Source organism: Neolamprologus brichardi, chromosome 3, assembly GCF_056152115.1.
Source record: "Neolamprologus brichardi isolate AB-2024 chromosome 3, ASM5615211v1, whole genome shotgun sequence".
NCBI classification, from domain to species: domain Eukaryota; kingdom Metazoa; phylum Chordata; class Actinopteri; order Cichliformes; family Cichlidae; genus Neolamprologus; species Neolamprologus brichardi.
Window position 1 is genome coordinate 15,341,805 of NC_142106.1, and position 203,196 is coordinate 15,545,000.

General features: G+C 39.9%; 11 protein-coding genes and 4 non-coding genes across 19 annotated transcripts; 6 read left to right on the forward strand and 9 right to left on the reverse strand.

The window, feature by feature from the left end:
• Positions 1–1,736: 1,736 nt before the first annotated feature.
• LOC102795348 (uncharacterized) lies at positions 1,737–18,671 on the reverse strand. The gene is made up of 19 exons (XM_087832526.1): positions 18,369–18,671; positions 16,606–16,686; positions 15,552–15,693; positions 15,326–15,453; positions 14,788–15,023; positions 14,162–14,235; positions 13,932–14,032; positions 13,593–13,819; positions 12,691–12,794; positions 9,718–9,833; positions 9,087–9,322; positions 8,919–8,962; positions 8,709–8,824; positions 7,280–7,515; positions 6,906–7,015; positions 5,300–5,415; positions 4,701–4,936; positions 3,513–3,619; positions 1,737–3,288 (listed from the first exon to the last, which is right to left on the reverse strand). The coding sequence occupies exons 1-19, from the start codon at positions 18,583–18,585 to the stop codon at positions 2,190–2,192; spliced, it is 3,726 nt and encodes a 1,241-aa protein (XP_087688652.1). The 5' UTR covers positions 18,586–18,671; the 3' UTR covers positions 1,737–2,189.
• A 461-nt stretch (positions 18,672–19,132) lies between these two features.
• Positions 19,133–54,584, forward strand: LOC102795061 (uncharacterized). The gene is made up of 24 exons (XM_087832471.1): positions 19,133–19,466; positions 20,317–20,397; positions 28,336–28,450; positions 28,546–28,679; positions 28,812–29,038; positions 29,144–29,249; positions 30,703–31,002; positions 31,623–31,849; positions 31,967–32,018; positions 42,345–42,459; positions 42,555–42,688; positions 42,821–43,047; positions 43,153–43,258; positions 44,665–44,964; positions 45,585–45,811; positions 45,929–46,017; positions 46,104–46,204; positions 46,814–47,049; positions 47,180–47,268; positions 50,028–50,239; positions 51,519–52,510; positions 52,643–52,712; positions 53,950–54,124; positions 54,242–54,584. Exons 1-24 carry the CDS (start codon positions 19,229–19,231, stop codon positions 54,444–54,446), a joined length of 4,758 nt encoding a protein of 1,585 aa, XP_087688597.1. The 5' UTR covers positions 19,133–19,228; the 3' UTR covers positions 54,447–54,584.
• A 755-nt stretch (positions 54,585–55,339) lies between these two features.
• LOC102791863 (uncharacterized) lies at positions 55,340–60,637 on the forward strand. Of its 3 annotated transcripts, none has more exons than XM_087832489.1 (7): positions 55,340–55,632; positions 56,531–56,599; positions 56,761–56,887; positions 57,045–57,127; positions 57,330–57,571; positions 58,110–58,216; positions 59,377–60,637. In XM_087832489.1, exons 1-7 carry the CDS (start codon positions 55,443–55,445, stop codon positions 60,500–60,502), a joined length of 1,944 nt encoding a protein of 647 aa, XP_087688615.1. In that variant the 5' UTR covers positions 55,340–55,442; the 3' UTR covers positions 60,503–60,637. The 3 variants fall into 3 exon arrangements, with proteins under 3 accessions (XP_087688615.1, XP_035771779.2, XP_087688623.1); XM_035915886.2 differs by having other exon boundaries at positions 57,045–57,124; XM_087832497.1 differs by lacking the exons at positions 55,340–55,632; positions 56,531–56,599 and having other exon boundaries at positions 56,805–56,922.
• Positions 60,638–62,262: 1,625 nt separating this feature from the next.
• LOC102791582 (uncharacterized) lies at positions 62,263–80,708 on the forward strand. Its single transcript, XM_006808850.2, has 10 exons — positions 62,263–62,568; positions 62,917–62,997; positions 63,565–63,704; positions 68,216–68,324; positions 68,562–68,797; positions 72,097–72,164; positions 75,699–75,784; positions 77,011–77,246; positions 77,583–77,686; positions 79,418–80,708. The coding sequence occupies exons 1-10, from the start codon at positions 62,322–62,324 to the stop codon at positions 80,706–80,708; spliced, it is 2,598 nt and encodes an 865-aa protein (XP_006808913.2). The 5' UTR covers positions 62,263–62,321.
• Positions 80,709–82,960: 2,252 nt separating this feature from the next.
• LOC118455854 (uncharacterized) lies at positions 82,961–85,922 on the forward strand. Of its 2 annotated transcripts, XM_087839155.1 has the most exons (8): positions 82,961–82,975; positions 83,591–83,633; positions 83,728–83,834; positions 84,370–84,524; positions 84,622–84,745; positions 84,909–85,016; positions 85,096–85,145; positions 85,882–85,922. In XM_087839155.1, the coding sequence occupies exons 1-8, from the start codon at positions 82,961–82,963 to the stop codon at positions 85,901–85,903; spliced, it is 624 nt and encodes a 207-aa protein (XP_087695281.1). In that variant the 3' UTR covers positions 85,904–85,922. The 2 variants fall into 2 exon arrangements, with proteins under 2 accessions (XP_087695281.1, XP_087695280.1); XM_087839154.1 differs by lacking the exon at positions 82,961–82,975 and having other exon boundaries at positions 83,380–83,633.
• Positions 85,923–87,360: 1,438 nt separating this feature from the next.
• sgms2b (sphingomyelin synthase 2b) lies at positions 87,361–97,789 on the reverse strand. Of its 2 annotated transcripts, none has more exons than XM_035915885.2 (7): positions 97,731–97,789; positions 91,368–92,104; positions 90,110–90,227; positions 89,969–90,026; positions 89,500–89,595; positions 89,170–89,336; positions 87,361–88,406 (listed from the first exon to the last, which is right to left on the reverse strand). In XM_035915885.2, exons 2-7 carry the CDS (start codon positions 91,889–91,891, stop codon positions 88,233–88,235), a joined length of 1,137 nt encoding a protein of 378 aa, XP_035771778.2. In that variant the 5' UTR covers positions 91,892–92,104; positions 97,731–97,789; the 3' UTR covers positions 87,361–88,232. The 2 variants fall into 2 exon arrangements, with proteins under 2 accessions (XP_035771778.2, XP_006808912.2); XM_006808849.3 differs by having other exon boundaries at positions 97,742–97,784.
• Positions 97,790–101,377: 3,588 nt separating this feature from the next.
• Positions 101,378–114,275, forward strand: aimp1b (aminoacyl tRNA synthetase complex interacting multifunctional protein 1b). The gene is made up of 7 exons (XM_006808848.3): positions 101,378–101,498; positions 108,108–108,202; positions 108,390–108,503; positions 111,011–111,196; positions 111,281–111,480; positions 111,968–112,139; positions 114,002–114,275. Exons 1-7 carry the CDS (start codon positions 101,467–101,469, stop codon positions 114,166–114,168), a joined length of 966 nt encoding a protein of 321 aa, XP_006808911.2. The 5' UTR covers positions 101,378–101,466; the 3' UTR covers positions 114,169–114,275.
• Positions 106,838–106,909, reverse strand: trnat-cgu (transfer RNA threonine (anticodon CGU)). Its single transcript has one exon. It is a non-coding gene; the product is annotated as a tRNA-Thr (tRNA).
• Positions 109,106–109,177, reverse strand: trnat-cgu (transfer RNA threonine (anticodon CGU)). Its single transcript has one exon. It is a non-coding gene; the product is annotated as a tRNA-Thr (tRNA).
• Positions 110,261–110,332, reverse strand: trnat-cgu (transfer RNA threonine (anticodon CGU)). The gene has a single exon. It is a non-coding gene; the product is annotated as a tRNA-Thr (tRNA).
• Positions 114,276–114,439: 164 nt separating the features above from the next.
• On the reverse strand, positions 114,440–115,979 carry LOC102790737 (GTPase IMAP family member GIMD1-like). The gene is made up of 3 exons (XM_006808847.3): positions 115,796–115,979; positions 114,837–115,093; positions 114,440–114,713 (listed from the first exon to the last, which is right to left on the reverse strand). The coding sequence occupies exons 1-3, from the start codon at positions 115,959–115,961 to the stop codon at positions 114,441–114,443; spliced, it is 696 nt and encodes a 231-aa protein (XP_006808910.2). The 5' UTR covers positions 115,962–115,979; the 3' UTR covers position 114,440.
• Positions 115,980–119,645: 3,666 nt separating this feature from the next.
• LOC102794773 (dickkopf-related protein 2-like) lies at positions 119,646–123,556 on the reverse strand. Its single transcript, XM_006808860.3, has 5 exons — positions 123,499–123,556; positions 123,147–123,316; positions 121,786–121,942; positions 121,556–121,678; positions 119,646–121,474 (listed from the first exon to the last, which is right to left on the reverse strand). Exons 2-5 carry the CDS (start codon positions 123,312–123,314, stop codon positions 121,140–121,142), a joined length of 783 nt encoding a protein of 260 aa, XP_006808923.2. The 5' UTR covers positions 123,315–123,316; positions 123,499–123,556; the 3' UTR covers positions 119,646–121,139.
• Positions 123,557–138,083: 14,527 nt separating this feature from the next.
• On the forward strand, positions 138,084–138,155 carry trnat-ugu (transfer RNA threonine (anticodon UGU)). Its single transcript has one exon. It is a non-coding gene; the product is annotated as a tRNA-Thr (tRNA).
• Positions 138,156–151,398: 13,243 nt separating this feature from the next.
• cfi (complement factor I) lies at positions 151,399–165,384 on the reverse strand. The gene is made up of 17 exons (XM_087832519.1): positions 165,112–165,384; positions 162,238–162,428; positions 161,502–161,655; positions 160,020–160,083; positions 159,770–159,926; positions 159,428–159,624; positions 158,466–158,567; positions 158,252–158,374; positions 157,542–157,568; positions 157,431–157,451; positions 156,825–156,973; positions 156,040–156,143; positions 155,673–155,777; positions 155,030–155,205; positions 153,621–153,722; positions 153,401–153,549; positions 151,399–151,660 (listed from the first exon to the last, which is right to left on the reverse strand). The coding sequence occupies exons 1-17, from the start codon at positions 165,169–165,171 to the stop codon at positions 151,592–151,594; spliced, it is 1,950 nt and encodes a 649-aa protein (XP_087688645.1). The 5' UTR covers positions 165,172–165,384; the 3' UTR covers positions 151,399–151,591.
• Positions 165,385–173,320: 7,936 nt separating this feature from the next.
• ttc39b (tetratricopeptide repeat domain 39B) lies at positions 173,321–202,458 on the reverse strand. The gene is made up of 19 exons (XM_087832531.1): positions 202,099–202,458; positions 191,214–191,248; positions 190,983–191,087; positions 190,098–190,229; positions 186,370–186,440; positions 186,199–186,266; positions 185,544–185,608; positions 185,347–185,452; positions 184,590–184,655; positions 184,394–184,502; positions 184,173–184,240; positions 184,037–184,096; positions 183,624–183,785; positions 183,434–183,525; positions 183,177–183,297; positions 182,947–183,058; positions 180,124–180,241; positions 179,892–180,008; positions 173,321–177,769 (listed from the first exon to the last, which is right to left on the reverse strand). Exons 1-19 carry the CDS (start codon positions 202,135–202,137, stop codon positions 177,673–177,675), a joined length of 1,743 nt encoding a protein of 580 aa, XP_087688657.1. The 5' UTR covers positions 202,138–202,458; the 3' UTR covers positions 173,321–177,672.
• Between the last annotated feature and the right edge of the window lie 738 nt (positions 202,459–203,196).

A 203,196-nucleotide genomic window follows, 5' to 3' on the forward strand; every position in this document is an offset into this window, starting at 1 on the left:
GGCGTCATAACGGAAAAAAGAAAAGAAAACATAAATCATACAATCATACTCGGTATGGTTTCTTGAAGAAATTTTTTAAGAAGACTTTGACCTTGAGTGCCAACCATGAAGGTCAAGGTAAAAGGGTTTGCTAACCTTCAAGACCTAGTATATTGTTGCAAGGCTTGAAGACTATCTTAAAAAAACAAACAAAAAAAAACGTGGGTAACATAGCGCTGATTTTCAAGTTTGGTGTGACCTTGATCTGATGTTGAGCTGTTATTGGTATCTACCATCACACAACATTTGAAAACTGTGGACACTAGACTGGCTGAGATGGCTGTAGCTCAAATGGTAGAGCAGGTGACCACAAACCATTAACTGGAAGGTTAATGGTTTGATCCCAGTCTTCTCCCATCTGCATGCCAAATATCCTTGGAAATATACTAACCCCGCGTTCATATTCTGATGCATCCATCGGAGTATGAATGTTAGATAGAAAGCACTTCGCATACAGCGTTGAGAAAAAAAAAGAAAAAAAAAAAAGAAGTGCTTGTGTAAGCACTTTGAGTGCTCAGAATAGAAAAGCGCTACATAAGAACCAGTCCATTTACCATTTAGACTGCTAAGGAACACTATATGGATAGTGCTTTTTGTAAAGTATCAGTCCCTAAACTTAAATCTATTGCGATACTATAGTTATCATTAATCCTGGGGTCTACATGTAGTAAAACCAGGACAGCTAGAGTTACAACTATGATTTTTTTTCAGGGGGGTTGTTGACAATGAGATAATGTAATCTTTAGGGCGCAGAGGTACTTTTTTTTTTTAAAAGAATATGTAAATCTAAAAAAAAGTGCAAACAGAGAACAAGATCATCTGAATGTGTATGAAAAATATTTAACATTTCCTGCAGATTAGCATCAATCCATTACTTCCCTCCAAAAGTCACAGAAACACTAATTTCCCTGTACCATTACGCTTTGTTTGTAGTACTGAGTTAAATCTGCACCATGTTCATTCTCAAGAAAAGTAACTAATAACATTTGGTGGAGTACTGATTAGCATGACTTCCGTAAATGCTAGTTATGCTGACACAATAGGTGGAAATGTACCTTTTTTCTCCCATTTTCACAGCTCTGGCAGTTCATGTGTAGACTCAGTCAGTTTTGAAGTCTTTTTGTCCTTCCCCAGTTTCAAAGTAACTGCTGGTCAAGATTTAACAGCTCCAGGTTTGGTGCAGGTTCAGCGCAGTACTGCTAATTAAGCTTCAATGTCCAGGATCTTTCCAAGGACTAAAGGTTCCTCCAGCTCAAATTATATCCAAAAAAAGGGAAGCTAGGCTTTGTTTACCATAGTAACCTTACATTTTAGTTCTTCTAACCTTTGAGTCGCTAACCATTATTTTGTTTTCCTTGATATTCCTTTGCCACATTGCTGCTAGCATATAGCAGCATAAACACGCCTTAATATGCTGAATCTTTGTCAAAAACAAAAAACCATAGTGAAGGAACTTGGAAAATTCGTGGACACTACATGCAAAAAGTTACTTTTAGAACCTGACCAATATTGGAGTTTTAAGAATGATACCGGTAACTGATATTCTAATATCTCAGGTGATATTTTTTATTTTTCATTTGAAACACAAAACATAACATTTGTTATGTGTACTTACTAATGTACTTATTTCTTTATTTTAAATTTTCATTTACTGGCAAATATCTAATACTGGCCAAAAAAGATAACGCCCTACCTGCTTTAAGAGCACTAGTTTTATTGGTAAACACAAAAAATACTCAATATTTACTTTGTTTGTAAACTGAATAACCTTTGGGTCTCAGAGTTTTGGTCTGAACAAATCAAGGCATTCGAAGGCCTCAGCTGATCCTGAGAAGTTGCCTTTCTGACATTGTAAAGAACACTGAATGTAACCATTAGTTTAAGTAAGACTAAAAAAAAGCAGCCCACTGTTGAAAAGTGAAAGAAAATATGGAATAAATGGATGGTACCCTCTTACATTGGTGACGTTATCAGGAACCACTGTCATCCCTTGAACTTCAGCCGCTACCGTCTGGGCCGTCTTGAACACTCACTTTCTAACTATCTAGAAACCTATAAGCTAACTTTCCCCAGAGATCGGTCGGTATTGAGGGTGAGGCACATCTTTCCCCCTCTGGGTCAGTACTGTACACACCCACCACATTTTAGTTTCATTTTTGAGGAGAGGGCATGCCGTCCACCTTAGCATAACTGTCTTCAGTTTCAACCCTACTAAGCTGCTCTGTTTGTTGGTGGTACTTCTTCTTCTGGTGGATCAGCAGGTGTCTTCTCACACAGTGGCCCTGGCTGAAACCTTTCCCACAGTGTGTGCACTTGTAAGGCTTCTCTCCAGTATGGACTCTCATGTGAGTCACCACGTTTGACTTGTGAAAGAACTTCTTGTTGCATTTATCGCAAGCGAACAACCTCTCCCTGCTGTGGTTCTTTGTATGGATCCGTCTGTCTGTGGCTGCCGTGCTACCCGAGTGAAGTGCCACATGTTGAGACAAAGTATCCAGGTGGCGGAAGCGCTTCCCACACACATTGCAGCTGTGTGGCTTCCCCTCCGCATGATTGGTCGGCCGGTGAAGTTTGAGCTTCAACTTGGAAAAGTTTTTTCTGTGTGGCTTATCCACTGCATGGACACGGGACTCATGGTTCTTCAGCACCCACTTCTCAGGGAACGCTTTGTGGCAGGTTCTACATTTGTACGGAGTGTTTCCCTTGTGTCGAGCGAGGTGACCCCTGTAGCCGACGACGGTGAGGAAGGACTTCCCGCAGATGTTGCAGGTGTGCGTTTTCTGGTGAGTCTGAAGATGACTTCTGAGCTGCTCTGCAGACACTGACTGCTCTCCACACACTCCACAGAGCCTTTCTCGCTCGTCCACATGACTCCAGGCGTGTTTGATCAGCATGTTTGTCGACCCACGTAAAATCTGGCAGACTTTACAGGACAGCAGAGCCTCGCTGTTATGAATTAACATTTTCTGCTTTGCCTTCTTTATTCGGATGACTGAATGTTTGACTCGTCGATTCCCTTTCGTCTTCTCGGGTTCACCGTTCACCAGATGATCATTGGTTATGTTTGGTTTCCCATTGGGAAGCCCATCACTCAACTCGTTGTGTTCATAAAGTATTAAAGATTGCAAGGTCGAGAGACCAGTGTACTCCAAACCACCCTCAGATTCCTTCAGCTCCACATCTTTGTGACGTGATGTTGAGCTGTTGGAGAAAATGTTCACTGGATTTTCTTCCGGTTGATGAGGGCTTCTGTGGGAACAGAAATTTAAAGTTTAGGGTTTATTGTTGTTATTAATGACAAACAGTTTACTGGTGAGTTGAGATATTCAAAGTGGTGTCTGTGTAGCATCTTCTAACACCACAGAGCATGAATTGATTGGGAGTGAATGTTTCATAAAAAGCCATCTGTCCAGTTAGACTCTTTCAGCAAACCTCCGACTTTTTAACAATTGGATCTAACAGGTGGTGCTTACCCCATGTGCAGCCCAGTTTGCTCGGTAAAGGACGGAGACTCTTCAGTGCCGTCAACTTTTCTCTGTAGGTCAAGCTTTTTCGCACTAGTTTGGACTCCCTCAGGTGCCTGCGTGAATATCCAAAACATAAAGTCGAATTAGAAAACATTAACCTCTGGTACGTGAGCATACATCAAAATAACTTTTAAGGCCCCATGATTATTTCCATTTGAACCTAGAAGTAAGAATTTTAGAGCTCCCAGTCGTAATTTTCAACTGGAATGTACATCTCAAGTTGAACTAGCCCTGACTTCACAGTCCAAGACATCCGACTTCTGAGGCAAATATAAAACGCATCAGTCACAGAGGCGTAGAGACTAGTAATCACTGGTTGCTAGGGAAAAGTGTACTTTACCTCAGTTGGTTGGTTAGTGGTTGCTAGAAGGTACTTGCTGTTGAGCGGGCAACATTTGCGAAATGAATACTGGAACAAAAATGTCCTACGATTGATTTGGTTGCCAGTAGACCTCACAGAAGGAGCCAACTTGTCTGCAAACACTTGCCAAATATTTGCTAAGTGGTAGTAAAATTGTGAAAGATGTGATGCAAAGAACTGGAGAACATGTGCCTTCAAAGTTGCACCTTATGCAACGTTCGTGGCTCAAGAGTTGGGTGTTCGTCTTGTAATCGGAAGGTTGCCGGTTCAGACAGTCTCGGTCGTTGTGTCCTTGGGCAAGAGACTTCGCCTACCGCCTACTGGTGTTGGCCAGAGGGGCCGATGGCGCGATATGGCAGCCTCGCCTCTGTCAGTCTGCCCCAGGGCAGCTGTGGCTACAACTGTAGCTGCCTCCACCAGTGTATGAATGTGAGAGTGAATGAATAGTGGCATTGTAAAGCGCTTTGAGGGGTCCCGAAAAGCGCTATATAAATGCAATCCATTATTATTATTATTATTAAATTTTTGCCGACTGCAGCATTAAGATGCAACCTTTCCTTTGGAGGTGAATGTTATTAATTTACAGTTTGCATCTTGATTTGCATACCTTTGTAGAATGAAGGACACACATTTAAAGCAGAGAGCAGTGTTACTTCACAGTTTTTGTTGGACTTATTAGACTTTAAGCTCTGATTTTGGTCAATTAATCTATCTAGATCTTTCACAGACATTCTGAAGGACAACACAAATATCTACCCAGTCAGATGCAGTACCTTGAGTCGAACGAAGAGGACAATGTTCCCACTCGCCTTGATGGCTCTGTACAGCTCCTCTGGAGTCAATGGCTCTACTTTTAGAGGCTGCAGTCTCCTGTTCCTGTCAGCTGTGAGGACGTCAAAAGGTTTATCAGCAGCCAGCTGAGGGAAGGTGGACTTCAGCAGTTCCACAAAGTCGGCCTCCTGCAGGCCTCGAGGACACTTCAGGTAATGAAGCGGGTACTTATTATACACTGAGAAAAAACAGAGAAGCTCCAATAGTCAGGCAGGTAGTTATCCATGAGGCAAACACAACGAACAGTATGCTGACTGTACTAACATTAACAAGAAAAAAAGAGACAGCTCACCTTACAAGCTACTGCTGCATTAGGCTCCTACAGATTTTTTTTAATAGATTTGATATAAAACCCTAGTGACAGCCATCCTAAAGGCAACTTTGTCCAACTTTGCCTAATTTTCCAAATCCTGACACTGAAAGTTGAAAACCTAAACAAACACATATCTAAATAATCTAATTTTTAGGTATGGCCCTAAAAATACATACCAGTGCACATTTGTTACAAATCTGAACACAGAATGAGCAGTTTTAAATTTACCTTTAGGTGAAATCACATTGACATCCCAGTCCTGCACAAAGCGGATCCTGAGATCTACATGGGAGCTTGATTGACTAATCCGAGGCCTACCAGGCTTCCTCCTGTCGGACTGATCCCTGGGAAACAATAACATTAAAGACAGACACCACAGCGTTACACTGGCCCCTTTACAGTTATTACCTTTATTTATTTTAATAAGTTGAACAAATGTGAGAAATATTTCCGGAAGCAGTAAAGATTGACTTCAAATTTAAGTCCTGTCACTGCAGCAGAGTAAGACAATGTTCAGTAAGTTTTTTTAATCTGCAAAAAAATACTTTTTTCTTAGACCGAAAAAGTTGGAAAAGCGAGTGTCTCTGAAGGTTCTCAGTCATCCAGGTCATCGTAGTCTCTTTCCAAGCTCCTTAGATTAAGCGAGGTTTCCTCCATCCATCATACATCTTCTACCACTGAACTGAGTTCGAGAAGCTGGAATAGCTGTCTAAGCAGAGCTCCCTGGCTACCTTCTCAACGTCTTCTGGGGGATGCCAGGGTGTTCCCAAACCAGCAGATGGTCATGTGACAAAGGCAGAGATTGCCTTTACAACCATCAAGATCCCAAGACTTCAGCAGCAGGTCCTTGAGCTCCTGAACTGGGCCCATTGTTGAACCACCTTGGAACAGTCTTCGTATCTACCAACCACTCCACACCAAGAACAACCCACAAAAAAGCTGGATAGAGCACGTTTTAATTTTCATCCACACCATCTTCAGCAACTGACTGGCTCAATAAACCCCCCACATTATTTGGTCCATTTTGGCTGGTGTGGTGGAGGACACCAAGGAACAAGGTCGTGTTGACTGGAGCATTAAAGTACCCCAACAAAGATGCACAGGAATACTGACAATATTTTTCCAACTCACTGTCAGTGATTGTACATCAGTGAATACCACAACTTTTCTAAATATGACAGAACTGGAGACTAAAAAGTGCACCCTTCCACAGGTATGTTTTCTATGGCCTACTGGGTAACACCAAGGTCCAGGGAACCTCCATGTGAAGATACCACCTCAACTTTGAAATCTAGGGGCCTTTTTATACCTGCTGTGTGGTAGACCGGAATCAGGATATGTTATTAATCCCTAAGGAACTTATGTAAAATTATGACAAAGCTGACATCAAATTGATATACCAGCTGCTGTCACTAGGCCTAGCTGTACTGCTGCCGCTCCAGGGTTGAAATGTTGGTTTTTACTTTTGTTTTAATGATAAATCAATAGTGAAGCTCAAAATCACAGATTATACAGAGCGAGATCCTGCAACACAGTGTTGACATTATCTGAGTGAGGACACCAAAACAAAACAGCCGCCTCCTGTGCCGTAACATTGAGCATAAATGGATTCGGCTGGGTGACGACATCACTGGCGGCACTTGCAGCGACCAACCTGGCAGTATGCTGGTGCCTTGAAGTGCAGCAGCTTTCAGTGACAGTCTTGTTTCTTCAGTTACTACCTAACACTCACGACCACATGCGAGTTTGAAGGTTCAAGCATCATCACACGTATGTTCCAGTCTCTTTATAGATTTCTATTGAACGGCTAAGACTGATAGTTTGACCGACTCACCTTCCATGCATCACAGTTTGTTCAGGTAAAAATGACGACTCTGTAGCTGTGTCCACTTTTTTCTGCAGGTGTTCAAGCTTCCTCGCACCAACCTGGACTTTCTCTGGTGCCTGAAAGAGTTTCGTAATAAAATAAATAAATAAATAAATAAAAAATAATAATTAAAAAAAAAAAAAAGAAAAAAAAAAATCACAAAATGTCTTTGCTTCAGCAGAAAACAGTCTTCAATGCATAATAAGGGCATCCACATTTAGTTTCACTTTTGTACCAGAGAGCAATGTTCTACTTGCTGTACATGTTGTTTGTGTAGTTTCTTTAAAGGTTTCTGGATAATGTCGAGTAGGAGTATTTTAAAATGTAGTGAGTCACAATACCTTCAGTCGAATGAAGAGGGTATTGATCCTTGATGAATCAATGGCCTTGTAGACCTGCTCTGGAGTCAGTGACTCCACATTCAGAGGTTGCAGTTTCCTGTTTTTGTCAACCGTGAGGATGTCAAAAGGTATGTTAGCAGCCAGCTGAGGGAAGGTGGACCTCAGCAGTTCCAGAAAGTCGTCCTCCTGCAGGCTGCGGTGACACCGCAGTTTGTGAAGTGGGTAGTTCTGAAATACTAAGAGGAAAGAGAAAAATCAATCCACTCAGTCACAGCTTGTTCAGTTATCCATGACGTGTACAACACATAACTAAAAACAGTAAAGATGCTGGGAAGCTTTTTGGCTGCTTTATTGTTATTGAACTGAAGCAAACAACCATAGTCAGGGCTCTTATGAAAATGTTAAATCAAACTTTTTGTTACGGCCCTAGCAGGGCCTCCTCCTGAAGGTGCCTGAGTGGGAGTGTCCTTAAATCGCTTCTGCCTGAGGTGCCACCTTTCCCTTTTCCACAGCTGACTTTCGTCAGTAATTAAAAGTATTTAATCCCAGGGAAAGGTGAGCTCTGGGCCAGAGTGCCATGTGAGTGTTTGCAGCTAGTGAGCTGCTCTCTTTCTTTTTGGCTTACGTTTTAAGAAAAGGAGACAAAAAGGCATAAGGGTTAAATTAAAGAGTTTTTATTAAAATTCCTATCAAACTCAACTAAAAGAGACGGACAAGCCGCTATCACCATTTAAGGAAAACAAACCAAACTCAAGCGTTGGTCAATAATTTTGGTTTGTTTTCCTTAAATGGTGATAGCGGCTTGTCCGTCTCTTTTAGTTGAGTTTGATAGGAATTTTAATAAAAACTCTTTAATTTAACCCTTATGCCTTTTTGTCTCCTTTTTCTGACCCGGACACTTTTTTGTTACCTCCCCCTCACCGCCTAGACCCCTCAGGGGAACGTAACACTTTTTTATTTCTCATTCATGTTTTACAGGTTCAACCCACTCTGCTGGTCTCTAAAGACTGTTTCATTTCCAAAGACTAGACAAGTCAAGACCACGGTAATTCCTGCCCCGCAGGGAAGGAGTATGTAATCGGCTCAGTTTGTCTGCCTGTCTGTTAGCAGTCTAGCATCCACAGTAGACCCATGAGTACCTAGGGTGGCTAACCATTAGACCTTCATGGTTACTGCCCAAAGTCAGAGTTGACATTGAAAGAAAATTTCACAAAACCATTTCGAATAATATACAATATGCAGTACTTGTCATAGACCACACCATGCCGTGTCACCACAGCACAAGGAATAAAGTTAATTATTTACATTTACATTTTTAAAGACGGGCAGAAGACAATAGCTCTGCTGTCTGCTAGCATCCACAAGCTTGCTGTGTATGGATGGCAACTGAAGCCGTTTCTGGACACACAAGTAACAGCTGTGCATTTACCTTGGGGTGCGACCACCTCCATCTGAGAGTCCTCCAGGATGCAGATCTTCAGATCTACGTGGGAGTCTGATCGACTGAGCTGAGGCTTGCCCAGGTTCTTCTTGTCAGACTGAACTCTGGGACACAATAACATTAGTGATGGAGATCAGGCAATAAAACGAGAGATTAAATTGCTTAATGAGCAGCTGAGGCTTGTTAACATTAACTCACCTGGTGTCCAGTCTGGTTGGATTTGGGGTGGACGGACCGGCTCCCTGTTCCCCCAGAAGGTAAAAACAAAAAAGGTTTGTATCTTAAGTGTTTCCACCAAAAACAGCAACACTGTCCTTATTTTTATGACCGACAGATCAAATGCTTGGTCTCAAGTTTACACGGTACCTTCAGTCGGACGAAGAGAGTAGTGTTTCTCCTTAAGGTGATGGCTCTGTGGATCTCCGCCGGTGTCAGCGTGTCCACACTCAGCGGCTGCAGTACCCGGCTTTTGTCAGCAGTGAGGATGTCAAAAGGTTTACCTGCAGCCAGCTGAGGGATGGAAGACCTCAGCTGGTCCAGGAAATCAGCTTCCTGTAGATCATAAGGACACCGCAGCTCCTGAATGCGGCTTTTCAGAAACACTGGGAACACAAAAGCCAAGTAGGTAAGAGTCTGAACTAATAACACGAGTTACAGAGGATATACTGCTGCTGTAGCTTGTGCTGGTCACAGTCACAGCCGGTGATTACCGAGAACAATCTAAAAGGTTCACAGTTATATATCAGTTACAGTCATTTGGTTTAAAATGATCCATTGTTATTTGAGGCGAAATTTCTTTAAATATGATGAATACGTTCACATGACTCAGACCCGTGTGTTGATTTTGTACAAGCCTGCAGGCACTCACAGAGCCTCTTTATAGACAGACTGTTAACATTTCAGAGTCTCAGCAGAAAAGCTTCCAGAGAGACACAAACTGTCTCACCTCATACAGGAACTGGAGATGTGACCTCAGAGCTAAAAGCTTTAAATTTACCTTGGGGTGTGAGCACCTCCATCAGAGGGTCCTCCAGGATCCGGACCCTGAAATCCACATGTGTGAATGGCTCACTGAGCTCAGATTTGGTAGGTTTCCTCCTAGCAGACTGTACTCTGAGACACAACACAAACAAGGAATATAAATTAAAGGTGAAAATCAGGAGATGAAAGAGAAGCTTAAACCGAAAAGTTTTCACATGTGGCAGCTGATGATTACTGGATACTTGTGTCTAATTATGAAGAGGGAATGACGGGGTCGTTATGGTTTAACAAACTGAGATGAACTACTAGACATGACATATCACACTGTCTTGTAGGGCTGTTCGATGTAACGATATATATCGGATGACGATATAAAAATATCTACCGTTTCATTTTACGCTATCGTTTGTTTCGTGGTGTCGCAAAATAAACTGTTTACGGCAATATTTTTTCATCGTTTTGATGGTCACTGTAGTGGCTATATTAATTTCTTAGAGTTCTCTCTTTCTCTTATATTTAATATAACCACACTACGGACGGACAAGCGCCTGTTTTTATGCGTTGTCGTTAGCAACAACGACGGTAAAACCATCGCATGTCCGCTTGTTTGTTATCCACGTAAACCTTTCACAATAAAGCTCAAGATCCTGTTGAGACTTTTCAAAATAAACTGAATCACGTGTAAGAGAATGCAGAGTGTTTACGGATGAGAATTAAAAAAGAGCCGCCAGGTGCTAAAAAATAAACCTTAGACTCAAACGTCAGAACAGGCTTTTCCCCGCAGCACGCCGTGTAATAAATACGGCGCCCGTTACAACTTATGACTAAAAATGTATTGTTTCATGCACCAGTTAAAACACTCGACTCCAGCTACACGACGCCCAGCTGGAAACACTTCACGCAGGTCGAGCTGCCCGAGATTCACAGAATTTACAGAAAATGTAAAATTTTTGTGATTTATATTGTTTTTTTTTTTTTTTTTTTTTTTTTTTTTTTTTTTTTTTTCCTTGCCTGTCCCGTTTGGCTCTTTTGCCATCAGAATTATTGTCTAAAGGCGAAGAAAGATGCCCAACGGATTTTCTTTACCAAATTGACCATCCCAGCTTTGCCGTAATGGTCCATTTGATTCACCTTTTATTCTTTATTTTGCTTCTGCGGTCTGCTTCTCCCCACCGCAGGGAAAAAGGGTAACACAACCTGGGTCTGGGTGCAGTTCCCCCCTCCAGGGGCAAGGGTACCTAGACCCGGTTTGTAGAGTACGCTTGGGGAGTGTGATTGTGTGTACAGCGTCTCTTTATGTCTGTCTCCACGTTGGTTAAGTGTGGAGTAAGTGCATATGAGAGCATGAGGGTGGGAATGGATGTTTGTATCTGTGTGTGCCTGTATGTCTGTGTCTATATGTCAGGTTGGGTATCAGACGCCACCTCTCTGAGGACAGCTCAGGCCCTCCAAGGTTTGGAGGCCTATCTCCCCCCACCACTTCCCCTGCCGGGGGCGGACTCCCTCAGACATCGGTGCGTTGGTGGTTCTTTGTGTCCGGGGGTGGGCGTCCGGGTGCACACCGGCTCACTCCTTGGCGGCTGCTTATCGGGGCCTGGAGCCTGGGGCTCGCTTGGGCCACTTCGGAGGTGGGGTGCCCCCGGCCTCTCGGCCTGGGGCTCGGTCACTCAGGCACAGCTGGCTGCCGGCGGAGCTCACGGGCACGTCGCTGCAACCCCCCCTGGCTTCTGCTCCGTGGCTGCTGGGTGACCCCTCATCTGGGACTCTCCTCAGCTCTTTCTGGGACAGTGGCACGGCTGCCCCTCTGTTGGTCTTCCTTGGTCTCTTGTGTTCTGGGGGCCTCTGGATGTCTGGAGTTTTGATCTCCTCCATACCTGCTTCATGCCCTGGAGGACGGGGCAGTGGCCCCCCACACCCTCTAGCAGATCATTACATGAGGGAACCTTTTAAGAAAACAAGCGCGTCCATGCTCACAGGTGTACACACGGGTGATCACACACACAAACTACACCCTTTTTGGCTCCTACCTCAATGCACACTGTGCTGTCGATCTTACGTGCTGCACAATAATGTTTAATATTTAGTATTTACTGTCATATTCCCATATATCATTGTGATGTTGTTTATTGTATTACTCTCGTTTTCTTCTGCTTGTTTTCTTTTTTCTTTCTCAACAGGTGATCCAGGTGATCGATACATGTATTTTTTTTCTTTTTTTTTTTTTTTTTTTGCTTATTCTGTTTTTTGCCCTTTTCCCCCGTCCCTCTTCTCAACTGTTTTTCTTTCCCTCTTTCTTTCTCCCTTTTCTTTCCCCCAGTCAAGTCTGTCCCGTATTCAGCAAGTGAAAATAAAATAAAGAATAAAAGGTGATTTATATTGTTATCGGGACGATAGATGTCTAACATCGGGATATAAGATTTTGGTCATATCGCACAGCCCTACTGTCTCGTTATGCATTTTACTTAAAGGAAAGCAGAGGTTTTGGCAGTTTGATGGTTCGCAGCATTCACGTGTGTGTTAACAGAATGCTGAGGAGGAAAAACATCAGCAACGATCTTAGAGAAGAAACTGTATCTGCGAGAAAAAATAGTTACCAAAGAATCTAACATCCATCATTCTGCTTCATTTTCTACAGTGGAAACATTCAAAGCAGCTGACGATCTTCTCAGGAGTGAATGCCTCAGCAAATTCACCACAAGGTCAGACTGTGCAATGCTCGGAGAAACTACAGGAAACCAAAAAGCTCCATCTCAGACTCCCAAGGGCCTCAGTCAGCATGTTAAAGTTCACACACACCTCATACCAAGAGTCGGCACAGTGGGGTGATGATTTGGCCACTTTGCAGTCACCAGAGTCAAGTGCAGACCACAGCCTGACTGAATTTGTTTTTCATCCTGTCTTGATATGCAAAACCTTAAAATTAGGCTTTTACAGATCTGTTTGCTATGGCTGACTAGCCAATATTTATTATAGTCAGGTTTTGACTTACCTGGGTTTCTTTCTGGTTGGTTTTAGGGTCAATGGAAGAGTTTCAGCTAAAACATCTCCTACACTCAGGAACTGTTTCGCTGAGGCTTGAAGCTCCTCCGACGGCTACAGAAGAAAGAAAAGATTTAGTGGTGTACTGTTGGTCTGTGTAGTTAAATGCAAATGTACTGAGAGGACAAACTGACTTTAACTTAAGAAAACACCAGCAACAAATGGTAAATGGCCTGTATTTGTATAGCGCTTTTACTAGTCCCGCCTAGGGACCCCAAAGCGCTTTACACGTCCAGTCATCCACAAGAAAAACCAAAAGCACACAAAACACAAATAGAAAGAAACAGATTTCCAAAAGCACAAGAGAAGTGTTTTTGGGGAGACAATAACCCGACGGACCAGTTGCAGGAACCCAAAACATGCTAGGTGTGTTTTATCATGATTCATTTAATACTGATGATGGATTTTTAGGCTAATAGTCAGGCTAACACACTTAACTCTCATCTTTTCTTTCCTCACAAACCGATAGATCCTCCACTTCTTTTAAGTGTCTCCCAGTGCAGTTCTTAGCATATTTTGGTTCCTGCAACTGGTCCGTCAGGTTATTGTCTCCCCAGAAACACTTCCCTTGTGCATTTGGAAATTTGATTTTTCCTATTTCTGTTTTAGTTTTTTCTATTTCTGTGTGTTTTGCAGCGTTTTTCTTATTGCTGGTGTTTTCTTAAGTTGCAGTCCATTTGGCCTCTCAGGGCCACCGTACAAATGGCACTCCTGACTGGTCACACGTGGAGTTTTACAACCTATTTAAATGCTCAAGATTCTCAGAAAACACAAAGACAGACAATAAACCAGATTATTTCTTTGTCTGCTAAGATTTTTTAGTAGCAGACAAAGGTCTTTGTGAATCAGCACCTTCAGTCGGATGTAGAGCGTAGAAGTCCTCGTAACCCTCTCCACCTCCTCCGTCGTCAGTGACCGTACTTTCAGAGGCTTCAGTTTTCTGCTTTTGTCAGTCACAAAGAAGTCAAAAGGTTCATCGGCAGTCAGCTGAGGGAAGGTGGACCTCAGCAGGTCCACGAAGTCAGCTTCCTGTAGACCCCGAGGGCACATTAGCTCATGAAGCGGGCACATCTGATACACTGAAAAACAAGGAACACACATGGACAGGCTTTTATTATTTAACTTCACAGTCACAAAGACACACAGTTTTTCCAAAGAGACACCAAACTGGAGGTTTTTTTTTGGGCGCACCTCTGGCTGAGAGCACGTCAGATTTCATTTTACCCAGGATGCGGATTCTGATCTTTACATGCGTCTGTGTTTTCCTGAACCCAGGTCTGCCCGCCCTCTTCCTGAAAGAGTAAAGAAGTCAAAAACACCATTATAACAAATAATTTAGCCTTTTATATACGATGTATCTGTTTGTTTTTGTCCTCTATATTTACTGGTTATTTACAGCAGCGTTTGAAAACTTGAGGTACCTCATGTGCTCAGCAGCATCTTTATTTCCGTGCAATGGCTGAAGCTCCTCTTCAGCTTCTAAACTCTGCTGATTCTGAAATAAAGATGTTTTGACAGTTTTTTTTAAGAAAAATGGCACAAAAACAAGTCAGACTACAGGACTGTTCACGATTCTTTGAGAAGATCCCAACTAGACTGGCTGGATTGCAGCCCCACATCATGACAGAGCCTCCACTGTGTTCTTCAGATGGCTGTGGATGCTCACTGTTGTATCTCACCACACACCATGCTGAGATATGACACTTTTTTTTTTACAGCTCTTCAGGAATCACCTTGTTGGCGCAAAAATGCTTTACTTTTGGCATTTTTCATAGATTCATTTAATAAAACTAAAGAAATGAAAACAAACTGTGCTTTTGAAACAGACTGCTGGTAATGAATAGCCTGCAGATCTATTTTAAAACTGATTCTACGCCAAGTCCTCTGTTCTGTGTAGACACAACACTGGTTCATCCTTTGAGTTTGAGCCTTTTTATTCTTGAATGATTCATTCTCCAAAAGACACCATCAGAGCAACGAGCAAAGTCAAGAACATAGTTTACAGGAAGTTAACTCCAGCGAGGGCGTCACACATTAGGCACCTTACCTTCAGGCGGATGTAGAGGGCAGAATTCCCATTTGCCCTGATGGTCCTCTCGATCGCCTCCGGAGTCCACAAGTCTATTTTCAGAGGCTGCAGCTTTCTGGTGTTGTCAGTTATAAAAACGTCAAAGGGTTCATCAGCAGCCAGCTGGGGGAAGGTTGACCTAAGCAGATGCAGGAAGTCGGCCTCCTGAAGGCCACGACGACACTGCAGCTCATGAAGTGGGTACTTCTGAAACACTGTGATGCAGAGGGAAAGACAAGTTTTTATCTAGACTGCAGGAAAAGCTTCACCCACAGACTACAGGCTTTGATTAAAAACAAAAAACATGACTTTTTATTCATTCCTGTGCTTTAGCTGTATTTTACAAATGCTCCAAATAAGCTGAAATACATTATGAGGTATCTGCAGCCGTCACATTGCCCATAAAACTCCATGTCCTCAGTTTAAAATCATATGGGAAAAAACATCCAGAGTAAAATCCAAACCCTTAAAGATGCAACAGTAATGGTTCATTTATTTACATTTTTCTCACACTCACCCCTCTTTGAAAGCACGTCGATCATTGAGTCCAGGATGCGGATCCTGAGGTCCACGAAACTCTGCGTTTCACTGATCCAAGGTCTGTCTGCTCTCCGTCTGTCAGTCTGAACCGTGGAAGGCACGAGGCTAAAAAAGGAAAAGAACAAAATAACATCAAGATCAGCAGATGAGTCATAAATGTTACAACAGCACACGCACACACAGAGCGGTGTCTGTACACTTACAGTGTGTCTGTATCTTGTAACCGTGGTGCTGCTTCATAACATTGCGGTGCCATCTCCTCCTCCTCCTCATCTTCATGTTCGTCTTCCTCCATTTGTTCCTCACTGTAGCCTGAGAATCCCAGGCTTTGGCTGTCCTCCACCCCTGGAAACAAATTCAAAGTTTATTTATTTAGTTTTCCCACATGACAGCATTTATCATACAAATGTGCAACCATGAATAAACAACAGTTAACATGCCGCGTCAGGAAGAGGAAGAAACACTATTACTTAAATTCTCGTCTTCAAATTTTGTTTGCTGTTAAAAAAAACAATAATTATATGAGGCTCCAACGAACACTTCTATCACTTCTTAGTCTGCCAATCTTTCTGATATTCAACGTTTTCAAGCTGTACTTAAGATAATGTCCACATTTGTCTGAGTTTATCAGCAACAACAGCAACACTTCTCAAAAAAAAACCAACCTACAAGGGTCACAGAACCGCAGTTTTAAGAGCTTTGAACCAACCATTATCTGAACATTAAAGCAGTTCTGTAGGACGGTTAATTACACTCTCCCCTTCAGTGCGTGAACATGTGATTACAACTGAAACTGTCCATTGACTGGGGTCAAATTGCAGTCAAATATTTTTCACCTGAACGCTAAAAAACTCCAAATGTTTGACTCTATCAGTCTTATGTCTCAAATTTGGGAAGTTTTGTTGTTTCTGAAATTCAGCTTCAAATTAAGCTCAGTTAATTCACTTATTACTACGAGAAAAATACTGGAAGGTTATAATGCCCAACAAACTGTTCATTACAGCAATGCATTTGACAAAGTCAAATAAAAAGTACCAAATGACATAAACAGAAACAACGGGGTCCCAGAGTGAATCCCTGCAGTACACCACATCTAATTTGAACTGCATTTATACAAACAAACATCAGTGTTTTTAAAGAAAGAAAGAAAGAAAGAAAAGATAATAACATCTCTTATGTTTCTGTGTATCTTGATCCATTACAAATATAAATATGATGACTTTGTTTACGTATATCAAAGTAGGTTAAAAGTCATACTCGGCTCATATTTCTGCTGCTCCTGATCTTCTGGTAGTCGACCTCCTCCAGCCTCACAAAGGGAAAACTGCTGCTGGTCATCTGCACCATAGAAGCATTTTAGTGTTATTAAGTAATAAAGCAAAACAATCAAAAAAAAAAAGATTTCCCGTCAGAATTATTCTTATTCTTATGATCTGTCAGATCTGATGATTCTAATGATACTGCTGATTAACGAGCAACCTGTTTCATTCTCTTGAGTGACAGCAGTAGATGAGTTAAGCTTTAGATTCATCTGATTTACATGTAAACAAACTGCAGACTCCAGGATTCCCACATTCAAATAGCTTTCACATATGGCAGCTATTTGGTGTCCATACAGGCTTTTGCGTTCCTGCAGGTGTTTCCAGGGGAAAGTCCTTTTCTTACACTTGCAGGTGTCCCCAGTAGTGTAGTGGTGTCTACATCGGCCTAATACGCCAAAGATTCCCAGTATGATCCCAGGAGGAGACAAAAGTCTCTTTATATTTGTGTAAAATCAGCCAAATCAAAGCACATGGAGCTACCTGTTGTTTCAACCCCTTGTGGATATAGCCAGAATGGTCAGGTCCAACTTACCCTCTGACAATAAAATGTATGTAAGTGGAACTGTTATTAGCAAATGCGTGGACAAAACTTATTACACTATTACACAAACTACATACACGGAACAACCCTTGGACACAGGCCAGCTGACAACCACTTAGCAACAACTGGTTCCTAGGGAAACATGACTGTTCCTCGGTAGGTTGCTAGAGGTTCTTGAGTGACACAAGTCCTTTTTAACCAAGTTGTTTCTTATTGGCTGCCCCTCGCAGAGACTTGAAGGCTAGAGAGCACATATAAGGATATCCCGTTTCATGACATAGGCCAGATCCAAACATAGACAGCTGTAAAAAAAAATTAAATATATGAGGGATATGTTCTAAAAAGTGGGTGTCTACAAAAAAATAAATAAAGGACTGTGATTATTAGCAAGAGAAGTCAATGCTTATTTGAAGGTTCGCAAAGACATTAATGTGAAGATGAACGACGAAGTCAAAACAAACACCCCCGCCCCCCCCCCCCCAAAAAGGTTACGGTTAATATCTAAACATTATATACGTTGGGAGCTTAAAACGGCTGGTTTCACAGCACAGCTGTGTGTTAACTATAGCACAGTATTTTTTATAGTTGATTTAAATAAATTTCAATAGAAACAGTCATGGCAAGCGCTGTAAAATCGCACCACAGCGCTTGAACAAACACCGTTGTGTGTCCATGTAGCCGGCAGGCCGCCATCTTTGTTTTGATTCGGGAACAGCGGCGCAACTTGGGAAACGATTTAAAATGTTTATTTAAATCCGTCACTAGGATGGGTTTTTTAAGTCCCGACGACTCTGTGACTCTGTCATGATTCTAGTGGGAGTTTTATAGCAGCTGTAGCTGACTTTAAACGACATTTCAAGGTTTTAAAAGCCCATCGGATTTCACTTAAAGAGAAAGCAACGGCTAGCTCTGTGACATTACCACGAGCCAATAAAAACTTAAAATTCTGAAATATGACATGGCTCAGGGGTGTTACATGTATACCAAATTAAGGAGTGTTATAATCAGGTTTTGAGATGAATACTCGAATGTCAATGGGCTTCACGTCAAGCAAAGAAATATTAAATTAGTGTTTTGTAAACGGGGTTCGTCATTACGCGAGCTCTCGCTCTCTCCGCAGGAAACAACACACTGTTCTGTTATCCACACACACAGACCTAAAGCCTCTAACTTGACTTCAGGCTGCAGGAGCTCCAGCAATCTCCTCTGCCGGTCAATCTCCTGCCTGAAACCCACAGCCTCCTCCTCGTAGTCGGCTACAGTCTTCTCCACCACCGCTAAGATCTCCCGGGCGGCCAAGGTGAGCTTCTCGGCGATGACTCCTCTCAGCATGTCGGTTTTGGACGTATTGGGGTCGGATGAGTCCGGCTCCATGGTGGGGCTCCGTGGGTCCCGCTCACTTCTTTACCGGAGACGAAACAATTAACGCGCGTGGGGGAACGTGCGGTACGGATGTTACACTACAGGCGACGTACAACAGCAAATGCTGCCCGGGTGGAAACATGAACCACAAACGAGAAAAATACCATACTAAATTTTTTAATTTTTTAAAAAATATTTTTATAAATAATATTCCTGCATACTCTACAGAAAGTGGAGCAATATAATTACAATAAAGTTACAATTAGGCAACAGGAAAACACAGGGGCGACAGTTTTTTAAGTAACCCTCAGAGCACAATCTACATGTATCATGATTTCTACCTATTATATGTATTAAAACCTGCTGTTATTGTGATGGAAATGCAGTTAGAGTGCCAAATAAATCTAAATGGGTTTTTTGGGCGGCGGCGGCGGCGGGGGGTGTCTTCTTTTTTCATAAATACTGATATAATTATAAGTGTGATAGTCTATTACTGTGCTATGTGTCATTTTCTCCTAGGATGGTGTTTCCTTTGATGTTTCCAGCCGGACAACATTTGCGCGTTCACTAGCTCGGTAAAAAACTTCTAGGGTTAAACATCCGACAGAAACATTTTCCCACGCGGGAAAAAAGAAATTATTTCACGAGCGACTCGATGATGATGACGATGGTGCAGAGCTGGGACAGCGAGCCAGACATCGCTAATATGTCCAAGAGCGACATACTGAGAGGAATCATCACTGACAAACTGAGCACAGCCGCTCGGGAGATCTTATCGGTGGTGGAGCAGACTGTAGCCGACTATGAGGAGGAGGCTGCGGGCTTCAGGCAGGAGCTCGACCGGCAGAAGAGACTGCTGGAGCTCCTGCAGCCTGAGATAAAGCAGGAGGCAGGTCGGTGTTTTAGCCCCTGTAACATTTATTGAAGTGCTTTGAAGCACTCAGCGGTCACTATATTAGGTACACTCTTTCATCTTCTCGTTAATGCAAACAACAAATGAGCCAATCACATAGCAGCAACTTGATGTCTTCAAATGGCCAAGACGACCTACAGTAGCTCAAAATGAGAATCCGAGTGAGAAAGAAAGGTCTTTGGTGCCAGACTGGCCTGTCTGCTGGGATTTTCCCACGCAACCATATCTAGGGTTTACAGAGGTTGGCCTGAAACTGACGATACGTCGTTTTTTGTACCTTTCGTTTGTTTCGTAGGGTCGCAAAATAAACTGTGTACGCCAATATTTCTTCATGGTTTTGATGGTCACTGTAGTGGCTATATTAATTCCTTAGAGTTCTCTCTTTCTCTTGTGATTAATATGATCACACACATCAAACGAAAATGTTTTTTCATTTCTAGTTTTCGTTATTTCGTTAGTTTTCGTTAACGATAATAACCTTGCTCCGCACCTAGTGTGGCTCAACTGGCTCCAGCAGATCCCAGGAAAAACGTTGGAGATCTCTGTCCAGAAGACTGCAGTCCTAGAAACAGCTAAGATACTGCTTAGGACCCTCAACCTCCAAAGCGTCTGGTATAGGACCCAAGCTCAAAGGATATGTGCCACAAAGAATTAAAGCAATTAGGTACTAGCAAGGTGTACCTAATAAAGTGTCTGGTCAGTGTATAAAAGTACAGGATACTCATCAACTTGATGCAGATCTTAACATTGCTAGAAACTTTTTTTTCATTTATCTTCTATCATGTCACATTTGGTTTTTCTAAAATTTAACATTAAACATACTTTTGCAGACGACCAGCAGCTGTTTTCCATCTGTGAAGATGGAGGTGGTCCATTACTGGATGATCAGGAGCAGGACAAATATGAGCTGAGTAAGAAGCTACTTTGAAATACATGAATAAAGTTCAGTTCTAGACAGGGCTGCTGTTTCATGTCTCTGATGTATTATCAGTAGACAAGTCTAATGAAAACATTTCATTGATAATTATGTGATAAACCAGGGGTAGGCAACTGCAGTCCTTAAATGCCAGTGTCCTGCAGGTTTTAGATATCACCCTGGGTCAATACACCTGAATCAGATAATTAGTTTATTACGAGGCCTCAGTAGAACTTAGAGACATGTTGAGGAAGTAATTTAGGAGGTATTGTTTTTTTCTTTTTTTTCTCTTTTTTTTCTCCTTTCTTTTTCTTTTTTTTTCTTTTCTCCTCTGTGAGCACCCGTGTGTACACCTGTGAGCATCAACGCACTTGTATTTAAAAGGTTCCTTCATGTAATGATCTGCTAGAGGGTGTGGGGAGACACAGCCCAGTCCTCCAGGGCATAAAGCAGGTATGGAGGAGATCAAAACTCCAGACATCCAGAGGCCCTCAGAGCACAAGAGACCAAGGAAGACCAACAGAGGGGCAGCTGCGCCACTATCCCAGAAAGAGCTGGGGAGAGCCCCAGATGAGGGGTCACTCAGCAGCCGCGGAGCAGAAGCCAGGGGGGGTTGCAGTGATGTGCCCGTGAGCTCCACCGACAGCCAGCTGTGCCAGAGTGACTGAGCCCCAGGCCCCTGGAGGGGGAAACTGCACCCAGACCCAGTAGTGAAAAGACCAAGACAGACTTTTAATTCATTTGAAAGCCTGATGCTTAACATTATCCACCCCAGCTGTGAAACTCAGAAACCAGTCTTACTTGTTATCATCTATCGTCCACCTGGGCCTTACACAGAGTTTCTGTCTGATTTCTCAGACTTTATATCTGATTTAGTTCTGAGCTCAGATAAAATAATTATTGTGGGTGATTTTAACATCCATGTAGATGCTAAAAATGACAGCCTCAACATGGCATTTAATCTGTTGTTAGACTCAATTGGTTTCTCTCAAAATGTAAAAGAACCCACCCACCACTTTAATCACACTCTAGATCTGGTTTTAACATATGGCATAGAAACTGAACATTTAACAGTGTTTCCTGAAAACCCTCTCCTGTCTGATCATTTCTTGATAACATTTACATTTACAATAATTGATTACGCAGCAGTGGAGAGTGGACTTTATCAAAGTAGATGTCTTTCTGAAAGCGCTGTAACTAAGTTTAAGAATATAATCCAGCCACTGTTATCATCGTCAATGCCCTGTACCAACACAGAGCAGAGCAGCTATCTGAACGCTACCCCAACAGAGGTCGATTATCTTGTTAATAATTTCACCTCCTCACTACGTACGACTCTGGATACTGTAGCTCCAGTGAAAACTAAGGTCTCTAATCAGAAGTACATGACCCCGTGGTATAATTCTCAAACACGTACCCTCAAGCAGACGACTCGTAATCTGGAGAGGAAATGGCGTGTCACAAATTTAGAGGATCATCATTTAGCCTGGAGAAATAGTTTGTTGCTTTATAAGAAAGCCCTCCGCAAAGCCAGAACAGCTTACTACTCATCACTGATTGAAGAAAATAAGAACAACCCCAGGTTTCTCTTCAGCACTGTAGCCAGGCTGACAAAAAGCCAGAGCTCTTTTGAGCCAACCATCCCTTTAACGTTAACTAGTGATGACTTCATGAACTTCTTCACAAATAAAATTTTTATCATTAGAGAAAAAATTACCAATAATCATCCCACAGATGTAATATTATCTACAGCTACTTGTAGTTCCATTGATGTTAAGTTAGACTCTTTTTTTCCAATCGATCTTTCTGAGTTAACGTCAATAATTACTTCCTCCAAACCATCAACGTGTCTTTTAGACCCCATTCCTACAAAACTGCTCAAAGAAGTTCTGCCATTGATTAATTCTTCAATCTTATATATGATCAACCTATCTCTAATAATCGGCTATGTACCACAGGCCTTCAAGGTGGCTGCAGTTAAACCTTTACTCAAAAAGCCATCTCTAGACCCAGCAGTCTTAGCTAATTATAGGCCAATCTCCAACCTTCCTTTCATATCAAAAATCCTTGAAAGAGTAGTTGTCAAACAGCTAACAGATCATCTGCAGAGGAATGGTTTATTTGAAGAGTTTCAGTCAGGTTTCAGAGCTCATCACAGCACAGAAACAGCTTTAGTGAAGGTTACAAATGATCTTCTTATGGCCTCTGACAGTGGACTCATCTCTGTGCTTGTCCTTCTTGACCTTAGTGCAGCATTCGATACTGTTGACCATAATATTCTATTAGAGCGATTAGAACATGCTGTAGGTATTACAGGTATTGCACTGCAGTGGTTTGTATCATATCTATCTAATAGACTCCAATTTGTGCATGTAAATGGAGAGTCCTCTTCACACACTGAGGTTAATTATGGAGTTCCACAGGGTTCAGTGCTAGGACCAATTCTGTTTACATTATACATGCTTCCCCTAGGCAGCATCATTAGAAGACATAGCATACATTTTCACTGCTATGCAGATGACACCCAGCTCTATCTGTCCATTAAGCCAGATAACACACACCAATTAGTTAAACTGCAGGAGTGTCTTAAAGACATAAAGACTTGGATGGCCACTAACTTTCTGCTTCTCAACTCAGATAAAACTGAGGTCATTGTACTCGGCGCTGAAAAGCTTAGAAATTTGGTATCTAACCAGATTCTTACTCTGGATGGCATTACTTTGGCCTCCAGTAACACTGTGAGGAACCTTGGAGTCATTTTTGACCAGGATATGTCCTTCAACGCACATATTAAACAAATATGTAAGACTGCGTTCTTCCATTTGCGCAACATCTCTAAAATTAGAAATATCCTTTCTCAGAGTGACGCTGAAAAACTAGTTCATGCATTTATTACTTCCAGGCTGGACTACTGCAATTCATTATTATCAGGATGTCCAAAAAACTCACTGAAAAGCCTTCAGTTAATCCAAAATGCTGCAGCAAGAGTACTGACAGGGACTAGAAAGAGAGAGCATATTTCTCCTGTTTTGGCTTCCCTTCATTGGCTTCCTGTTAAATCCAGAATTGAATTCAAAATCCTGCTCCTCACATACAAGGTCTTAAATAATCAGGCCCCATCTTATCTTAATGACCTTGTAGTACCATATCACCCTATTAGAGCACTTCGCTCTCGCTCTGCAGGCCTACTTGTTGTTCCTAGAGTATTTAAAAGTAGAATGGGAGGGAGAGCCTTCAGTTTTCAGGCCCCTCTTCTGTGGAACCAGCTTCCAGTTTGGATTCGGAAGACAGACACTATCTCTACTTTTAAGATTAGGCTTAAAACTTTCCTTTTTGCTAAAGCATATAGTTAGGGCTGGACCAGGTGACCCTGAATCCTCCCTTAGTTATGCTGCAATAGATGTAGGCTGCCGGGGGATTCCCATGATGCATTGAGTTTTTCCTTTCCAGTCACCTTTCTCACTCACTATGTGTTAACAGACCTCTCTGTATTGAATCGTATCTGTTATTAATCTCTGTCTCTCTTCCACAGCATGTCTTTATCCTGTCTTCCTTCTCTCACCCCAACCGGTCGCAGCAGATGGCCGCCCCTCCCTGAGCCTGGTTCTGCTGGAGGTTTCTTCCTGTTAAAAGGGAGTTTTTCCTTCCCACTGTCGCCAAAGTGCTTGCTCATAGGGGGTCATATGATTGTTGGGCTTTTCTCTGTATCTATGAAGCGCCTTGAGGCGACATTTGTTGTGATTTGGCGCTATATAAATAAAATTGAATTGAATTGAATTGAATAGTGTTACCCTTTTCCCTGGGGTGGAGAGAAGCAGACTGCCCTGACTCGGCAGCAGCAGGGAGGCCCCACATTCCAGACCCCCATCGGACGGCCAACTCCTCTTCCTAGCGCCCCCCGCTCCCACAGGCCACAGAGAACGGGGGTGTGTGAGGACTCCAAACCTCGCTCCGCGTGCTCATATACCTCTCCTATATCTTCCCCTCCTGCAGAGTGAGTTCCTGAAGAGAGGAGACCTCCTGCAAGATGTAACAGCCTTCTCCATCAGTTGAAGAGCCCCCCAGGTGGCTCGATGCACTGGCGGGACCCTGCGCCAGGGCTGGGCCCCCATACACCTACCCGCCCACAGCCCCGGCAACACATTAACCAGGACCCAAGGCCCAGCCAGGGCCCCAGCCCAGAGACCGAGCACCCCCAGAACCTCACGCCTGTCCCGGAACTACCCAGGGGCAGCCAGGCTACCAAGTCAGTAACCCACGTCCGTCAGCACAGACCCTCCCCTAGCCCCGCTGCACACAGTCACGAGGAAACCGTCACCTAAGAGCCAACAACGGGCCATCATTGGGGCCTGGTGGTGATGTCCCTGCCCTGTTTCAAAAAATTATCCATCTTGGATGTATGCGCATTTTACATCATTGGGGCCTCGCAACGTTTCGGCATTTCTTTGCCTTCTTCAGGCTGGCCCAATGTGTGTTGTCTTGTGTCTGTTTGACTTCTGTCTTGTCTGTCCCTGTCTTGGCTTTTATACTCTTTCTTTGCTCCTCCCACTCTTGGGTTTCAAACTTGTGTTTCTTAAAAATTCGTTCTTGCTTTTGTTTCTGTTTTTTTTTTTGTTTCTGTTTTTTTTCTCTTTGCATGACTTTCTTGTCTTACTTTGCTTGTTTCCCTTTAATTTTGACCTATTTGTCTTAAGTTGTTTACTACTTTTCTCTCTGTTTGTTTTTCGTGACTTTTTCTTGTCTTACGTAACTTGTTTTCTCTTATGACCTCTTTAGGGATAAGGTTAGATTTAGGACTGGAATACAGGGCTGGAACGTCTAGTACCGCGGGAGCGTTCTTCCACTGGATTTCATCCATAACCTGGCGTGTACCATAAGAATGCTGAAGGTCCCCTTTCACGTTCCTTAGGATCCCCGCGGGACGTGACAAGACGTCGGGATGTTACGCCTTGGGAGTGAGAACAGTCTCTGCATTGATGTGCAATCCTGGATTGCTCCATTACTTGAGCCACTTGTGTGGGTTGTAGACTTCGTCTCATGCTACCGCTAGAGTGAAATCACTGCCAGCATTGAAAACTGACCAAAACATCAGCCAGAAAGCATACAGTCTGGCCCATAATATAGTTTTATTCAACTAGCAAGTTATTTTTTGATGGGAAATGACACCGGTGTTTCCCAAAAGATAATGAGACGATGTGCAAGAGGCATTTTTGTGGAAAAAAAAAAATTCTCAGCCTTTATTTGCATTTGAGCAAAAAGTGTTATGTCCAGAATTATGCATACCCTTCACAAACTGTCACAGTCTTTGGGAAAATCCAAAGTTCCATACCATTCCAAAGAATCCAAGCGGTTCTAAAGCATCCTAAATACCCTGATTAATTGGGAACTGTTCATCTGGACAAAGAACAAGACTTCTGGTCTTCTGAATAAATTGTTTGGTCACAATGACGTTTCCTTCATTTGGCGTAAAAAAAGGAAAAGCCTTCAACCCAAAGAACACCATCCCCACACAGATCAACAGGACCCTAAGAGCCTTCATCAGGAACTCAATGGAGATGTGGTGTACAACACTAGAGGCCTATTGCAAGTACATAACTCATGTCACTATCAAGAGCATCTACCAAGGAGACGCTCTGTCCCCACTACTGTTCTGCATAGGCCTTAACCCCTTCAGTGAGATCATTGACAAGACTGGCTACGGATACTGAATACGGAATGGAGCAGTTGTCAGCCACCTCCTGTACATGGATGACATCAAGCTGTATGCCAATAGTGAACGAGACATCGATTCACTGATCCACACCACCAGGATTTACAGCAATGATATCGGAATGTTGTTCGGACTGGAGAAGTGTAGTCCAATGATAACAAAGAGAGGGAAGGTAGTCAGACCTGAGGGGATCAAACTACCAGAAGGCAACATTGCATACATAGAGAACAGCTACAATTATCTGGGGATCACACAGGCAAATGGGTTCCATGAAGAGGCCAGTAGGAAAGTTGCAACCACCAAGTACCTGCAGAGGGTCAGGCAGGTCCTGAGGATTCAGCTGAATGGTAAGAACAAGATCCGGGCTATCAACACCTACGCCCTGCCTGTGATCAGGTGCCTGGCTGGGATAATAAGCTGGCCAAAGGAGGAGATAGAAGCCACTGACATAAAGATAAGAAAGCTCCTGACCATGGAAAGTTTCATTCCAAGTCCAGCACCCTGAGGCTGTACGCTAAGTGGAAGGAAGTAGGCCATGGACTGGTGAGTGTCAGCACCACAGTCCAGGATGAGACAAGGAACATCCACGAATACATCAGGAAGATGGCCCCAACTGACAGCGTGCTCAATGAATACCTCAGGCAACAGAGACCCAAGAAAGAGGAGGAAGGCGAGGAACCATCATGGCAGGAAAGGCCCCTGCACGGTATGTACCACTGGCAGATAGCAGAGGTGACTGATATCCAGAAATCCTACCAGTGGCTGGACAAAGCTGGTCTGATAGACCACATTTTTACACAGATGGGGAGTTTTGCTTAAACTCTATTAGAAATCTGCCAGACAATAAACATACAGGGTATTGGCTTCATCTGTCAAAATATTCAGAGGCACTAGTCATGGCAGCACAGGAACAAGCTCTGAGCACAAGATCCATAGAGGCTGGGGTCTATTACACCAGGCAAGACCCCAGGTGCAGGCTGTGTAAAGATGCCCCAGAGACAATCCAACACATAACAGCACGGTGCAAGAGGCTAGCAGGCAAGGCATACATGGAACGCCATAAACAAGTGGCCAGCATAGTGTACAGAAACATCTGTGCCGAGCTAAGATCCTGTGGGACTTCCAGATTCTGATGGGCAAAATGGTGGTGGCTAACCAACCAGACATAGTGGTGGTAGACAAACAGAAGAAGACGGCCGTAGTGATAGATGTACCAGTTCCGGATGACAGCAACATCAGGAAGAAGGAACACGAGAATCTCGAGAAATACCAAGGGCTCAGAGAGGAGCTCGAGATGATGTGAAGGGTGAAGGTAATGGTGGTAATAATGAGCACTTGGTGCGGTGACTTCCAAACTACGCGAGTGGCTCCAGCAGATCCCGGGAACAACATTGGAGATCTCTGTCCAGAAGAGTGCAGACCCAGGAACAGCTAAGATACTGCGCAGGACCCTCAAGCTCCTAGGTCTCTGGTAGAGGACCAGAGCTAGAAGGACTGACTGCCCGCAGGGGCGAGCTGGGAATTTTTTATACATATATATATTTACATATACATTACATATACATATATATATATATTTTATATATATTTATGTGTATATATATTTATATATATATATATATGTACATACACATGTGTTACACCACTAGTATGTACTCTGCTTGCCTGGCTCGACTCGGTTTATATGATTTTTCTTTGGGTGCTGTCTCGTACCAGGTACGTTTTTTAATACCTACTCAGCCAAAGCAATTCAGCAATTCAGTCAATCTGAAAATGTAACGTCAACATATTGCATTCCACCAATTGGCTAGTCAGTTTTTTCACTCGATGACTCATGAGAGCATGTCATTCACAAAAATCTAATCCTCAAAGCCTGTCTCCAAATCTGACAAAAAGCTATAGACCACACAGCAGGTCTACCATCGCCTCAAGTTTCTCCAGTGTGATGTTGTGCTTTTGTTGTATGCAAAATGGGACTTTTAGTAGCATTGCTATAATGACCTTGCGCACATAGGCAGTACTTGGTTGTAATGAAAAACAATTTAACTGAGTTGGGTCAAGCCGAGAAGGTTGTAATGGAAAAGATACATTAGCTCATGTACTCTTAAAGCACAAACAGTAGATAGTAGCAGCATGCTCCCTTTCGGTTATGCAAATGGTCAGGTTCTTGTTGAGCTGGGCAACACATAATTGTGACTAACATGAGAATTTATTTGTTCCTAGGGGTGGAGGACAGTAGGAGCCTGGGATTTCAGGCACCGATAGAGGATGAAGAGTATGAATATTTAGAGCAGGAGGAAGGACACACGACAGAGCTGGATTATGTAACAACATCAAGGTTATACAAAAAGTGCATAAATGTCTACTATGTGGACAAAAGTATATGTGTTATTTTTTTGTATCCCAGCTCCCGTTTTTCTGTGTCTTCCTTAGGTTCTTGACTCAAACAATTCAGTCTAAGAGGAGAAAAAAACATGGCAAACGTAGAATTAGCAAATCACAAAATTGCATAGATCTCAAAATCCGCATCTTGGAAAACCCAAACATTGAAGTGCTTTCAAATACTGGTAAGTCTAAAGCAAACGTGATGTGAAATTTAAATGTTAAAAACAGAATGAAAACACCTCAGTACACATGAAACTCTGGAGCAGATGTGGAAGATTTCACTGTGATTGATTCAGTGTTCCTCTGTGTTCTAGTGTTTCGGATGTACCGGCTTCACAAGCTGAAGGTTCGTCGTGGTTTGAAGGAAGCTGACTTCCTGAAACTACTCAGGTCTACCTTCCCTCAGCTGGCTGGAGATGAACCTTTTGACCTTTTCTTATATTGCAACCTCAAGAAACTGAAACCTCTGCAAGTAGACTCTGTGACACCAGAGGAAATCCTCAGAGTTTCTCGGGGATCTACCCTCTACATACGACTGCAGGTACTGTGCTGAGAAGATTTAACTGATCTCAGCAGCGCTACCAAAGATTACAACACATTGACAACTTGATTTGAGAAAAAAAAATTCCGACCTTCTGTAAAACAGAAAGAAGATGCTGATGAAGATCTTCCATCCACTGAGACAGACACCCATATAAATCTCAGAATCCGCATCCTGGAAAAGCGAAAGATTAATGTTTTGTCAAACCAAGGTAAGTCTAAAGCAAACATAATGTGAAATTTAGATGTTTCTGCTATAAAAATACACCACATGTAAGCCGTATATCACCTTGTTACCTACTAGGGAAGTTCTGAAGTGCTTTTCACCCTTTTACCTGCTCGGAGATCGGTCTATTAAACACAGGTGAAGCTGATGGTCTCCACCACACCTCTATACCAAAAACAGTCATTTGCACCTTGTAAATCACAATTGTTGATGCCAGTAATGCTCGAGAGCTGAAACCCTGGTCAGGACCAATGTTCCCTCTAAGCTGCGCGCGTGCGCAATTGCGCACTGCACACAGAAAATCTATGTTGCGTGCAAAAAAAAAATCTAACCTGCATTGAAATTAAAGTAAATACTTTAACTGTTTTTTGCAGTGTTAGTAAGTGACTGGCTGCTCCCGTATGGGATTAGAACGATGCCACCTTATCCCATAGTCCAGCCAATAATGCGATTCACATTCGTATATAAGCAGCTAATCAACGTCGCTGACAGGCTATGAAAGCGTCCTTATGTGCCGACACCGGTGTTTTAGCTAGCAAAGCGGCGTGACTGATGTGGCATGAAGCCACGTTAGCCTATAACCATAGGAGATGTGAGCAGGACAGACAGAACAATTGACAGAATAAGTGTGGACTTTATACCAGTTTTTAAATTGTGTTGATAGGCCACGTAAAACCAGAGTTATGATAAAAATACATGCAATGTTTGGTTTTCTTCCTGAATATTATCGTTGTTTATATTTACTGCGGGAAGAAACAGTAAAAGCTGCGTTTTATAAGGAAAACGTCGAAAAATGTACCATGTTGACCAATCAAAACATGATATGGCAATATGGCATTTAGTGGTTTAGGAATGGGGGGGGGGGGGGGGGGGGGGCATCAAATTTGATGCAGAACAGCTGACTGTTCTGTAAATAGTTTGTATTGTTTATTTAAAAAAATGCCTTAGTTGCATTTTTAGGTAAACTGCTGCAAAAAACTTTGTTGTTTGCAAAACTCAGTAACCTTTTTGAAGAACTATATAATTAATTGCCCAACATCAACTGTATTTTGCAGACAGAGAGTTACAGGACTATCTCCCAGACCAGACTCATACCCATAATACAAGTCAGAGCTTGTTTGTAAATGTAAATGCTGTAATTTGATTATTTTAAAAAACCATGAAACTTGGATGGATTCGATGCTGGCGTGACCACAGTGCACACGTCTGATGTCGCTCACAGTGCTCCAAGGGATCGCTCAGGGATTTCACTGTGATGATTGGAACGTTAGGAGCCCATGTCACCACTGGTACCTCCAAACTGTGAAAGCAGATTCCAGATTCAATTGGAAAGTAGTATTAGATGAACATTTAGTGAAAGTACAACAGGAAAGTGATGATTTCTTTCTCCTAATACTGGAAAAATTGAACTGATCTCTCAGCGTTCCTCTGTGTTCTAGTGTTTCAGACGTGCCCGCTTCACAAGCTGAAGGTTCATCGTGGTTTGCAGGAAGCTGACTTCTTGAAACTACTCAGGTCTACCTTCCCTCAGCTGGCTGGAGATGAACCTTTTGAACTTTTTTTAAGGGCCAAGCACAACAAACTTAAACCTCTGAAAGGAGACTCTGTGACACCAGAGGAAATCATCAGACTTTCTCGGGGATCTACCCTCTACATACAACAGTCACTGTGTCAAGAAGATTTAAGACTTAAGATCCGCATCCTTGAGGACCCTAAGATTGATAAGATCACATATATAAGTAAGTTTAAAGCTTTTAACCTTCAAAGATCTTTGGAAGGATTTGATGCCGTTAACGTTTTCTGCCTGTTATTAGCTCCTTAACTTGATTTAGAGGCTTTGCATGTCTCAAGAGTCCAACGTACTAGTCATCCAGCTCTCTGTGCAGGTTTGCTGAGTTACCTGTTTATTAGTTGATTCAGGAAAACATGTCTTCTAACTTGTCGATGACTGAAACTGCTCTGACTGTAGTCACACTACCCGCTGTCTTAAAAAACCTCATAACATTATAAAAGATACCTCACACCCTGGCCACTCCCTGTTTGAACTGTTGCCCTCGGGCCGACGATACAAAACAATCAGCCGAAGGTCAAACAGACTGAAACACAGCTTTTACCAAATCACAAAAATATGTCTTAATGCTGCTACTAAAAAATGTCCATCACGCTACTCCTGAAGTGATCTATGCACTGACTGAGGCATGTGTGTGGGGATGGATTTTATTTTACAAATTTTATTTAAATTTTACATTTGTATGGATGATGCATTGATCAGAGATCAATTCTAATTTCGTTCTACCTGTGACAATGACAATAAAGACATTCTGATTCTGACTTTGTGAGCTTCTCTGTTTTTTCTCAGTGTGTCAGAATCACCCGTCTCATGAGCTGAATGTTCCTCGTGGTCTTCAAGAGGCTGACTTCCTGGCTCTGCTGAGGTCCACTTTCCCTCAGCTGGCTGCTGGTGAACCTTTTACCATCTTAATTGGTCGCAACCACAATCTAATTCCTCCAAGAGTGGAGAGTATGACTGCAGAAGAGATCTGCAAGAACGGGACTGGGAATCCTGGTATTTACATCCGACTGAAGGTACTGCAAGAACCAATTTAACATCAGGGTGAAAACATTGTTAATAAATGTGGAGCATGTTGTTCTGAATGAAAAATCAGAAAAAAACTATTCTTTTACTTTTTGGTTGAAATTTAGGGTCCAGAGAAAAGGTCTGAGGACCCTCAGATGGATACGATCTCGCCCAATCGTAAGTTCAAAGCTTTTCAATTTATCTGTCCAGTACAATATTCAGTTATCACCACTGTGATCACATGCTGAGCTGAAATAATAAAGAGTAGCCGAGCATAGCTCCTACGGTGGTCAGGACACAGTTGTGACTATGAGGTCCTCTGTAGAGCTCTGTAGGTATGCTGCTGTGTGTGTATCATGGTTGGGAAGCTTGTGATGACCTGAGTTGGACCAGTTTGTCAAAGCACTTCATGATTACTGGAGCACGAGCCACTACACAGCAGTCATTCAGAATGCTGATGGTGGTCATTTTTTGGTAGTGGTACCGTGATAGAGGACTTCAAGCAAGGCTGTCAGTGGTAAGGCTTAATGTTGGGGACATGGTCTCTTTGACTGACAGGTGGCTGTAGCTGTTCCTGAACCTCAACTGGACCTCTGGATTGTGTTTGTGCTCTTGGAGTAGTCAAAACACATTGAGCAACTTATTCCTAAACGAGGGACTACGTCTGTAGCATTAACTTGGTTGGTTATGAACAGTGACACGAACCAGAAAATTGTACTATGCAAATTATGATGCAAACCGGTCCCCATCACGGACTCAAACATGGAAAACCACTTTTACCACCTACGCAACAACTTATGTCTAAAAATGTATAGCTTCATGTATTGGTGACTCCGCACCTAGTGCTGCTCGAGTGGCTCCAGCAGATTCCAGGAAAAACGTTGAAGATCTCTATCCAGAAGACTGCAGTTCTAGAAATAGCTAAGATACTGTTTAGGACCCTCAATCTCCAAAGCGTCTGGTATAGGACCCAAGCTCAAAGGATATGTGCCACAAAGAATTTATAAAGTGTCTGGTCAGTGTATAAAATTACAGGATACTCATCAACTTGCAGATGCAGATCTTAACATTGCTAGAAACTTTTTTTTTATCATTTCATTTATCTTCTATCATGTCACATTTGTTTTTTCTAAAATTTAACATTAAACATTTTTTTGCAGACGACCAGCAGCTGTTTTCCATCTGTGAAGATGGAGGTGGTCCATTACTGTATAATCAGGAGCAGGACAAATATGAGCGGAGTAAGAAGTTACTTTGACATACATTGTCAAGGCTGTGTGCGCGCAGGACTCGAACACTGAATTGTAACTTCAGTGTTTTCTGCCAGCTGTATTTGCTGGCAGAAAACAAAACATAAACTGAGCAATGGAACTGAACACGAAAATACTGAACACGAAAACACACATAATTTGAAGGTACGACGCGACAACGAGCACAGGAAAACACAGGGCTTATATACACAGGGTAGTAATGAGGGAATGGGCAACAGGAGGGAGACACAGCTGGGAGAGGTCAGGGCTAATGAGACAGGGGGAACAAAGCTGCACACACTAACATAAGACAAAGACTGCCACAATAAAACAGGAAACATGAAACGCTACTCAAAGACACGGATTCAACACAGAGGGGCGGACAGAAAATGATACATGAAACTCAAACAATACATGAGACCACAATTACTAAAACATGGATAAACAGAAACATGAAACTCCAATAATAAACATCATCGTAATCATCATCATCAACACCAGCACAACAAGAGAACAAGAAAACAATCCATGATGCAAAGTTAAACCAAAACATAATAAACTCAAAATACTGGGTCCAACAGACTCAGAACTGTGACATACATGAATAAAGTTCAGTTCTAGACAGGGCTGCTGTTTCATGTCTCTGATGTATGATCAGTACACAAGTCTAATAATAACATTTCATTCATAATTATGTGATAATTAGGCAACTGCAGTCCTCAAGTGCCGGTGTCCTGCAAGTTTTAGATATCACCCTGGGTCAACACACCTGAATCAGATAATTAGTTTATTACCAGGCCTCTGGAGAACTTAGAGACATGTTGAGGAAGTAATTTAGGAGGTATTGTTTTGTTTTTTTTAATGAGCTGTGGTGGATCAAGAACACATCTAAAACCTGCAGGACACTGGCACTTGAGGCTCCTGATGTACTGTCTCCTGATAGCATCTCCATGACACCGGACACTAAGCTGACAGACACAGCAAACCTTATCCCCACAGCTTGTATTGACAACACATTCTCACTTCCAGAGCGTAACATTTTACGCTAGGTGACAAATCGTCAACATATTACGTTTTGCCGTGCCGGCCGGGTAATGGAGATAATGAGTGTGCCGACTAGAGAAAAATCAACCGAGAGCTTGGGTGACCAGGTTAGCGAAGAGAACACAGATGACGGTTCCAATGCCGGAGAGATTGTCGAAAGGCCAGAGAAGTTCCGTATTGAGGAGGTATTTCGGTTATTTGAAGTGTGACAAAAAGATAGCGCGCAATGTAAATTGTGCCGAAAGCATGTTCCCACAAAGTCTGGAAATACAACATACCTTTTTTTATCACCTGAAGCAGTGCCACCCACTAGAGCACGTTCAATCTCTGACTGAAATCGCTAATTCGTCATCAAAAACAACCAGGGGAATCCCTGTGAAGCAGCAACAGTCAATTGAGTCGGCATTCTCCACCATTACCATATGACAAAAAAGCTAAGAGACATAGCGACATAACGAATGCCTACTGCCTTGCTAAAGACATGCTACCAATAAACATGGTTGAAAATGAAGGATTCAAGCAGCCAATTAAGGTAATGGATCCTCGTTACCAACTTAAGTACATCTGCCCTGTTGAACTTATTATGGGAAATAAATATTTAAATCAAAACAAGCTGCTGATTATTTCACATTTTACTTGAGCAACAGCACATTTAAATCTTACAAATATAGTTATTTGGCTTTGGCTAACATGATAGTCTGAAGTGCACGGGCCATCATTGGGGCCGGGTGGTGATGTCCCTGCCCTGTTTCAAAAAATTACCCATCTTGGGTGTATAAGCATTTTACATCATTGGGCCCTCGCGACGTTTCGGCATTTCTTTCTATTCATTTCTGTGCCTCTCTTGGCTTTTATACTCTTTCTTTGCTCCTCCCACTCTTGGGTTTCAAACTTGTGTTTCTTAAAAATTCGTTCTTGCTTTTGTTTCTGTGTTTCTCTTTGCATGACTTTCTTGTCTTACTTTGCTTGTTTTCCCCTTACTTGTGACCTATTTGTCTTTAGCTGTTTACTACTTTTCTCTCTGTTTGTTTTTCGTGACTTTCTCTTGTCTTACGTAACTTGTTTTCTCTTATGACCTCTTTAGGGATAAGGTTAGATTTAGGACTGGAATACAGGGCTGGAACGTCTTGTGTGGGTTGTAGACTTCGGCTCATGTTACCACTAGAGTGAAATCACTACCAGGATTGAAAAGTGACCAAAGCATCAGCCAGAAAGCATACAGTCTAGCCCATTATTATTTATACCCCTGGCAAATTTTGACTTAAAGTTAGTTTTATTCAACTAGCAAGTTATTTTTTGATGGGAAATGACACAGGTGTTTCCCAAAAGATAATAAGATGATGTACAAGAGGCATTTTTGTGGAAAAAAAAATTCTCAGCTTTTATTTACATTTGAGCAAAAAGTGTTATGTCCAGAATTATGCATACCCTTCACAAACTGTCACAGTCTCTGGGAAAATCCAAAGTTCCATACCATTCCAAAGAATCCAAGCGGTTCTAAAGCATCCTAAATACCCTGATTAATTGGGAACTGTTCATCTGGACAAAGAACAAGACTTCTGGTCTTCTGTGGTTTTGTTTCGCTTAATGCGACTTATAATTCGGTGTGCCTCATGATCTGAAAAATACGGTAACTTCTACCTTTTCACCTTCCTTTCAAAGTCCAAGTTTTTGTGCTATGGTTAGTATCTTCCTCTGCCTTTTGGGTGCTACTGCAGGTGCCTTTGGTGGTGCAAAACATTTTGTTGACATACACAATGCGCTGTTTAAAAAAAAAAAAAAGCATGCAAAATTGGATTCAAAAAATTATCTGTGAAACAGTGAAGCCGGGAAAGGTGAACCACATTATAGCGAGGGACCACTGTACTGGTAGAGCATATGGGAGGAGGACACAACCCATAACAGCAATGCTCAGCGGCTAGTGGGTCAGAGAGGAGATCACAGCACCCTCTCTGAACAAGGTCCAGTAACCATCACAGTGGCAGACATCCAAGAAAGAGTCTCCAATATGAAGAGTTGGATAGCACCAGGCCCCGACATGGTTTACGCCTACTGGCTGACAAAGCTGACCTTCACTCCAAAAGCGTCTGGCAATACAAATTAACCAACTGCTAGTTGACGAGAGACACCCGGAATGGCTAACTTAGGGCCGGGCAGTCCTGATCCTCAAGGACCTCCAGAAGGGACCAGTCCCATCTAACTACTGGCCAATAACCTGCTTCAGAACCATGTGGAAGCTCTTGTTAGGCATCATAGCGGCTAAGATGAACAGGCACATTGGTCAATACATAAGTGAGGCACAGAAAGGGATGGGCAAGAATACGCGAGGGGCAAAACACCAGCTACTGGTAGACCGAACAAGGCCAGACTGGATAACGTGTGCACTGCCTGGATCAACAGGACCCTAAGAGCCTTCATCAGGAACTCAATGGGGATGTGGCGTACAACACTAGAGGCCTATTTCAAGTACATAACACAAGTCACCATCAAGAGCATCTACCAAGGAGACGCTCTGTCCCCACTACTGTTCTGCATAGGCCTTAACCTCCTCAGTGAGATCATTGACAAGACTGGCTACAGATACTGAATACGGAACGGAGCAGTTGTCAGCCACCTCCTGTACATGGATGACATCAAGCAGTATGCCAATAGTGAACGAGACATCGATTCACTGATCCACACCACCAGGATATACAGCAATGACATCGGAATGTCGTTCGGACTGGAGAAGTGTAGTCCAATGATAACAAAGAGAGGGAAGGTAGTCAGAACTGAGGGGATCAAACTACCAGAAGGCAACATTGCATACATAGAGAACAGCTACAGTTACCTGGGGATCACACAGGCAAATGGGTTCCATGAAGAGGCCGCCAGGAAAGTTGCAACCACCAAGTACCTGCAGAGGGTCAGGCAAGTCCTGAGGATTCAGCTGAATGGTAAGAACAAGATCCGGGCTATCAACACCTACGCCCTGCCTGTGATCAGGTGCCTGGCTGGGATAATAAGCTGGCCAAAGGAGGAGATAGAAGCCACTGACATAAAGATGAGAAAGCTCCTGACCATGGAAAGTTTCATTTCAAGTCCAGCACCCTGAGGCTGTACACTAAGTGGAAGGAAGTAGGCCATGGACTGGTGAGTGTCAGCATCACAGTCCAGGATGAGACAAGGAACATCCACGAATACATCAGGAAGATGGCTCCAACTGACAGCGTGCTCAATGAATACCTCAGGCAGCAGAGACCCAAGAAAGAGGAGGAAGGCGAGGAACCATCATGGCAGGACAGGCCACACGGTTACACAGTAGTTTTGCTTAAAACTCTCTTAGAAATCTTCCAGACAATAAATATACAGGGTATTGGCTTCATCTGTCAAAATATTTAGAGGCACTAGTCATGGCAGCACAGGAACAAGCTCTGAGTTCAAATCAAATCAAAATTTATTTATATAGCACATATTAAAACAACAATGTTGACCATAGTGCTTCACAATCAGTAAATGCATGAGACAATTAAAACAAACAATAAAACAGGACAACAAACAATAGGTAACAACACAACAAGCTAGAACAGCCAACTAGTTAGAATCAAAAGCCAAAGTAAAAAGATAAGTTTCAAGACGTGATTTAAAAGACTGGATAGACTCGGCAGTACGAATATGAACAGGGAGGTCATTCCAGAGTTTAGGTGCCACGGTTGCAAAGGTCTGGTCACCTCTTGACTTCATTCGAGACCTAGGTTGTGCTAGGAGCCTGTGATTGGACGATCTAAGTGCTCTGTTGGGATTGTACAAGTGGAGTAGTTCAGAAAGATAGCTGGGCGCTAAATTATTCTGAATTTTAAAAGTGAACAAAACAATTTTAAAATCTATGCGATATTTAACAGGGAGCCAATGTAGTTTAGCTAAAATTGGAGTTATGCATTCATAGATTCTCGTACCTGTTAAAAGACGTGCAGCTGCATTTTGAATTAACTGAAGCTGGTGAAGAGAAGAGTGTTGGAGGCCCGAGTAGAGGGAGTTACAGTAGTCCAATCTGGATTTGATAAATGCGTGGATAAGCTTTTCAAGGTCCTTTAAAGGAAGGAATGGCTTTGCTTTAGATATCTGATGCAATTGGCAAAAGCTGTTTTTTACCACAGTGGAGACCTGTTTCTCAAGTTTAAAAGAGCTATCCAGAAACACTCCAAGGTTTCTTACAGTGTGCGAGAGATGGCTAGCGAGGGGGCCTAGGGCAGGGGTCGGCAACCTGCGGCTCCGGAGTCGCAAGCGGCTCTTTCGTCCTTATACTGCGGCTCCGGGTGGTTTGGGAAAATAAATTAGAAGTATGTAGTTGAATTGTATTTTATTTGTGTTTAGTTCTTTTTTTTAACTTGTAGTTCTAAATTGGAAGATTATTGTGATATTGAAACATAAAAATAAAATTATATTTTATTATTTTTCCATCGCTCAAAATAAGCGTCACACTCGCAGAAGCCGGAATACCCGCCAAACGCCGTGCATATATCAAGACTTTCAACCCCAGGTAGGCCAGTTATGGATCTTCAGATCCACATTATGTCAGCAGCTCCACCATGAACTATGTTAAAAACAAACACCGCTCATGCCTCACAGACGACAGCTTTTGCAGACGCTGTGTGCAGAGGTTCAGGAGCAGAAGTCCCATTGTACCAGGGCAAACCTGACGATGTTTCCATGAACACGCTTTTCAGCATCTCTTTATTGACCACTTTTCACACACGGTTGCTGTACGCATACAGCCGGCTGTAGGTTTTCAGCGCACAGCCCGACAACACAAGAGCAGAGAGAGGACAGACTTTAAGGCGGCGAGGCGTGATTGCGGGTGCTGCTCAGGTGTGTCCGACTCTCATGCAGCGGCGCTGCAGACCACGCCCCGCCACTTACATTAACCAGGTAAAATACATATTTAGGCAGAATTTACAAATATCTATTTTTCATTTTTTTTAGCAGGATAGTGCTTTTTTTCCCCAATTATTTAAGTCAGGTCAAAGCTCCAAAAGCACAAAGGCGATATAAGGGTGGCGGCTCACAGCAGTTTTTGTTTGCTACATGGATCATTTTAGTTCAGCTGGGTGTCTTTCCTTTTGTTATATTTCTTTAAGAGTTCAAAATGTGTTAACTACATAAATAAAATGCAGTTTTCTCTGTAGCAACACACTTTAGTTGTCCACACAAAGCATAAAAGTAAAAAAACAATATATACAGTGTTATCTTTATTTTAGATGTCAACAAGTATTTGCGGCTCCCGGTGTTTTCTTTTGCGTGGAAACCAGGTCCAAATGGCTCTTTGGGTGTTAAAGGTTGCTGACCCCTGGCTTAGGGCATCAGCTAGCTGGTCTAGCGGAGTGTCTCTACCAAAGACTATGATTTCGGTCTTATTCTCGTTCAATGTAGAAAATTTATGTGATAACCAAATTTTAACTTCATGCAAACAGTTGAACAGAGGTTGCAAAGAGGCAGACACGTCGGATTTCAAAGGTGAATAAATCTGGATATGATCAGCATAACAGTGAAAGGAGATGTTGTAAATAGGGGCAGAAGCCGAGGAGTGTTGCCCAATAGCAAAAAGGAACGACCTCTCTGAGAGGTAGGATTTAAACCAAGTTAAAACCGTACCTTTCAGAACAACAACATGTTCCAATCTTGATAGAAGAATGATTGAAGATTCATAGAGGCTGGGGTCTATTACACCAGGCAAGACCCCAGGTGCAGGCTGTGTAAAGATGCCCCTCAGACAATCCAACACATAACAGCATGGTGCAAGAGGCTAGCAGGCAAGGCATACATGGAATGCCATAAACAAGTGGCCAGAATAGTGTACAGAAACATCTGTGCCAAGTATGACCTGGAAGTCCAGAGGTCAAAATGAGAGATGCCCCCAAGGGTGGTGGAGAATGACCGAGCTAAGATCCTGTGGGACTTCCAGATTCAGATGGGCAAAATGGTGGTGGCTAGCCAACCAGACATAGTGGTGGTAGACAAACAGAAGAAGGCGGCTGTAGTGATAGATCTAGCAGTTCTGGATGACAGCAACATCAGGAAGAAGGAACACGGGAAGCTTGAGAAATACCAAGGGCTCAGAGAGGAGCTCGAGATGATGTGGAGGGTGAAGGTAACGGTGGTAATCGGAGCACTAGGTGCGGTGACTTCTAAACTAGGTGAGTGGCTCCAGCAGATCCCGGGAACAACACCGGAGATCTCTGTCCAGAAGAGCGCAGACCCAGGAACAGCTAAGATACTGCGCAGGACCCTCAAGCAACTAGGCCTCTGGTAGAGGACCAGAGCTTGAAGGATTGACTGTCCGCAGGGGTGAGCGGGCTGCAACAATACTCGTATCCAAATTGAACCGTTCGATACAGTGCTTTCGGTTTGGTACGCATATGTATCAAACCATACAATTTTCTTTATTTATTTTATCATCTTTTCTTCTGACGATGCTGTCTGTGTTGAGCTCTCACTGGATCTGCGTTCGACTACTCCACCTAGGCTGCACTGTCGAGTGCAGATCCATTGAACGCAGCGCAAGCTAGCAAGACAGAAGCTAAGCTCGTTGCAACATGGCAACTGCCTCAATGCTACCCGAAATTGAACCTCCCCCACCCTCATTCAGATCTGGCATTTGGAACTATCTTGGTCTTCATGTGAAGCATGACCCTGATGGTAAGCGCATCATGTACAAAAGTAAAACAGTATGCCGGATGTGCCACGCAATGCTCAATTGGTGGGAACTAATGCGTTAGCGCAGTTAGCTTATTAACGTGTATTGATGCCGTCCAGCCTCACGCACGAGGGCGATCGGTAATGGAGATTTGCCGCGTCATATTATATTAGAGCTTGCGATGTGACCAAAAATCTCATATCCCGATATAAGACATCTATCATCCAGTTAACGATATAAATTACAAAAATTTAACATTTTCTGTAAATTGTGTGAATCTCAAGCAGCTCGACTTGCGTTGAGTGTTTCCAGCTAGGCATCGTGTACCTGGAGTCGAATGTTTCAACCGATGCATGAAACAATACGTTTTTAGACATAAGTTGTAACAGCCGCCGTTTTCTTTGTGAGTATTTATTACACAGCATGGTACGGGGAAAAGCCTGTTCTAACGTTTGAGTCTAAGGTTTATTTTTTAGCACCTAACGGCTCTTTGTTGCTTCTCATCCGTAAATAGTCTGCATACTCTTTCAAGTGATTCCGTTTATTTTGAAAAGTCTCAACAGGATCTTGAGCTTTATTGTGAAAGGTTGATGTGGAAAATAAACAAGCATACAGTGGAGCCACGCAATGGTTTTACTGTCATTGTTGCTAACGGCAACGCATAAAAACACTTGCTTTCCTGTTTGTAGTGTGGTTATATTAAATATAAGAGAAAGAGAGAATTTTAAGAAATTAAATATCGCCACTTCAGTGGCCATCAAAACAATGAAAAAATATTGCTGTGAACAGTTTGTTTTGCGACACCACAAAACAAACGATAGTGTAAAATGAAGCGATAGATGTTTTTATATTGTCATCCGATATATACAGTGGCTTGCAAAAGTATTCGACCCTTTCCCACATTTCACACGTGTCACACCATATATATATATATATATATATATATGTATATATATATATATATATATATATATATATATATATATGTATATGTATATATATATATATATATATATTTATATATATACATATATATGAGTAGTACCTACTCAGCCAAAGCAATTCAGCAATTCAGTCAATCTGAAAATGTAACGTCAACATATTGCATTCCACCGATTGGCTAGTCAGTTTTTTCACTCGATGACTCATGAGAGCATGTCATTCACAAAAATCTAATCCTCAAAGCCTGTCTCCAAATCTGACAAAAAGCTATAGACCACACAGCAGGTCTACCATCGCCTCAAGTTTCTCCAGTGTGATGTTGTGCTTTTGTTGTATGCAAAATGGGACTTTTAGTAGCATTGCTATAATGACCTTGCGCACATAGGCAGTACTTGATTGTAATGAAAAACAATTTAACTGAGTTGGGTCGAGCCGAGAAGGTTGTAATGGAAAAGATACATTAGCTCATGTCCTCTTAAAGCACAAACAGTAGATAGTAGCAGCATGCTCCCTTTCGGTTATGCAAATGGACAAGTTCTTGTTGAGCTGGGCAACACATAATTGTGACTAACATGAGAATTTATTTGTTCCTAGGGGTGGAGGACAGTAGGAGCCTGGGATTTCAGGTACCGATAGAGGATGAAGAGTATGAATATTTAGAGCAGGAGGAAGGACACACGACAGAGCTGGATTATGTAACAACATCAAGGTTATAAGACAAGTGCATAAATGTCTACTATGTGGACAAAAGTATATGTGTTATCTTTTTGTATCCCAGCTCACGTTTTTCCGTGTCTTCCTTAGGTTCTTGACTCAAACAGTTCAGTCTAAGAGGAGAAAAAAACATGGCAAACGTCGAATCAGCAAATCACAAAATTGCATAGATCTCAAAATCCGCATCTTGGAAAACCCAAACATTGAAGTGCTTTCAAATACTGGTAAGTCTAAAGCAAACATGATGTGAAATTTAAATGTTAAAAACAGAATGAAAACACCTGAGTACACATGAAACTCTGGAGCAGATGTGGAAGATTTCACTGTGATTGATTCAGTGTTCCTCTGTGTTCTAGTGTTTCGGATGTACCGGCTTCACAAGCTGAAGGTTCGTCGTGGTTTGAAGGAAGCTGACTTCCTGAAACTACTCAGGTCTACCTTCTCTCAGCTGGCTGGAGATGAACCTTTTGACCTTTTCTTATATTGCAACATCAAGAAACTGAAACCTCTGCAAGTAAACTCTGTGACACCAGAGGAAATCATCAGAGTTTCTCGGGGATCTACCCTCTACATACGACTGCAGGTACTGTGCTGAGAAGATTTAACTGATCTCAGCAGCGTTACTAAAGATTACAACACATTGACAACTTGATTTGAGAAAAAAAATTTCCGACCTTCTGTAAAACAGAAAGAAGATGCTGATGAAGATCTTCCATCCACTGAGACAGAAACCCATATAAATCTCAGAATCCGCATCCTGGAAAGGCGAAAGATTAATGTTTTGTCAAACCAAGGTAAGTCTAAAGCAAACATAATGTGAAATTTAGATGTTTCTGCTATAAAAATGCACCACATGTAAGCCGTATATCACCTTGTTACCTACTAGGTAAGTTCTGAAGTGCTTTTCACCCTTTTACCTGCTCGGAGATCGGTCTATTAAACACAGGTGAAGCTGATGGTCTCCACCAAACCTCTATACCAAAAACAGTCATTTGCACCTTGTAAATCACAATTGTTGATGCCAGTAATGCTCGAGAGCTGAAACCCTGGTCAGGACCAATGTTCCCTTTAAGCTGCGCACGTGCGCAATTGCGCACTGCACACAGAAAATCTATGTTGCGCGCATAAAAAAAAAAATCTAACCTGAATTGAAATTAAAGTAAATACTTGAACAATTCTGTTTTTTGCAGTGTTAGTAAGTGACTGGCTGCTCCCGTATGGGATTAGAACGATGCCACCTTATCCCATAGTCCAGCCAATAATGCGATTCACATTCGTATATAAGCAGCTAATCAACGTCGCTGACAGGCTATGACAGTGTCCTAATGTGCCGACACCGTTGTTTTAGCTAGCAAAGCGGCGTGACTGATGTGGCGTGAAGCCATGTTAGTGTATAACCATTGGAGATGTGAGCAGGACAGACAGAACAATTGACGGAATAAGTGTGGACTTTATACCAGTTTTTAAATTGATAGGCCACGTAAAACCAGAGTTATGATAAAAATATATGCAATGTTTGGTTTTCTTCCTGAATATTATCGTTGTTTATATTTACTGCGGGAAGAAATGGTAAAAACTGTGTTTTATAAGGAAAACGTTCAAAAGCACTCTCCCCCTGTGAGCAAAGACAAAACCAAAAAGCCCCCACCCTTTCCTATTCGTCGAAAAATGTACCATGTCGACCAATCAAAACATGATATGGCAATATGGCATTTAGTGGTTTAGTGGGGGGGGGGCATCAAATTATGTTATATAGTTAAGAAGTAACTATACAATAGCTGTTTGATATTTTCTAACTATATAATCAACTGTATTTTGCAGACAGAGAGTTACAAGAATTGTAACATATTAATAAAGAAATATCTACTATATTACCAAGAATATTTTAATTAGATGAAAATGACAAGTTGTGGTGGAATTTAAAAAAAAATCTTTTAGAAAAAGAAGAAATAAAACACAATGAAAACACCTCAGTACACATGAAACTCTGGAGCAGATGTGGAAGATTTCACTGTGATGATTGGAACATTAGGAGCCCAAGTCACCACTGGTACCTCCAAACTGTGAAAGCAGATTCCAGATTCAATTGGAAAGTAGTATCAGATGAACATTTAGTGAAAGTATAACAGGAAAGTGATGATTTCTTTCTCCTAATACTGGAAAAATTGAACTGATCTCTCAGCGTTCCTCTGTGTTGTAGTGTTTCAGACGTGCCCGCTTCACAAGCTGAAGGTTCATCGTGGTTTGCAGGAAGCTGACTTCTTGAAACTACTCAGGTCTACCTTCCCTCAGCTGGCTGGAGATGAACCTTTTGAACTTTTTTTAAGGGCCAAGCACAACAAACTTAAACCTCTGAAAGGAGACTCTGTGACACCAGAGGAAATCATCAGACTTTCTCGGGGATCTACCCTCTACATACAACAGTCACTGTGTCAAGAAGATTTAAGACTTAAGATCCGCATCCTTGAGGACCCTAAGATTGATAAGATCACATATATAAGTAAGTTTAAAGCTTTTAACCTTCAAAGATCTTTGGAAGGATTTGATGCCGTTAACGTTTTCTGCCTGTTATTAGCTCCTTAACTTGATTTAGAGGCTTTGCATGTCTCAAGAGTCCAACGTACTAGTCATCCAGCTCTCTGTGCAGGTTTGCTGAGTTACCTGTTTATTAGTTGATTCAGGAAAACATGTCTTCTAACTTGTCGATGACTGAAACTGCTCTGACTGTAGTCACACTACCCGCTGTCTTAAAAAACCTCATAACATTATAAAAGATTCCTCACACCCTGGCCACTCCCTGTTTGAACTGTTGCCCTCGGGCCGACGGTACAAAGCAATCAGCGTAAGGACAAACAGACTCAAACACAGCTTTTACCAAATCACAAAAATATGTCTTAATGCTGCTACTAAAAAATGTCCATCATGCTACTCCTGAAGTGATCTATGCACTGACTGAGGCATGTGTGTGGGGATGGATTTTATTTTACAAATTTTATTTAAATTTTAAATTTGTATGGATGATGCATTGATCAGAGATCAATTCTAATTTCGTTCTACCTGTGACAATGACAATAAAGACATTCTGATTCTGACTTTGTGAGCTTCTCTGTTTTCTCTCAGTGTGTCAGAATCACCCGTCTCATGAGCTGAATGTTCCTCGTGGTCTTCAAGAGGCTGACTTCCTGGCTCTGCTTAGGTCCACTTTCCCTCAGCTGGCTGCTGGTGAACCTTTTACCATCTTAATTGGTCGCAACCACAATCTAATTCCTCCAAGAGTGGAGAGTATGACTGCAGAAGAGATCTGCAAGAACGGGACTGGGAATCCTGGTATTTACATCCGACTGAAGGTACTGCAAGAACCAATTTAACATCAGGGTGAAAACATTGTTAATAAATGTGGAGCATGTTGTTCTGAATGAAAAATCAGAAAAAAACTATTCTTTTACTTTTTGGTTGAAATTTAGGGTCCAGAGAAAAGGTCTCTACAGACAGAAGATGCTACTGCTGCTGAACTTCGTCCACCCAGCCTGGATCCAACCACACTGACCACTGAGTGAGTCAAAGAAAAGAGTAAGCTGCTGCTGTTAGAGTTTGTTATTTATGTCAACAGTTCAATCCAATTTTGTTTTTCCCCCCCAGAGTTGAATCTGAGAAACCTCAGATCAGTCAATCAGACACCCACGTGCATCTCAAGGTCCACATTGTGGAGGACCCTCAGATGGATATGACGTCGCCCAATCGTAAGTTCAAAGCTTTTTAATTTGTCTGTCCAGTACAATATTCAGTTATCACCACTGTGATCACATGCTGAGCTGAAATAATAAAGAGTAGCCGAGCATAGCTCCTACGGTGGTCAGGACACAGTTGTGACTATGAGGTCCTCTGTAGAGCTCTGTAGGCATGCTGCTGTGTGTGTATCATGGTTGGGAAGCTTGTGATGACCTGAGTTTGGACCAGTTTGTCAAAGCACTTCATGATTACTGGAGCACGAGCCACTACACAGCAGTCATTCAGAATGCTGATGGTGGTCATTTTTTGGTAGTGGTACCGTGATAGAGGACTTCAAGCAAGGCTGTCAGTGGTAAGGCTTAATGTTGGGGACATGGTCTCTTTGACTGACAGGTGGCTGTAGCTCCTGAACCTCAACTGGACCTCTGGATATTGTTTGTGCTCTTGGAGCCTTTTGGACCATTTTAATGCAAATATCTGATAAATATTGTAGTTGCTGTGCAGCTGATAACAGACTGTCTAAGACGTCTGAGCTCTTGTTTTTTGAATGAAATTGTCAGGTTTTGGTGTGATGCTCCCTGTTAGCTTGCAACTTAGCACTCTTTCCTGTTTTATCTCAGTGTTTCAGAATTACCTGCCTCATGAGCTGCAGGTTCCTCGAGGTCTTCAGGAGGCTGACTTCCTAGCTCAGCTGAGGTCAACCTTCCCTCAGCTGGCTGCTGCTGAACCTCTGGAGCTCCTGATATTTAATGACGACAAGATACTAGAGCCTCTAAATGTGGAGTCACTGACAACTGAGGAGATCAAAGAGGCTGTCCAGTCAACTGCGAGTGCTACCCTCTTGGTTCGACTGAAGGTACTGTGTCAGATTCAGCATTTCTGCCTTTGTAGATTTTTCTTTTGTCCTTCTTAATCCCTCCACATGGCATTGTCAGAAACCATTAATTACAAAACCCATACTAAATAAAAACTATAAAACTTTCCAGGCATCAGAGGATGTTCAGGATGATGTGAATAAGCTTGATGGTGCTGAAGACTCTTCATCCTTTTCTGAACAAACCAGACTGCACAAGAGGTAAGTGATTAATAAAAAACGGTAAAATTGGAGAATGAAAACGCAGTTTCATAGCATTTATTATGTTGCATTTTGGGAATGGACAGTGGTAAATGGACTGATTCCTATATAGCGCTTTTCTTCTCTCCTGGAGTACTCAAAGCGCTGTTTACAACATGCCTCATTCACCCACTCACACAAGGACTTCTAACCTCAAGTACAATCTAACCAACATTCACACTCCAGTTGACGCTTCGGAGGGCAACTTGGGGTTAGTATCTTGCCCAAGGATATTTGTCATACAGACTGGGGAAGCAAAGGCTCAAACCACCAACCTTCCAATCAGTAGCTGATCTGCTCTACCACCACAGCCCCACCCTTCCCCACCCTGCCCTGCCCCGAAGATGGTAGTTTGACCCATCTTCAATCTTATGGGTTAGAAACCGTTTTGAAGATGAAGATGAAAGAAGTTACATCTTGGAGAAAGAATGAAGAGGGCTGCATTGGTGTGGCCAAAAAACATATTCTGCAATGTTCTCCCTTGAGACATTGCTGTAGAAAACCGGCTTACCTCTGGTCTCAAAGGTGTTCAGAAACAGTAAAGGTCAAAAAACACAATAAGCTTTCTCCTGGTTGCACTTCTACCTGGTGTGCTGTCTTCTGGCTTTAATATTTTGAGCTGTTTGATATTTCCTGTTGTAGGGGTAGACTAGGGCTGCCAAAACTATTATTTTGATAGTCGACTAGCCACCGATTATTTTTGCAATTAGTCGACTAATCAGTTTTCTGTTTGACGTTTATTCAGCTGTGTGAAGACTATAACTTTAATCTCAACCAAACTGATTTACTCAGGAACAAATAAAACACTGAAAAAATCCAAACAATGACATTTGTAAGTTATCTAAGTGACTTATATATCATGTTTAACCTGAGTAGCAAAAGACCGCGGGGGAGTCGAAAACGATGTGCCGGGGGTTGACTGTTCTCGCCGGCTCTAGTGAGCATGACCTCCTGGTCAGCTATCGAGCTGGTGCGTAACAGACGTCTCCGAAAACGTCGGAGCACTTTTGCAAATATGTGATGTCTTGATAAATTGAGCAGATATTTGAAGCTTACACAGCTACATTCTCGACTGAAAATATCTTAAAAGTTTGTTACTCCTACACTCTTTCTGGGTTGTCTGTGAAGGTTCTCAGTCATCCAGATCATCGTAGTCAAAGGAGCTTGCAAAGAAAAGCGTCTGGACTTCTTTAAGTTGCTTGAAGACGTTTCACCTCTCATCCGAGAAGCTTCTTCAGTTCTAAGGTCAAATGGTGGGGAGTCCCAGATTTTCTGGGTTGCAAAATAAACCTTTAAGATATTTTTAGGCGAGAATGTAGACCCAGAAAGAGTAATATTAAAACTAAGTAGCTGCTGCCGTTGTTGGAAACTGGACCGCGCTATGAATTCTGGGATAGGTTGGGCCACGAAGGATACACCCGACCCATCAATCAAATCTAGGGAAAAGGAGGACGGATTTTTGGGCCATATTTCGAGGAGTCTTCGAATTTGGACAGCCTTCGTCGCATCACGGTGATGTAATTGGCATTCAAATGCGGCCTCAGGAGGATGCAGCCCCTGAATTTGGACACACCTATGATACCGGAGGCTGCTTCTTCTTCTTCTTTCCCGTTGAACGGCAGCTGGCATCCTTGTAGATGCATAGCTGCCATCTTCTGTTTCAGTCCATTACCACACTCTTAAATTCTACTACTTACTTCTGCGTCTTTCAGAATCTTACAAAACTTCCAACGACGTGTTGACTTTTAAATTACTTGTCGATGATTTTGATAGTCAACATAAGCGTGACTTCTCAGCAGTGTTGATCTGCAACTTAAAGTGATGTACAGAATTAAAAATGAACTATCTGGAAGTTGATGTTCACTCATATCATAACAAACCTTGAAATACAGGCTTCCTTAAAAAGATTGATTAAATGATTGATTGAAGACTTTGAGCAGCTCCAGTGCTGGATGGCAGATGTTATGTTAGCAGAGTTATGCTGCTATTGTTTCTTTTCATTGCTATTGAACGCAACCTGATCTTTGCCCAGAGTGTAATGAAACATTATGATTACCGCTCCATTTATCAGGTATGGCATCACTGGCAAGATGTGGCGTCATCACTTCTTTTCCTCTTATACTAGACTATGGGTATATGGATGATAGGTAGCTGTTTAAGATACAAAGGTGTATTATAAGACATGATGGTCTGAAGATTGCTGATTAGCATGCTAGCTGGCATGCTAATCAGCAGTGGATGTAAAATGTAGACATGTTTAATATTTCTATTTTTAACATTCTGTTGATATTATTGATTATATTATAAGTTAATTTTTGCGTGTTTTTATCTTAAAGTATGTATTGACCCTTGGTCAATTGTTCTCAAGCTAATTTGCAAATCTGATTTGAGAAAGGCAGTCAGGTTTGGTTAGTTAACAAAAAATACCAAACTACACAGCTGCTAATGATAACCTTTATACAGGAAGCATTATTTATTCCATTTATTCTTAAATGGAAACAGGGATGCTGGATTGCTAACCCACTATTAAAACTCCTGTTTCTACACGAGATGCTGAATGTGAATCAAGATTGTTCCAGATTACATTGACTTTTATTCAACACTGACTACCAACTTAGCTACTGAAGAATCATTTCATGGAAATTTGTGTTTAAATGTTCAGTCTATTCTGTCTTGGAGGAAAACATTTTCATGAATGTCGTGGATCTTTTTTCTCACAGTAATGAAATGAAACCCTTGGATGAAGACCTGAAGGATATCATCCTCAGAGCTTTGCCATTAATTTCTAAAGAGACTCAACAGTCATTGATTCATAAGCTGTTAAGTGATGGAGTGGAGTCTACCCAGGACCTAAAATTTGTCACTGAAGATGATATTGCTGACTTGCTGCCTCCCCTTCAATTACAGACACTCCTGGAAGCCTTTAAAAATGGTAATGTTGACGTAAATACACTATTTTTTCTATACAATGTTATAGTAGTATATCTGATCATTTCTAACAGCCCTTTTCTTAAAATATATATTCCCTGAACTCTAAATCCGTCAGTACAGTGAAATGGTAAAATTGTACTGAAAGTTTTTAAAACTGTTTTTTACTTCTGTTAACTTATTTTGTCATTCTAACATTCTGCTGGTTTCCCCACTGAGTGCTACAGCCAAGTGTCTGTGTTTTTTACCAAAACCTTTAAATATGATGCAGCTCTTGATCCATCCATTATGTGATGGATGGATTCACCATCAGGGGCTCACATTCACATCAGGGGCAGCAGTGTTTGTTTATGTAATTACTGTAAAAAAAAAACAACCTATTGTTTATATTCACATCAGGGGCAGCAGTCACATCAGGGTTCACATCAGGGGCAGCAGTCTGAACCGGACCTGCATGAATGGGTCTTTAGTAGTGCTTAGACATTTATCTAACAAGCAAACGATCCTTGATTCAATCCCAGAAAGAGACACAAATCCCTTGGGAGCTACAGGAGTAGGATCAGGATGAAAAATCTCCCAAATCAAACATCAACTACCTGTGTGGTGACCCTCTGTGGCTGAGGGAGCTTTTCACAGCGACTGCCAGCGACTTCCAGAGACTACTGGCAACCACCCTGTTGACTGTTAGATAGATGTCTAGGTCTTTCTGACCAAGACCTTAGAGATATAATGAGTAACTTGGCTATTCAGAGGGGTATCTATCTGGATGGAGGTGCTACTCCGTTAAAAAAAGACAGTTAAGGGCAATTCATTATGTCTATGGAGCCTCAGATCCTGGGGAAAATCAGAACCTTCTGGTGAGATTTTTGCTAGTATTTGTATTCTCATGTTCCTGGTTTGGTTGTTGATAAAAGGCTGGTGGGGTATTGTCTTCATTCTGGACACCAAAGTTTGCAAATATGATAACTTGGAAACAGGGTGACATAGGCGCATCTACTCAAAATCCTGGATTAGTTCAATTTCCAGTTAAATTGAACTCACCGTTAGAGGTCAAGTTTTCTGAAAACCTTAAGAATCCATAACTCAAGAACAAGGAGATGTAGGGTTTAGAAAATTATACCATAGGAGGAGGATACTGGGAGGCTCAGGGGTCGCACTGACGGTCGGCAGTATTTAAAAAATATATATATATTATTAACTTATTATCATTAACTTATTTTAAGCGCACACTTGTATAAGAGACAATTGAGCTCACTGTGTGTTTTTTTTCCTTTCCTTTTCAGAGACAGACCTGGTTACTTTGGACCTGCCAGTGACTCCTTCCTCTAGCTCACTGCTCAGCAGTCCTGCAGCATCACCTTGCTCCACTCCATCCGGTGTACTCCCACTCTCGAATCAAGAACATGACAACTCAGAAAGCTGCTGGCAAACCACCCTTTTCAGAAAACAGTGGGCAGAGACGTTCCAGGTGCCCTGGGACCTCATGCCAATGGAAATTCAAGCAGCGGTTGCTGAGGGCAAGAGACCATCCCCTGCAGCAAGGAGACAGATGGTTAGGATTTTAGCAGATGAGATGAGGAAACACGAGCTAAACCCAACACGTGCTCAGTGTGTAACCATCTGCCGAAACATTGTCCGTAAGTACCCTCAGAGCTTTGCTGATCTGTGTGACAACGGTCAGCTGCTGGAAGAGGATTACATCTCGCTTGTGATTCAAATCAAAAACCGAATTGATAACCTGAAACGGACCAGCAACTTTCGCCACAGCCATTTGTCTGGAATGAAAAGAGGATCCACCAACAATTATGGCTGCGCCAGATTTGAGCCTGGCCTGCTGCCGGAGGAGACAAATGAAACAGTGGAGCGAAAACGCCAGCGACTGGAAGAAATTTACCATCAGGATGACTCAAGCATGGTAGAAAAAGACGAAGTAAAAGAACTCATGAAAGTAACCTTCGACCTGCAGCGCCGCCAAATAAATGCACTCCCAGTACCGGCTATTAGAGATTTAAGGGGCAGATGGCCTTATCTTTTCACACACAATGGACTTTATACTCATTTTGAGCTGCTCACTGATATCAAAGTGCTTCGCACTCTCGAGGTTGCAATGGAGGAGTGTGGACCAACCATCCTGGAGATCTTCAGCAAGTCCACTAATCCAGATATCCAATCCATCCTCTCAGTGGGTCCAAAACTTGAACTATCCTTCTGCATCCTGCAACTTCTGATGGCTCACTTCTCCGAACCCCTCAGAGGACTGATTCTTTTTGCAAATGTGAGTTATTTTGGGGGTTTTGATTTCTTCAACGGTGACACCTGTATCTGTTGTCTCTGTTATTGTGGAAGACAGCAGTTTTATTTGTTTCATGTTTTTGTTAATTAATTTAGTCATAACTCTGTGTCCCAGGCAAATGCCACAGCAGCTGAATTACAGACGACACTCCAACTACCTGCAACTCCTCGACTGATACTCCTCGGTATGACATACATATTTATTTTTTGTTGTTATGGTTGCAAAAGCCAACAGCGTTAAGCATTAAGTGCTTCTTGAGAAGAAAAATAGCCTCACTATAATTTCATAACTCATGACTTATAATGTCATAACAAAAATTTCTCTTATTACCCAAGAATCCTGTTACAACAGTGAACTTTCACCCGTTGCCAAATGCTAAAAGTCACAAGAAATTTAGTTCAACTTGAACCGAGATGAGTTAATGAGTCTTCGGTCGACAACATCTCCCTAGAGGAGGTCAAATTTTAATTACCGGTTGCCTTTTTTCCCCCCATATTTTTCACCCGGTTTCACTGTTGACTTCTTTCACTTGCCTTGTCTCTTTTGCACATTTTCCATGCAAACTGCAGTAATCGTCATCCAGTTAGGAAGTCACCAACTGGTCTCCAGAGACTGAAGCTTAAAACAAAAGGCAGAGTCATGCTGACGTTTTTTGACACCTTCACAGATTGCAGGTTGTTCCTGATCTTGAATTAGAAAATGTTACCCTCACCTGTTTGTCTGCTGTAAAGCATAAATGTGGCACAACTCACATTCAATATGATGATCACTGGAAGACCCCAGCTCATAATTTTCTCCATAGCTCCTCTGATATTGGAGGACTCTGTCTGGGCAGTAGAAGTTTTAGCACCTTCAAGTGGTGAAGATTCTCCATTTCCATTTTCTATTTTATTATGATGAAAAAAACACCAGCAGACTTTGTATAACTTGCAAATCAAAAAATTGTCAAAGTCAATAAATTAGAAGAAAATCATGTTTTAAAAAACAGCTTCTGCAACAAGCTACTCTTCAGCACCCCAAAGAAAACAAACACAACACAAAAACAAAGCTTATCTAGCTTGCTTTTGCAAGTTGTATGCCCAGAGTTCCCTGTAAATATATGTACAGTCAGCATGAACAATGTTTTATATATTGCCCAGTCGTATACACTACACAATCATCGGCATATTAAAATATTATTTTATGGACGCGACTCCGGAAGCTGAAGTCACGCTGTGTGACTGGAAAATCCACAGTTTTATTTTCATGCCTAACTGCGAAATTCTGGTCAGATACAGATGTTAAATATTCTTGATAGGGACTGAGTGATGTACTTGATGGTTCTGTGTGTTTATTAACACATTTGCACTGCAGAAGTATATTGAATAAATAAGCTCATTACCATTTCAGTACTAATGGTGGGATTTTATTTGGATTTTAAGCCGAATCACCAGAAGGCTCCATTCGCCGCTGGATGATCAGTCTTGAGGGGCACATCATTTGCGAGGGCATCCAGCCGACTTTTCTGTCCGGCCTCGCTGCTGTCTTCTCTACTTACTACATCTTCAATCTTCAGTATCAAGACGATGCTGCATGCACGCTGGAATTCATTCAAAGGTTAGATGAGTACATTTTCCAGCTGTTAATTTGTGATGTGAGGTCTTTGTGCTAAAGGGCTTGCAAGAACCCGTTCCTGTGTCACTTTGGATCTGACCACACATTTGTTTTTTCCAGGCGATTGATTGGGATAAATCCCGACAGAGGCACCAAAGTTCCACAAGGCAAATTCCTGTCAAAGGAGACTGGGAAGTTCACACAGGAAAAGACTTCGCCAGTCAACCCCCAAGTTTTAAAACTGTTAAAGAAACTAATGAATGTGAACCCAGCTGTTTACACCCACACAACCATGTTTCCATCACTTCAGGGGACATCAAACTGACATTCATGTTTATTTTCGTGGAGAAATCTGAATTTCTGGGGTCTGAAGAACCTCTTGGAGCAACAGCCGACACTTTGGAGCTTGCAGTGTAGTGGCTGGATATCCAGACCAGAACTTTGGGTCCCATGCACTGGTCATAGTCTACATTGTCGGTTTTAAAGAGGTATGATGTCGTCAGATTGTTTTGAGAGTGCACTTTGACTAGTGCATTTGTCTTTCATTCTTCATTCGGACTTGCTGCATGCACCAAGTACCAGAAAAGTTTCTGGTGCCACAGATTCTGCAGACTGTTTATACAGATCACCCTTTGCCTTACTTAAGACTTTGAAATGTGCAAATTTAAAGTGTGAAAGAAACAAGGAACAAATACAACTTTATGCTGTTTTCTTTGTTCGGGTTGACTTATGTTCCCCAATGCAAGTTGCTGTTTTCTAGCAGAAACTCTGAAGTACTATATTTTGTTTACTGTACACCTTTTTTTAAAATTGCTGTAATTAAAGTTACATTTCTGGGGTAAGATTTGGGCATTGTTTTACATTTCCTGTTTATCTTCGTTCATTGTTTACACACTGACTGCATAAAGGGTCATCTGCAGTACTATGTTTATTTACTATGCAGTACTATGTTTAGTACTATGTTTATTCAGTATGTCACAAAGTTCAAATCTTCTCAGAAGGGTTTGTACAACACGACAGTGATGCAAGCATGCCAAGTCAGCCAGTGGATTCAAACTGAGGATCTTAGTGGAACGAAAAAAAAGTGTGTATATATATATATATATATATATATCGGGTTTTTTTTAATATAGTAAATGTGTGTGTATATAGTGTTTTAGTCTGCTTTCTTTATAACGTTTCTCCCCGGACACATTTTGCGACAGCACGATAGGAACACCGTCCGGTCAGTATCGTTCGCCTCTGAGACGGACCCGTGAAAGCACACACGTTTTATCTCGAGAAGAGCGGCAACTCGGAGTCCCCCTACAGCGTCGCTAACATGTCCAAGAGCTACATACTGAGAGGAATCATCACTGAGAAACTGAGCACAGCCGCCCGGGAGATCTTAGCGGTGGTGGAAAGGACTGTAGCCGACTACGAGGAGGAGGTCGCGGGCTTCAGGCAGGAGATCGACCGGCAGAGGAGACTGCTGGAGCTCCTGCAGCCTCGGGTTAAGCTTGAGAGGACAGGTCAGTGACAGAGGCGGATTTGCCGAACTTCATTTGAAAATGACTCATTTAATATTTCCTCGCTAGCTGGTGAACATAGTGACTTAACAGTGCAAGAAGAAAATGTCCGCACAATTGTTTAGAATGGGATTAACAAGTCGGCATGCGTTTAGTCAGCTTTCACAGGATAATGTGAGCCAATCAACGCTTTTGGGGTTCCTTTAACTTTATGGGCAGCCCACCCCCTGAAGCTAATGAAAAATTAATTCTACTAAAACTCGAAATTTTCACTTGTGTTTCTTAAATTTTGACTTAATAACTTGCAGCTTTTCCCTCCCCACTGTCACCAAAGTGCGTGTGATTATTGTGGTTTCTATGTATTATTGTAGGGTCTTTTTCATATATTATAAAGCGCCTTGAGGCAAATGTTGTAATTTGACACTGAATAAATAAAATTGAATTGAATATAACTGAAATTTCTAGTTATTCAGAAGTAAGTTGCATTTTCAAGTCGGCTTGTCAACATTTTTAATTAACCCAAAACTTGAGTTGATTATAAACAGTTTTGACTTAATGACTCATAATTTCCAGTTTTTCAGGAGTTAGTCGCAATTTTGAGATACTGATTTGAAATTTGGACTTGGCTCTGATTAGCAATTTTTATTTTTCAATGTTGGAAATGAGCTTACATATAAAACATAAAGGTGAAGTTTTCACAGTTCACATGGAGCCTGCTCTATCAGTTTTAAGAATTTAGGATGTCAGATTTTCCACAGTCTGCAGTTATTTGAGTGATAAACAGGACTAAAGCTGCTCTTTAAAAATACATGTTGCTTTCAGCTGTTCATAGCAATATTGTGTTGGCCATACATGAAGTAACTGATCAGATCTGACTGACAAAGGTAATCCCTTGTCACAGATCTGGACATCCATGAGGTGGTGGTCATGACCGGAGACAAAGAGGATCAGGAGCACACACATCTGCCGGGTTTGTTTTCTGTCAAAGCTTGTTTTCTTAAATGTTGAGAAAAAGGAGGAATGAGTGAATGAACGACTCTAAGGACAATACGTTTTTGCTGCAACACTAAAGAAGATGTTCAGACTTACATATGGTAGTAAATAGTAAAATAGGGTGTGTAATGTTTCCAGGTATGGAGGGTGCTGGAAGTCCAAGTCTGCTACGTCGTGATGAAGATGAGCAGCAGATGGCCCAAATGTCGACGAGTTCCAGGCGGAAAAGAGAAAATCTGATGCACCCGGATTATGAAATGCCAAGGTTACAAATGCAATGTCAACAGTCTGGATGTTACAGTTAGTTTACATTGTGACGCTTCGTGTTTTAACAAAAAACTTTGCATTTACACCAAGGCTTCACCTTTGCCAGCACTGGCCTGAATGTAGTGCTCTAACACAACTACCATTTCTCCTGACAGGAAGAAGTCCAGCAAACATTGGCTCAGTGACACACAGAGACATCTACATTTCAGGATTTGTTTCCTGGAGGACTCTCAAGGTGGTATGCTCTCAAACATGGGTACATTTTAAGTTCCTGTGTTAGCACCTGAACCAAATAGCCAGACCTAACGATACTAAAAACCTTAAATGTTCAAGGACTTGCAGATGGACTTGCAGAGTTCTGAGATGCTGCCGCCCAGGATAACCATTGTTTCCTCACTGCTTGCAAAGTCTTGATCTCACGATGGTTTCTTCTTTTTCAGGGTTTAAAAAAACTCTGTTTGAGGACCTGAAGTGTCCCCGTGATCTAAAGGAGGGTGACTTCTTGGACATGATCAAGTCCACGTTCCCTCAGCTGGCCGGGGACAAACCGCTGAACATCTTCAAGTCTGACCACAGTAAGAGACTCCAGAGGCTCATGCTGAAGACCCTGACACCAGAAGAGATCTACAGGACCATGAAGCCCACCGGGCTTGAAAAGGCTGTCCTCTATGTCAAACTTAAGGTCGACACTAGAGTAGTTTTCCTCACTGCTGCCACAGATATAGTTATAGTCATGAAAAGTCTGTTTACAGGTAAAACATTAAAGGAAAAATGATAAATAAGTGTTCAAAACTAAATACCTCTTATGGTGTGTTTGATTTCTTCTGCTTCCAGCTGACTCTTTAGGAAACAAAACAAATGACAGCACGAACACACCACTGAACAGAGCAGAACATTTCCACTGTAATAACAGATAAACTGTAACTTGAATTGCTGCTCTGAACTTGGTTCTGTTAGTGTTGAGATATCTTCATGGAAGTTTGTGTTTATTTGGCAAAAATGGTGATGAAATATGTCCTAAAATAAGCTTTTCCCACTGTGTCTGTCTGAGATACAGTCAGATGAGCCAAAACAAATGGCTTTGACCTGCGTTAAAACCATGTTCTGATTACGTAAAATGCAAACAACTAAAACAAATACAAACTTTTGAAGAATAACTGATTTAAATGACGTTAGTACTTTCTGAGTTTTTGTAAAGTTGTTTTTTTTTTATCTTACAGACAGGAGAGGAAGATGAGGAGAAAGAACTTCACCTGTTACCCACAAGTGATAAACCTTTAACACACAGTGACAGAGTGCTTATGAAAGGCGATGAAGCCATTTCAAGGTGAATTAAAAACTGAAAAAGAAATGTTGAGTTATTTTGTTTAAAGGTCAATGAAACAGTGTGTCCTTTTTAAAGGCTGTTAATGAAATATTAGCAAGTATACCACCCTATAAAGATAAAGATCCCCTAACAAACACAACTGTTTGAATTGCTGGCTTGTATGTAAAAGCAAAACATTTACAAACACAATGTCAAACAGTTGACAGATGACACTCTACTTTTTACATAAAACCAAATGAAAACCTCAATCAGGATTTTTTTTTCTTAAGTATTTTTATTCATATTTAGGCATGAAAAGATGAAAAAAGATCCTGATTGAGGTTGTCATAATTCATGCATGACAGGGTTAAATAACAATAATTACAATGCATCACGTCATACACCTATAGTAACATTAAACGACCAGTGGGTGACAGGGTATAGAGTGACACATCAGCGTCCAGTGTAGTGGTTCATGTGTAAGTGTACCATCAACACTGACACAAATACAGAAAACAGCCTTTGAATAGCTGTTCACTGTAGTGACCACTATGTGTGAAAGGGTTACAGGCCTGGACTGGTAGTCTTGCATATTGTGCATTTCCCCTATTGGGCTGGCGAGCCTGTGGACTAATAGTTGAATGTAATTTATTTCTTTGTCGATATAATTATACGGGCCAGTCCCAGTCCATCTGAATAGACTGTTGCAATAGATCATAGAAAATAAAAATGATCTGCACAAAAAATTGTGTTTAAAGGCAAAACGACTGGAGTGAATTAAAACACTGATCCATGACCAAGAAATATTCTTGATTTTATAATAAATTCACAAAATGAACTAAATTTTAATTTGTATTTATTACCCTCATTGAGAACTGCAACAATCAGTAAAAAGAAACCTACTGAAGGAACACTCATTAGCTATTTCTATAGTCTTAAAATTATTTGTACCCAACATTTAAAACATTTAATTGCTCCATATTCTTGATATTAAAAATACGTTATTATTGACCAACATAATAGCCGGCTCCTCACAGCTTTTAGATATTATGATTTCGAATAAAGTTTTGATTGTTATATTAATGTGAGGTTTGCAAGCAATTTGATATAATTCTTGGCTTGTCTGTATTTTTCAGTCAATATTCATAAATTAATTTATGAAAATCTTTGTTTCTTACCAGCTCCGTTCAACATTTAGACAATACCAAAGTGGATGTCATGGCCAACAGCTCAGCATCACAACTACAGCTCTTGCTAACAAAAGATGCTGCTGTAAACGGGTCTAGTGATGACAAACATGGAGTCGTGGCATTAAACCCCGAGCTGCAGGTGGCAAAACGTTCGAAGGCAAAAGAGCTCCAAAGTAGTTCGGAGACAATTCAGACAAGTACAATAGCCTGTAAAGTGTGTGGACTCCAGGGAAACCAGGACAGCTTGATTCAACATGCATGGAGTCACGTGGATGAGTCACCGGCTGTTTGTGGAATTTGTGGAGAACGTTTTGAATCAGTGGAAACATTAAAGGGACATCTTGCAAATGACCCAAAATATCACAACTCTAATAACCAAACGTCTCTGCAAACAGAGGCGAAACAATACAAATGTGAAATTTGCGCTAAATCATTTGGTCTAAAGGAGCAGCTGGAAATTCATTGCAAGGAGCACGCTGGCCTACAGAAATACCACTGCAACATCTGCGGGAAAGCTCTCTCCCATCTTCGATCAATGAGCCGGCACAAGCTGACTCACACAGTGGAGCGACCCCACAGTTGTGAAGTTTGCGGGAAGCATTTCAGATGCCCGCACGTTTTAAATTCTCACAAGAAAATCCACACGGTCAGGGAGCGGTCGTATCTCTGCCACATCTGCTGCAAAAGCTTCATGTCAAACGGCGTTCTGTCAACTCACATGAAGATTCACAGCAACGAGAGGCCACACATCTGCTTGGTGTGCAAAAAGGCTTTTATTTATAAAGGTAGTCTAAAGGCTCACATGCGAATGCACACCGGCGAGAAACCGTACAGCTGTTCCCAGTGCGGCCGCTCCTTCAAGCACAAGTGTCACCTGAACGACCATGTCAGGAGCCATTCAGGCATCAAACAGTTTGTGTGCAGCATTTGTGGGAGAGCGTGCGCTCGCCAAACTCAGCTGAAGGCCCACATGAGGACCCATAATGGAGAGAAACCGTACCAGTGCGACATCTGCAAGAGGTCCTTCTCGCACCGCGGTACTCTCAAGTCACACGTGAAGATCCACGAGGCCAAAAAAAAAGACAGTGACCCGCCCGAAAACCAGACAGTGTGTTAACGTGGGCTTGATTCCCTCCTGTGCAACTTGTACGACTCTTGACTTTTTTTCTTTTTTTTCTTTTAAAGAAAAAGTGTTAAATGAGGTATTCCTTTGGTAACAAAGCTCATGACATAAATACTTGGGTCTTGAGAGAAGGACATGAATAAAAATTATTTAATGAATAAATAATTTTTATTAAGAATTGAACTGAATAATTGGTTGTCTTTCTGGATATAAGTACTGAAAAGCCTAAAGAGATGACTAGTTCTGCTTTTTTGAAAGACAATTAAGCCAAATCTAAAGGGAAGAAATCAAAATGTAAGGAACATGTTTGAATGATTAAAAACACACACCAGCAGATTCACAGAAATAACTGACACTATCTTACCATGTAGCGTAAGGAAAAACATGAAAGTAGACTTTCAGTCAGTCAGTAAGAAAAAAACAAATTTGCGTTAATTTAAAAAAATTAACGCAAAAAAAAAAACCATAGTCTTGATTCTGACTTCATGTTTTCAAAAACGTTACCACTGTCTTTGTGTATGTATATACACGCAAAGACAGACAGGAAATGTATAGAGAGAGATAGAGAGATATATTTGTATAAATCTAAAAGATGAAAAAATACTTGATTTCTGGGGGATTTTGTGGAACTTAATTAAAATTAGTTTAAAAAGTTGTACAACTTAAAAAAGCTGTCAACAAAAGAGAAGAAGCAACATCTACATCTTTATTTATTTATTGTCATTATGTTGCTAGAACATTATGATAGAAAATTTCAGTGGTGCCCTCGGTAATAAAGAAAACACAAAAAGATAAATAAGTTTGGGGGGGGGGGGGTTGTATATTTTTTTATGCTCAAAACATCATCAAGAGGCACAGTGTTGATGAGGTATCAGCTGAAATATATATACCAGGTTATACGTTCATGGAAAACCAATTTGCACCACAGGATGGTGCGTCAATGTTAACGTTTGAAATTTAGAGTTATTATGTCATCTTAAAACTTGTTTCTTCTAAAGATATTGAGTCAAAATTTTGAGCTAATTACAAAAGTGGATGTAAAACAAAAAAGATTGTTTTTCTCATTAGTGGAAACTAGCTCCCATAAAAGTCTCTTGAAGAAGGAAATATTAAAAGTTGAAAGAAGAGCAGTATACTGTACATCGGAAAACATAAAAACATCCACTGATAAAAGCCAAACAAAAAGGAGAAACAAAGAGAAACTTTAAGGGGATTTTCTTTACTCTGGCTTAACCTTTGTTACATTTTTTAATTGACAAATTTAAGAAAATTTACTTTAAGAAAAGCTTAGTTTTCTCTGCTTTTCTTTTTTAAGAAAAAAGAAAAGCAGAGAACCCAGGGCAGCTGTGGCTACAACTGTAGCTTGCCTCCACCAGTGTGTGAATGTGAGAGTGAATGGGTGGATGACTGGACGTGTAAAAGCGCTTTGGGGTCCCTAGGCGGGACTAGTAAAAGCGCTATACAAATACAGGCCATTTACCAGAGAAAACTTGAATGAACACACTTTTTGTTAATTCATATTGAATTGAAACGGTTATTAATGCAATTTCCGTGTTAATTAGAAACAGAAATATGAAGGACACTAACTAATAATAAAAAAAGTTTTTAAAGCAAACATTTGGAGAATAATCTTTGTAAAATAATTATTACATTACTAAAACTGGTTGAGTTGTTGAATCGTCACTGAAAGCTGTCCGGATAGAGTGGTCAGAAAAGGATACAGCTGTTGTTTCTCCCCGGACGCGATAAGCGGCTGCACCGTAGCCGTGTCAAACGCTTTCGACGTCAAAACCGTGAAAAAACAAAGAAAAACATGTTTTGCTGGACGAGCAGCAGCGGAGGCTCGGAGCCACTCGATGGCGTCGCTAACATATCCAAGAGCGACATACTGAGAGGAATCATCACTGAGAAACTGAGCACAGCCGCCCGGGAGATCTTAGCAGTGGTGGAGAGGACGATAGCCGACTACGAGGAGGAGGTTGCGGGCTTCAGGCAGGAGATCGACCGGCAGAGGAGACTGCTGGAGCTCCTGCAGCCTCGGGTCAAGCTTGAGAGAAGAGGTCAGCAAAGTTATGCTTATGGGTGTTCCGAACTTTCTTTACAAAATTACACATTTATACTCACTAACTGGCAAAGAAAAAGATCAAAACATCTGAAACAAATGATACACAGATTGTTTTTTTGACGTAAACATAAAGATTTTTGTGAATTGGGTGGGTTTGGTCACTTTCACATTCTCTACACAGCACTTAATGTAGAAACAGACAGACTTAGTGAAGGTCAAAAGATCAAAACAGCTAACCACCTCGGAATCTTTTACATTTACCTTATTATGAATATTTCACTATAAATATTTTTTTGAGTTCCAGGCCCTCTTAATTTAAAAAAAAAGTGTTTTATTTTTAAAGAGTTGATACCAGAGCTGCACAGCTGTGACGTATTGATGGAAGCCAGTCTCGAGGAGAATGAGCATCACACGCAGCAGTCAGGTGTGTTTGTGAGGAGGTTTTGCATTAGAGATTTTGCGTTGTAAAATCCAAAAAACACCAGCAGTACAAGTAACTGAACTGACAAAAGCAGATGAAGTAGAAGTAAAAGAGGAGTTGGAAGCTCTCAGAGTGTTAGAGTGCTGGTTCGAAGTTATGAGATTTGCAAATGAACTGCATTTTGTTTTATTCATATTTGACGTAGAATTGAGTTTGTAGTAAAAAGCCTTTATTTTAGTGAGTTAAAGACATTAAAAAATGCAACAAAATGCATCAGCTTGCACCTCTTACAGGGTGTAGTGATACACAGATGCTAACCGAACAGTTACAGCTGCACTCAGCACAGCTGTGCAACACTAAACAGCATATAAGAAGGCAAAGTGTATGTTTTTGTTTAGAACTCAGCAATTTCCTGCTGTGAAATTTAGGTTAAATTGGGTTTTGCTTCAGTGCATGCATAAAAATTGTAGAAGTGTATGCAGATGTTGTAAAAATTTACTTTAGTGGTCAAACAGTCCTCTGATGTAAAACTCAAACATTGCTGCGTTAAAACTGACTTTCTGTGTCCAGATGTGAAGGACACTGTGAACTCAGGTCTCCCGGTGTACGATAATGTGGAAGAGGAGGGGGTGGAGATGCCATTTGTGCAACCAGACACAAGCTCCACACAGCATGAAGAACAACTTAAGGAACCAGATCATCAAATACCTGTAAGGTTTGAAATTCACATATCTAACTTATATATGTGAAAATGTCAAAACTTAAAATTATTCAAGTCAGCTCTCGTGTGATTTATACTGAAAATTAAAATTTTTGCAGTAAATGGTTATTAATTAGTTTGAGTTGAGACATAAAGTGAAAACCTGGCAGAAATGCAACACAGTCCAAAACCGATTAAGTATTTAGATATATTACTAAGTGTGTCTACATAAGCTGTAATTGCCTCAAGCAGCCTTCAGTTCAAATCTTATAACTTAGCTCTCTAGATCCACCTGAAGGTCATCTGAATGTATTCTCCAAGGTTTTTAATTAAAGTTCTGGTCACACAATTGGTAGAGTACATTTTGAGACCCTATATCATTTCAATAAGGTACCTTTTTGAGTCTTTTCTACCAATTGTATTGCCAAAAAAATCCACCAAATGGCACCGTGACTTAAAAAGATAGCCCGAGAAGGGTCTGGCTGCAGCCGCTGTGGAGTACCATATTACCTCCACAGTAACCGGAAACACGTGACCTCCACAGTAGGCAGAAATACGTGACCTGCATGGATACAGTGGAAAACTTGCAAGTGGATCGTAAAGGTTGGGACAGAGTCTTTCATATATAAATTTGCCGTTAGCAATTTCATAATTCTAGGAATCATCTAGTTTGCTTACATTGATCATGTTGGCACTTTGCGTTACAGCAACGGGCATTTTTAAATTTAGTTCCATGGCAGAGAAACACACAGATATGTCTGTTTCCGGGCCCTGGTTAAAGTAAGAGAGCTGGATTAAGGGCTTCTGTGGGCGAGATGGCAAAAAATACACATTTTGCGTTAGAATATGATTTTTTTTGTTGGCATCAAAGATGGAAAGTAACAAAGTACAAATACGTCATTATTGTACTTGAGTAGAAGTTTCTGGTATCTGTACTTTACTGCTACACTTTCTTGTGCCTACTTTATACTTCTGCTTCTTACATTTTAGCATGACATGTACTTTGTTCATGGTTATTACATTACATCTGCTTTTTTGTTGCCCAGATTTTAGTTAGCCTCGGTTAAATTGTCTGTTATATGTCAATAGATACATATGTCACAAATAAAAGTGTCTTGTAAATTATGTTTTTGTAAAGAATTTTCTCCCCAAATCTCTTACATGCTAACTGTAACGTGTTATTTCTGCTAAAACCTGAACCTAAATGTGTATACGGTGTTTATCTGTTTTTCTCTGTTTTAGATGCACATATCAATTTGGAATTCTGCCTCAAAGCCAGAATTGCAGGAATGCACAACATGTTGCAGAAGACTCTTTCACTGCCCTCTGTGCCCCAATTTCACCCCTACTGTCAGGGCAGTGATTGAGGAGCATATAAACGGACACATTAAAAATGCTTTGCCTTTTAAAGGTATGTTAGTATTATATAAACCTTATAGTTAAAGTTATAAACATGCACTTCTTTTTAGTACTTCTGCAGTCTCTTTGTTGACTTAAAAGTTGCTTTTCACATTGTACAGTTCAGTGCATTCATCAGCAAGAGAAAAATGTGTTTTCATTAAATACATTTTTTGTTCGTGTTCACTACATTTCTTGACAGCTCTTGTGATCCACACCATTTTGCTTTCATTGTTGAGGATGGCTTGGAAATTTTTCTTAACATGTACAGTCTGATTGTTAGATAAATTCATTGCATTCCATATAACTACATTTAAATTACATGTGTTTTTTTCTCTCTTACAGACAAAATGATATGCCGGTGCAGGCTGCCATGTAGGACAACAGGACATTTTCACTGTCCTGTCTGTAACATGACAATCATACGACGTGGGGATATGGCAAGGCATTTATTGTCATGTCAACATTCTTCAATAGCTAGTCAGCCACCACTATCAGGACTGCTCCCCACTGCACTCTCCAAGGTGCCCCGCATCCCTCTCGCTGCACTCTCCAAGAAGCCCCGTCGCCCTGTCAATGTCTTCTCTCCAGCATCTAAACCATTTTCTGAATCTTCGGTAGAACATGCATATGCTCTACCCTCTGTGCTAAATGAAGTCCATGAAAATGAAATGCCCTCACTGTGGTCTTAGTCTTTTTTTTTTTTTAAAAAAGGCCAAAAATATTTATCACGATTATATATTTGAAAATTTGCGATAACGATATAGCTGACGATATAATTGACACTAGACAAAATACTTTACAACTCCTCAACTTTATTAGTGCAAAAAAAACCATCAGCATGCAGGTGCATGCTGAGAACAGCCTGTCATCTGCAGTGTTTTTGTGTAGAGGGACTTCTTCCTGTTTGTTTTTCAGTTTGCAGAGGACATGGAGCTCTTTTTAAAAGCATGTGCTGACGAGCAGGGATTACGAGTCAATGCGATGTTTGACATTTAATGGAGAGATGAAGGAACTGGCTGTTTGTTTTTTGTTTTTGTTTTTTTAATGTGTTGTTGGGTTGTTGTTTTTTTCAGTGTACAGAATTCCAATTAAATTTATTTCAAAATGTTGTTTACTAGTTTCCATGTCCATACTTACAGCAAAACATTACAGTGTAAATGTAACAGCATTCTTTTATACTTGAAACTTGAAAATTTAAAGCTTAGAGTTGCAATTAACATTAATGCATTACCCTGTAATCAATAAGATTTTTATACATTTTATGTATTAAGCCTCTGGGCTTTGTGCTGGCCATTTGTAACCACTTCACTTTTATTTATTTATTTATTTATTTATTTATTTATTACCATTTTTGCTGTGTTAATGCAAGTAGAATGAAAGGGTCTTGATTTTTTTCAGCTTTAATAACTTTCAGCTTCTTAAATACATCAAAAATATATTCACTAAACATTGTTCTTGCCTCTATCATGGCAAAAAATGGCTAAAATTGCTTTCATTCGAAACTCAACACATAAAAATTATAGTTTTTAATGTTTTTGTTTTGATTTTGATTTTACAAAATTACATCATTTACCCATTTTTGGCCATACAAGCAATTTCATGTAATATCCTTATTTTCAAATAGGGGCGTTTGATGGCTTACCACACCCCAATGGATCAAAAGATTGACAGAGGTTTGATTTGAAGGATCTAATACAGGGGTAGGAAACTCCAGGCCTCGAGAGCCGGTGTCCTGCAGGTTTTAGATGTGTCCTCGATCCAACACAGCTGATTCAAATAGCTAGATTAGCTCCTCAACATGTCTTGGCGAGATTTTATATTTATATATATTTATATTTATATTACATAGACTGCAGTGAATTTATTGAGCTTTTAGGTTCCCAGTCAAACGTAGCTTTGAAGCACGTGCTAAAAGCACTCTTGTACTTTTCATAACAAGATACCATATGCAAAATATTAACACTCAAAAAAAAAATATCATAGGACCGTTCAAAGACCGTTTGTAAATGTGTCGGGGAGTTTATGCAGGTGCACAAAGGACTACCGCTTTAAGTAAGTCTAACAGCTTCCAGATCATTTTTTCTTTCTGAAAAGATGGAAAGAAGAGCATCACTGCTCTTTTCTACAATCTCCCGGATGTCTTGGAATACAATGCCTTTGTCCAGTGGAAACCACTTCACAGTTGTAGCAGTCCTCTAAAACCTACAAGAGTAATGATCCTGGAAGAAATGGGGGACACACTAGTGACCTTAACAATTGCAAGACAGCCTTGTCTCTCATGCTCAGCTGAAACAAAATAGGTAGTTTCATCAATTATATGGTGAAAAAATTAGAATTTTATCCCCTTTTTCTGGTAATATATAATCTCACTGGCATTTAAAGGATAAAAAATGAATTTAGATAAAGTTTTGGTGACAAGGACTGGTGATAATTTAAAGAGTCAAGTCTGTCAAAGTAGAAAAATGTTTTAATATATATAGCCGATCTAAATGTCAAAACAGATATATCAGGAAATGTTTTATATCAGTTGATATCTCAGCCCCACCAATATGTTGGTTGGACTTTAGTAGATGCTACAACAGGAAAGAGAAGTATGTTCTTCTGTATGGGTCAGAATTCCAACTCAGCATTTGCATCACAAGCTTTAGAGATGTACCAAACTCTGACATAGACAACATGTGAGACTGTTGTTCTCTTTGCAAGAATAGATGTTACCGCTACTGTTTCAGGAAATCTCACTTTCAAACACAGGCACTAGTAGCTAAAATCGTGAGTCTACATCCCACTCAGAAGGGCTAGAATTAAACTTTTAAGTGGTTTTGGGATGGTGAACCATTTTTTTCACTCAAGTTAAATAACAGCAAAGACATTCACCTTTTTTATTCATCCCGAAATGTCGATTCTAATCATCTGAACAGAGTCAACTTTTTGGGATTTCCTTACCTGGATGATTGAGCATGCATCAATGCTTTTTAGTCATGTTTTGTGGTTCAGTTTGTATCTAACCAGGCCAGAAGTCAGAGTGTGCAGACCTCTCAGTTCTATTTTGTTTGTTGTCTAATGTATATTTTGAGCTTTTATCAAGAGATTATCTGTAAATAAACTTGTTTCTGCAATCAGTTTGAAGTGAAGAGGCCCAGCGAAGCTCTGACTGGAGGCACGCAGACCCTTCCAAATTTCCGGATCCGCATCTTGGAGGATTCCCAGACTGAAATACTCTCTAACCTTGGTATACTTCATGTTCTTTGTTTTTCAGATATTTTTTTTTTAATTTTCTTACCAATATTAAATGTGTTTGAATGTAAAGTGGTCCAGCAAACTGTTTCAGAGTGACATTCATCGTTATTTCAGGACCTCCAGGTGGACTCTTAAGTTTTACAAATGATCATGAAAGTGCCTTTTTTTTCTTGGTTTCACAATGTTTTTATTGGTTTCACGATTTCACAATGACTTCTTTGTATTTCAGTGTTTAAGAAATGTCCGGTGCAGGATCTGAGGTGTCCTCCTGGTCTACAGGAGGACGACTTCCTGGAGCTGCTGAGGTCCACCTTCCCTCAGCTAGGCTCTGATGAACCTTTGGACTTTTATACATCCAGCACAAACAGGAGGCTCCAGCCTTTGCAAGTAGAGCCAAGGACCCCAGAGGTGATCTACAAGGCCATCAAGACTGCAGGAAGCTCGGCCCTCTACATCAGACCGAAGGTAGGTTGATACAGTTCTAAACAATTATTAAGAGGCATTTTGACACTTGTGGAGGGATGTTTTGTTGGGAAGGACTGCATTCTCTTCAAGATCCAAGAGCTTTATTGTCAATACAATAGTATACAAAGTATACAGTGTACCAAAATGCTGTTTCACCCTAAGCCCCCCATGGTGCATTTATAAAAATATAAAGGATATATTTTCGAAGAGATAAAAAACTAGGTATTACAAATAAATAATATGCTAAATTTCGGTAAAATTAAGGCATAAAAATGGTACTAATTACTAACTATACAATTCTTTACAATATTATAATGGTAACTATACAATATTAACTGTACGATAAACAAAGATAGTACAATTTAGATGTGTGTTCAGAATTATGTGACTGAGTGCATATAAGCATTTTGTTTTCAGGTCCAGTTTGTAGTGGATTTGTGGAAGTTTTTGTTGTTGTTTTTTTAGTCTTTTAATGAGTATTGTAAGATGTTCATAAGGGTGTATGTGTATCAGTCCTTTTGTGGTAGTGAGTTAAGGGCTCTGACTGCTTGGGGAAAGAAGCTCTTGCAGTGTCTGGTCGTTATGGTTTTGATGTTGCAAAACCGTCTGCCAGATGGAAGGAGGGAGAACAGTGCATGTGAGGGGTGGAAAGTGTCCTTCACTATGCTGTTCTCACGTCGGATGATGTGTCTGCCATAGTTGGGAGCTGTCCTCACTATCCGCTGCAGAGACCTCTTTTCAGCGAGGGTGCAGTTCCCGTACCAGATAGTGATGTAGCAGGACGCTCTCAATGGTTCCCTGGTAAAATGATGAGAGGAGGGAGACTGGTCTTCCTCAGTTTCCTAAGAAAGTGAAGACGTTGTTGGGCTTTCTTCATGATGGTGGTGGTGTTCAGGTTCTAGGAGAGGTCAGCTGATATGTGCACACCCAGGAACTTCACACTGTTGACCATCTCAACAGCAGATCTGTTGATGTGCAGTGGGGTGTGGGTCGTTGACCTCTTCCTGAAGTTAACCATCATGGTTAACAACCATCTCTTTAGTCTTCTGAACATTTAGAGACAGGTTGTTATTCTGACACCAGTCCACCGGGTGTTGAAGTGTCATCCTGACATCTGCTGTGGACAAACAGAGTACTTGGTCATTGGGGGAGGGGGGCATCTTCCTTGCTGACTCTTTGTTCTCTGCCTCAAAACGTGCAAAGAAGTCATTTAGTTGGTCCAGCAGTGAGAGATCACTGCTGCATGCCGGAGGTTAGGGCTGGGTGATATGGCCTAAAATCCATATCGCGATATAATTTGAAGCACGTGCGGTAATGATATATTTCGCGATATATTATTTTCTTCTGTAGTGCCACATTATAAGGCACACTTAAAGTCCTTTAATTTTCTCAAAAATCGAGAGTGTGCCTTATGTATGAATTCTGGTTGTGCTCACTGACCTCAAACCAATTTTGGCGTGCAGAAATCTGTTAAAAAATGTTTTAGTACAACTTTGGTAAGCCGCACTGCTTGATGGATTGTCAGAGCATTACGGCTGCCGTAGTGAGGAGCTTCACGGAGTAATCTGGGTCCAAAACTCCGTCCACTTCAGGTCCCAAAGTCAAACGAACACTGAGACCTAAAAACGGTCTAAATTCTTTCATCTTTAATAAAATCATTAGCGTTGCTGCTTTATCAGGTGTAACAATTAAGTTTAACATTCATGCATCCATGAAAACAGAATTTATTAAATTTAACGGAGTTACAAGTTAACAGGAAGTTAGCTCGCTAGCTTCCACGTAAACATGACATACCATGTTCCAACTGAGAAATTTTTGAAACTAATTCAAACGTACAGCTCTGCTACCACTTCCAACATAAATGAAGACAGAAAACTAAACAGCAGTGGCGTTTGCAGGGTTACTGAAGTTGGACTACCTGGTATATAATGTTGTGCTACGTGATTGCTAGCGACACAACTATGTTAGCATAACATTAGCACAGTGAAGCTGGAGGATGAACGCCAACTTTTTTTCCACTCGATAAAAGTTAACGTGAGGGATTCTGGTGGTCAGGGACAAATGCAGTCGCATAGCAGGATGCTATACACGGGCCAAACTTCAGTCAGGAGAACAACTGAGATTATTCATCCACAATACGAGGTTAGTTATTAATATACTGCAACAACACGGGAATAGAGCAGCTGTGAGAGAATTCAACATTAATGAATCAATGTTATGGAAGTGGACGAAGCGCAGTTTTTTGCTTTCCCCATATTTCAAAAGTGCTTCATCTCTTTGCCATGACTGTCGCCCGCCATAATTTGCAGATGATAATGGTTGTAGCCGCTGCTATGCTTTCGACCAAAACAGGCGCAGCTTGATGATGTCATCAACATGCGCTATCGCGATAGAGCGGTATAGTCAAAATCTCTATTGTTGGCCAAACTTATATAGTTTCTATCGTATATCATTTATATCGCCCACCCCTACCGGAGGTGTTGGCTTGTAGCCCGTGATTGTTTGGATGCCCTGCCACATGCACCGAGTATCCTTTGTACTTGTGAAATGTGTGTTGATCTTATCTGCATACTGCCGCTTTGCCTCTTTGATGGCCTGTGATAGGTCTGCTCTGGCTGTAGTGTAAACTTCTCTATTTTTGGACTTAAAGGTAGAGTCTCTGATTTTCATCAGGTTGCGTAGCTTTGCAGAGAACCGGGTTTATGGTTTGCATAGATGATGACGGTCTTGAACACAGTGACATCCTCAATGCATTTGCTGATGTAGCTGGTCACTGAGGTTGTGTACTCCTCCAGGTCCACCGCGTCTGAGTATGTAGCAACTTCAAAAAACATATCCCAATTTGTGCATTCAAAGCAATCTTGCAGAACAGATATGACCCCCTCTTGCCATGTTTTCACCTCTCTGACGGTTGGAAGTCTGATCCGTTTGTTGATGGGTCTCTTAATGGCATTTTCAGAATAAATATTCAATAATTTTGCCTGTTCAGACATGTTCTGATTATTTTCATACCAATTGGGTTGTATTTTTACCAATTAGTGCATATTCATCTGGCATGGTTATATCAACAGGGTAACACATTTTTTTTACACATTTAGGGTTGTTTGTCCAGTCCAGGAGATTTTTTGCAATTCTGTAAGTTTTTCCATAGAGACCGAATCTCTATGGAAAGCTAAAGCTTTCAAATGATGAAATGTTATGTCAGTTGGGGCATTTTTTTTTCTGTTGGGAAAACTAAACACTGGCTGGCTAATAATGGTGAAGTTTGAGATGTTTTTCTGCTGTGTCTGTTTCTCCAGAAACAAGATGACAACTCCAGATCCAAACCTGCAGCACCATCAGCTGATCGAGCAAAATATATCAAAAGGTAATCAAACTAACCAGAAGCAGTATATGTTAAAAGAATGCTTAAGGAATTGGGGTTGGTTGACGTATGGAGGGATGCACACTCACTGGAAAAGAAATATACCTTTTTTTCCACATTCCCACCATATGTATTCAAGACCGGACTATTTTTTTATGTGACACTTTGATAAGCATAGAATTATAAATTGTGATATAGGGGTGAGAGATATTTTGGACCATGCAGGGGTGTACCTGACACTCCATTTGGATTCAGATCGCAAAGAGACCTTATGGAGGCTTAATACTAGTCTACTAAATGATGTAGAATTCAAAAAGTTTGTAAAAGAAGAATTTAAGGAATACATGGAGTACAATAACAATGGTGATATTTCTCCTAGTATTTTATGGGATACAGCGAAGGCAGTTCTTGGAGGGAAGCTAATTTTGTGGTCCTCATATAAAAAAAAGGAAAAAGAGAAGTATCTAAGAGACTGAAAACACCTAGAATCAGAACATATGAAAAATTAAAGAAACACAACAGATATTAAATAGGTTATATGATGACCAAATAGAGAAAAGGGCTAAACTCGTTAAGCAGAATTATTATGAAAATGGTCCCAAATCTAAGAGACTCCTTGCTTGGAGGATACGGAAACAGCAGGCTGACAGATTTATTCAGAAAATTAAAAACCCAGCAAATGACAAGATATGTCATGACACAAAAAGCATAAAATAATCTTTTGTGACCTATTATACCCGACTGTACGCAGAACCACACATGATAGATGTGCCCTCTGTTAATGTATTTCTTTCCTCACTTGATTTACCATCGATAGGAACAGAACAAAATAAAAGATACACAAACAATAACTGCGGAGGAGATTAACAAGGCCATTTCAAAATTGAAAGGTAATAAGATGGCTGGTGAGAATGGCTACCCGGCAGAGTGGTATAAACACTTCAGAGATCTAGTAACCTCTCTGCTGAGGGATTGCTTTAACCATGTGCTTACAGGGGGGGAGATACCACCATCCTGGAAACAAGCAGTTATTTCAGTAATTCCCAAACCGGGTAAAAATAGAACAGAATGTGGTTCCTATAGACCCGTATCAGTCTTGAATATCAACTATGGGATATTTGCAACAATATTAGCTAAACGGTTGGAATTTATAACTTCAGAACTAACGGATACAGATCAAACAGGTTTTGTTCGAAGTAGGCAAACTCATGATAACGTGAGGCGGGCTCTCCATCTAATAAATACAATGAAAAATATTGAATCAGTAGCTGTCAGTCTTGATGCCGAAAAAGGCGTTTGACTCTGTCTGCTGGAATTATCTTTATTTGGCCTTAGAGAGATTCGGTTTTAACAGCCAAATCATCAGATGCTTACAGTCTCTATACAACTCACCCACTGGATTAAAATTAATGGTGACAGATACACTACAACTAGAGAGAGGCTGCCGCCAGGGATACCCTTTCAGTCCCACTCTCTTTGTGCTTTTCATTGAGCCCCTGGCGCAAGCTATCAGGGAATCTAAAGACATTAGAGGTGTAGTAATTAACAATATAATGTATAAAGTTGGTCTGTATGCTGACAATGTTCTCATAACGCTAACTAACCCGGAAATCAGTCTGCCTAATCTTTTTTCATTATTGAAAACATTTGGCATATATTCCAGATGTAAATTAAATTTACAGAAAACTCAGATTCTCTTATATAATTACCGCCCATCACAAGACATTCAAAAGATAGCCAAGTTTAACTGGAGTAACACCTCTAGAAAATATCTAGGAATCCATATACCCACAGATCTATCCGACCTCTATGAATGCAATTATGTCCCACTGACATCAGAAATTAAGGCAGACCTACAGCGCTGGTCATTTTTGCCAATGAATATGCATAATCGGTACTACTTAAAAATGAATCTTTTGCCAAAGGTTCGCTATTTGTTCCAGTGCCACGTACCCTCCAAGCAATTTAACGATTAGAATAGGATGATCTCTAATTTTATTTGGGCCAAACAAAAACCAAGAATAAAATTTCAGACGTTACAACTGCAAAAGGACAAAGGTGGATTCACTCTGCCATGTCTTGAGGACTATTATAGGGCTGCACAGTTACGAGTGATGATTGGGTGGTGTGATCCAATGTGTGAGGCTAAATGGAAAGAGATAGATCAATCCTACTGTGAGACACCGCTTCAATCACTGCTTGGAGATCAACCACTCATTAAAAGACATATAGATGCAGACCTGCTCCCGGCACTAATGAAAGCGCCCATAGAGACATGTCATAGGATACTCAAATATGAGAAAACTGAAAAAAGTGCCCGGACGTTACGTTGGCCTGCTTACGATTCGGATTTTGCACTCCAGAGAAGTTTTTACTTGGAAAGACAGGATTTCTTTAGACACCTCCAGCTGAGGCACCATTACGAAAGAAACATAAAATTCCTAGAAGAGGAGGGCACGGGCTTGGTTAAAATCTTCATTGACTCTTGTAAGGGGAATGCACCAAAGAAACACATATCCAGATTATACAAATGTTTACAAAGATGTAGGAATAATGACACAACATATATCAAAGCTAGATGGGAAAAAGAGGCTGAAATAATAATACATGACAACAGCTGGTTCAATATATGTAAGGCTGTGGTAATGACCTCGAGCTCAGGTCTATGGAGGGAATTTGCATGGAAAAACACAGTGCGGTTTTTTTGTCATGCATAATGCTAAGAGTAAACAAAGTAAAGACCCCAACAAGGCTCAGTGTTGGAGAAACTGTGGAGGTGTATCTGCAGGACATTTTCATATTTTTTGGGAATTTGCTAAGATTGTCCCCTATTGGCTAGTAGTGATCAAAGAAATCAATACCGTGATGGGCTTGAACTTGGCCCCTGATTTCACTGTGTTTTATCTATGTGATTTGCCACAAGGACTGAGGAATTCAGACAAATATCTTTTATTGATACTATTGGCTGGTGCAAAGACAGCCATAACTCGCAAATGGCTAAACGTGGATCCACCGTCATTCTTGGACTGGATAGGCATTATCAAGGAAATTTACACAATGGAGAGACTGACTTTCTCATTAAGACTTGCTGCCGATAAATTTGAGAAATGCTGAAAAAAATGGGATCTTTACTTAAATGGAAAAATATTATAATTTCTGGTACCATGTGTCATTTCTGTAATTCACCTATTTGACCTGATTGTACCATAAAAGGATATGTCGTTTTTTTGTTTGTTAGGCTAGATGCTCTGTGCTTGTTGGGGGTCTGAATGTTCTGTAAAAGATATACAGGACTGTCAATAAAAATAAAGTGTAAAAAAAAAAGGTAATCAAACTAAAGAGGGCATCAATTGTGCGCTCTTGTGTATTTGCTGGCTCTAAAGACGTATAGCACTGCTGCACCAAACCTAGAGCCAGTCATACATTTTGGCCACGTTTTGTTGTAAAAATTGAAAACACAATGCTGTGACACTTTCAGCCAATTAAAGCCATTAAAAAATGTATTTTCCTTCTTCTCTGCGTGTTTGCGTTTGATAGGGTGAAATACAATGACGCAAAGACTCCTATAGATTTCCGGATCCGCATCCTTGAGGACTCTCAGATTGACACGCTCTCGAACACTGGTACGGTCATGTTCTTCATTATGGAGCTAAAATGATTAGTCGATTAGTCCTAGAGACTGGCAAACTATGATTGCTAAATAAAAATATATGTACAGTGGTGTGAAAAGGGGTTTGTCCCTTTCTTGATATGATATTTTTTGTTTGTCACACTTGAATGTTTCAGATCATCAAACATAGTTTTAGACAAAGATAACACAAGTGAACACAAAATGCAATGATTTCCCCTAAACCTAGTAACTGGTTGGGCCACACTTAGTAGCAACTGCAATCAAATGTTCTTGATAACTTGCAAAGAGTCTTTAACAGTTTTCTGGCAAAACTGAGATGTACCTTTTGCTCAGCAGTGATTTTTGTGTTGGAACTCTGACTTGCAGACCATTTTTCCCCTTAATAACAACACGTCATTTAGATGGGCGATTGTGGCTCAAGAGTTGGGAGTTCACCTTGTAATCGGAAAGTTGCCAGTTCGAGCCCCAGCTTGGACAGTCTTGGTCGTTGTGTCCTTGGGCAAGACACTTCACCCGTTGCCTACTGGTGGTGGTCAGAGGGCCCGGTGGCGCCAGTGTCCGGCAGCCTCGCCTCTGTCTGTGCGCCCCAGGGTGGCTGTGGCTACAATGTAGCTTGCCATCACCAGTGTGTGAATGGGTGGATGACTGGATGTGTAAAGCGCTTTGGGGTCCTTAGGGACTAGAAAAGCGCTATATAAATACAGGCCATTTACCATAGAGCTGGAAATCGGGAAGGGGGTAAACACTTTTCCACATCACTGTATATATTCCACAGCTGGTTACTAAGTGATTGCCTGAGGTTATCAGATATCGCTCCAAAGCAATTACAAAGAAATCGAAGGTGTAGCAACTGATTTTGGATAACTAGCAACTAGTCAGGGATTGCACATTTTTACCTAGCAACCAGAAGCTGCCAGGGAGTCTCTAGGCTGGTGTAGCTGAAGCCTTAATAAGTTACAAAGAAGTGTGTTTGTGTGAGTGTGATTTATGTTAATGCAAGTTTACAAAACCTCTCAGTGACCAGTAGTTGTTTGATGAGGTTGTTTGATGAGGTCTTCTTGGACTGTGGTTGATCACTCTGCTAATTTTTTTTTTGTTGTCTTTTGTTTTATAGACTCAAATAACTGTTAGTCAAATAACTATTTACCTGTTAGTTAAATAACTGTTAGTTTCTTTCAGGTTTTATATCCATCAAAGGTTGAACTCTTTTTATTTCAGTGTTTAAGAAATGTCCGGTGCAGAATCTGACGTGTCCTCGTGGTCTACAAGAGGACGACTTCCTGGAGCTGCTGAGGTCCACCTTCCCTCAGCTGGGCTCTGAAGAACCTTTGGACTTTCTCATATCAAGCTCACACAAAAGGCTCCAGCTGTTGCAAATAGAGCCAAGAACTCCAGAGGCGATCTACAACGCCATCAATGCTGTTGGAAACTCGGCCCTCTACATTAGGCCAAAGGTAGGTTGATACAGTTCTAAACAATTCATATGAGACATTTTGACACAACATTTACATTTGTTAGCACGTGATTTCTGCTTTTCTGTAGAGCAGCAGCTTTCACAATCTGCTTTGCTCCTAGCTTGTCGATATTTTTGAGTCAGGTGATTTTCTAGCAAGGAAGTAACATCTGGCATATGGTTCTTACTGGCTTGTAAATGTCTGTAGTTGTGGGTTGACTAGAAGAAGAGAATTTTTGAAAAGACGGTTGAATTTAAAAAATCTAATCTAAACTTGTACTTTTGTTGTTTTTGTAAATAAATTTGTAAAAATAATTTGTGGAATTAACCCTTACAGACAGGGAAGGAGGAAAAGAAGACCCTTCACTCACTGACAAATGTTGACCCACCGTCCAGTGATGCCGAGGCACTGCGAAGTGTTAAAGCTAAACTGCTTTCCAGGTAATTTAAAAAACTGATAAAAAAACTGAAATTAAAGAGATTTGCTACTGATATTTTTTTTTACAAAGGCTTTTACAAAAACGTCTTCTGAAACAATAAAAAAGAAGATGAACAGCATGAAAAAAAAATCAATTGTAGCCAGATGACACCATAACTTACTTTAACTAAAAATTAAAGATGGCGAAATCTGAGAAAAGAAAATGGCTCTAGAATTTGCAATTTACAGTTTTACAGGTGGAAATTTTTCAGCAATTTAATTAATGCATTTAATTAATTAATTAAAATATATAAGTCTAAGATCTAGTCTAATCTCCTAGTTTCCTAGTTTTGTGTTTTGTTTCCTGCTTTTAGTGTTTGTGTTTCACAGCAAATAAAGCCGTTTTGAGTGTTAGACGTTAAATGTCTCAGTTTGTAAGGGACAATTCAGATGACCTTTATTGGATCCCAGTGATCTCTGGGGCCCTCAGACAATGTCAGTTAACACAATCCTCCGTGCCATCTGCAGATACTAGCTAAAGCTCCGTCATGCAAAAATAAGTCATATTTGAACATGGCCCAGAGGTGCCATCGTGTGCTGTGGGCCAAGAGTCATTCAAAGAAGTCCAAATTTAATATTATTGTTGGTGATCATGAACGTTGCGTCCGCCAGGGAGACCATCCATCGTGTTATCAGCGTGTCTGATGGTAACGGGGTGCATAAGTGCACACGGTATTGGCAGTGTGCTTGTTTTGGAAGGAACTATGAAAGCTGAAAGGTATATAAAGGTTGTAGAGCAAGATATGCTTTCCTGGGAGGAAAACTCTTTTTTTTGTTTTGCAACAACATGTGACTAAAAACCAAGCCCATTAAATATCAAGTGTTTTTCCAGATTGGATTACAGTGGTCCCTCACTATAATGCGTTTCATTTCCGCGGCCTTGCTGTTTCACGGATTTTTTGGGCGCAATTTTGCATGCTTTTCACAGCGCATTTTGTTCTATGTCCTGATCTACTGTAAACCATTGTCAATCAATCTCGTACCATGTCTCCAGTACAGTACAGGATGTGTTCGCCTTGTCAAATTTACATAAATCTTCGCTAGCAGAAGAAAGCAAACACAACAGTGTCGACGTCAAAGGCACCTGCAGTAGCACCCAAAAGAGGAAGATGCACAAAAAGTTGGACTTCTGGACAAGCTAAAGGAGGATAGAAGTTACCGTATTTTTCGGACCATAAAGCTCACGGATTATAAGGTGCATTAAGCAAAAAAACAAACAAAAACCAAACAGTCAGATAAGTCAAACTTTACTCAACTCATTCAACTCTTCTTCTCCTTCTTCCATTGATTCATTAATGATGAATTCTCTGGCAGCTGCTCTATTCGTATGTTCTGCACCTGAAAACAGGGTTTGATCTTTGGTTTCATTCTATAATACTGGACTTATTTTTCTACAAAGGTTTGAACTTTGTGTGAAAGTGTGTGAAAGAAGTGTGAAAATGTTCATGCATGTCTGAGAAAAGTCTACAGAGTGTGTAGTGAGGGGTTTTACAGCCTTAAAACATCTATAATATTTGTAAAAAAAATAAAGCTTACCAGTTTGCGAATTTTACCTATTGTGGGTTATTTTTAGAATGTAATTCCCACGATAAACGAGGGACAACTGTAACTGGGAATCAGTGAACACTTAAGACTTTGTCTTAAAGTCATTTCGAATTTGCACAAAGTAACTACAAATTTATGTTCCTCGGCAGCCCAACTCAGCATGACGATGACACCACAGTCGACGTTCTGGCCACCAACTCAACATCAGAAAACCAGGACCTGCGAACTGAAGAAGATGCCAGTGACAGCGAAGTTAACTCCAGTGATGGCATGAATGAAGATGAGATGTTGGATGGAGACGATGACTGGAAACCTGATCCCAAGCCGCAACTGCCAAAAACAAAAAAAGAAAAACAAACAAAAAAGAAGCAAGTAGCCAAGTGTTGGATAAAGAGGTTTAAGGGTAAAGTTTCCTGTAAAGTTTGTGGAGTTGGGTACACTCACCTGGCCAGTTTGATGAGACACATCTGGAGTCATGTGGATGAGCCGCAGAGTGTTTGTGGAGTTTGTGGAAAGACTTTGGACTCTGTGGAAAGGTTGAAGGAACATCTTCAAAATTACCAAAAAACTTACAAGTGTTTAATTTGCGGGAAGTCTTTCTACTCCAGAAAGAGCTTCCGGAGCCATGTGTCTTTTCACACAGCAAACAAGCTGTTCAAATGTAACGTTTGTAGCAAAACCTTTCCTCGAATGTCTGCCCTGAGGATTCACCGTTCGATTCATGTGGAGGAGAAACTATACCAATGTGATATATGCCCCAAATCATTTGTTCTTAAGGGACAGCTCACAGCTCACACCAAAACCCACACCAGGAAAGAGCGATACCACTGTAAGATTTGTGGTAAGTCTGTCTCTGATCGCAGGGCTTTGAGCCGACACAAGCTGACTCACACTGGTGAGCGGCAGTATTGCTGCCACATCTGCGGAAAGCAATTCAGACTTCAATGGTCTTTGAAGACTCATGAGAAGATTCACACAGCCAGAGACCAACCGTACCTCTGCCACATCTGCTGCAAAACCTTCACGACAAATCAGACCCTGAAGGCTCACCTGAAGACGCACAGCAACGAGAAGCCTTTTGTCTGCGTCACATGCAATAAAGGTTTTGTGAGCAACGGCGAACTACAGAAACACTTGCGAGTGCACAGCGGTGAGGCTCCATACGGCTGCACCATATGTGGACGCTTTTTTAAACAAAGGGCTGCCCTGAACTCCCACGTCAAGATCCATGCGGGCATCAAACAGTTTGTGTGTGAGATCTGTGGGAAGGCGTGCTCTCGCAAGGCACACCTGAAGATTCACATGAGGATCCACAATGGAGAGAGACCGTATCAGTGCACATTATGCGAGAAAGCCTTCACTCAGAGCCACTGTTTGAAATCACACATGAAGACCCACCAGCCCGAAGAACACAAGTCCGCCACCCAGTCCACGCTCTAAGAGACATCTGTGGAGACATCTAAGAGACATTTTAGCACAGGGTTTTAAAAATCAGTCAGTTAAACATTTTAGTTTCCCGAGTTCATGTGCTACAACCTTTTATATTTGTTTGTTTTCTTAAGTCAAAAAAGTATGAAAGTGTTAACGAATTTTTCAGACTATTTTTGGATAGTTAAATGTAAATGTGATTATGATGGCCTCACTATGGTGAGTTTTCCCTGAAAAGGAAAAATTCTGTGTATTAACAAAAAACGAGTGACTTATTCAGTTATTGATGATTTCTTTTGGAGATTATTTCGTTTTGTTTTGTTTTTTACCAAATATGTAGATGAACATTTTAATTTTTTCAACTTGTGTTACTTGACACTGCCGACTAAGCTGGAGTCAAAAAAGCAGTTTATGTTCTTCTGTTGAGCAAATCCTCAACTCCAGACTTTCTATCCATCCATCAAACCAGTTCAGACTTGTGGGTGCTGACTGGGGTCTATCCCAACTGCCAGAAGAGGAAGAGGATGGATGAATGGATAAATATAATTGTTACAGTGCCACCTTGCCTCAATTCCTGTAGTGTTAGCAATTACAGTGTGATTTTTTTCCAGATGAGTCTTGTTAGATTCCGAGGTTTTGGAGTTTCACTTGTTTGGAACAGCAAAATGTTACAAATCTTACTGTGTGAACTGTGTGCTTAATTTAGATAGTAACATGCTTGCTTGAATAAAAAAATAAATAAAAAGCTTACTAGTACTGAGTTGGACCTCCTTTAGCCTATAGAACTGCCTTAATTCGTCCAGGCAGAAATTCAACAATGCGCTGGAAACATAGCTCAGAGTTTTTTCTCCATATTGACATTAAAGCATCGCACAGTTCCTACAGATTTGCTGGTTGCACGTGCATGATGCAAATCTTGGATTTAGAGCATGTTCAAGAAACCAGTTTGAGATTATCTGAGCTTTGTAGCAGTGTGTGTTACCCTGCTGGAAGCACTCATTAGAACAGAATGGGGGAACTCAGTGTCCTGCAGGTTTTAGATATCTCCTTGAACCAAAGGATTCAAAATTACCTCATCAACATGTCTTGAAGTTCTACAGAGGTAATGAACTAATCATTTGATTGGGATGTGTTGACCTAGAGTGATATCTAAAACTTGCAGGACGGGCCCTTGAGGGAGTTTCCCACAACCCTGCATTGTTCCCTCCATCCCTCAACTCTTTTTCCTGTGAACACTTTCCTGACGAGCTACACTCATCTAATGTTTTTTACCCATGTGAAAAATAAATAAATATATTCATACACTGCATGAATATATGTTAAAATCTCAAGTGACACAAAAAGAATAATACACTACGCGAGGCTATCACATCACTATCACATTACCAATGCTCCCATCAGCTTTAACCTAGCCCTTGGCCTTTGGGGGGAGTTGTGCTTTCACTAAAATCTGTTTTAAACAATATGTGTTGGATATATTACTAAAACAAAAAAAATATGCCTCAATATTTCCTTTGATGGTTTCTATTGGTCATAATTTAATCGGATGCATCACAGCAAAACACTTCTGACAGTCGTGCCAGCAAAGCCAGAGGGAGCCTCACCCCTGACACCAACACTGAACCTGGGGGGGAGCCAGAGAGGGAGGAGTCAAGGGTCGTGGTGAAATACAAAAGAGGATTATATCGTGTTCGTGCACAAAAATGTTCTAAATATAAATGTTTTTTATTGTTAATGGAACGTATTGTGTGGGCATTTCTAGGGCCTGCAAATGTAAATAAAAAAAAGAGTGAAATTGAAAAAACAAAACTGTTTTCCTGTGAAAAACTAACAGTTTAATATCTTAAGGAAATACTTTTCGTCCTGTTTTGGCAGTTTCGATTTATGAAGTAGACTGATGAAAGACAGTATTATGGCCACAGGAATAAAGAGCTCAACCAGCCCCGACTCTCAGGTGATTGAGGTTGTAGATGGTTTACAATCTGAACATTTGAGGGGTTTTGTGGGTGTAGGAGAGAAAACTATGAGGAGAGCACTGGAAGAACCTGAGGGAAGAAAATAGCTGTTTGTTGGGGGGTGGGGAGGTCGAGGGGTTTATAAACATCATGGACACGAGTTCGTCTCTACAGTAGAGACGAATCACACTCAAAGATTGTCCTGCCACTCTTCTCCGTGCTAACATCTGAATTATCCACAAATCTCTGAATCTACTTTTACTTTAGGTTTCTTTCATATATTCCCTCCTTACAGTCAAGGACAGACAGATGCCCGGCATAGAGGTAAGTATTCATTCTAGTGATTATTGTTATTGTTGGATTTTTAATTGAATTATATTAAAGGATATCATGGGTGTATTACCGGCTCTTTGGTCCTTATTTGGGGACTCAAAACTGTTGTACGGTAAAGTCATTGTCATAAATAGTCATATTGATATCACATAAATACAAGGTAATTTCTACAAAACTTATTAATATAACTTAATTTTATTGTAAAGTAAAAAAAATATGTTTTTTATGTTTTGAATGGTAAATTTCATCATAGTCGTCTTTTAAAATTAAGATTTTCATGTAAAAATGATAACTGTTTGGTAAATAAAGATATTCATGGGAACTCAATGACTTTTAGATCAAATATAAATGTAACTAAAATAACAATAAAACAGTTTTAACAGACGAAAGTAAACAGAGTAAAAGTGTCAATCAAATGTAAGTGCTTATAAATCTTTGATTAGCTTTTTGTGTTGACAGTTACATATTAATGATAGAGCATTAACCAGTAAATGATCATTTGTAATATGTAGTGTAATGCATGCTAAGATGATAATGAAATGTACATTTATTCATTCTGACTGCCTGAGTCACTGTAAACTGTTTGGATTATTGATCTTATTTCAGGAGATGGGACTGAATCCAAACTCTGCAGAGCTGAGCTGTGGCGGTAAAAATCAATAAACATAGATAAAAGTAAGACCATCAAAAAATACATTTTCTGACAACATTTGAAAGTGATTTGTTTCCTTCTTCTGTTTCAGTTAAACTGCAGGCGTACGACTGGTGGCCAGCTGAGCAGCAGCAGTACCTCAATACGACCAGCAGGGGGCAGAAAACCCCACAGACTCAAAGCACTGCTGCTGATACTGTGAGTGTTTTTATCCCGATCTGTTCACACTGTCAGGGTGAGGCCTCAATTCGCTTCTGATGACATGGTTGTGTGTGTGTGTGTGTGTGTGTTGAAACCTTCCCTTAAAGCCAGTATGTTCCCTTTCTAACAGAATCAGTGTTAAATGCAGTCCAGGCTTGGGGTCCACTGTCCCCAGGCTGTTTTCATGTGCCTGATGTGTTCAACACATCAGGCACATGGGAAAAAGCTACAAGCTGCTGCTTTCTGTTTCTATTACGATCAAGACTGAGACACCAGGAAATTGCTGGGCAGAGATCAGCAGCCTCGAGGAAGCCAGGAGTGAAGCACCGATAATACACAAAAGGAAATAAATGTATTCATTATACTAGTGAACATCCTGTTACCTGCCATTTAAATTAAACCATCCATTTTCTCAACTATAAATAAATTAATAGTACAATAAATTATTTAAAATGAACTTTTTCGGATTAGTAATCGTTCAATTTCTTTTGTTAAACTAAACGTTTGAGCCTCTCTCCTTGTCTCTCTGCAGTCCGTCCATCCTCTCGTTCCTCTCCTCCTCTACAGCGACAGACACTTCCCCTCTTCCCCTCTGTACAGCCAGCCAATCAGCACTGCTGCTGCTGCCCAGCAGGTCTCCGCCCAGTCCGGGCAGCACACCTGTTACCACAGCAACAGTGCCTTCAGGTGAGCCTGTGGTGGGTTACTAAAGTTGAGCAGTGCTTCTGATGGAAACCAGTGGTGTGAATGAACACTGTGCGCTCGTGCCTCTCGCCCTCGGCAGCAGGCAGCCTGTGAAGAAGCCTCTGAACGCCTTCATGCTCTACATGAAGGAGATGAGACACAAAGTGCTGCAGGAAGGCCAGGAGAGAGAGAGCGCCGCCATCAACCGCATCCTGGGCCGCAGGGTGAGAAGCCGGATGATGTCAGAGTGATGCAACACAAACACAGTTTCAAAGAGTTTCTTTGGTTGCTGGCTGATGTAGCCCTTTTCACCATTTTTAATGTTTGATGTTTGATTTATGCAACTCTGAGTTTGTTTAATAAGCACTTCCTGTCTCTGTTCCTCAGTGGCACGCTCTGTCCCACTCCGAGCAGTCCAAATATTACGACCTGGCGCAGAAAGAGAGACTCCTCCACATGCAGCTCTACCCTGGATGGTCTGCCCGGGATAATTACGTATGTTCATTTTATTTATCAGAAATTCTCCCTTTGCATGTCAGTGCCTGAAAGCTTCTGCTTCTTTTTTAATCTTCAGGGTAAAAGGAAGAGGAAGCAGAGCCAGCAGATATCAGGAAGCACTTCCAGGTCGGGTTTTTTTATATCTGACAGTCCAGTCATATTCATAAATATAGGACATGATGATATTTGAAGGATTTTGGAATTAGTGTAAAATGAATCAAATTAAATGTAATACACAAAAATATAAGAATAAAATAGAACAGTGTTTTATTTCCCTTTTTAATAATAAATGTATTTATTTTATCAGTGTGTGCTCAGATATGGAGTTTTATGGGAATATTTTTAACTTGCCTACACTGAGACTTTTTAATGTACAGATCCTGATTCTCCCAGTAAAACTTTCCGTTTTATATATTTAACAGTTTTTGAGACATTTGGGAAGTGAGCTGCAGTTATTTTTAAATAAAAATATTTAATGGCCAAATAAACAAATAATATTTAAATAAGATTTTTATGACACTCTTATTAATTACATACATCAGCTGGTTTTAAATAATTTTAATTTTACAATGGTTTTGTACTATTTACATTGCTTTTGTATTATACTGAGTTTGCTTTTAGTCAGTGAGCACCTGCCTGTACATGGAAACGAATAATAAACACTGGCGTTTACACACCAGGGGGCGCTGCAGAGAAGTGTTAATAATTAACCTGAAGTTTCTTTAAACTATAAAAGTGATACACTTGGGTTTAGTGTGAAATAATTACTGTGAATAAACTCATAAAAGCTGAGATTTTAACCACGTGTGTAAAACTATTTCCTGTGAAATACATACAAATCTTTCCTGTTTGTTTACTGCAGCTGGACTCTGAACGCTGGATGAGAGCTCTGAAGAGGGGGGGGGGGGGATAATCGGACAATGACAAACAACTACAATGTAATAAAACGGCATGCGTGACTTTTCTGTCTGCGTGTTTGTTTCTTTGGCTGTGAACTCCTCCTACACGAAGAGGAGTGGCGCACAGGTATATCTTAGGTTAATCATCATAGCACCTAACTAAATGTAGTTTCTCAGTATGTCAACAGCACGAACAGACCAAACAACACCACTATGGGCATGTAGCAGTAACATTATTGTGTATGCAGGCTTATTGGTGCTACCCAAAACTTTAAAATAGTCAAAATTAAAATAAATCCTCAGATTTTTTTAATTGAAACCCACTGAGAAAATGACTTGAATCCTTATGAAATGACTGCTCAACTTACCTACTTTTTATCTCTGCTTAAACTGTTAAGTAGTTTAATTTGTCCCAAAAAGTGGACGTAGTGTTTTCAGTGAGCGAAACGCTTTGTCAGAAGGAATAAACTTTCTGAGATTTCCTTACGTGGATGATGGTGAACATTGATCAGTGCACTTTCATTCGTATTTTCCAATCAAATCTTTATCTTAAGTTACGATCGTTACACGCTGAACAATAATGTCACTAAACAAACAACCTCTGCAATCTTTTCCTGAAAGATTTATGACTTTACAGCTGATAACTGCCTAGTTCGCATATTATTAAGTTTTTATTTTAACTTAAAAGCCATGACGGTCAGAACAATTAACACTGATATCACAACACAACAACTCAGTTCTTGCTGATACTGCAATGCTGGTTTTGTGACTTACAGAGAATAAAAGCAAATAAATAAATATAACAAAACTTTTTAGAACAAGTCCTAAGCCAAATCTGGATGAAAACATGATAAAAATTGAAATGACAAGCATTCACATGGAATTTACTTTCACATTTTTGACACGTCTGAGGCTTCTTTTGTTCAGTTTTGCAGCATTTTCACGAGTAACCTTCAGTTTATTTATGGTGACAGAAGAAAAGAAAAAATACAGCTGACAAACAGTTAATGATTCTGAAAGTTGGCCAAAAGAAAGTGGACATTTAAGGATGTGGGTCTTAAAGAGACAGGAGCTTTTTTTTTCCCTCCAGAGAATAATGGATTGGATTTATATAGCGCTTTTCAAGGCACCCAAAGCGCTTTACAATGCCACTATTCATTCACTCTGACATTCACACACTGGTGGAGGCAAGCTACGGTTGTAGCCACAGCTACCCTGGGGCAGACTGACAGAAGCGAGGCTGCCATATCGCGCCATCGGCCCCTCTGGCCAACACCAGTAGGTGGTAGGGTGAAGTGTCTTGCCCAAGGACACAACGACCAGGACAGAAAGCCCGGGGATTGACCTGGCGACCTTCCGGTTACAGATACGCTTCCCAACCCCCTGAGCCACGGTCGCGAAATATTTAACCATAGTAAACAGTTCTGTGCTCAAAATAAGTCTTTTATTATCAAAGCAAACGTGTGATTGTGGCAGTGTGTTCAAGTCAACATTGGCAAAATATGAAGAAACATGTTTATAAAACTGGAGCTTTCTGGCACAACGACCTTCATTATTAATGCTTTACTAGGTACATTAGGTAGAATCAAAGTTTGCAGTAAGGTTTTCTTTCACTGATTGATATGGCATTTAAAAAAAATACCCACCATTAACTCAGTGCCTTAACACTTAACATTCAGACTTGAAAATATAACTTAAACAACAACAACAATCAAGAACATAAAGCTACAAAAACAAATTAATTGACACTGATGAGGACCCGCCTGGAGCTAGCACTGAGAATTTGAAGTCAAACCACTTTAAACCACCACAGCCAGAAGGAACTGTAATACTTAAGGGTTTTGTTTATTTTGTGGCAGGTTGCACATCCAGAAACAACAACACGGCTAGTTTAGATTTAGTCTCTTTTTTACCATTTGTATGTGCAGCTTCATTTTCCTTAAGTATACCCCAAAGATATAATTAGCACAGTTAGCAACAATCCAGACTGAAAAATACAACACAGCTTAGAAGTTTAGCTTTGGCACCACTCTCAGACTAGCTTACAAAAAAATAGTGTCTTTTCTTGTTGGCAGGTTTACGTCATGGGTGCTGAAGACATTAAAAATGTTGTTTCTGATAAAGAGCTAGAGCTAATAATGTAAACGCACTGTCTCTTCCTCCTGTGAGTCCTCAGTACAAAAATGCTGATTCCAATAAATAACCTGAAGGTAAAGTCTCATGTCCACCTCTGTCCATCCGTCCTCTTCAGGAGTCAGGGAGGACAGATGCTGCTGTCATCAGGTCACTTATCTCCCCTCCTCTTTGTCCTCGCTTAACTATCATACCTGTCCACTATACTGTATCTCCGTCTGCATGAGGTAGTAGGGATGGGCACCGGCCACCCAAACTCAACGGGAACAGTAGCCTTGACGTTCCCTTCCAGGAATTTGAAGATCCGGTTCCACCAGGTTCTAGTCAGGTACTTGTTGGGTTCCTGATTGTGTACCTGACAGAGCACCAGAAGTTAGAAAAGAAGAAACAGTTGTTTTCAGTCAATTTTGAAGTCACTCAGATTTGAACTTGTCCGAGATTTTTAGTAGATGCAGCTATGGTATGAGTTTAAAACTCTTTACGTATCTTTATCTTAATGTAATAATACCTGACACAGTGAAATAACAATAAGCCAAAACAAGATGGCCCAACACAAACACATTCCAAACAAAAAGTGTATATAAAAATGTATAACAAATTATACAGTGGGGCAAAAAAGTATTTAGTCAGCCACCGATTGTGCAAGTTCCCCCACTTAAAATGATGACAGAGGTCAGTAATTTGCACCAGAGGTACACTTCAACTGTGAGAGACAGAATGTGAAAAAAAAATCCATGAATTCACATGGTAGGATTTGTAAAGAATTTATTCGTAAATCAGGGTGGAAAATAAGTATTTGGTCACCTCAAACAAGGAAAATCCCTGGCTCTCACAGACCTGTAACGTCTTCTGTAAGAAGCTTCATTTAAATTGATTCCTCCATTTCAAATGCTTTCGTTATTCCTGCAAGTGTTTCGTGCTTCATGACTAACATTTTGTTGCCTGTCCATCATGCTGCTGCTGCTTCTCTATTTGTTATGGAGGTGTGTTGGTTTAAAAAGGAGATTGTATGTTTTCATCTGGTCCTAATCTTGTCTAATTGAAGCAGCAACCCCAGAACACTGAATAAAGCCAGGAGATGGTGGCACGAGGCCATAACTCAGTGTGTGTCTACTTACATGTGATTCCAGCATGGCGTAGTACCACCGGAAGGTCCAGTTGACAACAAAGTATGCAACCACGACATCGATGCTGTAGTGTTCGTGGCCGAGGAGGATGCAGATGAGTCCAAATATGCTCAGGAAAAAGCAGAACCAACGATACCACCAGAACCTGGGCGGGCAGTCTGAACACAAACAGGGAATACTAATAAAGCAACATGCACAATTAGTTTAATACTATGGCTAAGTAGTAAAATCAGGGTAATGTGAAGTTAAGAGTTTATTCGTGATAAGTTGCATATCAATGTGTGTGATCATGTAAAAATCAATAGGTGTGTGGTTACTCACACTCCTTGATGAAGAGGTAGGACAGCCTCAGCATGATGGTGTGACCGCTGTACAAATAGTCTCCACACAAGATGTGAGAGCCGGTCACATTCAAACCTGAAGACACAAAGAAATGCAGCGTTTTAAGTTGAAATAATTATTCATTTCACATGATTAAGAAAGATGCAGAACTTTTAAAGAAACTCTGCACATTAATGTTGAGTGGACTCGTTTCCTAATGTAGCCTTAGCTGATGTTGATAATTGTTGGTGGTGGGAACGAGGCTCCCTGGTGTGAGTGAGCATAAATGTTACATCAGTACTCCTTCTGTATGAATAAAACCCACTGATGATCAATCTCAGATGCCCTAATCACCGCTGTGTATGCCACAGTGCAATGCAGCAGTGTCCGGTGTTTCCTGTGAGTCAGTGTTCAGCTACAAGCCAAATACTAAAAACTTACTGTACATATTTTATAAATCTAGTTTTACCTCCTCCTGAGACCATCCGGAGAATCCGCCACATTTTCTCCGTCACATTGTCGTAGAGCTGCATGGACAGGACAAACGATCTTTAACTGAAGAAGGGTGACTAGTGAACAGGTGAGTGTACTTAGGTGCACCTTTACATACCTTTGGAGCGCACTCTAAGTGTTTTCCAGGTACCGGCAGGGTGGTGATGTACATGGTGATGCAGCGATACAGGTAGAGCGTCGCAATCATGAAGAAACACCGCCGAGCCACGATCGCTCTGCAGACAATAACATAAAAGTGTTTTTTCAGTGAGATTCCAGTCCGTGTGCCAAAGGACAGTTTGGCAAGAAACTGAACCCCTGAAATTCTTCAGCCCATCCATCTACTGTTTGCTGAGGACTCATTACACATGATCTCAGTAGAAGGGATGCTGAGGTATGCCAAATTACACAAGAACTGGACAGAAAATCAGTCAAAACAGTTCTTATGGAGGGGGAATGTTTGGAGGTCAGGAAAGAGGTACAACATTGAGTGCTTACATTCATGGCTTTGGACTGGATTTCAACCAGAGTTGGGGACCTTGTCAAAATTAATGGTATTAAGAACACAGAGAAGTAGGATCACATTTTGATCCACCCTGCCATACCCCCTGGAAAGGGTCTCATTGGGAATAACTTCATTTTCCAGCATGACAATGATCCCAAACACACTTCAAATGCAGAAAAAGCATACCTGGATCGAAAAACACACAATATAACACCATCAGAGCCTGGACCAAACACTATTATTATTATTATTATAAAAGCAAAAGAAAAAAAAAAAGAGAAAAAGAAACTGAACCCCGTTCACAGCTGAATGAGACTTGTATTACTTTTGAGTGGAAAAGCACTAAGTAACCCCGGGATAACTGGGGGAACACTGTATATAAGAACCAGTCCATTTATTAAGTAGTGCAAAAAACTGAGGGAGAAATAAAATTGACTACAACAGAGAGTGGGGACCCAAGATGGAAAACTCCCAGCATTTTATGTGTTTCTAACACAACCACGAGGTAATTAAACATAATTCACTAGCATAACCAGAGATGCTGACAACCACACCAAGTTAGGAATTAGTGACTTGCCTTTGCCACAGATCAAAACACCTTTGCGATCAGGAGATGTGGGAAAACTTACTCTGTCGGAAAATCCCTGCAGTGATTGCTAAATGCACTGGAGCATGCCTCACTAACGCTCCGTCAACTATAATTAAACCACGTAATGCATGACACTGTGAAACTCGTGCTCTGCAAGAATGTGAGTTTAAAAGATAGAGGGAAGTCGAGACGCTAAATCACACTGACGTTTACTCCATAAGGGAGGGGAATTGGGCTTGGGTGCAGTACGAGTGTTAGTACACCTTCAATCCTTAGTATTACCTGTGTTTAAGTGCCAGCCACTGGACGAACCACAATCCACAGAGAGTCAAGCCACAGGCCTCTGTTGCTTTGAAGGCCCAGGGCACTCTGTCAATGTAGTCGAAGAACTTGTCAGGAAGCGGCGGAATCACAGATTTGTCAGGCACCCGCTCATGGATGATAACGATTATGACAGCGTTGAAGACGAGGGCGAAGAAGGCGTAGATAAAGGACACGCCCGTTTTCCACCACTCTTTAGGGAGAGGGTCGTCTGACTCCTTGGTGATCTTGTCGTAGTCGCAGCGTTGCTGTATCTTGTTGCACAGCGAGTTTATCAGCTGGTTCTCTTTCAGCACTTCGGTAATTTTTCTGCGCCTGCCTTTGCCTTTGCCATCGCCATCGAGAACATCCTCAGAATGAGGTGCCCGGGAGATGTGGGGAGTATGGTTGGGCACCTTCGTAGACTGAGGAGGTGAAGGCGGATCTGTCGAAATCACCTCTATGCAGTTTTTATCATCTTCCTGGATCAGTTCTGATGCTGCCATTGAAGTCTTTGGCAAATACGTTCTCTGATTTATGTGAAAAAGTTTAATGAGTTCTTTGATCACTCACAAGAGTGAGCTTCTGTGTCAATAATCAAGAAGTCAGACTGTCAGCAGCGATTGAGCTCCTTGGTCTGCAAACCAGTTGGTTAACGACAGAGCAGCGATCCTCAGTATTTGCAGTGACGTCACAGAAAGCAGGTGACCGGCATAAACCTGAAAGAAGAAGAAGACCATGAGTAAAAAAAATAACTACAACTACAACTCTGTTATCAGTAAGGCTCTTATATAGACTCGCATTAGTACACCTACATAACCCAAACAGTTTCACTACGTCGTACATCTGCAGTGAAATAACGTACGTTACAAAAACAGAAACTAAGATAGACATTGCATGTTGAGCGTGTCAGAATCAGATTACATTAGAGGTTAGATAACAATAATCAGATGAACGTACAGCATCTGCCCTTCTCATCCATCAGATAAAGTTTTTGAGCTGAATCTTCAGGAACAACAATAATTTTCAAGAACTCTCCTTTCACTCACCGAGCTTCACGCTACACCTGCAGTGTAGGTTTGTCTTATGTTAGCGCCATCACCATTAGCCCAGATCTCTACTGTGCAGCACTCATGTGTAGTCACAACCCTCGATCAACAAATCAAAGGAATTTTTAAAGAGTGTCTGAACCACGAGCTGCAACTCTGCCTCGAGAATGCTCTCATCTCCGCGGGTTCAGCGAGCTCAGCAAGTTGAGCAGGGTCACTAACCTGCATCTCTCTCTGACAAACACACACATACACACAAATCTTGCACCAGGTATTTACTTTAAAGTGCAAATTGTACTTTTTCATTAGACCTACTCCATAACCTCAGCCCAGAAACCTGTCTTGCATTGACACTACAAATTTCTCTCTGCTTCTTTTTCTGCTGCCATTTCTCAAATCGACTGGAAGTGCACGGATCAACTTAAAAAGACGAACTCCGCTGCCAGATCTTGCTTTGGTGGTGAAATTGAAATAGTCACACTGGCAACACCATCAGCTGATTGTGTGGAGGCTCTACATGTGTTCAACACAGAAGTACAGATTAATCTTTAAATGCATTGTTGTACAACACAGGTACTCATTCTGGTCTCCCTTACAAACTCAAGTCCCCAAAATACTGGTAATACCAGTTCGCACCGATCACGTAACTCTCTTAAAAGCAGACCTTTACCATCCAACCTTTTTCTGTTTATCCATTTCAGGGTCACAGCAAGTCATTCGGGTCCCTCTTAGGACATTAAGTCCTCACAGAGTGACTGTAGACAGACTCACGTCCCCACATTGTCAGTAATACTGGTATACACACACCTACACCCGGAAGCCCACATGACTCCAGAGAATTTGGCCTTTAGTAACCTGAGGACGACACTCCCTGCAAAGCCAACACGCCCACACAAACACAGCGTGTGAACCCACAGCTGCTGACACGTTCTGACAGCACGCCACCTGGGACAGACACCGCCATTTCAAGTCTTCACCTTCAGGATCAGTATCTGCTGATAATGTGCTGATAAACCTCCCACGCCCTTCCTCGTTCAAGAAGCAAGGCGTGGTTTGACAAATAACAAAATGATCATTAAACTTCTGTTTAAAAACATAAAAGCTGGGCCAGCATTAGAAACGAACATGACTATTCAATGAATCCAAGTTCATAGTTTGATACTGACTTACGTGTTATTTGAAATTATAAGGATTTATTCATCGATTTCTAAAATAAAATGTGCACTTGTAAACCCACTGCTGATAAATTCCTCCTGAGTGTGTTGCCTTTCTACCAACACTTCACACAGGAGTGCATATCTGACGTCACCTGTGTGTGAGCATCGCCATGTGAAAGTTTTCTAACCGGTCTCACCCAACAGAATTACTCAGGCAAGACGTTTTCATGAAAATAAACTGTTTACAGCTCTACGAAAGATGCTAAATGACAACTAGAGTTAGTTTTAAGCTTCTTCTTCTTTCCCCCCCTAATATACGCTGACAGAAAACCCCCAACAAACAAACTACGTTTAGCTTTTTGTTGTTATATTTTAAATAAGTTCTTTAATTGTAGTTTTTTGTTTCTGAAACTGGTCTCTCCTGTAAATGAGACAGCCTCAATGGGTTTATCCTATAAATAAAGGTTAAATAAAAAATTCTATTTCACAGTTTACTTTCACAAAAAACTAGTTTTTAACAGAATCATGAAGATTTGTATTCACTGGTGCCAAATCGAACAAATCTTCAGAAATAAACATACTAGTTCATATAAAAATGTCTAAAAATGGAACAAATATAAGTCTTCAGTTGGATTAAAATTAGGAATTTGATCAGAGGCCATTTGAAAAATAAAGGTTTATAAAAATTAAACCTAAACCTTGGCTGTACAAACTTAAATTTAGGTTTATAACCTGAACTTACTTCTTAAGTCACTTATTACACAGAAAACTATGTGAAAAATGAGATAAGACACTATATTCTTTATTTAACCTTACATGGATGTTCCTGTCTTACAGCAATATAAGAATACATTAAATTAAGCGGAATAGAAGTAGATAAAATACAATACGGAGGTAAATAAAAACATCAGTAGCTCCAAAAGTAAAGATTTCTATGAAATTACCAGAAAAGTTGAACTTTTTTTTTTTTTAGAAAAAGTAGAAAAAGTTGAATATAATACAATAAAGTGATTCTATAAAGTGACTATAGCTGTCATTGTAGTTTCTAGGTCCCCAACCCCAGTTAGCAGCTGGTGGCACTGTAACATCTTTGAACTGATAACTGTGTTTATACTAAGGATGCACCGATACCGATACTGGTATCAGGGCCGATACTGTAAAATGTGTGTGTACTCATACTCGTAAAAGTTAACCGATACCATGAACCGATACCAACTTATTTCATTAATCAGAGGGTGGCTTGTCATTTCTGTTGTAGTTTTTTAGATTGGCCACTAGGGGGCCAATTATTATTTTATTTATTATTTATTTTATAATAATTATTTTGTTTGTTTGTTTACAATATGGACACTCTGCAATAATTTAAAAGTTTAATTTATTCGCAAACCTAATTTGTATTTATTTTATTCCAAACAGAAGTGTTTATTTATTATTCTGAAAGCTCGAGACAGTGCCAATAGTTCAGTGATATTTTGTAAAATTACAATGTGGAGACTGCAATAATTTAACAGAAGTGCTTATTTTTCACTTGAAATTTTTTTGTGGTCATTTTTATTAAGATTTTATTTTTTATCGGCAGGGAATATAATAAAACCTGTCTTCCAATTCATTGCATTTGTGTGTGTGTGTGTGTGTGTGTGTGTGTGTGTGTGTGTGTGTGTGTGTGTGTGTGTGTGTGTGGTAGAAGTATCGGTTTTTGTACTCAGTATTGGCAAGTACTCAGATCCAAGTATCGGTATTGTATCGGTTTGAAAAAATTGGTATCGTTGCATCCCTAGTTTATACATTAATAAAATTAGAATACGTTTAACTGTGTAGCACTTCTGTCACCAACCAACAAGATTTAAGCATCCAGTCGAACATCCCACACCCCCGATACTTTTAGGGAACCAATCATGTTGCGAAAAACAAAAACCCTAAAGAAAAAAAAAAAAGAGTAACTGTGTCCCTACAAACAGCAAATACAGAAAAATCCAAATAACTACTTTTTCATACTTTGTCCCAAACACAACTCCTGCTGCCCACCATCAGCTGCTCTGCCCTGAATGAACCTTTATTTGCTTTTCTGCTCCCGTTTGGTGGCATTTTAGCGTCATTGTGTCAAAAGCTCCACTTTCTCTCCTGAACTGGCAGAAAAGTGGCCTCTGCTCAGCTACCAAGCTACATCCTGTTTACAGAGCAGCAGAAATGAAGTCTAATCGAGTTACAGGCATGAGAATTCAATTTCACCAAGTTAGAGCTGATTCATTAACCCTGGACACACGAGTTTTACACTGCTGCAAAGCGCCCAGCTTACCTCACTGAGATAGTAAGATAAGGAATATTTTCATCTTTCACTCACCAGAGAATGTGTTTAGCCAAAAAAAGCACGAAATTCAGTCACAAGGATTTAAAACAGAACCAATGGTCACACTGTGAGAACAGCAGGCTTCATAACAGCCTATGTACTTACTGAAATGTCAAATGAGTAAACTTACCATCGTTTAAACAAATAAAAGTAACACAAAGACGTAATATTGTAATATAGTGTTATAGAAAACACATAAATGACCTCATTAAAGTGCTGGAACAAACTTATTTGTCTGACCAGCTGATTAATGATTCACTTGTTTTCAGAGCAACATAATGTTTTTATTTTTAGGTACACCTGATAAATTGCTCATGATTTTGAATGTGACATTGCTGTTTATGCAAGATGGGCTGATCTGCTAGGATTTTCACACACAACCACCTCTGGTTTTACAGGGAACCATCCAAAGAAGATAAAATATTGAGTTAGCGGCAGCTCAGAGGAGAGTTACCACGCAGGAGAATGAGTCGAGTACCCACTTATTACAACCAAAGTATGCAGGAGAGCATTTATGAATGCATGCAACATGTGGAACCTTGAAGAAGATAGGCTGCAGCAGCAGAAAACCACACAGGGCACCGCTCCTGTCAGCTAAGAACGGGAATCTGAGGCTACTTTTCGATGGTACGGTCAGAATATGGCGTAAACAACAGGAAAGCGTGGACCCATCCAGCCTTATATCGACAGTTTAGGCTCCTAATGGTGTGATTTGGTATGGGGCACAGCTTGCTTGGCACACTTTGGGCCCCTTATAATCCAGTGAGCATCATGTAAACACTACAGCCTACCTGACCATGTCCATCCTTTTATGACGATGGCTGCTTCCAGCAGGATAACACACTGTGTTACAAAGCTTAAATCATCTGAAACTGCTTTCATTCAAACTCACTGTACTCAGATGGTCTGCACAATTACCAGATCTCCATCTAACAGAGCACCTTTGGGATGTGCAGCCAAATAAATCTGCACCAACTGTGTGAAGCTAAATGTCCTCCTTGAATCTGTGCCACAAGGAATTTATGGCAAAAAGGAGTCCAGCCTGGTACCTATTAAAGTGGCTAGAGAGACAAGCTGGAAGTATTATACTGATACCTGCCAATTAATCCTTTATACCAGCTGAATTAATCACAATGAAAACACATCTAATATGCAAGTGTTGAATTAAAGACTCAACAGAAAGGCAGGAATGACATGTTTAAAAAGGTGCCACAAAACAGCAAACAGCCACGAACTTTGGGTAAACTTTCTGCTAATTAATGACTTATTAGCCAATCAACAACTGATCGATTAATTGGTCTGAAAATCCCATTAGCACAAAATTAACAAAAGTAAGAAGGAAGTAATTTTAAGCTTTACTTTGATAAACAGAAGTTAAAATTAGTTCACGTTAAATGATTTCCAGCAACTAAAAACAAACGTTTCGTGACTCTTTGTCTGATATCGATTAACTAGTTTATCGTTTAAAAGGTGTTTGAACCCCACTCTCTGATAGAACAAGTACAAATTCACACAAAATAAATGGTGTGAACATGTCAAAACCGTGAAAACTTACTCCGATTTAACGTTAAAAGTTACATTTCGTGTCCACGGCTTCGGTAAGCCAGTGTACGTCTCACATTTTAACTGGTGCAACGTAAACAGGAACTCAAACACACCTGTCGGAAGGTGCACACGCGTTTCTCCTTCGTTTTAGGTATAAAACAGGTTAAAACAATTGTTAAAAAAGTTTTAACAAAAGAAAAACAAAACTTCAGTTTGTGCGCGCGAAGACGGACAAAAACAAGGCTACCTTTTTGTCACCTTTCCCTCCACTTTTTCACCTCCTCCTGTTCCTCCTCTTCCGTCTCCTGGTTAAGTGACACCAAGGTTCATCTGCACGAGCCTCTCTGTGCTGGCGAGAAACTGCGCCCCGCCTCCACATGTCCCTCGTTTGACTCCAAATATGGTGAAGCTGCTTCCGCCTGCATCGCGAAACCGTCCGCTGACTCAACTCGAAACGGGCCGTGACTCACCTGAGATCGACTTCTCTCGCGGGACCTTCCGTCAAAAGGAGAGACGGACGTACGGAAGCTCGTTTTTACCAGAAAAGTTAAAATAATAAAACTAAAAATAAACATTTACAGATTGACAGAATCAAAGTTGTGATGATGAGAAAAAGAATGAGCCTACCAAACATTTTTCATTTCCTAATTAGGTAATGAATGAAGGCAGCATTCGTCTAAGTGATGCCAGCATTCCTAGTAACACCTCAGGTATGCAGGTAAAGAAACAAAAGCCAGTCATGGCAGAAAAACAAACATTTAATTCACTGAGTCACTTTTAATCTTGAAGTCAATGATTAAACAATGTAGGCAAAAAAAACTATTTATAGGTTTTATTTTTATAAGTATAAATTGTATATGAATAAATTGACATTGCTATTATTTTAATAGAAATCTTTTACACTAATATGTTCTCTGCATGTATTTGGACCAAATTAATACCATAAATCAGAGATGTTAAGCTAATTTTACATCTCAGGCCACATACAGCTGGGGGGGGGGCAGACACATTTAAATCTCTGTGATATCTTAATATAAAAACGTTAAAGAAATGCTCCTTTAGATAATGAAACAAAATCTCTCACTGTGACTTTTTTTTAGCTTAAGTTTGTAACAAAAATTTCTGGTAGGTCACCAGACTTGTCTATACACTTTCTGTTAATAAACCTTTTTATGTGTACTCATTGCAACTACAAACAACAAATAACTGTTAGAAACAGTTGCAGTTTGTGCTCTGCAGTTGTTTAGGAATGTGTACAAATAGCCACGGGGAGGTCTTTGAAAAGCTGTAAAATATGAAATCACAGTTAAAAGCCCAAAATGTGTCTTCCTCTACACTTTCAAAAGCTTCCGCTGGGCCTGAGTGGAGTGTGGTCGAGTCTGGCATCTGGGCTTTATGTTTGACACCCTGCCTTAAATGGACTGTAGTAAAAGTAAATCAGTTTTAAAATATGCATTCAAAAATGAACCATTTTAAAAGTTAGAGGCATATAAATGATAAATAAGTCAAAAACACATACATATAATGGGAAAAAATGTGGATATGGACAATAAGCTAAACTTCGTAAAATTCACAAAAACAATTTGTGAACTGATTAAAGTATTTAGTCAACTCATTATATTCAGCACATCTAAACAGCAAACACCAAAGTGATGTACAGCATGTAAATATATCAAAATCAGTTCATAAAACGATAATCTACAAATTAAAGATGCAAAGATACAAATGAAGTGTTAAGTGCTATCTAATGACAAATAAAAATAAAAATAAAAAAATCAATAAAAAGACTCATTTGAAAAGAGCCATGTTTTCAGCCTGCTTTTAATACTGTTAGTGAGTGAGGTAAGTGACATATCTGAACAGCAAGACACTAAAAACTGAGAATGCTCGCTCAGTTGTATGTGTCAGTTGTATGTGTCAGTCAGGACTCTGCAATTAGTAAAAACCTCACCGAGGGGTGTGAGACACTGTAAGTGATCTGATAAATATTCTGGAGCAAGCATGCAAGCACTTACATGTGAGTAACCATGTTTTAAAATAGATCTCGTACGTCACAGGATGCAAGTGTAACGACATAAAAACAGGCCAATGAAATTATTATTTTTGTTATTATTATAATTATCATTGTTAGTGATTTATTATTGAAATTGTCTCATTTCTCGTTGGGTTGTAATACCAGATGGTTCCACCAGAGCGAGCTCACTGTCGACTAAAACCAAACACACTGAACTGAATCAGATCCTCTCAGTATATATACACAGTGACCACTTAATGTCCGGAGCCATCTGTTAGAGTTAATATGTTTGTATCTGGAGGTTATGTTTCAGCAAATGTGAGATCATTTGCAAAAAAAAGTCAAAATTATCCCATTAATACACATTATGGACATGAATTTTGAGGCTGGTGCTTATTTTAAAGTAAAATAAAATAAAGAATATGAAATAAACCCTGATATTGATGCTTTGTCTGCAATCCAAACACGCATTTCGACTGGAAGTGCTTTAAGTAGTTCTTTTGTTTTTAACCCCATCTAGTGGAGAAACGTGGAATTACAACACTGCAACTTCTAATATCGAATAAAAAAAGTGATGTAAATAAAAGTGATGGTCATCGAAAGAAATATAAAAGCACCATCAGTATTTCTACATTATCGTAATGAATGGTTTATTGCTATTATTCAGTGTTTTAAGTTTCTAGAAGTATGTATCTTCTAACCACACTGCTATATCTGGAGAAATTGTGGTGGGATTGTTGCTAATGTCAGAGGAAAGGACATTGGCTGCCAAGATCCTGTGATGTCATCAATTAAAGGAATCTAAAGTCTAACAAGTCTAAGAAGATTATTGTTACTATGTATCTGTTGCTATGCATCTGTTACTAAGAGCAGCAGTCCCCAACCTTTTTTGTGCCACAGACTGGTCTATGTCTGACAATATGGGGGTGCCTATGCCTCCACTCTGAACATTCAAGTCCTTGAACTGAATGACAGGTGTTTTTTCTGTTTTTCTGTTTCTTCTTCTTCTTCTTCTTCTTCTGCTCCTCCTGCATTTGTCCTTTAGCTATTAGTTGGATGAGGAAGATGTCCTCGAAACCAATACGCTGCTGGATTTTGGACCTCATTCATGATTTGTTTTCACTTCCTGTGATTGGGGGCTATGATGTGGGGTTCTTTGATGGAAAGTATTACTTTTTTAAAAGTCTTCCTTAATGTGGACTCTTCACGTTTTCTTTGGCGGAAAGCATTACACCTTCCACTGGGCTAGTCTTGATCCAATTTCCATAAATTTGTCACACGTTGCCAAACCATCAAAGTCACTGTCGCTGTGTTTGGTCATTAGATCATTAGGTTACCTTCTCATTTCTTAGGTGGTCTAGAAAGGGACACCCTAAGAATTTGCTTGAAGGGAACGCTTTCGGAACACCTCCAATTTGCTCATGTCGGTTTTGAGTAAGGTCCATGTCTCAGATTAATGCAGATGGATGGGCAGGATGAGGTGAATCTTGGGGGCCACACATTACTGTTCTTCTAAACATACAGATGCAAATTGACCCAGAAGGGTTCATACCCTTTTCACACATTCATACGTCGATGTATATTGTAATAACATTGTTATTGTGATTTTTTTATCGTGAGCCACAACAACCTTGTGACAGCTATGCTTTATATTTAAATGTGTAGTTGAAATTGTGACAAAACACACATTTTTACAATTCATAATCTTCAAAGTCAGTGTGTCCGAGATCAACATCAGACATGAAAACACCTGAAGTATTTCAAAACTGTACAGTACTTGAGGGTAAATGTAACCTCCAGTCATTTCTCCCTCTCGGGTCTTGTGGGATTTAAATAGGGAGGTGTTTGACCTTTCACCTCCAGCTGGAGATGGAAGCTGACAGCTGACACACAGCATATCAGAGGCGAACACACACTCTCGGTGAGCTTCTGTCTGTGAGCGGCTGGCTGACCAACAACATCCTGCAGCATGGACAACACCGACAACCTGTTTCACCCCAGGTACAAACACCCGAGTGACTTTTAATTCTCCGCAAATCCTCACTTTGCTCTGTAGGCGGTGGTGAACATGGATCTGTGAGTGGAAATGTAAAGGCCGAATCTGTATAATCTATTTGTAAAGCTGCTGATGAGTGAACATGAAACTGTTCTGTATATGACATGTTTAACATTTTTCTTTGAACTGGGAGTATAAAAAGTTTGGGCTGTTAAGGTCTTTTTAAAACCTGATCATTAACTTCCTGTTTAATATTTAAAATTCTTCCATGGTATTCAGCTCTTTATTTGTCTCTTTTCCCTTTAAAAGATGCAGAAATTTGTTTTCCTTTCACGTCTTTTCTTCTCCATTATTTTGTTGGTACTCAGGATTAAATAGGAGCGTTGTCATGTGTGAGTGTGTGGTGTGCCATTCGGTGATATTTTTAGCAGCAGACCTCACTGCAGCTGTTGTGTCTCTCTGCATGTCAGCTGTTCAATAGCTGCTGTATGTGTTTGGCGGTCATGAAATTGAATCTGTCGAGTCTATTTGTGTTTATGGACATTAATTGTAGTTTTCCAGTTTCAAAAAGACACTCAATGTGGTGCAAGGTGCTGTTTTCAGATGTCCTTTCACATGTTTTTACGCCTATGCTGATATTGGTTAGGCCCCCCTTTTCTCACTAAAACAGATCTGAGCCATCAGAGTGTGGACACAGGATCTCTGTGGGTGTTTTTGTGTAGGTGGATCCTTTGTGCTGGGACTCCATGATGAAGTTTTCTTTGGTCCATTTATGGAATTATATTAATGTCAAAATGTCATATGACATTATGTCATAGGAAAAACATAATTCAAGCAAAAAATTTCCTTTCACAGGTGCAATTAAATTCCTCACAAGGTAGAACTCAGCAGCCATGTCAACAACGAAGCCATCGCACATGTGAAAGTGTTTGCTTTGCACATGCTGCTACAGTTTTACGCTCTTGCAAGTATCTCTGCACTTGGAGAGAAATCCTGCAGAGCCCAAAGTAAAGTGATTTTTCATTTTGATGGACACTTCAGGTTACTGATTTAAACTGAGTTACACTATGACGGCGCTGTTTTAAACGGTTTGTTTAGAATTTGAAAACTAAAGTTTGCTGAATTAATCATTAAAGGTCATTGTCTGCTGAGGAGCAGTGGAAATACTGACAACTGTCACTGGATTATTTAACACTGAAGGACTATTTAAACCACATGATTCTGAGGTGAGTTCTGAAGCCTCTGTAGTGCTGTCCCATTAATCTGTTTTACAGTATTACATAGCTCCTATGATTTAAAAAAAATGAAAAAACAAAACAAAACACAAAGAAAACTCATAACGAGGACCTGCAAAGGAAGTGTGGATCAGAATCTAGCAATCATATGTTTGACCAAAATACAAATATTTAAACCTGGCAACAAAAAGTTGCTCTTTCTGCAGCAAAAACATGTAACTGCACAAACATGACTGGAAGGGACTTGTTCAAAATGGGCCATTGAATTCTACAGTTTTTAAGATGTTTCTCAGTGTTAAAATGACGCTTGGTGATAAACCAGTACATCCACAGCTGCACAATAGAAATACAAACAGCTGTGGGTAAACTATCATACTGCACTTTCAAAATGTCAATAAATCCTCAAAACTGATGTGTAGCACATATTCCCTCTTTCATATTGATTTTTTTATTCATTCATAAACAAAAACAATTATATAAATTTCATTATGAAACCCAATCCTATGTAAAAGAATTAAATTAATATAAAATATAAACCAACTAGTCTTTTTATGAATCTGATTAGTCTATTAGGATTTGTGAGTAAATAAATATAAAAACAAACAGAAAATAAAAGTGGGTTGTTGAATATAATTGGTGAAATAAAATGATTTGCTCAGATTATGTTTTTGCTTGCGTATTTATTATGACTTAATATAATTCCATATTTTTGATATAACTAAGAAGTTAAGTTCAGTTAGGTATTAACCTAGTAACCTTTGTGATGGTGAGAGAAAATGGGCAAAAATGGGCTGTGGCAGCAAACTTTGTGTTTGTTTAAGAGGAACCAGGCGACACGAGGAGACAGGAACCTAATAACAAAAGACAAGCCATTTATTAAGGCAAAAGACGAAGGTACATAATAAGAGAAACCAAAACAAATGGCTAATCTAAACTAGGAAAAACTAAACTAAGAGCAAAGCAAAGGGACAGTGGAAAAAACTAGGGACCGGGAACACAGGGGTAGATAAACAGACAACCTGACAATGAACAAAGGAAGACCAAGGACTTAAATGCACAGAAGGGCAAACACAGCTGATACAAATGAACATGACTCCAAAGGGAAAGAAAAACGAAACACACTGAACATGGACCATGAGACTGTCAAAATAAAACAGAAAACAGACGTAGACTGATACATGAGGACTAAACTAAATGACAAAACGAACACTTTACAATGAAATCAGAAAAACATCACAAACTCAAAAACTGGGTCAAATGACACGGTACTCCTCGAATCATGAGCAGTTTTAACAGCACAAAGTTTGACTTTTCACAGCACGGGGACAGGAAAAGCAAAATCAATGATGGCAAAGCTCACATAAACCCGACAGGACGTCACCCACTGGTACTGAATTCTGCCTTTCAAAGCATCAACGTTAGTATCATGGCTGCTGCCATGCGGATTCTTTTTTAATCACAACTGAACATTTTAATATGGAAGACTCAGCTTTAGAGCCTCAAGTGGACATTTAAAAACTGCAGGGTTTGGCTTCGTTTTTCATGTTGCTATAACTGTGACCAAATAAGCACAAAAGCAGAACTTCCCCTGATTTTAATGTAGACATTGTTACAGCACTCATTTCTTCCCTGTAGTCACAAACACAAATGTCACCTCTCTTTCATCAGTTATCATGTAATTAACCAGATTACCTCACTGGTTAACAAAGACCGGCGTGTTTCTTTTTACTTGCTTCTTTATCACTTACAATAACAGTAGCTGTTAAAGAGGAAATTTGCTTTAATACTACAGAGATAAATGTGTCGGTGACATTGGAGTGTGTTTGTGTATGTAAATGCTGACAGTGGAGAGCTCCGTCAGGTGTTTTTACATCTATCTTTATGCAAAAAGTCTGGCTTCACTGAGCTATTTTTTCTCCACAGATAATATCTGTGTAAACTTACCTGACAGCTTTTTCTGTGCTTTAATGTCTTAAATCAAAATCAAATCAATTTATTTATATAGCACTTCACAGGATAAAAACCACAAAGTGCTTCACAGTAATATAAAAACAGAAATACATAAAATATATCAATAATCAAACACACAGCACAAATCAAATTAAAAGCCAATCTAAATAAATGAGTCTTAGGCTGCTTTTTAAAAGAATAAATACAATCAAGGCAACATACAACTCCTCTGGTCTTAAAACGAGTTCGTGGGACTACCAACAGATTATGATTAGATGATCTCAGGCTGCGAGAGGGAGCGTGGAGTTCTATAAGATCAGAAATGTAGGCAGGGACATCACAATTCAAAGCTTTAAAAGTCAGGACCAAGATTTTAAAATGAATTAGTTAAGCTGCTGACACACTCACACTGACCTCTCACCTGTCACTCAGACTCTTTGCACCTTTCTGGCCTTTTGCTTCAGCTGAAGCTCTTTTTTGTGATACGAGGTCCCCATAAATAACATTAATGATATAGATTCGTGAACAACATGAAAATGAGCTTGCAGATGTGTAGAAAATGCAGGAAGGCTTATTCTGAAATGTGTCTTGCTCTTCTCTTAACAATTGCCAGATTCATTTTAACCTCTTTTGCCTTAAACTCTAAAAGCCAAAAACATGTTTCAGATTTTCAGCCCATATGCAAACCCTTAAAGTTTAGTTAGTTATAAAATGAAAACTAAACATGCAAATTCAAAATTTTTTACAAATCAACGTTAGAGTGAGCGGTGTACTTAAGCATCCTCTTGTGTGAGAAACCAACCCGCAGCTTCTCAAAATTGCCCAAATGTGCCGGAATATTAAAGTGCACAATGTCCCAGAGCAAGGACCAAGTACCTTTATCTTTATCATTTAGACTTTTATGGCATTGAGTTGCCAAAGAACGCAAATTAAGCATGAAATATTCCAATCATATGAGCCTTTTTAAATTCTTAGAGGATGTTTAGGTCCCATATAAACACAATTCATTTACATTTGAAAGAACAGTAAAAATAAGTTTCTCCTTAGCTCAAATTACACAAACGATTACACAAAGATTTCTGGATATACTTGAATAAAACTATTCATAATGCAGAGGTGGGCAGTGAGTTTGATGTCTGGCATCAAACAGGAAGTGTTGTGTGGTGACTCATTTCAGTTTTGATCCAAAAAGCCCACAAAAAACAACCTGTGTTTGATTAACTCTGACATCTCACAATGTGTGTTTATGTGCTCCCCTTAGGCAAAGACAAACCCTTCACTTCCCCTCCTGTAAGATATCATCTATATAAACATTTCATCAGCACATTGGTGACATCATCTCCTGTTTGATTTGTATAATATCAATCATTAACCTCTTAAGCCCCAAGCCTACCTGATCTCCTGCTTTTTGCCCCCGTATCAGGGGGCGTTGGGGCTTAAGAGGTTAAGTAGTTAAGCTACATGGAGGTTAACACTCTGTACTTTGGACCCTTTTGGGACTCTCTGCACCCCACAAGAGACCCTACAAGGACAGAATCTTTGGACTACCCTCCAGGAACTTTTGTGACATCCCTAAATCTATGAATATACTGTAACAGCTTTGCTGCTATCCACTCTTCTGAGGATCTTTCCTGTTCATCTTTGTTGCTTTAATGAAGGCCCACTTAAGAAAACCACATCTTTTAAACGCTTGTATAATGTGTATGTGTGTGTGTGTCCTTCTGTTTCAGAGGGAGCGTGCTCTGTCTGATAAGTTCCCGATAACCCAACTTTTGTGTTGCAGTTGGTTGTGGGAATCAGTGGTCAGGTACTGGTGTGGATTTCACTGTTGAAGTTTCCATCCTCTGCGATGAGCCCAGTCCAGGAATGGGAATCTGTTTTGCTTTAAAATGCTAGCATTTCATTTTTTTTCAACCAACAGGAAGCACTATACTTTAATGTCCCAGAGAAGACTGTGGGACATTTATGTACTGCCAACACTGACTTTCTTATAGAATTTTCTTTCCAGAGACATTTAGTAAACAGAATTTCAGTCAAATCCTGCAGTTGTTCAAACTGGTAATGAGTTTATTGCCCACTCCAATCAATTCCAGTAGGTAGACAGTATACATATATTTCAAACAAAGCAGATCAACAAGGTCCTTGAAGCATTCAATCTTAGGCATGAATGGGGTTTGAACCCATGATCTTTGGTTTACGAGACCAACGCCTTACCACTTGGCCATCATGCCATGTGTTTCTTTGCCATCCTTATTATTCATCTCCATTCCAGTCAGTTCCAAGATGAAAACAAATATTCACAACCTCTTGGACAGCTAACGTATTGAGATTTCTCTTTACTGCAACAAAGGAATAAATGCCCCAAACACAACAACATGGCATTAGTGAAGTCACTACGAGGTGTGGCTCGGGATTTTTCTTCCCTGTATTGTTGCCTATAATGAGTTTATTATTGTCTGCTAATCTGGTCCTAAGTAGATATAGACTTGATTTAATCCTACAATCGGAAAATTTACTTGCTAGAGCAGCAGGAGATGAAGTAAATTAGAATATATATATATTTAAAAAAAAATACTAACAGGAAAACACACGCTGAAGGGCTGAAGGGCCAAAGTCAGCAGATGGAGCTGATTTTGGCCCTTCAGCCCTTCAGCATGAGTGTTGCGTTACCAGTCCTGTTTATCATTAAGGTGAAAACCTAGAAATTTGTATGTGTCAGCCACCTCAATGTCCAAGCCATAGATGTTCACCAGTGTGATGGGTGGTGGGTTTCTCTGGAAGTCAACCACAATCTCGTTCATCTTACTGGTGTTCATGTGCAGGTTGTTCACATCTGATGACCCATATACGTTAAATCATTTCCCTCAGACAGACATCCAATGATGGCTGTTTCATTAGAGAACTTCTGGAGGTGACAGTTAGTGGTTTGTGTCTCAAGTCCAGTGGAACTGAGAGAGGACCATTCTCTGTGGTTCATAGCATCACCTCAGACACATAACTCACGCACTGCAATCTGTTGGTGTGGTAATCAATAGTCTATGTAGTTTCCAGCTTCTTACTCAGTGGTGCAGGTTGAATTGTATTGAGGGAACTCAAGAAATTGAAAAACATGACTCTCACTTCCACTGCTTTCAAGTTAAAACCACAGGCCTGAAGTGGTTAGCCTCCCTGGGAGCCCAGTCTTTGGCACTGGAAACAACAACAATGGTAACTAAATAACAACTGGTGCATCTGGAATGTTTACAAGGACCATCAATTGATGTTCTGAACCACTTATCTAGTTAATGGTTGCAGAAGAATCTATCCCAATTGCGCATGTCTCTTTTATATAACCTGCATGACATTTCATTGTACCTGAGAAAATGAAATCCGACTACTCCTCCAGATCAGCATCAGTAAATATTGCTGTGTGTCTGTTTTGTTTGTCAGTCTGGAAGCTGCTGTCATGAAGTTGGATCCAGAGGATGGGGAGCAGATCATAGAGTACTTTAAAACCCACGCTCTGCTGACCAGAGAGAAAGCTCGTAAGACAGAAGAGCAGAGTTTGTTTATTATTCAGTTATCCATCAGCCAAATGATAGAGTTAATCACCAACTCTGAAGCCATTGTAATTTTGTAAATGAAGGACTAATAATCAATTGAAGACTTAGGTATCAAGAGGTAATGAACCCACTGTGGGTGTGATAAAACATTCTTATTTGTGTGTTTCAGTCCTGCAGGCATCTGTCAGAGAGCAAAAAAAGCTGCTGGTGGAAAATGCCAAACTCAAGAAGGACATTGAACAGCTGAAAACTCAGCTGCAGGATAAACAGAGAAGACGTGCCGGTACATACACTTTTCATACTGCCGTGCACCATAATAAATTGACATTGAAACCGTGACAGGTCAAAAATTGCAGTTTTGTCTGTGACATGTGGTGACTTTCACAGAAAAGCAAGGAAAGTGTCTCATTAAATCTACAATTAGTTAAAGTAAAATAGAGTTATTGTTTTCAAGTAGACATCAGCTGTAGCCAATGTCCAAATCCAGAGCAAGCTCAACGATTCAGTAAAGGCATCAATGGGGCTTGAAACCACAATCTTTGGTTTAAAAGACAAAAGATTTGTAGCTTTACCACTTGGCAGCCATGCTATGTTTACACTACTTCATTTTCATGGCCACCACTTTCTTTGGAAATGGAACCTTCCTTCCCACCTAAACTTTCCAGTTTAGGGCGGGCGTGTGTATATTATCCTAAATCCTTGGTGTGGGTTAAATAGGGCTAAGAACCAGATTTCCCTCTTTGTAAGTCTAACTTAGTCGAAGGTTTTTTGTATTACAAGTTTCATTGACTACTATATTTGGGTAAGAAACTGGGGTAGTGTATCATCACAGACACATCGGTCAGTAAACATTTCCATGTGGGTATTGTTATAAACTCTCACTAAAGGCACGAATGGGGATTGAACCCATGATCTTTGGTTTACGAGACCAACGCCTTACTACTTGGCCACCATGCCTGCGTTGGGGGAGAAGTCATCATCTATCCAGCCACTACACCTTCTCGAGTGCCTCGTCAGTTAAGTTTAGTACAGTTGGATTTTAATGCTTAAACTCTGTCACTAGGAGCACATGCAGAGATTACGTCAGTACCTGGACCAGTACTTGTCTTCAAGTATGGTTACATTAGATTCTGAGCCATGTTTTCTGGTCTTAACTGTCAATAACACATTCTTTGGTGCCTTTCCTTCCTCAAGAATTCTAACTATAAGATTACTTTCTGCAACACAGAGACAGTAGTCTCTGAACATCACCAAGTGACTTTAAACATTGGTGATGCCTAACAGAGGTTTTCGTTTGCAGCAAAGCTTAAAAACCATGAAACAATCAAGGATAGCAGCTTCGGTAACTTAAGTAATGCCTTGTGATGTGGCATATAGCATGCCACATCACAAGGAAGAACTAGGGGCATGGATGGGGATTGAACCCATTCTACTTGGTATAAGACACCAACGCCTTACCACTTGGCTACCACACCTGGATCAAGCACGTTGTTGTTTACTCCAACTTTGACCCCATTACCTGGTTGCTGCAGCAGAAATTAATATACATTAGAACAGCAAACAAACATCCTGCCTTGGAAATCACTTTTCCATGTTTTTGGATATTCTACTATTTTGCCTGAGTGGTGGAACTTCAAGTTCTTCTCCTGCTTATTCCATCTGGTTCTAGCTTTACTACATTTTCCATTCAGAGACAATCTTCTGCACACCTTGGTTGCAATGATTTTGGAAATTCTGATGTCAAAGACAAAAACTGTTTACTTTGCTGATACCACAATGCTCCATTCAAGAAGACTAGAAGGTCAGATTAGGTTGTAGAGGACATCATAGGATATATCATTACTACCAGTGAAACTTCAGCATCCATGTGTCAATAACATGGATTACACTACTTACAGAAGCTGGAGTTTTCTAAGGCAAAATAGAGTCCTAGATGATTGCACATGGACATTACCATCAAAACTTCTGCTGTGACCTTTTCTTCCCAGTGTCTTGAATAACAATTCAAGACACTGAACATGGAAGACCTCCTTTATAGGAAGGCATGGATGGGGATTGAACCCATGATTTTTGGTTTACGAGACCAACGCCTTACCACTTGGCCACCATGCCCCTGTCATCACGCTCTTTTGTCATACTTAAGGGTGTTGTCAGACATGGTCCATGTTTATTGTAGACAGTTGACAGGATTTTGTCTTAGTGTGGTCACATATATAACAGATCACATCCAAAAACATAGAATAAAGCACATCATCATGCAGAATACAAGAATACAACTAACATATTAAGAAAATAGAAATACTGCAATATATCAGGGTACAGAATCTGTACCTGATTATTACCCAACTGAGCATTTCACTTGTTGAAGACTAAACTTTGGACAGAAAGGCCCACAAACAAACAGCAACTGAAAGCTGCTGCAGTAAAGGTCTGGCAGAGCATTAAAAAGTTGAAAAAGCAACTTCTTGCGATGTCAATAATTTCAAGACTTGCCAGCAAAGGGTTTTCACCCAATAATTAGAAATGAACATTGTATTTTCACTTATTTAATTTCTCCATTTACTTCTGAGCCCCTGAAATGAAGGGATTGTGTTGAAAATACTTTACTGCCTCATATTTTCATGCAATCCTTTGTTCAACCCTTTGAATTCAAGGTGAAAGTCTCCACTTCAACTGGATCTGAGTGGTTTCATTTAAAATTGAATGTAGTAATATATAGAACCAAAATTAGCAAAGAAAGTTGTCTTTGCATTTATTTGCTGATGAGGCACTGCCATGTCTTTCTTTCAGCTAAAAGTTTGCTCTCTACGGCTCCGCCTCCACAGACCCCTAACCTTACCTCTACTACAGCTGCCAATCAACCGTCTTCACCTGCTGGTGCAACAGGTGCTTTTCAGGTCAATCCTCTTCCTTCTTCCTCCTCCTCACATGAGCGGAGAGACAAACACAGCAGGAGGAGGAGAGGAGAGAGGAAAGGTGAGAGTAGAGTGAAAGACAAAGTCAAATAAAATGAGATAGGAAAAATATAAATAAAATTACTGACTCTCTTTGTCTACTCAGCTCGTTCAACCTCGGACCTTCTTTCCCTGGGGATGGAGTCACAGGTTGACGTGTCACGACTTGACCTGAGGGTGGGACGAATCCTCAGCGCCCGCGTCCACCCGCTGGCCGAAGCCATGATTGTGCAGGAGGTGGACATGGGAGAAAACAGCTCCCGGACGGTGGTTAGTAAGGTGGGACAGGAAGCAAAACCTGAGGAGGTAATGTGACTTTATACTGAAAACTATCATCAACTTTGTTATTGCTTTAAATAGGCTATATACTGTATACTAAATGAAAATACAATATTAACCCTTAAGAGCCCAGACCTATTTCTACTTTCATGAAAATTACGGGGGTCTTATATCAAATGAATCATATATAACCAAGTCTCTAAGTGTAAAGAGGCAGTGACACCAGTGTCACTGTGGGTCCTTAAGGGTTAATAAAAAATATTATTGTTATTATTTTACATTTACATTTTTTGTCAGAGTACTGACATTTTTTTCCAGTAAGTATATTGATGACATTTTAATTTTTTAAATTAATATTGTTTTGTTTTTTAAATATTATTACTTAATAAAAAACTATAAATTTATAATTTGCCCTTAACATATACTGCTTAGCATTTTGAGTATTTTTTTACTTTTCTACTAAATAACTTCTATTTAATGCTTACAAAACAAAATAGTTTCTTTCTCTCTGTAGCTTCAGGGCTCTTTAGCTGTGTTGCTATGCAACGTCAAGGCCTGTAAGCTGAAGGGCGTGGTCTCCCAGGCCCGCCTCCTCTGCTGCTGCACCTCGGATGACTGTGTTGAACTGTTAGTCCCACCCACAGGCTCCACCCCAGGAGACAGGGTCACTTTTCTCAACTACCCTGGTAACAATGTACCATTAAAATATATGAACACAGTGACTGAGTTAAGTTAAGAGTTTTAAAAGCAGTTTATAGAAGCGATTGTAACTCAGATTAAACAGACACAGGGCAATCGTGGCTCGAGAGTTGGCAGTTCATCTTGTAATCAGAAGGTTGCCAGTTTGAGTCCCAGCTTGGACAGTCTCGGTTGTTGTGTCCTTGGGCAAGACACTTCACCTACCGCCTACTGGTGTTGGCCAGAGGGGCAGATGGCGCGATATGGCAGCCTCGCTTCTGTCAGTCTGCCCCAAGGCAGCTGTGGCTACAACTATAGCTGCCTCCACCAGTGTGTGAATGTGAAAGTGAATGAATAATGGAATTGTACAGTGCTTTGAGGTTCTCGAAAAGCGCTATATAAATGCAATCCATTATTATTATTTATTTCTCTGCCAACAGTTTTTAAAAGCTTAAACTGACTAAAGATTCTGATACCATCTTCTCAAGCATGAGTATAAAGAAGAAAATGCTGCTGAAATTGATCAATTTGTTTTTAAATTAGACCATAATGTCTTTTGCGGGTAAATCAGCAGGTACTTTCTGTAAATAGTGCAGGGGTCTCAAACTCCAGTCCTCGAGGGCCGTTGTCCTGCAACTTTTCCATGTGCCCCTGCTGCAACACACTTGCATGCTGAGGTGGCAGTTCAGCCATTTGATTCTAGTTACAGCAGCTCATGAGTGAATAAACACGGTGCAATAAAAGTACTTTTAGTCGTACATTTTTCCAAACACTTACATTTATTTAAATTTAATTGAGTAGGGTTAGGGGTTGCCACTTCAGCATGCAGTCAAGTTCTATACTCTTGCTAATGACCAACTCATTTTACTCAGGTATGTTGCAACAGGGACACATGGAAAAGTTGCAGGGCACCGGCCGTCGAGGACGAGTTGGAGACCCCAGATATACTGGTTTCTTACAACAAGCCTCATTTGCACATACATTCATGTAAATAAATTTTTTCTCCCTAACCCAACATTCAAACGCTGGTGGACATATGAGGGTTCAGTATAATGTTAAGAATACTTTGATATCTAGAACAGGAGCCAGGGATCTAACCACCGACCTTCTGATTAGCAAGTGACTTGCATCATATCATTTTAAAAGGTTATTGTCTAAAAATGTTAAAAATAAAGTAAACATCAATGTCCACAACTTTCTATACTTTTCTGACCCAAAGAAGCAAAGCAATAACAAGTATGACTGAAAAAATCACTGGAAGCTGCCACTCAGCAAAGAATTCGACCAATCATTCGAAAGTGGGCTTAAGTAGGTTGTGTCAAACAGAGGATCCATCCATTCAACCATTCGCTTCCACTTATCCTTATAGAGATTTATAGTAATGTATCTGGAGAGCTAGAAATAATTAGAATATCTACTCTTCCAAAATTGATTGACATGATGTTTTTCACTTTATTCCTTATGTGAATTAAAAGAAATCAAATCATTTGACTCTTCGTGAATGACTGAAGACATAAAAGATGTACTTTAATTCATCTTGATGCAAATTTCTAATATATGTTATAAACCAAAGAATATAGACACAGATTAAATTTTTTGGGCTCTGGTGTAACAACGACACAGATTTGCATCTTACTACTAAACATTAACAAAGTAACGATCATTTTCAGGACTGGAAGAAATCCAATCATGTCGTTGTCAGTTAAAACCTTGATAGTTAGTTGCAAGAAGCCATAGTTTGTTGTGCCTGTGAATAAAATACATTTGTTTAATTAAAAAGTAGGAGATAAAGTCCTTGTTTTGTATCTGCACCACAAAAACATTTGGGTTTTTTCACTTTCCTTCACTGTCTCTCTCTTCCCGTGTTCAGGTGAGCCGGACAGGGAGCTGCAGTCCAAGGAGAAAGTTTGGGAGCTTCTCCAGCCGGACCTGCAGGTGGATGGCAGGGGCGTGGCCAATTACAAAGGATGTAGCTTTGAGGTGAAGGGCAAGGGGCTGTGCCGGGCCCCCTCCCTCACCAACTGCATCATCAGATAGAAGTTTGTGTAACTGTGAAAATCCTGTGCAGCACCGCGGTACATGCTTACTGTGACTAAGCACGTGTTTGTTCAGGTGTTTTGTAAATGAAGAGTTTAACAAACTTGTCACTGTGTGGTGTCAGTGGTCTCTGTTCAAACACAAAGCAGTTAAAGCAACACTTTAAGTGAATAATAAAGAAGACATCAGAAAGAAATACAGGATCTCTTTCCACAAATAACTTTATGTGACTTCAGATTTAAAGATTAACAAAAGAAAGGCCCCACATGGTGTCAGACAGAGGTCCTGACGGTCAGAGCCCTGTGATGGTTCTTGGCTGAGAGGCAAAGAATTTGGTCTCTGAGTGGTCGCCCTCTGACTGACGACCAATCACTGGTGTTATCTAGGAACCAGACCCCGCCCCTTATTTCCCCAGCCAGATTTCTGAGCCAGCCAGTAAAGGGCTGGGCGAGGTAGGCTGAAGGCTGAAGCCCCGTCTCTCTCAGGTGGTCAGAATGCGTGAGGATAAGTATGCAATGCTGATGCCATTCTGGACCAAGGAGCTTCTGAAGGCCAGAATACAAACACAGAAAACAAACACAGTTAGCAGATGCAGACAATGCTGTTAAAAATAACACAAGATGACCATGAGCTCAGGGACCTGATATCCGAGTCACAGAGCGCAGTACCTCTGCATGCTGCTGCAGGTGTTTGTCTTCGTGCGGCAGGTCGGCTCTCACAACGATGCCGAGCACATGCACGCCTTCAGGGCAGAGTTGGTGGATGCTCTGTGGGTCAGGCACTCCAGGAGGCGTGTCAATAATTCTCAGCATCATGTCAGTCTCCGCCCCCTGTCTTCTGAAAAAGCGTGGAAAAGTGCGCCAGAGGAGGCGACACTCAGTGGTCACACCTGAGATGCTTCTTCCTGTTTGGAATTCGTCTCCACCTGTCAGATGCAAAAATCTGTAGTAACTTTTTTCATCCTTAGCAAATCACGTTTAGTGATTTTACATGATTAAGTTTAATTATCATTGTGTATGTGCTATAGGTGATTCTAAATAGAGCTTGTCCATAATTTTACATTTCTTATTTTCATCATATTTCTTAAATGAACAAGAACCAACTTTCTTGGCTTAAAAAATTAAACCTGCAGTTTCTCTAATGTCTACTTGAGGCTGATTTCAAAAGAGTGTCAGTTTCCAAAGGCTCCCATGTTAAAATGTTAACTTTACAGCAGAAACAAATATGTTTACAGCCTGATACAAAGAACAATTTTGGTTTCTACTTTTCCTTTTTATACTATGTGTTTCAAGTTAAAGGCACTGGAGCTAGGGACATGGCCTCTATGCCTGCAAGGTTGACTCTGAAACAGGTGGCTAACTGAAGTGTCTGAACTGTGAAATGCTGTAGCTTTCTTGTGTGGCAAAGCCCATTCAAGGAGTTTGTGCTTCAGTTCTGGTATACCAGTCCGCACCAGCATTGCACCTGTACAGGACACTGGATCTAAACAAACAAGCATGGGTGTGGCCAAACTTCAAAATATGGAGTCCAGACTCAGTGGCAATTTGGGAAATGTTTCTATGGATACACCATCAAAAGAGACATAAAGCAAAATGTATTTAAAAGAAAGTTCTGTAGAAGGACTGACCAAGAAGAGCATTCCCCACAGAGCTCCTCCCACTCTGAGGGCCGCCTAGCAAAACCACGTTCAAGACCAGCACGTCCCTTTTGCCATCACCATGATGATGAACCCACCTGCTGAGGAAATCAAAGAGGTTGTTTCCAGGTTGACCGTGTTCAGCTTCAAGATCCATCTGAAAAAACAAAGTCTTCTGAATACACGTCTCACAGTGTTTAATCTAAAAGTCACACACTGTTTAACACTGATTATTCTTTATTTCTAAAGACGTTTCTCATTCAATGTTAAAGGCAGGGCGAGAGCTTTGTTATACAACACAAACAAATAAAATACATTTAAAAAAGAGATTTTATGTAAAACTTTTATTCCTATTTAATCTCATTATAATAGGCTGGATGGTTTCTTGATAAAACAATAACAACACATACATTAAGTTTATAGGTACATAAATATTTCTGGCTTTCTTCGAGCTTTGCACCTGTCAGTACTCAGCTAAGGTCAGGACTGAATACTACGTAGTATCCCAGACCCATCCAGATTGCATCCAACAGAAGTCAGAAGACATTATTTTATTCTAATTATAAAAACAAAACTCATTACACTAACTAACCTTTAAGAAACAGGTCTCATAGGGTCATGAACAGTAATATTTTCTTTAACTTAAAGGCTTTGAAACTGTAGTTAAACAAAAGTGAGTCTTACCTGCTTTACTTTACCAGGAGAGGCAAAAGCTTCAAGGACTGCATATGCTTGATATGGGAAGTTGAATGTGTATTTACGGGAGTGGTTACTGGTTAAACTATAACTTGCCAGTCCTATCTGTGCCTCGCTGCAGTTTTATTAGGTCATAAAAGCAACAAACATCCGTGTAATTCCTCACACTCATGTTCCTTGTGTTACCTGTTGTGATTAAATCTTCCGTCAGCTCACATCAACTAAAACCAACAGGCAAACAGAATTCATGACTTGCAAATAATGAAGCAGGTTTTAAGGGAAAACTGTCCCACAGAGCAATCATCTACTCTCAGTTTTTCCTGAAAAAGTCAAATGAAAAAGACATTTTATGACAGACTGCAGCTCATTGATAATACATCACTCATTCATCACTGATTTACAATTTGTTCACGGTAATTGGACAGTGAACCTCCGGTACTGTAATGTAGATTTAAAGTATTTAACTATTTAACTTAGCTTACTATAACATTGTAAAATGGTACTTACACTGTAAACACTTGCAAATTACAGTATAATGCTGCAATTCGTTATGTATTATTCGATATGTATTATTTTTATGTCTTTAGACTGAAAAATACTCAGTGTGTTGCCATAAAACCAAAACTAACACAAAATTAATTTTAAAAACTGACTCAAAACATTAAATTTATCGTGTTACTGCCATGTCAATTTAAACATATTGGAGAAAATACAGACATGTTTAACAGTGAGCCCTTACACCAGGGGTGTGAAACATTAGACTTGGGGGCCAGTAGTGGCCTGGCAAACACTCCAATCTAGCCTGTTGGACGACTTTAGAAAATGTGAAGGAGGACATAAATTTTGAACTTTTAATTGTATTTTTTTTCTTTTAACAGATTTACAACTTTTCTTACCAATAAAGACCTGCCCCATAGCCGCAGCCTCATATGACACCAAAATGATGGTTTTGTAATTTTAAACACTTTCACTTTCTTTCATTTACTACAACTGCATTTCATTGTCATGTAGAAAAACTGAGACATATTGTTGCAATTACGCTTCTTTTTCTTACATTAAGTGAATTCGTTGATTAATTGTGTAGTTACATTTCAATACAGTAGAAGAAAGGGGATTTTTACTGGTTTGGTCCAGACATATACATATAGTAGACTAGATGTTGTCTTATATCCTGCTTTCATTCCCTGAGACCATGCGGATAATAATGCAAAGTTTAACCCTTTAAAACCGGTCGGAGCGGGCATGCTCCGTTTTGCATAACTATTTTTAAATTCCAGTAGCACTGCAACCACGTGAGCTAGCGCAATAATTTTTTTTGCATATGAAACAGGAGGATTTGTACTTACATCTTATGCCATCAGCTTGTCCTAGGTCACGGTTTCCTTCCACATATAGCTTTGCAAAAACTACGGTTGCAGCAACAAAAACATAATATTCCAGAAACACGCTTTGCCGATCTGATCAGCTGTTCGTAACACTTCCTACGTCCATCAGCGTGAACTATTGCATGTCCGCCATGACCTGCCCGAAACGGGAAGTGACGTCATTTTGCATTTTTTTTTCTACCATCCGGGCCTTATGAGCCTATACTTGTGTTTTTAAAAGTTATGTTTGACTTTATGACTTTCTGTGTCATTTCTGGGATGCTTAGGACTCATATTGCACTGCTGGAAATAGTTTATTTTGATGCATATGCTGCTTTTTTGCAAATTTGCAGTATAATATTTATTTTCGTTTTTCCTGCAGTATATAAAAATTGGTGTATTTCAAAAATAAAACTATGAAGACACTCAAAATAAATTTCCTGTGGTGGGAAACTATTTTGTGCAACTTTTTTGTATTTACAGTTTTGAGGGATAAGCCTCTTAAATTTCTCTAACTAGAAATATATGTTAAAAAACAAAAACGATTTTCAATTTTTTTGTAGTTTATTGCACTTTTTTGCAATTTATGTAGTTACTATGCACTTAATGCATACATATTATTAAAATTTGGGCTATATTGGTTGTATTGATGTATATCAACTTGAAATGCTCCCAAAAATGGCTCTACAGCATGTAAAAATAATACAAGCTCTGGCGGACTTGGTTCTATGGTAGGTCTTAAAGGGTTAAACCTTAATACAATTTTAAAAAGTAAGTTATAATAACAAAGAAATCACCTGCTGGTAATGTTATTATAAAGGGGCAGATTAGCTATCTAGGCCAAAACCATAAATGCTTAGTTTATTTTAACATGGATTCTTTGGGATGGACTCACTGTTGGAGTCAGCCTCAAGTGGTGATTGGAGGAACTAAGCTAAGAGCTAAGAATCAGGTTATCATGAGAGCAACAAGGAAAACTTAGGAAGGAAACGAGGAGACACAGATGGAACGTGACGCTCATGCAGATAAATCACCCACGCAGAATATATGTGAACAGGGAAGCTGGGAAACACAGCTGGAGGGGTATGGAAAACACTGTGTGTGTTTGTTATCTTTATGACAACCATACACAGAGCGAGAACAGCTATGCCCAGCAGCTACCAGCCACAATAAAACCAACACATGTTCTTTTCTGTTGTCCTGTCCAGACCTCCAAAAGATCACAATCAATTGGAAGGAAGGTTTTAGGAAACAAACAAACAAACAAACCCTTACATGGTCATACCCACATGCCATCAGATTGTAGTTTTATTCTTGTAGACCTTTAAAACAGTTTTTATCAGATCAGACCTCACTTAACCTCTTTCTTTACAAACCTTTGGAGATGATTCCTTTCCCACTTTAGCTTGTGTTATCAGTGCCCATCGGCTAAGTGGAAAAACGTTAAATAAGCATGTGGTCTGAGCAGATGCAGGGCTCTCTGTAACAGATATTAAAGCTTGAGAAGGATGTAATTTAACCACTAAAGTTTTATGTACTCAAGTTAAACCTTACTGCATTGTATTGTTCAAGTGACCAGAGAGCCTAGGGATCCTTCTTACTGGTCTCCTTTCTACTTAAAAACTTTGATTTTTCTCAGTTCAGAACAGAACTCCTAATGATAGATGATGATAGTATGCTAAACGCTACTTTTAACCAAAATTGCAGCATTAGCTCTATACAAAGCCACAACAATTTAACACATCTTAGATTAACACACAAAACAAATATACTTAAGCCCATTTTGTTGTTTAGATACACAAAAAAACAAATAAGAACAACAATCACAGTCACAACTTACATTTATTATGATGTTAGCTAACTAGGCTACCATTTGCTACAAGCTAACTGCTAGTAAACAATAACAAATCCAATAGAAATGGGCATCTTACAAGTATCCCAACTATAATGAAACAGAAAAATAACTGATTATGATTGGAAATGACAGCTTAAATCTTGTGGGCTGTTATCAGACATTACACTTTCCAAACATGGCATACTTTCAACCATATACCTTAAAAGGTAAATATTAAGGAGTTCAACTATATTCAACTTAGATTGACAAATAATTTTATGTTACATTACAATTTCCTTTATGATTGCTGGTATAAAATCAGCAGAGTGCTACAACCAATTAAATCTGATACATATTTACACCAACATTAACTCAAAAATATACAGACACCACTTACAGGAAAGTAATTCCTCTCGACAGGCCTCAGACCTGAAACCTGAGGATGTTTTTAAATGTGTTTGTGTAAAAAACTGTTTGAATTATTTTATTGAATTATTTTCTCTTTTTTTGAATTTTTGGTTCCTTATTTTATCATTACTATAAATTTTCCTAAAGAAAAGATTAAATTTGGAGGTTCTTGGTATAATTTTGTGCTCCAGCCTCAAGCACATTATTATTTTTTTAGATGCCTCTGATTTGACAAAAGAAGAGAAGGTTAACATATTTGAGGCACTGTTTTGGAACATTATTTTATTGTAACATTATATAACTACAAATGTATTTTTTCAGAAAATTTAACGCTTGGGTCTCTGAAGTCCAATGGGTTAGAGTAATATTTGCACCTCTTGAGTGCTTCAGTTGAAAATCATCACCTAGTTTAACACCTGTAAAAGCTTATTTTCTTTTTTCTTTACAGGTTGAAATTGTGGAGAAGTGTTTGAAGATTGAGTTCAGTATTCCTTCTTAGTTTTAATTCAACGTTTTAGCTAATACAGGCTTGTTTGATAACTATTTTTCCTCTTTAGTAACGAAGTAATGATGTTATCTTTGTTTTGGGAATATGAAAACAAAACCTTTTCATTTCAAGTTTCTTCAAAATCTCAGCATATGAATACATGTGCTGGAGGCAGTTGCAGCAGATATGCATTAGGGATCAAACACCGGTTCTTTTCGTGGTGGTGTAAATGGGGTCAAACTGGATTTCAAAGTGGTTTCTGCTTGTCTAGACACAAATGAGGAAACAAGATCTGCACCACAAAGAGTTTCACTTCCTGCTGAGTTTGCCTGTCAGTGCAGCCTGGCAGGAAGCTAATTAGCATTAGCATGTAGGAACACTGTAAAAAGTAGTGGGGGAGGGGCCACGGGTGTTGTCATGCATGTAACAAGTTATGTTATTCACCCCTCCCTTCATTCCACAGGTCTTCATTTTCTGTCTCTGAGGTAAGTCATTGGCAAAAAGAGCAACTCACTAGTCCTTAGTCATTCTTTCGGTTTGTCCACTTCATTTAGATCGGTGACACACATGAAGCCTTGCCTTGGCTGGTGATGCAGAGCCTGAAGACAGTCCTGAGGAGTAGCGAGATGAGGTTGCCGAGAAGTTGAACCGTGACACTGCAGCTAGTTGGGTACCGGGTTCTTGCAGTGTCCGGCAGATGAGTCCGTCCCCACAGGGACAGCGCTGGAACAGCTCCAGACCGTGGTTCCCCTTGCGTCGGTGTCGCGTGCACACCTGTCCTTCACGTAGCACGGGCTTGCAGATGCGAGTCCAAAGGTGACGGGCGCAGCACAGACCGTCCAAGCAGTCGGATGAGCGCAAGCAAGGATTCCCGACCTGACCTGAAACAAACACACAAACCCTTAGAGAAACATGAAGGAGGCAGGGGGAAACATACTGCGGGTTTATAACACTAATCTCACTTCTGCCAGGGGATCCTTTGGCTTCCTGCCTCCCGCCTTTCTTTTTGGTGAGCGGGCTTAGCGCTCCATCAGTGTTTGGAATCCTCTCAGACACAAAGCCGTCCACATCAGGAACACAAATATCTGCCGGAGGAAGAACACAGAGATAATACACTTGATAAAATTTTAATTATGAATAGTTTATTGTCATTAATGTTAAACTGAAGTTTTCTGTAGAGGAGCATCTAAACTGTTGCTGCAGCGGTTGGTGGGGCAACACATTGTGTCCCTGAGGCAGGGCCTCTTCCTTCTGCGGCAGGTCTTGCAGTGGGAGTGGGCAGGACGTCTTGAGGAGGTGTGACAGTAGTTCCCCTCTCTGCACTCCAGGTCACTCATGCACTGGTAGACCTGCAGACAGACACACAAACGTTATTACAGAGTAACAAATGAACCTGGTTTTCGTTTTGTAATTTAAGGTGATCTTTTAGCACTGGTGAAAAAATAGCATGAAATAAAAAACGGAGGGCTTAAACTACTCTGACTTGCAATGACAGTTGCCCTGAGCAACTTTATGTGAGATTTATACTTCTGGACTAAATCTACGCCATAGGTAGGTCTTAACTGCAGACCTCTCTGAAAAAGTAACTACATGTAACATAAACACAGTCTTCAAATATTGTGATTGGCCTGAAATCTGAATATGCATTTCTGGCTAGTTTTCCTCTGATTGTCAATGGATCACCAAGAAAATAAATGTCATCGACTCATTATAGGCTTGCATAGGCGACATCATAGGCTCAACGCAGAATTATCAGCGTTTAATTTTGTAGCACTCTTCTAAAGTACACCTCAACATTACAACTTAAAACTGTACATTGGGGCAAAACGGTCCAGTTGATAAACCAAAGAAACCTTTTATTATCCTTCCCGATGATGTTGAAAGCCAAAGAAATTTTAAAACATCATCATAGTTTTTTTTTTTTTATCATGAAAGCTTACAGCATCATAACAGCTGAGAAATGCACCTGAAACAGTATCCTGCTGATAAAAAAGGCCAATGAACTTTTTGAAACAATGTGATGTTCTTGATGATAATGTTTAGAAACATGTAAATATTATAAGTGACTGGTAAACCAGATGGTGCCTGTAATTTGAAAGTGAATACAGACTTGTAATATTCCCACCAATCAAATGTTTGAAACAACAAATAAAGACCAAAACTTCTGCCAAACTGAAGCAATGTAACCAATAATGTTCAGTCAATAAAGCTTTTGAAACATTGCAACAACACTGCAAAAAGTGCTTTGTCAGCAGCACATAGCTTTACAGGGTGTAGGAAAGAGTCAACTAAACTAACGTTTTCGATACAACTAAAGATTAAAGGCCAATAAAATGTTAATGAGCTTTGTAACATTGTAATAGTTTGGTCAATAGAAAATCCCCTGTCCATTTAGTTTAGAAACACTGTAGCTAAAAGTTTAGCTAAAGTTGTTAGCTAACTTTAAATTGTGTGAGAGGCAAATGTTTGATTTGATTGACTTCAAAGCACAGACTTGTTGAGACTTCTGTAAATCCCCTCAGACTGAAACACGCATCGTGGTAACACACTCACCGTCAGGTCCACTCTCGGCTCCCACGCGCTCCTGTTTATCGGCAGCGCGTCACTGTCCCCGAGGATCTCCGTACTGACGGAATTCTGTCCGACGCGCGCCTGCCCGCAGCGAGAACACGCCAAAAGCGCGATCCCGAAACTGACCAGCAGCACCAACCAGCGGCTCATTACTGCAATCAAGATTTCATTAGACGCTGTGAATAAAATCAGCTAATTTCACTTCATGTACTGACATACCATTACCATCATCCTTTCTTAAACATACGGACTTTAATATCTCCACAAGAATAAACAAGAGACAGTAGCGGTCTAAATGTTTTCCATTTAAACCAGCAAAAAAAAAATCACTCACTTTTCAGCTGTAGACTTTCTAATGGATGGAAGTAAATCGTCACAGTCCCGTGCAGTTTGCTGCTGCAGGTTTAAATTTCCCGTTGTTTCCTCTCTTTCTTTCTTTCTTTTCTTTTTAAATTAAACCAACTCCCAGGAGTGCACGAGAATAAGAATAAGAAGACGAGCCTTCGCTTCAGTCCTGTCCTTTAGTTCAGGACAGGTGAGAGGAACCCGGACCCTGATCCACTTTATACAAATCCGATCCTCCCACATCCTTGGTCACGCGGAGCCCTAACCCGCCCCTGCAACGCTCACATCGATACCCCCACCCTGTCACCTGCATCCATGGCTGCAGGTGACAAGGTGACGGCGGAGGTACTGTTTAGCTGTAAAGCTCCATATGGTGAGTTTGTTGTTTTTGCCATTCAAAAGTCCCACTGAAAAACAAAAGTTTAACTGGGAAACCTGAAACATGGGGTATAAAAAAGTGGAAAAGTACACACACACACACACACACATACGAAATGAAATGAAATGCATATTGAAAACAACAAACTATACATTCATATACAAGTACAAGTGAAGGTAAACCCAAATTAATTGTCGCAAATATATATATAATAAAAAATTTAAATAAATACAAAAAAATGCTGTCCTTCTAAAATGTGTTTTCAGCAGATGTTTTAATCAAACTACATATCCATTCAATATGATTGATGAGGCCATGGATTAGGTTATCCTTCTGACTCACTTGTATGTGAAATTCCTTGAAGTGGTAGTGGTGAGGATCTCAGTAATCTCTGAGCTCTCATTTTGATATATCACTGAAATGGCAGGAAAGACTGACCTGCTCACACTCTTGTGTCTCCACATCAGTGATTCTTTTAATAAAAAGCTCATTAAACCTAAATCTAATGATAAAGTGACCAAAGGGCTTATCTTCAGGAGTAATTAACAGTGTGTAGGAATAAAAATATTTCAGCCTGAAGTGGAACGGTGAAAACAGCTTGTACATTGGGGCGATCGTGGCTCAAGAGTTGGCAGTTCATCTTTTAATTGGAAGGCTGCCGGTTCGAGCCCCGGCTCGGACAGTCTCACTCGTTGTGTCCTTGGGCAAGACACTTCACCTACCGCCTACTGGTGTTGGCCAGAGGGGCTGATGGTGCGATATGGCAGCCTCGCTTCTGTCAGTCTGCCCCAGGGCAGCTGTGGCTACAACCGTAGCCTCCACCAGTGTGTGAATGAATAGTGGTATTTTAAAGTGCTTTGAGGGTCTCGAAAAGCGCTATATAAATGCAATCCATTATTATTATTATCTCCTACGCACACAAACCTTTTACTTATCTCTCCATCTCCATGACCTTTCTCAGACACATTTAACCTTTCCACACCTACAAAAGGAACAACACATGAGTGCGTGTGCTTTTATTGTGTTGATAAGATTGGATGCTGTAATCGTGAGATTAACACACCTACAGGATCAGCATTACACTCACACATCCCCTTACTGAAATGTCAGTTAGTCTACAGTAAACTAACCGAACCACATTAATGAGATGCTGTTAGCACTTATCTCTTAAAGTGAAGCTGTATGCGAGATATCACTAGTTTAACAGACCTCATGGGAAACATTAAAAAAACACATTATACATACGAAGGGACGGGGTCAGGTCTTGCATTTCGGTATCTTACGCTTTCGGCCACCCAACACGTTCCTATGTTACACGTGCGGAAACAGGAATAAACATGAGAACCATTTAGACTGAATCTACACATGTACATTCATTTTTCTTTCTCACCATGAATCGCTTTGGAAAACGCTTTCTAACACGATGTTGTGATTAAGGTTAGGGATAAGGTTATCGTTAAGGCTAGGTTTGGGGCTGGAATACATGGCTGGAACATGTCTTAGCGTCGGGAGCGTCATACTATTGGATTTCATCCCCAATCTGGAACATATCATAGGGATGCAGAAGGTTACCTTTCGCGTTCCCATGGGCCGCCTCGGGACATGACAAATCGTCGGTATGTTATGCGTCAGGAATGAGAAAACACTTCAGGTTAGTCTAGCCCCTTTTTCCTTCATGGAACAAGGTCTATCTACACCTGCCCACCAGCTCGGTCTGTGTTTTATTTACTACCTGTCTTGATCCCACTTCTGTCACTTTGATGTCTGGAACAAGGCCTTGACTGGATGGAAAGTGTTTCATGGTTGTCCCTGCTTTCTCTTTCCTCATGGGTTCCCAGTGAGGGAGTCTCTAGTGTTTTTGGCTTTGTTAGGGAGTTCCAAAGTCATCCCACCTTCATCTCAGACTATTTTCTTCCATTGTGCTACCTGCTGTGTTGCTGAGGTTTTGGGGGTGGAAGGGTTTGGCTCAGGCACTGCCATGTTCAGTTTGTCCATGGCAGGTTTTGTAGGTCTCCATGTGTTGATGCAGTTTGGTGTGTCGGCAGATGTTTTCCTCATCTGGGCCTGATAATCACATCTGTATCTGGTTAAATGTGCTTATCTATCACACTGCCAATGTACGTGAAGGACTGCTTGTTCTAGAGGTTCACCCTCCAGGTTCTTGGCCTGTTGATGTTAATTCCCAGGAATGTAAGATAATCAGCAAAGTCAAAGTCATCCAAAGTGTGCACTGGATCCCAGTCCTCTTTCTAGTGAAAGTCTTCATGATCCAGGCAATAACCGGCAGGAGTAAAACAGTGAACACCTTCCTGGTGAGTTTATGGTATCACTCACTAGTCTCAAGTTTCCTGAGTAAAACACGATGTTCATTCAGTCCCAGTAGAGCCAATATAACAGGTTAAACAGGAAATCCATATATCATAAATCCAATACAGTTATAGTTAAAAATACACTTCAAAATCCACAATCTGTGCCCTCCTACACATTTGCAGTGGGCCAGTTTAGAGTCTTGCTGGTCGATCCTGGTCTCTGGGCCTTATGCTCGATTCCACTGCTTCAGAGGAGCAGCCAGATTTAGAAGCATGAGGAAGTGGCATTGGAGTGACAAACGGTTAAAGTCCAATTAATTGAGTTCTTAATGAAACAGTTTTGTTACTTTTTGGAGATAATAACTATACACGAAGCACTATTAGGCTACTTCAGCTCAGAAACCAAAAGTAGGTAAATGAATGAAAAAAGGCTCAGAGGAGTCGATTGTTATAAAAAAGTAAACGTTTCAGAGAAACAAAAGAGATACTAGTTTTTCTTGTGAAGTTGTTGTAGGTGTAAGGTAGACCCCCATCAGCTATTGTAGGGTCTACCTTACAATATAAAGCGCCTTGAGGCGACTGTTGTTGTGATTTGGCGCTATATAAATAAAATTGAATTGAAGTCATCAAGTGAGCATTCATGCAACATATACACAAACACAGAAGAGGAGGCAGGTTTAGAGTGAGGAGGAAAAGAAAGTCAAACTTCTCTGTTTGTCTTTGAAAAAGTTAAACTGACCACACAGGAAGAGTGAGAGGAGGACTCCTCGGTTTCATTCAAAGCTTTACTCAGAAATGAATTTCATGCTTTTACAAATGAGCTGTGGGTAGAAGGAGAATCAGGTCAGAATGTTTTCCACTCTTGTTCTCTCTCTGATGTAGCACACAGCAGGAAGTAGTAGCTTCAGACACGTTGTTGCTACAGGAAATATTCTGTGTGGTTGAGGCGACGGAGCTGGACACTATGAAAGAGGGAGCTGGGAGGTTAAGCAGCAGCTCTGTGATGAGGTTGTGTTCTCACATGCAGCTCTGCCCTGTAAAGAAACTTTTTTCTGTACTGTGTGCTTCTACCACATGACTCTCAACAAGAAAACTGTGTTTTATTTGCTGCCTTTGTTAGGTCATAAAGACAAATCTCTTTACATATTTGTATGCAAAAAATTATATCCCCAGTAATATGTTCTGTTGCATTGCTGCGCTGCTGCTGCTGCTCGCCGTTGCAAGTTAAAGCAACAGAACAATGACTCCACCCTCTGGATCACATCTGTAACTGCAACAAACAGACACGAGGGCCAAGAATAAACATGGTGCTGGTTTTATTTACAGTGAGTGAATCATCATGTGTCTGTGATATCCTGAGATCCTGCCTGGTTGAGCCCTGATGTTTTCTCTATATCTTTTGCTTTCACATAGACTTCTACACTTAACACTTAGACACACTTAACAACAAAAACCAAACATTTCAACAAGAGTCTGTAAGCATCTGGGAACTGAGGAGACCAGCTGCTGCAATAAATGTTATTAACCTGTGCCCAGTTAACCTAGTTATTTACAAAATGTTGCTTCAGGCGATTCTTCTTAGTAGTTTTTGAACATTTTGCTGCCTCTCTCCTGACTTTTTTGTGTTGCTGCCATCAAATTCAAAATTAGCTAATATTTTTCTTCTTAAATTTAATGTTCTTTTGTAAATAAAATATGAATTTAATAATTATTTTATTTAATAACTCGTTAGGAGTCCTATAGAGGTTTGATAATTTGTATGTTTTTATTTGCATTGTACACAAAATTCCACCTGTTTTGGCACTGGGGTTGTATTGAAGTCCCATTTATCTATCAACATTACAATGCACTGTAGGTTAGATATATAAACAGAAAATATCAGAAAATTATGAAGGACAAAAGACAAACAGCAGCCTCCCATCAGAGGACCAGTACCAGCCCTGGCCATTTCACCAGCGCTCTTAGAAATTTGAGCCCAGCATGTCTAATCTGTCCAAGATATCCTACAATAGTCACCTCGCAGGTGCCTGTGCTCGATGGCTGAGTAACTGCACAGCCAGCAGCAACTTGTCTATACTCTGGTTTCCCATCAGGCTCATGTCAAAGACCAGAGGTTTATCCACATTTTGCAACTAACCATAAAGAGCTGCTGGCTTCTAAGTTTTCTAAATCCATTGTTTTGACACAGAGATTTCAATTACATCAACATGCAGGACAGATTTCAAGCAGGGTTAAGCTTACTTCCAGAGAAAGTGGCCAGCTGCAATGCTGGTAATTTAAAAGATGGTGTAAACACCTTTGGGACAGAACCCTGTTTAAGTTGCAGGGGAAAAGCTCGCCTTAACTTTGGTTTTAATTTATCGCATTTTATCTTAAAAAATTGACATCATACTGTTGTTTAGATGTTTGCCTAACAAGTGAAATATTTACAGTCCAATTCTATGATGAGAAGACACAAATACTTTTGGAGTTGTAACAGGGCATCAAGCGTAAAACCTCTACCAAACAAAAGTGGTGCTTCCCACTGTACAAACTGCTTGTGAATAAGGGAACAGTCAAAAAATCCTTTAATGGGCAAGCAGTGCTCGCCTTGCTGGCCCTGATAGAGCTGATTTGGGTCAATATATCACTTATATAAATAAACAGTTGATTTACACCAACACTAGCCCTGGTATCTATCTCTTTTTGATACTCTTGAGTATGAGTATGGGGAAAAATGTTTATAGAATGGTTTAAATAAACATAATTTGTAACTCACCCATAACATCCAACTTTATTGTATTTTAATTAACTATTAATTTACCATCTATTAACATTGGTTATTATAATGTTTTAAGATAAGATAAGATAAACTTTTATTTGTCCCACACGGGGGGTAATTTGGAGTGTCACAGCAGAAAGTGGACAGTACAAAGTTTCAGCAGCAAAAATGAAGAAAAACAATGGAATAGAATAACACAAAAATAACATATTATATACAATAGAATAAAATACTATGTTGTCAGAAAAAAAATACACTTAGTGTTATTGCACATGTGTGGATGTCTGTGTTTGGTCAGCTGTGAAGTCTTTGTTGTGGAGTCTGACAGCAGAGTGTGCGAAATCTCTCCGTCCCACATGGTGGGTGCTGCAGGCTGCCATTGAAGGAGCTGCTCAGTGCTGTCAGAGTTTCCTGCATGGGGTGGGGGATGTTTTCCAACAGAGATGAAAGCTTAGCCACCATTCTCCTCTGCACAGACATCTACCCAGACATAAAACATTACATTTTATTTTAAGCTCTTTGACAAGAGCAACAATTACAAGTCCATGGAACTCTTGCAGGTATTTGATGGTTCAATTGCACACTATTTGTCCTTGTTTAACCAGTGATATGAAAGGATAATTTACCAGGTTTATTACTATGGCTATTTCACAGTTTTTGTACTTATTTTACTTCTTTATGTCTGTCTGCAGCCTTTGTGTTTTTGTAGAAACTTTACTTCACTTTTTGGTTGTCATAATGTTATTGTGTTGGTTCTCCCCAGTTGTTTTTGAATGTTTGTATTGTTCTGTGCCTTTTGTTCCTTCATTTTAAAGGCTTGTTGGTCTAGGGGGATCAGGTGTGAACACTCCCATAGGTGTAGTGAAATGTGTAAACAGGTCAGATGAAACGTTAGAGGGTGGAAAGCTGCTGCCTGCAGAGTTAATCTGGAGAGCTCAGACTGACTTTATCCTCAGGCTGTTTATTAAGGAGTCGGTGGGTTTTTTCCATCATAAAACACTTTAAATGTACCTAAGTCTTGTTGAACTGAAACGTTTATGGATTAAATGGTTTGTTTTTTTTGTTTTTTGTAGGTTCATTAATGCTTTCCACAGATGCTCGGGGTGACTTTGAGTGTCTCCTTGGTGAGAAAACGGAAAGCGGTCTGCAGCCCCATATGTAGCGAGACAGAGTGAGGAGGAAGATAAAGAACCGAGTCACTGTGGTTGTGAACAGGAAAGACGTAGTCGCATCTTGACTTGTAAGTACGAGTCATATTTCTGGAGTAGCAAGCCGACTTTTTTCGGTGTTTTTGGGTAAATTTGTTGCCCCACAGCAGCCATTTTAGGCTTTTTCAGTCGGACAACCTTTCACGAGTCTGAGTGACTCACTTCTACCCGCCGTCTGGACCAGGTATGGGATTTTTTAAAAGTCGTTTTTATGTTTAATCCCTGATTGTCTCGTATTAGGATCTGCTTTAGGTAACTGTGTCCAGGTTGCGGAGTGACCCGTAAATCCGTATATTTAGGAATTCGTGGTTACTTGCAGCTAGTCTTCGTCCCCCCAGTGGATGGTTCCGTCCAGCTAGTCCGCTGTGCAGTGTAAACGGAGTTAATTTACTTGCTTGTCTGTGGGAAAGTCTGTGAAGGGGGGGCTGCTCATTAAAGGCAGGGTCTGAGATCGACTGGGGGTGTTTTAGTACAACTTTTAAGGGGACTACATTCTGAATAAAGTCTCAGAAAACCTCTTAAAGACCAGACACCCTCGTCGCTTTGACACATATAGGACAAGTAAAAACCCGTTTTATTATATGACTTTCAAATCCCAGCGAGCCATACAACTGGAAACGTAACAGACCGGTAAAGGTGCAATGTATGGAAGTCCAAACCTGCCAAAAGGGATGTTCCGTTCAATGCACTGAAAGGGGATGTATGCTGTTAATAATTTGCATAATGTAACGTCTGTGGTGTAATGTGCTTGTCAATCTTTTATTAACCTTGTGTTTATTTATTTATTAGTTGGTAATTATCTCTTTATATTTTCTATTACTTAGCTCCCTAAACATATTTATTCTGTTTCTCATTTGTTTCTGTGCAGAATTTTAGCTAGATGGATTAGCTAAAAACCTAAGATTTCTAACAATCACATGAATGGAGGCAGTGCTTTCAGTTTTCTACTGTGCTGTCTTGATGCATGCTCAATCAACTAGATAAGTAAATCCAATAAGGTTGATTCTGTTCATCTGGACGTAGCGGTTGTTGATCAATGGTCATGACAATTTGTATATTAATGATAAATGAACTGATGTCACAAATAGTTGTTCATTCAGTAGTGTTAGTTTCACCCATTGTGCAAATGTACTGTTTATAAGATTGGGGAAACTTGCAGTCAGCTGAGACTGAAGAAGTCTGTCAAGAGATTTATTCTAAAGACACTTCTTCAGCTAAGAATCTAAAGGTAGAAACACACAGACGCTGCAGCATTTACTTGCAAGGGCATGATCACAGAACGCTCACACCAGAGTGGGGGCCCTGTGATGTGCGCTCTGTTCTTGCACTTGTCTTTATTTATATACAAAAGTAATACAACAGTGAATACGTCTATTCATAGGCAGAGGAATGTTAGTGTGTAGGGAGTGAAGATAAGAGTGGTTCAGGTGTATGTGTGTGTGTTATGAGATTCAGAAGGACGCGGCCCCTCTTCTTGTTAGGGAGCGCAGATAAGTGTCCAGCTCTCCTCTTCCTGGCAGGAGTGAAATAATAACAGCTTGTTCAGCTATTATCGCTGTGAGAAAGAATTTATAAAACAGTCTTGTAGTGGACAACAGTCTAAGTCATAAAAAGGTCATCATGCAGTATTCTATCATATGCAAACTTATATCATTAAAAGCTTATACTGACTAATAAGTACAATTTTATATTGACAAAGTCACTTGGATGCGTCACGAAACATTTCTTCACTGAAAACACTACATCCAGATGAACAGAATCAACTTTTGGGGGGTTTTCTTGTATTTTTTTTTTTATTTTGAAATCTATATGCAATACTGTGCAAAAGTCTTGAGGACAATGGGTATAGGTGCAGTAATCACTTGAAAGATGTGTAAACATTTTACATACAGAGTTTGTACAGAGTTTGATATGACCACCTTCATTCCTCAACACAGCTTGGACTCTTTTAGGTAAGCTTTCCTATAATTTCTTTAACCCTCTGGAGTCGACTGAGGTACTGGCGCAATAAAATCACATCACCAATTTAAGATGACATGTCAGCAAGATGAATCATGCTTTAGTCTCTATGTTGAAAGTGTGGACTTTAAACTGTATAACAGTCTTTTAATTGTGTTGATAGACCAAGTAAAGACAGAGTTACGATAAATAATTTACACCATGTCTTTTCCTGAATATTGTCATCATGTTTAGTGCAGAAATAATTGGTAAAAATTTGAATTTTAAAGGACAAGTGAAAAAAAAGCGCACGTAAAAAAAATTTGCAAGCACAAATGTTGCATGTTGAAAATTATTTTGAGCAAACAGAAGTTTAATTTGAGTGAACAAAATTCATTTCTGTGTGCAAGAAATGTATTTCAGTGTTTGCAATTATCCATATGTGGTCTTTCGTTAAACACATATATACCCTGACTTCTTTAGTAAAATATTCAATCTCGTCTCACAATACAATGACCATAATATCATTATCGGTGGTGATAAAATTCAGCTTCATAACTGGACCGTTTACACAGCACCATTCTCGCCTTAAAAAATATCTTAAAAGATTATTTTGTGATCCAGAAAGAGTAATATTTCAAACTCCGCCACTCTGCGTTCCTCCCCAACTGCCTCATTTGAGTTTTGGACAAAATGCCACACCCAGGCAAATGCATTCAAAATGCATTTGCCTGGGTTTGGCTACAGTAGCTAGCGAGGTGATTGGAGAACAAAGCAGTCAATCAGAATTTTTTGCATCCAAGTCTGCGATTGTTTGGTTTTGTGGCACACTTACAACGGTGTACAGAGAGTTGAGCGTGCACTAAGCAGAGATGTTGTGAACGAACGACACACTTCGAGCAGGTCCGCAGATGTCTGTGAGCGCACAAAGCAGAGATCTGAGGAAGAGCAAATGTCAACAACTGAGCGAGAGGAGCTGTTATTGTGTGTGTATATGGATAATCGCAAACAGCGATTTTTGCACGCAGCAATGAATTTTGTTCGCTCAAAATAATTTTCTCCTCAACATGCAACATTTCTGCTTGCAAATTTTCTTTTAGGTGCGCTCAGAATAGAGGCACTAAAATAATTCCATAAATCTTCTGTAAGTAGTTTTAAATAATTGTACAAAAAACTGCATTGGAAAAAATGATACCACACAAGGCAAGCCAATTAAAAAATGGCCAATTATACCCCAGACTCCAGAGGGTTAAGTAGTCTTTAGGAATAGTTTCCTTTTGTTCTGTTCTCCGTCAAGAGGATTCCACACTGCGTCAGTAATGTTGAAGTCTCTGGGGGAGGCCAATCTATGATTGGTAGTGCTTCATTGTCAAGGATGGGTAGGGGAAAAGCAGAACCCCCCCCCAAAAAACAGGAAAAAACAGTGAATTTATTTACAGTGAGTAAGTTGAAGGAGATATACAGTTCATTAATTCTGTGGCTTCTCTGAGGCAGGTCCAGGAAATTTCTCTCGACGTTACGAGTGTCTGTGTAGTGAAAAACAGTTCCAAACAATCCTGTGCTCGTGCTCCGACCTGTGGCTCCTCTCTTGTACTTCTCCCACGGATCCACTCTAGTAAAAAGACACTCTCCATTCCCAATTCCTGACGTAAAAACACACATGATGGCAGGCAATTCTAAACAATAACCGAGGTTCAAACACAATTAATCACGGCTGTACTGACGAGGATTGACTCAATGATCCGGTGTCGACCGGAGCTTAGCCACACTGCTAAACAGGTCGCTCTTCTGATGGTAATCCGCACAGCTAATGAAGGCTGATGAGTGGCAGGTGCTGTCACAGTCTGGCGGAGGCAGACTGTAGCTGTGTCCCAATTCAGGGTCTGCACGCTTGAAGTACGCGCACTACGTACGGTGCGTACTATAAGTACGAGAAGTGCGGAAGTGAGAGGCTTGTGAAATGGGACGGTATATGCTTCGTCGCGCTGTTCAGGTTGCCTAGCAACCATGATACTAACCGCGAGACACGTTTCATACAGCTTTGTTTGACAGAAATGAAGGAGAAAAAATGTTTTGTTAGTCAATCATTTTTGTCATGACATCACTTTGATTAGTTGAGTATCTGAGGCTGAGACCACAGGACTGTAAAACATGATCCAAGGGCTTCATTTCTGTACTGAACAGTTATTTAAGATTAGCTAGTAAATAATAATTAGTTAATGTTGTTCATGAGACTAAAATCATCTCACTATGGTAATGTAAATATAATATGGCCAATATTATAGTATTGTCAGATTATTATGATATATTATATTATTATGATATATATATATATATATATATATATATACAACAAGCTGGAAGTCAGTGATATATATATATATATATATATATATATATATATCACTGACTTCCAGCTTGTTGTGTTTGTGGATATATGACTGACTTTAATTATCCATAAAATCATCAGATTCTCTGTAAGATTAAGGTCGACTATATGTATATTTAGAAGTAGAGGCTTTAAAACCAAGTTAACGCTGAAAGTACAAACATCACTAATGTTACATAACTTTGCCGACATGTGGCCAACAGCAATGTTTTAATGTTCTTCGTTATTAAACATTCGCACATGAATAAGTGACGTCATGTTCAGTACTTACTTTTGACAGTTCACTCTTCGGCCGCTCCCTTCTTGCGGCAAAGTTATCCACACCCACCGCCGTGCTATGAATTGTAGGATATATGGGACCACGAAGCGTGCACCGGACCACGCTTGATATTTGGGGAAATCGACGGCGCATTTGGGGTATGCATTTGAAGTACACTTCGAATTGGGACAGCCGTCGTCGCGTGGCGGTGACGTAACCGCACTTAAAATGCGTACTTCAAGCATGCAGACCCTGAAATGGGACACAGCTTGTATGGCGCTACGAGGAGGACCCAAAATGCAGACACAAGTAACGAAGAAGAAAAGTTTAATATAACAAAAGGCGAGTTGCTTAATTAGGCTGAAAAAAGGTACAAAAACAAAAAGCAAAACACACTGGGGAGAAACTAGAACTGAACTGGTAAAAACTAAATGCTAAACACAAAAGACGAACAAAAACTTGAACATGGAAAACCCTTGAGATGTGTAAGTATGGAACCAAGACGAGACCAACAGACAACCTGACACTGAACAAAAGAGGACAGAGGACGTTAAGTACAAAGAAGAATAATATGGGGATGGGGAACAGGTGGGAACACAGACATGACAACATGAACTTGACAACATGGACAAGAAGACAAGAAACAGACTAACACAGAAGACCAAAGTGCAACATAACTAAACTAAACTTAAGGTAACCAAATGATAATCCGATAGCTCAACATATTTAAAGGGATAACTTAACAACTCCTGAAAACGCTGGGTCAGACCCAGGATTGTGACAGGTAAATGGACTGGTTCTTATGCAGCGCTTTTCTACTCTTCTGAGCACTCAAAGCGCTTTACACAACTTGTGCAGTCACCCATTCACACCAGCAAATTTTTCTAAGTAACATTCAAACACATATACTCCGATGGATGCATCGGAGAGCAATTTGGGGTTAGTATCTTGCCCAAGGATATTTGGCATGCAGACTAGGGGAAGCCAGGAATCGAACCACCAACGTTCCAATCAGTAGATGACCTGCTCTACCGCCTGAGCTACAGCCACCTCAAGGTGCAGCTACCTCCAGCGCTAGACACTTGCGGATTGAGCGGTCACAACCTAAACATCCGGGAGCGAGAGATAAACAAAAACACAGGGAGACAGAAAAAAGAGGGAGACACGAACAGAAACAACAAACACAAGCATAGCGAGGAGGTCAGCCGCGGAGGACTGTCATACCGTGACAGTGACTGTGTATTATTCTACCTGGAAGTGTGTTTGGCATCATTTTCATGCTGAAAAATAGAACTTTTTTAGTTGGCATTGCATGATGGATCAAAATCTGATGCTACTTTTCTGTGTTCATAATTCCATCAATTTTTACAAGATCTAAACACCACTGGTTGTAATGCAGCCCAAACCATGACGGTTCCTCAGACATTTTGTACACGTGGCTGCAGACATTCACTACTGTAGCTCTCACTTGAACTTCTCCCTACCTTCTGAGAAAACCTTGAACACAAGGTTCAAGGTTTGGATTCATTACTCCATCAGAGCTGTTACCACTGACTTTCAGTCCAGTTCTTGGGTAGTTTAGCACATCTCAGCTTTGTCTCCCCGTTTCCTCTTCCTTAAGAAGGACTTTCACTGACATTGTTTCTGAGTGAACAGTAGTTGGATCAACTGAAGAGCCAGGTGCATCTCTCAGGTCCTGTGTCAGGTCTGTGTTGGATTTCTTTCCATTTTTTTGATGACATGACTTTCAGATAATCTTCCTGTATATAGTTAATCTTTTAGGCCTCAAAATTATTTTGTCCTTCACTTGTCCAGTTTCTTGTAGATTTATTTGCCTTTTTTGGCATCTACTTGACAGAGAGAGAGTGTTTGTGTCACATTTTTAAAAAAAAATCTAAGGCAACATTTATTGTCAGTGATACTTTTGATGTTTTACATTTGTAATAACAGCTTACTGAGATGCTAGATTTTACTGCAAAGAAAAAAGTCTTTTGGTACTGAGGTAATTTCATGCTGTCAAACAGGGAAGAAGAAGTGACTCACGACTTGCTAAGTTAACCGTTAACAACAGTGAGTCAGAGGGAGTGTCCCTAGTAAAACATGGTAGGGTGGTTCAATTGGGACTCAGAAACAAAGTTCACTGTCCTCACATTCTCAGATATTTTAGAGTCAGTGAGAAGCTGCTGTGCTGCAGAAGTTTCTCAAAACCAAAAGAGGTTTCAGTTTTAGTCAGGTGTCTCAAACAGGAAGCCCCAGCTGCATACAAATGTTGTGAGGTTAGTTTGTTCTTTACATATTGTTATTTTCTGTTTGCATGTTGCAGTTCCTCTCTGCTGCTCCATTGGTCAGTTATTTTCAAAACAACATATTCGCCGAATGAGTGAGACACAGACTCATTCAAGGGTTTTCATAAATACTTTATAAATTGTGGAAGAAAATTCAAACAAGATCGCAAACATTTTTCAGAGACACTTGAGGCAAAGTCCTCCTTCTGTTATAACTAAGAAAAAGAGCTGATAGTGAAAGTACCCCTCAGATGTGTTGCAGTTGTCGCAGGAAGAACTGATGACCAGAAAAAGGTCTCAACTGACAAAGAAGGAAATGAAACCGTGATCTGTGCAATATGAAAAAATTATATTGGATGATGATATTAAACACAGACATCGATGCAGCAAAAGTCTTCTGCTGCTAAGTAATGTTTAAAGATTATGGAGAGTTTACAAATCAGAAGGAAAAAGGAGTCTCCTGTGCTAAAAATTAGCCTTTAGACTCAAACATAAGAGCGGGCTTTTCCATGGATGATTCCTGGATGATTGAGCATGCATTAAGACGTTAAACACCACTTCATAAATTTACCCGCATTTGACCAGTGGCATGTGGTAATTTCCATCCCTGGTCGCATGCATTGCTCAGGTTTGATTTTGGCCCATTTTTTAAGATCTGGTTCCTTGAGCCATTTTATGAGCTCAGGATTTTGTGTTCTCAGTTTCTTATATTTTAGTATCAATTGTTCCTTTAAAAAATGATTTTATTAATTAGCAATAGCAATAGTATGCTTTGACGCACAAAATTGTTGCTGTTGAAAAGTAAGATGGTGTGCCTCAGGATTTTACTGTCCTATGTACATTTTTATTGACCTGCAAAAAAGAAACAAACATAAAAAAACCTTTATATTTTCAAATATTAATACAGTTTCAATAATATTTGTCTTGACTGACTGTGATGCTTAGCGAACATGAAAAATCAAAGTTGATGTTGTCACACAAGTTAGAAGACTCAAGGGAAGCAGTCTCTGTATGTCTGCAAGTGTACATTAAGTGAGCTAATGTGAGGCGTGGTGGCCAAGTGGTAAGGCGTTGGTCTTGTAAACCAAAAATCGTGGGTTCAAATCCCATCCATGCCTTTCCTGTGAGCTTGAATGGTACATATGTGCACACCAGAGACTAGAAATAGGTTTCACAATGGCTCACATCAAAGTAACTCTTATTGTCATGTCACATTACTCGTACACTGGTACAAGACATGTGAATAAAAATTGGGTGTGCAAGCTTCACAAACAACAGAGGTGGGCAAAATACAAGAAACATAAGAAGCAAAGCAAAATATAGGAATATAAGAATAAATATATGTACAAAAAAGCATGTATGAACATATTTATAATATGTGTACTCTCTCTATATATATGTATATATATTAGGGGTGCAACAATACTCGTATCGGTATTGAACTGTTCGATACAATGCTTTTGGTTGGGTACCCATATGTATTGAACAATACAACATTTTTTAATTTTGTATTGTTAAGGAATTGAGAAAATTTGTAACTTTTCTTCTGACGATGCTGTCTGTGTTGAGAGCTCAGTGGATCTGCGTTCGACTACTCCGCCTAGGCTGCACTGTCTAGCGCAGATCCACTGAGCGCAGCGCAAGCTAGCAAGACAGAAGCTAAGCTCGTTGCAACATGGCAAATTGAACCTCCCCCACCCTCATTCAGATCTGGCCTTTGGAACTATTTTGGTTTTCATGTGACTTATGACCCTGAAGGTAAGCGCGTCATGGACAAAAGTAAAACAGTATGTCGGATGTGCCACGCAATGCTCAATTACAATGGTGGGAACTACTGCGTTAGCGCAGTTTGCTCGTTAACGTGTCGACGCCGTCCAGCCCCACGCACTGGGCGATCCGCGGTAACTCATTAAGGGAGATTTGCGGTGTTATGGTGTAAACGTCATTTTAACGAGATTAACGCTGACAGCGCTAGTGGGAACACAACGAATATGACTGCACATTTACGCCGACATCATCCTAGTGCAAAGACAAGTGGAAGCAGGCAAAAACAACAAGCACGCATGCTACAAACTTTACGCGATTAATTTAGACAGCCGTTAGCACATGATTCTCCTTATGGGGACCTGATATGTTTAATATGCTGCGCAGAGCCATGGCGGGGGAAAAGTTGCTGCTTAAGTTTTTATAATAGCAATTTGCACACACTCCAGAATGTTATGAAAAGTGATCAGATGAATTGCATAGTCGTTCTTTGACATGAAAATTAACTTAATCCCAAAAAATCCTTTCCATTGCATTTCATTGCTGTCATTAAAGGACCTGCTGAGACCATTTCAGTAATCGTCTTTTTAACTCAGGTGAGAATGTTGACGAGCACAAGGCTAGAGATCATTATGTCAGGCTGATTGGGTTAGAATGGCAGAGCAGACATGTTAAAAGGAGGGTGATGCTTGAAATCATTGTTCTTCCATTGTTAACCATGGTGACCTGCAAAGAAACGCGTGCAGCCATCATTGCGTTGCATAAAAATGGCTTCACAGGCAAGGATATTGTGGCTACTAAGATTGCACCTAAATCAACAATTTATAGGATCATCAAGAACTTCAAGGAAAGAGATTCAATTCTTGTTAAGAAGGCTTCAGGGTGTCCAAGAAAGTCCAGCAAGCACCAGGATCGTCTCCTAAAGAGGATTCAGCTGAGGGATCAGAGTGCCACCAGTGCAGAGCTTGCTCAAGAATGGCAGCAGGCAGGTGTGAGCGCATCTGCAAGCACAGTAAGGCGAAGACTTTGGAAGATGGGCAGGTGTCAAGAAGGCCAGCAAAGAAGCCACTTCTCTCCCAAAAAAACAGTCATATTCTCCGATGAAGCCTCTTTCCGATTGTTTGGGGCATCTGGAAAAAGGCTTGTCCGGAGAAGAAAAGGTGAGCGCTACCATCAGTCCTGTGTCATGCCAACAGTAAAGTATCCTGAGACCATTCATGTGTGTGGTTGCTTCTCATCCAAGGGAGTGGGCTCACTCACTATTTTGCACAAAAACACAGCCATGAATAAAGGATGATACCAAAACACCCTCCAACAGCAACTTCTTCCAACAATCCAACAACAGTTTGGTGAAGAACAATGCATTTTCCAGCACGATGGAGCACCGTGCCATGAGGCAAAGGTGATAACTAAGTGGCTCAGGGAACAAAACGTTGAAATTTTGGATCCATGGCCTGGAAACTCCCCAAATCTTAATCCCATTGAGAACTTGTGGTCAATCCTCGAGAGGCGGGGGGACAAACAAAAACCCACTAATTCTGACAAACTCTAAGAAGTGATCATGACAGAATGGGTTGCTATCAGTCAGGATTTGGCCCAGAAGTTGATTGAGAGCATGCCCAGTCGAATTGCAGAGGTCCTGAAAAAGAAGGGCCAACACTGCAAATACTGACTCTTTGCATAAATGTCATGTAATTGTTGATTGAGCCTTTGAAACGTATGAAGTGCTTGCTAATTATATTTCAGAACATCACAGAAACAACTGAAACAAAGATCTAAAAGCAGTTTAGCAGCAAACTTTGTGAAAACTAATATTTCTCAGAGGATTGTCAAATTGTTGTTCCACTCTGTCCATGTACTAACGTTTGGCTGCTTAAATGGTCTCCCGGAGTTGGTAATGTGCGTGTTTGTAGTCTGATGCTTTTGAGTAGTCAAAAGCAGTGTTCCATGCTACCATTGCTGTGCGAACATCACTGTTAATCCATGGTGATTTAGGTATTCTTTGACTGTTCTGGATGGGACGACATCTTCCATGCATTTTCTGATAAATCCGCAGACAGAGTCTGTGTACTCATTGATGTCGTCAGCAGTCTGCGTGATCAAAACAGTCCCGCAACATGGACTCTGATTGGTCCGACTAATGGTGCACCGCCCTCAGGGTTGGAACTTCTTGTTTCAGCTTCTGCCTGTAGGTGGGCAGGAGCAGGATGGAGCAATGATCTTATTGGCCGAATGGGGCGTGGGAGAGGGCTTTGTATGCATCCTGGAAGTAGGCGTAACAGTGGTCGCCGCTCTCCACAAGTGTTGAAATTAATGTGTTGGTTGAGTTTTGGTTAAACTTTCTTCAGGTTTCCTTTGTCCCCGTTTGTCATAAACGCCGCCTCTGGGTGCACGCTTTCCTGACTGCTAATCGTGCTGTACACTTCCCTGAGTGCTCAGTCAGTTTTGGCTTGTGGGTCAATGTAAACAGCCGTAATACTGCTGTAAATTCCCTCGGCAGCCAGAATGGCCGGCACTTAATCATCAGGTACTCCAGGTCCGGTGAGCAGAAGAATTTAACCGGGTCTACGTTTGCATAATCACACCAGTTGTTCTTGATCATGAAACGCACAACACCGCCTCTGCCTTTCCCAATTAGCTTCTGTGACCTGTCTGCTTGGTGCACAGAGAACCCTGGTAGTTGTGTGGCGGAGTCCGGTACCTTGTCCAGGATCTTCTGCCTCTGCGTCGGTGTTTGCAGCCTCCGGGGTCCCCGAACCAAGGTGTCTCAGGCGAGATGAATGGGCGTTTGCAAACGGAGGGTCTGTGTTGCAAAACTTGAACTCCGGAAAAGCAGAGAAAGTCCAGCTCTTTTGTCCTGTAAGGTTTTGTGGTCATACACAAGAAGACACGTGTTACTCATGAAAAAATAAAGAAAAAGTAAAATTAAACACAAAAAACAGCTGTTGCTTGGAGGAGCTTGCGACGAGACTGCAATACTCTGCGCCATCTTTTTGTCTACATGGCTCATCGCGTATGGAGAAACTGCCAATCAAATCACAGCTTTTTAGCCAATAAACAAAAGTTTTTATTTTTACACTGACCAGTATGAGCGCAGGTTCAAGTCCTCGTTGGGACAAAGCTTGTGTTACATTATCTAAAGATAAAGACCAGTTTTTACTTAGTAATGTGGATAACATTTGTTGTTTCACGTGTCTTTGTGATTTTAATTAATTATAGTGGTCTCTCGCTATAACACGGTTCACTTTTCGCAGCCTTGCTGTTTCGCCAATTTTTTTGTGTGCAATTTTGCATATTTTTTTGTTTGTTTGTTTGTTTGTTTTTTGTTTTTAGAGTGCATTGTGGTCTGTGTCCGGATTGGCTGTAGACCATTGTCAATAAATCTTGTGCCATGTCTCCTGTTCAGTACAGAGTGCGTTCAGCGTTACAAGAGTTTACATAACTCTTAGCTAGCAAAAGACAACAAACACAACAGTGTCGACGTCAAAGGCCCCTGCGGTAGCACCCAAAAGACATAGGAAGATGCTAAACTTCGCACAAAAAGTTGGACTTCTGGACATACTAAAGAAAGGTAGAAGTCCAGAAGTCCAGTTTACCATGTCTTGGACCTGAAAACAGGTTTTGATCTTTGGTTTCATTCTAGAATACTGGACTTATTTTTCTACAAAGGTTTGAACTTTGAGAGTGTTTAAACAGAAGATAAATGTATGAAAATGTAGATGCCTGTCTGACGAAAGTTTATAAAGTGTGTAGTGAGGGGTTTTACAGCCTTAAAACATCTGTAATAATTGTAAAAAGTAAAGCTGGCTACTTTCACCTATCGCGGGTTATTTTTAGAATGTAACTCCTGTGATAAACCAGGGAACACTTTATTTGTTTATTATTATAAATTATAAATTATTATTATATTGTGTTACGGCTCTCGGGGCTATGTTTCTGCATTAAGTACCTGTACTTAACTACATGATCCAGAATAAACTTTGCCATCACATTTTATATGGTACATATCAGAAATCACAATCCTGTATTGTTCATTAGGTTATATGTATGATGTTTTTATGTTAAAATGAGTTTCAGTTAGTTTTCAGGGAGGGTTTGCTCTTTTTTGAGATATTTTTCAAAAGATAGTTTTAGTTTATTTTTGTTTTTCTGAGTCTGGGATATCAACAATCACATACCCCAGTTTTAAAAACTAATTTGAAGGCTTTTTGGCTGTTCAGCTGCTAGTCTGTTCTTTACATTGTTTCAATTTTCCTGCACTATTAAACTCAATTCTGGCATAATTTCTTTTGTCCAATCATTTTCCTGCTTCTCTAAGTTAATCAGCATTCACTCTGCATGCTTTACATCTCATTGCTCTTCTGTCTTTCAGACAGTCATGTAACCCATGAAATAACAATGAAAGACAGGGTTTTGCACTTGGAAGCTTCTCTGTATAGAGGGTACACTTAAGAAGGGGCAAGATACAGACCTCTGAGGTATCCCTGATGTTTTCATCTGAGTGTGAATGTTAGATATAAAACACTATAAACACACATGTAATGTATAAAGTGCTCTGAGTGCTGCAGTAGAGTACAAAGGATCTATATAAGGCATGACATAATTCTCTGGAAGACACAGGAAAAGATTATTCTTTAATTCCCAGACTGCAGGTTGTACTCTCTCTGCACCCCCTTCTTCTCTGAGGCAGCTCTGCTCCCTGTGTCTTTAATCTATCAAGCTTCAATAGAAAGGATCAGAGCGGTCCCTGGGTATAAGATAGAAGGGAAAACAAACTTTAAGGGAACAGTCACTTCACCTCTAGTAGCTTGACTTAAAAAGAAGCACACTATACAAACTATACAGTACAGTATATATAGAGAGGAGACAACAAGGCTGTGGTTATATCTGTGCAAAAGTAAGTAAGTAAAAGTAAGCAAGTTTAGAAAGATGAGTTTTTAGCTGTTTTTTAAAAGCGACCACTGAGTCCAGTGTTGTTGTGTCCGTTGACACAAGAGGGCTAATATTTCCATTGCGACTTATACTTAATGGCTGCGATAAAGCCATTTAAACCAGCGGTCCCCAACCTTTTTTGCGCCACGGACCGGTTTGTGCCCGACAATATTTTCACGGACCGGCCTTTAAGGTGTCGCAGATAAATACAATAAAATAAAACTAGTACCGGTACCCAAAAAAAGAAGATTTATTCATAACACACATGAAAAGACCCAGGAAAACAGAGTTAATAAAAAACAAATGATAACAAAATAACGCTAAAAACCGATAAAAACCCTTAAAACCATACATTTCACACCCGAGTCTCACTCTCGCGGCCGGGTAGCAAATGACTCACGGACCGGTCCTGCTCCGTGGCCCGGGGGTTGGGGACCGCTGATTTAAATCATCGTACATAGAAAAAACTTGCAATACATCGAGTTTATTTGATATATCGCCCACCCCTAGTTCTTTGTTTGAGAAATTAAGTTAGGCATAAGTCGCATAATTACATATTTAAGAATTAGATGTGAAGATGCAATATGCTGAACCATGGTATTCACATTTGAGACTAGAAAGTCTGAGAGTCAGCTGTAACTTGATAATTGATAGTTGAAAATACTTCAGGTCTTTTGCTTGTAGTTTTGAATGTTATCTGTAATGTTTCCTGTAATGCTGCTAGAAAATAAAATCCCACATTACAAAATTTGTTAAGGTTTTGAAGTCAAGTGTGAAACTGCTGTCTGCTGAACTGGCATCGGCTTGTGTGGCTCAGGTGTCATTTTGGCCCATTCTTACGCACACAGTTCTTACTCAAACAGTCTTCAGATCCTGAAGGTCCTGGGGGGCCCCTGCTATGAACTCTATGTGCTATGAAGAGTTTATTCTAATTTACTATCAATTATTCAGTCAAGTAATCAGATAAGAAATGCTTATTAATGATCAATAGTAAATATTCAAAAGAGGGAAAAAGCAAAGGTCTACCCAAACAAATTTGCTTTTGTGCAAGATGCTGTGCCTCGGAGTGTTTTTTTCCCATGGCATTTTTATTGGCCTGCAAAAAACCCCAAACTGTATAGTTATAATTTTAAACATTACTGTAGTTGTAATATTTATTTTGAGTGACTGCGATGTTTATCAAACATGAAAAAAGTTTATGTTGAGAAACATAATGTTAGAAGACACATATAGTCTGGGATTGGACTGTGAGTCCTGTGTTCCTGGCTGTCTGCCTTCCCTGTCTTGTTCAGTTAATAAATTTGTAGTACTGTCCCTATAGCCATATATAGCCATATAGTCATTTCCCCTGTTGCCAGGTTTAAAAAAGGACGGTGTTAATTTTCATGAACGAGATGCTCTCATGACTTATCGAGTGATGCTGCTGGTAAGCCAATCGCTTGCATTCAGTCTACGACGTCACATTTTAGTACTTGCTTGGATCAGCTGGAACCCAAGGTGAGCAAGTATTAAAAAGTACTTGATATCAGGTACTATAACCTAATGGAAAACCCTGAAAATAGTGGCAAACCATGCCGAGTCGATCTGAGTAGGTACAGTTGAGACCAAAATTATTATTCCCCCTCATGACATTAGACAACACTCTTGATTTCAATATGAAAATGTTAACAATGAGAGCGTTTTTATAGTGTATCTGTTTCCAAAATAACAATGTCCACTAAATTTAATCAGGATATTTTATTGATACGCCGAGTTGAAACAAGAAAGGGCAAAAATGAGACATCCAAAATTAGTAGCCACATGGCTATTAATATACTGTATGCTTTCTGAGCCACAACTGACAACAATATCTTAGAGATTGGTTGGCACAGGTCTCCTGAGATATTTTTGGCCCATTCCACCATTGCAAATTCTTCTAGCTGGTCCAGATTGCATGGTTTCCGAGCACGGTCATTCACTTTGAGCACTCGCCACAGATTCTCAATAGGATTGAGGTCTGGGCTCTGTGTGGGCCACTCCAGGATCTTGGTTTTGGTATCCTTGAGGAACTGTTGGAATATTTTGGTGTATGCTTTGGGTTATTGTCTTGTTAGAAGACTCAGCAACAACCTAAGCCTGGACTTCTTCTGGACTGATGGTCCTGAAACCCACCACCATGAAGAGCCCTCACAACTGTGTTCCTTGAAACAACTCCAGAAGAGTCAGCAAGAGTCGGCCAGGTTAGCAACAATGGTCTTGGCAGATGTACAAGATTCCTTGTGTAACCCGTCTGCAAGTGTTACGCCTGTCTATGTGTTGTGTTCTGGCGTGAGGCAGGATACAGCACTGGGCCTTTGGCTCTTTACTGAACATCTGCAACACAGAAGTAAAGGTCTGAGCTGTTTGTGTCGCGCGCCTGCCAGGACACCTCTCCCCGAACGAGTCTCTTAATAACAAACAAAAACATGGCAGTTCGGCTGTATTCACATTGCATCTTGGGGTCTAAACAAACTTTAATTAGCTGAGAGAAACGTGGCAAGTGACTTACCTCCGGCCATGCTGAAAGGAGCTGTGACTGGGGCACACATGCACGCGCCTACATCACCATGCAGCACACAAAAACACGAACAAACACAGACTCAGATAACATAGGTAGGAGATTGAGATGCAAAATGAAATATTTAATTTTAAAGAAAAGGTGTTTTGGGTCAAATTCACAAGTATTTAACGCATTTGTTACACTTGCTGACATCTCTGAATATTTTTCTCTCCAGAGTTCTTGAAATCTTGCACTTACAGCCACAGCCAGGTTTGTTTCATACAGAATTTTTCTCCTTGTACTTGGCAATGATGCAACGTATAGCAGTTCTAGACACTGTGAATCGATTGGAAATGCCAGTGTAGCCTTCCCTTCTTTCTGAGCTCCAGACTTATTTCCTTTGTTTCTGGCATGGTGAATAACAGTAGTCCCTCTCATGTGTTCAAGTGTCCCGTTCCTTTTTATGTTGACTGAATGTTGCAAGGAAGCCAATTGACTGCACAGGTGTGGTTTCTGTAGGTTACTGTAGGTGTGTTTTGAAAGAAAAAATTCACATGGGGCTAATATTTTTGACCACTGCATTTTTTGCTATATTTGATGTCAAGCAAGCCTAAGAATGCATTTTATATTACAAAATGTACCAAAAGCTATTAAATAGCACTGGTGAATGTTGCATTATATCAAGTTTCATCAATGTTGCAAACATTGGGAAGAGTTTTAGGAAAATGTTTCATAAGTCCTGGGGGGCTAATAATTTTTGCCTCAACTGTACTAATGGAAAAGGGGCTTATGGTTTCTCCCTTCCTGTTCCCATGTTCATCTCTCTGTGTTTTGTCGTTTTGTCTCCCCAGTCTGTCTTGTCCCCATGTTTAACCCCACACTCAGTGTCATGTTCACGTGTCACTGGCCTGCAATTTAATCTGAGATGATAAAATTTCAAGGGAAGGAGTCTATATATGTGTGCAAGTGTATATGAAGCAGAATGTGTAGTGAGGCATGGTGGCCAAGTGGTAAGGCATTGGTCTTCGGTAAATCAAACCCCATCCATTCCTTTCCTGTAATCTTGGGCTCCATGCTAAGAATGGAAACAAACAAGGATTTTAGTCTACTAATTATACTAGTGGACTGATGTCATATAATGAGGTACCTAATAACAGAGAAGAGATGCACAATATCTTTAAACACAAGACCTGGATAGACTTGTGAATTAATTTGACCTAATTTTAATGACTAGCAGTGGTCATTCATTTTTCTATGCATTTAATAGCCTCGCTTCTGTCAGTCTGCCCCAGGGCAGCTGTGGCTACAACTGTAGCTTGCCTCCACCAGTGTGTGAATGCAAGAGTGAATGAATAGTGGAATTGTAAAGTGCTTTGGGTGCCTAGAAAAGCGCTATATAAATGCAATCCATTATTATTAATTTGACTGACCAGTCTAAGCATTCACTGAGACTTGCATCAATGTTGGGTTGTAAACTAAAGATCATGAGATCAGTTCCCACATCAGAATTTACCTGGATATGTTATGTGTGGCAAGTCCCTTTGAATGTGAACATTAATCATAGAGTGACACAGTCTTGGGCCCATTCATCCTTCCTTCAATTATATGAGCACCAACTTTCAACATGCTTTTTCTTTAACAATGGGGTCTTGCGTAGTGAGCGTCCATACAGACCATTGTGATTGAGTGCAATACTTGCATTGCTGTTTTATTTGAAACTGTTGTACCTGTTAGTTCCAGGTCTGATTCACTTCCAGATTATTGCCCCAGCAGTGCCTACTGGAACATTCAGTGGTTTAGAAATTCATCTGTAACCAATGCAATCCATATGTTTTGTATGTGACAGCTGGGAAATGAGACGCCTTTTTAAAGGCCATCAGTTGGGACTAAACTAGTAAGAGCTTAGTATAGCCCATGATTCAGTACTTTGGAGAACCACCTTTAACAGAAAGAGCTTTAACTAATTCTTTTTTTTATGACTTTCCCTATGTCTCTCCCAGTTTTCTTTGCTAATTTATGTTTGCAGACATTTGTATTGTATTAAGGTCCCACCGTAGCATTGTAGTTGAGGTCATCGTGGCCATTGTGTTGTAGATTTGCTGCTGTACTTGGGATTACTATCATCTAGTTTCAGCTAAGCTTTAGCTGTCAGAAAGAGGGCATCGCAGTTGATTCTAGAATACTTAAGAATACTACAGAGGAATTGAATTGGTTGGCTGCAATGTGCAAGGGTCCTGTGGGGGCAAAACAAGTCCAAACCATCATGTCTCCACCATTGTCCTGACAGTTAGTATGAAGTGTTTGTGCTGATATACTGTGTTTGGTTTTCTTCAAACATGGTGCTGTGTATTATAGGCAAATATCTCCACTTTGGTATTGCCTGTCTGGAGGTTGTTCCAAAGGTCTTGCGGTTTGTTAAGATACAATTTTACAAACCTAAAGCTGCAGATTCTGAGTAGATGCTTAGACTCCTTTAAAAGTTTGATGGCTCACAACTTTTCCAATTAAATGAAGAAAAAAAAGGAAGTACTTGTTTGTGTCAGTGGCAGATTTATAAGTTTAAGATCATCTTGCAACATTTGCTAAATCTGCTATCACAAACTCTGGGGTAACTTTTCACTCATCGTGTTACCCCAGACTCAGGAACTCTCTCCCTTCTGATCCTGAGATCAGTAGACTCAGTGGTCTCTTTTAAGAAGCAACTAAAAACTAATCTTTTCAGATTTGGTTGTAGTGAACTCTTTTATTTCTTCTTAATGTTTTGTTGTTGTTGGGAATCACTTTGTGATCTTTGTCTTGATAGGTGATGTATGAATAACATTTTACTCACGTATATACTATGAAAACTTTCTTTTCCCCACATATATAGCAGCTGAATTGGGGTAGATCAGCAGTTGTATTAGATACCATCATCAGTTTGATCATCATAACATTGTTAAAAACAGTTTTTGGAGTAACCAGAATTATATTATAATCGGAAAAACGGTGAAGAAGAAGCATAGTCTTAAACAGAAGCCCCAGGCACACCACCAACCTGTTCATGTGTCTAACCATTTTTCCCCACTCAGCGACAAACCCGCTGGGGGTCAAACTCTGGTAATTGGCGATTCTGTTCTCAGACATGTGAAGCTAGAGACACCAGCAGGGGCCAGAGCAGGCGACACTGAGGGAAATATAAAACTGCTGGTTAAGGGTAAACGTAAATTCAGTAAAATTATAATTCACGTCGGCAGTAATGACACCTGGTTACGTCAATCGGAAGTCACTAAAATCAATATTGAATCCAACTCCAACAGAGGTCGATTATCTTGTTAATAATTTTACCTCCTCACTACGTACGACTCTGGATACTGTAGGTCCGGTGAAAACTAAGGTCTCTAATCAGAAGTACCTGACCCCGTGGTATAATTCTCAAACACGTACCCTAAAGCAGATGACTCGTAAGCTGGAGAGGAAATGGCGTGTCACAAATTTAGAAGATCATCATTTAGCCTGGAGAAATAGTTTGTTGCTTTATAAGAAAGCCCTCCGCAAAGCCAGAACAGCTTACTACTCGTCACTGATTGAAGAAAATAAGAACAACCCCAGGTTTCTCTTCAGCACTGTAGCCAGGCTGACAAAAAGTCAGAGCTCTTTTGAGCCAACCATCCCTTTAACGTTAACTAGTAATGACTTCATGAACTTCTTCACAAATAAAATTTTTATCATTAGAGAAAAAATTACCAATAATCATCCCACAGATGTAATATTATCTACAGCTACTTTTAGTACCATTGATGTTAAGTTAGACTCTTTTTCTCCAATCAATCTTTCTGAGTTAACTTCAATAATTACTTCCTCCAAACCATCAACGTGTCTTTTAGACCCCATTCCTACAAAACTGCTCAAAGAAGTCCTGCCATTGATTAATTCTTCAATCTTAAATATGATCAACCTATCTCTAATAATCGGCTATGTACCACAGGCCTTCAAGGTGGCTGCAGTTAAACCTTTACTCAAAAAGCATCTCTAGACCCAGCAGTCTTAGCTAATTATAGGCCAATCTCCAACCTTCCTTTCATATCAAAAATCCTTGAAAGAGTAGTTGTCAAACAGCTAACAGATCATCTGCAGAGGAATGGTTTATTTGAAGAGTTTCAGTCAGGTTTCAGAGCTCATCACAGCACAGAAACAGCTTTAGTGAAGGTTACAAATGATCTTCTTATGGCCTCTGACAGTGGACTCATCTCTGTGCTGGTCCTGCTAGACCTGAGTGCAGCGTTCTGCTGAAATTCAACTATATGTTCTCACTGATCCCGAATAAACCCCCTACGGCTTGATATAAGTCAGTAAACGCAACCATTTAAAAACATTTTATGTAAACACCCCCCACCACCACCTCCATCATGAACGAGTTTTAACACTCTTCTTATCACTTCTTCTTATAAAACAGATTACTGTGTTTCAAAATGGATCAAATTAAGCTTGTTAGACACCTCATGGTTGGACGTAAGGCAAGCACTCAGTGAAAAAGCGATCTGCTTTATATTAGCTCCTGTATTAAGCATCACGCCTGCTTTAAACACCTTAGCAAAAGCAGCTCTTTGGCAGTTTGGTGGGAATTTAAAAAAATATCTTTTAAGTCTTCACTTATCACATGTAAAAACCCATTTGAAAAAATCCAGATATGCATCAGAGATAGAAAAAACTGAACTGCAATACAAAGGGATATCCAGGGTTTGGTGATGCTTGGTGGTGCAAGGGCACACGGCTGGATGTTTTGGCATGTTTCCTGACGTGCTCCTTTGGGGGTTGTGGTCGAGGCTGGGGGTGTTCTACTAGGTGTTTTGCCAGGTGGGATTCTCAGGTACCTTGGGCCCTGTGCTTGCTCCATCTGTGGAGTCCCTGTTACTTCATGATAAATGCACATACACATATTTGTTTGTGTGTCTGTTCAGTTCTTCTCTGTCTGTGCAGTTGGCAGCCCCTTGTGTTTTATTTTTTTGCTCTATTCTCTTTTTTATCTTTCCACATTGTTTTCCCATTTAAGAACAAGATGCTATTAGAGCAATCACACATTCCAGAAACTTGAGTAAACCTCAGCAAGTGTGTGTTAAGGCTCAAATTTAGTTTAGAGATGTTTACAAGTAAAGATTAAGTCTCATTAGTATGTTTACAAGCATATTTTATTGGTGTTTTACTAGATAGAACGTAGTATTTTAATACCAATACAAACAGTAGGTCCAAGCAGTAACATCAAACAGTGAATGCATCTTTTACCATCTTTCACTGAGCAGTTTTAACCAAAATAAAATGGCACACCTATATTGAAATGTGGCCACATGCTGTGGGTTTTCCATATTATGAGTTGAATTTGGTGACTGCAGACCAACCTATGTGAAGCCTAATCCACTCGAAGTAATGAGCGACCTGTCAGACAGAGACACACAATGTTACTGTTTCTAATAATTCTAAAATGTGAAATAAGTACTATACAAGTCATACAAAATATACCACAATACATAACAGCCACTAAATCAACAATAACTATACATGAAAAAATAAAAGAAAACAAAAAAACATGATGAGAGGAAGGCCTATTGAAAACTATTATCATTAGTAACTATTTATAATACTCTAAAAATAAAAGAAACTGTCAAAACTATTTGGCTTTATACAAAGCATTTGTATCTAATTAAAGAAACAAACCATTAACAAAATAGTAAAACAAAAGGTCATGGAAAATTGAAATAGTCAAAAGCTACAGTTCTTCAAGCGTCTAAGTGAGGATCTAAAAATGAGTCAAACCCATTTACAGCCAATTACAAAAATTACACTTCAGGCTTATTTGACCACAAAAACAAAACCCTGATGTTTCTAATAGACTTCAATTTGTTCATGTAAATGGAGAGACCTCTTCACACAAAGGTCAATTATGGAGTTGCACAGGGTACATTTTCACTGCTATAGAGATGACACCCAGCTCTATCTGTCCATGAAGCCAGATAACACACACCAGTTAGTTAAACTGCAGAAATGTCTTAAAGACATAAAATTTGGAAAGAGCTCTAATTTTATACTTCTAAATTCAGATAAAGGAATTCACATACGGTAAATGTTTGGACCCAGAACTTCCATTTCGGTTCGATATTCTGTATTATTTCGTCTTCTGGGTAAAGCATTTTATTTACTATGCGGTTAGTTCCCTGTTTACGTTTGTATTCCTATTCTGTCCTTCCTGTCTTGTCTCTGTTATTGTTATTTTGTCTCTGAGTGAAGTTCTTATGTTTTAGGCTACGTCCACACGTACACGGGTATTTTTGAAAACGGAGATTTTCCGTTTTCGTTTTAAAAAATAATCCAGTCCACACATAAAGGCAGAAATGAAGGAAAACGCTGCTAGGAACATGCCAAAGCAACAGGTGGCGATATATTCCTAACCCTGTAGAAATGTTGGCCAATCAGAAGTCTAGAAGCCTGGGTGGGAAAAAGTAAACAAAGATGGGGCATAGAAGCAGAACCGAGTCGTATGTGTGGAGGGACAGTAACTGTGTGTGTATATATAAGCATTTAAACACTGCAGAGAGTACAATTAACAGTAACAGTATTGTAGAAATTCATTTCACCGAAACAATAACGTGGCGCACAGTGTGACGTCAAAAAATGTGCACACCTTTGACGCTGCGTTTTCTGCGTTTTTCTTATCCACACGTAAATGCAAAAACTGAGTTTTCAAAAATATCCACCCTGGCAGGCGTTTTTAGAAATCTCTGTTTTCAGCGACCAAAAACGCAGTTTACGTGTGGACGAAAGGTGCAAACGCATAGAAAAATCTGCGTTTTCAAAAATACCCGGGTACGTGTGGACATAGCCTTAGTCCAGGTCTCAGTGTTAGTCATTTCCTGTCAAATTTCTCAAGTCCTGTGTGCCTTGTGTTCCTCTATCTGATTAGTCAGTTATTGATTTCAGCCTTGTCTCCACTTGTTGCCTGTTCCCTCATCATCCTGTGAATTTATATATTGTGTCAGTCTTTATTGTGTTCTGACTCAAGTCCAAATCCGGGTTGTCACACAGCTGATCCCTGACACTTGCAGCATATGTACACAGTATGTACCCCTTTGTAATAAATTTCTCCTTTGTATAGTATAATATTGTCTTTGTGTACTGTACCTGTGTATAAACTCCAGGGAATCCTGGCTGTCCGCACCTCTCACCCCAGCTGACGATACCCCACAGGTAGGAAACTCCCAACTCATCCACACAAACCAGAGGACCTCCACTGTCGCCCTGACAGGAGTCCACGCTGCCCTCCACATCACCTACAAATAAACACATTTCCATCTGTACTATATCCAGGTTGCAGTAGTCCGGCTGTGTATAGATCACTCACCTGCACACATCATGCCTGGTTTGAAGTGGTTTCCATAGAATCTGCCGCAATCGTTGATCAGAGAAACGTTGGCCCAGAGCAACACTGAAGCTGACCTCCCCTCTGGACACAACGACAGGAATATTTAATCTTTGCTCATTAATCAAACCAGCTGATGGGAAAACATAACTTCACAAAGTACATATGAAATAAATGTAAACATTTTAACATACAAAGTAGATGGAGATATAGATCAATACTGTTGCATTCTTGTCTAATAAAAGTCTTCTTTGTCCTGTTTTTCACTTCATGATGTTCCAGATATATTCCGCTTGTGTAAGATCTGGACTGTCAGCAGGCCAATTTAGCACCTGCACTGTTTTACAATGAAGTCATGCTGTTGTAATAGGTAGAGGGTTCTGCTTAGCACTGTTTTGGTTAATTGGGCATTTTTCCTGACAAAGATGGAACCTGAATGAGAGAGCATGTTGCTCTAAAGCCTATATATACCTATATACCTTTCAGCATTAATGGTGTCTGTTTCTTCACGGGATCATTGGGCTAACTGTGTCAGTGTAGCTCCGGCTTGCTTAGTGATTTCTTTGTATTTCCTACTGCTTCTATCTAACGTCTATCTCCTCTCCTTTTACAGGCTTCCCCGGACCCCTGCTTGTTATCCTGCTTTGTGGACCCTGAGTGGATGTGAACGAGTGAACTTTTAATGGATTGGACTTGGAGTGCTTGTGAGTCACAGACTTTTTACCAGTTTTAGTCCTGCAATTGAGTCCTGCAGCTAACAGACCTTTACATTAGGCACTATTGCACCTCCATACTGTCAGAGATGCAGTCTTGATGCATGCTTAATCATCCAGGGAAGTAAATCTCCAAAAAGTGGATTCTGTTCATCTGGATGTAGCGTTTTGTGGGAGAAACGTTTCGTCACTCATCCAAGTGACTTCTTCAGTCTCAGCTGACTGCAGGTTTCCCCAAATCTTATAAACAGTACATTTACATCCCCACAGACACAGCGGCCAGGGAAGCAGAAGAACAGCACACCAAGAAGGCCCTCAGTAGTCTTTGATCAGTGGTTGTTGATCAATGATCATGAGAATTTGCATAATTATGATTGAGGAACTGACCTCCCAGAACATTGTTCCTTCACTGGGCTGGTTTCAGTCATTATGCAAATGTACTGTTTAAAAGATTGGGGAAACCTGCAGTCAGCTGAGACTGAAGAAGTCACTTGGATTAGTGACGAAACGTTTCTTCCACAAAACGCTACGTCCAGATTAACAGAATCAACTTTTGGAGATTTACTTACCTGGATGATTGAGAATGCATCAAGAAGATGATCCCCTTTCATTTTTAACCTGGATTGAACAACATTACTGTTCTTCTTGCAACAGGAAAATATGATTTTTTATCCATACCTGCAGTTCGTCCCCACCCAGAGATACTGCAGGTGTGGTTGGGCTGGAAGAGGTGTGTGGACCAGGGAACACAGACTGCGCTTATTGCTGGATTGTCCACCAAACATTTCTCTGTGAATGGAAGCTTCTGGAGTTTTACCAGAGCGATGTCGTTTTCATATGTGTTGGCAACATAACTGTGAGACATTAAAAAAAAAAAAGTTCTTATTTGATTACACATATTTGATTATAAAGTAACCATATTTAGCTTTTTCTTATTTCTGTGATATATCTGCTGTTCCAGTGATGGATGTTCATATGTAAATACAAGTAATCTCAGCGAGTCATGAGCTCAGACTTCAGACTTCTCTCAACATTCAGTTTCACTCAGCTTTCTTCTGTCATTGGATCTTTATGATATCATTTACCCACAATGGGAATCCCAAATACGGTCATCTCAGGTGCAGAAGCCTACCTACCCACCGAATAAGGGGGAAGTTGCCTGACAGAGGATGAATTGAGTGTCCTAACTAAGGCCCAGTATAAGAAAAATTGGTATTTCTAACTGTGGATCATTCAAAACTGCTTTATTAGAATGAAAAAAGAAAAAAATGTACCTGTAAACGAATAGAGTACATTTATGTATAGATAGTGTTGTTCATACTTTGGGTGGATAATGATGTCCTCAACAGGAACAATGTCAGTTGTGTCTTGAGCTCGAGATTTTTTCCAGAGGGAAAACTTCACTCTGAAGGCACGGGGGTTGGGTCTGTAAACAGCAAGGGAGAGAAATATGGTTATTGCTGACTTCCAAGGCAAAGCATGACTTTTAACTGCACTGACCAGAGCATGGGCTAAATTTTTCTGGAAATTGTATCAAATTTACACTACTTTTGAAAGTGAAGGTACCAGGAGAGAAAAACCCTAATGTGTGAGGACTTTCAAAGCAATGCCTAGTCTTAAAAAAGTGTTTTAAAACCTTCAATGTGTTGATGTTAGGAAGGGGGAGTGGTGTGAGTGATTTGTCCGACCTGACACAGTGAGCTGCAGTGATGACCCAGCAGCCTCCGATATAAGCTCCTCCACAGTCAATCCTCTTGTTTTCCTCCAGAGCAATCTGCCACTGGATTTGGGTCTACACACCAACAGGAAGATATGTGGCAGGTTATTCATGTGTTGCTTGTTACTTATGATGACAGTTATCATTCAGTTGTGCCAAATGGGGTGTGGCATTTTCGTGCTGAAATAAGCAAGACCTATGAAAACAATGTCATCACAGAAACAGACATGGCATTATCCTCTTTCTTGAGAAGAACGGTAATGGAATTCTTCATTATGTTCCCAATGGTTTCAAATTTACTCCGTGTGATGATACTCAGCTGGGATTTGAATTTGTGGACGTCTGCTAGAGTAACAGAACTATCAAGAGAGAAACTGGGGTTTCTTTTCTTTTCTTTTAGTCTATGTGACTTGTTGTTTCGTTAGTTTTAGCCACCAAAGTGATTTGGTTAGGTTTGGGAGTATATCATGTTTTGATTTAAATTTGTATGTCTAAGCAAGGTAGGCATGCCATGACATAGCATTTTGGATTTAACCAACAGGGCTATCGTACACTATCATACTCTAGGCAAGAGGTTTAGGGCTTCAAATAGGTGGAGCATCTGAGGATCTACAGGACCTTAAAAATCCCTTTGGGTATTTAGCATCAGAGGGAGATCCTTATGCTACATTGTAAGAATGACAAAACAAAACAAAACCACATAGTAGCAGCAGGAACGGTAACTGTACTCAAAAAGTTATGTTGATTCCAGCTCACCGGCTTTGCTGGTACTCCCCCGACTACCCTCTTGACTCTTCCATGGGTACTCTGTCCTCGTTGCACCACTTCCTCATCATCCACTGTGGTAGCATTTGGAATTCCACAGAACAGCTTGGCCTCCAGGTGTTTTCTGTTGGCCTTCGTTTCTGGACAAAGTTAACAACACACAAAGCTATATAACGCAGAGTTTTGTTGAAATTCATACCCTGGGGACTAGATATCCCTGTATATAAGGTGATCTTGTACCCTCAGGACTGATTTAAAGAACATATGCAAATTGAAATGAGGGTTACAATAGGTCAGAGGTTCCTAAACTGTTTTTGCTAGGCCCCCCTTTGTTTTAAAAGAAAAATCTTCGTGACTATTTTTTCATACTGCGCCCCCCTGCAATGGCTCTGCGCCCCCTGGATTAGATTAAGCTTTGGAATCCATGCAAACTTCTGAGGTTCTCTTATAGCAATGATTAAAGGTCTCCTAAACTGTAGCTAGAAGAAAACTGTTGTCAAAAATGTCATTGTCTACTATAGCATCAAGATTATCTAATTATTGCATATAACATAAGATGTGCCACCACCTCTGATAAGTCACTTTTAATCTACATACCATTCATTGGAGAGAAGTACTCTGAAATACAGGAAGAAAAAATAATTACTATCATCATCACTAATTAAAACAGTGAAATATTCAAACAGCTGCTGTGAGGATTTCATTTACCTGAATTTTCTTTCAGTGAAAGTGATTCTACAGAAAACAGAAACATATTGCTATAAGGACTCGGGTGCATGAAAAAAAAAAACTGATGGTTGTGGACTTTCAGCTATGAAAGTCATTCATCAGAAGTTAGCGTTTTTTTTAACTGTGACAACTATTTGTATTGTGGTTATATGAAGCAAACCACATGACACTATCAGTGTGAACAGGTGTTAAATCTAATCTTTCTAATCTAATCTTTTACTTAAATGTAAAAGATTAGATGACACAGTTAAATTTAGTTTAACGTAATATAAATAATTTATAAAAATTTATTAGTAATAGTAATCATAAGGAGCTTTCAGATTACAGGAGCATTTTTGCAACTTTCCAGACTCATACTGTGTCACAACATAAACCTTTGAGTTACCTAAGTTAGACGAATACTGTTGACATATTCAAGAAAGGTCCATGTTAAACTTGGCTGTGTAAGTAGCAGTAAGTTATAGTTGGAATTTCTGCTGGTATAGTGTTCTTGGACTAATTTTGCTCCAAGATGTAACTAGCCTTTATGTAATTGCCAAAGTTTGGGTAGATCAGGAACCCAAGTGAAACCAGTTTTACAAGTGGAAGAAACTAAATTGCAAAAAAACAAACAAAAAAACAACAACTTTCTAAAAGCAAACATCTGTTTTTCTAAAACTGTGTGGAAGTAAAGATATGTTGTGCCTTACTTTGCTTTGACTTAAATTTGTTTGATTCATCCTCGCCATCCAGGCAGTCGATCTTGCCATCACTGAGTGCTTCTTTATGAATACACACTCCCGTTTTACAGTGGAAAGCATTTTTTCTGCACTCTGATAAATACAATGATTCACATTGTAAAACTTGGGGCACAAAGCTAAGGTAAGATAATTTCTGATTGTGTTTGTGTGTGTGTAGTTTTACTTTTGCAGCACATCTCATCACTTTGGTCACCACAATCATCAATTCCGTTACACGTGTGGTGTTGAGCCACACGCTTTCCATTCGCACAGGTGAAGGGACGGTCTAAAACAGATAGAAGAGTCAAACTTCTTTTAGAGTGGAGGAGAAAATATTCGATTCTGATGAAGAAAATTATTTATTAATGAAGACTGAGCATCACTGTCTCTAAATTTTCAAATTCAGGGAGTCATATGAGCCTGATGATGATAAAAATGTTCATGTTGGGTTTCAGAAGCTGAAAGATGGGTTGACAGTTTAGATTGGGAATACAGAAATGTTCATTTAGCAACTCAATTTTTTTGAGAAAGCTCAAATAAATGTCTAAGATCTAAATTTATACCCAACAAGAAGTCCCTGCTGAGTGCAGTTGCACTTGCAGAAGACTAATGACATTTAAGGTGAGGTTTTTTTTTTTTATATCAGTTAATTAGTTTATTCTAGAAGTTCCACTGAATTTTCCAACAATCCAATCATCTTCTGCTACTTGTCTAGGTCCAGGTTGCAAGGGCATAGTCTATACATAGACACCCAAACGTCCCTCTTCCCAGGCACCTTTTCGAGCTATTCTGGTGGGGGACACTGAAAGGTTTCCAAGAGAGGTGTTATATCTGCAAAATGTGTTAGGTCAGCTTTGTGGTCTCCTTATATTTGGACCAGTCCGAAGCACCTAACCCCGAAGGCAGGCAGAAGGCATAATGGTCTGATAAACTTTTACTTTTAGACATTAATTCATAAACATTCTCTTAATAGTGTTGATTCGGAACAATTTTAAGTTATTTCTAAATGCATTTATGATAAGTACAAGTACCTTAAGAACACCCTGAAAACCTTCTTACCAGTTCAAATTTACCGATTACAAATGTGTAAGAGTACATTGTTTTCTAACCACAGACAAGAATACAGTAGAATTACCACATACTGACCTGTTGGTGCTGTTGATTCCTGGTAACAGGTTGCAGTAGCAACTAACGATTCTTCTGTAACCTCCACTTTGTCGTAGATAACACACTCAGCTAAGGACATTTCATAACCTTGGCAGTAGACACTAACACATCTGCGTGGAAGCTGTGTGGAAGCTGTCAAGGTGTTGTACACCACTGTGTTTTTGGATCCTGCACCCCTGTACACACAATGTTAGAAGTGTCTGACTCTAATACTGTGGTTATTTGCTGAATTACATTTTTATTGACTAGCAGATGATAAACATGTATATTTATCCTATATGTTCATGCTTTATTATTCTTAATTTGTGTAATTTCTCTCACAGTGGTTTCTTCTGTTCCTTGCAAGCCACATTAGCAGCAGCTATGTTCCACATCTTCCTACACACTAGTAATTCCTCCCCACCATTGCTGTCAGGAACAAACAACTTGACTAATCCGGTTTCCTCATCTATTGAAGTTCTGAACTTTGGACTATTTACTGTTGTGAGAAAAAGAGGTTAAAGTAACATAAACAATTTATAGGAATCTCAGAAAGAATCACAAAGCTTTGAATGCATCAGAAAGAGCGAACCATCACAGTCATCCCCAAAGTGGGACATGTGGGATTTCCTGGTCCGGCATGAGAGCGCCATCACCTGGAAAAGAGATTAAATAGAAATTTAAAAATAGTGGCACCTAAATGTGCAATATAATCTAATGTTCTGTAACCTTGTAACATACAGAAGATCAACTGTGTCTTGGTTAGGTCAGGATTAGTTTTGATTTTTAGCTATTTGACATGCACACAAGGAAATCTTAAAAACAACTGTACAACCAAAATGCATGTCTGTGAAGGTTCTCAGTCATCCAGGTCATTGTAGTCTAAAGAACTTGGAAAGAAAAGCGTCTGGACTTTTTAGAGTTTCTTGAAGATGTTTCACTGCTCATACAAGAAGCTTCTTCAGTTCTAAGAGCAATTGGTGAAGAGCCACAGATTTTAAGCCCTATGGGTGTGTCCCCACGACGGTCATGGATCCCCTATTGATCCTCTGTCTAATCACATGAGCCAAGGTGTGAAAACAGGTCTGGGTCACAATCAGCCAGGGTTTTGGGTGAACCCATTGTGAAACCTGGCCCCACCCTATCATGTGATTTACTGAGGTCAGATGGCCCAGGATGTGAGTGGGCGTTAAGGCGTCTGGGAAGGGATCTCAGAGAGTTGGTGTCGTAAACCACCGCCTCTGTTCAAAGATGGTCGCTGACAGTGGACATAGATGGCTTCTTTCACTCTTTCAAACCATCTGTCTTCTCTGTCCAAAATGTGAACATTAGCATCTCCAAAAGAGTGACCTTTGTCCTTTAGGTGCAGATGGACTGCTGAGTCTTGCCCCGTGGAGGGGGCTCTTCTATGTTGTGCCATGCATTTAAGAAGTGGCTGTTTGGTCTCTCCAATGTAGAGGTCTGGGCATTCCTCGCTGTATGCCATACAGTACATTGTTAAGTTTGTGTTTAGGAGTTTTGTCTTTGGGATGAACCAGTTTTGGTCTCAGTGCATGTACACTATATTGCCAAGTATCCACTCACCCATCCAAATCATGGAATTCAGGTGGCCACCAGTGTATAAAATTAAGCACCTAGGTATGCAGACTGCTTCTACAAAACATTTGTGAAAGATTGGTCACCTGATGATCCACAGTCACCTGTTAGTGGTATTATAACAAAGTGGAAGAGAGCAACTCGAAATGCTGGGTCCTGTAAAATCACAAAGCTGGGTCAGTGGATGCATAGTGTGCAAATTCTCTGCTGATTCATTAGCTGCAGACCTCCAACCATCATTTGGCCTTCAGACCAGCTCAGGAACATGGAGAGCTTCATCGAATGGGTTTCCATTACTGGTATGGTTTACTGGTATGCACAGATTCCTGACCTCAACCTGATAGAAGACCTTAGGGATGATTTAGAGTGGGGACTAACAACTAGGCCTTCTTGTCTTATATCAGTGTCCGCTAGTTTAGTTCCTGACTGGTTCCTGACTGAAGATATAGAAGTCATACCTAGGACTATAATGAGTTACCTGGCAGTAGGATCGGTAGTTCCTGTTGTCATGGCCACAAACTGGGTTCACATTCTCAACGGGGCACAGATAAGGAGGTTTACATGTGCACTTTCCTTCAACGCAACGCTCCCATGGAAGGCAAAAAGCCACATCACATGATGCACGAGTCTTCCTAATAAATGTAGACCAACAGATCAGGCAGACTGCAAATCACACAATAATCATGCAAAAATATGATTATTGTGTGATTTGCAGTCACACAATAATCATATTTTGAATGGAATAACAGAATAACCTTTTGTGTTTCCTTCATGTCACTTTTATCAGGAAGAAATAAATAATCTCACAATCTCCAGGGCTGAAAAATTAACATTTAAAATAAAAAAAGAAGTGTTTCCTTTCCACCAAATGGCTTGTCCTAGGATAAGTAGCTACAGTAAAACCAAGTGCCCCATCTGCAATCACTGGAAAAAATTTAATTCCACTTTAAGTCCACTTTAAGCTCCAAAAGGGAGTCAGCCCATGTTAAAATGTTCAACTTTTACAGGAGGAATAAATATGTTTTCAGCCTACAGGACAAATCTTCTACAGCACAGCTGTTTAAATTGGATTATTATTTTGTCTTCATCTGCTTATGGTCACTTTTGCCTTAAAAAATCAAGAGAGGAAAGCACTGCAGGTGAGCTGCAAAAGATAACTCCAACCAAGGTGAAATTAAATCACTTAAGCATTTAAATCACTTAAGTCCACATACCAACATTGAAAGGATTCCAGATACTCATTGCTCTCAGGTGTCTCTGGGGCTTTGGTAGTAGCCAGTTGGGTGGGAAGTGGGGTTGGTAAATTTGGTATCTGGATTTTCTGATCCGTCTGCTCAGTCTGCTCGATCTGCTCAGTCACATGATCATCTACGTGTGCTCGGTCACTTTTGTCTGATGGTTTTACCTGGAAAAGCAAAAAACCCATAGTATAGTTACACTGTGGTAGTATCTATCCAAAGCAACACTGGGTGATAAAAAACTTCAATTGTCACGGTTCTGGGTCGTTTCGACCCAGGATGAATTTCTTATGTTTTGGTTTATTTTTGCATTATGGATTATTTTCTTATTCTCTGGTGCTTTGATCATGATTATAAATATGTCATATTTTTGGTGAGGGATTAGTTTTTCGGTGGTGTCTCATGTTTAGTATAGTTTGAGTTCCATGTGTTATATTCTTTCAGTCTCAATGAGGGGTGAACGGCTGTGAAGTTAAAACTCTTTCGAATCAGGAGATTATTTTTTATAGACCCTGTATTTTACCTTTATGACCTTTATAATGCTCCAATTTTTCCAAGCTTGGAAATATCACTGAAAAGCTGGGTCTCCTCCCAGTCTAATCCAGTCTACCCTACCCTCAAAAGTGTAGACACAATGGTGCCCCCCAACTGGTTTGCTGGTCTTAAACTTGTGATGGTTCTATTGTTATTTAATACTGGTTAGTCATCAACATTGTCCCTAAAGTTTTCTTGGCTACGTCGCTAAATAATGAAGAGTCAGTTTTTCAAAGATGGATTAAACGTTGTCTTTGGTCTTAACCTTATTTCAGTGAGGGTCTTAATTTCTTGTACTTTGGGTGTAAATGTAATGAATGTATGGAAAACCTACTACAAATCCATTAATTCATCTATTATCTTGCACTTGTTCAAGCGAATCACACAGATTTGCAATCTGATGAACACATTGGAAGGCAGTTTGGGGGTTCAGTATCTTCCAAAAGGATACTTGGAGACTGGAGCAGGCAGGGATCGAACAACCAGCCTTGGTTAGTAGATGACCTGCTCTAACTCCAGAGAGACAGCCACCCAGTGAGGACTCCCTCCAGTTTTGTGCGCCTGGAAAACCTGCCAAGGGAGGGAGGCATCCCGATCAGATGCCTGACCGCCTCAACGTCATGATGTAGAGATGCAGGTTGTACTCCTCATTCTCCTTGTTCGGGGTGGCTGTACCTCAGGGAAAGAGCAAGTCATTCACTAATTGGAAGGTTAGTGGTTCCCTGACTGCTCCAGCCTAATGTCTGCATGTTTAAGTGTTGTTGTTTTGTTTTTTTTAAAAAACCCACAATGACACAAAATTTGTAGCTAGATAACCCTGTCCACAAGCAAGCAACTGAAACCCTTTCCTGGGGCTCAGGCAGGACTGGGCAAAACCCCCAAAATAAAAATGGATCTCCAGAGGGGTTGGCAACTTGCAAAGATAGTCACTGGGGTTGAGTGAACTGTGGGGTGGGGCCAGCAGGTCTGCCCTGGAAAATAATTCTGGGGATAAGACTTTTTATGCTAATCTCAATGTTTTCTCCCGCACTACAACCCACAGTAACTAATCCATGCCCTTCTTTTGTGGACTATAACCCCCTTTATGTTGTTTGTTTATGCTGGTACTGGATGACTGCCAATAAAAGTTCATTTGGTTTGGCCCTTTAAACACACACAACCTTTCCAAACCTGAAGTCTTATCCATATTTCTGAGGTCGTTTCACTGATAACAGTCAGCTGTTACTGGACCTGAGAGTAGAAATCAGTAAAGATGGCAAACCTTTCGCTCTCCTGTTAATCACCTATGGCCTGTCTACCACTTAACCTTTTAATTTGATGAAAGCTTTGTCTAGACTTCACCAAGAACAGGATGGAAACTGGATCAATTTAACAGTATGCAAAAAGATTTTTTTGCTTAATGCTAAGTCTGGAACTGGATTTTAGTCAAAATTCATAGAAAAATGGTTTATTCGGTTTTTTTTATTCTTTGTTATTTTATTTGTTTATTTTATTTTATTTTATTACAGTTTTAAAGCTAAAGTAGCCTACTTATAATAGGAATTTCATTAATCCCACGTAAGACTCCATATGTTTAGAGCTGCTAGGTGTAAAGTTCATTAAACTGTCTGTTTGGTATTAATGAAGATAATTGCTAAATTACAGAAGATATGCAATTTAGTTATTTTTGTAACATTTGACATTAAATCACTTTATTTATTTATATCTATTGGAAATACTAGCCTGTGACCTCTGTTATAAGGCTTAAAAATGTTCTGCAGCTTTTTAAAGCAACACACACAGCTGCATTGGTGGAAATATGTTGCTTCAGGTGGGCAGAAGGTCAAAACAACAACTCGCTAACCAGGCTACCTGATCACTCCATGGTTTCAAACAAATTTGAGCACTTTTGGGTCTAGAACATCAGGATACTGTTGGTGATTAAGGTAAATAAATCATATATGGGCAAATGGTTCATATCACTTGGTAGGCTTGCCTGTTGGATTCCTGCAGTAAGAGTCCGGGTTTTTCAAACTCAGTCACGCTGACTGATTACATTTGCCACAGTGAAGCCTCCAATTCCCCCAAAGCCCAACCTCAAATGTTATTTTTATAAATTTGCATTCAGATCTAAGTGATTTTACAAAACTGTTCAACAATTTTTATAATAGCCCATTTAAAACAGAACTAAAAGTATAGCAACTGTAAATTCTGTAAATTTGCTAAATCTCAGTTACAGTTATTACACAACACAGTACTGAATACTGGCCTCATTAGCCATGTAGTGCAACTCTGATCAACAGATCAACAAAACTGATAAAAGAGAGGCTAACTCACCATTTCAAAGTGAATGAAGAGAAGAAGTAGCAAGGAAACAGAAACTCTGGCAGATATCATCCTGGCAAATGTAACGATAACAATGAAACTGTAAAATTGCTCTCGTCTTTTCAGTTTTCGTCCCTCAGAAATGTTTCAACAAGCAAATTAAAAAAACAAACAAACAACAAAAACAGGCATAAATCTCTCAAAATAAGCTGCAGCTACAGAGAGTTATTCTCTCTGTTAGGGAGCAACGGGTCTCTTCTGCCCACTGATGTCGTCCCCAATCAATCATCAGCTTGTCTGTGTGGACACATAAGTACACAAAATGATTGATCCAGCTGATGATGAAGAGCAGGGGGGAGGGGTTGTTGAAGGGCTCCTGGAGAGAACCCAGATTTTAGCGATCAAAACAAATATGTGTTTGGAGGGTGTTATAACTAAGTTACCAACTTACATGACGCAAAGTAAGAATTTCAGGAAGATGTTGCTTTTTTTTAATCTGGAGAGATTAGGCTGTAACTTAACCTCGTGATGAACCAAACAACGATGGGCAGTAATGCCTATAAGGTTAAACAAGGACAAATTGAAATAATAGCAGAGATTTATTCAGAGATTTGTGGTGTGTGTTGTTTGGCAGACCGTTTACTGTCTTTTTACCATGACTGTGCCAAATTATTACAACAGTAGAATTAAACGTATGTTTTTCTTGGCTTACTGTATCATAGTTTAAGATAGATTAACACAACTCTGAATTGGGGTTGCTGTGAGAGGAGCTGTTAATGAAGCTGGTTTTTAAAGGATGTGCAGCAGAAATATAATGAAGCAAAATGTTTAAATTTTGAGATTTTTAAAAAATCTGAAAAAAGTGTGCTTCTATAATGTATGTGATTTTTTTCATGCCCACGTTCTCTGTCCATGCATTTGGATGGCAGCTTTAAAAACAAGCACATGAGGATTGCATATGCAGTCCTGTAAGCAGTAAGACTTTGTAGGATAATTTAAATGAAGCAAAATTACATTCTAAAAGCTATGCTAATAATTGTTTTTATCTTTTGTGCTAAGTTTAGATATAATGAAATATGCCATGTAACCAGTGTTGGGGAGTAACGGAATACATGTTACCGTTACGTATTTAAAATACAAAATATGAGTAACTGTATTCAGTTACAGTTACCGTTTAAAAAGGTGGTATTTAGAATACAGTTACTTTGTTGAAATAAATGGATTACACGGCGGTACTTCCCTGTTTCATATTGTGGCGGGTCAGGCCTGTTTGGGTTTTGTTTGACAGCTACGTTCTGTTGTTCTAGGCGGCAGCGTTACGGTTGCCATGGTTACAGGGTGACGCTCTCTGTCTGTGTGTTTCCTGGGTGAGAGAGGCCTTTTTGTTGTTGTTGTGCTAAGCTAATAGGCAGAATGCTAACGGTATAGCTCTAAAGAATGTAGCATCATGGGCAGTGTAGTCCGTGCTGCAGGGAGAATGGACTGCCATACACGTTATGTGTCTGTGAGCGAGGGAGGGAGAAAAAGGAAAAGTACGAGCTGTCATCGAGCAAAAACGGGAGCTGGAAGCATGTAAATATAATAATAACCACTGCAGCCAAGAAGAGTGCCTGACGAGCCCAGTTGTAAGTAAGCTATTAAGACTCGACTGTACACCGTGTTCGTGTTTTCCTCCAAAAACAATAAGTTCCTTGGAGCAGCCTTTCAACGCCTCTCTCTGTCTCTCGCTAGCAAAGTTGACCCAGACAACAAAGTAAAGCTAGTTTTCGGCTACGAGCCCGACACAGAACCCACCGTATTAGCCAGAGGTCCCTTTACTACGGTTCGGAGCCGCGGACCTTCAGTAACAGTAATAAATCACAGCAATAGTACATTCATGTAGTTGTAAACAGCATGATAATATATTAAGTAATCCAAAGTATTCAGAATATGTTACTCTCATTGAGTAACGTAACGGAATACGTTACAGAATACATTTTGGGGCATGTATTCTGTAATCTGTAGTGGAATACATTTTAAAAGTAACCTTCCCAACACTACATGTAACTAGTACACTCGTCCCACACATTTTCTTGTAGAAACACTGTTCAAATTTTGAAATGATTGGCTTGGCGGTGAGATACATGCTGCCATACACTTTGCATACATTTTAGTACTTTTGAATGACTGATATCAATAAATAAATAAATACTTATATATGTACATAAATACATGAATAAATATACGTTTTGATCTAGAGTGGAGAGCCTCGCTTGTTGATCCACAGCAACATTGTGGAGCAAATATTCCTCCACAGCGATCTGCCCACAGTTTTCATTCTATAGTCATCATTTAACCTTAACATTGTAGGAAAATTTTTCCTTTAAAGTCAACAGTTTTACACTTTTTGTGTCACGTGTCATTTTTCTGCTTTGCAAAGTCAAACTATATTTGTTGAAAAGGTGAAAAAGGCTTGACCTGACGGGAAATCCTGCAGAAGAGGACGACAAACTAACAGATGAAAGTACAAACAAGTTAATATTCAATGATGAATCAATAAAAGAGCATTTCAAAAACACTGCGTGCTTTAACAGAAAGGCAGACTGAGGCATCAGCTTGGCTCCCACTGGCTACTTAACGGTAAACTCTGGATATGTTACTGGGGTTCACACATCCTCACTGACACTTGATAAAAACTCTGATGACCTGTTGTTTCAAGTTGTCTCCAAGGCCGATGTAAATTTCTTCCATATCTGTTACAGTGTGTGGCTTAAACCATAATGTTGTGTTCATTTAATGTTACACAATTTTGTTTTTCCAGTCAAAAATGGCCGTTCCATGAACACTTATCATATAAAGTATAATAATAGACATATTTTGTTGTTTTCTAACAAATTTCCTGTGTCAGTTTTGATCAACTTAAGTTCTTGTGAATATTACACGTTTTTAAAACCACTGTTTGTTAATTATGACCTTTATGCCTCATTACTCATTAATAACTCTAATAATACTCTAAAAAAAATAATTTCTGGATTATTTTGACTCTAAAAAATAATCAAATAAAAGGGTCAAAATTTAGCAAGAACATTTGTTTTGAAATCATTTATATTGTCTATACAGTCTTTCTGCAACACCGTCTGGAGGTTTCCCAGTATAAACCTGTTACAGGCATAACTGGCATCACATGTTGGCCATATCTTTATGCTATATTTAGGTTACTTGCTTGGCATATATTGTTTGAAAGGGTAGTGTCCCTTAAAGCACACAGACTCATTTGGACTTTGGACATTAACGAGTGGCTGGCACTCCACACACTTTACCCAGACCTCTCTGATCAGTGCCAGTTTGTCTCGTTGGATCACATTTTAGGATCGCCTCAGCTTTCTTGGAACCCCAGCAGAGTAGGTACTGAAAAAGGATCTGATCTAATGGAAAAGCCTAAAAACTAAATTGAGTCGGTCACTACTTTTATAAATGAGGCTTTTAGAGAAGAAGGAGAATTTGGACCTGGAATCAGCTGATAGCAACAAACTTAGAATAAACAGTTTATGAGGGGAAGAGATGAAGCAAAAAAGCCAAAGACCAATTGTTTTATTAGTTTTTTAAACCCACATCCTTTATTTATTTTAGTCTTTTGGAGCAAATAGGAAAACAATGAAGGAAACAGATCAGAGCATCAAATTTCAGTTACAGCTAAACTGTTATTTGCACTATTGCCTGTTTTCAGAGAGGAAGGCTGAAACATACGTGTGTTCTTAACTTCTTTGACAATGTAAAACTGCACTAAATATTTTGTCTATCAGCTCTGAGAGTAATTTCACGAGAGGACTAAGAGATCTGGTTAAAAATTTATGAGCAGTGGGATTTGTTCAGTCCTCCAATGGGAGCTAAACTGTGGCACAGAGAGTTGGGATGCTGTCTTGGCATGGTCACATGGACTCCAGCAATTGGATGGCTTCATCTGCCTGAAAGTGGTCTTAACATTACTCACATGCACCAAATAATCCTGTCAGCCAAACAAGACTGTCCACCTTAAGTAGCTTTGATAACTGGACCTGAGCATAGGTACACTCAGTTGTTCTCTTGGATCTTTCTCCAATAACATTTAAGCTGTTGCATCCACATTGAGCTGCATCAAGTCTTGTCTGATAAGTCAAACTCAGTTTTAGAGAATCTGCTTCCATTTCCTCATATTTAAAGAATACAATGCTAACACCGTCACCTTTACAGGATACAATTAGAAAACCAGAGTTAAACCAGATAATCCGTTTTAAATGTTTCACTCTGATTACTACCTCATTCAATAGCTGATTTTCATAGTTATTATTACTTTTTAAAAAATCACATCATGTTGCCAGAATTCATCTTATTTCTATATTGTTCTCTAAGTTTCAGGAGTGTAGATTTACCCCTGATATTTTTATGTAGTTATGTTGGAAATCACACCTTCACCAAGTAATAATAAAACTGAGAAAACACCATCTGATCCTCACTTTATGTCATAGCTGATGGAGATCTCAGGCCCAGTGAACAAAACAAAAATTACTGAGCTGACTTGTTTTGTTCACTGGGCCTGAGATCTCTGGTAGCACCCCTGCTTGCACACCTTTGGATTTATGCTCTTAATTATTTATTTTCATTAATTTAAGCTTCATAAATAAATGTGGCATTAGTACGATACAGAAGTAATAGTGCACTGAGGAAAGAAAGTTCTGGTTCTCGGTCTATTAAAGCCTCTTGCTGCAGCGCACAGTGACTTTCTGCCTTGGGCTGAAGTGATAATTACACCTTGACCAACCTGCGTTCATCATCAGCTGAGACAAAAATGTGGATTTTCATGCTCTGCTACATTTGAGTTTTTCTGTTTTGTGACAACAGCACATTTCATGACTCTGAACCTTTCAAAGCTTCACGAGTCCAGTAAAGCTCTTACATGTGACAGACCTCAAACTGAAGAAGTGCCTTTACATAATGAAACATGTCGCCATGAAGAGAAGTTTTGTCTTTGTGTCATCTAAACAAGATTTTTAATGTGACTCCAGCTTCTGTTAGTAATGTTGTGTTACTGTTGAAATGTGAACTGTTTCTTTAAAGGGCCCATAGACACAGCTGCCTCCACACCAACACAAGTTCAACATGAGTGAAACAGAAACTCTGACTCCGTCTATGTGAAAAGTTCATGGGTCAACATCACATTAACCATTATGGAGTCTCTGATATAAAACTATGATATGATCCAAATGGAGGAGCATGTTTATTATTATGGAGAAAACCACAGAGAGAGGCTCAAACTGTTTTTGTGTCACGTTAACTTCTGCTGTGAGTTTAATATTAAACATTCTTACTTTAATAACCAGTGAGATCTGAGTGAGATGAGAACAGAGACTCATAAAGGAGAGCTGTATGAGTTCGCGATGGACCACACGTAGCACACCCATTTCCAGGAACCAGCACTGCATCATGTCACTTATCTTTAAGGCATCTTCAGGTTGAAGAATGCTGCTGCTCAGGTCCTGATGAAGACAAATGTATGAACGCATCAAAGCTGCCAAAGTGCCAGAGCAGAATTTTAAAAATGTGCATGTCTTTGCATTAAATGCATCACTGGGTGAGGCTAAATATCTTTTTGCATAACACCACAGTCACGAAGAGTGTGAGACAAAATGTAGATGCAGTTGTATCACAGCTGTTAGCAGGACAAAGAGCTTTAAGAAGACATGAAGAGCATTATTGTTGAATGTCTTTAATCCTGCAGTGACAAACTTATTTCAGTGTTTCCTGTTGCTGTTGTCCTGTTTGTGTAATTCAATTCAATTCAATTCAATTTTATTTATATAGCGCCAAATCACAACAAATGTCGCCTCAAGGCGCTTCATAGATACAGAGAAAAACCCAACAATCATATGACCCCCTATGAGCAAGCACTTTGGCGACAGTGGGAAGGAAAAACTCCCTTTTAACAGGAAGAAACCTCCGGCAGAACCAGGCTCAGGGAGGGGCGGCCATCTGCTGCGACCGGTTGGGGTGAGAGAAGGAAGACAGGATAAAAGACATGCTGTGGAAGAGAGACAGAGATTAATAACAGACATGATTCAATACAGAGAGGTCTATTAACGAAGAGGCTTAATAAGCATCCATCAGTGGGAGGTTCCCACTGATCAGGTATCTCCACCATGGACTCCACCTCCATCCTCGCTCTCCAGGATCCACATAAAGAGAGACGGACGGGGGGGAGAGGACTCAGCTCCGGTTTCATGTGGGGGTATCACAGGGATCAGTACTTGAAACTCTGCTATATCTCTATATATCTATATCTCCTGCCTTCTGGGTTTAGAAGACACAAAATTGCCATCCATTGATGCAGATAATGCAAAGGCTTGTATGCTCATAGAAAAGAAAAATCAATTTGGGTTTTAAAATGGTGATTTTAGGTTTGACAGTCAATCTGAATGTTAACCTTCTCCTAGAAATAAACAAAAACACAGATTTTAACAGAGTTTTATTCATGCTGCCCAAAACTCTTAATTCTAAGACATAGGTGTCAAACTCTGGCCCGCGAAGCCATACCAAATTACTATTAGAGCTGGCCTACTGGTATTATACAGCTAATATATATATTGTTTAGTATTAAGCTTTGCTTGTTCCATATTCAGTTTTTCAGCAAAACTTATTTGAGTCCATAAGAAAAGATTCATTCTTATATCTGGAGGAAGATTTTTATTTTCAATAAAAAATTATGTTAGCCCGCGACTTTGTTCCAGTTTTGAATTTTGGCCCACTGTGTATTTGAGTTTGACACCCCTGTTCTAAGAGATCAGTTGATCACATAAACAGTATTATTGTCATGAGAGTGTACCTTAGAGGAGTCAGAGGTGACACCAGAATAAGGTAAACATATTTCTTTCTTTTTGCAATATTAAAAACAAGTACTATAACATTAAATATCAGTCATCTTCTCAACAATGCCATGTTCACCTTAGAATCCTTTTTGTCAGGTGGATGTTACGTTCACCAGCTGTTTGTTGGTCTTTGGTTTTACTTTAATGTACAATGACTCTACATTTTGCAATCAAGTCAAACCGAGGACACCAAGGATCTCCAGAACCATTATTTATGAGAGAGCTCAGAGAAGTTTTTCAGAAGATAGTTACCAAATTATGGTAGTAGAATAAAAATGTACAATTAAAAATACAAATTTATTACCGTTCCCAAAAAAGATGTAAATGTTTTGGTTGATGTGTATTTTCAGTCTTTACTGCATCATTGGCGATGACAGGAAGGAAGAAGCTTTTTATTTGTGAATTTAAGGCAACTAGCAAAAGAAATTATGGCTTTTAAAATGTGTTGAACACATTTCCAACATAGTAACATCGACAGTATATTTACACTATAAACACATACAATAAACATTTACTACACAGTACACATAACAGGAAACGTTTGTCTTCTAGCAAACCATCAGCACATTTTCAGTGAGACATTTCAAAAGCTGCTGAGTTAAACCGAACAATAAAAAGCACTAAATACAAATGTATTTAGTGCTTTTTTAAAAGCCTCAATAATATTTGTCTTAATGAGGTTTCTGCTGTGATGTCACATGTGCAGAGTTATCCACCATACTGAACGTAATCAGAACCACCTGAAGTGTGTATTCCCTGACCAGAAAAAATTCAGTCATGAAGAGGGCGTTACACCAAAAACCTCTCCTTGCTTTGACTGCTAGCAGATTGCCACAGTTGCCCATAGTTTGGATGGAAGAAGCAGACTCCTGCAGGAACGTGCCAGCTGACCACTGAGGAGTAGTAAAACTTGAAAAGTGCAACGCAAACGAGAAACGGAGAATATTAGCCTTCAAAATAAAAGAAACGCCTCAGTGCAGCAGCTGAGAACAAATGGTGTTTGCAGACAAGTTGGTGTATTCCATCAAACTGGAGTGACTGCAGCAATCCATTAACTAACCAAGGAATTGTAAGGCTTTAACCAACCAGTTGTATTTTTCCCTGGTGACAGGTGGTTACCAGAGCTCCAGTCCTGTGACTAAGGTCCTACTCACTTAACCCTACATGACCTGTTCAAAAGAGCAAAATAATTGTCATGTGACTTCAAATCCTTAGTATTATCCAAATAAACCATTTCAAACACCATTTAATTAACATCTTAGTTATGAAGATAAAAAAGGTGGGTTTCTATGTTTTTTAATCAGGGTTTAATTTTTCTATTAAATTATGAAGCCAGAGATACAAAAACACTATATTCAGCTCATATTCATATTCAGTTATTTTTTTCCTCTTTAGTTCAGAGTAATTGTTTATATGTCTGTTTGCTAGAAAGGACATGTTCTCTTCATAACACAAACATAAAACAGTGACTCACCGGCACACTCATCCACATACCAACATACATACTAATAATAAATAAAAACACAATATAATTTAAAAGGAGTAATATTCTTCTGTTTTCATTTTATTGTGCCACGTGTATCACCACATCTAATCAGAAAGCCTCTAATCTCTCCTCCAGCCATAAAACACATGCAGCAACACGTTATATGTGGGAAAAACAAAAAAGCAAAAGCAGTTTGAACTTATAAAGAACAGAAAAACATGTACAGATTAAACACAGAGGCACTGAATTAAGCTACTAAATGAAAATATGGCCCAAAGCCTTCTATGAAGAAAGGTTGTGGCAATAAAAGGTGAACATTTTATAAACACAAAGCAGTGATTTTGTTTTGGTGATTGATGTAAATCACCTTAGCTTCTAACTGGCTTAAAAATAGCCTCCACTGCCTTATGTTATCTACCTATTATTCTATTATTATTTATCTTGCTGATCACTGATTTATGTTGACTTTCAGATACTGCTGTAGTTGGTTTTTAGGCCTACCATTTCTTTTGTTGTTCATTTGTCCACATATTTTTAAGGACCCAGTGCACACCATGTAAGATACGTTTTTGGCTAATAGCTCGTTGATACAATTTAACGGCGGTGAGACTGTCGTCTTTGGTATTTTTTGTTGTTGTTTCGAGATTCAAATTAAAAAAATAGAAACCTGTGATTTGATTTTGGAACAGATTGGTAATAACAAAGTACCTAAAGATACCATTGCCATTGTGCATACATTTAATAACATTTTACCATTTTTTATGCAGAACAGAGAAAACTTGCTTTAGTAAATCTTAAATAAAGGAATAACACAACTTTGTAATTCTGCTTCCAGGATTATTTTATCACTATTTTTAGTTGCATTATTTTACTTCCTTACTTCCTGTGCTGAGTCAGTTCTGCATGGCAGCTTTGGCTAATCAAGAAATGGAGCTGCAATTTTGGGAAAACTAGCAAGAAGGAACTACTGACGAGTGCAATGCTAAAATTGCATCTAGCATTATTAAAGCAACATTTTATTGCACAGAGACACAGAATATCTTTTTAAAACTACCTGATCATTTTTAATAATCCTCACAGAGTCAGATTTGTTTGTCTTTTTAGCTGAAATTTTAGGTAGGAATAACATTGCAGTATACCCACAAGACAAAACTGGGACTTTAGCATTTTCATTGCTACAACTTTTTTCGACAGATGACTGTGGTCTTTTACATAGGACTGTTATTAATAATAATATCAGTGAATGTTGGCAAATTACGTAGTTTGGAAGCAAAGTTTCAGATCACACAAAGACGTGAAGAAAAATCACATCCAAAAACATACAGGCACAGAAAACACGTCAAATAAAATAAAAATCAAAACACACATCCAGCAAGACACATGTGGAGAATTTGGTCTTTAGGTTGATACATTCATGAAATGGAGAAGGCTAATTGTCATTTATTCAAGTACAACTCAAGCGGGTCCATCACACTTATGTTTAAAACGGAAGCAAAGATGTGATTACTTTGATGAACATTAGTGTACAGTTTTTCAGACATTTTACGTTAAGCTTACAACATTTTAGGGATAAACTGTCCTTCACTGTCCTCTGAGAACTGAGTAATTATCTGATGTGTTAACACACAGCACATATTAATAATAATAATAATAATAATAATAATAATAATAATAATAATAATAATAAAATCTTGTTTAGGTGTAGATTGTGCTTATCCTGATTCATCTGTACATGATTAGACACTAAAGTTGGTCTTCATGTACACTGTAGATCTACATAATTTATGATATTTAACAGAAAGCAACACAACATAAACAAAGAAACAAATAGACATCTTCCAGAACATGTGTGATCATAACCAAAGCTGTAACCAAGAACGTCGACTAGAATTAACGTAAAGCCTTTAGTCTTGGTGTTTTCTCCCAACAGACCGTTGAGCAATCATGGAGTGAGGGACGGCTTAGTTATGCAAATATTTCCCAAAGGCAGAGCTGCTTCAGTATGAAGAAATCATCTCTTTGAGCAGATAAAGAACTACATTTCTTTAGCCGAGTAATCATTAACTCACACTTTATACCCAAATCAGGTGTGGAGTACAGGTTGCCACTTGTGCCAGGGCTAGCACCATTTTCAGGGCAACTTAATCTCAGTCTAAGGCAACGAGAATTATGGCTTTAAAAACGTATTGCACATATTTCAAACACAGTAATTTTGGACAATATTGCAATTGATACTGAAATATTGCAGTTAGCCTTTGACCACCAGCACTGACTATCTCAATTTGAAGGTCATCAAAGGTAAAACAATCACAAGTGACAATATATATTTCAAAGTAATCAGTTATATATTAACTTATTTATTCAAAATATTAGTTAATTTATTAGCTAGCTCACTTTGAATTAAAAAAAATGTTAAGGGTCATTAGTTTTTGTTTTATAAACTATTTATGCTTAACTTTGTTTGACCGGTTATGTTTTACTGCTTTACCATAAATAATGTATTTTTAATTCAGTGTTTACGAAAGACTGAGGTTCGAGTTTAGTGGCAAAAAAAAAAGGTAAGTATAAATGCAGATTTCAAAGTAAGCAGTAATTCCACATTATATTCTATGTCCATTTAAATATTAGCTATACTAGTAAGATTGGGAGTTTTGTATCTGAGGTTGCTTAATGTTGATCTCAAGAGAAATCTGGTTTTAGGATATGTATTAGTGGTACTGTGATTAATATTTGTGGCCAAAACACTTAAAAGGGGTGTAGCAAGTAATCAGTCCATGGTTTGGTTCATAGCTTGCGGTTTTCTTTAATTCAATTATTCTTAAGTATTTCCAGGGGACTGTCTTTGGATGATCTTTCAACACCAGACTAGCGTGCCTTAACTAGAAAGTAACAGTTCCACATCAGAAGATGGAGCTAAGTGGGAAGTGATTAATTTCTCTGAATTGATACACCTACACTGGTTAATTTAGCTTTTTGTTTGTAACATCCAAAACGACTATTATGACGGTTAACTCTGATCCGAGAAGTCTAAAAGAAAAGACGTAAAAATCTAATATTATGTGTTTCAGATACAGGATGAACTGAAGGGCTGTATAAAAGGACCATTCAAGGATTTTTTTTTAACTCAAAGAACGACAAAGAAGAAACGTAACGCATGTGTTATGTTGTAGATGTTTTTAACTGTTAGATTGTTTTGTTTTTGAGCTTTTTATTTCAGGCTTCTAAGAGACGATCAGCGCCACCAAAGCAGCCCTGCGTTTGAGACATAGAACGTGGACTCTGACGTACCGACAGAATAACTCAGAACTTACTAACAGCACAAATTTGTTTGTATTGCTGTTAAATGTGTGCGTTTACAGCCATTACTGCGCCGTTCTTTTAAATCTGCATATTGCCCAGTCTGTGCGAGCTTGGAATGAGTGTACTACACCGTATCAGTGTTTCCTGTTTAAGCCACAGTCGGTGAGAAGGCTGTGATTGCTTATGCACGGACACACTTGTGCATCGCGTGCATGTGTGGCATGTAGGAAAAGAAAAAGGCAAAAACCATGCAAACTGCTTAAGATGAACACTGTGTTCTAGTATTCATCTTTAGTGGTTTGCACATCACTTCCTGTTTATAATTCATAAACAAAAAAAAGAAAATCGTGTCTTCATAAACAACAGATTTATATTTTGGGCCCATTCAGACAGAGAAATGCAAGGAAGCTAACACAGAGCTGCAAAAGAACTTGTTGACTGGATTTCCAAGACGATTTGTCAGTCACTGGTTCCCTCTTGTGGTCTGACATATAATTGCTAGTTTTTTTTATCTTGTGCTTTTACATGAAAAAGTGCAGCAGTCCAATCAGATATTAGCTATGAAAGACTTCATAGTTGTTCTCCTATGCAAAGTGTCTCTGAGTGAAAGAGCCGTATGGACTCAAAAAGAGCCTGTATCAATTTTTAAGTTACAGATAAACCTGCTCTGATTGAACCATTGCTCTACCAGTGAAGTCTCTATTTTAACTGGTAGAAGAAGTGCATGTGCAAGTAATTATAATCCAATCTTTCCAAACTGCAGAAAAATAAATGAAAAATGTAAAACATAATTCAGAGGAAAAAAACAAATCCCAGGTGGAGGTGTCATCTTAAAACCAAACACACCTCCATTTCTTTCTTCACTCCAGCTAAACAAACAGCTGCAGTCTGACTCATGTTTCTTGTGTATTATGGGGTGCCGGCAGGTGATCCTTTGAGGCTGTTAAGGGCTGCGTGGATCCTGAAGTGCAGTCTGGACTCCATGGAGTAGTCCTTGTAGTTCGTCCTGATGATGACACACAATCAGAATCTCAAATAAACACGCGTTACGCAATCCTGCCTGCGCAGGAATGTTTTGTTTGGTTAGTATTTTTTTCTAAACCACTGTAAATCCCTCACTTGTGCATTTAGTGCCACCTAAACAATACTGTTTGTCCTGTCTGTGCAGCTCGAGTTATGGTTGCAAATTTCCACTGTAACATCCTGTAATGTTTTCACAACAAGCACACTATGAAGCAGAGGTGTGGACTCGAGTCACATGACTTGGACTCGAGTCAGACCCGAGTCATTAATTTTATGACTTTAGACTTGACTTGAAAAAATGTTCTAAGACTGTGACTTGACTTGGACTTTTATACCAGTGACCTGGAACTTGAATTGGACTTGAACCGGTTTACTTGAAAAGACTTGATATTTCACCCCAAATCTAAAATTTATATTTCATATTTCATATATAATTCATATATAGTATATATATAATATATAATTCATATTATATAGAAAGTGTGCACCATTAATTCAATTCATTCACTCATTTATTCAAACCACACTCCGTACGTATGTGTGCATGAGCTGTAGCACAGCCAATCAAATTAACCAGATTTTTTTTTAAGAAGAAAAAAAGAAACGCAAAAATGCTGCAAGGAGTTATTTTTTTCAGGTACATAAACTATGAAGAAGTCAACAAAAAAACGAAATGCAATATGCAAAACATGCAAGAAGAGAATCACAGACAGAAATGGAACAGCTTCCAACTTTGTCCGACAGTTGAAGTTGCATAAAGAACGGTAGGTTCTCTTTTGCTACGATGAGATAGCTGACTTCATCTAACTTTGTGATGTCAACTAACTTTGATGTGTATGATATTTTTGTCATGCTATTTTAAAGCCGGTCCTACAAGCGCATCCAAGAATAACATGCAGCTTATCTCAGAATTGTTGGTGAAAATTATTCTTGGAGCTACGTTTAATTGAGCTGCATTTTATAGAGGTGCAATTTCACAATTTGTGTATATTTTCTAAGTTCACTATTTCGTCATGCGCTGAGAAAAACAGAGATTTAAAAATCACATGGTCTAATATTTACATTTAGCATATAACTGCAACTTTTTTTTTTTTTTTTAAAGACTCAAAAGGACTTGAAATTCAAAGTTGTGACTTTACTCGGACTTTTAAACCAGTGACTTGAGACTTGACTCGGACTTGCCTGACATTACTTGAGACTTGACTTGTGAATTGAGGATAAAGACTTGAGACTTACTTGAGACTTGCAAAACAATGACTTGGTCCCACCTCTGCTATGAAGTGTCTTGATGCATGCTCAATCATCCAGGTAAGTAAATCTTTAAAAGTGGATTCTGTTCATCTGGACGTAGCTTTTCATTCGGAGAAAATGAAAATGCTAGAAAATGCTACGTCCAGATGAACAGTATAAGTGTGTGTGTTCATTTAAAGGTATCTAAAGAGCAGCGACTCCCAAACTGTACGCTACGGCTCCCTGGTGGGGCATTAAGGTACTTCAGGTGAGACTTGGGAAGTCATTTAAAATTTAAAAAAAAAAAAGAATAAAAGAACTAAAATAGTTATTTCTTGTAATTTATTTGTAATGCTATCTAAAATGTTAAGGACAATACAATATAATTATTTCATATTTCATAATTCCATTTTTGATCTATTTCAACCTTTTTGAGATACTTTGATGCCTTCAAATTTATTTCTTTTTTTGTCATTTTCTCAGTTTACACATTTGATATGTTTTCTATATTGAATAAAACGTGTGTTTATAAGATTTCAAATGATTACATTTAGTTTTTATGAAACTTTTTAACAGCATCCCAACACATGCTCTAATTGGGGTTATAGTAGAATTTCCATTAAATATGTACATTTTAGACAAATCCAATTAATCCAATGAATTACAACTATATATAAATGGAGGCATGGCTGTCAGGTGGCAGAAGTAATGAAAATGAAACAATGAAAATAAACAGGAAATGCTTCATTTTCTGTTTGTGTGATCAGCACAGATAAGACTGAAAGTTTAGGGGCGCTGCAGATTTTCACATTACAGCTTGAGTTAGAGCAGTCTGTTTAGGAATGGCTTATAAAGAGTGTTTAAGCAGAACTTACTTGGCGTTTTCGATGTATGTGGTGGCCTTGAGGAAGTCTCCCTGTTGTTTATACAGCAGACCCAACTCATAAAGGGTGAAAGGAATCAAGTAGTGATCATATCTGATCCGACCCTCACTGAAAGTAAAGCCCATTAAAGTATTATCTTTATTTTCAGAAGGTAAACCACAGCATTAAGTGCCTACACAAGGTCGTCGGTATGCTTTTGTGTTCTTATCTGCGCTTGTGTTACCTGGAGAGCACCTGTGTGAAGCACAGCTCAGCCTGCAGTAACCTGCCCAGGTGCTTCAGGCAGAGTCCCTTCAACATCTGGACCAGACAGCTGTCATCTGTGTGAAACTCTGACAGATCTGAATGAGAGATGGACTGTTAGACATAGATTTACATAAGCTCCTAACCTTTCATTAGCCATGTGCTAATATTCAGCAGTAATAACCTTACATGACAACCTAACGCCTTCGGAGATAAAAGGATTCAGAATGGAGACTTAAACATACTTAGCTCCTGGAATACACCAGCTGGTTTTTTTGGCTGTATGTTTTAGGTCATTGTCCATCTGCATTATGAAACGCCGCCCAATCAATGTGACTACATTTAGCTGAATTTGTGCAGACAGTATGTTTCTTAACACCTCATATTCCTTCAGCTGCTTCTGTCCTGTGTCACATCATCATTAAACACTAGTGTCCCAGTGCCACCTGTAGCCATGCACGCCCAAGACATCACACTGTGTCCGCCGTGTTTTACAGATGATGTGGTATGCTTTGGATCATGACCTGTTCCACTCCTTCTTCATAGTATTGTTCTCACCATCATTCTGGTAGAGGTTGGTTTTGGTTTCATCTGTCCAAAACATGTTTTTCCAGAACTGTGCTGGGTTTTCAATTCAATCTAGCGATTCTATTCTTGAGGCTTATAAGTGGCTCGCACCTTGCAGTGAACCCTCTGTATTTACTTTCATGCAGTCTTCTCTTCATGGTAGATTTGGATATCAACTCCTGGAGAATGTTGACGTGTTTGGCTGTTGTGAAGGGGTTTCTCTTTAGCAAGGAAACGATTCTGTGATCATCCACCACTGTTGTCTACCGTGGATGTCCAGGTCTTTTTGCATTGCTGAGTTCACCTTTCTTTCTCAGGATGTACCAGACTGTAGATTTTGCCACTCCTAATCAGAGATGGGCAGTAACGCGTTACTTGTAACGTGTTACTATAATCCGATTACTTTTTTCAAGTAACGAGTAAAGTAAGAGATTAGTATTGCAAAAACGGTAATTAGATTACCGTTACTTTCCCGTAGGAACGCTGCGTTACTGTGTTACTAAAACCGTGATTTTTTTTGCGAGAATGTCTCATGACAGTGACGTAAGCGAGTGCGACGTTCGTGACAACAGCTGTGTGCAGATCAACAATGGATAATATATCGAGTGCGGGAGAGAGTATGAGCGTGCAGCGTTTAAAGTGTGGAAGTACTGACCTTACTTTGAGTTTGATTCCGTAAAAAGTGACAAAAACATTAGTGTCCGTTGTGCGTGGGAAGAAAACTTCTTTTTACGGCGAAAAAACCCCTAAACTTCCAAACAAGCACCGAGTGCGCTACCACGTAATGGGAAACTCACAGAGAAACTCGCGCATTCTTCCACTGACCGCGGCACACCTGCACCAGGGTAAACCTCCGCCTACATCACTCCTGCTTTACAGGTGAAAATAGAGCAACAGGACCGCTAGTCTTTGACTTTATTTATTTTCTGCTGTGTTTTACTTGCATCTATTTGAAAGAGTGAGTGTAAACACAAAAAATATTTTATTTTATGTGCTGGAATGTGCAGAAAATAGGTTTAAATATTAAACAAATTTCTTCAAGTCAGAGAATGTTGCATATAATTTAATTTTTACTTGATGCATAAAGTTAAAAGATTAAAACTAATAAAACAAGTTTTAAAAAGGGACTTTTCCATTTGATTACATTTTGTATGATGATTATGCAGAAAAAGTAGAATTGGGCTGAAAGATCTATCACTTTATCACCTATTCAGGTTGTAAATCGTGTTTTTAAAAAGTAACTAAGTAACTAAGTAATTAATTACTTTTGAAAATAAGTAATCAGTAAAGTAATGGGATTACTTTTTGGGGGAAGTAATCAGTAATCAGTTACTGATTACTTTTTTCAAGTAACTTGACCAACACTGCTCCTAATATTGTAAATATTTCTCAGATGGGTTGTTTCTGTTTTTGCAGATTAAGGGCGGCTTGTTTCACCTACATGGAGGGCTCCTTTGACCAAATGCAAGCACCACACCTCAAATCAACTCCAGGCTTTTTATCTGCTCAACGGATAATGACATAGTGAAGGAACTGCCCACACCTCATAAACCCTTCATTCAATTTGAATGTGGACAGCAGAGAGTTTACACATTGTTTGTATATAACTATATTTAGAATATGTTTCAGTAAACAGGTAAAAAAAATCCAAGTATAAATGGGCCTAACTGTAATAATGAGCTCACTGGCCTCCACAGTAACCAGCTCTCTCACAGATCTCTTCAATAGAGCACCTTTGAGATGGAGTCGAACAGCAGTTTCAAATCATGGATGTGAAGCTAACAAATCTGTCAAACTGTGTGAAGCTATCATGTCAACATGGTCCGAATTTTCTGAAGACTCTTTCGAACCCCTTGTTCAATCATTAACACAAAAATTTAGGGAAGTTCTCAAAGCAAAAAAAGGCTCCAACAAAATGTGTCGAATGAGTGTAAAATACCCAAGCTTTATCGAAGACTTAAATGTAATTAGATTCTTAACAAAACAGCTGTGGTAACATCTTATAGCCGACTCCATGTGCACAGTTTTGTGATGTCTCAGGAGTTTTAATCAGTGTAGATGCATAAATATTAATATCAGCTGCTTACATGCAGACTTGAAATCACTAACATGAGCGAAATAGAAGCAGGCCCAGGACAGAACCCTGTGGAACGCCTGTTTTACTCTCATAAGATACTATTGGCAGCACACAGTGTTAGCAGAAGTGCTAATAGCAGAGGCGCAGTGTTGAGCTCACTGGGGTCATTGCGAAGCTGCTCCTCTGCCTTCTCTATGGTTACCAGCAGGGACTCGGTACAGTCGGCTCGCTTTCCGACGATGGTGAAACCATTCCACACGTACATCATCTCCTAAAAGAGACAACAAATGTGCGTTATACTTCACTACCAGCTCGTTCAGAGTTCATCACACTCAACCAACCACTGTCAAAGTAGTGAGTTTATTATTTGCATGTGAATGTTTGTGTACCAGCAAAGGGATGACCAGGGGGATGGGGTTAGCAGCTTTGTAACGCCTGGACTTCCTCACTGCAAATTTCTCCGTTGGAATGGACTTCCCAGCCAGGCGCTGTTTCAGCCCCTCCACCTGCCTACACACACACACACACACACCCATAAATTGTTTTACTGCTAATCCTGGCCTTAAACATAGCTCGGCTCTACCTGCTCCACATAGGTCGATTCAGCTCAGGGTGTTTAAAAAATACATGTAAAAAACCGGCTGACCTGAAGAGCTCCACAACATTCTCCCCCGTCTTCTTCAGCTCCTCCTCTGACATCATGCTTAAAATGGCTGCCTTCTGGTAAACATAGATAGCCTGCAGAGAGTAGGTTTTATATTGAACTATCACTGACTTTTATGGTTCCATTTATGTGCCTGATATATGAAGCACATCTGTTTTTCTTCTAAGCTTACCTTGGACCAGCGACTCTCCTTGCACAGCAAGTCAGCATATTGGTACGCCTGTTCCCACTCCTGCTGGTACGAGTGAGTCCACATGAGCTCCCAGTAACACAAGTGGTGAATCTGCTTCCACTCCTGCTGGCTGCTCACACACTCCTCGTACTTGGCCCGAGCCTAAAAGAAACACAGAACACTTAGACCTGCTGTTCAGGTTTGTAAAGGAAGTGCATGGATGGTAAAAACCCGTGAAAAGGGAAAGACTTCTATTACTAAATGAAAACGATCATTTTAATTCCACATAAAGTAGAACAGAGAACAATTTTACTTCTTTGTTTAGCTGATAAATGAGCTGAAATCCTTGCGCTGAAACGTCTAGTTTTCATTTGGGACTTTGGCACTGAGGGTCTGAAAACACAGGGACAAACCTTCTCAAAGTTTCCTCGCAGCGCGGCAATGCGAGCAGAGTAGAAGAGGATTATGGAGCCCTGAAAGAAAAAACAAACATGATGTTTATTTAGTCACGGCCTAGTTTACTTAGACGACTGTTTGCGGTTTACTTACTTTGGGGTATTTCTGTTGGTATGGCTCCAGCAGAGCTTCAGCTTCCACCAGGTTCCCCTCTGCAGTTCCTGATCAAAGAGAACACAACAACAGTCATTGCCTAATCTGCTAAGCAGCAGTAGATGCTTCTGGCTTTATTTAGGCCTTTGTGGTCGGACATTTGAAGCCAGATTAAGATGGTGAAACTGAGGTTTCTCTAAAAACATTAAAGTGTTTCATACCCAGTATGAGTGAGACATATGTGTGGTAGAAGAGCAGAGTCAGAACACAGAGGATTGACCGCAAACTGTGGCTGGAAGCTCCCTCTCTCAACTGGGACAAACCAAACCCCTGCAGACAGAAAGAGACAGTATGATTTTGTCTGTGTAGCCTATAGTGGGTTTTTTAAATGTTATTTTAAACAGAGTTTGTACTCACCCTGTTTCCTGAGAACCCGATAAACTCCAACAACCTCAAAATTCTCTGAGGGAGGAGAGACAACATCTGGAAGACAAAAAGATTTCCCTAAAACCAATCATTCAATAAAATCAATAAAGAAATTGTGCTTTCAATGAACCATTATGTGCCAGATTCAATATGACCTGTGGATTGATGTAAAAAAAAAAAAAAAAAAAAAAAAGGATGTTGGGCCAGCGATGGTGCGTCCAACGATCAGTTCAGCTGTGAAACAAACGGGCTGAAATGGACTCTCATTAATCTTAAGAGCTTAAAAGAAGGTGTTTAACTGAAAAGTGACAATTCTGACTCGATTAATGAAAAAATAAGTGTAAGGACACATGAAGTATATGAAGCCATTCATAGGTTCATAGGACTCTCACTAATATTTTTCTTTTATCTTTAACTTTCACATTAAAATGCCAACCAACGTGCTTCATCAGTTGCACTGTGTGGACGTTTTAGCTGCTTCCATCCAACTAATAAAGAAAATTTGTAGATTTATTGTAGATTATATTAAAGTAATAATATAGAAATATAGATATACAATACAGAAAGCATTTACATTGGCCTTTTTTTGGATCCTCTGGCCCGATGATCCAGTGGAGAAAAAAAAGATGACACTGGATGTGCTTTATTCTGAGCGAGATGGCATAGTCCTAATTATGGCACATCAAACAAGCATTAAACTTACTTACATTAACTGACTCCTGTGGATTTAAAAAAAAAAACAACTCACCAGGTTGAAAGAGCCAATGCCCAGCTTGACTCCACCCTCGAACTGTCTAAATGAATCTGATTGGCCGGCCGCGTCTTGAGTTGCATTGAGCACATTCTGACAATCCCTGTTGAATACATAACAATCATGTTAACAATGATATTTCTACTAAAAATACATTTAAAATGTTTAATTTCCTCCATAAATCATTCACTCACTTGTAGATTTGGTAGCTGGTCCGAATCTTGATCCCTCCTTTGATAAAACTGATCATGTTCTCATCCTAGAAAAAGGAAATATAGATATAATATATAATTAAACAACCTTATTTTTAGTCTTACCAGAAGCTACACATGAGTCATGATTCTGGCTCAAATCCTAAATGGCTTCTAACCACACACACACTATACAAGATGTAGTTTCCGAGCGTGTAAAGTGAAGCCAGTGCTCACTGTCCATTACTTCTCCCTCATCACGTCCATTTTCGATGGTGAAAACACTTAGCTCGAGGTTACAAAAGGCATCAGAAGGTTTAACTGAACCCAACCTGAAAAAAAGTGGACGACCCATCATGTGTCCTGAATCACCCTTCATTAATCCTCCATCTTATCATGCAGGTTGTGAAAGGCGCCAAGCTATGATTGATGAGGAAGCAATTTTTATTCTTTAATTTAACACTCAAAAGCGTCTGTGCTTCAGGTCCTCTGCCTTTTAATGTTGTTACACATTCACACGAGGAACATTTAGCAGCCACTGCAGGAACTGCAGTTTAAAGGGGCTTTCAACTAAGGTTACATATAAAATATACATGAAACGAAAGCAAATACGTGAGCAGGCACACAGGTGAAGTTAAAGGCAGACAGCATTTCTGACCTGTACAAACGTCAGCGTTGCTTTCTGCAGCAGACATTCAGCGTAGCAAAGCTCTGCGTGCATCTCTCCTGCAAACACACCAATGCAGCACACTGACTTCCAGCTCTCTTTAAATTTTCTTCACTTTCTGCAGACGTCAGTGGAGTGATGTGTGGGCATGTGTTTACAAACCTTCCTGCAGGTTGGACTGCTTGCTGATCAGCCCGGACAAAGATCCGACCATCGAGTTCTTCTTCCTGAACCTAGAGAAACAACGAGGAGACATTAAATCTCATATTTAACCAGTCTCCGCTGTTGCAGTTTGAGATGACATTAAACGTTGCTGTGCATGGGGGCCTAATTGTTCTCGTTTGAAAGAGACTTTGAGATGAAGTACTAAAAGTATATAAAGTATAAAATTGCAATAAAACAATTAATTGTCGGGCTATAAGCCGCTACTTTTTGCACAAGCTTTGAACCCTGCGGCTTTCAGTCAGGTGCGGCTTTTCTATGGATTGTCCATGATTTTTGTCATATCGTAAGACGATTTGTTTTGTTTGTTCCGCTCAGTGTTGCCAACTCCTCAGTAAGGAAAATCGCTATTGGCTGTCCTAAAAGTCGCTAGAAGTCGCTAAATGACGTCATCACCTAATTTGCATAATTGGTCATGCTAATGTAATTGTAATCTATGTTGTTGGAGAGAGAAATAACATCGTGGAAGAGACATAAAGTGAGTAAAAAACGTCCTAAATGCATTTAGAGTTTATTTAGAACTACAAATTAAATTTCTTTTAGCAATTATTGTTTTTTTAATGTCACAATTCCAACCCTGCTCCTTTACCCGGGCTTGGACCGGCAAAAGTGACCCGAAATAGGCACTCTGGTGGAGTTAATTTGTGTGTGTGTGTTTATAAGTAGTTTTAAACCTTGTGATCCACAAAACAGCATAAGAGTAAAAGAGTAAAAGAAGAACTGACTGCGTTACAGCACCCGCTGCTTGTTGAGAGTAAAACCGATATGCGCTTTCACGTCTTTTTTTTTTTTTTAGAAAAAAAGTCGCTACAGGGTCTGAAAACTCGCTAAATATAGCGACAAAGTCGCTAAGTTGGCAACACTGGTTCCGCTGTTCTCCGGCACTACGTTGCCTGGCGGAAGGATCGGGGTTCAAGAGTGGTATGTTGGTCACATGTCCGTCCGCCAGGCAACGTAGTGCCGTACGAAGTGGCGCGAAAAACAAACTTCAAAGTAGCGCTACGCGTTCAGCGGGAAGCGTGGATGATGAGTGGCGATAAACTTGCGAAAAGCAAATTATGCTCAACTCCACCAGTGGATTCTGACAGCGTGGAAAAGTGTGAAAACATCCACGATCACCAACGGATTTGGACGGGCTGGACTGCTGCATGATGGAGAGGAGGACACCGCCACGGCCCTTCAGAGGGTGTTCGACTCTGACACTGACAACGAGGATTTGTTTGGTTTTGAAAGTGACAACAAGCGTGGATGACGTAGCCATCCTGAGCCTGTTCGTATCCGACACTGGAGAAGAGGACTTTGGTGGTTTTAGTGCGCAGGAAGAAGAGAAAGATGGTGGTGAATGACTGACTTTTCTTCTTGTTAAAGCCGTGTCACTGCACCTGAGCCTAAAAGGTAGTCCGAATCTATTTTTCTGGTGTGCTGTAGGTTATTGTTATGTACTACATTTGTTACTCGTTTATGAAGCACAGTACATGTTTCGTACTTGTAATTACCGCTACTTGTACATATACCTAAAAAGTTATGCAAATATGTACCCATAACCTGTTTTTCAAAATATTAATAAAAGTGATGTGTCTTCAAACAGCCATCTCTTTCCTGACAATTCCCTTTTTGCCTATTCTCTTATTGCCTATTCTCTTACATATGATAAGTCAACATTGAAACACCTGCGGCTTTTAGTCAGGTGCGGCTAATGTACATACAAAACAGGATTTTCCCTGATTTTAGCTTGTGCGGCTAATATTCAGGTGCGCTTTGTAGTAAATACGGTAGTAGAAAAACGTCCTGTGGCAATTCCCATTTACTGAACCTTTGTTGAGTGTTTTGTTGTAACACTATGAGGATCATTTTCCCTTTCCCCTAAAGAGACAGGATTGCTTGATATAGATTGTGATATAGCTTTTTGAAATCATATTTTTTTCTCCCTCATTTTTGGAACACAAAGCTACGGTATATATAATATTCTAGAATATCTAATATCAGCGGTCCCCAACCTTTTTCATGCCACGGACCCGTTTATGTCCGACAATATTTTCACGGACCGGACAGAGTTAACAATTATAACGCTAAAAAAACCAACGAGAAAAAACAATAAAACCAATAAAAACCATAAATTTCACACCCGAGCCTCAACTCTCGCAGCCCAGTACCAAATGACTCACGGTACCGGTCTGTGGGCCGGGGGTTGTGGACCACTGTCTAATATCATAAATGGCTTAAAAGGCGGAGATAGCCACTGTGGCGTCAACTATTAGTTTGTGAAGCCTCGAGATTAGATTAGCGTTTTCACCTTGAACTTCTTGGTGTTCGGGACTGGCTGCCTGATAACAACTTGTCAAATCAACAGCCAGTGAGTAGATCTTCGATAATTCTCCTTCATGAAACTTAGAATGAACAAAAAATTACAAAATGGATACATTTTTTATTTAATATGACCTGAAACTAATAACTGAAGCTCATAAGTTCATTGGGAAAGTGTTTTCAGAAGCCACACAGCAAGCGTACTGCTCTGTCAGAGTTCTTTAACCCTTTAAAACCGGTCAGAGCGGGCACGCTCCGTTTTGCTCAAATACTTTTAAATCCCGGTAGCTCTGCAACCACGTGAGCTAGCGCAATCATTTTTTTTGCATATGTAACCGGAGAAGTTGTACTTACATCTTATGCCATCAGCTTGTCCTCGGTCACAGTTTCCTTCCACATATAGCTTTGCAAAAACTGCATAAAAAGCACTTGCAGCAACAAAAACATAATATTCCAGAAACACGCTTTGCCAATCCGATCAGCTGTTCATAACACTTCCTTCGTTGGAATAGACGTCAGCGCGAACTATCGCATGTCCGCCATGACCTGCCCGAAACCGGAAGTGACGTGAGCAAATTTGCACTATAATATTTATTTTCGTTTTTCCTGCAGTATATAAAAATTGGTGTATTTCAAAAATAAAACTATGAAGACACTCAAAATAAATTTCCTGTGGTGGGAAACTATTTTGTGCAACTTTTTTGTATTTACAGTTTTGAGGGATAAGCCTCTTAAATTTCTCTAACTAGAAATATATGTTAAAAAAACAAAAACGATTTTCAATTTTTTGTTGTTTATTGCACTTTTTTGCAATTTATGTAATTACTATGCACTTAATGCAGACATATTATTAAAATTTAGGCTGTAATGGTTGTATTGATGTATAGCAACTTGAAATGCTCCCAAAAATGGCTCCACAACATGTAAACATATAATATAAGCTCTGGTGGACTTGGTTCTATGGTAGGTCTTAAAGGGTTAAACTGCATGTTATTCTGAAACCACAGCTATTGCTTCCTGCAGGCCGCGAACAGGAATGTGTATTTAAGGCACTTCAGCACTGGCTTCATTTTTCAGACTTGAACGTGCCCATTATGATGCAGCCACACAGCCCGTTCATATAGTTACTCACTGCAGTGCCACCGCACACACAAAATCTCTGATTCAGCGCCAGAATTGGAGAAGAAAATGAAATTATCTGCTGGGCTTAAGGATGAGTCACTTTTTCCAGACTTTTCAGCTTCAGGTCGTACCCCAGTTTGTTTCATTACATTATTACATGTTGTGAATGGATTGAAAGGCTTCCTCGCCCAGAAACATTAAGGCTATAAACAGGAAGAAGACCATGTATTCCCGCCTCTCACCTCTGACAGGTGTGCAACGCCTCCTTGATGGTTGCCATGGCAGTCTGGATGTCTCTGTGCTCAAAGGTCATGGTCGCCTGCATCACCAGGATGCTGCTGTATCCCAGAGCGTGGTACATGCTGTCCCTCCACCTGCGCACAGCAGCAGTCATTAATAACAGGGAGCTACGACTTCAGCAGACACTAGAGAAAGAGAGAGGTGTAACGAAGCAGCGCGAGGTAACGACTAGAGGTGGGAATCACCATACAACTCACGATACGATATTATCACAATACTTAACGCACGATACGATATTATTGCAATTTTTTAAAATATTTTGCGATATTCAAATTCTGTACATAAAGGTAAACTTTATCAATATTCAATATATTTTATGTAATATCAAAGTCTCACACTCAGTCTTTCTCTCATTTCAGTCAGTTTTATAAACTGAACGGTTTGTATTACAGTCTAGTCCAACTTAACTGAACGCAACCATCTGGTACAATTATAGCTATTCTGAACTATGCAGTTTATGAAAACTATGCAGCCCATTCAGCAACTGAAGAATTTGAAAGTAAATTAAAACAAAATATAATTTTACATTAAATAAAAAAGTTTTAAACTTAATTAAAATAAAACATGTCTTAAATTAAAATAAGTAAACTGTCATGTTTATTGATGCCAAAAAAAAAAGTTCAACACATTTGGACAGTGAAGGAATGTCAGGATTCTTGCTCAGAAAAAGGATCAACATGCTCTGAAGTCAGAGCACAAAAACCTTTTTGTAACAAAATATCGATTTCTGCTGTCCCTGTATCGATACATTATTAGCAAACAAAATATCACAATACTACACAGTATCGATTTTATCCCCCACCCCTAGTAATGACTGCTGTGGTTACCATGGTTTGAGGAGATCCAGGGCTTGAGAAAACTTGTTGTTGAGGACCAGGTTGAGAGCACACTGAGTCTCCTGGATGGCAGTCTGCAGATCCATGTTACCCGCCCTACACAAAGGCAAAACCAGCAGTCAGCACAGGGCGTGACTAAAAGTGAAAGATACACAGGAAACAATCCTCACACACACTCAGTCTGTGCGCTGCAGGTGTGTGTGCATGTGTGTGTGTACTCACGCAGGTATCCGATCAAAGGCATCTTCGAAGCAGTCCTGAAACACACAGAAACACAGAGTTTAGTTCTCAGCATCATCCTCCAGGTGACAGAAAGGCCTGCGAGACGTCTGATTGGACGCGATTCTAAAGCACCACATTTCGTTTGTACAATGGCCGTCTGTAATCAGCAACAAGTTTGCACTGCTCGGGAATTATTGGAAGGCTACATGACCCGAATCCTGAACCACGCCGCCATGACTCTGACCTACTCGAGGGCTCTGTGAAACCATCGGGGTAATTTCAGAACTGTACCACGAACTATTCCTTCACCGCCACACACGCTGGGAGCAAAAAGTGTTGAAACCATTTTTATCTCATTCTTCAAAGTGATGTAAAGAATCCATCAGGTTTCAGTCTGAATTATATTCTATACAATAATACCAAAGTCTTTTGACTGTTAAGTAATTGTAGTTTGCGTTTAATCGAAGTGCTTTAAAATTTTAGTGTAGAATGAAGTTATTTCCGACTATCCAGGCAATGTTCTATTTTATTTTATTTTATTTTATTTTTTTGGGTCTTGTAAATTTATTCCAGTTTTTTCATTTTTAACCTTTCAGACACTACTTTTTGAGAGTTATTCAAGAGTTTTCAAAGCTTAAGGTGTCTGGATTTTCCGAATTGTTATCAGTGACTTCTCGAGTTGTCCCACATTTTCAGGGTTAATCCAATATTTGTATCAATTGTCCAGAAAATTCAGGGCTTCCTCTTAAAAAGCCTTTGAGATTTATTCCTGAGTAATCAAGGGAATACAGGACTTATGATAAATATTCTGACAATTGTAAGAGCTTTTCAAACTTTTTGCAATTTTTCTGCCTTTTCACAATTTTGCACAAATTTCAGAGTTATTCCAGTTTTGGGGGAATAGTGTGTCAGTTTTATGGACATCCCAGGGCTATTTGAGAGTGCCTGGATTATTCCTAAATTTCAGGTTTTTTGTTTGTTTGTGTTACTCAGACTTTTCAGCGTTTGCAGGGCGTGTTCCAAGAATGCCCTATATTCCTATACTTTTCAGTTACTATGCTGTAAAGTGTTACAGCCCTGAGAAAGCAGCCATAGAAATTAAAATATGAATAGTTGAGAGCGTTTCCATCATTCAGTGTAAGATGGTTTCTCTTAAGTCTGGAATTTGTGTTTTATATTTTAGTTAATACCTGCAGCGCTAATAAGGGTCACAAGGGTCATAAGTGGCTTAACATGAGTAATAACAATCATGCTGCAGAGCATTAATTCGTTAGGCTAATTCAAGGTTTTCCATTCATTTCAATGCAGTCAGTGATTCAGGGAAGATTGCTGTTAGAGGAACTGCTGCCCATTGCTTAATGCTAAGACCTGAAAGACAATATTTCTAGCATAAATCCAAAAACACTTTTACACACATCTACACGTGTAAGCACGACTGCAACACTTCAGAGGTCTCAACTATGAAATATAAGGATTCATATATGTGCGTAATGGTGTAAACGGATCTGTGTCCACACTACATAAGTAACATTTACACAGCATGTCAGCAGCAGGCTAATAATAGCTACACAGTGGCTCCTTACATAATAGGGTGCAGCTGCAGTCAGCGCTGTAAAGTAACTCTGCCTGCAGGCAGCAGCTTCTCACTGCTCCACATTGGAGCACTGTGACCCATCTAACCACAAAAAATATATTAAAACCAAAATGATATAAAAGAAAAGAACCAAAAAAGTGCAAAAGAAATCATTGTGAGTCAATAAGAACACAAAAATATCATAGAAATGTGGAAAAAAAGCCTTGGAAAGAGAAAAGAACAAAAAGTGACAACATAAAGAAGTGAAAACAAATAAATAAAGAAAATAAAGAGACACAAAAACACCCCAAAAAGAAGCAAGACTAGTTAACAGACAGGGTATGTAAAAGAAAAAAGCAGGAATTAGAGACATGAAGCAAGTTACCTATAAATAAACAAATAAATAAAAGTGCTAAACTTCAATAAAGTACCATACCAGCTTTATTTATAAAGCACTTTCACATAAAACCAGGGTTCACAAAGTGCTGTTCAAATAGCATAAGCAAAGTAAAAGTAAAACAGAAAAATAAGTTAAAATAACCAAATAAATAAAATAAAACATGGTGAAACAAATTGAGTGAACCTCTTAATATGTTTTAAGAAGAGTTTTAAACTCAGAAAGAGAAGAGGCCTGCCTAACGTGCAAGTACTAAGAAAAGACAACAAATGAGTATAAAGACACACTCACAGAAACAACCACAAAAAAGCAAAACAACTAGAAAGACTTTAAAGCAATATAAATACAAAGCAGTATCAAAATAATCACAAAAACGTTCAGCAGAAACAAAAATTACAACAAAGGTGAAAAAATAAAAATAAGTACAAAAAAAGACTTTAAAAGTGGATCTGTTCATTTTTCCAGTGTTTTACCTCATTTTGATTGTGGTTTTCCTCTGTTTGGGGGTTATTTTATGTTGTTTACTAAGAGTTCAAATGGCTTCAAAGAAACAAATTGACAAGAAAGAAAAATAAATTTAAATAAATTCACAAGAACAAAAAATAAAACATCAACAAAGAGGCAGAAAAATTCTTATTGCAAGCAAACAGCAACAAAAAAATGACAAATAAGCGATGTCCTAAAAAAAAACCCAGTACAGAAACACATTACTGAAAATAAGGAAGGCCTCAAAAAATACATAATCAGAAGAACTGACGACCAGAAAAAACTAAAAAATATAGAATAAAAGAAAAAAAACTAAATCAAAAAAAGAGAAAAAGTCAAAACCATGGACAAGCAAACATCCATAATAAAAGAAAAAGAAAGATTGGAATAAGTAAGACAGGATTAGCACAAAAAGTAGAAAAAAAAATTAAAATATATACACGAGTAAAAATAAAATAACCATGAACCACCACATTTCACGCGTTGACTCATTTAAATTTAACGATAGAATTTTTAATGAAACAACAAAGTAATGCAAGTATATCAGACGTCTCAAAGCGTGCACAGGAGCAAATAAAGGACATTAACATGTGCTGAGTGTCAGCATCCCTGAAGGTTAAAAATGGGATCCAAATACAACCTGAAAGTAGGAAAACTTTCACAAACTTTCACTTTCACCTGGTTTACGCGACGCTTTCACAGCAGGTTTTTGCAAGAATTACAAACTCCACGGAGTGACTCTTCCTGCAGGCAGCAGCTTTCAAGTCTGATTTTTCTGACATGTTTACATAACTCACTACAGCCCTGTGTGTGTCTTTTACCCTGAGAGAGAGGCCTTTAAATGAAAACAATGGAAAATGAGACAAGGACAGAACACAGAAGAATAATAGGAGGCAGAAAATGACTAAAATACAAGACATAATCCCTTCAGAAGTAACGTTTGTAAAAAGTTAAAAACAAAACCCCACAAAGAGAAGCAAAATTACCTCCAATGCCCAAAAGACAAAATTAACCACACACAACAAATACAAACATGACAGAGGCCAAAAACCAACCAGAAAAAGAAATGACATAATGGAGAAACTGAAAATGATTAAAAGTAGATTTTAAAAAAAGGAAAAGTGAAATAAAAAACATCCAAAATGCCACAAAAGGAAGTAAAAGGCCCACAAAAAACAGAAACGATGCTATCAGAAAGAGCATAATTCCCACAAACAGGGATGGAAAGAAAAATATCCAAAATACTAACAGAAACACGTAAAATGCCATCAAAAAGAAACAAAATTCCCACAAAAAGAATGAAAGCAAACGTAAAAAGAACCAAAAGTCAGCAAACAATGTAAAATAACCCCCAAAAAGAGGAAAACCCCAATCAAAATGAGGTAAAAAAAAGTATGTATGTATAATGTAGAAAGTTTTTATTGGCTGAATTATGGACCGTGTGTTATTTTATGTGCAAGTTTTTCTCTGTTTGAAAGTGAGTTGGAGAAAATGTAGCAGATGATGGAGGAGGAGGAGGCCGGCTGCAGTCAACAGAATATTTTCACAAAACTGGAAAAGTCCAAAAGTAAAAATGTGTGAATCCAAACAGACGTTGCTTCCTCTCTCTTTTCATTCCAGCAGATGCTCCGTGTGACATTCCCCTCTCGCTCTGTCAATGTTTTGGTCTGTTTGCGGCATTCACGGCAAAGGAACAGCTAGCGATCACAGTGAATAAGACCTGGTTATGTTGTAACTCAGACCTTGCCAAAGTGTGGGGCCCGCCCAAACAAACAAAAAAACCCAACGCTTGGACACTGCTAGCACGGGGCTCCCACACAAACGCAAAGCAGGAGGTGAAGCATAGCTGAATATGTTTCCAAACCAACTTCCTTCCAACCCAAAGACTAGAAAATATGGTGAAGCATATCTTCTCTTTGTTTCACCTGCACAAGTGCCGAGGTAGGTTTCCCTGCAGAATTGGTTTCCCCTGCGTCGGGAGCACGGACTGGGCTCTCCAAATCACAGTATCCCACATTCTTGATTTTTAGTTCACAAACACTTGTTGTGATGACTAACTGCTCCTGACATTTTGGAGATGTGAGCTCTTTATACAGTAAAGTTACAGTGGGATCCAAATAATATCAGGCTGATCCTGCACGATTTGTTCCCTCGGTTCAAATCACGGACAAACAGTATCCTACAGCTGTTTATGTTTTTAAACCCATTTTGCACAGAGAGGCATTTTTTGAAATATTTTTCTTGTAAAACAAAGGGGGGCCTAGCAAAAAAGGTTTGGGAACCACTGCTGTAACTATAGCTGATAAAGTTATTTAAAGCAGAAAGCTAAGTTACATTATCAGCCCCCAGCATGTGACTGTGACTATGTGATTAGGTAGAGGATCATCAGGGGGTCCTTTGTCCCTCTTTGGGGGGAAACTCCCACTGGGTTTAAATCTGGGACTCTCCACCATTTGACCTTAGAACTGAAGAAGCTTCTCGGATGAGAGGTGAAACATCTTCAAGCAACTCAAAGAAGTCCAGACGCTTTTCTTTCCAAGCTTCTTAGACAGTCTGACCTCACAAATATGCTTCTGGAAGAACGGTAAAAAAGTTCCCAAAAACACATTCCTGAGGCTTGTGGAAAGACTTCCTAGAAAAGTTGAAGCCGTTATAGCTGCAACTCTCTTGGGCCAGATAGCTTTGTAGAAAACAGAGACTACAGATGAGGAACATATAACCATTTAGTGTATTAAAGAGGTTTGAGTCATCGCCAGTTTTACAGCCTAATAATTGTCAAAGTCATTAAACCTAACCCACCATATCGTATCTGAGGAAGGTGGCTACGCCCAGGCATTCAGACAGGCGGCAGTGGCTTTTTTAACAACTATATTTAGATTAACCATTAAATATAAATTTTTTGACAATAAAGAGAAAAAATATTTTTTATTGTTATAGGCTGGGATCAATTTGGAAGAAATATGATCCAGTACATCTAAACAACCCATAAAAAACTGAGTTTAAAAGCTCATTTAGAAGTTGCATCATTTTATTTGATAGCTTTTTATTCCTGTTATACTTTGGTAGTTAAAGAAGTCAAACTAATACCAGCAGACCAGATACCAGCTTATTGCAAACACACAAAGCAAACACAAAGAGACAAAAAAATACAGAAAGCCTTAAAGAATGAAAATAACCACAACTAGACACTAAATGACTACACAAATAATTAAAACAAGTATCAAAAAGCACAAGGGATCACAAAAGCATGAAATGAACAAAGGAAGAAAACCAAAAACATGGTAAAGAAATCTACAAAAATGGGCACAAAACGACTATAAAAGGTAAAAAAAAACAGGAACAAAAACACAACCAAAACGTAACTACAAAGTAACACAACACTAACACAGAGAGACACAAACAGACTAAACTTCAACGATAGGACGACGCAGGATTTCTGAACACGTTTGAAACAATCGAGATATAAAATTAATTTAATATTTTTATCTTTCTATTCACTGTTTGACTTTATTAAGATAAAGGTGACTTTAATCATGTTGGGATTTTCTGATATTTTCAATCAAACAAAAACCAGATTTTTCGCAATGTGGAAAAATCTGCGTCACTTCTGTTTGATGTTACAGAGGAGGAGAGGTCAAAGTCAGAGACGCGTCTCCTGTGACTGCAGCAGCTTCCTCATCAATTAGTCAAGGCCTGCAACTTGTGTCCGATTACCCAACGCACAAATAACCCGGCTGCACTCGAGGAGCGCCTATGGAGTGTCCTCACAGCCCCATCGGAGCCTCGGACCTCCCTTACATCCTCCAGAACCAAATCTGTGACACCTGGAATTAACAATGATCTTCCCTGACCTCTGACCTCACATGGGGAACAGAAAGCAGACAGAGAGTGGTCTCCTTGTGTTTTCTTAACCACATCCTGCAAACTGAACTGGTTGCAAACCACTACGGGATCTGAGGTGAACTTACGCTTACCAGATGCCATTAATAACAAATTAATACATTTCATATAAACTAGTGAATCTGAATTATATTTCTTCATTTTTCGGTATTATGTAATTATTCTTTTTGAATTCTCCCACTTTTACTCCCCTTTTTTTTGACCCATGTTTGAACCCTCCCTTTTTCTCATAGTACCACCAGAGGAAAAGCTCTGACACAACTCCAAAGGCGTTTGTGTTTCCTCCTGGTCCTGCATTATTGCCAAACTCACCTCTGGGATTCCTAAAATCTGCTCTCTGAACAACCTACTGCTTCAATTAAATAAGCATAAATTAAATTATCCACTTTGCGAGTATCTGTGAAAAGAAAAAGCCTCTGTGTTGTCTGAGGAGGGCTTCAGCAGTCAAGCTTCCTAACTGGCTGTGAGAAAGGTGTGCATTATATTCTATAAGACTGAGCTGATCTGTGTTTTCTTGGCGTTACTCACATTCCTGTCGCGCCTTTGGGTGTGTGCACTGCATGGTAGGATGAACTTAAGATCCTGGATTCACAGACACGCAAATGTCACAGCAAACATGCCAGAACTGACATGATTAGTAGTTTCAGTCTGAGCAGAGGCAATACCCTTGCACTGAGTGTTTTTTTTAAATAAAAACAGCTCGCCTCACATTATTTAGAGCTGAGCGAAAGTCAGCTGAATTCTTCTGTATTAGGATGAGTTAAGGCTGATGGAGTCGAACACAGGAGCATTTGTCAGCTGAAATTAGGAAATGACTGGCTGAGGTGTGACGCAAGAGGGCCTTAACAGAAAAAACCAACCCATGTCATCAACCTTAATGTCTGCAGCGGGTCTATCAGGGAAAATGGTCATTTCCATCTGAATCCTTGACACCTCTTCAGAGACAAACAGGTAAAAAGGCTTTATGGAGGCTAATTGGGTGTCCTGCTTGCTAAGTTCATCTGGTAGCAAAACAAGTAGTTTTAAGGGAGCTTAAGAGCCATGGACCTATAAATATCCTACTAAACTCCCTGGATTTTTAGTTTTGCTGAAGTCCTTGCTGATACCCAAACTTTCAAATAAGTGAAAGTCCTCATAAAAATCTTTCTTTAGTGTGTGCGCTGAACTGAACTCCTAGACGTCTCCAATTCTCTTCACATAGCAACTTGACGAAACCCTGAATCTCTAAATAGAAGTTAGTACAGAGTTTCAAAAAATATCCTGATGGCCCTTCAGCCCCCTTAGCATGCTTTAGCTCTTGTCACTACCCGATCTGTACCGGAAACCCGATGTGTACCATGACGCGTGAATCTTATGTCACTTCCTCTCTTTGCCAACATTGCGACGGTTAATGTATTTGAATGGCACGGTTAGCGCCCAGTTAGCTCCTAGCATTTCTCAACAGCTCTGCCTCCTTTTCGACTGCCCGGGACATTTAAACAATGGATAATCCGTATACAAACAAAGTCGCGCTTTTCTACTCAACAGAAAGCGTCCCCCGATTGAACAGTGACGTAAAATAAGAAGAATGGCGCCTAATTACAGAGTTAATAATACAGACTTAGTAACGTGCCACGTGAAGATTCATCAGACAGATTAAGTGTTTACTGACAATTGACAGTGATAGCGAACATCATCATCACTATTCCAGTCAATCCTCTCCTCACAGACAAGCATAAACACACTCGACTATCACTAAATCAAATTTAACACGCATTTATAATGACGCTACTTCGGTTTACAATAGGGTCAGCAAGTGGCGGTATCCTTGTACAAACTGCCATTAAATGAAACAGAAGAATAAGAAAACATCTGCACGTGCGTGGTACGGATCCTGTAGACCCGATTTATAACTATCTTTGTTTTTGTCTACATTATATAGAAAGGTTTTATTATTGCAAACATTTTAAGAGATACCTATTATTGTTAACACCTTAATACAGGGGTAGGGGACGTTAGTCCTTAAGAGCCGGTGTCCTGCAGGTTTTCGATCTCACCCTGGGTCACCACACCTGAATCAAATGATTAGTCCATTACCAGCCTCTGGAGGACTTCAAGACATGTTGAGGAGGTAATTTAGCCATTTAAATCAGCTGTGTTGGATCAAGGACACATCTAAAACCTGCAGGACACCGGCTCTCGAGGCCTGGAGTTCCCTACCCCTGCCTTAACAGATACTCTAACCTGTAACTATCGTAAAATGCTTCGAGCGGAAGTACACACCTTTCGAAAATGCATGGTACGGATTGGGTTTCCGGTACAGATCGAGTAGTGACAGCTCTCTTGGTGGTCCACTTTCTCAGGATATTTTAACAGTTTATGGAGACTTCTTTTGGTTCTGTTTCTGTTTTGGGGGGTCTTTTGTGCCTATTGCTGGGTTTTGTGTCTAGTGTGTTGTGGAGATGATTTTGAATGGCTGCTTCCAAAGAACACCTGATGGTCTCTACAGCCCAACCATATATCCAGTATACAGACCTGCTGAACCCTGTTAAGAGGCTCATCTAAACTAGAAAACCTCAAAGTATCCTTTAACATCAGGACAAACCAGTTGATGAACTCTCATCTACATTACAGCTGTACTGCGACACTCCCCATTTGAACAGTGTGAACCAGGGAGTGTCAGGGTGGAGGATCTGGCTTTAGTGAAAACAAAGGTAAAAAATTAAACCTGAGAACTCGGTTCCCATCATGTTACCACTGACAAAGTTAGCATACTGTGAACATTTTGACTTCCTCAGCTCACTGATGTTATCTTTTCACTAGTTTGAATGTGAATGTGAATTTGAATGAATGTGGTGGTGGTGAAAGGGCACAAAACAAACCTCATATTTCCTGTGTTTACAGTGCAGGGGGCAGCCTGTGGCTGAAATCAGAGCTGTCATTTACATGAAGCTGTGCACACACGCAGACACGTGAACCAATAGTATCAGCTCACTTAGCGCTGAGACATAAATCCAATAATGAGCAGGCTGCCTCCACAGCTCTACACATAAATGAGGAAATACATCCAGAGCTCAGTGAGCGAGGCGCTCACTGAGCTCTGGATGTATTTCCTCAACACAGAAAAACAGAGAGAAATAACTCAACACCTGTAATTCGGATTTCAATGTGAATAAAAGCTCCAAAAATCCCATATTATGACAGATCTATGGTCCCATAGATTGTTCAAGGATGGTGATCAAGATAAAATGAAAAGTTACTGTGCTGCATTATATATTTATTAATGAATTGACCTTTTGTGCACACCCCTGTCCTCTACTTTTACCACTTAATCAAAGTCCAAATTCACTCCCCACAGCCTGTGGCACATTTAGTTCAGTTCAAAGTAAACTGTTTTTTCCCCTGTGAGTAATCATTGTAAATAAAACGGATCTGGAATAGGTGTGATGATGGGTTTTGCTGTAACTCAGCTGCCCTACATGCGTGCAGCACTGTATGTTTGGAGAATTGTATTGATTAGGATCTATTTACGGTCAGTTGGGAGTTCATTTTGCATCCATGGATACAGTCTGTTGTGACTATAGAAGCACAAACATAGGGGAAAAAATGAAAGTATCACTGAAATACTGCAGGAGGCTTTGTAAGGTCGATTTCAACAGAAATATAGACAGGCATGGTGAAAAGATGAGAAAACGTGACAGAAATCGATAAGGACTACGAGTTTATGTTGCATTACATGGAAATGGTACTACTATACAGTGATATAACACACTATATGTGCACATATCTAGCTACCAACACATATACCACATAAGGCTTTCTCCTCTAGCAGCACAGTAGCTGTAGGTTATTTTTTTTGTGTTTTAACGCACATCAACATTCAGAGCTAAAGAAAGGTAGTGCTAAAAACTGCAGTTCCTCTAACACCAGCTAGAGGCTGGCTCAGAAAAGTGAGACTCTAATGTTAAAACATACAGTGGAAATTGAAAGAAAAAGCTGTGCAGCTAAATTTGACCTTTATAACAAATGTAAAGGGTTATAAATGTTCATATAACTCACCTATTCAAACTATATTAATGCTAGGGGGCACGGACGCTGTTTTTAATGACAGCTGCTTGCTAGGTTTCACTCGAGCTAACTGGAGAGGCTGAACCTTGTGTTGCTTGTGCCTTTGAAGCATTTTTATTACCAACACGTCCCTTTTAGGTCCCCGCAAAAATCCAGCATGGTCATGGCCAAAACACCAATTTTGAAGCCAAAGCCATAGCTGTGGCCATCTTTTAATACAGTCTATGCTTTCCAGCCAAACAAAGGTGTGTGTTTTTAACACCTAACCAGACAGTTTCTGATATCATATTTACAGTTTAGGTGTAAAATCAGTCTGATGTGACAGAGAGACTAAAACACCCTCAACAGCCTGGTGGATGTAGCCCACGTGATGTAGGTATATGAGATCAAAGTGGGAACATCATCACAAATAACTGGTTACATCACGCACTGTGAACATGTCAGTGGAAATGCCTGAGTTAAATGCGATCTCCGGCTCCCACCTCCTCCTCTGCGGCCGCTCCGTTGCCTACGTGGGCCATGTCCGCTCCCGGTGCCTGTTCTCCCTCTGGTCCGCGGGTCGCCTGGTTCCGCTACGAGGACGGGCAGAGTCCCATGACAGCTGCAGCCGAAACTCCGCTCCTCTGCGGCTGCGCACGGATCTCCTTCTGCGCTCCGTTTATTTTGATTCTTATCGCCGTAGGTCCGCTTCGTCCTTGAGTCAGGCGCGCTTCTTTGCCTCTGCTCTCTTCCGTGAAAGAAACACGGAGACGGAGAGAAAACACACCTCCCACATTTCCGTTTCTCCGCCCATAGAAAATAGAAGAGAGGGAGGAAATGAAGGAGGAGAGGAGAGAGGGAGGAAACGGAGGAGGCCAGTGTTTGTGTAAGCAGATCAGGCAGAGGCGCAGATTACATGCGAGCACGGGGCGGGGGCACATTAAGTGTGTATGGGGGGGCTCGTGTTTATTAATGGGACAAAAAAAACACTAAAACCAGACAGCAGGCAGAAGTTCAACGTACTGTTTTGATTCAAAGCAAATCCCTTTTCTTCTATGCGTCATATATAAATTATATTTTAATTATAAATTTAAAATGGTTACTTTATTAGGCACAGGCTCCTCTGCATGTTAATGCAAATATCTAATCAGCCAATTGTATTGTAGCGTCTACATGCTCTACATGGTTAAGGTCAGACTGGGGTTCAAGCTGTTGCTGGTGTGTTTAAACAGCCTGCCCAATTATTGTCCAGGCCTTTATGATGGCAACATGACACACTGGCTGTATCCCAATTCAGGGTCTGCAGCCTCAACGATCCTCAAGGGCCTACTTAAAGACCGCTAAGGCTGGAAGTGCGAGGCTTGTGAAATGTGACGGTCTAGCCTCCGTTGCGCTGCCCAGGTTGCCTAGCAACCATGATACTAACAGCTGGAAACGTTTCATACAGCTTTGTTTGACAGAAATGAAGGAGAAAATCTTTTGTTCATTTGTTTGTTTGTTTCTACATGAGCTTTGATCATTCTCTGATTAAGCTCAGCTATTGAACGGCGTATATTTTAAAGTAAAGGCTTTAAAACCAAGTTAGTACAAACGTCACTAAT

What these genes read in the sequence shown, in the direction of transcription:
- LOC102795061 (XM_087832471.1), top strand. Translation starts at nt 19,229, where the DNA reads ATGATGATGACGATGGTGCAGAGCTGGGACAGCGAGCCAGACATCGCT. An exon ending in TGAAGTGCTTTCAAATACTG is followed by an intron (nt 28,680 to 28,811) that starts GTAAGTCTAAAG and finishes TCTGTGTTCTAG; the next exon opens with TGTTTCGGATGTACCGGCTT. An exon ending in TAATGTTTTGTCAAACCAAG is followed by an intron (nt 29,250 to 30,702) that starts GTAAGTCTAAAG and finishes TCTGTGTTCTAG; the next exon opens with TGTTTCAGACGTGCCCGCTT.
- sgms2b (XM_035915885.2), bottom strand. Translation starts at nt 91,891, where the DNA reads ATGGCAGCATCAGAACTGATCCAGGAAGATGATAAAAACTGCATAGAG. An exon ending in ACTTAGAGTGCGCTCCAAAG is followed by an intron (nt 90,027 to 90,109) that starts GTATGTAAAGGT and finishes CTGTCCATGCAG; the next exon opens with CTCTACGACAATGTGACGGA. An exon ending in ACGCCATGCTGGAATCACAT is followed by an intron (nt 88,407 to 89,169) that starts GTAAGTAGACAC and finishes GTGCTCTGTCAG; the next exon opens with GTACACAATCAGGAACCCAA.
- LOC102795348 (XM_087832526.1), bottom strand. Translation starts at nt 18,585, where the DNA reads ATGGAGCCGGACTCATCCGACCCCAATACGTCCAAAACCGACATGCTG. An exon ending in GGAGGTGCTCACACCCCAAG is followed by an intron (nt 9,323 to 9,717) that starts GTAAATTTAAAG and finishes TTGTGTTCCCAG; the next exon opens with TGTTTCTGAAAAGCCGCATT. An exon ending in CAAACTGTGATGCATGGAAG is followed by an intron (nt 5,416 to 6,905) that starts GTGAGTCGGTCA and finishes ATTGTTTCCCAG; the next exon opens with GGATCAGTCCGACAGGAGGA.
- LOC102791582 (XM_006808850.2), top strand. Translation starts at nt 62,322, where the DNA reads ATGTTTTGCTGGACGAGCAGCAGCGGAGGCTCGGAGCCACTCGATGGC. An exon ending in CCCTCTACATCAGACCGAAG is followed by an intron (nt 68,798 to 72,096) that starts GTAGGTTGATAC and finishes CTGTTTCTCCAG; the next exon opens with AAACAAGATGACAACTCCAG. An exon ending in CGAGCAAAATATATCAAAAG is followed by an intron (nt 72,165 to 75,698) that starts GTAATCAAACTA and finishes TGCGTTTGATAG; the next exon opens with GGTGAAATACAATGACGCAA.
- ttc39b (XM_087832531.1), bottom strand. Translation starts at nt 202,137, where the DNA reads ATGGCCCACGTAGGCAACGGAGCGGCCGCAGAGGAGGAG. An exon ending in ACCAGCTACCAAATCTACAA is followed by an intron (nt 185,453 to 185,543) that starts GTGAGTGAATGA and finishes TGTATTCAACAG; the next exon opens with GGATTGTCAGAATGTGCTCA. An exon ending in TTCACACAGGTGCTCTCCAG is followed by an intron (nt 180,009 to 180,123) that starts GTAACACAAGCG and finishes CTTTACTTTCAG; the next exon opens with TGAGGGTCGGATCAGATATG.
- LOC102794773 (XM_006808860.3), bottom strand. Translation starts at nt 123,314, where the DNA reads ATGAGCCGCTGGTTGGTGCTGCTGGTCAGTTTCGGGATCGCGCTTTTG. An exon ending in AGCCGAGAGTGGACCTGACG is followed by an intron (nt 121,943 to 123,146) that starts GTGAGTGTGTTA and finishes GTCTGTCTGCAG; the next exon opens with GTCTACCAGTGCATGAGTGA. An exon ending in CACCAACCGCTGCAGCAACA is followed by an intron (nt 121,679 to 121,785) that starts GTTTAGATGCTC and finishes TTCCTCCGGCAG; the next exon opens with ATATTTGTGTTCCTGATGTG.
- aimp1b (XM_006808848.3), top strand. Translation starts at nt 101,467, where the DNA reads ATGGACAACACCGACAACCTGTTTCACCCCAG. An exon ending in TAAACAGAGAAGACGTGCCG is followed by an intron (nt 108,504 to 111,010) that starts GTACATACACTT and finishes TCTTTCTTTCAG; the next exon opens with CTAAAAGTTTGCTCTCTACG. An exon ending in CACTTTTCTCAACTACCCTG is followed by an intron (nt 112,140 to 114,001) that starts GTAACAATGTAC and finishes TCCCGTGTTCAG; the next exon opens with GTGAGCCGGACAGGGAGCTG.
- LOC118455854 (XM_087839154.1), top strand. Translation starts at nt 83,501, where the DNA reads ATGCATGCTAAGATGATAATGAAATGTACATTTATTCATTCTGACTGC. An exon ending in ACCGCATCCTGGGCCGCAGG is followed by an intron (nt 84,746 to 84,908) that starts GTGAGAAGCCGG and finishes TCTGTTCCTCAG; the next exon opens with TGGCACGCTCTGTCCCACTC. An exon ending in GGTCTGCCCGGGATAATTAC is followed by an intron (nt 85,017 to 85,095) that starts GTATGTTCATTT and finishes TTTAATCTTCAG; the next exon opens with GGTAAAAGGAAGAGGAAGCA.
- LOC102791863 (XM_087832489.1), top strand. Translation starts at nt 55,443, where the DNA reads ATGTCCAAGAGCTACATACTGAGAGGAATCATCACTGAGAAACTGAGC. An exon ending in GGTTAAGCTTGAGAGGACAG is followed by an intron (nt 55,633 to 56,530) that starts GTCAGTGACAGA and finishes CCCTTGTCACAG; the next exon opens with ATCTGGACATCCATGAGGTG. An exon ending in CCTGGAGGACTCTCAAGGTG is followed by an intron (nt 57,128 to 57,329) that starts GTATGCTCTCAA and finishes CTTCTTTTTCAG; the next exon opens with GGTTTAAAAAAACTCTGTTT.
- cfi (XM_087832519.1), bottom strand. Translation starts at nt 165,171, where the DNA reads ATGATATCTGCCAGAGTTTCTGTTTCCTTGCTACTTCTTCTCTTCATT. An exon ending in TCTTCATTCACTTTGAAATG is followed by an intron (nt 162,429 to 165,111) that starts GTGAGTTAGCCT and finishes TTGCTTTTCCAG; the next exon opens with GTAAAACCATCAGACAAAAG. An exon ending in ACTGCAGCTCACTGTGTCAG is followed by an intron (nt 155,778 to 156,039) that starts GTCGGACAAATC and finishes TGCTGTTTACAG; the next exon opens with ACCCAACCCCCGTGCCTTCA.
- LOC102790737 (XM_006808847.3), bottom strand. Translation starts at nt 115,961, where the DNA reads ATGGATCTTGAAGCTGAACACGGTCAACCTGGAAACAACCTCTTTGAT. An exon ending in TGTGGGGAATGCTCTTCTTG is followed by an intron (nt 115,094 to 115,795) that starts GTCAGTCCTTCT and finishes TGCATCTGACAG; the next exon opens with GTGGAGACGAATTCCAAACA. An exon ending in ACCTGCAGCAGCATGCAGAG is followed by an intron (nt 114,714 to 114,836) that starts GTACTGCGCTCT and finishes TCTGGCCTTCAG; the next exon opens with AAGCTCCTTGGTCCAGAATG.